This window comes from Somniosus microcephalus, chromosome 10 (assembly GCF_052327205.1).
Source record: "Somniosus microcephalus isolate GS21.2 chromosome 10, FLI_Smic_1.0, whole genome shotgun sequence".
Taxonomy (NCBI): domain Eukaryota; kingdom Metazoa; phylum Chordata; class Chondrichthyes; order Squaliformes; family Somniosidae; genus Somniosus; species Somniosus microcephalus.
Genome location: NC_140996.1, coordinates 186798782 through 187087139, shown reverse-complemented (window position 1 = coordinate 187087139; position 288358 = coordinate 186798782). Strand labels below are relative to the sequence as shown.

Below are 288358 nucleotides of genomic sequence, written 5' to 3'. Positions count from 1 at the left end.
GTTGATTTTGCATTGCACTGCACAAGGGAAAACACCCAAGTGTAGTCTTCAGGTAAAGCAAGGTTAGAAGGCCGGGGTAATGAGACAATGGCACGAAGATGTAATTCAGTCTCCATTGTGGTCACATAATCTGTCCATGTTTTATATTACCATTATAAATTCCTAGGTTTACATTTATAAATGGACACTCCCTACATAAAATTGTTAGACTGTAAATTACACCCTCCTGCATGAGGTGACACTACAGCACCTTCAATGGCAAGAAGCTGTAATTACATGACAAGTTTACACAGGAAGTTTCCGTTATAAATGTGGACATAAGAATTTATAAAAAAAGGGAAAAGTTGACAGGATGTGCATGCAAACATTTGCCACAATTGCGGGGTTAAAAGTATGTTTTAGCTAACCGGTGGATTACTGGCGTGTGTCAGTAGTGAGGAGAGGCAGGGCAAGGTCTTGGCAGCACACTTTGTAATGTTCTAAGAGATCTCAACGAATTTGGTGTTTTGTGATTGATTCCTGAACATATCCACCTGTTACTCACAGCTATAAAAGGAAAAGCAAAAACATTCTAACTACTCAAGACACAGGTAGCACTTTTTCTGAATTTGTTTGTTTTGTTTCAATGTTTACATTGGACGTTAGAAATTTCAGTTACTGAGAAAAAAAGTATCAGATGGAAAAAAAATGTATAGATACACACGTGTGTATATATGTATATGTGCACACACATTTCACACAATTGAAATGATCCAATGTTGCTCCATTAAATAAACTGCAGAAATTAAATATCAAAATCCTTATATTAGCTAAATATTAACCATGGATGCTAAATATAAAGGTATTCAGAGGTAAATAGTGAAAAATTGTTTCCACTGGTTGGCAGATCAGTAACAAGAGTCAGGAAGTTAGAAGGAATGTTTTTACACAGTGCTATCAGAAAATGCATTTACCAAAGGTGGCTTTTGAGGCAGAGTACAAGATGATTTAAAAAGGGAATTGAATAAGAATTCAAAAAGAATGCAAAAGGATATGAAGAAAAGCCAAGGAAATGGCATTAAAGTAGACAGCTCCAGTTGAAGAGTCAGCACCAGCATAATAGGCCTTGTGCAATGTAATTCTGTCATTGTTTCTCTGCTCATTTTACACTCCAATTGTGTTTCTTGCTCTTTGTTCATCTTCCATTCTTTTCCCTCTCTTTGTATAGAAAACATATGCACATCTTTCTCACTGCATCTCTGCTTCTTTGTCTATCACTCTTAGTGCAAGAGTCTCCTTTCTGTCTCCCCTCTCATTTGTAGGTCTCCCAATGTGGCTCCCGCACATGTTCCTCACTTCTGTTGAAGCCCAGTCAACAGCCATATTTGTAAGCACCAGCCTAGCAGGAAACATTTACCAAGTTGGAGGCCGATAAAGGTCTAGGAGTGGTTGCTGGTTGAAACAGAAACTGGGGTTGAGGCCAAGAGAAAGAGGCTTGGGTCTTCTGCCAGGATCTCAGAAGCAGAGTGGGCAAATCAGGCAATGATAAAACTCTGGGGATGGGGGTGGAGGTGGAGGTGGTCGTGGTCTCAGGCTTAAAGGTTGAGAATTTTAGGAGTATCTAAAGTCAGACCTAACAAACTTTCCATTATCATTTTAGAGTTGTAGAAAAGTATACAAAGTGCAAGGAAAGAAACTGGAAATGACAGCAGAAGACTACAACTGCGCAAGAGCAGATGCCCAAGACAATTCTTATACAGAGTGGCTCAAAAAATAAGAGCTTAAGACCCAGGTTAAGTATCCAAGGTCCTTGAACAAAGCAGAGGACAAGCTAGAGATCCCTGTAGGGAAAAAAATGATGGAGGTTATTTGGAGATCAGACAGCAAAGTTTATGGGTAAGCTTGGCGATTCCTCATCAAATCCTGATTTATTTATTTATTTATTTTTTAAATAAAAAATAAATCTTCATATCGTTACTAATTTTAGTTTTAGGGCAAAGGAGCACGATGGCTCAAAAAAGTTCAGAAAATGGGGATGGCTGGGCGGATGCTTGAGTGAATACAATCTGGGGATTCAAAAGCACATTCACAAACCACTCAAGTTTGCTCTCAAGATTTATGATGTCACTTGAAACTCAATGGTGCAACACAACACAACATATTGCTGCATCTTTTTAAATTTTACTTCACCAACTATACTATAAACATTCAAATAGTTTTAATTCCTATATTGAGATTTCTTTTCCAACTCAAACACAGTCTTGACATTTATGAACAAAGCTGGAACGCCCATCATTCCCTCCAAAAGACGATAACACTCATATCAATAACTAATAACTTTAGTTCCTCTGTTCGGAACAGAGCAGTTTTACATAATGTGCGCTGCAAAATACCATTAATATGTGCTTGTTAGCTCTTGCACCCAGAGTACAGAATGTATTCCAAATATGTAATAACTCTTGCAAAATTATTTTATGAGCCATTGGCAGATTAAAATCAAAGCAAAATATGCTGTGGACTCAGCTTCAACAAAAAACACCAGCTGCAAACATGATTGCTTCTAAATCTGAGAGATTGAGGTTGTCACATCAGCAGCCTATGGGTGCACGACAGTTTATAGCCAGGTAAAGGAGGTCCCACTGGTGGAGGCCTCAAAGCCCGCTTGCATCCTCAGTAACAAGAATATGGAACACAGCAAAAAATGTATAGGGAAGGGAAACAGAAAAGCAAAGCAAAACGAGAAGTATCTACATATATTTGAACAGCTGAAAGGTGAAGATATTTTCCAGAAATCAACAGCATTCTTCTGTTTTGGTGACAACCATAACCGTCCTATGGAAGACAGTGCTGAACAGAATTCTTAAAAATCTTAGTTACATACAACACCAACGAGGCCCACACACATCCATAAAACAAAATCTTCATTCACTCTCTTATTTATGTGGACATGGTGAGAAATTATATCTTGAGCTAAATGTAAAGACATTTTCAAAAAGAAAGATAGTTAATGTGTGGGGAAAATCAATAATGCTTAAACTATACTGATCAGACTACATCTTGAGTACTTGTGTTTAGTTCTGGATACAGACACAAGAGAGAGATTCAAGCTCTGGAGGTAGTGCAGGTTCGACTCCCAAAACGGACGCCTGGTGCCAAAGGATTACGATTTGAGGAAAGACTGGAAAATTCTGGGCTTTTCTGCCTGGAAAAGGAGATAAGTGAGGGGGACCTCACAAAACCCATAATAGTAAATGCTATAGAAAAATGTAACTAAAGCACAACTTAAAATTAAACTGTGACAGGAGTCAAAGGGGCATAGGGCCACACCAGAGAAAGGCTGTCACAAAGTTCTTCTTCACACAAACAATGGTTAATATTGGGATGGACTTCCTAGTACAGTAATGATGCCATGGTTTTTAAGAAATGGGCTTGTTTATTCATGTGAATATTGTGAAAACTACCAACACCACCTGTCTCCATGAATAGCCCAAACTCAACCAGTCTTTTTTTGAACATCAGGCCCATCTCCAACCTACCCTTTTTCACTAAAAGTCCTTGAATGTATTGCTGCCATTCAACTATCTATTCGCCTCTTAACACTTCCTGTTCAAGTTCCTTCAATCTGATTTCTGACCTGCCCCTAGCACAGAGACCACCCTGGTCAAAGTCACCATCCTCCAATGTGTCTGGAACCATGGTTTGCTGCCCTTCATCAGTCTCCTCTAAGCTTTCTGCCATCTTGGACAATGGCTTTGCAGAAAATACTTGTGTCTTTCCATCTTGCCTACCTTCATTATTGTGAAAACAAAATCATATATCCTCCCCTGCCTTTCAGTTCCTGGAACCAACACTTCCTAGATACAAAGGAATGCCATTTCTCCTGGTCAGATTTATCATGAAACAAACATTAAGAAATCTGAAAAAGCATACAACAATTTACAGTAGAGAATAATTTGGGGGGAATGTTTACCATTTTTGATTTGCGCACAGAAATGTTGCTACGGTCCTCAAAAGTTTAAACATACTGATAACTGAGTTACAGAATAAATGTTATAGGTTCAATTAAAGTACTGCCAGGAAATGTCAATGATTACCTTACTTTTACTTAAAAGGAACATACTCATTATTTATTGTTTAATAACTTTAAAGACTAAATTGACAGTTGAGTACATATGCAACATATAGAAAAGAGCCAATAGATGTACCTTAAGTTTAAACTCCAGCTGTGGTAAAACAGAAAGCAGCAGATGGCTATCAATATTGTATAGCTCAAGGATCAGATCGAAGACATGCTCTGACAGATCACTGATGGAGGTCTTCCCCAGCATTAAAACCTGGTTAAAAAACTGTTGGCAGAAAGTATACTACTTAATACGACTTGCGGTTCACATCAATTCTGTAACTACACAAACAAATGAAAGTCTCCAAAAATCGCATTTCATGGAATGAAGGGGAATAATTCTCATTTATACCTGATGAGCAAACATGTACTAACTAAATGTCAATTTAAACACACTTCTCCCCTCCCCCCACTCATTTTATCTTGTAAGCTTTGAATTCTTGACCAGTTACACCTTTGCCCACAAAACAGATTTTATTTTAACAGAGGTGAAGTGGGCTATTCAAGTCACAAATATTAAACCCATAACGGAGTCAGAACATTTGGGATCTCAACCGGTAAAAAATCAAAACACCACAGTTGAAAATCACATTTTATGTTAGAAGAAATAAAGAAGCAGTGATGTATCACCTTATGTCATCAGGACACCTCAAGCCTATAAATTTTTCTGAAGTGGAGTGATTATGTAGCCAAACGAGAACAGCCAGGTGTAGAACAGGTGCTCACGAAAAGAAAACAAAAATTGACTGGATCGTGTGGTTTTGGTTAAGGGAGGAATGTTGGACAGAACACCAGAGTACACTTGGCTCTTCTTCGAATAATGCCATGGGATCTTTTACAACACTCCCTCAGATTATCACAAGTCCATAGTGAGTCTTGAACTCAACCTTTTAAGTCAGAATTGAGAGTGCTACCAACTAAGCCAAGGTGACACTTGACATTTTTGCATGTGTGACTGCAGTCTGTCAAGAATGCTTTTAAAAGCATAGAATCAAGGCTATTCAAACCATCAAGCCTGCTCCTCCAACTGGAAGGGTAGTTGCTCATAAACACCCCCACTCAATCTCTGCACTTTCATAATGCCATGTGAATCAAACCCCGATTGCTGGGGGGGGGGGGAAAGACATCAACCATGAGCAGCAGTAAAATCAAGACATTAATGCCGAGTAAAGATGTGGCAGCTTTACAAAGTACCATCAACTGGAACTCAACTGAGAGTTGCTGAGGAAAGTGTTGAACAGGCAGATTGGCCTTCAACTGACCCATGGGCATCTTCCTTGCAAAAAGCTAGTAATGGACAATGCACTCAAACATCCATTTAGCTATCTGCTGCTTGGTTAGCAGTTTGCTTTGGATATTTGAACCTTAACTGTTCAGACTGCCTAAAATGCTGCATTCGCAAGACATAACTAAAGACTCTGAGCATCTAAACAGCAGAGACAGCGTTCCATTTTTGACTCGTAGCGAGGCAGGCAAAATTGATGGAGAACACTCTCTTGGTCCAAATCAAATCAGGGAAGCAACTTTTGGTAGTAATGTCAGTTGAGTCTCAAATAATATCGGGTCAGAATACCAAATCAAATAGGGCTCATCTACAATAAAACTTAGCCACTCAATGAACCAAGCCACCCAAAACCTTGGGTTCCTTTTCAACCCACAGCCAAAACCCTATCCATCTCCAAGACTGCCTATTTCCACCTGCTGAACAAGACCTGCTTCCACCCCTACTTCAGTGCCTCCGCCAGTGAAACCCTCATCCATAGTTGTGCTTCATATAGGCTCAATTATTCCATTGCCCTGCTTTGTAGCCTCCCATCCTGCACAAATTTCAACTTGTCCAAAATGCAGCCTACCCCGCACCAAGACCCACTCATCCGTCACCCTGTTAGGAGACAGTCCATTGCCATACACTCAGTCAGCATTTTAAGTTAGCGCGTGCAACTGCAGTGAGCAGCAAATATTTACTTTTAAAAACGGGAAACGCAGAGACTTGATCTACATTATGCAGGGAGGATACAGTTTTTCAGTGCTGTAAAGCAACTTCTTTGCATCTAGGTTTGATAAAACAACTTGAAACACTGACCTGACAAGTAACATTTGATAAACACTTGAACTTGGCAGACAATTGCATTCATCCAATCACCAAGACAGAAATGTCCAGCAATCGACACAAACTTACAAAATTGACATTTCACATTGAGGTTGGCCTTTTAGAAAAGGAGCCCTGAACTTTACATAGATCATATTTTTATGGAATAAAACTCAGGCTGGGAGTAAATTTAACAATTCTGATGGTTAAAAAACAGTTGGACAGAAGTCACACAGGGGGTACTCTTACCACTTCACCGCCAGGCTGCACTGCATACTACATTTTAATCAAAGTTTAATAAATTATCTTTTTCATCTCATTAGAAATAACTAAGTTGGTCCCTCAGAGCTGATGGTATAGAACATATCATCTGTATTTGGATTGTACAAGCATCTCTGATGCTGAAGTCCTCATCACAGTTGACTCAACAAGTTCGCCCGAATTAAGGAGTTGCCTTCTTATCCCCCCCATTCCATAATATTTTTTTTTTTTTTTTTTTTTTTTTTTTTTAAAAAGGACTTGACTTTTCCTGAGCACAAGATATTAAACATTTTTTTTGTTCTAATAATTTTTCCCTTCCCCTTTTTTACCATGCATTGATTTGTTCTCCCAACACTTCAGAGCACCAGAACTGCAGTATTGGCAAGGGCAATTATTGAATTAGCAGCACAGGAGGTGGTCATTTGGCCTATTATGCCAATTCTTAAACTGAGTGGTCTCCGATAATCCCATTTCCTTACCCTTTTTAAGTATCCTATTCTATTCTTCCTTGTTAAAAATTTAACCAGTTTCCTTTTAAATGATGGTATAGTGTGTGCCTCAATAACCACTTTTGGTGAAGCATCCATGTTCCAATAACCCTATATATGCGAGAATAATTGCTCAAACTTCTCCCTCTGTACTTCTATGCCCCCTGGATAACAACTTATCAACTAGCGAAAACAATCTTTCAGCTCCCTTTAAGACAATTAATAATTTTGAAAACCTCCAATAGATGCCTTACCATTCTTGGTTCCAGTTGGGAAAAACTCACAATTTTTAAACCTTTCTTCATAACTATAACCCATCAATCCTGGTATAATTCTGATAAATCTTCATGGCACTGATCCCTGAAGAAGATCATGCACTATCTGGCCTGCTACCCAGATCAGCAGATCAACTCTGTTCCAGCAAGGAGCTATGAAATGGGTGATCACTCGCAATCTCCTACCAAGTCAAAGAATCACAGAACTCAAACTGCAGAAGGAGACTGCCCAACATATTGCACATGTGGTGGCCCTCATTAATCCTGTTCTCTCACTATTCCCCAATGCCCTGCTAAATTTCTCTTGTTTAAATATTTGCCACTTCCCTTTTTAAAAACTATTTTGGATCCGGCTTCCAATTCCTCCGGGAGGGAATTCCATGTCTTAACGACGCTCAGCAGAAAAAAATGAAGAAATTCCTCCTCATCTCTGTCCTAAATGGCCTACCCCTTATCCTTAGACTGTGACCCCTGGTCCTGGACATCGGCAACATCCTTCCTGCATCTAGTCTGTCTAGTCCTGTTAGAATTTTATAAGTTTCAATGAGATCCCCTCTCATTCTTCTAAACTCCAGCGAGTACAAGCCCAATCGACCCAATCTCTCCTCATACGTCATTCCTGGCTTCCCAGGCATCAGCCTGGTGAATCTTCGCTGCACTCCTTCCATGGCAAGAACATCCTTCCTCAGATAAGGCGACCAAAACTGCACACAATACTCAAGGTGCGGTCTCACCAAGGCCCTGTACAACTGCAGCAAGACATCCTTGTTCCTGTACTCAAACCCTCTCGCTATGAAGGCCAACGTACCATTTGCCTTCTTAACCACCTGTTGCACCTGCATGCTTACCTTCAGCGACTGGTGCAGGACGCCCAGGTCTCGTTGCACTTCCCCTTCTCCCAATCTATTGCCATTCAGATAATAATCTGCCTTCTTGTTTTTGACACCAAAGTGGATAAACTCGCACTTATCCACGTTATATTGCATCTGCCATGCTTCTGCCCAATCACCCAACCTGTCCAAATCATACTGGAGTTTCTCGGCATCCTCCTCACAGCACACATGCCCACCCAGCTTTGTGTCGTCTGCAAACTTGGAGATATTACATCTAGTTCCTCGTCCAGATCATTAATATATATTGTGAATAGCTGGGGTCCAAGGACCGAACCCTGCGGTACCCCACTAGTCACTGCCTGCCACTTGGAAAAAGAGCCGTTTATTCCAACTCTTTGCTTCCTGTCTGCCAACCAGTTCTCTATCCAAGGCAATACCTTGCCCCCTATCCCATGTGCATTAACTTTACACGCTAGTGTCTTATGCGGGACCTTATCGAAAGCCTTTTGAAAGTCCAAATACACCACATCCACTGGTTCTCCCTTATCTATTTTACCAGTTACATCCTCAAAAAATTCCAGTAGATTAGTCAAGCACGGTTTACCTTTTGTAAATCCATGTTGACTTTGTCCGATCCGGTCACTGTTTTCCAAGTGCTCTGCTATTACATCTTTTATAATGGACTCTAGCATTTTCCACACTACCGATGTCAGGCTTACCAGTCTGTAATTCCCCGTTTTCTCGCTACCACCTTTTTTGAACAGTGGGGTAACATTAGCTACCTGCCAATCCATGGGTGCTGTTCGAGAGTCTAGTGAATTTTGGAAGATGACCAGCAATGCATCTACTGTTTCTTGGGCCACTTCCTTAAGTACCCTAGGATGTAGATCATCAGGCCCTGGGGATTTATCGGCCTTCAATCCAGTCAATTTCCCTAACACCATTTCCCTACAAATACTGATTTCTATCAGTTCCTCTCTTTCATTAGACCCTATGTTCCCCGACGTCTCTGGGAGGTTATTTGTGTCCTCCTTTGTGAAGACAGAACCAAAGTATCTTTTTAATTGGTCTGCCCTTTCTTGGTTCCCCATTATAAATTCCCCTGATTCTGACTGCAAGGGACCTACGCTTGACTTCACCAATCTTTTTCTCTTCACATATCTATAAAAGCTTTTACAGTCAGTTTTTATGTTCCCTGCAAGCTTACTCTCATTCTATTTTCCCCTTCTTAATTAATCCTTTTGTCCTCCTTTGTTGAATCCTAAACTGCTCCCAATCCTCGGGTTTACTACTTTTTCTGGCCAATTTATATGTCCTCTCCTTGGATCTTATGCTATCCCTAATTTCCCTCGTTAGCCACGGTTGAGTCACCTTTTTTGTTTTATTTTTATGCCAAACAGGGATGAACAAATTCTGTAGTTCATTCATGCGATCTTTGAATGTTTGCCATTGCCTATCCACCGTCAACCCTTTGAGTAACATTCCCCAATCAAACCTACCCAACTCGCGCCTCATGCCATCTTAGTTTCCTTTATTTAAATTCAGGACCCTAATCTCTGAGTCAACTACTTCACTCTCCATCTTAAAGAAAAATTCTATCATATTATGATGGCTCTGACCCAAAAGGGCCTCGCACAACAAGATTGCTAATTAATCCTCTCTCATTACATAATACCCAGTCTAAGATGGCCTGATCTCCAGTTGGTTCCTCGACATATTGGTCCAGGAAACCATCCCATATACACTCCAGGAATTCCTCCTCCACAGTATTGTTACTAATTTGGTTAGCCCAATCCATATGTAGATTAAAGTCACTCATGATAACTGCTGTGCCCTTATTGCACGCTTCTCTAATTTCCCGTTTAATGCCGACCCCGACCTCCGCATTACTGTTTGGAGGTCTATATACACCACTCCCACAAATGTTTTCTGCCCCTTGGTATTTCTCAGTTCTACCCATACAGACTCCACATCATCAGAGCCAATATCCTTCCTTTCAATTGTGTTAATCTCCTCTTTAACCAGCAATGCTACCCCACCTCCTTTTCCTTTTTGCCTATCTTTCCTGAATATTGAATACCCCTGGATGTTGAGTTCCCAGCCTTGGCCATCCTGGAGCCATGTTTCCGTAATCCCAATCAAATCATATCATAGATCATATTCGTTTACCTCTATTTGCGCAGCTAATTCGTCCACCTTATTACGAATGCTCCTCGCATTAAGACACAAAGCCTTCAGGCTTGTTTTTTTTTTTTTAACGCTCTTAGACCTTTTAGAATTATAATTTACTGTGGCCATGTGTGATTTAAACCGTTGATTTCTCTGTCTGCCACTTTTGTTTTTCTCCTTCCTGTCTTTTGCTTTTATCCTTGTTTCCCTTTCCTCTGTCTCCCCGCTCAGGTTCCCAACCCCCTGCCATTTTAGTTTAAACCCTCCCCCAGAGCACTAGCAAACACTCCCCCTAGGACATCGGTCCCAGCCCTGCCTAGGTGCAAACCGTCCGTTTTGTACTGGTCCCACCTCCCCCAGAACCGGTTCCAATATCCCAGGAATTTGAATACCTCCCCCTTGCACCATTCCTCTAGCCACTTATTCATCTGAAATATTCTTCTATTTCTACTCTGACTAGCACGTGGCACTGGTAGCAATCCTGAGATTACTACCTTTGAGGTCCTATTTTTAAAATTTACCTCCTAACTCCCTATATTCAGCTTTTAGGACCCCATCCCAGTTTTTACCTATATCGTTGGTACCTATATGCACCACGACAACTGGCTGTTCACCCTCCCCTTCCAAAATGTTCTGCAGCCGCTCTGAGACATCCTTGACCCTTGCACCAGGGAGGCAACACACCATCCTGGAGTCTCGTTTGCGGCCGCAGAAACGCCTATCTATTCCCCTTATAGCTCTACCCCTCTTTTTCCTCCCGTCCTGTGCAGCAGAACCACCCCTGGTGTCAGGAAGTTGGCTGCTGCTGCCTTCCCCTGGTAAACCATCCCCCCCATCAGTATCCAAAGTGGTATATCTGTTTGAGAGGGGGATGGCCACAGGGGACCCCTGCACTACCTGCCTGCACCTACTACTCTGCCCGTTGGTCACCCATTCCCTTTCTGCCTATGCAACCTTTACCTGCGGTGTGACCAACTGATCAAACGTGATATCCACGATCTCCTCAGCATCGCGGATGGTCCAGTATGTATCCAATCGCAGCTCTAGCACCGCAATGCGGTCTGTCACCCAGGAATCCTCTCCATGGTCTTCACAATCTTCCAACACTAGGGCACAGAGTAGACCAGCTGCAGCGGACTAACCCTTTATATAGGTTTGGCATAACCTTCTTGCTTTTGCTCCTCTATACCCCGATTTCTAAAACCTTAAATCCTATAAAATTGATCTCCCAACATGTTGAGAAAATAAATGCACAATTTTATAAGTGAATTGTATTTTAGGGGAGGGGGGAAGAGATTGGAATACATTTAAAGTATATAATCACTGCAACTTGATTCTCTTATATAAGTAAAAGTCAGACATACATTTACGCAGAAACTACAGCTAGTCTAACTGACACATAAATTGAGATGCATCAATCAAGTGCGGAGTTCTCCGACTCTACACACTAGAGCAAGTGCAAGCTGGGTGGCTGTTTCAACATCATAGGCACGAAAGCGCAAAATAAATTTTGTAGACGGTTCACGGCATGAGTCTAATGAGCCATCTGACCACTAATTGTTCAACAGTTGCATGTTCTAAATATCCTTCATAAACCTGGACACTAGAATATTACAGATCTGGTTGCTCCTACTTTCCCTCTCACAGAACCACTGGTTCATAGACTTTATAAGCCACAAATCTCTCAGTTAGAAGTTAAGTTTATTAACTTTTGCAATGAACTTTTATAAAATTTTGATCATTTCTTCAAAGAATAGCAGGATAAATATTTGTAGATTTCAGCAAAAGTTTTCCTTGGGTAATTGGGTAAAATCAATCACCTTGTAGTTAAATGATAAGCAGTCATCGCAAATAATTGGCAATCACTTTTCTGAACAGGATCATCATGGGCAGAGTAACAGATCTCCAGTATATGTGCTGTACAATGGTTATTTGAACAAGACACTGGTTATATGATTATATTTTGATAAATTATGAAACACTTTTGCACAGTAAACTCCCTTTCAGTATATGAGATGTAACAAAGATCATACAAAGAAAAAAGCAGGTTATGGCGTGTTAGAATCATAGAATGGTTACAGCATAGGAGACCCTCACAGAAGGAGGCCATTCGGCCCATCAAGCCCGTGCCAGCTCTCTGCAAGAGCACTTTAGCTAGTCCCACTCCCCCGCCCTTTCACTGTAACCCTGCAATTTTTTTTTCCTTCAGGTACTTACCAATTCCCTTTTGAAAGCCACAACTGAATCTGCCTCCACCACCCTCTCGAGCAGTACATTCCAGATTCTAGCCGCTCACTGCGTAAAAAAGTTTTCTCCTGTCACCAATCAGTGTCCTCTGGTTCTCGACCCTTCCGCCAATCGGAACAGTTTCTCTCTATCTACTCCCCTCATGATTTTGAGCACCTCTTTCAAATCTCCTCTCAACCTTCTCTGCTCTAGAACAACCCCAGCTTCTCTAGTCTGTCCACATAACTGAAATCACTCATTCCCTGGAATCATTCTCATAAATCTTTTCTGCACCCTCTCTAAGGCCTTCACATCCTTCCTAAAGTGCGGTGCCCAAAATTGAACACAATACTCCAGGAGGCCAAATCAGTGTTTTATAAAGGTTCATCATAACTTCCTTGCTTTTGTACTCTATGCCTCTATTTATGAAGCCCAGAATCTCGTAAGCTGCAACAGCTTTCTCAACCTCCCCGGCCACCTTCCAACGATTTGTGCACATATACCCCCAGGTCTCTGTTCATGCACCCACTTTAAAATTGTACCCTTCAGTTTATATTGCCTCTCCTCGTTCTCCCTACCAAAATATATAATTTGCTGCAATAAATTTCATCTGCCATGTGCCCGCCCATTTCACCAGCCTGTCGATGTCCTCTTGAAGTCGAAAGTCTCCTGGTACAACAGTTTAAGTTGATGTGATTGGAATTCGTTAGGTTCTGATCAGTGTGCTCCAACAATTACTTTTCAACTCAAACTCAAACCAGAACCACTGCACAATGCTTTTGGACTAGAAAATTCTGGAAAATCAATGCTTATACACTTACATTTGTAATATAAGGTTCAACTGCTTGAGCTGTCCTTTTTAAAAGAGCTTTTGCTAAGTCATATGCTTGCTTGTTTAGATTCTGCAAGAAAGCAAAAACAGTTAAGACATGAGTAACTTGCAATAAATCAATATCATGCCAATTTAGTGAGTTTTTACAGAAAGTATTGTAACTTTTGAACTCAGTCCTAATTGATCCACAATGAACTGCATTATTACTAGTTTGTAGAAATTTTCACAGCACTTTTTAAAATATGCACATTGTACTTACTTAGTTTAGAGCATGGGCAAATTCAAAATCAAACCTATCTACTCATCACACTCTTCAAAAAAATTCAAAGTGCTGCTGATGAAGTAAATCATTGGCATTATTCCAGGGGTCCATTAAACAATGATGCTTTCAAACACGCCTTTTTTCAAACTCGAGGTACCCACACAACCCAAAAAGAATTCAAATTACATCAACTTAAAACTGTTCTACTGTAACACAAGGAGCCTTTAAAATTCTGTAGCTATTAAATAAGCCTCCTGCTCGCTTTTTTCCCACCCCACTAAAATCCCCTATTCCTTGTATGCCTTCGTTCTACAGAAATGTATCTAGTGGTTTCTTGAATTAATATCCACACTATTTGCTTGAATGGCCGTCTTCTTGCAACTTAAAATACCAGATCTTAATTTCTACCTTTTTCAGATCTGTACAGTTGCTCAGTTTCTTCCCCTTGTCACCCGATTGTGCTAGTTCCCTGGCCTCCCCCCGCCCGCCCCCAAACAAAGCCTACGGGCACGAACGTCAATTGTAGCAAAAAAAAGTTACATTATGCCAGTGAGCACAGCGGCATGTCGGGAACCATGGGCTGTACTTCCCGTCACTTCATAAATAATTCACATTTATGAATTCTGATACGCCAAATGAAAGGTTTTCAAAAAAAGTAACTGAATCGGAATTGTTTTTTTTTTATAAAAACACAAATACTTGAAAAGAAAAAAAATTGATTGGATAACCATGGCTATGAGTAAAAGTTTGATCTTTTCGATGACGTGTGTAGTCGTCGATAGTGCTGCCGCACAGTCCGAATTAATTTTAACAATGCTTAATTTGAACAGAATGCTTAAACAGTAAACTTTGTTTGTGACATATTTCGGAGCTTTTCAGAAGTGCATGATACTATCACTTTCTTACAGCTGGTCTCCCCTGATCGATTAATGCAAATGACTGATACAGTGGGGGAAAGAAATCTCCCCACACCCGCAGATACTGAATACTGCTGCCCACTGAAACAGTGATTTTTTTAGCTGGTTCCCCAGCTTTCCTTTCCGTGCTCGCACTCCTTTCACAGGGTTTTCTACATGGTTCGAATTTTCATTTCTTAAAGTTTGTTTTCCTTGGGCTGCACACTGATTGAATTCATCAAACCTTGCTCACTTGCAGGAAAAAAAACAAGTACCAATGGATTTCCTATTAACCAAATCTTTGTCAATTTGAGTGATCAGATTATTGCAAATGGAACAAACATCCAACAACGTATGGTCTGAATGAAATAATTACAGGATGATTGAATTGTGTGATATTTACAATCCCCACCTACAAGAACTAGATCAAATCGCTTTCAAAAAATGATATAGGATCGGGTTTCTCTTATTATCTAGATGCCGCAAACTTATTGCCCCAATCATTGCCCTGAACAGCAAACACGTTTTAGTCATGATCGCTCTCGATTCAAGAATTATACCCTTGGATTGGAAAAGTGCCAACATCACTCCATTATTTAAGAAGGATAGGAGAGATAAACAAAGAAATTATAAACCAGTTCTGGGAAAGTTACTAGAATCTGTTGTTAGAGACAGAGTGAATGAGCATTGGGACAAATCAGCTTATCAGAGAGAGCGTGCATGGATTTGTAAAGGGGAAGCCACGCCTATTTAACCTCGCTGAACTTTGAGATGGTAACTAATGTGGTAGATAAGGGAGTGTCAATGGATGTTATTTATATCGATTTCCAAAAGACATTTGACAGGGTTCCACATTAACAACTTGCATTTATATAGCGCCTTTAATATAGTAAAACGTCCCAAGGCACTTCACAGGAGCATTAACAAAATTTGACACTGAGCCACATAAGGAGCTATTTGGATAGCCTTGGTCAAGAGGATAAGTTTTAAGGAGTGTCTCAAAGCAGGAGAGGTAGAGAGGTGGAGAGGTTTAGGGAGGTAATTCCAGAGCTTAGGGCCTAAGCAGCTGAATGCAAGGCTGCCAATGGTGGAGTGATTAAAATCAGGGATGCGCAAGAGGCCAGAATTGGAGGAACACAGAGCTCGGAGGGTTGTGGAGCTGGAGGTGGTTACAGAGATAGGGAGGGGCTGGGCCATGGAGGCATTTGAAAACAAGGATGAGAATTTTAAAGTTAGGCGTTGCCACACCGGGAGCAAATCTAGATCACCAAGCACAGAAGTGATGGGTGAACGGGACTTGGTGCGACTTAATTTGTGGGCAGCAGAGTTGTGGATGAGCTCAAATTCATGGAGGGTGGAAGATGGAAAGCCAGCCAGGCGAGCATTGGAATAGTCAAGTCTGGAGGTAACAGAGGCAGGGATGAGAGTTTCAGCAACAGATGAGCAGAAATAGGGACGGAGACAGGCAACATTACGGAGGTGGAAGTAGGCGGTCTTAATGATGGAACGGATGAGTGATCGAAAGCTCACCTCGGGGTCAAATAGGACAACTGCTGTGAATGGTCTGGTTCAGTCTCAGGCCACTGGCCAGGGAGACGGGTGGAGTTGTGGCAAGGATGCGGAGTTTGTGGCGGGTCCAAAGACAAGGGCTTCAGCCTTCCCAATATTTAGTAGAATGAAATTTCTGCTCATCCAGTTCTGGATGTCAGGCAAGCAGCGTGACAAATCATAGACGGTGGAGGGGTCAAGAGAGGTCGTGGTGAGGTAGGGCTGGGTGTCGGCAGCAAACATGTGGAACCTGACATTGTGTTTTCGGATTAAGAGACTGCTAACAAAAATGAGAGCACATGGAATTGGAGACAACCTATTGGCTTGGATAAGAAATTGGCTGAGAGGCAGGACACAAGAGTAGGGATAATGGGTATGTACTCAAATCAAATGTTGGCCCTTTTCTCCCAAGGGCTGGAATACAAAAGGGTGGAAGTTATGTTATAGTTGTGCACAGCTTTGGTACATCTGGAGTGCAAGTATTATATAGAATATACAGCACAGGAACAGGCCTTTCAGCCCAATTAGTCTGTACTGGTGTTAAAACTCCACGAGTCTCCTCCCATTCCATCTACCTCATCTCAACATATCTTTCTATTCCCTTTTCTCTCATGTACTCGTCCAGTTTCCTTTTGAAAGCATCTAAGCTGCTTGCTCCAACTTCTTCCTGTGGTAGCGAGTTCCACATTCTAGCCACTCTAAAGAATTTTCTCCTTATTTCACTACTGGATTTATTAGTAACTATCTTGTATTTAATGCCCCCAGTTTTACATTCTCCCACAAGTGGAAACTTTCTCTCCACGTCTACCCTGTCCAACACATTCATAATTTTAAAGATCTTTAACCAGTCACCTCTAAGTCCAGCAGGGTAGGAAGAGGCAGGCAGTGCAGGAATCTTCTGGGAACGTGGCACTCTCAAACCAGTTTTTAGTGAATACCTGTGAGGGCGACGACACCTCGGGGAGTGCAGTCTAGATCATATGCATGGCGCTGTGGGGCAAATGACTGCACGGGGGGACACGGCAAAGTGTAGAAATGCAGTGGTCATAAGAACATAAGAAATAGGAGCAGGAGTAGGCCAATCGGCCCCTCAAGCCTGCTCCGCCATTCAATAAGATCACGGCTGATCTGATCCTAACCGCAATCTATCACGGAACCATCTCCTGAATCTAACAGAATTAGACACACGAAATAGGAGCAGGATCAGGCTACACGGCCCCTGGGCCCGCTCCGCTACCCACAGGGCCATGACCGATCCGAAGCTAGACTCATGTCCAAATTCCTGCCCGTTCCCCATAACCCTTTACTTCTTGGAAACTGTCTATTTCTGTTTTAAATTTATGTAATGATGTAGCTTCTACAGCTTTTTGGGGCAGCATATTCCATGGACCTACCACCCTCTGAGTGAAGTAGTTCCTCCTCATCTCAGTTTTGAAAGAGCAGCCCCTTATTCTAAGACTATGCCCCCTAGTTCTAGTTTCACCCATCATCGGGAACATCCTCCCCGCATCCACCCGATCCAACCCCTTCACAATCTTATATGTTTCAATAAGATCGCCTCTCATTCTTCTGAACTCCAATGAGTAGAGTCCCAATCTACTCAACCTCTCCTCGTATGTCCATCCCCTCATCCCCCGGGATTAACCGAGTGAACCTTCTTTGTACTGACTCGAGAGCAAATATGTCTTTTCTTAAGTATGGACACCAAAACTGTATGCAGTATTCCAGGTGCGGTCTCACCAATACCTTGTACAAGTTCATAGGCGATCCGATCATCAGGGGGACAGACAAGCGCTTCTGCAAGTCCTACATGATGTGTGCCAGGGTAAAGGACATCACAGAGGGTGCAGAACATTTTGAGGAGGGCAAGGGAACAGCCAGAAGTTGTGGGAAACAATGACATAAGGAGGAAATGGGTTGAGGTCCTGCAGTCAGAGTTTCAGGAGTTACAGAGAAAGTTAAAAAGCAGGACCTCAAAAGGTAATCTCTGGATTACTCCCAATGCCACACACTAGTGAATATAACAATAGTAGGATAAAACAAGTTAATGTGTGGCTGGAAAAATGTTGCAGGAGGGAGGTCTTCAGATTCCGGAGGCATTGGGACCAGTTCTGGGGCAGGAGGGACCTGTTCAAGGTGGACTGGAAGCACCTCAACAGAGCTGGGACCAATGTCATCGCAGGAAGGTTAACTAGTACTGAGGGGGAGAGTTTCAACTAATTTGGCAGTTGATGGGCACCAGGATGAAACATTAGAGAGAGGAGAAACTAGGTTCAGAGAGGACTGGGAGAGGCAACTAGCACTAGAGTAAAGAATAGTTCAGAAATAGGAGAAATCAGACAGAGCAAATGAGAGGCAGTCTAATTTGAGTTTGGAGTGCGTGTACATAAATGCATGGAGTGTGGTAAATAAGGTTGGTGATTTGCAGGCACAAATTGCCTCATGGGACTATGATATAGTGGCAATAACAGAGACTTGGCTCAAAGAGGATTAGGAACTTAATAGTCCTGGCTACAAGGCATTCAGGAAAGATAAAAGAAACTATGATAGCCCTGGAGAGGGATGATGCAGTGGAGATGGGGCAAAAGACAGAGTCTATTTGGTTAGAACTAAGAAAAGACTACAGAAAGACTTGCATTTATATAGTGCCTTTCATGACCTCAGGACGTCTCCAAGCACTTTACAGCCAATGAAGCACTTTTGAAATGGAGTCACTGTTGTAATGTAGGAAACATGGAGATAGAGCAGCAAATTTGCAGGCAAATTACAGAAACAGCAATGTGATGATGACCAGGTAATCTGTTTTTAAGTGATGTTGACGAAGGGATAAATATTGGCCAGAACACAGGACAACTTCCCTGCTCGTCTTCAAACATAGTGCCATGGGATCTTATATGTCCACCTGAGAGAGCAGACAGGGCCTCGGTTGAACATCTCACCCGAAAGATGGCACCTCCGACACTGTAGCATCACTCGGTACTGAAGCTTTTTGTGCAGTAGGATTTGAACCCACAACCTTCTGCCTCGAGGCAAGGGTGGTACCAACTGAGCCATGGCAGACACAGCTTTAAAAAATTACTTCTCAATATAGGTGCTATTACACTACTGGGTGTATACTACAGGCCACCAAATAGTGGAAAGGAGATAGAGGAGCAAATTTGCAGGCAAATTACAGAAAGATGCAAAATCTTGATGGTAGTGATAATATAGACTGGGATAGTAACAGTGTAATGGGCAAAGAGGGGAGGAAACCCTGAAATGTGTACAAGAGAACTTTCTTGATAAGTGCTTTTCCAGCCCAACGAGGAAGGAAGCAGTGCTGGATCCACTTCTGGGAAATGAAGTGGGACAAGTGGTGCATACTTCAGTAGGAGAGCATTTGGGGAACAATGATTACAATACCAGATTTAGAATACTTTTGGAAAAGGATAAAAGTACAATCAACATAAAAATACTTAAACTGGAGGAGGGATAACTTCAATGAGTAAAAAAGGGATCTGGTCCAGGTGGATTGGAATCAAAATTTGGTCGGAAAAACAGCAAATCAACAATGGGATGCCTTCAAAAAGAGGAGATGGTTCAGGTATATACAGTAGACACATTCCTATGAAGTGGAAAAGGTCATCCAAAGCTAGAGCTCCCTGGATGACTAAAGATACAGAGGTTAAAATGAGACAGAAAAAGGAGGCTTTTGCCAAGTGCAAGGTTCATAATACAGTAGAGAAGCAAGCTAATTATCACAAGTACAGAGGCGATCTAAAAAAGGGAATAAGAGGGGCAGAGAGAGAATCGGAGAATAGATTAGTGGGTAACATAAAAAGGGAACCCAAAAGTCTTGGGGCTCATTAGGGAGCAAAAAGGAGACCTTCTTGTGGAGGCAGAGGGCATGGCTGAGGTACTAAATATGAGTACTTCGCATCTGTCTTCACTAAAGAGGATGCTGCCAATGGAGCAGTAAAGGAAGAGGCAGTAGTGATAGTGAATAAGATTAAAATAGATAAAAAGACGAGGTCCTCAAAAGGAGAAAAAAGTCACCCGGTCTGGATGGGATGTATCCTAGGTTACAGAAGAAAGCAAGGGAGGAAATTGCAGGTGCTCTGGCCACAATCTTCCAATCCTCCTTGGAGATGGCAGATGCAGTATAATGTGGATAAATGCGAGGTTATCCACTTCGGTGGCAAAAACAGGAAGACAGATTATCTGAACGGCATTAGATTGGGAGAAGGGGAAGTGCAACGAGACCTGGGTGTTGTTGTGCACCATCGCTGAAGGTAAGCATGCAGGTGCAGCAGGCGGTTAAGAAGGCAAATGGCATGTTGGCCTTCGTAGCGAGAGGGTTTGAGTACAGGAACAAGGATGTCTTGCTGCAGTTGTACAGGGCCTTGGTGAGACCACACCTTGAGTATTGTGTGCAGTTTTGGTCGCCTTATCCGAGGAAGGGTGTTCTTGCCATGGAAGGAGTGCAGCGAAGATTCACCAGGCCGATACGTCATTCCTGCCATCCCAGGTAAGAGGAGAGATTGTGTCGATTGGGCTTGTACTTGCTGGAGTTTAGAAGAATGAGATGGGATCTCATCTAAACTTATAAAATTCTAACAGGACTAGACAGACTAGATGCTGGAAGGATGTTCCCGATGGTCGGGGAGTCCAGAACCAGGGGTCACAGTCTAAGGATAAGGGGTAAGCCATTTAGGACAGAGATGAGGAGGAATTTCTTCACCCAGAGTGGTCAACCTGTGGAATTCTCTGCCAAAGGCGGCAGTAGAGGCCAATTCATTAAATATATTCAAGGAGTTGGATATATTTATTAAGGCTAAAGGGATCAAGGGATATGGAGAGAAGGCAGGAACAGGGTACTGAATTTGGATGATCAGCCATGATCTTATTGAACGGCGGAGCAGGCTCGAGGGGCCGAATGGCCTACTCCTGCTCCTATCTTCTATGTTTCTATGGGGGCTGCGTCAGAGGGCTGGAGAATTGCAAATGTTACTCCCCAGTTCAAAAAAGGGAAGAGGGATAAACATGGCAACTACAGGCCAGTCAGCCTAAAGTGGTGGTGAGGAAACTTTGAGACACAATAATCTGGGACAAAATTAATTGGCATTTGGATAAATATGGGCTAATAAATGAAAGTCAGCACGGATTGGTTAAAGGCAAATCGTGTTTGACTAACTTGATTGCGTTCTTTTGATGATGTATCCGAGAGGGTTGATGAGGGTAGTGCGGTTGATGGCATTTAATGAAGTACCATATAACAGACTTGTTAGCAAAATTAAAGTCCATGGGATTAAAGTGACAGTGGCAACATGGGTACAAAATTGGCTAATGGGTACAAAATTGGCTAAAAGGACAGAAAGCAGAGAGTAGTAGAGAATAGTTGTTTTTCAGACTGGAGGCAAGTATAGAGTGATGTTTCCAGGGGCCGGTATGAGGACCACTGCTCTTTTTGATGTATATTAATGGCCTGGACTTGGGTGTACTGGGCATAATTTCCAAAGTTTGCAGAGGATTCAAAACTCAGAAATGTAGTAAACAATGAGGAGGACAGTAATAGACTTCAGGAGGACACAGACTGGCAAAATTAGCAGACAAATGGCAGATAAAATTTAACGCAGAGAAGTGTGAAGTGATATATTTTGGTCGGACGCATCAGGAGAGACAATATTAACTAAATGGTACAATTTTAAAGCAGATGCAGAAACGGAGAACCTGGGGATGCATGTACACAAATCTTTGGAAGGTGCAATAAGGGCACAGCAGTTATCATGGGTGACTTTAATCTACATATAGATTGGGCTAACCAAATTAATAACAACACTGTGGAGGAGGAATTCCTGGAGTGTATACGGGATGGTTTCCTGGACCAATATGTCGAGGAACCAACTAGAGAGCAGGCCATCTTAGACTGGGTCTTATGTAAAGAGAAAGGATTAATTAGCAATCTTGTTGTGCGAGGCCCCTTGGGTCGGAGCGATCATAATATGATCGAATTTTTCATTAAGATGGAGAGTGAAATAGTTGACTCAGAGACTAGGGTCCTGAATTTAAATAAAGGAGACTACGATGGTATGAGGTGCGAGTTGGGTAGGATTGATTGGGTAATGTCACTCAAAGGGTTGATGGTGGATGGGCAATGGCAAACATTCAAAGATCGCATGGATGAACTACAGAATTTGTTCATCCCAGTTGGCATAAAAATTAAAAAAAAAGTGACTCAACCATGGCTAACAAGGGAAATTAGGGATAGCATAAGATCCAAGGAGAGGACATATAAATTGGCCAGAAAAAGCAGTAAACCTGAGGATTGGGAGCAGTTTAGGATCCAACAAAGGAGGACAAAGGGATTAATTAAGAGGGGGGGGAAATAGAGTACCAGTGTAAGCTTGCAGGGAACATAAAAACTGACTGTAAAAGCTTTTATAGATATGTGAAGAGAAAAAGATTGGTGAAGTCAAACGTAGCTCCCTTGCAGTCAGAATCAGGGGAATTTATAATGGGGAACAAAGGGCGGGCAGACCAATTAAATACATACTTTGGTTCTGTCTTCACAAAGGAGGACACAAATAACCTCCCAAAGATGTCGGGGAACATAGGGTCTAATGAAAGGGAGGAACTGATAGAAATCAGTATTTGTAGGGAAATGGTGTTAGGGAAATTGATGGGATTGAGGGCCGATAAATCCCCAGGGCCTGATAATCTACATCCTAGGGTACTTAAGGAAGTGGCCCTAGAAATAGTAGATGCATTGCTGGTCATCTTCCAAAATTCGAGTGACTCTGGAACAGTACCCATGGATTGGCGGGTAGCTAATGTTACCCCACTGTTCAAAAAGGCTGGTAGAGTGAAAACCGGGAATTACAGACTGGCAAGCCTGACATCGGTAGTGGGGAAAATGCTAGAGTCCATTATAAAGGATGTAATAGCAGAGCACTTGGAAAAAAGTGACCGGATAAAGTCAACATGGATTTACAAAAGGTAAATCGTGCTTGACTAATCTACTGGAATTTTTTGAGGATGTAACTGGTAGAATAGATAAGGGAGAACCAGTGGATGTGGTGTATTTGGATTTTCAAAAGGGTTTCGATAAGGTCCCGCATAAGAGATTAGCGTGTAAAATTAAGGCACATGGGATTGGGGGCAAGGTATTGACTTGGATAGAGAACTGGTTGGCAGACAGAAAGCAAAGAGTTGGAATAAACAGGTCTTTTTCCGAGTGGCAGGCAGTGACTAGTGGGGTACCGCAGGCATCGGTCCTTGGACCCCAGCTATTCACAATATATATTAAATGATCTGGACGAGGGAACTAGATGTAATATCTCCAAGTTTGCAGCCGACACAAAGCGGGGTGGGCGTGTGTGCTGTGAGGAGGATGCTGAGAAACTCCAGTATGATTTGTACAGGTTGGGTGATTGGGCAGAAGCATGGCAGATGCAATATAACATGGATAAATGCGAGGTTATCCACTTTGGTGTCAAAAACAGGAAGGCAGATTATTATCTGAATGGCAATAGATTGGGAGAAGGGGAAGTGCAGAGAGACCTGGGCGTCCTTGTGCACCAGTCGCTGAAAGCAAGCATGCAGGTGCAGCAGGCGGTTAAGAAGGCAAATGGCATGTTGGCCTTTGTAGCGAGAGGGTTTGAGTACAGGAACAAGGATGTTTTGCTGCAGTTGTACAGGGCCTTGGTGAGACCACACCTTGAGTATTGTACGCAGTTTTGGTCGCCTTACCTGAGGAAGGATGTTCTTGTCATGGAAGGAGTGCAGCGAAGGTTCACCAGGCTGATACCTGGGATGGCAGGAATGACGTATGAGGAGAGATTGTGTCGATTGGGCTTGTACTCGCTGGAGTTTAGAAGAATGAGAGGGGATCTCATCAAAACTTATAAAATTCTAACAGGACTAGACAGACTAGACGCAGGAAGGATGTTTCCTATGGCGGGGGAGTCCAGAACCAGGGGTCACAGTGTAAGGATAAGGGGTAAGCCATTTCGGACAGAGATGAGGAGGAATTTCTTCACCCAGAGAGTGGTCAAAATGTGGAACTCTCTGCCAAAGAAGGCAGTGGAGGTCCATTCATTAAATATATTCAAGAAGGAGTTGGATATATTTCTTAAGGCTAAAGGGATCAAGGGATATGGAGAGAAGGCAGGAACAGGGTACTGAATTTGGATGATCAGCCATGATCTTATTGAACGGCAGAGCAGGCTCGAGGGGCCGAATGGCCTACTCCTGCTCCTATGTTTCTATGTGGCAGCACAAGTTGAGAAGGCTGTTAAAAAAAGCATACGGGATCCTTGGCTTTATTAATAGAGGAATAGAGTACAAAAGCAAGGAAGTTATGCTAAACCTTTATAAAACACTGGTTAGGCTTCAGCTGAAGTATTGTATTCAATTCTGGGCACCACACTTTAGGAAGGATGTCAAGGCCTTGGAGAGGGTGCAGAAAATATTTAATAGAATAGTACTAGAGATGAGGAATTTCAGTTACATGGAGAGACTGGAGAAGCTGGGCTTGTTTTCCTTAGAGCAGAGAAGGTTAAGAGGAGATTTGATAGGTGTTCAAAATCATGAAGGATTTGATAGAGTAAATAAATTCAACATAATTTCACTACTTTTGAATTCTGTATCCGTAGAAAGAAATCCCAGTACTTGATTAGCATTTTTAATTGCTTTGCTGACCTGCGATGCTGCTTTCAAATGATCTGTTCACCTGTATCCTTAAATCATTTTGTTCTTCTACCCCATTCGGTTTATTTTCTAATGTGTAGGTGATGTTTCACCTCACATTCATCTATGTTGAAGTTCATTTGCCACTTAACTGCCCAGTCCATAAGTTTTCTAATGTCTTCCTGTATTATGTTGCGTTCTTCCTCAGTATTAGCTATACCCCTCAGTTTGGTATCCTCTGAAAATTGATAGTTACTTGTTCCTAAATCAAAATCATTAAATGTAAATGACCAATAACAGTGGTCTCAGCCTGTTCCTTATGGAACACTGCTTTCTACTTCCTCCAATCTGAACAACTACCCTTTAGCCTTACTCTCTGCTTTCTATTTTTATAGCCAATCAGGTTAGTTAAGCATTACTTAGCCTTTCGGAATCTAACTATTTTTCATTAGATTTTCCTTATTCAGTCTGGGCACCGCACCCTAGGAACTGTATATTGGCCATTTTTGGAATGTGCAGTGCAGATTCACCATAATGATGCAGGGGCTAAAAGGGTTAAAGTACAAGTTGCATAGATCAGGCTTGTATTCCCACAAGTATAGAAAGATTAAGTGGTGATCTAATTGAGGTGCTTAAAATTATTAAGGTGATTGCCTGGAAGCACTTCGTTACACAAAGGGTTGTGGAAATCTGGAACTCTCTCCTCCAAAAAGCTGCTGAGGTGAAGTCAATTGAAAATTTCAAAACCGAGATTGATAGATTTGTGTTAGGCAGGGGTATTGAGGGATATGGAACAAAGGCAGGTAGATAAGATACAGATCAGCCACGATCTAAGTGAATGGCGGAACAGGATTGAGGGGCCGATTAGCCTACTCCTTTTCCTATGTTGCTAAATGCGTTCAGAGAATGTAACCTTTGAAATCACACTGCTGCCAAGCCACTTAAACAATTATTTTTCATTCTAAGTGGCCTTGGCATTAAAACTGGCTTAATTGCATGAAAATGGCAATCATGCTTGATTTTAATGGTGGGTGGAGCTAGGATAATGACATTCACACTGTTTTGGCGAGGAAATGGCAGAAAGGTGCAGAGGATCCAAGCTAATTATCACTACTGCAGTAATTTCCTGGAATTTCAGCAACATTAATTTTTGTGAAGTTGTGTTCTCAATAAGTTTGTAAAGCTATTAATGACACACTGGGCCGGAATTTGATAAACTTGCGCCATAGACACGCTAGTGTTATGGCGCAAGTTTATCAAATTCTGGCCCCAGTGTGTCATTAACAGCTTTTAAAATTTATTGAGAACACAACTTCACAATTTTCACCAGATAAAAAATTGCAGTTCTGAAGACAATTAACTGGAAGATAAATACAGCAAGTTTGCATGAACCTTCATTCTGATTTTAAATTAAGTATTGCAAATTATGTGCAGTGTAATAAAAAACTAGGTGAGAATTTATTTTCCCTTGTATAGAAGACACATAGAAAGACAGACAAAGAAACCAAACCAATCAGTGCTGTTATTTCCTTCTCCCTGAGCTCAAGAAATATATTTCTTATTCTCTATACAGGAAACTCTTTGGTATCCGGCACCGACAGGACCGCCATGTTGTCAGTTGATCAAAAATTCCGGATGACGGAGAGGGTTATCTACCGAGGCTATTTTTAACAAAGAAAAATAAAAAATTCAAGCAATGTGCAGTATACAGTAATTGGGTACTCACCTACAGAATGTTGTGTTAAATGGATGGTGGAAAATGCTTGATTAAGTACAGTACTGGCAGTTGAGGGTAATGCAATGCAATGACTACCAGCAGCGTGGGAGACACACAGTACCCCTGTAAAATGGCGGATCAGAAGAGACTACCGGCAGCGCGGGAGAGTCAGACTCCTGTTACAGGGGGTACTCTTTTATTTCATTTATTTCCTGTTACAGGGGGTATTGAGGTGTTCCGACTTCCGACAGCGCCAAGAAGCCGAGTAGTGGCAGTTTGGAGAACTACCCCCACTGACTAACTTGGCCACCGTGGGAGACTCGGAAACATTGCCGGTTATTGAGGTGTTGTTTTCGGAGTGAGAATTATGCCTGTTAAGTGAATTCCGGATATTTAGGTGCCGTTTAAACTAGAGTTTCCTGTACTAATTTCATGCTTAGAAAATCAATTACAAGATGTTGATATTGATAATACTTTGGTTTTTTTTTTAATGTACACAAGCACACAAAAATTAGTTATCATGTTGGTTACTCACCTTATGGGCTGGTACAAGGTTGACAAGAACAGTATCCAAAAGCTCCTGAGAAACCGTGTCCCCTTCACAAACAATGGAACTCATCAGATCCACCATGTGCATGTGAACCTTTTGGTTATGGCCATTACTACAGTGTATTGAAAAAGACAAAATGCATCAGATTTAAAAAGGAATAAAGAACTTGTTTTTACAGGCAATGAAGTACTTTTGAAGTGTAGCCACTGTTGTAGTGCAGGGAAATGCGGCAGCCAATTTGCACACAGTAAGGTCTCAAAAACAGCAATAAAGATAATGACTAGATAATCAGTTGTTTTTCTTTAAGTGATGTGCGTTGATGGATAAATATTGGTCATGGCATCACGAGAACTCCCCTGCTCCTCTTCGAATAGTGCTATGGGATCTTAAACATGCAATTGAAGACAGTAGACAGTGCCTTGGTTAACGTCTGATCCATCGACACCAGTGCAGCATTCCCTTAGTACTACACTGGACAGTCAACCTAGATTGTGTGTTCAAGTCTCTAGTATGGCTTGAAAACACAACTTTCTGACTGAGATGGCAGAGTGCTCCCACTGAGATAAAATTTGTTGTGCTCAACCAACTTAAATCAGGCTTAAGAAAATAATTGGCTTCTTACAAATGGAAAGTTTACGTTAAGGTTCAGTATGAGTTCATTTATAAAATTGTAGGTTCAGAAGCTTAAAATGAAAATAATACAAAAGAAAAAAAATCTGGTTCCCAACAATAGTCACAACAGGAAGCTATTTAGATCATACCACTGCTGGTGTTGGGAGGTCCCCTTTCATTTTAAGCGAGATAAAACCAAAAAGGAAACTCTTAGATCCTGTAGACAGCTGTGTGTGATGCTGCGCTCTGTACAAAGGATAACTTTACATCACCACTTTCAAAAAAAATTACATTAAAAAATGTATTCAACGAGACAGAATACACTATCAACTCAATGTAAAAGACGAGAGATATTAGCAGCAAGTGATTTAAAAAAAAAAAATTTTTAACACATTTTGGGCAACTAAACTGAAACCAGCAGCACTAAGTATATTAAAATCTGTTAGCTGCATTAATACGTTGCTTCTGTTATATACATTTCAGTACATGATCAAGTAGCATCACTTGCAGTTTCCACTGAATGATTCGAGTGCAGACTGCACTCATTGAATTTTACTCCAAAAAAGACATTGCCAGCAATGCAAATTTGACAAAAATTGACTTAACTGACCCACTTCCCACTAATTTTTTTTGTTATATTCCTAACATCTATAATGGATTTCTAGGATAGTATCAATCTGAAATCTAAGTACTCTAGTCCTTTTCAGGTACAATTCGGCTTTTAGGTTATTGAGAGCAAGTACTTCAAATGAAAATGCGAGAGGATAAGTGCTGTACAAAGAAATACGAACAAAGGTTGACAGAAAACGTCTTTCAAATCAGCTTGCTTATTCTCAAAAATCAACATCAAGCTTACAAATCAATGATTTCAAACACCAAATACTTCAAGTATTCAAAGTAGCTACTGAGAAGCCCAGCTCTTTACCGGTTCACAACAGATTGAAGCTACCTTGATGCAGTATCAATTAGCTATCAAATCCCAAGACAGAACTTGTCCACAGGTAAACTTCTAAAAATACTGAATAATCAGCCTTACCCCACCCGGAAATTGGATATGTCCAGAACACTGTCAGTCAAGTGGCGGCAGCCAAAAGGCCACAGGATATCAATTCTTTTCCTACTGAATGATGGTGTTAGCAGCAGTGGTTTTGCCGGAGAGAGGGTGTTGGTCATCCCAGGACATTTGGTGCAACTCAGCACATTCTGATCTTGAAATTACATTCTGCGATCAAGTAAACCACATTCTGAAAACCAGTCCTATCATTTTTGGCACTACTTAAATCAACTAAATGGTTTAATTTTCAAGAATTTGTTGCTCCTTTTCCTCGAGTGCAAACTGTTCTTCTGATCTTCATTCCAGTGAACTGACTGAGGTTTATGCTGGCTGGCATGGAAAGCTTCATACCACCTTCTTCTTACCCTTCTGTTCAATCTGGCTCAATCGCACCAACCAATCTGCGGTCACACATGGGGTTTCCTTCTGCTCAGTTGCCACGTCTATTTTTCTGTGAATTTTCCTTTCCACTCCTCTTAAGTCCTGATGGTGCACTGGTCCAATCTAATCATATTGATCCTCAAAAGAACTTTCCTTCATTCTGTTCTACTGTTGTGAAGAGGATTCTCATGCTCTGGACTTGAGTAAGACCCCTGGCTTTTCTGGTAATCGTCCCCTTATTCTTTAGATTATGCCTTCAAATTTACCTTTCTCGATGCTGCCACTTCGATCTCTTTACTTCCTTTCATTTTCCTTGGAAATTTATGTTCAATGCTTCCACTACAGCTCAGATTGGTTAAAGTAGTGGAGCAAGAGACCAGAAAGGTCCTAGATTTATTTCTTGATCTGTGCTGAGTTAGCCAAATTCAGCTGTGTTGTCAACAAGGATGCTAAACTTGCTTTGATGCCTCTGGGTTATTGGGCGGTGAGTGAAGAGAGAAGGAACTGAAAACTGTGCTTTCATGAATCATGCAAGTCTAATCTTGCCTTTAATGACTTCACATTTATTCACTCTTCATCTACCAACATTTTTAGCCAAATTTTCTTCAGACCTCAAATGGAACTGTAAAATTTCCTCTATTGCTGAAGCAGAGTCCAAGCACTTCAATTTCCTATTTCATGCTGAGCACTTCTTCAGCATTTAATGGTAATCTCTCTAACAGAAGAATTCCAAACATTTTCAACTGCTCATTTCTAAAAGAAAAAATGCTCTTCCAACATTTCTCACACACACTCCTGGACAGGACCCACAAAAAAAAAGGCTAATTAATCTCTCACCTCTAACTTCTCCTTGTTGCACTCATTATCGTCTCTATATCATCCCTTACAATAGCCAGTGCCTCTATGTACTTGCTCTTCATTCACCAAAGATGCAAACACACCAGCCAATAGGTTTTTCTGCGTGTCTACAGTGACTCATCGCACTGAGTAGGTGCAAAAGATTTTGAAGAGGAAAGAGCCAGCTTTCATGGTTCAGGGGTATAGGGCAACAAAAATAGTGAAGTAATAAAGTGAACAGAAGTTGAAATCAAAGCATGTATGAATATGCATGAAGCATGCAAAACAAAACTGGACACCTAGAAGCATTATTGACTATGGAGGCATACGATATATCCAACTACAGAAGACAAATGGCTAGGTGCAAACAAGAACTTAACCAGTTGAAACATCAGGAGAGATAGAGTGCGCAAAAGCTGCGTGAATGCAAGGATGTTCTAGGGGGTTGTATTAAGAAAGAATTCTAATGCATAGAGTTAAGGAATATGGAGAGGAAAAAGAACAATTTTTGGTGTGTGTTACAAGTCATCACAGTGGAGAGAAGAGAGATTTGTAGACAGGTCAGAGAGATAGCAAGAACAGGGCAATCATATTGGGTGACTGGAATAAAGATAATGCAGGTGGTCAAAGCAGGCAACACTTGTTAAAATGCATCCAGGACTCTTTTAGATCACTATGTTTCTAGTCCAACAAGGAAACCAGCATTGCTCGATTTAGCTCTTGGAAATGAAGTGAGATAAATAATCAATGAGAGTAGGAAACAGGGACAACACAGTTAGGTTCCTTACAGTCAAAGATAAGGGTGTCAGACTGCGAAAAGTCAAAGTTCAGGGAGATCAGAGGAACCTGGCCCAAGTTTGGTAGAAAAGCTAGCTGGAGGATGATGAATCAGCAATAGGGAATTTTGAAATAGGGGATGGATTTTTAAAAAAAATATACTCCTATAAAAAAATTTTTAAAAGGGTGCATCAAACCATAGAGCTTGATGAATAAATAAACTAAAACTCAACTGAAACTTAAGGAAGGCGCATGATAGATTGATGTCAGCCCCAGTTTTATCAGGTGTCGTGGTAATTTACTGGTGCGAGCATAAATCTTTTTATGGAATTCAATTTCCACAGTGGGGGTTGAACTCATGACATCAGAGTTACAAGTCCAGTAACTTAACTACTAGGCGACTGTAATCCAGGGCGAATTTTCTAATTAATACTCGGGAATGCGGGCATCACTGGCTTTTATTGCCCATCCTTAGATGCCCAGAGAAGGCATGGTGGGTCACCTTCTTCAACCACTATAGCAGTTTGACACAAATGAATGTCTTGCTAGGCCACTTCAGGGGGCAGTTAAGCCTAAACCACACTGGTGTGGGACTGAAGTCACAAATAAAGACGGCAGGTTTCCTTTCCTAAAAGGGGTATTGGTGAACCAGTTGGGTTTTTACAACAAGAATGGGACAACTTCATGGTCACTTTTGCTTATATATCAGTTTTCTAAAAATATTCAGATTTTTCTTTAAACTGAATTCAATGGTGGGGTTTGAACACTGGATTATTAGTCCAGGCCTCTGGATTACAGTTCCAGTAACATATGAGCTACACTACCATACCCATGTATTATATTCAATAATAGCACGCCCATCACTACTCCAACCGACATGATCTCATTCAGCACAGATGGGAGAATTGAACACAAGACCTTATAGTCTGATAGATTAGCTATGCAGTGTGCAAGCCGACTGAACCACTGGGGGATCCGTCAAAAAGTAGTGGTCAGTAATTTGTGCATCCTCCATTTTTGCACATTAATTCTCAACATGCAGCTACTTGTGAATAGGTGAAGGTTTTTAAATAAACAAACTAGTGCAGAGATGCAGGCAAGAACAAAACCCGTGAAAACTTACTGGCGTCACTCAAGACAAGCCACAGTTAGATTAATGGACTATATGCTTACCAGTGACTTCTTTAAAAAAAAATCTGGTTATGCAGGTACTTAAAATTTTGTAACATGCAATTTAAATTTCCCACTTTTGTGACCGAATTCACCTCTTAATCTTACATTTCCCCAGCAGATGCGACATTGCATTGTTGGAAGACTATCTACTTCGATGGTGCCATTCAGAGGCTGGCCAGTAGGAGGTGCACAGACTTGACATAACTTGCTTTTATTTGCCATCTTTACTCCAGCAACTTCCCAACAGCAAAAAGGTAACAAACTCACCAAATGGCAACACAAGATCAACAGCATAATGCCAGTGTGCACCAAAGTGCTATATTATCTCACATTCTATTATCTAATCACATCCAACTAAACTGCATGCTTATGCTGGTTTCCAAATGAAGAATTACATCGCCTAGTTATATGACAAACCACCGCCCCCAGATATTCTCCTAGATCTGCATTTCAGGTCAAACAGCCTGGTCCCCTATACTTATAAATTCGTATATTAGGGTTGGTCAGATAATACTTCAGTTTCACCGATAAATACAAATATAATAAATTTGGGTATTAATTTTTCTGTTCCCCTCTGTCAAAAAAAGCCACACACATCCTTCCACCCATTTTGCAGGTCTTGATCAAGTCACGATCATTTCGATTAAGTCATCAAGTCATACTACTGCTTTGCAACAATACTTGGAAATCTACACACGCAATTGCAAGGAGGTAAAACAGATCAGGTCAGCCAGAAGACATACATATACACATAAAATTCTTTGAAAGAGAAACTTGAAGTTGCGCGGGAGGGGGTGAAGATACATCAATTAAATAAAGGAGTAGATAAAGTATTAAAAATTGGTTTACAGTTTAACTCATTACATTTCATGCACGTTTTACTTGCAAGCACAAACTTACTTTATTACTTGGAAAAGTGTTCTATATAATTGAGTGAAGATATCATTACTATCCTCCAGTTCAAAACAGATGTTATACGACTTAACCCAGGCAATGTTCTATAATGAAACAAAGAAAGTCTTGATCATTCTTCGAATGGCTGAAATAGTTGAATTTAAGATGGCTGCAGGACTACGGATATTTTATAAAAACAATGTCAGTATCATGCACTCTCGGATCAGACATCATACAGCAAGATGCAGAGTTAAACTAGATCAACTCTGCTCCTGGATTAGCCCTGACCGCCCCCCCCCCCAAAAAAAAAAACCTATACTACATAGTTACCAGTTCCCATGCATTAAAAAAACCAGAATGTTCCAGGTTTGACAAGGCAAGTTCCCAGATATGATCATGTCGTCAAAAAGGGCATTTCTCCTCAGTGAGAAAGGAACAGTAGCAAGTCACTCGGGAGATATTTGAGCACCATCAAGACTTGAATCATGAGCAACATGTCAAAGATCACAGCAGATCATCTAGCATCGATAGGGGAATGCTGCAGAGAGGGATTAAGAAAAGGGTTGGAGGCGAAAGAACAGGGGCAATTCCCACACTAAGCATGAAGATTATTTCCCCAATCTCACATTTCAAATATGAAAAAGAAAACAATGTTGGAAAAACACAACAGGTTCATGTGCTACTGAAGTTTTAGGAGGGGATTCAGAGGTCTCAGAAACATTTAACCCATCATTCTTTCAAATGCTAACTGACCTGTAATGTTGCAGCATTTTCTGATTGTGTGCGCGCGCACTGGTGTTTTATGTTTTTTTTTTATAAATAGAAATTCAAAAGATTGCAGGTCCAAGAGCTGGAGAATGTAACACTAAAAAGGTAGCAGGACCCATTTTTTAAAAAACCTGGAATTCTGCTGAAGTGATAGTAGCAACAATGGGAGCATTTTCAACAAAACCTCACCAAATCCTCCAGCAATAGGCCAGAAGCATTACACCATTATGAGATTCAAAATACCCAAATAATAAGTCCACCAAAAAAGCAGAAGACTATCCCTGGACTGCTGATGCTGTGGCCCCAATGTACAGGCACAGAACAAGAAGTATATTATTCCTAATACTGCTACCCTTAGGCTAGGGAAGGGAGTGTTTCCAATCCTGATCACCACCAGTGGCCCGCCTTATCCAGCAACGGTCAAGATTGGTTATCATGCCCTTCCCACTGATGAATAGACTTCCAAAGCTGGTTATCGAGGCTCACACAGAAGACGGCCTTTTGGTACATTACCCAAGGGGACTGCATTCACCAAAGAGTCAGCACCTTCAGAGGAAAGTGGGGGAGGTGGGAGGGCAGGACTGGAAAGCTAGTTAAAAATCAAGTTGAGTTTTGTCAGTTTAATAATTTTTTTTTTTTTTTTTTTAATTTCTTAACATGGGTTTTATTTTATCTGAAGTAAAAATCATATTGATTGCTGGTCAAGAATTGCTTACCTTTCTCCAGCCACATTTAAAGCTGCATTGGCAGTGTCAGAGACATTTTAAATGGGGAGAAATTTGATAACAATCAGTACAGAACAAGCCCTACCAGAAAAGATGCAATACTGGACTTGCAAGTCAGCAATTTGAAGGAGAAAGATTAGGGTTGAGTAATTTTAACAGATATAGCTTTAATGATAAAAGAATATAAAATCAAACAAAGTTGATTGATCCTTCTCTACATTGCTTTACTCAAATCAAAGCGGTTGTCTCCTGCATAAAAGGGGAAGCAAAAAAAAGTTAATGGATAGAGCAGTGGAGCAACAGGAGGAACAGGTGTAGCTAGGCACAGCAGAGTTTAGCAACATGCTAAAGAGGAAAAAGGGGTTGAGTCTAAGGTTATAGTCCCATGGGTGAATCATCAAATTAGACTGAAAAATAACAAGTCAAAGAAGCATACAACAAAGCTAAAAGCTACCAACCCAAAAGAGAATTGAGAAATATCATAGTCTGCAAATAAAAACAAAAAAGGCAAGAAGCGCGAAAAGAGATGATGAAAAAAAAACTTGCCTCCAATATAAAGGGAAAAAGCAAGTAACTATCAACACGTTAGGAAAAAAGAGAATTAGAGGAGTTGGAGCCAATCAAAAATAAGCATGCGGAGATCATCGTGGTAGATAAATAAATAGAAAAGCTGCTCAATAAATATTTTGTTGCAGTATTTACAGAGAGGCAAGAAAGTCTTGCTATGGACAAGGAAGTAGATGGGTACCCAAAAGATGTAAGGAATCTTTTACGGTGCTGAGCCCAATGAAAATTTAAGTCAACATACATTTGTGAAGGTAGGGTCAAGTTTTGACTAAATTGATTGAATTTTTGGAAGAGTAATGCATAAGCCCTTAAATTTGGTGGTGGGGGCAGGGCAAGAAAGAGTAAGAGTGGGCAGGCAAAAAGAGCCATTGAAAGGCAGCAAATGGTATTTTGAGGCTTATATCTAGAGGGACGGAATACAAAAGCTAAGAGGTTATCATGACTCTTATAAAACGATTGTTAGGTCGCTTCTGGAATAGTGCCCAGTTTTGGGCTCCTCCCTACAAAATGAAAAATAGAATAGCCCTGGAGAAAGTGTACTGCAGATTACCAGGTGACATCATGGATCTGTTTTACAAGGAAAGGCTGGAGCAACTGTATTCTCTCAAACCCAGCCTATATTTTGTGCAAACCCAGTGATTATTTGGTGGTTGGAATTAGCCATCATGTAGTTCGATAAATGATCAGTATTAGGAACTGTTGAATCCTTAAAGCATATTGTATCACTCACCTCAAGTAAGTAGAAATATCTGTTAAACTGTGCGCTTTTTGTGTCTTCTAATCCCTTAAGCTGTCTGGTTATGAACATGAAAATATCCTGAACAGAATAAAATTGAAGGTTTACAGTATTTTATATGCTTCAACAGAATTGAGAAACAAAGACTTCAGGTTCAGGCATGCAAGACAGTATTCCAATAATTTAGAAACAAAATGGCTATGTAGAAAAACAAACTTAATACTGTATTTCAAAAAAGAAAATTAAAAATTCCAAAGAGATTAAAAGCTACCTTAAGTTTATCTGGTGATGTATAGGGTGCCTCTGGGGCATAGATTCTAAAAATATCAGCCAGGCAGCAGGCAACCAGCAGTCGCACATCCTTGTCAGGATGTTTAAGGAAAAAATCAGAAGCAAGATGCAATGCCAGATTGAGATACAACTCCTTCTCATCCTCTGAATCTTGGTCCATGTCCATGAAGGTTTTTACCACCATCTGAAAAGAAAAAATGCTTACTCAAAGTCCAGTTTCAACACTTTAGTGAACACAATACAAGTGCAGCAATACAAGTGTAAAATCATGATCTGTATTTCAAGGCAAATGTTTGAATTAATTTTCTCCTTTGCGAGTTAATGCATGGCCTCCTTTTATATTGCCAAAATATAATTCATTAAAGTTAGTCATGCCTGCAACACATAACTAGCTAGTTAGCAAAGCAAAGAGAATTGTGGCCCATAGCAGCTTCCAGACTCTTGTGCGTTATAGCAAAATTGTTTGCTCTACCAGGCATCTCCAAGTCAAAAGTGGGAACTCGGTATGTGAGCAGAGAGGGGAGCCACAGGTTGAAATCCACACTCAGAAATTCTGACACTGACTGTTGGGGTTCCAATAGACATTTCTATTTTCCAATCTGCACAGAAATTCTTAGGCACTGTACTAAAATCAGTATTACAGGTATTTAAAAATATTCAGCTTACAGTTATCTCCCTCGGAGTGAACAAAGTGACAGCTAACATTCTTATTCTTTGCCTGCATAAATAGATATCTTCCAGGAAAAAAAAATTAAATGGCCAAGCAACAGTTCAAAAAAATGCAAGTTTTAGAATGTTCAGCCCATGATGGGTTTGTATTTTCTGTCTTTACATTTGTCCACCCATTTCCACCTTTATAATCTAGCTCCACGGACACAGCTGAGCAAACAAGTTTAAAGTCTTGAGGCACATGGCAGAAGTGGGTGAAAAAAACTAGCAGCCTCCAATATCAAAAGCAACGATCCAAGTTTAATTTTTAATTACCCCACTGAAATAGCTTTCACCAGTGATCTCTTCTATGGAAGCATAATTAGCTGTATTTGTTGAATAATGTAAACGAATAGTCAAGCACACTCTCTCCACATGATGTAATCAATGATGGAAGCCAAATGGTACAAGGGCTGCTGACCTGGTGTCATTGGGGTTGGTTGATCCCAATGTTTGCTTAGGTATCTGGATGCTGCTCTGTCGCAAAATGACAGCACTTGAACCAGACTATGAAGTGGCCCTCAAAGACCTTCGACTGGGTTAACAGTCTGTATATGCTGGCTTTTTTAAAAAAAAATAGAATACATTGATGGAAGAGTCCCAAGAGAGCACGAATGGTTTTTGTACTTCAAGGAATCTTTTAAAATGCCATCTGATAAGCAACTTAGCCACTGCTTTGAATGAGAAGCGTTTAGTCTCAATGTTTGAGGACCTCAAGACCTTACTTTAAGCTCATTGTGTCCAAGGTACAAACACTAACCTGGCTTCAGACTATGCCCTAAATTAAAGCATCACAGGCTATGTTGAAATTGGTAATCCAGAATGCTTTTCAAATCAAATAGGCCAAATTGCTTGTATATAAGCAAATTGTGGAGTCTATAATGAAACACTGGTGTGGGAATTCTATTACAGGAACCAACCGAAACATTTTTCTCTACACTATCTAACCCAAACCTCTCTGCCTCCACAATCTGTTGAATCAGGAAACAATTCAGTTCCTTTTTGAATTACAGCACAGAGCTAGCACTAGGTGGCAGTCTATCCTACAGGTCCACAGCCAAGTGTAAAGTAAGAAGTCACACAACACCAGGTTATAGTCCAACAGTTTTATTTGAAATCACAAGCTTTCGGAGCGCTGCTCCTTCGTCAGGTGAAGTGGAGAGATGCATAAAGACACAGCTTATATAGTCAGAGAATAATGCCAGATGATTACTCGCCATCTGGCATTATTCTCTGACTATATAAGCTGTGTCTTTATGCATCTCTCCACTTCACCTGACGAAGGAGCAGCGCTCCGAAAGCTTGTGATTTCAAATAAAACTGTTGGACTATAACCTGGTGTTGTGTGACTTCTTACATTTGTCCACCCCAGTCCAACACCAGCATCTCCACACCAAGTGTAAAGTAGTTATTTCTCAAGTTCAACTTGCTAATTCTTTAGCATACAATCACATCCTCTGTTTCTCCTATCCTGTTTTGAACAAAATACCTCACTACATGTACACTATTGGTTTCCCTTATTAACTTTCTCTCACTACCAACCTTTCCCAGCCCTAACCCCTAAAACAGCTTTTCTTTCAATGACGAAGAATTTAGCTTCTTTAGCCTGGAATTATTTTTGTTGATCTTCCCCTGTACCCTTTCCATTACAGTATCATTCAGAAATATGACCACAGCTGTACATCATACACCCTATACCACCACAAATAGTGCATTAGCACCAATTCTTTCCGTGCACTTGCATATCTCAACACATGTAGTTGACAGATGTAAAAATAAAACTTTATTCAGCTGACTACAACAGTATTAGAATGGATTTATTGTTATTCTGTCTCCTTTTTCATGAAGTATTGTGGTCGATGAAAACCAATTCCTAATTTGCACCAATTTACTTATTTCAATATACAATTTCCATGTACTTAAAAAAGATTTTGAAATTGAGAAACTGTTAGAATAAGGTATGGCTTACATGTGCTAGAAAAGATAAAAACTGAAATAAATTCAGTTCTGGTGCCATGAAAGAATAGGAGAACTTCCCTTCATCTCCAGATCTAAAATTATGAATATTAATCACCTGAATACAGACTACCCTTTACGGACTTGAATGAGGTACATATTTCCACTTTTGCTCAAAGCTTAAATATACCACCAGAACAGCTTACAATGGGGTGCTTGTCTTAAAATACATCTGCTATAGGCCATGAAGATGTTTGTTCAGCATAAAATAAAACAATTTTTAAGTGAATACCGTCAACAGTTTGTTCAACATCCTCATAAGAAAAAGGAAAGAACAAACTTGTTTTTAAATATAGTGCCCTTCATGAGCTTAGCATGTCCCAAACCTATTCAGCCAGTGAATTACTTTTGATGTCGAATCACTGTTGTAATGTTGGGAAACTAACGTAGACATTCAGCCCCTTAAGGCTGTTCTGCCATTCAATCAGATGGCTGATCAATTCCATTTACCAACCTTTGCTCCATATCCCTCAATATCCTTATTAACAAAAATCTATCGGTCTCAGTCCTGAAAATTTCAATTGACCAAACCCATGCACCACAGTTGGATACAGAACTAAATGTTACCACTCACTGACAGAAAGTCACACTGCACTGTAGATACAAGGCAACGAGACATTCTGCAGACAACTACTTGCCTTTATAGTAACCTCAACTATTTAATTTCTCTATATATGTAAACTACTCAACCTTATATCATTTCTACAGAATTAGTGGATTGAGAGTGGTATAAGTGCCATGATTTCCTTTTGCTGCAACAGAACTAAACAGAATTTACAACAAACCTTTAGTCTTCGAACCATTTCCTCCTTTGATATTTTGTCGGAGATTTCTTTTACCCCAGGGGGGTATGTAATTTTTCCATCATTGACCTTAGGCTTTGTGAGAGCCATGGTTAGAGTTCACGTTTCCTCCCTTAAAAATAAACAAGAGCACAAAGTTAGTAAGAGTAGTAGTATTTTTTTTTAATCAAATTATTTTGTCCTCCGCACGGTGAAGACTGTTGGTGAGTGTCTGAAAGGACAAGAGATCTATTCACTAGCACCATCAGCACCAAGTACATGTCAAGTATAGCTCAGCCAATTGCAAAGTAAAACTCCCTCTACTCTGCCCCAGCCCTCTATTGCACCAATATGATTTTTCCCATTTCCCACACCAGTGATCCTGTGCGAGTGAGGTTGCCAAATTCTAGTCCATCCACAACAACTAGGATTTGGCACCTGGAACACAGAAAAACATCCCAAAGCACTTCACGTAAAATCAGGGACAGCTTTTGGGCTGTAAGCCCATGATCAGCAGGAATTGAACTGAGCCTGCACAAACCAATTTTACATAGGACACTTCTTGCCAGCAAACAGAGGACACTTTCATCCCATCAGTCTGGACTTGACTATACCAACGCACTCCTGGCTGGCCTCCCACGTGCTATCCTACATAAACTTGGGGTCATGCAAAAACTCAGCTGCCCGTGTCTTAACTCGCACAGAGTCCCGTTCACCCATCACCCCGTGCTCACTGACCTACATTGGTTAAGCAACGCCTCCAATTTAAAATTCCCATCCTCATTTTCAAATCCCTCCATGACCTCGGCCCCTCCTGATCTCTAATCTCCTCCAGCTCCACAACCCCCACCCAGAGATATCTGTACTCTTCTAATTCGGCCCTCAAGCATCCGCGATTTTAATTGCTCAACTACTGGTGGCGGTGCTTTCAGCTGCCGAGGCCCTAAGCTCTGGAATTCCCTCCCTAAACCTCTCTGCCTCGCTACCTCTCTTTCCTCCTTTTAAGATGCTCCTTAAAACCTACCTCTTTGACCAAGCTTTATGTCATCTGCCCTAATTTCTCCTTATGTGGCTCGGTGTCAAATTTCGTTTTGTAACACTCCTGTGAAGCGCCTTGCGACATTTTACTACGTTGAAGGCACTATATAAATACAAGTTGTTGTTGTTGGACCGAATTTGAACTCACTTGCAAGAAGTTGATTCAGTGGATTTAATCCAGCGTGAAATCATAGTGTAAATCTCATTCTTGCAAGGGCAAACACAACTACAGTAGCCTAAACAGCACTGGTAAGCAAACCATCCATTTGCACCCATAGAAACATAGAAGATAGGAGTAGGCCATTCGGCCCCTCGAGCCTGCTCCGCCATTCGATGAGATCATGGCTGATCATCCAAATTCAGTACCCTGTCCCTGCCTTCTCCCCATATCCCTTGATCCCTTTAGCCTTAAGAAATATATCCAACTCCTTCTTTAATATATTTAAAGACTTGGCCTCAACCGCCTTCTGTGGTAGAGAATTCCACATGTTCACCACTCTCTGGGTGAAGAAATTCTTCCTCATCTCTGTCCTAAATAGCTTACCCCTTATCCTTAGACTATGACCTCTGGTTCTGGACTCTCTGACCATCGGGAACATTCTACCTGCATCTAGTTTGTCCAGACCTGTCAGAATTTTATAAGTTTCGATGAGATCCCCTCTCATTCTTCTAAACTCCAGCGAGTATAAGCCCAATCGACCCAATCTCTTCTCATACGTCATTCCTGCCATCCCAGGGATCAGCCTTGTGAATCTTCGCTGAACCCCTTCCATGGCAAGAACATCCTTCCTCAGATAAGGTGACCAAAACTGCACACAATACTCAAGGTGTGGTCTCACCAAGGCCCTGTACAACTGCAGCAAGACATCCTTGCTCCTGTACTCAAACCCTTTCACTATGAAGGCCAACATACCATTTGCCTTCTTAACCGCCTGCTGCACCTGCATGCTTACCTTCAGCGACTGGTGCATAAGGACACCCAGGTCTCGTTGCACTTCCCCTTCTCCCAATCTATTGCCATTCAGATAATAGTCTGCCTTTCTGTTTTTGACACCAAAGTGGATAACCTCGCATTTATCCACATTATATTACATCTGCCACGCTTCTGCCCAATCACCCAACCTACCCTTATTGAAGGATACCGAATACAGATTCCCCAACACAGATTCCCCTATCATTCGATCCAATTGTTACAGGTGTGATAAGTTCAACGATGATAAACGATTGTGGCAAAAAGTAAACAAAAGACAGTGACTGCAAATTTTCCTCAGCATAAACCTCTATATCTAAAGTACACCACAACGTCTGCCCTCCCCAACTCCAACGAAAGGCAGTGACTCTTCTGCACATAGGGCTCCATACATGCCATCAGCTCTCCAGTACCTCTCGACAACAATAATTATATGTAGCCTACTCAACCAGGGAGAATATTACAGCCAAGCTCAAACCCGACATCACTAATTATCCACACGAGCATATTCTTGAGCAGGGGTCACTCGATAACAAATGAGCAAGTTTTCCTCTCATTACCCCATGGTCACAGAGGCTAACCCACTACTTCTCGAACTGAGATCAGGAAACTCAGCTCAGACCAGGAATTGAAGATGTGACTTTCCTCATTGCTTTGCTTCAGTGCTATAACCACAAGGGGATTTGGCCTCAGCCATTGGAGGAACCTTCCTATATCACAACACAATTAACCTTTAAACATCTGCATTTATGGTATTAGGCCTGAACCTATAGAATAAGTTTGTATAATTTAATACTGAATGTTGTAATGAATGAGGCAAAGTAAACATCTAGAACTGAGCTTTGAGTAGACGGCCTCATAACTTCAGACACAACAATTGTATGATATTTGTACTTCCCCATCCCACACTCAAGTAACCAGTTAAGAGACTGACTGATAATCAAGGATTGAGATTTTAACAAAAGACTCGCTCCGTGGATACATGCAAACCATTTTCTGCTAACATCTATTGTATAAAAAGATACGACAGGGATAACCTAACTCATTCTAGTTTTGACAAGATGAGGGGAAAGTCATCTATTCTCAAATACACTATACCCAGACATGGATATTTCAGCATTAGCCGCTGATTTGTCCCAATTACAAGAATTGCTTTAGCACAATATTTAGACATTTCAACATTAGGCATTCATACAAGCGATTGAACTATGTGCAATGCTCTTAGCCAACCGTGTAAATAAATTACATTTGGCAGGCTTCAGAGTCGGTATAGAACGCTGTGCTTACATCTGTGCAATAGCGATGCTGGGTGTAGATGTAATGAATGTATTGTATTTCTTTCCCCTCCCCCAAACATGCACTGCTCATTCCTATTTTCAAAAGATGTTCCTGAAAGGAAAAAGCAGGGAAATGGAGTACCATCACAAAACACGACAGCAGTCCATTGAATTCCTGACCTCAGCCACGGTGCATCGGGAAATGAATGCCTCTTGGCAGTCAGCTGAAAAAACAACACTGGTGGCAATCGGATAATCTAGCTGCCCTCCCCACCCAGCAATTGGAGTTGCATAACCCAGAAAAAAACTAAAGGATGGGGAAAACACACAAAGATAGATAAAGGGTTACTGATTTGGCACTTTTAGTTCTTAATTTCTTGAGTACCCAAAAGTTGCACTGTACATACTTTGGTGGCATTTCAACACATTTGAATTCCAGAAATAAATTCAATGAAAAACAATTGCATCCTAAAATGCTTTTCCTTCCAACAAAGGTGTGATGCAGGATGCCACACCATCAATGCCAGAGTGGCAAGGTGCAATACAGCACTTGTAATCTGCACTTAATGTGTCAATGAGAAACATAGAAAGTAATAAAGGAAAGCAGAACGTGTGATTAGAAAGGCTCGAAGGAAGTATGAAAGACAATTAACAGAGTAAGAAGGGATTTTTAAGTGCACAACTCAAAGGAGAGTTGAAAGAGGAACATTTAGAGATAAGAGGGGCATTTCACATGACAGCAAAGGAATGGCATTGGTGCTTCATAATTATTTTGAATCAGTGAAAGTGGGACTGTCAAAGTACCAAGGAGAATGTGGAAAGCCACAACTAGCATTAAATATACAAACTGACACCGTCTTAACGACTAAAAGTAGAAAGGTTACTATTACCACATGGTATGCGTCTCAGATTTTAAAAAGTTGGAGAAAAGATATGAGACACTAACCATAATTTTCCAAAATATATGTTCGGAAAGCAGAATGGTGCCAAGGAACAGTGCCACATAACCTAGAAAATCATCTGCTAGTCTCAACTTGGTTGTTGGTAGACTGCGAGACCATAATACAGGGTGAAATTAGAGAGAGTAGAAAAGTACACGATTACACAGAATATACAGCACAGAAACAGGCCATTCGGCCCAACCAGTCCATGCCGGTGTTTATGCTCCACTCGAGCCTCCTCCCATCCTTCCTCAGCGAACACATGGAGGCAGAGGGTATGGCTGAGTTACTAAATGGGTACTTCGCATCGGTCTTCACCACGAAAGATGCTGCCAAAGTCATAGTGAAAGAGAAGGTAATGGAGTTACTGGACGAGACAAAAATTGATAAAGGAGGTAATAGAAAGGATGCCTGAATTTAAAGTTGCCAATCACCAGGACTGGATTGGATGCATCCGAGGATGCTGATGAGGTTAAGAAGGAAATTGCGGAGGTACTGGCCATAATCTTCCAATCCTCCTTAGATACAGGGGTGGTGCCAGAGGACTGGAGAACTGCAAATGTTACACCCTTGTTCAAAAGAGGGTGGAAAGATAAACCCAGCAACTAAAGGCCAGTCAGCTTAACCTCAGTAGTAGGGAAGCTTTTAGAAACAATAATCAGGGACAAAATTAAATCACTTGGACAAGTGTGGATTAATTAAGAGCCTGCACAAATTTGTTAAACTCAAATTGTGTTTAACTAACTTGATCAAGTTTTTTGCTGAAGTAACGAAGAGGGTTGACGAGGGCAATGCAGTTGACATAGTGTACATGGATTTCCAAAAAGTGTTTTTGAAGTGCCACATAATAGGTTTGCCAGCAAAGTTAAAGCGCATGGAATAAAAAGGGACAGTGGCAGCATGGATACAAAATTGGCTAAAGTGATAGGAAACAAAGTAGTGGTGAATGGTTGATTTTCAGACTGGAGGAAGGTATACAAAGAAAATACTGCAGATGCTGGAAATCTGAAATAAAAACAAACAGTGGTGTTCCCCAGGGGTCGTTACTAGGACCACTGTTTTTCTTGATATATTAATGACTTGGGAGTACAGGGTACAATTTCAAAATTTGCAGATGATAAAACTTGGAAGTATAGTGAACAGTGAGGAGGAGAGTGATAGACTTCACGACAGACAGACAGGCTGGTGGAATGGGCGGACACGTGGCAGATGAAATTTAACGTTACCAAAATGTATCACTTGACACTTGTCTGCAAGAATGAGGAGAGGCAATATAAACTAAAGGGTACAATCCTAAAAGGGGTGCATGAACAGAGAGACCTTGGGGTATATGTGCATAAACCGTTGAAGGTAGCTGGGCAGGTTGAGACAGCAGTTAAAAAAGCTTACGGGATCCTGGACTTCATAAATAGAGGCATAGAATACAAAAGCAGAGAAGTTATGAACAACTTTTATAAAACACTAGTTCGACCTTGAAAGGGGGAAAGAAGATGCATAAAAGTTAGCGTAGAGTGAGGGTGCATGTTGAGGATTTGGCTCTACACAAACATGGTCAGGAGAGGCAGTGCATAGCATTACCTCACAATCACGTAACTGGGCTGGCTACAAGGTACAATCAAAAACATGGAAATGCAAATGTAGCAAGACAAAAGGGATGCTCAAGACGTGTAACCGCCCTAGAAACCAGACGGCCTAACAATATCCCAAGGACATTAAGTAGATCAGGAAGCAGACAAAGTCAACGATTCTTGAGACTAGGACAAAGGGCCAGTAAAAGAAAGAAATGTTATAACGCAGAACATTCTAGAAGGTAGGCGGGAACAATGTATAGCACATCAAACTGTATGTATAAATATCTACTAACTGCTGTAACAATTTGAAGAAGCTTGACTAAGGCAATCTTCCCACCAGTGCGAATAAAGACTGTTTGGACTCTCAATCTCAGACTTGTGTTGAGTGATTTGAAATTCCTCCACAACAGACCTCAACTGGAGTATTGTGGTATCACTAGAGAGAAAGTACTCGGCAAACTAATGGGACTAAAGGTGGACAAGTCCCCTGGACCCAATGGCCTGTATCCTAGAGTCATAAAAGAGGTGGCTGCAGAGATAGTGGATGCATTGGTTGTAATCTACCAAAATTCCCTGGATTCTGGAGAGGTCCCAGCGGACTGGAAAACCGCAAATTTAACGCCCCTATTTAAGAAAGGAAGGAGACAGAAACCAGGCAACTATCGACCAGTTAGCCTAACATCGGTCATTGGGAAAATATTGGAGTCTATCATTAAGGAAGTGGTAGCAGGACATTTAGAAAATCATAATACAGGTTGAGCGTCCAAAATCCGGCAACCTCGGGACCGAGGCCGAGCCAGTTTTCGCGTTTTTCCGGACTTCGGAACGTGTTTCTGATGTCCGAAGTCCGGAAATATCACAACCTGGGCTCGGGCGTTTCCGGACATCAGAAACACATCCAGAGTCCGGAAATGTCTGGGCCGCTCCGCGTAGCGTTTCTCCGCCCCTCCCCTTCTGCAGAGCATCCGATGGCCCACACGAAGCCACCAGGTCGGCGTGGTGCCGTGGCCGCAGCCTGGCGGAAACACTTAGTGGAGCTGTGCAGATTAAGGAGGATAAAACACAACACAAGTTTTATTGCATCACTCGCATTTTTCATAGGATTTTTCACAAAAAAAAGTTAATGGCTTTTTGAAGTACAGGTTGAGCATCCAAAATCCGGAGTTCTGGATTCATTTTACGGATTCCGGATGACCCTGCCACCAATCGTCCCGGAGTCCAGATTCTGGAACTCTGGATTTTGGACGTTCAACCTGTATAGTCAAGCAGAGTCAGCATGGTTTTATGAAAGGGAAATCATGTTTGACAAATTTGCTGGAATTCTTTGAGGATGTAACGAGCAGGGTGGATAAAGGGGAACCAGTAGATATCGTGTATTTGGATTTCCAGAAGGCATTCGATAAGGTGCCACATAAAAGGTTACTACACAAGGTAAAAGCTCACAGGGTTGGGGTAATATGTTGGCATGGAAAGAGGATTGGCTAACTAACAGAAAACAGAGAGTTGGGATAAATGGGTCATTTTCAGGTTGGCAAACTGTAACGAGTGGGGTGCCGCAGGGATCCGTGCTGGGCCTCAACTATTTACAATCTATATTAATGACTTGGATGAAGGGACTGAGTGTTATGAAGCCAAATTTGCTGATGATACAAAGATAGGTGGGAAGGCAAATTGTGTGGAGGATGCAAAGAAACTCCAATGGGATAGAGGTAGGCTAAGTGAGTGGGCAAAAATATGGCAGATGGAGTTTTAATGTGGGAAAATGCAAGGTTATCTACTTTGGTAGGAAAAATAAAAAAGCAAATGATTATTTAAAATGGGGAGAGATTACAAAATCCTGGAGGTACAGAGGGATCTGGGGGTCCTTGCACATGAATCACATGCAGGTACAGCAAGTAATTAGGAAGACAAATGGAGTGTTGGCCTTTATTGCAAAGGGAAGAGAGTATAAAAGTAGGAAAGTCCTGTCACAACTGTCCAGGGCATTGGTGAAACCACACCTGGAGTACTGTGTGCAGTTTTGGTCTCCTTATTTAAGAAGGGATATACTTGCATTGGAGGCTGTTCAGAGAAGGTTCACTAGGTTGATTCCTGAGATGAAGAGGTTGTCTTATGAAGGTTGAGCAGGTTGGGCCTATATTCATTGGAGTTTAGAAGAATGAGAGGGGATCTTATCGAAACATACAAAGATTCTGAAGGAGCTCGATAGGGTAGATGCAGAGATGATGTTTCCCCTCGTGGGGGAATCTAGAACTAGGGGGCATAATTTCAGAATAAGGTGACACCCATGAAGAGGAATTTCTTCTCTGAGGGTCGTGAATCTTTGGAATTCTCTTCCCCAGAGAGGCTGGGTCATTGAATATATTTAAAGGTGGAGATAGACAGATTTTTGAACGAAAAGGGAATGAAGGGTTATGGGGAAGAGGGCAGGGATGGGGAAGAGGGCAGGGAAGTGGAGTTGAGGCCAAGATCAGATCAGCCATGATCTTACTGAATGGCGGAGCAGGCTCGAGGGGCCAAATGACCTACTCCTGCTCCTACATCTTATGTCCAATTCTGGGCACTGCATTTTAGGAAGGATGTGAAGGCCTTAGAGAGGGTGCAGAAAAGATTTACAAGAATGATTCCAGAGATGAGGGACTTCAGTTACGTGGCTAGACTAGAGAAGCTGGGGTTGTTCTCCTTCGAGCAAAGAAGGTTGAGAGGAGATTTGATAGAGGTATTCAAAATCATGAGGGGTCTAGACAGAGTAGATAGAGAGAAACTGTTCCTATTGGCGGAAGGGTCGAGAACCAGAGGACACAGATTTAAGGCGATTGGCAGAAGAGCCAAAGGCAACATTAAGAAAAAAAAAAATTTAGTGAGTGGTTAGGATCTGGAATGCACTGCCTGAAAGGGTAATGGAGGCAGACTCAATCGTGGCTTTCAAAAGGGGAATTGGATAAGTACCTGAAGGAAAAAAAAATTACAGGTCTACGGGGAAAGGCGGGGGAGTGGGACTAGCTTATGTGCTCTTGCAGAGAACCGGCACGGGCTCGACCGGCCGAATGGCCTCCTTCTGTGCTATAACCAGTCTATCATTCTAACTATCAGCATAGCCCTCTATTCCCTTCTCCCTCAAATGTTTATCTAGCTTTCCCTTAAATGCATCTATACTATCCTCCTCAACTACTAGCTGTGGTAGCGAGTTCCACATTCTCACCACTCTGGGTAAAAAAAAGTTGCTTCCAATTCCCTATTTGATTTCTTGGTGACTACCTTATATTGATGGCCTCTAGTTTTGCTCTTCCTCACAGGTGGAAACACACACGGTCTCAAACTTTCATAATTTTGAAGACCTCTATTAGATCACTCCTCAGCCTTCTCTTTTCAAGAGAAAAAGAGACCCAGTCTGTTCATCCTTTCTATATCTCGCAGTTCTGGTATCTTGTAAATCTTTTTTTTTTTTTTTGCACCCTCTCCAGTGCCTCTATATCCTTTTAACAACGTGTAACCAAAACAGCATACAGTATTCCAAGTGTGGTCTAACCAAGGTTTGATACAAGTTTAGCATAACTTCTCTACTTTTGAATTCTATCCTTCCAGAAATAAACGCTAGTGCTTGGTTTGCTTTTGTTATGGCCTTATTAACCTGTCACAACTTTGTGACTTGTGAATTTGTACTCCCAGATCCCTTTTTTCCTCTACCCCATTTAGATTCTTAATTTTCCAAGTAATGTGACCCCTTATTTTTCTTACCAAAATATAATACCTCACACTTATGTTGAAAGTTATTTGCCAATTATATGCTCATTCTGCAAGTTTATTAATGTTGTCTTCTAATTTGTTGCAGTCCTCCGGTGTTGACTAGCCCTCCCAATTTGGTGTCGTCTGCAAATTTAGAAATTGTGTTTATGACTCCAAAGTCTAAATCGTTGATCTAAATTGTGAACAACAGTGGTCCTACCACTGATCCTTTTGGGACCCCACTTCCCACCTTCTGCCACTCTGACTAACTACCCTTTAACGTAACACTCTGCTTTGTCTTTCAGCCAGCTATCCACTTTGCTACTTGTTCCCCACTCTAACCTTATTCATTAATCTATTATATGGTACCTTACTTAGCAAAGGCCTTTTTGAAAGCTAGATGCATTACGTTACCTCTTCAAAAGAATTCAGTGAGGTTGGTCAAGCAAGACTTTCCCTATTGAAATCCATGCTGACTATTCATGATTATATTTTTGGTTTCCAATTGTTTTATTTTCTCATTTAGTAGGGCTTCCATTATTTTTCCTACTACCGATCTTAAGCTGACTGGTCTATAGTAATAGTGCCTCTTATTTCTTCTCTAGATTCTCTTCGAATGCGTGGATGTAATCCACCCAGACCAGGGTTTTTATTCTCAGAGTTAGATTAATGTAATATTTCTTTAATTTTAAATGCAGTTATGTAATTTCTAATCTCATCTTCTGAAATCATGTCCACTTGATCCATCTCCCCGGTAAATATTGAAGCAAAATAATTATTTAAGATTTTTGCCATGAGGTTATCGCTGCCTGTGATTTTATCCTGAGCGACCCTTAATGGCACTATTCCCATCCCAACTTTTTTATAAATTTATGCACCTGTAGAATATTTTACTATTGAGTTTTATGTTCCTTGATAATTTGATTTCACAGTTCCTCTTTGCCTTCCTAGTTGATTATTTGACTTCTCTTCTCGTCTCTTCGTATTTTCCCTCGTCTTGCTCTCCTCTGCTGTCTATGTACTTAATGTATGGCCCTTTCCTTATCCTCAAACTTTTCCCTCGTGTCTTTATTCATCCATGGTGTCTCATTAGTGTTTAGGATAATCAGGATGTGACCAATAGGAGCTGTGTCACAATTGAAATCACATCTATACTCGAGAGCCAACACTGGTCACTTTAAATTTGATTACTAGTAACTAGTTTTACATATGTTGAAGATAATACACATCATTGTGATGAATGCATATTTCTATGCAAAGCTATTTGATTGCAAAACAAGTAGAAGCACCTTACAAAGATTGCTCACTTTGTCCAGAAACCATTGCATTAATTTGATAAACTTCCTTCAACGATAAGACCCCTTTTGTTTTCATGTATCCCAGTTTTCAAATTCAAGTGATAGAAGACACAATCCCAGGCACGATGCTCCCAGCTCACCAGCTCTTCTTGCATTACTGTGCTGTAGCTCATGTAGATAATTTCACAGAGCTCCATGGACCATTATGAATTCCCATGTACAATGTGGGCCCTTATCCAGGTTTAGCAGTGAAGTCTCATGTTTAGTTACTTTTATAACTGAAAGGAAGCAAGAGTTAAAAGTTCTGTAAAACAAAGAGTACACGCTACTGCTTGTTATTTTAATTAACATATGCTTTAGCTTATAGCCCAAACCATGGTCTACAGTATTTATTTTTCCACTATATCCAAAAGCTCGGCGATTACAAGAGGACGGGTCATATTCAGTAAGCTGCTGCAGTAACAAAAGTATTCGTCTGACCCCCTAAGCAATGCGACATCACCAGAAATTGTGTGTATAAAGTCACATTCAGTTCGCAGGGACGGAGTTCTCATTTATAGGTGTATTTATAAGCTGCACCGCTTTCTGCATTGTGGAGAAAGACAAATGGATATTTTGGAAATTGGCAGGATGTGGATAATTGTGTATTTCAGAGCAGCGGCGACAGGCGGGCAGACCTGCGAGGGAACGAGGCGGCTGAGTGGCGGCGGTTAAAAGTGGCTCTGAGACCAGGTAGGCTTACTAATCTGCAGTCTCCGAGCTCAGAGGGAGGGAGACGCAAAAAGTAATCGAAGTGTGACGTCACCAGAAAGCAGGTAAGTGATTGGTTGGTGAGTATTTCTCTCTTTTTAAACTTTAACTCTGTGGTTTATAGTTTCTAAGGTCTCTCTGGTGTAGCGGGGACTGTTGGGAAGCCATTTAACTGTAGTGTAATTGGTGGGATTGATTTGATTTAATTTTTCAATTAATTAAAGGGTAAGTCATGCCAGGACAGCCCAGCCACGTGGTATGCTCCTCCTGCGCAATGTGGGAACTCAGGGACACTTCCTGTGTCCCTGACAACTACGTGTGCAGGAAGTGTATCCAGCTGCAGCTACTGACAGACCGCATTGCAGCGCTGGAGCTGCGACTGGATGCATACTGGAGCATTCACGATGCTGAGGACGTCGTGAATAGCACGTTTAGCGAGTTGGACACACCGCAGGTAGAGGTTGGACAGGCAGAAAGGGAACGGTGACCAACAGGCAGCGTACTAGGCGCAGGCAGGGGTCCCTTGTGGACATTCCCCCTCTCAAACAGATACACCACTTTGAGAACTGTTGGGGGGGGGGGGGGGGCTTATCAGAGGAAGGCAGCAGCAGCCGCCAACTTCCTGGCACCAGGGGTGGCTCTGCTGCACAGGATGGGAGGAAAAAGAGGGGGAGAGCTATAGTAATAGCGGATTCTACTCTAAGGGGAATAGACAGGTGTTTCTGCGGCCGCAAACGAGACTCCAGGATGGTGTGTTGCCTCCCTGGTGCAAGGGTCAAGGATGTCTCAGAGCGGCTGCAGAACATTTTGGAAGGGGAGGGTGAACAGCCAGTTGTGGTGCATATAGGTACCAACAATATAGGTAAAGACCGGGATGAGGTCCTAAAAGCTGAATATAGGGAGTCAGGAGTTAAATTAAAAAATAGGACCTCAAAGGTAGTAATCTCAGGATTGCTACCAGTGCCACGTGCTAGTCAGAGTAGAAATAGAAGGATATTTCAGATGAATACGTGGCTAGAGGAATGGTGCCAGGGGGAGGGATTCAAGTTCCTGGGACATTGGAACCGGTTCTGGGGGAGGTGGGACCAGTTCAAACCGGACGTTTTACACCTGGGCAGGGCTGGAACCCATGTCCTAGGGGGTGTGTTTGCTAGTGCTCTGGGGGAGGGTTTAAACTAAAATGGCAGGGGGTTGGGAACCTGAGCAGGGGGACAGAGGAAAGGGAAACGAGGATAAAAGCAAACGAAAGGAAGGAGAAAAACAAAAGTGGCAGTCAGACAAATCAACTGTTTAAATCAAACATGGCCACAGTAAATAATAATTCTAATAGGTCTAAGAGCGTGAAAAAAATAAGCCTGAAGGCTTTGTGTCTTAATGCAAGGAGCATTCATAATAAGGTGGACGAATTGGCTGCGCAAATAGAGGTAAACGAATATGATTTGGTTGGGATTACGGAAACATGGCTCAAGGATGGCCAAGGCTGGGAACTCAACATCCAGGGGTATTCGATATTCAGGAAAGATAGGCAAAAAGGAAAGGGAGGTGGGGTAGCATAACTGGTTAAAGAAGGGATTAACACAATTGTAAGGAAGGATATTAGCTCTGATGATGTGGAATCTGTATGGGTAGAATTGAGAAATACCAAGGGGCAGAAAACGTTAGTGGGAGTGGTATACAGACCTCCAAACAATAAGGCGGAGGTTGGGGATGGCATTAAAAAGGGAAATTAAAGAAGCGTGCAATAAGGGCACAGCAGTCATCATGGGTGACTTTAATCTACATATAGATTGGGCTAACCAAATTAGTCACAATACTGTGGAGGAGGAATTCCTGGAGTATATACGGGATGGTTTCCTGGACCAATATGTTGAGGAGCCAACCAGAGATCAGGCCATCTTAGACTGGGTATTATGTAATGAGAAAGGATCAATTAGCAATCTTGTTGTACGAGGCCCCTTGGGTCGGAGCGATAATATGATCGAATTCTTCATTAAGATGGAGAATTAAGTAGTTGACTCGGAGACTAGGGTCCTAAATTTAAATAAAGGAAACTACGATGGTCTGAGGCGCGAGTTCGGTAGGATTGATTGAGGAATGTCACTCAAAGGGTTGACGGTGGATAGGCAATGGCAAACTTTCAAAGACCGCATGGATGAACTACAGCATTTGTTGATCCCAGTTTGGCACAAAAATAAAACAAAAAAAGGTGACTCAACCGTGGCTAACAAAGGAAATTAGGGATAGCATAAGATCCAAGGAGAGGACATACAAGTTGGCCAGAAAAAGCAATAATCCTGAGGATTGGGAGCAATTTAGGATTCAACAAAGGAAGACAAAGGGATTAATTAAGATGGGGAAAATAGAATGAGTGTAAGTGCAAGCGCAGGAGATGTAACACCTGCCCCTATACCTCCCCTCTTCCCACTGTCCAGGGCCCCAAACACCCCTTCCAGGTGAAACAGCGATTTACTTTTACTTCTTGCAATCTAGTGTACTGTATTTGCTGCTCACGATGCGGTCTCCTCTACATTGGGGAGACCAAACACAGATTGGGTGACCGTTTTGCAGAACACCTCTGTTCAGTCCGTAAGGGTGACCCTGAGCTTCCGGTCGCCTGTCATTTTAATTCACCGCTCCATTCCCACGCGGACCTCACCGTCCTTGGCCTCTTGCATTGTCCCACGGAAGCTCAACGTAAACTCGAGGAACAGCACCTCATCTTCCGATTAGGCACTCTGCAGCCTTCCGGACTCAATATCATCAAGTTCAACAATTTCAGATCATAACCTCGGCCCCTATTACATTTTTACTTATATATTTCTTTTCCACCCCTTTGTTTTGGGTCTTCCCTTTTCCCACCCCACCCCACCCTTTCCTTTTTTTTTTCCCCTCTTTCCCACATGGCAGCTGTTTATTATCCTGCCAGTACACTTCACATCTAATCTGAGCCGTCTTTGTCTCCTCTGTCCTATTACCATCTCGTCTGGTTTTGAATACCTCTTAACGTCTCTTTACTTCTCTTTTGTTCTATCGCAGCCCTGCCTTCGATCTATTTTATTTCCTTTCCAGTTTTGAAAAAGAGTTTCAACCCGAAACACGACTTTTAATTTTTCTCCACGGATGTTGCCTGGCCTGCTCAGTTTTTCCAGCATTTTCTGTTGTTATTTCGGATTTCCAGCATCTGCAGTATTTTGCTATCATGAGAGTAAGCTTGCAAGGAACATAAAAACTGACTGTAAAAGCTTCTATAGATGTGTGAAGGGAAAAAGATTGGTGAAGTCAAGCGTAGGTCCCTTGCAGTCAGAATCAGGGGAATTTATAATCACACAGAAACCCCACAGTGCAGATAGAGGCCATTTCGGCCCATCGAGCCTGCACCGACACATATCCCACCCGATCGCCGTAACCCCTACACCAACACATATCCCACCCGATTCCCGTGACCCCACGTATTTAATCCCCCTAACACTAAGGGTCAATTTATCATAGCCAATCAACCTAACCCGCACATCTTTGGACTGTGGGAGGAAACCGGAGCACCCGGAGGAAACCCACGCAAACACGGGGAGAATGTGCAAACTCCACACAGACAGTCGCCCGAGGCCGGATTCCAACCCGGGTCCCTGCGCTGTGAGGCAACAGTGCTAACCACTATACCACCGTGGGGAACAAAGAAATGGCAGACCAACTAAATACATCTTTTGGTTCTGTCTTCACAAAGGGGGACACAAATAACCTCCCAGAGATGTCAGGTCTGATGAAAAGGAGGAACTCAATGACATCAGTATTTGTCGGGAAATGGTGTTAGGGAAATTGACGGGATTGAAGGCCAATAAATCGCCAGGGCCTGATAATCTACATCCTAGGGTACTTAAGGAAGTGGCCCTAGAAATAGTAGATGCATTGCTGATCATCTTCCAACATTTGATGGAATCTGGAACAGTACCCATGGATTGGAGGGTAGCTAATGTTATCCCACTATTCAAAAAAGGCGGTAGAGAGAAAATGGGGAATTGCAGACCAGTAAGCCCGACATCGGTAGTGGGGAAAATGCTAGAGTCTATTATTATAAAAGATGTAATGGCAGAGCACTTGGAAAACAGTGACAGGATCGGACAAAGTCAACATGGATTCACAAAAGGTAAATCGTGCTTGACTAACCTACTGGAATTTTTTGAGGATGCAACTGGTAAAATAGATAAGGGAGAACCAGTGGATGTGGTGTATCTGGACTTTCAGAAGGCCTTCGATAAGGTCCCGTACAAGAGATTAGCGTGTAAAGTTAAGGCACATGGGATTGGGGGCAAGGTGTTGACTTTGATTGCTTTCTGTCTGCCAACCAGTTGTCTAAGAGTTGGAATAAACGGGTCCTTTTCCGAGTGGCAAGCAGTGAGTAGTGGGGTACCGCAGGGATCGGTCCTTGGACCCCAGCTATTCACAATATATATTAATGATCTAGACAAGGGAACTAGATGTAATATCTCCAAATTTGCAGACGACACAAAGCTGGGTGGGCGTGTGTGCTGTGAGGATACCCAGAAACTCCAGGATGATTTGGACATGTTGAGTGATTGGGCAGAAACATGGCAGATGCAACATAACGTGGATAAATGTGAGGTTGTCCACTTTGGTGGCAAAAACAGGAAGGCAGATTATCTAAATGGCAATAGATTGGGAGAAGGGGAAGTGCAACGAGACCTGGGTGTCCTTGTGCACCAGTCGCTTAAGGTAAGCATGCAGGTGCAACAGGTGGTTAAAAAGGCAAATGGTATGCTGGCCTTCATAGCAAGAGGGTTCCAGTACAGGAACAAGGATGTCTTGCTACAGTTGTACAGGGCCTTGGTGAGACCACATCTTGAGTATTGTGTGCAGTTTTGGTCACCTTACCTGAGGAAGGATGTTCTTGCCATGGAGGGAGTGCAGCGAAGATTCACCAGGCTGATATACCTAGGATGGCAGGAATGACCTATGAGGAGAGATTGGGTCGATTGGGCTTGTACTCACTGGAGTTCAGAAGAATGACAGGTGATCTCATTGAAACTTATAAAATTCTGACAGGACTGGACAGACTAGATGCAGGAAGGATGTTCCCGATGGTCAGGGAGTCCAGAACCAGGGGACACAGTCTAAGGATAAAGGGTAGGCCATTTCGGACAGAAATTAGGAGGAATTTCTTCACCCAGAGAGTGGTGAACCTGTGGAACACTCTACCACAGAAGGCGGTGGAGGCCAGTTCATTAAATATATTCAAGAAGGAGTTAGATATATTTCTTAAGGCGAAAGGAATCAAGGAGTATGGGGAGAAAGCAGGGACCGGGTACTGAATTTGGATGATCAGCCATGATCGCATTGAATGGCGGAGCAGGCTCGAGGGGCCAAATGGCCTGCTCCTGCTTCTATCTTTCTATGTATGCTGGCGCCTTGTTTTCCCATTCAGGTACATGAGGAATAAGATGGAAGTTTATTGATACCACCAAATTAGGAAGCATAGTAAACGGTGAGGAAGAATGAAAGATATTGCAGGACAGTGAGACAGATCACTAGATAGGTGGAAGACATACTTCAATGCCAAGAAATGTGAAGTAGTACATATTTGGGAAGAAACCGTGAAAGGAACTATACGGAGTAGAGGAAGAGGGATTGGAGGGTGCAGGTAGATAGGTGGAAATGTCAGTAGAAAATACCATTAAAAAACCGGAGATGCTGGGTTTTATATACAGAAGCACTAAATACAAAAGCAAGGAAGTGGTGCTGAATTTGAATACATTGGTTAGACCATTGCATGCAGTTTTAAACAGATTATCGGAAGGCTGTTAAGGCTATAGAAAAGATGCAACCAAGATTCACGAGTGACACCAGGAATGAGACGTTACAGTTACCAAGAAGTATGAGCTTTTTTCAGTGGAACGAGACTTTTCCAAATCATGAAAGGTTCAGAGAGCGTAGATAATAAAATATTACCACCACTGGTTGGCAATTTGGTAGTACATGGCATGGGCTCGGAGGTTATACAAAAATTATGAAGAGGTAGATTTTTTTTCCTCTGCACAGGTTATTAAAACAGAATTTTTTCTTTATTTATTCAAGGGATGTGGACATCTCCGGCCATCCCGAATTGCCTTCGAGATGGTGGTGGTGGAGAGCCGCCTTCTTGAATATAACTGATTGACTCTTAACTGCCTCTCTGAAATGGCACAGCAAGCCAATCATATTGCTGTGGGTCTAGAGTCACATATAGGCCAGACCAGGTAAAGACGGCAGATTTCCTTCCCTGAAGGACAGTGAACCAGAACTACAATCCAGTAGTTTCATGGTCACCATTCAGAAAAAGTGCCCAAATATTAGATTTTTATTTAAATTAAATTCAGTTAATTTAAATAAAAATCTAAGTTCCCTACCTGCCATGCTGGGATTGGAACTCGTCTCCAGATTGTTAGTCCAGTAACACAACCACTGTGCTTCCGTACCCTTGTGAATGCTTTACCACAAGCAAATATTGAGTCTGAAACTATCTATAATTAGTCTTTCATCAAGCAACTCCAAAAACCAAACAATGAGGCCCGACCACAGCATCGGACCTGTGAGGGAGCACTAACCGGCAGCAGTTTAAAAGCGGCGGCTGATTCAGCGAGACGAGGCCCAACCAATTCAACAGCAGGGCAGAGGGGTAAAAAGTAAAAGTAATCCAAGTGTGACGTCACCAGGAAGCAGGTAAGTGATTGGTTGGCGAGTATTTCTTTCTCCTTTTCATTACAAGCTTAAATTCTGCGGTTTATATTTTCTTGGGTCTCTGTGGTGTAGTGGGGACAGTTGGTAAATAAGCACCCTAGAGTATATCTTTAACTGGTGGTATTGAATTAATTTAAATTAAAGGGGTAAGTCATGCCAAGAGAGCGCAGCCCTGTGTTATGCTCCTCTTGCTCTATGTGGGAATTCAGGGACGCTGCCAGTGTCCCCAACGACCACGTGTGCCAGAAATGCATCCAGCTGCAGCTACTAATGGGCCGTATGGAGGCGCTGGAGCTGCGGATGGATGGGTTGTGGAGCATTCACGATGCAGAGTGTCGTGGATTAAACGTTTGATGAGTTGGTCACGCCGCAGGGTAGTGCTGCACAGGCAGAAGGGAAATGGGTGACCACCAGACGGAACAATAGAAGCAGGCAGGTAGTGCAGGGGACCCCTGTGGCCATCCCCCTTTCAAACAGGTATACCAATTTGGATACTGTGGAGGGGGATGACTCACCAGGGGAAGGCAGCAGCAGCCAACTTCCTGGCACCAGGGGTGCTTCTGCTGCTCAGGAAGGGAGGAAAAAGAGGGAGAGAGCAATAGTGGTAGGGGAATCTATCGTAAGGGGAACAGATAGGCGTTTCTGTGGCCATAGACACGACTCCAGGATGGCTTGTTGCCTCCCTGGTGCCAGGATCAAGGATGTCACTGAACGGCTGCAGGGCATTCTGAAGGGGGAGGGTGAACAGGCAGAGGTCGTGGTTCACATTGGGACCAACAACATAGGTAGGAAGAGGTCCTGCAGCAAGAATTTAGGGAGCTAGGTAGCAGATTAAAGAGTAGGACCTCAAAGGTTGTAATCTCTGGATTACTCCCGGTGCCACGTGCTGGTGAGTATAGGAATAGGAGGATAGAGCAGATGTATGCATAGCTAAAGAGTTGGTGCAGGAGGGAGGGCTTTAGTTTCCTGGGTCACTGGGCCTGCTTCTGGGGAAGGTGGGACTTGTACAAGTCGGACGGGTTGCACCTGAACCAGAGCGGGACAAATATCCTTGCGGGGAGGTTTGCTAGCACTGTTCAGGGGGGGTTTAAACTAAAATGGCAGGGGGTTGGGAACCTGAGCAGGGAGACAGAGGAAAGGAAAACAGGGATAAAAGCAAAAGATAGGAAGGAGAAAAACAAAAGTGGCAGTCAGAGAAAACAACGGTTTAAATCAAACGTGGCCACAGTAAATAATAATTCTAATAGGTCTAAGAGCGTTAAAAAAACAAGCCTCAAGGCTTTTTGTGTCTTAATGCGAGGAGCATTTGTAATAAGGTGGAAGAATTGGCTGTGCAAATAGAGGTAAACGAATATGATTTGGTTGGGATTACGGAAACATGGCTCAAGGATGGCCAAGACTGGGAACTCAACATCCAGGAGTATTCGATATTCAGGAAAGATAGGCAAAAAGGAAAGGGAGGTGGGGTAGCATTACTGGTTAAAGAAGGGATTAATACAATTGTAATGAAGGATATTAGCTCTGATAACGTGGAATCTGTATGGGTAGAATTGAGAAATACTAAGGGAAAAAAACATTAGTGGGAGTGGTATATGGACCTCCCAACAGTAAGGCGGAGGTTGGGGATGGCATTAAAAAAGGGACATGAAAGAAGCGTGCAATAAGGGCACAGCAGTCATTATGGGTGACTTTAATCTACATATAGATTGGGCTAGCTAACCAAATTAGTAACAATGCTGTGGAGGAGGAATTCCTGGAGTGTTTACGGGATGGTTTCCTGGACCAATATGTCGAGGAACCAACCAGAGATCAGGCCATCTTAGACTGGGTATTATGTAATGAGAAAGGATCAATTAGCAATCTTGTTGTACGAGGCCCCTTGGGTCGGAGCGATAATATGATCGAATTCTTCATTAAGATGGAGAATGAAGTAGTTGACTCGGAGACTAGGGTCCTCAATCTAAATAAAGGAAACTACGATGGTCTGAGGAGCGAGTTGGGTAGGATTGATTGGGGAATGGCACTCAAAGGGTTGACGGTGGATAGGCAATGGCAAACATTCAAAGACCGAATGGATGAGCTACAGAATTTGTTCATCCCAGTTTGGCATAAAAATAAAACAAAAGGTGACTCAACCGTGGCTAACAAGGGAAATTAGGGATAGCATAAGATCCAAGGAGAGAACATATAAACTGGCCAGAAAAAGCAATAATCCTGAGGATTGGGAGCAGTTTAGGATTCAACAAAGGAGGACAAAAGGATTAATTAAGGGGAAAATAGAATGAGAGTAAGCTTGCAGGGAACATAAAAACTGACTGTAAAAGCTTTTATAGATATGTGAAGAGAAAAAGATTGGTGAAGTCAAGCGTAGGTCCCTTGCAGTCAGATTCATGGGAATTTATAATGGGAAACAAGGAAATGGCAGACCAACTAAATACATACTTTGGTTCTGTCTTCACAAAAGGAGGACACAAATAACCTCCCAACGATGCCGGGGAACATAGGGTCTGATGAAAGGGAGGAACTGAAAGAAATCAGCATTTGTAGGGAAATGGTGTTAGGAAAATTGATGGGACTGAAGGCCGATAAATCCCCAGGGCCTGATGGTCTACATCCCAGGGTACTTAAGGAAGTGGCCCTAGAGATAGTAGATGCATTGCTGGTCATCTTCCAGAACTCGATAGACTCTGGAACAGTACCCATGGATTGGAGGGTAGCTAATGTTACCCCACTATTCAAAAAAGGTGGCAGAGAAAAAGCGGGGAATTATAGACCGGTAAGCCTGACATCGGTAGTGGGGAAAATGCTGGAGTCTATTATAAAAGATGTAATAGCAGAGCACTTGGAAAGCAGTGACAGGATCGGACAAAGTCAACATGGATTTACAAAAGGTAAATCATGCTTGTCTAATCTACTGGAATTTTGAGGATGTAACTGGTAAAATAGATAAAGGAGAACCAGTGGATGTGGTGTATTTGGACTTTCAGAAGGCTTTCGATAAGGTCCCGCGTAAGAGATTAGCATGCAAAATTAAGGCACATGGGATTGGGGGCAAGGTATTGACTTGGATAGAGAACTGGTTGGCGGGCAGAAAGCAAAGAGTTGGAATAAACGGGTCTTTTCCGAGTGGCAGACAGTGACTGGTGGGGTACCGCAAGGATCGGTCCTAGGACCCCAGCTGTTCACAATATATATTAATGATCTGGACGAGGGAATTGGATGTAATAGCTCCAAATTTGCAGATGACACAAAGCTGGGTGGGAGGGTAAGCTGTGAGGAGGATGTCGTGAAACTCCAGTACGATTTGGACAGGTTGGGCGATTGGGCAGAAACATGGCAAATGCACTATAATGTGGATAAATGTGAGGTTATCCACTTTGGTGGCAAAAACAGGAAGGCAGATTATTATTTGAATGGCAATAGATTGGGAGAAGGGGAAGTGCAAAGAGACCTGGGTGTTATTGTGCACCAGTCGCTGAAGGTAAGCATGCAGGTGCATCAGGCGGTTAAGAAGGCAAATGGTATGTTGGCCTTCGTAGCAAGAGGGTTCGAGTACAGGAACAAGGATGTCCTGCTACAGTTGTACAGGGCCTTGGTGAGACCGCACCTCGAGTACTGCGTGCAGTTTTGGTCACCTTACCTGAGGAAGGGCGTTCTTGCCATGGAGGGAGTGCAGCGAAGATTCACCAGGCTGATATACCTGGGATGGCAGGAATGACGTATGAGGAGAGATTGTGTCGATTGGGCTTATACTCACTGGAGTTTAGAAGATTGAGGGGATCTCATCGAAACCTATAAAATTCTGTCAGGTCTGGACAGACTAGATGCAGGAAGGATGTTTCGGATGGTCGGGGAGTCCAGAACCAGGGGTCATAGTCTAAGGATAAGGGGTAAGCCATTTAGGACTGAAATGAGGAGGAATTTCTTCACCCAGAGAGTGGTGAACCTGTGGAATTCTCTGCCACAGAGGGCGGTGGAGGCCAGTTCATTAAATATATTCAAGAAGGAGTTAGATATATTTCTTGAGGCTAAAGGGATCAAGGGATATGGGGAGAAGGCAGGGATGGGGTACTGAATTTGGATGATCAGCCATGATCTCATTGAATGGCAGAGCAGGCTCGAGGGGCCGAATGGCCTACTCCTGCTCCTACCGTCTATGTTTCTATGAAAACAGGGGGGAAAGGTGAACCAATTCAATCACAAGAACTGGTTGTGGGAAACATTTCTAGGCACTTTTTTTGGAAGTCAAAAAGGTTTTAAATCAACTAAACTGCATAAGTTACATATTTCTTAGTAATTCGATTGAATTTAATACCATCATTCAAGTTTTTACTTCCAAGGCCAAAGCTTCCAATGGGTATTTCCCCCAGTACAATTGAAGGGAATTACCAAGCACGTTAATGCATTCCAAGCACCAGTTTGCAGAATTTCCCAGAATGCGTTAATTGCTTTCTTTGAAGATTTGAGGAGATTTCCCCTCATCCGGTGAAGATTTGATGAAAGTCCATGAACAAACTGGAAATTGAATTCTCATTTATTTCAGGAAATGTTAACATTTAAAATACTGTTCCTTTTTCTATTTTGAACTACTCAATTTTACCTCAACAAATCAGACATCGGTGATTAACAGCACCTGTAGCTGCTACTCCCTGTGGTAGCAAGTTCCACATTCCAACACTCTCTGGGTAAAGAACTTTCTCGTCAATTCCCTATTGGATTTAGTCATTATCTTACATTTATGGCTCCGAGTTCTGGTCTCCGCAAGTGGAAACATCTACGTCTACCATATCAAACCCTTGCATAATCTTAAAGAACTCTTTCAGGTCGCCCCTCAGTCTTCTCTTTCCCAAGAGCCCCAGCCTGTTCAGTCTTTCCCAATAGTTAGGACCCCCCTCGTTCCAAATCTTTTCTGCAGCTTCTCGAGCATCTCTATATTTCTCTTTGTAATAAACATGGTTTTCAAAAATGTTTGAAGAAAAGCTACAGGTTAGATTTCAAAAGCATAATTCAGTTAACAGTTTATATGCAGTGTTTATTTATAAAAGGCCATGTGTGGTCAAATGAGACAAACAAGGACTGCAAATATGACACACCAACTGCAGCTTTTTATTTTTCCTCAGTGGAAAACAGAAACTGTGTCTCTTTGCACTTTGGTTTCTGTGTTTTGAAATACTAACTGAAATAATGAAATCAAGCAAGTTCTCAACTAGACTTGTAAATAAAAGCCATTAACTTCATTTTTGTCTAGAGAAAGCAAGTCAAGCTGCGGGATAGCTAGGTTAGGCAGGTTCGGCAGGCAAGCAGTAAGACACTATCCTATTGTTTACATTTAATGATGGTTTACTTCAGGCGAGTGGAATTCTAAATATTTGTTGGCAGGAAAATACTTGAAGCGGTGTAATATTCAGTTAACAGTTTATATGGAGTATTTATTAAGAGGCCATGTGTGAGCAAATGAGACATTTTAGCCAAAGAGTGCGCTTTGGGCCTCATTTTATTAAATGATTTTTCAGAGTTAATTTCTGGAGGTGCTTATGAATGACAGACTGGTCATTCACAAACTACATTGGCTACAAGTCTAACCCACTTTCACCAATTTTCCAAGTAATGCAAAAATTAATACTTTTTTTAAACTGATTAAAAATGAAATTGTTTTATAATTTATCATTCCAGAGAAGCAGAGGCAAAGTATTCATGCAATTGTGATAGAGGAAAACAGTACTGTACTCCTCTAGAAATTAATTGAAAGAATTCAATGCTTTGGGATGGGCAATAAATGCTGGCCTTGCTAGCGATGCCCATATCCCAAGAATGATAATGGTCCAGATTTTGCGGTCAGCAAAGTGACGCCGCTCGCCAATGACCGCAAAGAAAGCTGCTCACAAAGATCTAGCGACCTCTGTGGCATGGATTTCACCTTTGACGTTAATTTCATTCTGCAGTCATCTGTATGAGAACTCCAGCATAGAGTGATGTCATCAAGCACGCTGAGCAGCAAATCATATTGAAGGATTCTCAGACTGCAAACCAGGAAGCAAAAAGCAGGTTTTATCATTCATTTAATACTTTTTACAGAAAGAGAAATAACGATTGGGACTTACACATGGGATTAAGATAGAAACTGAAATATCAGATTTTAAAAACCATGGAATTATCATGTATTGTAGGAAATTAAACTCCACATACAAAATTAGTTTTTAGGGCCAGAGGTTGTTCAGCAGTCATTATGAATTAGTACACAACTTTTTTAAAAATTCAGTTACACCTCATTAAACAAGACTTAACTTTTTGAAGGGTTTTTACAGCGAGAATAGTGTGTAAAAAGCTCAAGTTCACGTCAATTCACTGATCCTGTGTTGATTGCATCTGCAAGGACTGTAACAGCGCACCCAGTGGAGGAGCGGGGCATCACCGCCAGCAACTTCAAGATTTCAGTGTTTAACTGCACATGTGCAGACTGCAGAAGCTACCGTCAATTTTAGAGTAATGACGGTGAATGTAAATTACATCATTGTGCAACCCTGCTACATCATTAACAAAAAAAACAACTTTTTTTATAGCACCTTCAACGTAGTGAAAATTCCCACAGTGCTTCACAGGAATATTAAAAGACAAAAAATTTGACACATAAGGAGAAATTAGGGCAGGTGACCAAAAGCTTGGTCAAAGTGTTCGGTTTAAAGCAGCGTCTTAAAAGGAAGAAAGAGGTAGAGAGGAGGAGAGGTTTGGGCAAGGAATTCCAGAGCTTAGGGCCTAGGCAACAGAAGGCACGACCACAAATGGTTGAGCCATTATAATCAGGAATGCTGAAGAGGCCAGAATTAGAGGAACGAAGATATCTCGGAGGGGCTGTGGAGCTTAAGGAGATTACAGAGATAGGGAGGGGCGAGGCCATGGAGGGATTTGAAAACAAGGATGAGAATTTTGAAATCGAGGCGATGCTTAACCGGGAGCCAATGTAGGTCAGCGAGCACATTGGCTCCCAGTTAAGCAACACCTCAATAGAGCAGAAAGTTCAATTTTTTTTGTTAACAACTAAACATAATTCTAACACAAATTTGTATGTGAGCTATTTCCTACATTACAACAGTGACTACCCTTCAAAAAGTACTTCAGTGGCTGTGAAGCGCTTTGGGACATCCGGAGGTCGTGAAAGGCACTATATAAATGCAAGTCTTTCTTTTAGTATTTTTGCACACAGCTCTTCTCAATTTACTGAAGTTGTAAATTAGTGTCAGCTCTGCAACTCTTGCGTTCATTCATTATGAAGCTGAGAACCAAGTGGCCCAAAGCTGGCATTACCATGATCACAGCACTGGCTCGGTGTAAACAAAAAGGCACCACTTGTAAAATTGCAGTTTGTTAGGCCAGCATTGAAATGTGTGGTCATATGCATGCATGTTGGGTTTATATTTTTTTACTTGCCCCCCCACCAACAAGCAATTGTGAGGTACTGTAGCTTTACGGTGTGGTGCAAACACATCTGTATTTTAACAACCATGCAACTGATTTAGTTAATGTAGTCTGTCTTATAGCAGTGCCGGCTTTTAATGACTTGGTGCTGCACTTGCAAATAAACATTGAAGATGGCATTAAGAGTCTGTTAATGAAGGAACCTTATTTAGTATTTGTAATGGACTCCAAGGAAAATGAATTTTCTTTCGTTCAACAAATAAGTGCGGAGGTCATAAATAAACACAGAAAATGCTGGAGATACTCAGCAGGTCAGGCAGCATCTGTGAAGAGAGAAACAGAGCTAACGTTTCAGGTCGATGACCTTTCATCAGAACTGAAAAAAAGCAGGAAATGGAACAGATTTTAAAGCAAGTGTAGGGGCTGGGAAAGGGGGGGGGGCGGGGGGAGGGGGATGAAAGAACGAAAGGGAAGGTCTGTGATAGGATAGAAGGCAGGAGAGGTTAAGAGACATTGAGAGATATTCAAGGCAAAAGGAAATGGTAATGGGACAGGTTAAGAAACAAAGGATGGCTCTAGATGAAGTGTAAATTGTGCTGGCAGAATGAAAGACAGCTGCCATGTGGGAGAGAAGACATAAACAAAGGGTGTGGATAAAAAATATTTCTGATAGGGGCCGAGGTTATGATCTGAAATTATTGAACTCTATGTTGAGTCCAAAAGGCTGTAAAGTGCCTAATCCAAAAGAGGAGATGCTGTTCCTCGAGCCTACGCCGAGCTTCAGTGGAACAATGCAAGAGGCCGAGGATGGGGAGGTCCGAGTGGGAGTGAAGCGGTGAATTGAAATGACAGGCGACCAGAAGCTCTGGGTCCCCCTTACGGACTGAACGGAGGTGTTCCGCAAAGCGGTCACCCAATCTGCATTTGGTCTCCCCAATGTAGAACAGACCACATCGTGAGCAGCGAATACAGTATACTAGATTGCAAGAAGTACAAGTAAATCGCTGTTTCACCTGGACAGGGTGTTTGGGGCCCTGGACAGTGGGAAGGGGGAAGGTGGGCATGTGTTGCATCTCCTGCGCTTGCACGGGAAGGTGCCGGGCGATGGGGAAGGGGTGCTGGGGATGATAGAGGAGTGGACAAGGGTGTCGCGGAGAGCGGTCAACTTTGTTTCTTAACTTGTCCCATTACCATCTCCTTTTGCCTTGAATATCTCTCAATGTCTCTTAACCTCTCCTGCCGTCTATCCCATCACAGACCTTCCCTTTTGTTCTTTCATCCCCCTCCCCCCCTTTCCCAGCCCCTGCACTTGCTTAAAAACCTGTTCCATTTCCTGCTTTTTCCAGTTCTGACAAAAGGTCATTGACCTGAAACGTTGGCCCAAAAATTCGGGTCTCCACGGGCGAGTACGCACGGGGTACTCATGCATGGGCCCGATGGAAGTGCTGGTTTCTTGCATGCACTGCGTGGGAAACCGGCACTTCCGTTCCTCTGAACAAGGGGTTCAGAGGTCAAACGCGTGCGCGTGGGAGTCTGCGCGAGCGCTTTGAACTTACGTTTTTTGTTTTTTTGTTTTTTTTTAAAAACAGGTTTTTCCGTGAGGCTAAGTCTTTACATTTTAGAAATGTAAAAACCAGGCATAGGGCTTGCATTTTAAAAGGTAAGTGGCCAATTCATTAAAATTAAAACATTTTTTCCACAGGTTTATTATTTTTAAATACTTTAAAGCAAGGTATGTTTATTTTTAGCCCCGTTTGAATATATAAAAAAATTTTCAAAAATTTAAATTATTGTTTAATACAGTTATTTAATGTAATTTATAGTTTATTTAAAAAGTGTGATTTTTTAAAATTTATTTGAAGGTTTACTACTATTTTGGGGCTGTAGTATTTGTAAGTTTTGACAGGTCTTCCTGTCACTACTTATGAATGGGCTTTTCCCTGCGCCGATTGGCTGCCCATGGCCCACGTAATCCCAGGGGATGCATCGCACTAACTGCGCCCCTGGGACACGCAAGCACTGCGCGCCGGCAGCTGGGCCAGGCCCCGGAGCGGAATTCCACGGGGCCCTACAGCTCAACTGTCAGTGCGCAAGGCAAGTGCAGGTCGGGGGCTTGCACCCGCGGGAAGTCCCCGACCCGAATTTCTGGGCCGTTAACTCTTTCTCTCTTCACAGATACTGCCTGACCTGCTGAGTGTTTTCAGTATTTTCTGTTTTTGTTCAATATTTAATGTATTATCTGCACTGGACATTTGGGCAGCACAGTAGATCGACACCGCTGGGAGTATGAGTCATTTAAAAAAAAAAAAACATGATCATGTCTTGGGTTGGGTCACCACTGCTCCAGATACAAAACTTAAAAGCTTTTACAGCATTCTGGTTTTCTAAAGTCAATCCATGAACTTTGGATGATCCTCTACGTAACAGTCTTATGTGAAGGTCATGGCTAGGTAAAGCTGCCAGAAACACCCAGACAAAACATCTTCCAATTAGCATGGAATAATCTCCACATTATGTAAAATTGAAGACATTTCATTTTAGGCGTCAGGTCAAAATCTCTACTGGTCAGCATAGCTGGTTTCTGATTTTCCACAATGGTTTACACGGTTTTCTACCCTGCAGATCTATCATTTGCAGGTATTCTAATGAAAGAAGCAAAAACCTGCCAATATAACTGTGAAAGCAGCCTTCAGAGTACTAGAAAGGCCAGAGTCTTAAAGAAATGGAACATCCACTTACCATGACCAAAATGACTGGACAAAAATTTAGCAACTTTGCAGGATTAGGCTCCAATTCACAGTACATTACTCGAGGCTGCCAAATACTTTCCATGTTCTAAAAAAAAATGTACGCTACTTTTTAAAAAAATATACACAAAATAGATAAATACGTTTTCCCAAGACTACTCCAAATATTTACCACTCTGAGCCAGGAAGGTGGGAACTAAAGTAAGAAAAGTTTGAGAAATTCTTTGAATCTCCAACAGAGACTGGTTAGCTTTGAAACCACATTGATCACTCCTTTTCTCTAAATTAATGCAAGTTCAGTTTTGAGGATCTCTTCAAAACGCAGAGCCACACGTCCAGGTCTTCTATAAACCCTCTTCAAAGCATGTGTCCGTTTCAATTTAGAGTACCCTACTTGTATGCAATACTGTAAAGGCACACTGGTATGTCACTGATGAAACTCAGAGCAAAATAACTCGAGTTCACTTCGAGTATGAAAGTTTCATTCAGAGGAATTTCCAAAAACAGACCTAAGCGTGCGACGATGTGTTTGAGCAACACGGTGTTGTCATAACACATGAATGCAAATTTGAGAGATTGTTTACCAGGATGAACTCCCCCGCGCTTCTTCGAAATAGTGGGCGCGTGAGCGAGATCCAGTTCTGCCCAACTCCCATTTTTAGAATTCATGACAAGAGGGCGAGTACATTGGCGATTTATTCAACCGGGACATCGTCACATTCAGCATCTCCACTCATCTTGTGGAAAGTAAATAATTGGTTGTTGGTGACATCAATCCAAACTTGGGTGCATCATGGTAAAAACAGAACACCAAGTTTGTTGGTTAAGGTGCCACAAAGCACTCTCCATCCAAAGCCCATTGCTCTGGTTCAGTGATCTGGTTTTCGAAGTACCAAAGCGTTGCCCACACTGCTCAAACCTCACGTATACTTGGGTACCAATCTGCTGTACCTGGATCCATAATCCAGGAACATGGATACTCCACTGCGCAAGACAGAAAAGCCTGTAAAATCAAACCCGCCACCTCGATTATATGGCATGTCCCAAGATCACCCAAGCCAATAGCATCTACCAATTTCACCTAATCCATTACCTTGGTACAGGGAACAGTACATCACAGACCAGATTTGCAGCACTTACTGAATAAATTTTGCCAAGCACATTTGGTATGCAGGGACACTCAATTATACAGTAACATGAGTATACATTTCCACTCAGTATCCAATCTTACATTACGAAATAAATCTTGTGGTCTTGTAAAACTAATAATAGACTTTTCCTACTTTGTATTTTCCTAGCCAACAACTCCATCCCTCTGCAAGGCTGCTGTCTGAGGCTGAACCAGACCGTTTGCAACCTTAAGTGTCCTATTTGACCATGAGCTGAGCTTCCAACCCCATAACCTCTCCATCACTAAGACCGCCTACTTCCATCTCTATCACCCATCTCCACCCAGCCTCAGCTCATCGGCTGCCGAAATCCTGATCCATGCTTTCTGTACCGAGACTCTACTATTCCAGTGCTCTCCGAGCCAGCCTCCCACCTTGCACCCTCTGTAAACTTGAACTCATCCAAAACTCTGCAACCTGTATCCTAACTCACACCAAGTCCCATTCACCCATCACCCCTGCGCTTGCTGACCTATATTGTCTCCCAGTCCAACAATGCCTCGATTTTAAAATTCTCATCTTTGTTTTCAAATCCTTCCACAGCTTCTCCCCTCCCCAACTCTAACCTCCTCCAGCCCTACAACCATCCGAGATCTCATTCCCGATTTTCTTCATTCAACCATTGGTGACCATGCCTTCAGCTACCCAGGCCCTAATATGTGGAATTATCTCCCTAAACCTCTCTGTCTCTCTACCCTCCTTTAAGATGCTCTTTAAATCCTACCTCTGACCAAGCTTTTGGTCACCTGTCCCAATCTCTCCTTATGGAGGTTTGGTGTCAAATTTTATTTGATAATCAATCCTGTGAAGCACCTTGGGATGTTTTGCCATGTGAAAGGTGCTATGGAAATGCAAGTTGGTGGCATTTGGAAAGAACAACAGAGAAGGCACAGGAGACAGATAGTGAAGAACCTCCTGAACTATGAACCAACATTTCTTATCTATAAAAGCTCCTGGAGTGGAGTGGCTCAGTTGATTAGAACACTGTATTCCATCTCTAGAAACTATGCTCAAATCCAATCTAGACAAAAGGAATTGAAGTGGGAGAATAGAATAACAGTCACTATATTCTACTGTAGGACAAACTGCATTTCGAAATAATCAGGTCTCACACACTGCAGAATGCAAAGTCCCATTGTGCATTATAATAAAATAGATTGACCATTACAGGCTTGTGCTTTCCTACAGATAATTATGAAACTTCTATTGCAAAAATGTAGTACTTCCTAGAAAATTGGTCAAGGAACGAGATTTACTACTTTGGGAAATAGGAATAAATCATTGTGGTGCATCCATGTACATGTTAAATGTATAATTTAAGGCAATTGGCAAAGAACCAGAGGCAACATGAGGAAATCATTTTTTTTTTAATGCAATTATGATGACCTGGAATGCACTGTCTGAAAGGGCAGTGGAAGCAGATCCAGTAACAACTTTCAAAAGGGAATTGGATAAATACTTAATGGGGGGGGGGGGGGGGGTTTGCAGGGCTATGGGGAAGAGCAGGGGAGTGGGACTAGTACTAAGAGCCAGCACAGGCACAATGGGCCGAATGGCCTCCTCCTGTGCTGTATCATTCTAAGATTCCATAATGAATCACCTTCAGTAAATATTTACAGATTGTTCCACAGAGCAACTTCATATATTGGATCAACTGGAACCCGACTGATAGATACCCAGGAGGCAGCAATGGAACCGATGAAATGTATTCGATCTGCAGCCTGGGCTTTTTTCCTGGAAGAAAAAACAGAAGTGTAGGATGCACTCAATAATTCATTTGACTAAATGCTGGTTAATCATCAGTTTATCTTGGGTCCTTGTACTACAGGAAACATAACTATCAAGACTGCCTAAATTGCTCTGAATGAGGTATGTATCTTGCAGCTACACATGCAAGTTTGACTCAAATGGTAGCAGAGTCATTAGATTATGGGTTCCAGCTCCGCTCAATGGACTTCAGCATAATCTCAGCTGACACTTCAATGCAGTAGAGTGCTGCAATGTCAGATTTCAGATGAAACATTAATAGATTCCTTGGTAGCATCATAGACAATATTTATCCCTCAACCAACAAAAACATATTCGCTACTCATTTAGCCAACTGCTGTTTGTGGAAAAATTGGCTGGGAATTGGGAAGTCCCGAGGTCATGAAAGGCTTTATATAAATGCAAATTTTTGCTAACATTGTAGAAACACTCCAGTTCTGACTTGTGTGGCAGCACATGAAACAATAGGATAATGTCTTAATCCAAATGAAACTAGAAAATGACAATTATAAACTCTGGGTCAGTCCAAAAGACCATCCCATCAGATTCCCAAATTAAATATGGCTGATCTGCACCAAGTGTTTTCAGTGTGAAGAACGCTAAGCCGAGGGGTCCTATCCGAGGGTAGTTCTCCTCTACTGGCCCAATAATTACCTCGTTGAAAGTATCGAGTATCATCCTTCCTGGACGATAAGAATTCAGCGCTGTCGAACATCATTGGATCCCTAGTGCAGTCAGAGGCCAGCGAGTCCCCTGCATCAACTGAAATCATTGAGTTCTCAGCACCATGGGGTGAAAGCACATGTTCAATCATGTCCTACAGAGCCTGCGATTCTTATCTTTACTGTCTGGTCTATCTTCTCTACTGAATAATTAAGTATACACAGTGCAACCATTTCTTCCAGGTACATTTTGTGAATCAGAGGCAAATTTGGCAAGTTACAGTATCATGTTTAGGCAAAAAGCTTTTAATGCTACTATTTTATATGCCAGCAACCATGAATGGACTATTGCATTTTAAAATCAACAATGGTATGTGACTTGGGATGAAATCTGGAGGGGATGGTGCTCAAGATTTTGTTGCTTTCGTCCTAATCAGTGATACAGATTTCAGGATGAAGTTCGTTGCATGAGTTTTTAAACAGTGCATTCTGTAGATCATACATATTGCAGCCACAGTGCGCCAGTGATGATGGGGATGGATATTGATTCCAGTGGCATAGATCAGGCAACCTGCTTCCTCGATGGTATCAAGCTTAAGAGTTGTTGAGACTGCACCCAGTCAGGTGGTGAGCATTCTAACACACTGATGACTGGAGCCTTGTGGATGTCGCAGAGGCTTCGAGAGATCAGATGAACCACAGGTCACAAAGCACCCTGCCCTTGTAGCCATGTTGTTGATATGGCTGGTCCAGTTACACTTCTGGTGAACAACAACCCTCAATGTTGATGGTGGGGAGTTGCCAATGGTGGAACAATTGAAGGCCAGGAGGAGGTGACTATGCCTCCTCTTGTTGGAGAAGCATTACTTGGCACTTGCGTAGCATGAATGTTTCACGCCACTCGTCAGCCCAAGCCTAGGTGTTAAAGGTTCTGCTGTAGGCTGGCACAGGCGGCTTCATTATCAGAGCAGTTCCAAATGAAACTTAACACTAGAATTATAAGCAAAAGCAGCCCCACACCTGACTTTATAAAAGGATGTAATGTCATCAATGAAGCAGCTGATGATGTAACCCAAAGATACCTCCGTGAGAAACTCCTGCTGCGATGCCCTGGGGCCTCCAGCAACCCAGGACCATCTTCCTTTTTGTCAGTTGAGAATGCAACCACAAAAGGCTGACTGCCAAAGATCTCAGTTCTGCTCAGGTTCCTTGGTGCCATACTTGGTCAAATGCTGCCTTGATAAGAGGGCAGTTAATCTCAGCAGTCTTCTGGCATTCAGCTCTTGCATCTAATTCGGGATCAAGGCCGAGTGGTGCTGGTGGAACCTGAACGGAGTGTCAGCGAGCAGGATATTTTGAGTAGGTGTTGGTTAGTGGCACTTGGGTCCTTTCATCACTTGGCTGATGATTAGGTGCTCAATAGTACAAATTTAACTGGGCAATTACTCTACATTTTGTGGATAAGATATACTTTGAAACCTACCCAGTAATGTGGAAAATTGTCCATGTCATAGCTGCACTGGAAGAGCTTGGCGAGTGTGGCCATGGCCCTTTATGGAGTGCAGGTATTTAGTACTGTTGTCAGAACCCTTCGTTTTTGTTGTGTCCAGTGCAATCAGATTAGTTAATACCATGTGGACTGAATCAAATTGTCTGGACACTGGCGCTCATCGTGACCTTGGGAGGGATCAAGTGGAATCGTCCAAACTATTTTGGCTGTAGTCACTGGTCAACACATCAACCTTGTCTCTTGAGCCCATGTGCTGAGCTCAGCCATAGTTGAGGATTGGTGTCGTTTCATTCCCGATTGTCCACCACCATTCTCAATTGCATTTCCTATAGCTACAAAGCTTTGCTCGGATCTCTTGGTTGTGTGATAACTCAGTTCTATCTGCAGTTTGTGCGCTTAGCTTGGGAATAGCATGGGTAAATATGATTAGCACAATTGCTTGCATAGAGGGTAAATACCAACACAGACTGGTTGAGCCAAATTGCCCATTTCCATTTTGCAACTTGTATGCATTTCAATGCAGGCATGTCGCATCACTGGGTTGGTGCCTTACTCGGGTACACCTAGTGCTGCTCCATGTTTCTTCATTCACCATTAAACCAGGGTCGGTCTCCCAGCTTTATGGTGATGAAGGAGTGAGAGATGTCCCAGGCCACAAGCTTACGCATTGCAGTGGTATAAAATTCTGTGTTGCTGATGGTCCACAGCACAAGATGGATGCCTCGTTTTGGGCTACTAGATCGGTCCCTGTTTCGAACCACTTAGCACACAGTACTTAGCGGTGAAGTTGAGACCTGTTCACAAGGATTGTGTGGCAGTCACAATGGTGTTACGAGAAGGCGTATCTGCAACAGGTAGTTGGTAAGGAAGAGATCAAGTTAATCCCTCATGCCCATTCCTTCACTACCTGACAATCCCAGTCTGGCAGTTATGTCCTTCAGGACTCAGCCAGCCGTCAGTGGTGGCACAACCAAACCACTCTTGGTAGTGGACATTGAAGTCCCGCACCCAGAATACATTATGTAACTTTGCTTCCTCAACTACTGTTCAACATGGACGAGTACTGATCCGTCGGTAATGGTAAGACACAAAGCTGGAGATTCATGATCACTTGGGAGAATTCACTGCACAGAAAGTGCATTTTTTAAACTTATAAAGAACCACTATTCAATTTATCATCTCACAGCAGTCAGTGAAATTATTCTTCTCAAAAAGATAAAATTTATTTTTTATTTACACAAGCCCTAAATTTAACACTACACATCTTGTTTCAAATGTAAATTATTTTCTCTGCACCAGTGTACAATTTTAATTCGGCTGTACTCATCCAAGATGCGCTAACAAAATTTGTGTACCAAACACGCAAAGTTCCAAGTCATAATAGATAGGAACGAGGTTACCATCAGCTATCTGGTAATGGGAATGGAAACCTGTGTTGCAATGTTGCCGTATACTGTGATAGTGCTAGATCAATATATCCAACAATCATAAGGTTAACAAAACATATGCTCAGCACAAATTAATTAACTTCAGCTAGTAATTGAGTTACATTTAAAAATGCTTACAAATCTAAATGTTCAATTTTTACAGAAGTGTTTCACAACTAATGATTTCTCTCACTCATATTCTCGGAAACCAGAGTTTCATAGCACAGTAATGTAGCAACAAGTAATGTCAAAAATCTGCAGCACTAGATATTTTTAACCAATTGGAGAACATTTAAGTGGACAACGCTGCATTAGTTTACACTTGGCCGATTTGGTCTGATTAGGACTACACACTCAAACTTGTCTTTTCATTTTATGGATGCTGACTGACCAGCTGTACATGTAACATTTTTCACAGCACATTTTAATACTGTGAACTGAGTTATAGCTAAAACGTACTAGCTCTGACATGCTCAAATTATTGCTGAAATTAAATAAATAAATACTAATTTACCATGGGGAAATTTCAAGTTGGCAGGCTACAGCACAAGAGTATCAAATGTGCTGCAGATTATTTGCAATAATCACTATTAAAAGTTTAAAGCTGGGGCATACACCAAAGCAGAAGGAATGGAATACCCAGTTTATTCCACTCAAAGAAAATGTTTCTCAACATCTTGCTCAGTTGAGTTATATGGTCTTGATCATCAATGGAATGAACTTAATAATCCTTCTCACCTTACTGTGATAATATTCTCAACTCTGGGTCAGAGGTTGTGGGTTCAAGCCCCACATCGGGATTCCAATGTCCAACACTACAATGCAATACTGACGGAGTATTGCGCTGTTACAGGTGACGTCGTTAAAGAGGCACTGGGTTCCTGCTGAACTCATTAAATATCCCAGAGTATTATTCAAAAAGAGCAGAATGTTCCAGCTATTCATCTCAACCTATACCATTGTGAAAAAATGAACTGTGCATCCATTTAATTAGGGTTTGTGGGATGTCATTGGTGCAGAATGGCTGCCAGAGAGACTTGGCCAACAGTCAGTGCTCTATAAAAAATAACGGCGATGAGACACTGATGTAATAAAGCACTGTAGGAGGTCCAAGTAACTTACTTTTCATACCATGTATCCTCTATTTATCCCAGTCTTAATGATCAAATGAAAGTTACTGCTGGTTAACAAGAGTAAAATCCAAATATCACTCTTTCCAGCAAAGCACCAAAACCAAATTAACTTTTTGGCTCCTCAAACAATGGCAGTGATTTTCAACTGCTAGCGCCCATTCATGACTGAAAAGCAAGTGAGCAGCAGTGGAAGAACCGCGGATGCGCCTTGGAGCTTAATGGCCACCTGATGCTATTATCAGGCGGCCCTGTAAACGGGTGTACATCACACCCACTAGAAACAGGTGGGACGATAGCAAAATACTGCAGATGCTGGAAATCCGAAATAACAACAGAAAATGCTGGAAAAGCTCAGCAGGCCAGGCAACATCTGTGAAGAGAGAAATATAGTCAACATTTCGGGTCGAAATCCTTTGTCAAGACTGAAGAAGCACAGGAAATGAAACAGATTAAAGTAATGAAGATGAACAAGGTTGAAGAGCCAAACGGAGATCCCGCCGAAGAGAAGAGCAGAACTTCAAGGTAGGCATTCCTAGAAGAGCTGTGGCAGTGAACCAAACACCAGTATTTTGTTATCGTACTAGTGTTTGGTTCACTGCCACAGCTCTTCTAGGAATACCTACCTTGAAGTTCTGCTCTTCTCTTCGGCGGGATCTCCGTTTGGCTCTTCAACCTTGTTCATCTTCATTACTTTAATCTGTTTCATTTCCTGTGCTTCTTCAGTCTTGACAAAGGATTTCGACCCGAAATGTTGACTATATTTCTCTCTTCACGGATGTTGCCTGGCCTGCTGAGTTTTTCCAGCATTTTCTGTAGAAACAGGTGGGATACTGTGTAGGATTCGCAAAATCCAGAAAATACAGTCTAGATTGGTAAAAACCCCTGAAATGGCCACATTGTGAGAACACAAGATGGAGTTGGCAGTTCTCATGGCTCAGTTCAAAAGGACACACCAGCAGTATCTTACAGCAGCCTGAGTCATCACCGATTAGAAGATTCCAGAACTTACTGCTATTGATATGATAATATGGTTACAGCAGTAACGAACTCGTAAACAAAAAGTATTTGCACCTGGAGGTGCGCTAATTGCTAGCAAAACGCAAACCCATCTCTGAAATCGCTGAGCACAGGAAAAAAAAACATTATCTGTACCAAAACTCAGAGGGACACAGGACAGATCCCATCAGTTTCATTTACAAGACATTAAAATAAAGTACTTGCTTGTGTCAAAGCAGCCTGCCCATTACCGTGACAAAAGAAAACCCCTGATTTGGCACCGAGATAAGGACAAGGAAACAGTATTACTGTGGAGGGAGAATCGACAGCAAGACCTTTTTTTCCATTCAGTGAGATTCAGACAGATCCATCACAGATTCACACAGACACAAGGTCAAGGACAGAGCGGGGAGGACCCACAAGATTGTGCAGGAGGAGAGAGATTCAGACAGATCCACAAGATTCACCAGAAGCAGTGAAGTCCAAGTCCAGAGACCATCAGGAGTTCGAAGGTCGAGTGGAGAGGAGACGGTTCGAGGAGTTCGGAGGACTTTCAAGATTGTGCAGGAGAGCGGGTTCAGGAGCCGGTCCCATGAGGAAGATCGGAGATGCCGGACGTCACAGGAGTACCAAGATTAAGGACGGTTTTAAAACTCTGGTGAGCATAAAGGCCCAACTCTACCTAACTGACATAGTTGAGGTATATTTTAGCAACGGGAGGGTTTGTAACATTAAGGGTTTGTAATTCAGGTGTGTGATTTATCCCTCGATGTGTCCGTGCGCTTTTCCCACCCCCGTTTTTCCCAGCCCTGTTCCTGGGACTAGGGACAGGGTCACTGGCAAGGCTTGGAAGCTAAGCAGAGCCAGGCCTGGTTAGTACCTGGAGGGGTGGCCATCAGGGAAGACCAGGTGCAGAAGGTCACGGAAGGAGCCCCGAGGAGGGGCGGTTGGTGAGAAGGTCACGGAAGGAGCCCCGGGAGGGGCGGCTGGTGAGCAGGCCCAGGCGTTGGGCTGAAGATTGTCGGGCAGGAGGAATGGTGGAAATGGAATGGCGGTGCACACAGACGCAGCGGCTTTGCTTCTCCCAGGACGGTGCTATTTACGTTAATGTTAATGTTATTTGTACTGGACTCATGGGAGCTTGCAAGATCACATTTCGTTGTACTTGTGCATTGTACAATGACAATAAAGTTGAATTATTATTATTAAGAGGATAAAGTTGAATGCTGCAATTTAATCCTGTCTTTAGAACCAGTTTGCGGTGGCCTGGTATTATCAAATCTTTCATTTGGTTATAGCTTGCAGCTCACTCCCAGGCATCTTGTTGTCTATAATGGATCCTGTTACATTTGTCACTGTCCTTTTTTGGAACAGATTACAAGCTGCGCATTATTAAACATAGCATTTTTTTAATGCAGACTTTTCTCATTCCAATGTAATTTTCTCTTAAAATCAATTACAAACCAGAAAATTTGTATCTTCATTTCAGCAACAGCCAGCAAAGTAGAAATCAATTGGAAAAGTTAAACAATTTACAGATTTGTAAAAGCACATTCCTGCTTGTCCCCAAATGGAAGAACTAAAATTAAAAATAGTGGATGCATTGGTTGTCATCTTCCAAAATTCTATAGAGTATGGAACAGTTCCTGCAGATTGGAGGGAGGCAAATGTAACCCCACTATTTAAAAAGAGGGAGAGAAAACAGGGAACTACAGACCGACCGGTTAGCCTATCAGTAGTAGGGAAAATGCTAGAGTCTATTATAAAAGGATGTGATAACAGGACACTTAGAAAATATCAATGGGATTAGACAAAGTCAACATGGATTTATGAAAGGGAAATCATGTTTGACAAACCTACTGGAGTTTTTTGAGGATGTAACTGGTAGAATAGATAAGAGAACCAGTGGATGTGGTGTATTTGGATTTTCAGAATTAAAGCACATGGGATGGGGGGTAATATACTGGCATGGATTAAAAATTGAATAACAGACAGGAAACAGAGAGAAGGAATAAATTGGTCTTCTTCAGGCAGTGACTAGTAGGGTAACGCAGGGATCGGTGCTTGGGCCCCAGCTCGTCACAATATAGATCAAGGATTTGGAGGAGGGAACCAAATGTAATGGCCCAGAACTTCGGGTCTCCACGGGTGAGTACGCACGGGGTACTCACCCGTAGGCCCGATGGAAGTGCCGGTTTTCTGCATGCACTGCGCATGCGCAGGAAACTGGCACTTCTGTTCCCCTGAAAGAAGGGGTTCAGAGGTCAAATGCGTGCGCAAGAGAGGCAGCACGTGCGCATCGAACTTACCCTCCCGGGAAAACTTGCAAAAAAAAGCCTCCAGAAGTTAGACATATAAAAAGCAGTCGCAAGGCCTGCTTTTTACAAGGTAAGTGGTGAATTAATTAAAACATTTTTTCCACAGGTTTTTTATTTTTAAATACTTTAAAGAAAGGTAAGTTTATTTTTAGCCCCGTTAGAAAATAAAATTATTTTTTCTAAAATTTAAATTGTTTAAAATAATTTCATGTAACTTATCATTTATTTTTAAAATGTGATTAAAAAAAAAAATTCTTTGAAGATTTAGTGATGTTTTGGGGCTCATAGTATTTAAATTTGACAGCCCTTCCTGTCAAACTTATGAATGAAGCATTCCCTGCTCCGATTGGCTCCCCATGGCCCACATGATCCCATGGGACACATCAAACTAACCGCGACCGAGATACGCAAGCACTGCGCGCCAGCAGTTGGAGCAGGCCCAGGATCAGAATTCCACGCGGGCCCACAGCCAAACGGCCGGTGCGCAATGTAAGTGCAGGTCGGGCGCTTACACCCGCGGGAGGCTCCCGACCCAAATTTCTGGGCCATTATTTCCAAGTTTGCTGACGACATGAAACTAGATGGGATTTTGAGTTGTGAGGATGCAGAGGATTCAAGGCAATTTAGACAAGGTGAGTGAGTGGGCAAATACATGGCAGATGCAGTACATGGCAGATGCAGTATAACGTGACGTTATCCACTTCGGTCGGAGAAACAGAAAAGGTAGAGTATTATTTAAATGGTGATAGATTGGGAAATGTTGATGTACAAAGGGACCTGGGTGTCCTTCTACACCAGTCACTGAAAGCAAACATGCAGGTGCAGCAAGCAGTTAGGAAGGCAAATGGTATGTTGGCCTTCATTGAAAGAGGATTTGAGTACAGGAGCAAGGATGCCTTACTACAATTATATAGGGCCCTGGTGAGACCACACCTGGAATACTGTGTGCAGTTTTGGTCTCCTTACCTAAGAAAGGATATACTTGCCATAGAGGGAGTGCAGCGAAGGTTCACCAGACTGATTCCTGGGATGGCAGGACTGTCGTATGAGGAGAGATTGGGTCGACTAGGCCTGTATTCACTGGAGTTTAGAAGAATGAGAGGGTATCTCATTGAAACGTATAAAATTCTGACAGGGCTAGACAGACCGGATGCAGGGAGGATGTTTCCCCTGGCTGGGGGAGTCTAGAACCAGGGGTCACAATCTCAGGATACTGGGCAGGACATTTAGGATTGAGATGAGAAATTTCTTCCCTCAGAGGGTGGTGAACCTGTGGAATTCTCTACCACAGAAGGCTGTGGAGGTCAAGTCACTGAATATATTTAAGGAGATAGATAGATTTCTAGACACAAAAGGCATCAAGGGGTATAGGGAGAGAGCAGGAATATGGTTTTGAGATAGAGGATCAGCCATGATCATACTGAATGGTGGAGCAGGCTCAAAGGGCCTACTCCTGCTCCTATTTTTCTATGTTTCTAAAACAAGAAGCACAAATGCACCTGGTTCACAGCAAACCACAAATGTAATGACCTTCTTGCATTACAAAAAAAGCCTGATGGCGACAATTGCACTAGACATTCATACCTGGCATCAATATGAACCTGGTATAACCATCTCACGACATGTTATCATCAATCTGTACTTTGAACTTAGGCAAAGTGAATCTATATGCATGTTTGCACCCCACCCCTCCAGTCTCAAGATGATATGGTAGTTAGTATAAAATGAACAAACATTTGCAAATGTTGCCTATTTTCTACGAAAAAGTCATCTCTTTTACTGATATCTAACTCAATAAAATGTTAACACTCCCATTTATAAACAGTAGAAGATGATCAACATAGAAGATAGGAGGAGTAGGCCATTCGGCCGCTCGAGCCTGCTCCGCCATTTAATGAGATCATGGCTGATCATCCAAATTCAGTACCCTGTCCCTGCTTTCTCCCCATATCCCTTGATCCCTTTAGCCTCAAGAAATATATCCAACTCCTTCTTGAATATATTTAATGAATTGGCCTCCACTGCCTTCTGTGGTAGAGAATTCCACAGGTTCACCACTCTCTGGGTGCAGAATTCCTCCTCATCTCTGTCCTAAATGGCTTACCCCTTATCTTTAGACTGTGACCCCTGGTTCTGGACTCCCACACCAAGAACATCCTTCCTGCATCTAGTCGGTCTCGTCCTGTTAGAATTTTGTTAAGTTTCAATGAAACCCCCTCTCATTCTTCTAAACTCCAGCGAATAGAAGCCCAATCGGCCCAATCTCTCCTCATACGTCATTCCTGCCATCCCAGGTATCAGCCTGGTGAATCTTCGCTGCACTCCCTCCATGGCAAGAACATCCTTCCTCAGATAAGGCGACCAACTTGATGAAAAACTTAAGGATTCTACTTGGCGCCATTAAAATTACCAATCTTCACATAGATGCACTCTCCAAGGGAGAGTTCCAATCAACATAAAACAATTGAAAAATTGCATCACAAACTCTGAAAATACTATGATAAATAAAACTTTCAATGTCCAATTTGTAATTCACCAAACATAAATGTTAAAGTTCATTACTCGAGCAAGAAATTATCACAGAACACCCACCATATGGGTCACGAAGCAACATTTTCAATACTAAACTCCTCAGCTACAACTGAAGATACAAATTGTTGGAGAATCTTGTATTGCACAAATGCTAGTTCAGTAAATAGTCTAAATAAAAAAAGGTACTTGACCAGCAAATGAACAAAGAAACTAGAATTATTTTACATATGGACAGTTTCCAATGCAAATTTGTACTACAGGTACTCTAAAAAAGCCATCAGAAATTCTGGCTGGCCCAACTGTTGGAAAGTTCATGGCTAAACTTATCATTTTCAATTCGCATTAATTGAGAACACTTGGTTGGAACTTCATTTTTTTATAAATTCCAAGTATAACAAAATACAGGCATTTTTATTGAGAAAGCACTGCTGAACTGTCAGCGACCTACTGCAGAACTGAAAATCTTGAGGCTGAAGTTAGTTTCCTTTGCCTGAAACTACAAATTCAGATGTGAAATGGACCTGAACACGTGGTAAACACACATTATTCTAGCATCTCTTACCAAATTACAAATTTTATGTTGCACCCCACCCCTGCTAAGAATCTGATGGAAAGCTCCCAGAGATAAAAACTCTGGCATAAATACAGCCGTCCTGCAAGTTTTGTTGAGGGCCTAATCAGAGCAGTGTAGCTAAAATAACCATCTTAACTGAATAGAGACCTGTTGCTGAAGCTCTCATCCATGCATTTATCACCTCCAAATTTGATTATTCCAATGCTTTCCTGGCCCATTTCCCCATCCTCCACCCACCAAAAACACTGCTGCACCAAGTCCTATTCACACATCATCCCCGCCCTTGCTGACAGAACCTCACAGTCGCCCATAACTTGAAATTTTAAATCCTCATTCTTGTCTTTAAATCTTTTCATGGCCTCATTTCCCCCAGCCCTCTCCCCCATCTCTGTAACCTCCTCCAGCCCCCGTCTCCAGTCCACAGATTCAGGCCTATTGCACATTTCCCCAGCATCCCCCCACCCCACCATTGCTGGCTGTGCCTTCACCTGCCTCAGCCCCACACTCTGCAATTCCTTCCCTAAAATCACTGTCGTCACCTTCCTTTAAATCCCTCCTTAAATCCGAACTTTTTCACCAAGCTATCGGTCACCCCTCGATATCTCATTCTTTGGCTCAGCGTCCTTCCTTTAATTGTGTCTCAGTAAAGTGCCTTGGAATATTTTTGTACGTTAAAGTCACTACAGAAATGCAAGTTGTTGTAGTAATGGTGTTGTGGTAGTAAAGATTGACCATCAGCTTGTTGGTGACGAATGATTCTTGATCAAGGCACATGCAACAGTTACAAACAACTAAAAAACAGACTGGCAAACTCAAGCACTCTTCGTCCCACCAACAGTGATGGAAATTCAAGACTACTTGTACTTACTTGATACAAACAACATTTCAAATCAAGGTAATGTTGGAGGAAATTTTTAAATGACACCGTAGTGCCTGCTGAAATACTTGACATTCATTGACATTTTGCAGACACTGGCATAACAGACAGCTGACTTGATCTGCTTACACCAAACGTGTGATGTCACTTGTAAAGAACAGTAATATAATTAAGTTGTTTGCTAACGGTATAATAATATAATCAACTTGTTTTTGACAGAATGTGATTAAGGGTTGCTAATGTATCAGATTGGCCAAAGTTAAAGGATGCTAAAGTACCAGATTGGCCAAGGAATTAATGTAATATGGTATCTTTCCTGTTTTTAAATTGTATAAAAGGAGCGCGGCTGCTATTGTAAAGCTGAGAAGCTGGCGATTGCACCAAGGGGGTGTATAGCACTTCTCCCAGAGCGCTCTGTAAATAAAAGTGTACTCGCACATTCCAGCAAGGTCCGCAGTAGTCTGAGTTTATTGCTCTATAAGTCGAAGTTGGGTATACGTTGACCCTGTATATCACTGGGTCCGTTCAGGCTCCAATTCGGCAGTAACAGTAGCAACTCAAGCAATGCCTCAGAGGGAAACATTCCATCTGCTGCAAGTTAAAGGGCTGTCTGATATTGAGGTATCCTGGATCTTGAAACATTGTTAAAAAGGTACAGTATGTAAACAGTTCTTCAAAAAATCTTCGTTAGCAACTCTAGCATCCTTTTAACCAAATGATCTGGAAGCTGAGAATGACACAACCTTATGCTGTCACTGAACTAGAGCAGGACAGCTAGTCGGCAGAAACAGAGCACTGCAAACTACTTAACTCACCGGTTTTGAATATTGTACTTTAAGTGTTACTCCTTTGGAATTTCAGTTTTCAAACTGCCGGATTTCTGATTGTGCATTGCAATATTTGCAATTCTTTGCTCACATCAGTTGAAAGACTGCTCTTTTCAATATTTCCTATACAAAAATCATATTTTAGATTAAATTTTGGCAACAAACACGTATGTCAATTTAAGGCCTGTGTCTTAAACTCTTAGTAATCTGTTTATCATGACTTAGAGCAAGAATTGACAACATTAAAATCAGAAGTTTGAAAGACTAAAGCAGTGGCTTGGTTACCTCATTAACCCCAACACCCCAGTTTTCTCCCTTCCATGCCTGAAAGATGCAGATTAAGACATAGTTGGACATACAGGAAACTTTGTGATAGCCGGCACCGACGGGACCAAGCTGTTGCCGTCCCATCAAAACTGCCGGACAAACCAGCGCTCATGTTGAAACAAAGCTCCGTGTGAATCAACAAACCCTGTTGCTTAAACAGCTTCTAAACAGTCGGCCGTACCTTGCAAGCGTCTCTGTAGCTTAGCAACAGCTTCAGCGAGACCTTGCAGAGGCTGACTGGCGAAAAAAAAGCAACGAAAAGAAAAAATACCTAACGAAACGGCTCCTGATTTTTGCCGGTGGATAAACCAAAGTTTCCTGTAAAGAACTCTCCCAGAAGCTTTGCATGCACAAGCAGAGGCAACATTTTGGCAAGCATTTCAAATGTAGGACACAACACCGCCTATCCTTACTTCATAACACCACACATTCCAGGAGGTAGCATTGGACAGTCAACAGAAGTAGGATTCCTTAGCTGATTCTTCCCCTCTCTTGGCCTGAGACAATGAAGCCAATTGTGATGCCCTAATCACTGCCCAACTGAGATCAGCAATCTCAACCAGGTGAGAACTCAAACTTGAAACCTTCCTGATCAGTATAGCTCAAGCAGTATATTGACCTACTAACCCGTAAGCAATCCCATAACATTTTCAAAATACTAATTTAACTGGGGAGAATTAAAAAAGTCTGCATATACAGTATGTTGCTACTCAACCAGCACTAAATCAGGGGTTGGCAAATATATAGAACCAAACAAGGCCATTCATTCCATCTACTGTACCGAGTCCACTCTTGTGCATTTCTATGATTTTCTCCCAAACCCATGTTGCTTCAACAGACACGGAACACTCGAGAGACATTGGTAGGGTAATGCTGAAAGCAATTGGAGATGATGGCTTAAGACAATCACCCAAGCACAACATGGAATTTATCCGGAGGCATATTGATAAATACACCTAGTGACAGCACTGGATTATCTTCCAATAAATTAAATTATAAAATGCCAAATTTTAAGCTTACGAAATGAAGCCTAACATGAGGAATATGGTTACCACTTTCACCAAATCCAAAGGGCAGAAAAGAAACAGGTCAAGGTGTTGTGCCTCTTACCAAAACAAGTGTTAGAAAGGTTTGGTTGTTAAGAAGATAGACAGTGACACCCCACTGCCTCCCCATGCAGAGCTGGAAATTCTACAAGTGCTATTTCTGAATCATTCTGTGGTATAAAACTGAATTCCACCAACACTAGAGACTTTCAACTTAAGACCTGACAATATGGGGTCACTTACTTTCCAAACAAAGCAAGTGTTGGATTAAGTTTTGTTGCCTAGGCCAGGCAAGCACAGTGGTAAATCTAACTTGGATAACAATTCAGCATTCTTTAATGTCGTTCCCAATGAAATGCAGAGATCAATACAAGGCTTGGATTTTACTAAACTTGATCAACTAATGCTGACAGTTAGTTGTCACCCCTCGAGACAAAATTTAATGAAAAGGCGCTTTCCTTCTGTTCACCAATATACAACACAACAGAACACTCGCCACCTGTCAACAAGAGATTAATAGAACCTAAATTTGACACATTCTTCAGAGAATTACAGGAGAACATACATCAAGATTCCAATTTTCAGATTTTTATATATAAAAAGATGTTAATAACGAGAGAGAGAGATAGTTCAAGCACTCCAAAATGTGATTGACATTAGAATTGAGATTAACCATGACAATACCAAATATGACCCGACACAAATGTGCCTAACAATCATGAATTTGTGGTCTTATTTCTATTACTTTAAGTGATTGATCACAATAATAATGGTCACTCACTCCTCTTGCAATGTAGTAAAGCAGTTAGCATTTAGATAATTATGTTGCTGAATGAACGTCAAGTGAACACATAGCTGTATCAACACAAACTTGCATTTATATTGAAAAGGGTATTAGGAGAGGTTACAAAAAGATTGGTCAAAGATGTGGGTTTTAAGGAAGGGCTTAAAAGGAGAAGGGGGGGGGTGGGGGGGAGGAGTGACAGGGGGGTTTAAAGGAGGGAATACCAGAGCATTTGGGCCTAAATGGCTAAAGCCACAGTTGCCAAGGGTGGGGTGAAGGCAGGATGCATAAAAGGCCCATCAGAGGAATGAAGAGTGCAAGGGTAGCAGGCGAAGAGAGAGTGTGACTTTTGTAGGGCTGGAGGAGGTTACAGAGATAGGGAGGGTCTATGCCATGAGGAGATTTAAACACAAGGTAGGAGAGTTTTGAAATTGGACATGTTGGGGGACAGGGAACCAATGTAGCTCAGCAAGGACAATGACAATGGGTGAGTGGGACTTGGTGCTGGATACAATTCGGGTAGCAGATGAGCTGATGTTTACAGTCGGTGGTGAATAGGAGGTTGGTTAGGACAACATTGGAAATCTGAGGATGACAAACACACGGATGAGTGTTTCAACACAAATGGCTGAAGCAAGGACAGAGGCAGGTGATGTTACGTAGGTGGATATCGACAGTCTTTATGATGGAGGGGTTACTGCGTCGGAGACTCAGCTCAAGATTGAACAGGGCATGGAAATTGCAAACAGTCTGGTTCAGACAGACCAAAATGGCCAGGAAGGGGAATGGAAATCGGTGCCTAGAGTACAGAGTTTGTGGTGGGGACCGAAGACGCTGGTTCACTACCATGGAGAAAGTCCAAACCCTTTGGAGAAGATCGATCAGTACATAACCATTTCCAGCAGAAGCAGCAGCTCACATGACTCATCTTGGAACTACCTTTCACCTGCACACACTGCCCCAGCCCCCTAATTGAATCAAAAATAAAAGCATGTTTCTATAGACTTCTCAATGCCCAAATGCACTACGAAAACCACATTTTTAAATTTAAAAAGACACCTTATTGCATCTCAAAAATATCCCAAATCACTCCGCCTGCAACAAAACCAAGTGACTTATGGAAGCGCTACAACCAATGTGTGTGCAGCAGAATCACACAAACAGCAACTGGATGAATGATCCATTAACCTATTTTTGGTGATAATGGAGGAAGGAGGAATGTTGGCCAGGACAATGGAAAAACTCCCAGCTCTTCTTCAAATAGTACTGCAGGATTTTATACATGCACTTCAAACACCGGAACTGCAAAGGGCACCTCAGGCAAAAGACAGCAACAATACAGTGCCAGCCTAGTTTATACGCTCAAGTCTTGAGCAGGATTTGAACCTATAACCTTCTGACTCAGAGGCAAGAGTGGTGTAAACTGGCCAAGCAGATTATAAACTTTTGCCAGCTGGCTTTTAAAAGGATGTATACCCTACATTTTTCAACACTTCATCCATTTCTTAAAAGAAACTTCATGTGAATCAAAATTATTTTATTGTTTTATTACTGCAGCATAGTGACAAATAGTTGGTCAAGTAGTCGAGCTGCTTGCAATCCTGATTTCAGAAGGGTTAACTTGTCAAATTTCAAGAGATTTAGGCAAGTTCAGGACACCACACTATTGTGTTATGACATAGCTGTTTTAAGTTTCCAGAGAAAATTTGATGTTATACATGACACATTTCCCCCAAGTTAGGTTTTATATTCCCAAAAAAAAAGAACATATTCTTTCAGTTCACTTACCAAATTTAGGCGAATACTGTGAAGCAGTTTCAAGAAACATAGAAGACACCTAGTATTTGCACTCACATTGGATCAACTCGTCACAAAAGAACAAGTACAACTGGCTATGGATTACATCAATTCCTATGAATCATTACCAAATTAAGAACCAACTTGTCAAGAGCCCTGTGTGGGCCAGGTGGCCTATTACAGCAAGGTGGTAGTTAGCACATTATTCTTGAACTTCTATTTTTATCCACTTTGAACACAATCAATTCCCACGACACAAGAAGCCACATAGCATCATGAATTTATTAATTTATAAATTTATTTAACAGTATCATAGCAAGTATCCTCCTGAGCACAAAGGCTGTGGTTGTTGGAGGTCATTCATCTCAATCACATGACATCACTGCAGGAGTTCCTCAGGGCAGTGTCCTAGGCCCAACCATCTTCAGCTGTTTCATCAATGACCTTCCCTCCATCATAAGGTCAGAAGCGAGGATGTTCGCTGATGATTGCACACTGTTCAGCACCATTCGAGACTCGTCAGATACTGACGCAGTCCGTGTCCATATGCAGCAAGACCTGGACAACATTCAGACTTGGGCTGACAAGTGGCAAGTAACATTCGCACCACACAAGAGCCAGGCAATGACCATGTCCAACAAGCGAGACTCTAACCATCTCCCCTTGACATTCAATGGCATTACCATCGCTGAATCCCCCACTATCAACATCCTGGAGGTTACCATTGATCAGAAACTGAACTGGACCAGCCATATAAATACTGTGGCTACAAGAGCAGGCCAGAGGCTGGGAATTCTGCGGCAAGTGTCTCACCTCCTGACTCCCCAAAGCCTTTCCACCATCTACAAGGCACAAGTCAGGAGTGTGATGGAATACTCTCCACTTGCCTGGATGAGTGCAGCTCCAACAACACTCAAGAAGCTCGACACCATCCAGGACAAAGCAGCCAGCTTGATTGGCACTCCATCCACCACCTTCAACATTCACTCCCTCCACCACCAGCGCACTGTGGCTGCAGTGTGTACCATCTACAAGATGCACTGCAGCAACTCGCCAAAGCTCCTTCAACAGCACCTTCCAAACCCGCGACCTCTACCACTTAGAAGGACAAGGGCAGCACACGCATGGGAACATCACCACCTACAAGTTCCCCTCCAAGCCACACACCATCCTGACTTGGACCTGCATCGCCGTTCCTTCACTGTCGCTGGGCCAAAATCCTGGAACTCCCTTCCTAACATCATTGTGGTGTGGAGATGCCGGAGTTGGACTGGGGTGGACAAATGTAAGAAGTCACACAACACCAGGTTATAGTCCAACAGCTTTATTTGAAATCACAAGCTTTCGGAGCGCTGCTCCTTCTTCAGGTGAAGTGGAGAAATGCATAAAGACACAGCTTATCTAGTCAGAGAATCATGTCAGATGTTTACAGGTAACCTTTCCAACTGCCATTTATCACACCTCGGCAGAGAGATAATCACAGCAGTCAAAGGTGTGAATGGTGTCCAAACATCATTGTGGTTGTACCTACACCATATGGACTGCAGCGGTTCAAGAAGGCGGCTCACCACCATCTTCTCAAGGGCAATTAGGGATGGGCACTAAATGCAGGCCTAGCCAGTGACGCCCACATCCCATCAATGAATAATTTTTTTTTTTTTTTTTTAAACCAACCAGGGAGCAGGCTATCTTGGATCTAGTACAGTGTAATGAGACAGAATTAATAAATTCTCGTAAAGGATCCTCTAGGAAAGAGTGATCATAGCATAGTTGAATTTCAAATTCAGTTGAAGGGCGAGAAAGTTGTATCTCAAACCAGTGTCCTGATCTTAACAAATGTAATTACAATGGCATGAGGGCAGAACTGGCTAAAGTGGACTGGAAAAATAAATTAAAGGGTAAGACAGTTGAAATGCAGTGGTGGACATTTAAGGAGATATTTCATAACTCTCAACAAAAATATATTCCAGCGAGAAGGACAGATTTTAAGGGAAGGGAGCACCATCCATGGCTAAGGAAGTAAAGGATGGTATCAAACTGAAAAAGGCATACAATGTTGCCAAGATTGGTGGAAGGCCAGAGGATTGGGAAATTTTAAAAACCAGCAAAGGATGACTAAAAAAAAATGAATTATGACAGTAAGCTGGCAAGAAATATTAAAACAGATAGTAAGAGCTTCTACAGGTATATAAAAAAAGGAAGAGAGTAGCTAAAGTGAACGTTGGTCCCCTAGAGGATGCGACTGGGGAACGGAGAAATGGCAGAGAATCTGAACAATATTTTGTATCGGTCTTCACAGTAGAAGACACTAACAACATCCCAATAATAGATAATCAAGGGGCCACAGGGAGGGGGGAACTGAAGACAATCACTATCACGAAGGACAAAGTACTTATTAAAATAATGGGACTAAAAAGACAAGCCCCCGGACCAGATGGCCTGCATCCTAGAGTCTTAAAAGAAGTGGCTGCAGAGATAGTGGATGCATTGGTTACAATATACCAAAATTCCCTGGACTCTGGAGAGGTTCCAGCGGATTGCAAAACCGCAAATATAACACCCCTATTTAAGAAACGAGGGAGACAGAAAGCAGGAAACTATAGACCGGTTAGCCTAACATCTTTCGTTGGGAAAATGCTGGAGTCCTTCATTAAGGAAGCAGTAGCAGGGCATTTGGAAAAATCATAACGCAGTCAAACAGAGTCAGCATGGTTTTATGAAAGGGAAATCATGTTTAACAAATTTGCTGGAGTTCTTTTGTCACGAGTAGGGTGGACAAAGGTGAACCAGTGGATGTGTATTTGGATTAGATAAGGTGCCACATAAAAGGTTACTGCACAAGTTAAGAGCTCACGGAGTTGGGGGGGTAATATATTAGCATGGATGGATGGAGAATTGGCTAACTAACAGAAAGCAGCAAGTCGGTAAATGGGTCATTTTCTGGTTGGCAAATGGTAACTACTGGGGTGCCACAGGGATTGGTGCTGGGGCCTCAACTATTTACAATCTACATTAATGACTTGGATGAAGGGACCGAGTGTAATGTAGCCAAGTTTGCGGATGATACAAAGATGGGTGGGAAAGCAAGTTGTGCAGAGGACTCAAAGAATCTGCAAAGGGATATAGACAGGCTAAGTGAGTGGGCAAACATTTGGCAGATGGAGTATAATGTTGGCTAGAAACATAGAAGATAGGAGCAGGAGTAGGCCATTCGGCCCCTCGAGCCTGCTCCGCCATTCAATGAGATCATGGCTGATCATCCAAATTCAATAGTGCGAGGTTATCCACTTTGGCAGGAAAAATAAAAAAGCAAAATTATTTAAATGGAGAGATTACATAATGCTACAGTTCAGAGGGACCTGGGGGTCCTTGTGCATGAAACAGAAAAAGTCAGCATGCAGGTACAGCAAGTAATCAAAAAGGCAAATGGAATGTTGGCCTTCATTTCAAGGGGGTTGGAATATCAAAGCAGGGAAGTCCTGCTACAACTGTACAGGGTATTGGGGAGACCACACCTAAAGTACTGCGTAGAGTTTTGGTCTCCTTATTTAAAGAAGGATATACAGGTAGACTATCCTTTATCCGAAAACCTCGGGACCAGCCATGTTTCGGTTTTCGGAAAATTTCGGATTTCAGAAGGTATTTTATAAGACTGGGAAATTTGTCGGGGGTGGGGGTCGGCGGGGGATCAGGGGTGGGGGTCGGCGGGGGTCGGGGTCGTGCGCACGACTTACGCTGAACGAAAATACTTTCGGTTTTTAGAGGTTTTCGGAAGTTCGGATAAAAGGATAGTCTACCTGTACTTGCATTGGAGGCAGTTCAGAGATGATTCACTAGGTTAATTCCAGAGATGAGGGGGTTGACTTATGAAGAAAGGTTGAGCCTATACTCTTTGGAATTTCGAAGAATGAATGAGAGGTGATCTTATTGAAACATAAGAGATACTGAGGGGGCTCGACAAGGTAGATGCAGAGAGGATGTTTCCCCTAGTGGGGAAATTTAGAACTCGGGGGGCATAGTTTCAGAATAAAGGGTCGCCCTTTTAGAACTGAGATGAGGAGGAACTTCTTTTCCGAGGGTCGTAAATCTGTGGAATTCTCTGCCTCAGAGCCGTGGAGGCTGCCTCATTAAATACATTTAATGTGGAGACAGACAGGTTTTTGCAAGATAAGGGAGTGAAGGGTTATGGGGAGCGGGCGGGGAAGTGGCTTTGAGCCGAAGATCAGCCCTGATCTTATTGAATGGCGGAGCAGGCTCGAGGGGCCAAGTGGCCTATTCCTGCTCCTAGTTCTTATGTTATGAGCATAATTTATGTTTAACATAAAAAGCAGGAGGCCCAGAACACATCTTCTGCAGAACTCCACCAGTCATTATCCCACAGAGATTTCCCCCTCCACCATCACTTTCTGTAGTCTATGCCAAGCTAGCTTTTAATTCATTTTGCTAACGAGTCAGTTTTATGAGTCTTAATAGTCTTTAAAATTTCACATGAACCTTAAAATGAGGTACACGAGATAGCATGAATGCAGATGGATAAATCCTAACATCTCCACACATCTAAAAGCAAGCACAGACAGCATTCTGTAAAATGTTCAACCATTTTCCCCCAAAATGAGATGCAATTTCCATCACACCCCTTTTAAATACCAGAGTAACACTCCATGTCCTCATGGACTTTGCCACTGCACCAGATTTTACTCTTATCGTGGTTCCTTGATTCTTGTGTAAATCCCTCTTGGTTCAGATGTTGTGTATACAATTCCTTGCATTTTCATCCTAACATATCTGCTTACTAACCTGTACATATGTAGATAAGATTCCTGTGCCAAGAAGATTTGTCTCAGAATTTATCCTCTCTTCCGAATTTGGATGAGCAGCCATGAACTCATTGAATGGCGGAGCAGGCTCAAGGGGCCGAATGGCCTACCCCTGCTCCTATCTTCTATGTTTCAATGATGTTTTAACAAATTGGTCATTTACTCATCCTCTATAATTCCTTACAACTTACTCTAAAATCTACTAGAAAGGCTCCAAAAGGATTGCATAAAACCCTGAAAAGCAAGAGCCACCATCAACACACATCGTCCAACCAAAATGGTTGTTTCTCCTTTTAAAAAATTCAATTTTAATTAAGGAAGATACAGGATCAAAATATATGGACGGAAAGAAAGACAGAGACAATGAAAGGGAGCAAGTTTTTTTTTAATTTGGTGCCACAATGTGTGAGCACTAATATTCACTGACAGGACTGAATTAGAACACACATCCTAAGATTGACTGAATTGAACTTTCCTCCCTCTATAAGCTTTATAAAAAGGAGCCAGCGTGCAAGAAGTTTGGCAGCTCAACCCATTTCCTCACAGGTACAAAACTTACAGAAAAAAAACCACCACTAATTGGCAATCTCAAGGATGGCACCATTGGAAATTTTGAAAATCGCCAAAGGAGGCATTTTTCTGAAGCTGGGGGAATGAAAGAATATTATGTATCTGGCTTATGCTTGCAGCTGACCTAGGAGCAGTTGATGCTGACTGGATATAAAGTAGATGTAAAAAGTGGAAGTGTTCCACTTCCCAGCACCAACATCCCACACCTTGATGAGCAGAAAACATTTAACCAGACAAAACAGAATATTTTATACAACCATGGCAAAATATCATAGTATTATTTCAGTCTCTACTCCTTTTTAAAAAAGCAAGACTTAAAACATTGTAGAATAGTAAATATTAATGTTGTAGTCTTGAAAGTGGGGAAAAATCCTACTGTTCTATATCCAGATCAAAAGGACCACTGCGATACTAACTTGCAGAGTGCATTGCAGACAGACTGTACATTTCCAAGTTCTCAACATTGCAGCGTCAGTCCCATATTTACTAGTCCTAAGCAAAAAAAAAACCTCGAGCTCCGTTCCATTCAGTTTACGGAGTATGATGCAAACTTTACTGCATTCGTTTCTAGAAGGGACAGTCAAACATGTCACCACAGGCCACAGTCTGACAGCGATCTGGAGTCCAAGTGACACCCATGAGGTTGAATGTCAGCACTAAAGAGATAATAAATACAAGTACAATTCTCAGCAACTAAATACAATTATTTTCTCCATCCTTGACAAGTTCTCAATAGTCACATAAAATTGTGAAGTAGTAACTTAAGTTTGTTTTGACTATTCAACTATTTCTAAAACTGAAAACCCATATGCTGAATTAATTTGTTCATAAAGTTTGTCCAAATCAATAGTACAACTGAAACAGAAGCTTGCCCTAACTACATTTTTGTTTTAATGTTACAATCAACCTTTTTAATTGACTGATCAAATGTAACATTGCAAGATCTGGGTGTCCGCGTACATTAAACACAAAAATTTAGCATGCAGGTACAGCAAGCAATTAGGAAGGCAAATGGAATGGTGGCCTTTATTGCAAGGGGGATGGAGTATAAAAGTAGGGAAGTCTTGCTACAACTGTACAGGGCGTTGAGACCACGCCTGGAGTACTGCATGCAGTTTTGGTCTCCTTATTTAAAAAAGGGATATACTTGCATAGGAGGCTGTTCAGAGAAGGTTCACAAGGTTGATTCCTGCGATGAAGAAGTTGTCTTATGAAGAAAGGTTGAGCAGGTTGGGCCTATACTCATTGGAGTTTAGAAGAATGAGAGGTGATCTTGTTGAGACATAGAAGATTCTGAGGGGGCTTGACAGGGTAGATGAAGGTAGGATGTTTCCCCTCGTGGGGGAATCTAGAACTCGGGGGCAGTTTCAGAATAAGGGGTCGCCCATTTAAAACGGAGATGAGGAGAAATTTCTTCTCTCAGAGGGTCGTAAATCTTTGGACTTCTCTACCCCAGAGAGCTGTACAGGCGGAGTCATTGAAAATATTCAAGGTGGAAATAGACAGATATTTGAGCTACAGGCGAAGTCAAGGGTTATGGGGAACGGGCAGGAAAGTGGAATTGAGGCCAAGATCAGATCAGCCAAGATCTTATTGAATGGCGGAGCAGGCTCGAGGGGCCAAATGGCCTACTCCTGCTCCTATTTCTTATGTTCTTAAAAGCTAGTGGCATGTCTCAGAGATGCCACAGAATTGCTAGCATGAGGAAAAGCAGGAAATTTCACATTCAACAGGAAACATTCTTCAGATGTGGAGTTACATCATGCTGTGCAGGCAAAGCTAAGAAAGTTTTATCTACATCTGGCACCTACTATACCTGACCACTCATACTGGATGCCAACATTGGATGCAAAGACAGAAAATATTCAAATTTCTTGACCCTGGCATCTTTCACCTTAAACACAAAACTACAGAATTTCAGAATGCTGGTTAGCCGATCGTCAATTTTCATTGAAATTAATAAAAATGCACCTCTTAAAATATGCAGCCAGATTATTCTACACTGGTTCATAGACTCCACTGAAGTGCCAGCACCATTGAACTAAATGGAGCTACTCCAAAACTCTATCCTTTCTTCCCCCTCAGGTTTGCCAATCCTTGACTGGGCTCCCGATTGGAAGTGCACTGTGGCAGTGATGAGTAATCTACTACAGAGAGAAGATGAGCAAAACTAACTCGCCTGATGAACAGATAAATATCTTTCTGTTTTGAGAATATATGGAGACACTACCTTCACAAGAGCCAAATAAATCTGAAGTCAACAACTGTGATTGATTTATTTACACAAGACTTTTTGCTTTAGTCTAAAAAGAGATCTGCATTCCTCGATTTTAGAACAATTATTCAAAATAGTAGACTTCAAACTGCAGAAGAGTGGAATTTAAATATGGTTAACCTAGATACTACAGGAGATGCAGAAAAATTAGAGGCTGTTCAAAAAAGTAAGTTGGTTTAGCTTTCAAAATAAGCATCAGCTAATTAAAGCTAGAAATGATCACAGAACATTTTTTGAACCTACATCGTGTGACAGAATAACATTTTTAAAAGTTAACCGCCATACAACTTTCTGATTAATAACTAAAAATTAGCCTTTTTAATAGCAAGGGCGAAAACACTTGCGCATCAAAACCTGTTACCATTCTTGATCCTCAACGGCTACTGTTTATCGCAGGTACTAAAATGACAGGAATGCCATAAACACGGCTATTGCACTATCTTGCTCGACAGTATTTTACCCTGAACAATGTCAACCACTATATATTGAATTTAATATCTGTAGTAAGCATATCGGATTTAATTATATCATTTTTGGCCAAGATTCAACAATTTAACACGTCCGACCATAATTACTGAAAAAATACTGTACTACACCGCATCGGATATTTCTTACTGAAAGTAAAGGGGGGGTAAAAAAAAATAGAAATATGTGGACGAGCTCAAGTACGTCAAGCTCTAGGCCAGAGCAAAACACGAGCAAATCCAGGCCCCGAAACCCACAAACTCGACCCTTTCGGGAAAAGCCCCATTAACCACACTTGGAATATCATTTTCAATCTCACTCTCCTTACACCACCACCCACCTAAACCCCCAACACAAAAACACACACACAATCATAATCTCGCATCCACCGGAACCCAAAAAGCTTTTTCCACCCCCCCGCCCCCGGTGTCCAGGCAGGAACAGGAACACTCTCCCAATCACCTAGAACAAAACGACAGCAACGTAAAGCAGAACCGAGTTTAGGGGGACGGGCGAGTCTCGGGGGGGGGGGCGGTGGGAAGAGAGAAAAAGCAAAAAAAAGCGGACACGCAATGAAGCCGCTCAACCGAGCCGCCACTGCGCCGACACCAACACTGCAAACTCGCACAACGTGTCCGTCAATAGACCGATTCTGCCTTCCAAAGAGAAAAAACCAGCACAAAAAAAACATGGAAATGTTACTGATATTTCTCCCCACTGTACTCACCCGTGCCAGAGCCCAGTCCTCACCGTACCGCTGCCGCCTACCCCCGAAACGCTTCAAAATGGCGCCAATTTGTCTCAGGCTGCACCAATGAACGAGAGCGACTGTGAGACGGGGCGGAGGGGAGTTGGGGCGGGGGGGGGGGTCAGTGAGAGGGACTGAGAGGAGGAGGCGGGAGACACTGTCAACAGATAACTCAACTGCACCACACAGTGAAGCTCCGCACACTGAGGAGAGAGAGCGAGAGAGAGACAGAACAAGGCACGCCGCATGGTCACTGACACCAGTTACCGAGAGTCCTCAGAATGTGCATATTGCTTTTGGGAGGGGGCAGGAAGAAAGAGAGCGCACGGTCGGCAACAGACGTGCACTCTGTGTAATACTGCCAAATGCATCGCAATTAATAGGGAATTGTAGCACCACTTTAGGGGGTGGGGGGAATGAAACAATATAAAATCCTGAATATGAAAATAAAAAGTGGTCTGCCTACTAATGATGACAGTGCATACATTTTATTAGACATATTAATAAAAGTTTAGCAAAAAGAACTTTATGATCCGTACCAGTTTGATGGAAAATTGAAGCAAGAGCATCTCCAAACGTCGAAAAGAAGGTATTACAAGCTTAAAAAAAGAGTTCAGTGTTATACACAAGCTAAAAAGTATTCTTGAGAGTTGAGATTTTGAGGTTGATCCAATGGATGATTCACATTCTGGAACTGACTCCAAAATCTTCATAGTTTGCAAGCATTGTTGGTTATAAGCTGGCAGCACGAACATACTTAGGCAGAAACAAAAGTGTATAGATTATTGCAGAAACGGTTCTGAATTTGAACACGAGCAAAATATTAGCAGCGCTATGATTGTTTATTACAATGTCAGAATCCTAGGTGTTCTTATCAGAATGATGGAATATTTGTTCCATTGTTAAAATGATACAAAGCATATGTTCAGAACATCATATCGAACAAGTAAAAAATCTGAATATTCCTGTTTGTCACGCCTATTTCCTGTTGTCACACATTTGTGCCATGGGTAACACCGAGAAGTAACACTTAAAGTGTAAGTGATGCCTGCTTGCCTAAATAACAACAACAATTTGCATTAACATAGTAAAAACATCCCAAGGATCTTCACAGGAGCATTATCAAATAAAATTTGGCACCAAGCCACATAAGGAGAATTTAGGACAGATGCTTGGTCAAAGAGGTAGGTTTTCAGGAACGTCTTAAAGGAGGAGAGAGAGGCAGAGAGGTTTAGGAAGGGAATTCCAGAACTTTGGGCCTAGGCCGCTGAAGGCACACCCACCAATAATGAAGCGATTAAAATACGCCGGAGACCAAAATTGGAGGAGCGCAGAGATCGCAATGATTTATAGGGTTGGAGGAGGTTACAGAGACAGGGAAGGGCGAGGCCATGGAGGGATTTGAAGACAAGGATGAGAATGTTTAAATCGAGGTGTTGCCGGACTGAGAGCCAATGTTGGTCAGCGAACACAGGGGTGATGGGTGAATGGGACTTGGTGTGAGTTAGGATACGGGCGGCAGAGTTTTGGATGAGCTCAAGTTTACAGAGGGTGCAAGGTGGGAGGCTGGTTCAGAGAGCACTGTAATAGCCAAGTCGAGAGGTAACAAAAGCATGGAGGAGGATTTCAGCAACAGGTGATGCAGCTGAGGCAGAGGCAGAGTTGGACCATGTTATGGAGGTGGAAGTAGGTGGTCTTGATGATGGGGCGGACATGTGCAGCTCAACTCAGGGTCAAGTACGACACCAAGGCTGCAAATGGTCTGGTTTGGCCTCAGGCAGCTGCCAGGGACAGGGATGGAGTTAGTGGCTAGGTAAGTTTGTGGTGAGTACCAAAGACAATGGCTTTGGTCTTCCCAATATTTATTTGGAGGAAATCTCATCTCATCCAATACTGGATGTTGGACTCGCAGCATGATAACTCAGAGGCAGTGAATGGGTCAAGCGGGGTGGTGGGGAGGTAAAACACGGGTGTCGTCAGCATACATGCGAAATCTGATGTTACGTTTTCGGATGATGTCACCAAGGGGCAGCATGTACATGAGAAATAGGAGGGGACCAAGGATAGATTCTTGGGTGACTCCGGAGGTAACGGTGCGGGAACGGGAAGAGAAGCCATTGTAGGTGATTATCTGGTTACGACCGGATAGATAGGTGTGCAACCAGGCGAGGGCAGTCCCACCCAGATGGACAATAGAGGAGAGCTGTTGGTGGACTGGTCAACTGTGTCAAAGGTTGCAGACAGGTCAAGAAATATGAGGAGGGATAGTTTACCACGGTCACCGTCACATAGGATGTTATTTTTGACTTTGATAAGGGCCATTTCAGTACTGTGGCAGGGCGGAAATCTGATTGGAGGGATTCAAACATAGAGTTGTGGGAAAGATGGACAGGGATCTGGGAGGCGACAACATGTTCACACAACAGTGAGGACATTTCAGAAATAATTGATTGGCTGTGAAGCACTTTGGGATCTCTTAAGTTCATGAAAGATACGACACAAGTGCAATCTTTCATTTCATTTTGTATTTTTTTAATAGACAACACTAACACTTGCTATTAAGTCTTCCTGCCACTAGTGGTGCTATAGCACAAGTCACCCAAGCCATCTGGCCATTTTGGCGTATTAAAATGAATACCTGCTATTCTTATTTCCTCCAGAGGTGGTGTTGGAACCTTTTTTAAAAATGACAAGAATGCCTGTGATTTTTGCTTGCTCTAGGAGGTACCTCGCTCAGCCTGTTATAGCAAACACAGCTAAATGACATACCATTTCCGCCAACTAATCCTGAGCAAGGCCATAGGAGATTCACTAGTAACATTCATTTTCTTGCAACTGTGTGCACTTCCTATTTATTTTATTCATTCTCGGGATGTTGTTATTGTGATGTATATACCTTTAATGGGGGGAACTACTCTTTACAGCTCATGTATACTGTAGTACCGGCAGTGACCACACCTGTATATAGCACTGAGTAGTAATCTGTACAGTCAGTTCAACTATGAGCCACATTGAGTAAACACCTGTTGTACCGTTTCTGCTGCAGTCTGTATCTTATTATACCCAGACACAACATTGACGACGAGGCAAGTTCGAACCTACCTGCAACTCTGCATCACCTCCCGGGGATTCGTTCCTGGAGATCAGTGGATTGGAGGTCAAGGCCAGAGACTCGGGCGTCGACCACGGGCAACCGCCCAGTCATCCAGCAGAGACTCGAGAATTGCGGGGGAGGCTGTCGAGAGCCAGGCTTGGCTTTCCAGTCGAGGTGGTCCAGCGAAATGGGCTGGCAACAGGTAATGCGCAGACCCTTCCCGGACAGCGGCGGGCTAGAGCCCGACCGAGCGTCACAGCCAAGGGCCGAGCAGCGTCGACGGGGGAGAGAGAGAGAGGGCAGAGCGCACAGGGCGCAGCCGGTGTTCAGGGGCCGAGCAGCGTCGGAGAGAGGGAAAGACAGACGCGCAGAAATCCGCGAGGCGCCGCCATTGGCACAAGGACCACCGAGTGCGGCGTTGGCAGCAGCGGGGGAGGAAGGAAAGCGCGGGAGATGCCATTTTAAGCCATTGGGAGAGGCCATTTTAAACCACACCCAAAATGCCGAAGAGTGGCAGTATCACCGCATTTGACAATGAAGTCGAAGATTGGACGACATATGTCGAGCGAATAGAGCTGTACTGCAAGGCAAATGAGGTGTCAGATGACAAGAAAGCGTCGGTATTGTTAAATTTAAATGGGTGCAAAAACGTATGGGTTATTACGAAATCTAGTAACCCCAACGAAGCCAATGGAAAAGAGTTTTGAAGACATAGTAACGATACTACAGGAACATTTAAACCCCACACCGCTGCTGATAGCAGAAAGATTCAAGTTTCACAAACGGAACCAGCATAAGGATGAAAGCAATGCTGATTATTTAACAGAACTGCGCAAACTATCGAAACACTGCCAGTTTGGAGCGGGACTGGCAGATACCTTAAGGGACAAGTTTGTGTGTGGGCTTCAAAGTGAAGGAACCCAGAAACGGCTTTTATCTGAAAAGGACCTTACGCTGGAAAAGGCTTTCAGCATTGCGGTATCATATGAAGCAGCAGCACGGGGCGCTGCAGAGATACAACAGAGACCGCAAGAATATGGCACAAACGAAATGTCATATGGAACAGAGAAGTGCTATCGCTGCGGCAGAACAACACATGACCAGAATGATTGCTGGTTCAAAGACAAAGTGTGCAGACAGTGTGGAAAAGTAGGACATAGCACGAGTCTGCAGGTCGGGAAAGAAAACCAGCAATAAGAAACCTACCAAAGGAAAGTACAAGAAGGTACATAAGATGACGGAGAATAGTTCAGACGAACAAAAGAGTGATAACGACTCCGAAAGCAGGGAACTGAGTTGTCAGAAACTACATAATGTGATCACAACGGAGGATCACCGAACCATTTGGGTCACTCTCAAGATAGCAGGAGTCCAGGTAAAGATGGAATTGGACACAGGATCAGCCCTAACAGTCATCAACCGACGGGACTATGAGCGGCTATTCTCACACATACCCTTGAGAGACACAAAAATTATTTTGAAGACGTACACGGGGCAAAAAGTCTACCCCAAAGGAAAAATAAGGGTGACCGTTATATATAACGGTAAGGAAACACCAAAACTAGACCTGTATGTATTGCAAGATGGAGGACCACCATTACTGGGACGTGAATGGATCCGGAAAATACAACTGGATTGGCATTCCATACAGGCACTGCCTGTGGCTGACAAAAAGGATGACGACGTCACACCTGGGTGACTGTCAAAGATCCTAACTGACGCGAAAGAAGTGTTCCAGCAAGGACTCGGAACACTAAAAGGCATGACAGCGACAATTAAAATTGAAGAAAATGCAAGCCCAAAATGTTTTAAGGCGAGACCGGTACCTTATGCGATCCGCCCAGCCGTCGAAGCAGAGCTGGAGAGTCTGGAACGTTCAGGTGTACTGTCCAAGGTAGACTGGAGCGAGTGGGCTACACCCATCATCCCAGTGATGAAAAAGTCGTTGAGCAGCACGCCTGGGGAACCAAGGAAGGTTCGCATCTGTGGGGACTTTAAGGTAACAGTGAACCCGGTCCTTCACACCATACAATATCCACTTCCGCGGATTGAAGATATTTTCGCCTCGCTATCTGGAGGGAAACGCTTCACTAAGATTGATCTGGCCCAGGCATATCTGCAAATGGAGGTAGAAGAAGCATCAAAAAAATAGCTCACAATCAACACCCATAAAGGTCTCTACCAATACAACCGGCTGGTATTCGGGGTAGCATCAGCTCCGGCTATTTGGCAGAGGGCAATGGAACAAGTCCTGCAAGGGATCCCAGGGACCCAGTGTTATTTGGACGACATCCTGGTCACGGGCGAAAACGACAGTGATCACCTTGCCAACCTGGAGCAGGTGCTCACTAGATTGCAGGGATATGGGCTCCGAGCTAACCGCCCCAAATGCGAGTTTTTTAGAAAACAGATCTCGTATTGTGGCCACGTAATCGATAAAGAGGGGTTACATAAGTCCCCAGAGAAGATTGAGGCAGTAGTCAAGGCTCCAGCACCGGAAAATGTGTCACAACTGAGGTCGTTCCTCAGGCTGGTAAACTACTACCATAAGTTCTTGCCAAATTTGTCTACAATACTACACCCACTGAACACTCTACTGCAAACTGGGGTGCCATGGAAGTGGAGTGACGAATGTAGACGAGCTTTCCAGAAGAGCAAAACACTAATCACATCGAAAGAGGTATTGGCCCATTACAACCCGGCATTACCAATTCGGTTGGCATGTGATGTGTCACCCTACGGCATTGGAGCGGTGCTGTCGCACAAATTCTCGGACGGCTCAGAGAAGCCAATAGCCTTTGCGTCACGATCACTAACCTCAGCCGAGCGTAACTACGCCCAGATTGACAGGGAGGCCCTCAGCCTAGTGTGGGGAGTGAAAAAGTTCAATCACTATCTGCACGGGCAGAAATTCACCTTGCTGACTGATCACCAGCCTCTTGTCTCCATTTTTAATCCGAAGAAGGGCATTCCGGTGATGACTGCGCAACGACTACAAAGATGGTCACTTTTTCTAGGGGCACACCACTATGAGATTGAATATAAGGGCACGAAACAGCATGGAAATGCTGATGGGCTATCACGCCTGCCACTGCCTACTGCGGTGGAAGCACCAGCAGCGGATCCTGTCGAAATATTCCATTCGACTATAGTTGAATACCTACCGGTAACTAACGCTTGTATCAAAAAGGAAACCCGAAATGACCCGACACTGTCTCGGGTATATGATTTGACGGTGAAGGGATGGCCAGCACATGGCGACTCACTGTTGCCAGCATTCTCGACAAGGAGAGAACAGCTGTCAGTGTGCCGGGTGACCTTGATGTGTGGATCCCGAGTGGTAATTCCACCCAAGTTAAGGGATAGAGTGCTCAATGAGCTTCATGAGGGTCATCTGGGAGGGGTAAAAATGAAAAGCCTAGCCAGGGCTTATGTGTGGTGGCCGAGAATCGATAAACAAATCGAGGACCTGACCAAGAGCTGCTCAGGATGCCAGAAAGTCCAAAATGCACCACCACAGGCCCCTCTACACCCATGGGAGTGGCCCTCATCTCCATGGCAATGGGTGCATATTGATTTTGCTGGTCCATTCATGGACTCAATGTTTTTAATAGCCGTGGATGCGCACTCGAAATGGCCTGAGGTCATCAAAATGTCCTCCACCACCACGGAGAAAACTATTGCAGTCCTAAGGACCATTTTTGCCAGGAATGGCTTGCCATAACAGATTTGCTCCGACAACGGACCACAGTTTGTGTCCGAAGAGTTCCGGAGGTTCTTGAAAAAGAATGGGGTAAGGCATTACACATCCGCCCCGTATCATCCAGCCACAAATGGATTGGCTGAGAGGTTCGTACAAACCTTTAAGAAGGCAATAAAGGCTATGTACAATGACAACATTCCGCTGCAGCACAAGGTGGACAATTTCCTGTTCGCCTACCGGAATGCGACACATGCAGTCACCAACCAGGCCCCAGCCATGATGTTCTTTAACCGAAGGTTAAGATCTCGCCTGGATTTGCTCAGACCAAACGTACGAAGAGATGTTGAGAGTAAGCAATTCCAGCACATCCATGAGAAGCCAACAAGGAGCTTCAATGTAGGGCAACCAGTCTTGGCCCGCGACTACCGAACAGAAAAATGGCAGCCAGGAACGATATGCACACGGCAGGGCCCACTAATGTACACAGTGGACGTTGGAGAGAGCATCGTGAGACGCCATGCTGACCAGATCCTAGAGTCACAGGAATAAGTCAACCCCATGCCTCACCCATACGTACCTGGTGATGAACCCGACGTACAGGTCGCATCTACCCCAGAAACAGTAGCATCGGAGGCTGATGAACCAACCGACGACAGGGGGCCAGAATCGCCTCCGCACCAAGAGCAAGACACTCGGGAAAGGCGCTATCCAGAAAGGATCAGGAGGCCTCCCCAAAGACTGAATATATAAATAGACTATTTTCAGCTAATGTTGCATGTTAAAAGTGTTCATTGTAATTAGTTTGATATTTAATTGTTAAATGAGTGTTATGGTACTGTTAATCTAAAAGGGGAGGAATTGTAATGTATATACCTTTAAGGGGGGAACTACTTTTTACAGCTCATGTATACTGTAGTACCGGCAGGGACCACACCTGTATATAGCACTGAGTACTAATCTGTACAGTCAATTCAACTGTGAGCCACGTTGAGTAAACACCTGTTGTACCGTTTCTGCTGCAGTCTGTATCTTATTATACACAGACACAACAGTTATCACTTGCAAGGCTGGCATTTATTGCTAGTTGCTCTGAGAAGGAGATGGTGGGCCACCTTCTTGAACTGCTGCAAAATCCTCTGTGGCACTTTTATACAAATGAGTGACTTGCTAGGCCACTTCAGAGGGTAGTTAAGTGTCAACCACATTTGTGTGGAACTGAAGTCACATATAGGCCAGACTGGGTAAGGATCAATGATCCTTTTAAGCTGCGCGGCTGCACAGCGCTCCAGAGAACCTGCGCAGCCGGCTTGCTGGCTTTTCAATGTAAAAGCTGTTATAGCACGGTATTTTGAATGGCCCACACAGCCCCTTAAAGGGGCCGCACTGGGCCAAATAAAATTATAGGGAACGTTGGTAAGGATGGCAACTTTCCTTTCCAAAAGGACATCAGTGAAGCAGTTGGGTTTTTACGACAATCTCATAGCTTCATGGTCACTTTTTTACTGGTACCAGCTTTATATTTCTCGATTTTTTTGAATTGCAATTCAAATTGTCAATCTGCCATGGTGGAATGTGAACTCATGTTCTCTCGGTTAGTCCAGGCCTATGGATTACCAGTCCAGGAACAAACACCTGCTATGACAAAAGGTAATCAACTTGAAATGTTAACTCTGTTTGTCTCTCCACAGATGCTGCCTGACCTGCTGAATATTTCCAGCATTTCCTGTTTTTATTTCAGATTTCCAGCATCCGCAGTAGTTTGCTTTTGCACCTGCTATTCCTACTTCCTATTATCACACTCACTGTGTTACAATTTTATCACAACTTGTGACACTTGGTAATGTCTGAAGTGCTATTATTTTTAATGAGTAAGCTGTAAGGCCTGCTAACATTACCATTCCAATTACCTGTCATTACCTTCCAGTCCTTCCACCACTAGTGGCCCTATTGTACCTCTGAATCTCTAGCTCTGAGCTTTGTAATGGAATTCATCATATGGGAGACAAGCCACCAGCATAGCTGACTTTAATTAATTCATTTATTTATTTAATTTTCCTGATTTTTGTGTTCCATTGTCAACTTTGTTCAATTATTTTTTTGATGCCAGTATTTCATTCATTTTGACTCTGTGCCCCAACTGATTTATTTATTTAATTAATTTGCTGATACTATAAATTTCATTAACTTTTCTGACTATGTGCTCCATTGCCAAATTTATTTAATTTTTTTTGTCACTTTATATCATCATTTTCAACAACAATATGCATTTATATAGCACCTTTAACATAGAAAAATGTCCAATGTACTTCACAGACTTCGGACAAAAATGAAGGAGATATTAGGAGGGGTGATCAAAATCTTGGTCAAAGAGATGGGCTTAATTTAAGCAGAGTGTTAAAGGAGAAGATAGTGGGGAGGCAGAGAGGTTTAAGGAGGGAATTCCAGAGCATAGGGCTTCGATGGCTAATGACACGGTTGTTAATGGTGGGGTGAAGGAAGGGGGATACAAAAGAGACCAGAGCTGGAGGAACACAGTGTTCTAGGAGGGGTGTAGGACTGCAGGAGGTTACAGAGAAAAGGAAGGGTGACTCCATGAAGGCATATAAACACGACAATGAGAATTTTACATTGGAAGCATTGGAGGACCGCGAGCCAAGGTAGGTTAGCAAGGACAAGAGTGACGGTTGAGCAGGACTTGGTGTGAGATAGGATTTGGAAAGCAAGAGTTTTGGATGAGCTGACGTTTATGGAGGATGGAGGGTAGGGGGCCAGCCAGCAGAGCATTGGAGTAGTTGAGTCTGGAGGTAACAAAGGCATAACGAAGGTTTCAGCTGAAGATGGGCTGAAGCTGAGGCAACTAATTACAGAGATGGAAGTAGGCAGTCTTTGTGATGGAGAGGATATGGGATCGGAAGCTCAGCTCAAGGTTGTAAAGTCCGCGCCTCAATAATACACGGACTTCGGGAGAACAGTTTAACAGGTACTTTACTGAACAGGAGGCAGCGTCAGACTGAAAATACAGAAGCCTGCTAGGGCCTTTTATACAGGGGTGGTCATTGCTGGTACTGCAGTCTAAGACCAGTTATTCCCTTAAAGGTACATACACAACAATTCCTCCCCTTTTAGATAAACAGTACATAACATTCATTTAACAACTAAATAATAACTAATTACAATTACAATTTTCTCAGTAATATATATCAACTGAAATAGTCATTTATAAGTTCAATCTTTGAGGAGGCTTCCTGATCCGGACTGGATCGCGCCTTTCTCGAGTATCCTGTTCTGGCGGTGGAGTCAATTCTGGCTCATTGTCATTGGTTGGTTCGTCAGCTTCCAATACCCCTGCTTCTGAGGTAGACGCAATCTGTACTTCGGGCTCATTACCAGGTGCACATGCTTGTGGTACAGGTTTGGCTTGTTCCTGTGACTCTAGAATCTGGTCAGCATGGCGTCTCACGATGCTCTCTCCAATGTCCACTGTGTACATTAGTGGTCCCTGCTGTGTGCATATCGTTCCTGGCTGCCATTTTTCTGTTCGGTAGTCGCGGGCCAAGACTGGTTGCCCTATCTTGAAGCTCCTGGTTGGCTTCTCATTTATGTGCTGGAACTGCTTATCCTCAACATCTCGTCTTATGTTTGATTTGAGCAAATCCAAGCGACATCTTAGTCTCCGGTTGAAAAACAGTACGGCTGGAGTTTGGTTGGTTACTGCATGTGTCGCATTCCGGTAAGCAAACAAGAAGTTATCCATCTTGTGTTGCAGTAGTATGTCGTCATTATACATTGCCTTTATGGCCTTTTTAAAGGCCTGAACAAACCTCTCAGCCAATCCATTTGTGGCTGGATGATATGGGGCAGATGTGTAATGTTTCACCCCATTATTCTTCAGGAACCTCCGGAAATCCTCAGACACAAACTGTGGGCCATTGTCGGAACAAATCTGTTCTGGCAACCCATTCCTGGCGAAGATGGTCCTTAGGACTGCAATAGTTTTCTCCGTGGTGGTGGAGGACATTTTAATGACCTCTGGCCATTTCGAATGGGCGTCCACAGCGATTAGAAACATTGAGTCCATAAAGGGACCAGCGAAATCAATGTGTACCCGTTGCCATGGAGATGAGGGCCACTCCCATGGATGTAGCGGGGCCTGTGGTGGAGCGTTTTGGACCTTCTGGCATCCTGTGCATCTCTTGGTCATATTCTCGATTTCTTTATCGATTCCCAGCCACCACACAAACGCCCTGGCTCGGCTCTTCATTTTTACCCCTCCCAGATGACCCTCGTGAAGCTCATTGAGTACTCTATCTCTCAACTTGGGTGGAATTACCACTCGGGATCCACACATCAAGGTTCCCCAGCACACTGACAGCTGTTCTCTCCTTGGCGAGAATGCTGGCAACATTGAGTCGCCATATGCTGGCCATCCCTTCACCGTCAAATCATAGACCCGAGAGAGTGTCGGGTCATTTCGGGTTTCCTTCTCAATACTTGCGCTTGTAACAGGCAAACATTCGACTATGGTCGCATGGAATATCTCCACAGGGTCCACTGCAGGTGCTTCTTCCGCCGTAGGCAACGGTAGGCGTGACAGCCCATCAGCGTTTCCATGTTGTTTCGTACCTTTGTACTCTATGTCATACTGATGTGCCCCTAGAAAAAGTGACCATCTTTGCAGCCGTTGCGCCGTCATCACCGGAACGCCATTCTTTGGGTTAAAAATTGAGACCAGGGGTTGATGATCAGTCACTAGGGTGAATTTCTGCCCGTGCAGATAGTGATTGAACTTCTTCACCCCCCACACCAGGCTGAGGGCCTCCCTGTCAATCTGGGCGTAGTTACGCTCAGCTGAGGTTAGCGAGCGCAATGCAAAGGTTATTGGCCTCTCTGAACCGTCACGGAATTTGTGTGACAGCACCGCTCCAATGCCGTAAGGTGATGCATCACATGCCAACCGAATCGGTAGTGTTGGGTTGTAGTGGGCCAATACTTCTTTTGAAGTGATTAGGCATTTACATTCCTGAAAGGCACGCTTACACTCATCACTCCATTTCCATGTTACACCAGTTTGAAGCAGGGCGTTCAGTGGGTGCAGAATTGTAGATAAATTCGGCAAGAACTTATGGTAGTAGTTCACCAACCCGAGGAATGACCTCAGTTGCGACACATTTTCCGGTGCTGGAGCCTTGACTACAGCCTCAATCTTGTCCGGCGACTTTTGCAACCCTTCCTCATCAATCATGTGGCCACAATACGAGATTTGTCTCCTGAAGAACTCGCATTTGGGACGGTTGGCTCGTAGCCCATATTCCTGCAATCTCGTGAGCACCTGTTCCAGGTTGGCAAGGTGTTCATTGTCATTTTCGCCCGTAACCAGGATGTCATCCAAATAACACTGGGTCCCCGGGATCCCTTGCAGGACTTGTTCCATTGCCCTCTGCCAAATAGCCGGGGCCGATGCTACCCCGAATACCAGTCGATTGTACTGGTAAAGGCCTTTGTGAGTGTTTATTGTGAGGTATTTCCTAGATGCTTCTTCCACCTCCATTTGTAAATACGCTTGAGCCAGGTCAATCTTTGTAAAACGTTTCCCTCCAGATAGTGAGGCAAAAATATCTTCTATCCTACTGTGTGCAGGACTGGGTTCACAGTCACCTTGAAGTCCCCACAGATGCGAACCTTCCTTGGCTCCCCAGGCGTGCTGCTCAATGCTTTCTTCATTACAGGAACGATGGGTGTGGCCCACTCGCTCCAGTCCACCATAGACAGCACCCCCGAACGCTCCAGACTCTCCAGTTCAGCTTCCACAGCTGGGCGTATCGCATATGGCACTGGTCTGGCCTTGAAAAATTTTGGGGTTGCGTTATCCTCAATCTTTATGGTTGCCTTTACTCCTTTTAGAGTCCCAAGTCCTTGTTGGAACACCTCTTCCGCGTCAGATAGAATTTGTGACAGACGTCCAGGTGCGACGTCATCATCTTTTTTGTCAGTCACAGTTAGTGCCAGAATGGAATGCCAATCCAATTGTAGTTTTCGGATCCATTCACGTCCCAATAATGGTGGTCCTCCATCTCGTAGTATATACATGTATAGTTTCTGTGTTTCCTTTCCATTATATTCAACTGGCACCCTTATTTTTCCTCTGAGGTAGACCTTTTGCCCCGTGTATGTCTTCAATACAATGGATGTGTCCTTTAAGGGTATGTGTGAGAATAGCCGCTCATAGTCTCGTCGATTCATGACAGTTAGGGCTGATCCTGTGTCCAATTCCATCTTTACTGGGGACCCTGCTATCATGAGGGTGACCCAAATGGTTCGGTGATCTTCCTTTGCGATCACGTTGTGTAACTTTAAACAACTTAGTCGCCTGCTCCCGGAGTCCTTATCACTCTCCTGATCTTCTGAACTACTATCTGTCAGTTTCTTTACTTTCCTGTACTGTGCCTTAGTAGTTCTTGTCGTGTTGGTCTTCTTTCTCGACCTGCAGACTCTTGCTATATGTCCCATTTTCCCGCATTGCCTGCATATTTTGTCTTTAAACCAGCAGTCCTTCTGTTCATGGGTTGTTCTGCCGCAGCGATAGCACTTTTCGGCTCCATACGCCATTTCGTTAGCGCTGTATTCTTGTGGTTTCTGTTGTATTTCTGCAGCTCCCCGTGCTGCTGCTTCTTAGGATACTGCCACGCTGAAAGCCTGTTCTAGCGTCAGGTCCTTTTTTGAAAGTAGTCATTTCTGGGTTCCTTCACTCTGGAGCCCGCAGACAAACTTATCCCGTAAGGTGTCTGCCAGTCCTGCTCCGAACTGGCAGTGCTTCGATAACTTGCGTAGTTCCGTAAGATAGTCAGCATTGCTCTCATCTTTGTGCTGGTTTCTTTTATGGAACTTGAATCTTTCTGCTATCAGCAGTGGTGTAGGGCTTAGGTGTTCCTGTAAGATATGAACAATCTCCTCAAAACTTTTCTCCATTGGTTTAGCTGGGGTAATTAAATTCCGCAATAGGCCGTACGTACTCGCACCCATCAGATTTAATAATACCGGCGCCCTCTTTCCATCGGCCACCTCATTTGCCTTGCAGTACACTTCAATTCTTTCCACATACGTGGTCCAGTCTTCTACCTCGTTGTCGAAAGCAGTGATACTGCCACTTTTCGGCATCTTGGGCGATTTAAAATGGCGCCTCCCGCGCTTTTGCTTCTTCCCCAATGGAATAAAATGGCGCCTCCCGTGCTTTTGCTTCTTCCCCAACAGGATAAAATGGTGCCTCCCGCGCTTTTGCTTCTTCCCCTTACTGCCACGCTGCTCCTTGCGTTCTACGGGGTAATGGCGGCGACCCGCAGCTTCGGCGCGTCTCGCTTTCCTTCCCCCCCCGTTTAGTTTCTCTCCGCTGCCCTGTTCTTGAGCACCGACCGCGCCCTGTGCGCTCCACCCTCTCTCTCTTGTTTTCTTTTCCCGGCGACGCTGTGCGGCCCGTTTTGTAGAGCCGCTCGATCGAGCTTGAGCCCGCCGCAGTCCGGAAGGGTCAGCGTGCTACCTGCTACCAGCACGATTCGCTGGAACCACAGTCTCTCCCGCAATTCTCCGAACACCGATGGATTCTTTGGGCGGTTGCCCTCGGTCGACGCCCGTTGCTCAGACTACGACCTTCCAGGACCTTCCTTTCAGGCGAGTACCCCGTGAGATGATGCCACACTGCAGGTGAGTTCGAACTTACTCGTCGCCACTGTAAAGTCCGCGCCTCAATAATACACGGACTTTGGGAGAACAGTTTAACAGGTACTTTACTGAACAGGAGGCAGCGTCAGACTGAAAATACAGAAGCCTGCTAGGGCCTTTTATACAGGGGTGGTCACTGCCGGTACTGCAGTCTAAGACCAGTTATTCCCTTAAAGGTACATACACAACAAAGGTCAAATAGGACGCCCATGTTGCAGGCATTCTGGTTCAACCTGAGACAGTGGACAGGGAGGGGCATGGAATTGGTGATGAGGGTATAGAATTTGTGGCAATGGCCAAGGATGATGGCTTTGGTAATTCCAATGTTTAACAGGAGGAAACTGCAGCTCATCAAGGCTGGATGTCGGACAAAATCTGACAATACTGAGGCAGTGGAGTGGTCGAGACAGATCATTCAGAGGTAGAGTTGGTATACATGTGGAAGCTGACGCCATGTCTTCGGATGATTTAATCAAGCGGCAGCACCTAGATGAGGAAGACGAATGGCCTAGCTTAATTTTAAGGTTATGCCCCCTTGTTATGGACACCCCCACCAGAGAAAATAGTATCTCTCCACCTACCCTATCAACAAATTTAATCATCTTGAACACCTCAATTAGATCACCCCTTAATCTTCTATACTGAAGGGAATACAAGCTTGGCTACAGCTGGATACATAAGAGTGGAAGCAAGTGAGGGCAATCCCACTGAGCTGGACAATGGAGGAGTTGCATTGGAAGAGGCTGGTGTGGTTGACCATGTCAAAGGCTGGAGAGAGGTCTGCAATAACCTCTACTGTTTTAAAACAGCAAATCTTCCCACTCACAATGAGCATTGTCATGGAATTTCTGCAATGTCACATATTTCTTCTTGTATCTATTACAATGTTGCATTTACTGTGCATTTTGTCCATTTACACTCCAGATATCACACTTTATTAGAAATGCAAAATAAAATAAAGTTGGCTCATGTCCTGGAACCTTAAATTTACAAGCTTGTTCCCTTCTGCACAGTTTCCTCACCAAACTCTGACCTGAACTGTATTTAACAACAATAAATAATTGTAAAGGAAGACAGCTCCACCAATAGTACATCTATAATATATTTAATAAAAATATATATTTAACAGTCCAGCAGAAATACAGAAAATGTATTATTTTGAGCAACCATTCAAACTGTCATTGGAAAGAAGTAGAGCAAAGAAAACTTTTTTTTTTTTTTAACATTTTCAGCACTTTATTGTCCTCAGTCTAGGTTCTCTGTTGCCTCATATAGTGACCTCCTTTCATCATATTCCAAATGCTAGTCAATAGGAAGTGCACAATGTATGTGAAAACAACCGACAATGTTTTTCCTGCACATTTTTCTTCCCTACTTGGTAAGAAGGCATTAATTTTTGTTCAGCTTTTCTCACACGTGTCCTGACTGAGACTGGGAACTCATCAAGAAAGAAAGAAGACTTACATTTATATCGTGCCTTTCACGATCACTGGACGTCTCAAAGCGCTTTACAGCCAATGAAGTACTTTTTTGGAGTGTAGTCACTGTTGTAATGTAGGAAACGCGGCAGCCAATTTGCAAACAGCAAGCTCCCACAAACAGAAATATGATAATGACCAGATAATCTGTTTTTGTTATGTTGATTGAGAGATAAATATTGGCCAGGACACCAGGGATAACTCCTCTGCTCTTCTTTGAAATAGTGCCATGGGACCTTTTACGTCCACCTGAGACAGCAGACGGGGCTTCGATTTAACGTCTCATCTGAAAGATGGCACCTCCAACAGCACAGCACTCCCTCAGCACTGCACTGGGGTGTCAGCCTAGCTTTATGTGCTCAAGTCGCTGGAGTGGGTCTTGAACCCACAAACTTCTGACTCAGAGGTGAGTGTGCTACAAGAGGATAATCATGACTGTGAATCCAGATTTCAAGATAGTTTCGGATGAAGAAGGCAAAATCTTCGCTTCATTCAATTTTATTCTCCTAGAATACCAGAAGCTTTAATGTCCACCTGAACAGACAGACAGGATCTTTTCTGACAATAAAACACTCTTTCAGTACTGGAGTGTCAGCCTAGATCACCAGTTCACTCGGGTGATTTCAGGGACGATGAGCTATGATGACAGGTTGAAAAATTGGAAATGTTACTCCATTATTTAAGAAGGGAGAAATTAGTAAACTACAGACTTGTCAGGTTAATGTCAGTTGTGGGGAGGTTACTGGGATCTATTGTCAGGGACTGAGTGACTGAGCACTTAAACAAATATGAGCTGATCAAAAAGAGTCAGCGTTGCTTTGTGAAGGGTAGATCATGTCTGACTGATCCAGTTGAATTTCCTTGAGGAAGTCCCTAACATGATGGATAGATGAATGTCTATGGATGTTGTCTGAATGAACTTTGAGAAGGCATTTGATAAGGTTCCATGGAAGAGATTATTAGCAAAATTGAAAGCGCAAAGAATTGAAGGTAACCTTGTGACATAGGTTGATAATTGGTTGGGAGGTAGGAGACAGAGAGTAGGGATAAAGGAAATGTACTCTGAATGGCAGAATATGACAACTGCTGTTCCCCAGGGATCTGTACTAGGGCCTCAGTTTTTCATCATATATATCAATGACTTGGATGAAGCTGTATATTCAAGTTTGCAGATGACACAAATTTAGTAGACACAGTAAGATGTACAGATGGGAGCAAAAAGTTAAAAAAGGACATAGACAGATTGTGAGTGGGCAGAACTATGGCAGATGGGGGGAATGTGTGAGGTCAGAAAGATAGGTTTTGGGAGGGTGTCCCAGAGAAATGGGGCAATAGAGCTGAAGAATGTGCCAGCAATGCTGGAGCAGTGGAGATGGAGAAGTACAGGACGCAGCAGTTGGCAAACTGAAAGGCATGGGCTGGGATGTAGGACTGAAGCAGTTTCCAAAGGTAGGATAGGGTGAAGCCATGTAAATAATTTTTAAGTTCAATGTGATGACAAAGGAAGACAGCATGGACAGGGGTAATTGAACAGCAGGAGGCTAAAGTTGGCAAATTTGGAGTAGCGTATCTGGTTCAAAGGTGGCAATGTGGCTGCAACCGAACTGGGAGGCCTGAAGAAAAGGGGCCCAAGAGAAGCAGGGGAGAGAGGTGAGGAGAAGAGAGAGCAGGAGTATGGGGTGGAAAGGAGAGCAGGCAAGGGAAGAGTGGGGGGGGTTCAGAATTTTAAAATGATCCTATCAATCATCTCTTCCCCTTTCTCTAACCACTCAATACACTTCCACAAATCTTCACCTCCTCCCTTCCTCTCCTCCTTGCCCACTCACTTTCTCCTACCTCATCCTTTCCACTCCTCCCTTCCTCCTGCCTCTTCACACTCCTCATCCCCTCCGTTCTGTCTCCTCTCCCTTCTCCATTCCACTTTCTTCTCTCGCCTCCTCATCCTCCTCTCCCCTCCTACCCACTCGACCTCTTCCTCTTCCCTCCCTGTCTACTCCCTCCTCCTTTCCCTGCCCACCTTGCCACACTCTCTTCTCATCCCCTGCCCGTTCTCCTCTTCCCCTAGCGAAACCCTGCTACTCCTTTTCTCTCCTCTCCGCCTTCCCCTCTTCTCCATTTCTTCTTTCCTCCCCTGCCCTCATTCCCTCATCCAATTATCCCCTCTAAACCTACGACCTAAAAACAGGAATGTAATGCCACGGGAGAGTGACTAGTAGTATGTTAAAAATCTTACTTCTGCATGGACTTCTTGTCTAGGAAACCTTACTTTCTTTTGTCACACTTTTGTGTAAACTTTTTCCATGATAAATTCCTATGTCCACATTTATAATGGAAACTGTCTTTGTAAACTTGCTCGTTACATAGTTGCATAGTATTTACAGCACTGAAACAGGCCATTCATAAATCCAGTAGGGAATTCAGGAGAAACTTCTTTACCCAGAGAGTTGGAATATGAAACTCGCTACCACAAGGAGTAGTTGAGGCAAGTAGCATAGATGCATTTAAGGGAACACTAGATGAACACATGGGGGAGAAAGAAATAGAAGGATATGTTGATGGGGTTAGATGAAGTAGGGTGGGAGGAGGCTTGTGTGGAGCATAAACACTGGCATGGACCTGTTGGGCTGAATGGCCTGTTTCTGTGCTGTAAATACGATGTACTATGTAATCCTGATCCAATTATAATCCACCCATACCCTACTTTATCTGAAGACTACGCTTGGTCTTGACTCCCCATATGCAATGCTAAGGGATATTCACGAGTGATATATTAAAATGTTTATATCTGCCATACTTCCTGTCTTCACTATTTTGTCTTCCTATTGTCATGTTCTTTACACACGTTTTGTGTCAGCTTTTGTCATTATAAATTCGGATGTCCACATTTATAATGGAAAATGCCTATGTAAACTCATCACTTTGAATGCAGTGAGTACTACTTTGAGTGTTACGCTGGGGATGTGTAGTAAATGGAGTGCCCCAAGGATTGATGATGGAGCTTACTGTTTACAATCTACATATAAATGTATTGGATTCAGAAACACAATGCAAATTGGTCAAATTGGCAGATGATACTAAATCAGGGCACCTGGTCAAGTCTGCTGAAGTAGACAAGGAACTATAGAAGGATCTGGACAAAATTTGCAAATGGAAACATTTTGGCAGATTAAATTCAGTTCAGATAAGTGCCATGTGGCACACATTGAAAGAAATGACCAGGAGAAAAGTTGAAAGAGATCTGGGAGTGACAGTAAACTCAACACTTACCATGTTTGACAGAGTTTTAATCAACAAAGCAAACTGAATGCTAAGCTAAATTGCTAAGTATAAGTCTGCGGCAGCTATGCTGAAGCTGTACAGAGCTTTGCTTAGGTTGCATTTTGAATGCTGTGTTCAGTTCTGGCACAGAAGCACATGGAAAATATCCAAGTGCTGGAAGCATTGCAGAGGACTATATGGCAAATTCTTACTATTGGAAGACTGAGTCATGAAGAAAGAATAGAAAATCTTGAGTTTCCAGCCTTGAAAGGAGGTAAATGTGAGGGAACTTTAAACAGGTATATAATACTAAGTGGAATAGAAAAATTGAGCACTGTTTCAAGTGAAACCACAACTTTAGGACAAGAGGACGATCGCAAAAATTTAAGTATTTTTGTCTAATTTGATTCAGTGGCTGTTCTTCTAAATCAAGCTCTCCACCATTTTACCCTGCAGAACAACTATCCATCTTCTCAACTCCATGCTTAGCAACCGACGCTTCCATGTGTACACTGGCACCCGGAACAGATATAGGACATTGAACAACCGACTCGCACAGGGTTCTGCCCTGGCACCCATGTTAGTCAACGTTTACACCAGTGACCTGCCCGAAACAGAGTCCCATAAGTTCGTATACGCTGATGACATTGCCTTGACCACGCAAAACATGAATCTGTCCATCACCGAGGAGACCCTGACCAGTGATTTACAGAGGATGGAGGCCTACTTCCGCCGATGGTGACTTCGGCCAAACCTGCAAAAGATCGTCACCTCGACATTCCACCTCAACACCCATCAAGCAAACCAAGCTTTGAAAGTCTCCTTTTGCGGCACAGAGATAAACCATGCCAAAAAACCCTCCTATTTAGGAGTCGTGCTTGATCGTACCCTGTCATATAGCCAGCCTCTCCAGAATCTTGGGAAGAAACTAAAGAGTGGGATCAACTTGACCCAGAAACTTGCCCGATCCACATGGGGAGCAGACGCTCAAACCCTCCATACAGCAGCACTTGCCCTGATGTACTCCACAGCGGAGAACGGCTCTCCGGCATGGCCATCAGGTCCGCATGTCAAATCCGTTGATGTCCAGCTGAATTCTAATATGAGAATTATTACCATACACTTTTATCAACACCAACACCTTGGCTGCCTGTGCTTGCAAACATCGCACCACCACACCTACGCCATGAATATGCAGTCTCCAGAGAATACAACTACTACAGCAGCAAAGACATGCTGATCCAGGCCGACTTGAACAACCTACCACCAACCCGTCTCAAATGTAGAAGGCCATTTTGGACCGTCGCTGAAGCCCTTCAGCGGTCTCCCTTCAGCCTTGTTGACCGATGGTGAAATTTCTGGGAAGATCTCTGACATACGGAATGGATTCCTTGTAGAGGACCCCACAGTACAACCTGCAGGATCAAACCTTCCTTGGAAACAGTGGACAACCATCAACCGCCTCAGAACTGGCCATGGTAAATGCTGCCACCTTCTCCACAGATGGAAGCATCCCCATCATGCAACTGTGGAGCTCCTAATCAGACCCTGGAGCACTTCACTGAGCACCTCCCTCAGAGGAAATTTGCAGGCAGCCTACAATATATCCACGCTGTTACACCAGAAGCTTTGGCCTGGATATCTGACTTAGATATTGACATTTGATTTGCTTTGCTACTACCAAACGAAAGAAGAAGAATCTAGCTACAGTACATAAGTAGTTTCAAACTGCCAGCAGTTCAGATTCCAAGCTTATTTTGATACAGTATTGCAAGTTTCTCAGGCTGGAGACAGGAATAATTCAAACTTGGATATTGGTTCAGCTTGATTTTTGACTGATCATTTCTTTTTAAAGGAATATTTTTATCAGATATTCAAAATACAGAAAGTCCCAGAAATTCTTTTCCAGGGTCTAAAAAAAGACCTGTCCTATTTAAATCAAAGAGTTTGTGTGAAAATTTCAGAGGAGAAGTTGATCAATTAGAAATTCCTGAGAATTTTTTTTACTTTAATTGCAAAGAAATATATATGTATTATATAATTCAGCTCCCACAGTGTTAAGAAAATCTAGGAAATCAGCCAGCAGTGTATTATTTACAAAGGATTAGCTTAGTTCTTCGAGTTTCTGGGGCTTGGAGTGAACCCTTCTGACTCAGAGGCAAGGCTGCTACCAACTGAGGCATGAAAGGAGATCACTAGGTGTGCCTCAAGGGTTAGTGCTGGGGCTATTGAAGTGTTCAAAATACATTAAAAAATTTGGAAATTGGGACAGAAACAAAATGTCCCTGTCTACAGCTGCTAAAAACTGTGGGGTGGGTGGTTGGAGGGTGGAGGACGAGGGTGATCAAATGCAGAAGGTTTGGGGAGCTCGGCTGAAGAGTGGAAAATGTCATTTAATACAGACAAATGCAAATTCATGAGATTGGGAAAGGATAATAATTATTGACAGAATCATTTTACAGCTCACGGCACAGGAGAGGGATTTGGGGTACTGATGGATATATTGCTGAAGCCATCATCACTGTATGTGGCAGCAGTAAAGAACAAATAGGATATTGGGCTATAGGTATAGCCTGAAGAATAGAGCAAAAATCTCAGAAAAGAAATCAGAGTTTGGACAGAGCACTGGTCTGTCTCCACCTGAAGTACTGTGTACTATTCTGGCCACCGTATTATGAGAAGGAGATCCAAACATTGGGAAGGTGCAGTGAAGGGCAATCAAATTCGTAGCTGGAATTAGGCATCTGAGTTATGAGTAGAGGCTGAAAAATTGGGGAGTATTTATGCAGCAGAATAGCAGGCTCAGGGATGAATTTATAGAAATACTCAAAATCCTAAAGGGTATAGACAAGATAAATATCAATATGTTTAGCATAGTCACACATTCTAATGGGTGGGGCTGTAAAGGGATGAATTGGAGGCTTTTGCTGAGGACTGATCGATCGGGGTTAGAGAGGGGACGATCAGAGGGAATAGTGACAACACGACAAAGGGTGAGATTGGAAGGAGGGATGGGGTCAGAGGAAAGTGAAGGGAAGAAGGATCAGGAGGGGCAATGGTATTGAAGAGACGTTGAAGCTTGCAGTCCTTGAAGAAAAGTTTTTTGTTAAAGTGCCGGATGAGGCAAATGATGAAATGAAACTGTGGACCAAGACAGCTCTAAAATAGAGTGAGTCGGTGCTGCTGAAGAGAGAGGGCGAGAGTGTGCATGTGGTGCTGCATGGTGTTGTCCGTGTTCTCAGGAAGCAGTGAATGCAGTGGTTCGAGGAATGCTGAATATTATGGCGATATCTAATCATGGGTGGATCCAAAACATGATTGGTGGAATTTAAGTTGGAATGCACAATGAATAAGTCATAGCCGGAGACAGTTGCTGAGGAAAGATGTGGCTGTGAAAGCGAGTTTTGGTAGATACCTGATCAAACACAAGATGGGAAACAGAAAGCAATGAAGGTGAACAAGGTAAAAGAGACAAACGGAAATCTCGTCGGAGGGTAGAGCACAACTTCTTCAAGGTGGGCATTCCTGAAAGAAAAGTGGCAGTGAATTAAACACTAAAACAAAAGTAAAATACTGCAGATGTTGGAAATCAGAAATAAAAACAGAAAATGCTGGAAATAGTCAGCAGACCAGGCAGCATCTGTGGAGATAGAAACAGAGTTAAAGTTTCAGGTCAATGACTTTTCATTAGAAGTGGAAAAAGTTAGAGATGTAACAATTTTTAAGTAAATACTGAGGCAGGGAAAGAAGGGCAGAGGAGAAGGGAGGAACGAACAAACGGAAAGATCTGTGAAAAGGTGGAAGGCAGGAGTGATTAAATGACAAAAGTGATGTTGGTGCAAGGCAAAAAGGGGTTGTAATGGGACAAGTAAAGAAACAAAAAATAGATCGAGAGGAGCTATCAATGGCAACAGCACAACCATTACCAGTCCCTACTGTCCAAAAAAATGGGATGGTTTGAAGTTACTGAAATCAATGTTGAGGCTGGAAGATTGTAAAGTGCCTATTGGAAAGCTGTTCAACGAGCTTCCACTGAGCTTCATTGGAATAGTGTAGGAAGACATAAGAACATAAGAAATAGGAGCAGGAGTAGGCCATACGGCCCCATGAGCCTACTCCACCATTCAATAAGATCATGGCTGATCTTCTACCTCAACTCCACTTTCCTGCACTATCCCCATATCCCTTGATTCCCTTAATATCCAAAAATCTATCGATCTCTGTCTTGAATATACTCAACGACTGAGCCTCCACAGGTAAAGAATTCCAAAGATTCACAACCCTCTGAGTGAAGAAATTTCTCCTCATCTCAGTCCTAAATGGCCGACCCCTTATTCTGAGACCCCTGACTCTAGACTCCCCAGCCAGGGGAAACATCCTCCCTGCATCTACCCTGTCAATCCCTGTAAGAATTTTGTATGTTTCAATGAGATCACCTCTTATTCTTCTAAACTCCAGAGAATATAGGCCTAGTCTACTCAATCTCTCCTCAAAGGACAATCCCCCCATCCCAGAAATCAGTCTAGTGAACTTTCGTTGCACTCCCTCTATGGCAAGTATATCCTTTCTTAGGTAAGGGGACCAAAACTGTACACAATACTCCAGGTGTGGTCTCACCAGGGCCCGATATAATTGCAGTAAGACATCTTTACTCTTATACTCAAATCCTCTTGTAATAAAAGCCAACATACCATTTGCTTTCTTAATTGCTTGCTGTACCTGCATGTTAACTTTCAGTGATTCGTATACTAGGACACCCAGGTCCCTCTGAACACCAACATTTCCCAATCTTTCACCATTTAAAAAGTACTCTGCTTTTCTATTTTTCCTACCAAAGTGGATAATTTCACATTCATCAAACATGATTTCCCTTTCATAGATCCGTGTTGACTCTGCCCAATCCTATTATTATTTTCTAAGTGCCCTGTTACCGCATCCTTAATAATAGATTCTAGCATTTTCCCTACTACTGATGTCAGGCTAACTGGTCTGTAGTTCCCTGTTTTCTCTCTCCCTCTTTTCTTAAATAGTGGGGTTACATTTGCTACCTTCCAATCCACAAGAACCATTCCAGAATCAATGGAATTTTCGAAGATGACACCCAATGCATCCACTATCTCTATAGCCACCTCTTTCAAAACCCTAAGATGTAGACCATTAGGTCCAGGGGATTTATCAGCTTTCCGTCCCATTAATTTCTCCAGTTCTATTTTTTTACTAATACTAATTTGTTTCAGTTCCTCATTCTCGCTAGACCCTTGGTTCTTCACTATTTCCGGGAGGTTTTTTGTGTCTTCTTCCGTGAAGACAGACACAAAGTATTTGTTTAATTTCTCTGCCATTTCCTTATTCCCCATTATAATTTCTCCTGTCTCAGCCTGTAAGGAACCCACATTTACTTTCGCTAATCTTTTCCTTTTTACTTACCTATAGAAGCGTTTACAGTCTGTTTTTATGTCTTTCGCTAGTTTACTCTCATATTCTATTTTCCCTTTCTTTATCAATTTCTTGGTCCTCCTTTGCTTCATTCTAAAATCCTCCCAATCTTCAGGCTTACTGCTCTTTTTGGCAACATTATAAGCCTCTTCCTTTGATCTAATACTATGTTTAACTTCTCTTGTTAGCCACAGTTTGACCACTTTTCCTGTGGGGTTTTTGTGCCTTAAAGGAATGTATATTTGTTGTAAATTATGTATTAATTCTTTAAATGCTAGTCATTGCTTGTCTACCGTCAAACCTTTTAATGTAGTTTCCCAATCTACCTTAGCCAACTCGCCCCTCATACCTACGTAGTTTGCTTTGTTCAGATTTAAGACCCTAGTTTCGGATTTAACTAAATCACTTTCAAACTTAATATAAAATTCTATCATATTATGGTTACTCTTCCCTAAAGGCCCCTTTACTACAAGGTTATTAATGAACCCTTTCTCATTGCACAATACTAGATCTGAAATAGCCTGTTCCCTAGTTGGTTCCTCAACATACTGGTCTAGAAAACTATCTTGAATACATTCCATGAATTCGTCCTCCACACTATTACTGCAAGGACAAGGACAGAGAGGTCAGAGTGGGGGTGGGATGGAGAATTAAAATGGCAAGCGACTGGAAGCTCAGGATCGCGCTTGAGGACTGAATGGAGATGTTCAGCAAAACGATCACCCAATCTGCGTTTGGTCTCCCCAATGTAGAGAAGACCACATCGTGAGCAGCAAATACAGTATATTAAATTGAAAGAAGTACAAATAAATAACTTTTACCTGGAAGGAGTGTTTGGGGACCTGAACGTTGGGAAGGGAGAAGGTGAAAAGGCAGGTGTTGCATCTCCTGCGCTTACACGGGAAGGTGATGTGGGAAGTGGAGTGATTGTTGGGGATGATGGAAGAGTGAATCAGGGTGTCGTGGAGGGAATGGTCCCTTCAGAATACTGAAAGGGGAGTGGAGGGGAAAATGTGTTTGGTGGTGGCATCACGCTGGAGGTGACGGAAATGGTGGAAGATGATCCGTTGAAAGTGGATGGAAGATGAGGACCACGGGGACATGGTTGAGGGCCCTGTCAAGCACAATGGAAGGGAATCCTTGGTAAGACATGCAAATTTACATGCTCGCTCAGCCTTGCACAGAACTCTAATTGTTCATTTGCACAATTGAACAGCCCCTGTCAAAGAGCCCTGTAATTATTATAAGGTTACAAGATAGATACAGATGAAGAAGGCTATTTGGTCCACTTTTGTACATCCATCCACAAGGAACATACAACCTCCTTACATCATGTAACTAATACTTAAATGATGCCAGAGTTTTTCCCTCAACTGAGCCACTCAGAAGTCTATTCCCCTATTCAACCCCAGCAAACACCATCACCCCAAGGCGTTCAGCAGTTCAACAAGAAAGCCTACCATCATCTTCTCAGGGCAACCAGGGATGAGTAACAAAATGTGGCCTTGTCAATGTTACATTTTTGTGTGAAGAACTGCCCCATTTCAGTCATTATTTTGACTTTCCACAGTTGATCATTCATGCCCGTGAGTGTCCTTCCATTCTCAAATCTTAATTTGCATGTTGAGCCCAGTCTTGTCAAAGAATCAAAAGCAAAACACTGCGGATGCTGGAAATCTGAAATAAAAACAGAAATTCTGCAGAGAGAGAAAACATAGAAATATAGAAGATAGGAGCAGGAGTAGGCCATTCGGCCCCTCGAGCCTGCTCTGCCATTCAATGAGATCATGGCTGATCATCCAAATTCAGTACCCTGTCCCTGCCTTCTCCCCATATCCCTTGATCCCTTTAGCCTTAAGAAATATATCTAACTCCTTCTTGAATATATTTAATGAATTGGCCTCCACTGCCTTCTGTGGTAAAGAATTCCACAGGTTCACCACTCTCTGGGTGAAGACATTCCTCCTCATCTCTGCCCTAAATGGCTTACCCCTTATCCTTAGACTGTGACCCCTGGTTCTGGACTCCCCGGCCATCGGGAACATCCTTCCTGCAGCTAGTCTGTCTAGTCCTGTTAGAATTTTATAAGTTTCAATGAGATCCCCTCTCATTCTTCTAAACTCCAGCGAGTATAAGCCCAATCGACCCAATCTCTCCTCATACGTCATTCCTGCCATCCCAGGTATCAGTCTGGTGAATCTTCGCTGCACTCCCTCCATGGCAAGAACATCCTTCCTCAGATAAGGCGACCAAAACTGCACACAATACTCAAGGTGAGTTCTCACCAAGGCCCTGTACAACTGCAGCAAGACATCCTTGTTACTGTACTCGAACCCTCTCACTACGAAGGCTTTCTTAACTGCCTGCTGCACCTGCATGCTTACCTTCAGCGACTGGTGCACAAGGACACCCAGGTCTCGTTGCACTTCCCCTTCTCTCAATCTAGTGCCGTTCAGATAATAATCCGCCTTCCTGTTTTTGCCACCAAAGTGGATAACCTCGCATTTATCCACATTATACTGCATCTGCCATGCTTCTGCCCAATCACCCAACCTGTCCAAATCATACTGGAGTTTCTCGGCACCCTCCTCACAGCACACACAACCACCCAGCTTTGTGTCGTCTGCAAACTTGGAGATATTACATCTAGTTCCCTCGTCTAGATCATTTGTATATATTGTGAATAGCTGGGGTCCTAGGACCGATCCCTGCGATACCCCACTAGTCACTGCCTGCCACTCAGAAAAAGACCCGTTTATTCCAACTCTTTGCTTCCTGCCTGCCAACCAGTTCTCTATCCAAGTCAGTACCTTGCCCCCAATCCCATGTGCCTTAACTTTACATGCTAATCTCTTATGCGGGACCTTATTGAAAGCCTTCTGAAAGTCCAAATACACCACATCTACTGGTTCTCCCTTATCTGTTCTACCAGTTACATCCTCAAAAAATTCCAGCAGATTAGTCAAGCACGATTTACCTTTTGTAAATCCATGTTGACTTTGTCCGATCCTGTCACTGTTTTCCACTGCACTGCTTTTACATCTTTTATAATGGACTCTAGCATTTTCCCCACTACCGATGTCAGGCTTACCGGTCTATAATTCCCCATTTTCTCTCCACCACCTTTTTTGAATAGTGGGGTAACATTAGCTACCCTCCAATCCATGGGAACTGTTCCAGAGTCTATCGAATTTTGGAAAGTGACCAGCAATGCATCTACTACTTCTAGGGCCACTTCCTTAAGTACCCTAGGATGCAGATTATCAGGCCCTGGGGATTTATCAGCCTTCAATCCTGTCAATTTCCCTAACACCATTTCCCTACAAATACTGATTTCTTTCAGTTCCTCTGTCTCATTAGACCCTATGTTCCCCGACATCTCTGGGAGGTTATTGGTGTCTTCCTTTGTGAAGACAGAACCAAAGTATGTATTTAATTGGTCTGCCATTTCTTTGTTCCCCATTATAAATTCCCCTGATTCTGACTGCAAGGGACCTACGCTTGACTTCACCAATCTTTTTCTCTTCACACATATCTATAAAAGCATTTACAGTCAGTTTTTATGTTCCCTATAAGCTTACTCTCATACTCTATTTTCCCCCTCTTAATTAATCCTTTTGTCCTCCTTTGCTGAATCCTAAACTGCTCCCAATCCTCAGGTTTACTGCTTTTTCTAGCCAATTTATATGTCCTCTCCTTGGATCTTATGCTATCCCTAATTTCCCTTGTTAGCCACGGTTGAGTCACCTTTTTGTTTTATTTTTATGCCAAACAGGGATGAACAAATCCTGTAGTTCATCCATGCGATCTTTAAATGTTTGCCATTGCCTATCCACCGTCAACCCTTTGAGTAACATTCCCCAATCAATCCTACCCAACTCGCGCCTCATACCATCGTAGTTTCCTTTATTTAAATTCAGGACCCTAGTCTCTGAGTCAACTACTTCACTCTCCATCTTAATGAAGAATTCTATCATATTATGATCGCTCCGACCCAAGGGGCCTCGCACAACAAGATTGCTAATTAATCCTTTCTCATTACATAATACCCAGTCTAAGATGGCCTGATCTCTTGTTGGTTCCTCGACATATTGGTCCAGGAAACTATTCCATATACACTCCAGGAATTCCTCCTCCACAGTACTGTTACTAATTTGGTTAGCCCAATCTATAAGTAGATTAAAGTCACCCATGATAACTGCTGTGCCCTTATTGCATGCGTCTCTAATTTCCTGTTTAATGCCATCCCCAACCTCCGCATTACTGTTTGGAGGTCTGTATACCTCTCCCACTAACGTTTTCTGCCCCATGGTATTTCTCAGTTCTACACATACAGATTCCACATCATCAGAGCTAATATCCTTCCTTTCAATTATGTTAATCCCCTCTTTTACCAGCAATGCTACCCCACCTCCTTTTCCTTTTTGCCTATTTTTCCTGAATATTGAATACCCCTGGATGTTGAGTTCCCAGCCTTGGTCACCCTGGAGCCATGTTTCCGTAATCCCAATCATATCATATCCATTTACCTCTATTTGCGCAGCTAATTCATCCACCTTATTATGAATGCTCCTCGCATTAAGACACAAGGCCTTCAGGCTTGTTTTTTTAACACTCTTACACATTTTAGAATTATTATTTACTATGGCCATGTTTGATTTAAACCCTTGATTTCTCTGACTGCCACTTTTGTTTTTCTCCTTCCTGTCTTATACTTTTATCCTTGTTTCCCTTTCCTCTGTCTCCCTGCACAGGTTCCCAACCCCCTGCCATTTTAGTTTAAACCCTCCCCCAGAGCACTAGCAAACACTCCCCCTAGGACATCGGTCCCGGCCCTGCCCAGGTGCAAACCGTCCGTTTTGTACTGGTCCCACCTCCCCCAGAACTGGTTCCAATGTCCCAGGAATTTGAATACCTCCCCCTTGCACCATTCCTCTAGCCACGTATTCATCTGAAATATCCTTCTATTTCTACTCTGACTAGCACGTGGCACTGGTAGCAATCCTGAGATTACTACCTTTGAGGTCCTATTTTTTAATTTACCTCCTAACTCCCTATATTCTGCTTTTAGGACCATGAGAGGTGATCTAATTGAAACTTATAAAATTCTGACAGGACTGGACAGACTAGATGCAGGAAGGATGTTCCCGATGGTCGGGGAGTCCAGAACCAAGGGACACAGTCTAAGGATAAAGGGTAGGCCATTTAGGACAGAAATGAGGAGGAATTTCTTCACCCATAGAGTGGTGAACCTGTGGAACTCTCTACCACAGAAGGCGGTGGAGGCCAATTCATTAAATATATTAAAGAAGGAGTTGGATATATTTCTTAAGGCTAAAGGGATCAAGGGGTATGGGGAGAAAGCAGGGACTGGGTAATGAATTTGGATGATCAGCCATGATCGCATTGAATGGCGGAGCAGGCTCGAGAGGCCGAATGGCCTACTCCTGCTCCTATCTTCTATGTTTCTATGTTTCATCCCATTCTTTACCTATATGCACCACGACAACTGGCTGTTCACCCTCCCCCTCCAAAATGTTCTGCAGCCGCTCTGAGACATCCTTGGCCCTTGCACCAGGGAGGCAACATACCATCCTGGAGTCACGTTTGCGGCCGCAGAAACGCCTATCTATTCCCCTTACAATAGAATGCCCTATTACTATAGCTCTCCCGTCCTGTGCAGCAGAATCACCCACGGTGCCAGGAAGTTGGCTGCTGCTGCCTTCCCCTGATAAGCCATCCTCCCCAACAATAACCAAAGCGGTATATCTGTTTGAGAGGGGGATGGTCACAGAGGACCCCTGCACTACCTGCCTGCGCCTACTATTCTGCCTGGTGGTCACCCATTCTCTTCCTGCCTGTGCAGCCTTTACCTGCAGTGTGACCAACTCCCTAAACGTGGTATCCACGACGTCCTCAGCATCGCAAATGCTCCAGTATGTCTCCACTCGCAGCTCCAGCGTCGCAATGCGGTCTGTCAGTAGCTGCAGCTGGATACACTTCCCGCACACATGGTCGTCAGGGACACAGGAAGTGTCTTAACATTTCAGGTCGAAGTTCTGATGAAAGATGATCGATCTGTAATGTTAACTCTGTTTCTCTCGGGATAGAAAGAAGGTTGTGTGGTGTCAATGTCCAGGTTAGGCCAGAGGGTGCAGCACCTTGCTATGAAGGGTAATTTGCATGTTAGACACGCCCACAGCGCATTGTGGCCTGCAGACTACAGCTCCCAGAAAGCTGTGCGCCAGTGACGTGTCACCCGGACATTTTCCAGTTGTGATACGGTTGGAGTGGGCTGAGGGATGGTGTAAAAAAAGGCCGTGTTTTTATTGTGTGAACTTTGAGGGCATTAACCTGTATTGTTAATGGTGAGTTCAGTTTTTTTTAAACCCTGTATGAATTCTGTTGCTTTTTTTTTGTTGCTGCTATAATTTACCTGGTCGAAGGCAGATAGAAATTTTGTGGATAAAGAATTAAAGCTTTGGCCTAGTACCGGCCTTGGTCACCGCCGTCCCACTTCACCCTCACCCCAGGGTTGAACGTGAAGTTTGTAAATTTTGCCGTTGACCTGAAAATAAAGCTGGCCGGAAAGGATTAAGGGTGGGGTGGAGGTCTTATTTGAGCGAGCGAAGCGTGAGCGCCCCGCAACATCGTGTCTGCGCGATATCCGTGCGGATCACCGCCGTCACGTGCTGCTGTCGACAGTCGCAGCTTGTGCCCCGAGCGATTGTCCGGAAAGGGCCGCAATATGAGCATTCCGTGTTTACTTTTTTGGAGAATTCATTTACTGCAGTCTTTTCTCCTCCTTCGTTTGTGAAGACGTCACCCCCATGGTTTCTGCAGCTTGCTAACCGAAGAGCTGCATTCAAATATCAAGTTATGCAACTCTGGGGTGTTGCATTTATTGTGAACTCATCATAAATAATTTTTTTTTAAAGTGCAGTTATTCTAGCTTTTTATCAATGTAAGTGGCAGCAGCACTTGCTACTTTTTCCAAGTACATTGAATCTTTCACACCACTTCTGCAGCTGTTATCTGTGAAGAAACATTACAGTAGACTCACAACATGCCACACTTACCTGGCGCGGTGTCCGGATGTCAGGAAGCCCGCAGTCGACCTGGCAAAATTGAAAAAAGCCTCTTAATTACCTGTTAACAAACAGTTAAGTGACTATAATCCTCTTCCCGCCGCTAGGAGTCGGGTCCCTGCGCAAATCGGGGACCTGACTCCTGGGAAGATTGATTGGAGGTGGGTTCGAGACCCACTGCCAATCTTTTTGATTTTGTCGGCAGTCCCGCCTCCAAATCCGATCCCTGAGTACCAACAAAATCACCCCCTTTGTATCTGTCTTCACAGTAGAAGACACAAAAATTATAGCAAAAATAGTGGGGAACTAAGGAGCTCATAAGAGCAAGACCTGGGTGTCCTTGTGCACCAGTCACTGAAGGTAAGCATGCAGGTGCAGCAGGCGGTTAAGAAGTCAAATGGTATGTTGGCCTTCATAGCGAGACGATTCGAGTACAGGAGCAAGGATGTCTTGCTGCAGTTGTACAGGGCCTTGGTGAGACCACACCTTGAGTATTGTGTGCAGTTTTGGTCGCCTTATCTGAGGAAGGATGTTCTTGCCATGGAGGGAGTGCAGCCAAGATTCACCAGACTGATACCTGGGATGGCAGGAATGACATATGAGGAGAGATTGGGTCGATTAGGCTGACATTTGCTAGAGTTTAGAAGATTGAGAGGGGATCTCATTGAAACTTATAAAATTCTAACAGGACTAGATGCAGGAAGGATGTTCCCGATGGCAGGGGAGTCCAGAACCAGGGGTCACAGTCTTAAGGATAAGGGGTGAGCCATTTAGGACTGAAATGAGGAGGAATTTCTTCACCCAGAGAGTGGTGAACATGTGGAATTCTCTACCACACAAGGCAATTGAGGCCAATTCATTAAATATATTCAAGAAGGAGTTAGATATATTTCTTAAGGCTAAAGGGATCAAGGGACATGTGGAGAAAGCAGGGACAGGGTACTGAATTTGGATGATCAGCCATGATCTCATTAAATGGTGGAACAGGCTCGAGGGACCGAATGGCCTACTCCTGCTCCTATCTTGTATGAGAAACTTAAAGTAATTAAGATCAGCAGAGAAAAAGTACTTGAGAAACTAATGGGACGAAAAGCTGACAAATTTCCAGGACCTGATGGCCTACATCCTTCGGGTTATAAAAGAGGTGGGTGCAGAGATAGCGGATGCATTGGTTGTGATCTTACTAAATTCCCTAGATTCTAGGACTGTCCCAGCAGATTGGAAGGTAGCAAATGTAAACCTGCTATTCAAGAAAAGAGAGAGAAAACAGGGGACTACAGGCCAGTTAGCCTGACATCAGTAGTCGTGAAAATGCTGGAATTCATTGTTAAGGAATTGGTAACAGGGCACTTAGAAAATCATAATATGATTAGGCAGAGTCAACATGGTTTTGTGAAAGGGAAATCTTATTTAACAAATTTATGAGAGTATTTTGAGGATGTAACTAGCAGGGTAGATAAAGGGGAACCAACCAGTGGACCTAGTATATTTGGAGTTCCAAAAGGCATTCGATAAGGTGCCACATAAAAGATTGGTACGCAAGTTAAGGGCTCATGGGGTTTGGGGTAATATATTAGCATGGATTACATAAGATGTACCTTATCATGCCAATAAAGCGATTTGTATTGGATTAGATTGGTTAATGGGACAGAAAACAAAGTAGGGATAAACGGGTCAATTTCTGGTTGGCAGGCTGTAACTGGTGGGATGCCACAAGGATCAGTGCTTGGGCTTCAACTATTTACAATTTACATTAATGACTTAGATGAAGGGACCAAGTGCAATGTATCCCAAGTTTGCTGACGATACAAAGCTAGGGAAAGTAAGCTGTGAGGAGGACACAAAGAGCCTGTAAAGGGATATAGACAGGTTAAGTAAGTGAGCAATAAGGTGGCAGATGGAGTATAATGTGGGGAAATGTGAGGTTATTCACTTTGGTCGGAAGAATAGAAAAACAATTTTTTTTTTAAATGTTGGTGTTCAGGGAGATTTAGGTGTCCTCGTACAGGAAACGCAGACTTAGCATGCAGGTACAGCAAGCAATTAGGAAGACAAATGGCATGTTGGCCTTTATTGCAAGGGGGTTGGAGTACAAGAGAAAGCGAGTCTGAGTACAATTGCACAGGGCGTTGGTGAGACCATACCTGGAGTACTGTACACAGTTTTGGTCTCCTTATCTGAAGAAGGATAGTGCCTTCGATGCGGTGCGACAAAGGTTCGCTAGATTGATCCCTTGGATGAGAGGGTTGTCCTATGAGGAGAGATTGAGCCGATTTGACCTATACTCTGGAGTTTAGAAGAACGAGAGGTGATCTCATTGAAACCTATAGGATTCTGAGGGGGATTGACAGTATAGGATTCTGAGGGGGATTGACAGTATAGGATTCTGAGGGGGATTGACAGTATAGGATTCTGAGGGGGATTGACAGTATAGGATTCTGAGGGGGATTGACAGTATAGGATTCTGAGGGGGATTGACAGTATAGGATTCTGAGGGGGATTGACAGTATAGGATTCTGAGGGGGATTGACAGTATAGGATTCTGAGGGGGATTGACAGGGCAGATGCTGAGAGGTTGTTTCCCCTCGCTGGAGAGTCTACGATTAGGGGGCGTCGTCTCAGGATAAGGGGTCAGCCACCTAAGACTGAGATGAGGAGGAATTTCTTAACTCGGAGGGTTGTGAGTCTTCGGAATTCTCTACCCGAAAGGGCTGTGGATGCTGAATCATTGAGTATATTCAAGGCCGAGATAGATAGATAGATTTTTGGACTCTTGGGGAATCAAGGGAAATGGAGATCAGGCAGGAAAGTGGAGTTGAGTCCAAATCTCAGCCATGATCTTATTTAATGGCAGAGCAGGCTCAAGGGGCCGTATGGCCTGCTCCTAGTTCTTGTGCACATCATACGAACACATGTACAGTTAAGTGTTGTCATATATAATCATAGTATGGTTACAGCACAGAAGGAGGCCATTCGGCCTCAAGCCCATGCTGGCTCTCTGCAAGAGCACTTCAGCTAGTCCCACTCCCCCTCCCTTTCCCCGTAGCCCTGCAAATTTTTTTCCTTCAGGTACTTAACCAGTTTCCTTTTGAAAGCCACGATTGAATCTGCCTCCACCATCGTCTCGGGCAGTGCATTCCAGATCCTAACCACTCACTGCGTAAAACAAGTTTTTCCCCATGTCACCTTTGGTTCTCCTGCCAATCACCTTTGTGTCCTCTGGTTCTCGATCCTTCCACCAATGGGAACAATTTCTCTCTATCTACTCTGTCCAGATTCCTCATGATTCTGAACACCTCTATCAAACCTCCTCTCAACCTTTACTGCTCTAAGGAGAACAACCTCAGCTTCTCCAGTCTAGCCACATAACTGACGTCCCTCTTCCCTGGCACCATTCTTGTAAGTCTTTCCTGCACCCTCTCTCAAGACCTTCACATCTTTCCTAAAGTGCGGTGCACAAAATTGGACACAGTACTCTAGTTGAGGCCGCACCAGTGTTTCATAAAGGTTCATCATAACTTCCTTGCTTTTGTACTCTATGCCTCTGTATATGAAGCCCAGTATCCCATATGCTTTATTAACCGCTTTCTCAACCTTCCCTGCCACCTTCCAATGATCTGTGCACGTATACCTCCAGGTGTCTCTGTTCATGCACCCATTTTAGGATTGTACCCTTTAGTTTATATTGCCTCATTTCGTTCTTCCTACCAAAATGTATCACTTCACACTATTCTGTGTTAAATTTCAGCTGCCACATGTCCACCCATTCCACCAGCCTGTCTGTGTTCTCTTGATGTCTATCACTGTCCTCCTCACTGTTCACTAAACTTCCAAGTTTAGTGTCATCTGCAAATATTGAAATTGTGCCCTGTGCTCCCAAGTTCAAGACATTAATAAATATCAAGAAATGCAGTGGTCCTAGTGCCGATCCCCAGGGAACACCACTGTGTACCTTCCTCCCGTCTGAAAAACAACCATTCACCACTACTGTTTCCTGTCACTTAGCCAATTTCGTATCCATGCTGCCACTGTCCCTTTTATTCCATATAAGCTTCAACTTTGCTGGCAAGCCTATTATGTGGCACTTCATCAAACGCCTTTTGGAAGTCCATATACACCACATCAACCGCATTGCCCTCATCGACCCTCTGTTACCTCATCAAACAAACTCAATCAAGTTAGTTAAAACAATTTGCCTTTAACAAATCTGTGCTGGCTTTCCTTAATTAGTCCACACTTGTCCAAGTGACTGTTAATTTTGTCCCCGATTTATTGTTTCTAAAAGCTTCCCCACTACCGAGGTTAAGCTGACTGGCCTGCAGTGGTCGGGTTTATCCTTGCACCCTTTTTTGAACAATGGTGTAACATTTGCAATTCTCCAGTCCTCTGGCACCACCCCCCGTATCTACGGAGGATTGGAAGATTATGGCCAGTACCTCCGCAATTTTCACCTTTACTTCCTTTAACATCCTAGGATGCATCCCCTCCGGTCCTGGTGACTTACCTACTTAGATCTGCCTCCATGTGTAGGTCTCCTTTTTGATCCCAAATCGGCCCCACCCCTCCTATTACTACCCATTTACTAATTATATATATGCCGATAGAAGACTTTTGGATTCCCTTTTATGTTTGAAACATAGAAGAAACATAGAAAAATAGGAGCAGGAGTAGGCCATTCGGCCCTTCAAGCCTGTTCCGCCATTCAATATGATCATGGCTGATGCTCTATGTCAATACCATGTTCCCGCTCTCTCCCTATACCCCTTGATGCCTTTTGTGTCTAGAAATCTATCTATCTCCTTAAATATATTCAGTGACTTGGCCTCCACAGCTCTCTGTGGTAGAGAGTCCCACAGGTTCACCACCATCTGAGTGAAGAAATTTCTCTTCATCTCAGTCCTAAATGTCCTACCCTGTATCCTGAGACTGTGACCCCTCGTTCCAGACCCTCCAGCCAGGGGAAACATTCTCCCTGCATCCAGTCTGTTTAGCCCTGTCAGAATTTTATACGTTTCAGTGAGATCCCCTCTCATTCTTGTAAACGGCCTAGTCAACCCAATCTCTCCTCATACAACAGTCCTGCCATCCCAGGAATCAGTCTGGTGAACCTTCGCTGCACTCCCTCTATGGCAAGTATGGGTAAGGAGACCAAAACTTCACACACTACTCCAGGTGTGGTCTCACCAAGGCCCTGTATAACTAGAGTAAGACATCTTGCTCCTGTACACAAATCCTCTTGCAATGAAGGCCAACATACCATTTGCCATCCTAACTGCTTGCTGCACCTGCATGTTTGCTTTCAGTGACTGGTGTACAAAGACACCCAGGTCTCTTTGTACATCAACATTTCCCAATCTATCACCATTTAACTAATACTCTGCCTTTCTGTTTTTCCTACCGTAGTGGATAACTGCATTTATCCACGTTATGCTGCATCTGCCATGTATTTGCCCACTCACTCAACTTGTCTAAATCGCCTTGAAGCCTCTTTGCATCCTCCTCACAACTCACAATCCCTCCTAGTTTTGTGTCGTCAGCAAACTTGGAAATATTACATTTGGTTCCCTCATCCAAATCATTGATATATATTGTGACTAGCTGGGGACCAAGCACCGATCCCTGCGGTACCCCACTAGTCACCGCCTGCCACCCCGAAAAAGACCCATTTATTCCTACTCTCTGTTACCTGTCTGTTGACCAATTTTCAATCCATGCCAGTATATTACCCCCAATTCCATGTGCTTTAATTTGCACACTAACCTCTTATGTGGGACTTTATCAAAGGCCTTCTGAAAATCCAAATGCACCACACCCACTGGTTCTCCCTTATCCATTTTACCAGTTACATCCTCAAAAACTCCAGTAGGTTTGTCAAACAAGATTTTCCTTTCATAAATCCAGGTTGACTTTGTCTAATCCCGTTGATATTTTCTGAGTGTCATGTTATCACATCCTTTATAATAGACTCTAGCATTTTCCCTACTACTGGTGTTAGGCTAATTGGTCTGTAGTTCCCTGTTTTCTCTCTTCCTTTTTTAAATAGTGGGGTTACATTTGCCACCCTCCAATCTGCAGGAACTGTTCCATAATCTATAGAATTTTGGAAGATGACAACCAATGCATCTACTATTTCCATGGCTACCTCTTTTCGTACTCTGGGATGCAGATTACCAGGCCCTGGGGATTTATCGGCTTTCAGTCCCATTAATTTCTCCATCATTTTTTTTACTAATACTTGTTACGTCCGTGAATAATTGAGACACGGACAGCAGGAGTGAACAAAATAAGTCTTTACTGGTGGAAGTCCATAGTGAAAACTAAAAACACAGAGGCTCACTAGCGCCTTTTATACAGGGGTGGTCACTGCTGGTACTGCAGTCTGAGACCAGTTATTCTCTTAAAGGTACATACACAACAATTCCTCCCCTTTTAGATAAACAGCGCATAACATTCATTTAACAACTAAATGATAACTAATTACAATCACAATTACTGTTGCTCGATACATTGGTTAAGTTTAAGCAATTATAAGTTCAGTCTTTGAGGAGGCTTCCTGATTCTGTCTGGATAACGCCTCTTTGGGGTATCAGGTTCTTCTGGCAATGTTGAGTCGGGATCAATGTCGTTGTTTGGTTCATCTTCCAATATTACCAGTTCTGCGGTAGCTGCAATTGGAACGTCGATTTCATTACCAGGTGTATCAGATCGTGGTGTGGAGTTGACGTTTTCCAGTGACTCTAGAATCTGGTCAGCATGGCGTCTTACAATGCTCTCCCCAACGTCCACGGTATACATGAGAGGTCCTTGTCATGTACAAATTGTTCCTGGCTGCCATTTCTCAGTGCGGTAGTCCCGGGCCAAAACTGGTTGACCTATCTTAAAACTCCTGGTCGGCCTTTCATTCGTATTCTGAAACTGCCTGTTCTCCACATCTCTTCGGACGTTTGGCTTAACCAAATCCAAGCGGCATCGTAGTCTTCGATTGAAGAACATCATGGCTGGAGTTTGGTTGGTAACCGCATGTGTCGCATTCCGGTAGGCAAACAAGAAGTTGTCCACCTTGTGTTGTAGGGGTATATCTTCATTACACATTGCCTTGATAGCCTTCTTGAATGTTTTGACAAACCTCTCGGCCAATCCATTAGTGGCTGGATGATATGGGGCAGATGTGTAATGCTTAACACCATTGTTCTTTAAGAACCTCCGGAACTCTTCAGACACAAACTGTGGTCCATTGTCAGAGCAAATCTGTTCAGGCAGCCCATTCCTGGCGAATATGGTTCGTAAAACTGCGATAGTTTTTTCCGTGGTGGTTGAGGACATTTTTATTACCTCTGGCCACTTTGAATGTGCATCCACCGCAATTAAAAACATCGAGTCCATGAAGGGACCAGCAAAATCAATGTGCACCCTTTGCCATGGAGATGAGGGCCACTCCCATGGATGCAGAGGAGCTTGTGGTGGGGCGTTTTGGACCTTCTGGCATCCTGCACAGCTCTTGGTCATCTCTTCGATTTCTCTATCGATTCCCGGCCACCACACAAACGCTCTGGCTAAGTTCTTCATTTTTACCCCACCCAGATGACCCTCATGAAGCTCATTGAGCACTCTATCCGTCAACTTAGTTGGAATTACTACTCTGGATCCACACATCAAGGTTCCTCTGCACACTGACAACTGTTCTCTTCTCGGCGAGAATGCTGGCAGCAGTGGTTCGCCATGTGCTGGCCATCCCTTCACCGTTAAATCATAGACCCGTGATAGTGTCGGGTCATTCCGTGTTTCCTTTTCTATGTTTGCATTCGTCACAGGGAGACATTCGACTATGGTCGAGTGGAATAACTCCATTGGATCCACTGCAAGGTCGTCTTCTTCCACCGTCGGCAACGGTAGACGTGACAATCCATCAGCATTTCCATGCTGTTTAGTTCCTTTGTACTCGATGTCATATAGGTGTGCCCCTAGGAAAAGGGACCATCTCTGCAGCCGTTGTGCTGTCATTATCGGTACGCCCTTCTGAGGGTTGAAAATGGAGACAAGAGGTTGATGATCGGTTAGTAGAGTAAATTTTTGACCGTGCAGGTAGTGATTGAACTTCTTCACCCCCCACACTAGGCTGAGGGCCTCTCTGTCAATCTGGGCGTAGTTACGCTCGGCAGAAGTTAACGAGCGTGACGCAAAAGCTATCGGCCTCTCTAAACCATCAAGGAATTTATGTGACAGTACCGCCCCAATGCCGTAGGGAGACGCATCACACGCCAGCCTGATTGGCAGTGCTGGGTTGTAGTGAGCCAAAACTTCCCTTGAAGTGATGATAAGTCCTTACTCTTCTGAAAAGCACGCTTACAATCATCGCTCCATTTCCATGCTACCCCCGTTCATAGCAGGGCGTTCAGTGGGTGCAGAATTGTCGACAAATTCAGCAAAAACTTATGATAGTAATTCACCAGTCCGAGGAATGACCTCAGTTGCGACACATTTTCAGGCGCTGGGGCCTTAACAACCGCTTCAATTTTGTCAGGGGACTTACGTAACCCCTCTTCATCAATCACGTGGCCACAATACGATTTCTGTTTCTTAAAAAATTCGCACTTGGGGCGGTTGGCTCGCAGCCCATGTTCCCGTAGTCTAGTGAGCACCTGTTCTAGCTTGTTACGGTGTTCACTGTCATCTTCACCTGTTACAAGGATGTCGTCCAAGTAACACTGAGTCCCCGGAATCCCTTGCAGGACTTGTTCCATCGCTCTTTGCCATATCGCCGGAGCGGATGCTACTCCGAATACCAATCGATGATACTGGTAAAGACCTTTGTGAATGTTTATTGTGAGATACTTCCTAGAGGACTCTTCAACCTCCATCTGCAAATATGCTTGTGCTTGGTCCATTTTTGTAAAACGCTTCCCTCCTGACAATGAGGCGAAGATGTCTTCTATCCTTGGAAGAGGATATTGTACTGTGTGAAGGACTGGGTTCACCGTCACCTTGAAATCCCCACAGATGCGAATCTTCCTTGGCTCCCCGGACTTATTGCTTAACGTTTTCTTCATGACAGGAACGATGGGTGTCGCCCACTCGCTCCAGTCGACCTTAGATAACACGCCCGCCTTCTCCAGATTCTCCAGCTCTGCCTCGACGGCTGGGCGAATTGCATATGGTACCGGTCTTGCTTTGAAAAACTTGGGAACAGCATTCTCTTCTATTTTTATCGAGGCGGTTACGCCTTTAAGCGTGCCCAGTTCTTGTTGAAATACCTCTTTGGCGTTAGCTAAGATTGTTGACAATCGTCCAGGAGTGACGTCTTCATCTTTTTTACCGTCCACCGTCATTGCATGAATGGAATGCCAACCTAAGTTTATCTTCCTGATCCATTCCCGTCCCAATAACGGTGGTCCACCATTTGGCAGTATGTAGAGATACAATTTCCGTATTTTCTTGCCATTGTATTCGACAGGCACCCTTATTTTTCCTCTGGGGTATACTTTTTGCCCCGTATACGTCGTCAAGACGATGGATGTCTCTCTCAAGGGTATGTGTGAAAATAGCCGCTTGTAGTCTCGTCGATTCATGACGGTTAGCGCTGATCCTGTATCCAATTCCATTTTAACTTGGGACCCTGCTATCGTGAGGGTGACCCAAATGGTTCGGTGATCCTCTTTTGCGATTACATTGTGAAGTTTGAGACAGCTTAGTCTCCTGTTCCCGGATTCACTATCGCTCATCTGGTCTTCGGAACTACTGTCCGTCATCTTTTGTACTTTCTTGTACGGTTCCTTAGTAGCCTTTTTGTTGTCGCTGGTCTTCTTCCCAGACCTGCAAACTCGTGCAATGTGTCCCATCTTCCCGCATTGCCTGCATATTTTGTCTTTGGACCAGCAGTCCTTCTGGTCATGGTTAGTTCTGCCGCAGCGATAACATTTTGCAAATCCCCGTGTCATTTCGTGGGTGCCGTATTCCTGTGGTTTTTGTTGAATTTCTGCAGCTCCCCTGGCTGCTGCTTCATATGATACTGCCACGCTGAAAGCCTTATCTAGCGTCAGCTCTTTCTCTGAGAGTAACTTCTTCTGTGTTCCTTCACTCAGGAGTCCACAGACAAATTTGTCCCGTAGGGTATCTGCCAGTCCTGCTCCGAACTGGCAGTGCTTTGATAGCTTGCGTAGTTCCGTAAGATACTCAGCATTGCTCTCATCTTTGTGCTGAGTTCTCCTGTGGAATTTAAATCTTTCTGCTATCAACAGCGGTGCAGGGTTTAAGTGTTCCTGTAGGACAGCCACAATTTCGTTAAAACTCTTCGCCTTCGGTTTGGCTGGAGTAATCAGGTCCCGCAATAGGCCGTACGTTCTAGCGCCCATTAAGTTTAGCAATATCGATGCCTTTTTCCCCTCGCTATTTCGTTCGCCTCGAAATATACCTCGACTCTTTCCACATACGTGGTCCAGTCCTCTATTGTATTATCAAAAGCAGTGATACAGCCAGTCTTCGGCATCTTGCAAATCTAAAATGGCGCCCCCCGCGTTTTGCCTTCTTCCCCGATGTAACAAAATGGCGCCTCCCGCGCTGTGCCGCCTTCCCCGCTGTTGTTAGCGCTGCTTTCCATGGTTTCTTGCGCGTTTAATATTGATTTTTTTTCTTTTATTATTTTCCCGTCGTGGAGCGGACCCTCTGGGACACTTCCCTCCCTCTTCTTAGGTCCAAACGCTGCCCGGCTTCGACGCACCGGCTGCGCCCTGTGTGCTCCACCCTCTCTTTGCTTCCCGACTCGCTGCCCGGCCCCGTTGAAAAGCCACCCGATCGAGCTCTAGCCCGCCGCAGCCCAGGAAGGATCAGTGCACTACCTGCCACCAGCCCGATTAGCTGGGAAACCACAGACCGAGGAACCAAGCCTGGCTCTGGACAGTCTCTCCTGCAAGTTTTCAATCCGACGATTTGGAGGGTGGTTGCCCACGGCCGACGCCCGTTTCTCGAGTTTCTTTGGATTTTATTTATTTATTTATTTATTTTCTTCTGGCTTCGACCTTCAATAACGTCGTCTGAGGTGCTGCCGAGTTGCAGGTAAGTTCGTTTCTTACTCGTCGCCAGTGTTACGTCCGTGAATAATTGAGACACGGACAGCAGGAGTGAACAAAATAAGTCTTTACTGGTGGAAGTCCATTGTGAAAACTAAAAACACAGAGGCTCACTAGTGCCTTTTATACAGGGGTGGTCACTGCCGGTACTGCAGTCTGAGACCAGTTATTCTCTTAAAGGTACATACACAACAATACTAATTCCCTTTAATTCCTCCTTCTCACTAGACCCTTGGTTCCCTAGAATTTCTGGGAAGTTATTTGAATCCTCTTCCGTGAAGACAGAACCAAAGTATTTGTTTAATTGCTCTGCCATTTCCTTGTTCCCCATTATAAATTCTCCTGTTCCTGACATAAGGGACCGACATTTGTCTTCACTAATCGTTTTCTTTTTACATAATTGTAGAAGCATTTACAGTCCGCTTTTATGTTCCTTGCAAGTTTACTCTCGTACTCTCTTTTTCCTCTCTTAATCAATCACTTGGTGCTGTTTTGCTGAACTCTAAACTGCTTGCTACTTTTTCTGGCAACTTTATATGACTCCTCTTTGGATCTAATACGATCCTTAATTTCTTTTGTTAACCATGGTTGGGACGCTTTTCCTTTTGTGTTTTTGCGCCAGAAAGGAATGTATAACTGTTGCAATTCATGCATTCGTTCCTTAAATGTTAGCCATTGCCTATCCACCGTCATGCCTTTATGAAGCTCCCCAATCTATCATAGCCAACTCACTCATCGTACCTTCGTAGTTTCCTTTGTTTAGATTTAGGACCCTAGTTCCAGATTGGACTTCTTCACTTTCCATCTTAATGAAGAATTCTATCATGTTATGGTCACTCTTCACTCAAGGACCCCGCACAACAAGATTATTAATTAACCCCTTCTCATTGCACAAGACCCAATCTAGGATAGCCTGTTCCCTAGTTGGCTCCTCAATGTACTGGTCTAAAAAACCATCTCGTACACACTCCAGGAATTCATCCTCCACAGTATTATTGCTAATTTGGTTTGGCCAGTCTATATGTAGATTAAAGTCACCCATGATTACTGTAGGACCCTTGTTACATGCATCTCTAATTTCCTGTTTGATGCCATCCCCTACATTACCACTCCTGTTTGGAGGCCTATAGACAACGCCAACCAACGTTTTCTGCCCCTTGGTGCTCCACCCAGACAGATTCTACATCTTTATTTTCTGAGTCAATATCCTTTCTCACTATTGCTCTGATTTCATCCTTTACTAACAACGCCACCCCACTTCCTTTTCCTTTTTGCCTGTCCTTCCTAAATATCTAATATCCTTGGATATTCAGCTCCCAGCCTTGGTCACCCTGCAGCCATGTCACCGTAATTGCAATTATATCGTATCCATTTACATCTATTTGCTGCCAATCTGTTCTCATACTCTCTCTTTGTCTCTCTCATGTCCTTTTTCACTTCCCTTCTGAACTTTCTATATTCAGCCACACATATCTCTGTCAGCAATGCATGTGTCAGAAGCTAGCAATTTAAGGAAACTTTTAAGCATAAATAATGCTCATGTATAGTATAACTCTAGCCAACTTGACCACTGTGCATTCAAACATGACAGGTACAATATATTTACACCCCAAGAAATCGCTGTTTATTGATGTTTTGAAAATAGACCACAGTCCTACTCTTTGTTAAGATTTGGCACTAATCAGTTGTGTCTATAGTATGGATGCCTGTGCTAGAAAAAATGAAAACACCTCTTGCCTTACCAGCCTACCTCGCCTGTCTGATCTGCCTTGTTTTTCCTTAATTTTAAAGAACTACAATTTTAGAACAATAAAATGCTGCGGCAACTATTTGCTTTTCTTCATATCTATATTCGGTAGATTAGAAAGAGATGAGGAAACTTAACTGTGCTGCGTTGCAGTGCTATGTTTTCGAAATCCAAAGCAAAGTAGAAATTTAGTTGCAGAGGATGTGACGTAGTTATAGACAAAAGGAATAAGAAAGAATGAAAAGTTCTCTTTTAGTAATGGCAGCCTGTCCCAAAATTGGAATTTTATTTCCTGATTTTGAAAACTGAAGAAATTAACCATGAGTATGAAATTAAAAAGTGAAAAATACATGTATTGTTCCTGTTTACGTAATCAAGGAAATGAAGGCGACTGGACCAACTTGACATCTGAGTAATTCCCTAACTTCAAAGTTAGAAAATAAAAATCTTTCAATGCGCACACAGTTCCTTCAAAGACTTTTTGCACAAAACAAAATATCCCATCTCAAAACAACCCAGAATAAAACTATTTTTAAGTAACTGTGACACAACACCAGACTAGTTCAAATTTTGTATTTTAGGAACTTTATTTTTAGCTGCATTTTTGAAAAATTATATCATGTATATATTTAAAAATATACATAGTTACAACGCTTCAAAAAAGTCTTCATACTTGGCCAGAGCAAAAACTCTATTGCTACATATTTAACCAGTGCTTATCTTGTTTTTCAGATGCCTGCTGTAGAAGTTAATATTGGGTCTTTGGAATCCAGTGACGGAGAAATGAGTATTCCAAGTTCTAAAAGACAAAAAATGGAGGACACTGCTGCGCAAGGTGATAGCGACTCCTCTGAACTGCCTGAGAAAGAGAAAACTAATGATGCGGAACAACAAAACGGAACTGATTTCCTCACCCCACACAGCAATCAGAGCTCACAGAAAGAAAGCAAAGGGAACGAGTCACCGACAGTTTCTAAATTGAAAGAGGACAATGGGCAGCATAATGAGCAGAATTGTATTACTGTGCCTGGAAACAAACCTGAACTTGAAGATGAGATCTTCCTGTTTTATAAGGAATTGGGAGAAATTGAAAACGAGACTGATTTGCTTGTTACTGAATGTGTGGATGGTTCACAAGGTTCAGCAGAAAGCAAAGAAAATGCTGGCGTGGATAAAAATAGACAAAATAAAACTGGTAAGGGAAGCAAAAAAATTGCAGGTGTGAAACATAGAGCTAGGGACGTAGGTTACCCATGTATTGATGCATCACACATTCCCGCTACTGAACACCCATGTGATGCACATTGGAATAACGTCATGTCCCCCTCAAGGCCTCAGTGGAACCAACCACAAGCTTTCATAGGACCTCAAAGACCACCTCTGATAAGCGAGTGGGATATTGAACCTCGGCAAAGATACAGTGCCCCGTCACGGGGGCCAATGCCCTTTCCTGATGACAAAAGGTTATTAAGTAACGGTTATGGCAGTGACTACAACATTACACCATTCGCAGCAAAAAATGAGAGTTGTATTGTGCAGGCATGTCCCATCGATGACTGCATGATACAACCTGGGCAGAAATATTTTTATAACTATGGCCCATTTCAAAATATCAAGGGCCAGCCAATTATGTTGAAACCTGGTAGCACTAACTTGTGTCAGCAGTATCAGCAAGCGACGCAGCATTCAAGACCAGGTGTTGGAGATAAAGTGCTCATATTTATGCGTGGTCCACCAGGCTCTGGAAAATCCACACTTTCACGGTAAGTTTAATCCCAATTGTTTGCAATTCACTGGTTACTTTTTTGAAAAGAATATGTTCATGTTTATATTGGCATTACTTAGACTCTATTGTCAGTCTGCTTGTATTTAGAAGAACTTCAGTCAGTGAATCAGAAGTGTAATCTTTTTAGTCATCTGAAAAAGGATCTTGATTGTGGATAACCTTTGGTGTTTATTACTTGAACCAGGGAGATATTTCTGTTTTTTTATATGCTTATATGTGTAAACATTAATGGCAGAGATGGAAGATTTTGAAGCCTCTGGTTAGTTGTCTTCCTGAAAGGCAATTAAGGCTGTATACAGTGCGTATTTGGGAGAGGAATAGGTTTGTTAACCATCGGATATTTCATGGACACTATAGTGTTCCGCAGCTTTACAGTTTTTAGTTTATGCACTACGATGAAGAAATTATTCCTAAAATTAGTGATAACACTTGTCAGCACCTTTTATTAGTTTAATAACCCTTCACTACAAATTAACAGTTTTAAATAGTTCAGTGTGTCAATGCACACTTAAGCTATACTCACTTCTTCTATTTGTATTTTAACTTCTGTTATCTAATTTCTAATTAACAAAGTCTGTTTTAAAATTTAAAAGTAAACACTATTTACATGTTTTTTCTGTGCCTTGGGAGTTCTGTTACCCGTTGAGCTAAGACCCACACCGTAATTAAATTCTCTTTGGTTAGTTGAAAACTGTTTCCAAAGCTGCCTTTTATCAACTGGTTGAAATTCAGAAGGCTCATGGCTATTACGATCGGATCAATTTTTAATGCAGTTTTATAACATCAAAGCAAAGCATTATTGTTATCACTTGTAACCTTGGTGGCTCCAGTATTATGAAAGGATAACTTGTCTGTGGCACAGGTTTTTGTTGAATATAGGGGGTATGATTAAGAAGTTTGCAGGTGATACTAAACTCGGCTGTGTGGTTGATACTGAAGAAGAAAGCTGTAGACTGCAGGAAGATATCAATAAATTGGTCAGGTGGGCAGAACAGTGGCAAATGGAATTCAATCCGGAGAAGTGTGAGGTAATGCATTTGGGGAGGGCTAACAGGGAAAGGGAATACACATTAAATGGTAGGACACTGAGTAGTGTAGAGAAACAAAGGGACCTTGGAGTGCATGTCCACAGATCCCTGAAGGTAGCAGGCCAGGTAGATAAGGTGGTTAAGAAGGCATACGGAATGCTTGCCTTTATTATCCGTGGCATAGAATGCAAGAGCAGGGGGGGGTTATGCTTCAACTGTATAAAATACTAGTTAGGCTTCAGCGAGAGTACTGCGTGCAGTTCTGGTCACCACATTACAGGAAAGATGTGATTGCACCAGAGAGGGTACAGAGGAGATTTACAAGGATGTTGCTGGAAGTAGAGAATCTTAGCTGAGGAAAGACTGGATAGGCTGGATCTGTTTTCTTTGGAACAGAGGAGGCTGAGGGGAGACCTTATTGAAGTGTATAAAATTATGAGGGGCCTAGATGGAGTGGATAGAAAGGACCTATTTCCCTAAGCAGAGGGGTCAAAAACCAGGGGGCACAGATTTAAAGTAATTGGTGGAAGGTTTAGAGGGGATTTGAGGGGAAATTTCTTCACCCAGAGGGTTGTGGGGGTCTGGAACTCACTGCCTGAAAGGGTGGTAGAGGCAGGAACCCTAACCACATTTAAAAAGTACTTGGATGTGCACTTGGGATGCTCTAACCTGCAGGGCTACGGACCAAGAGCTGGGAAGTGGGATTCGGCTGGATAGCTCTTTGTTGGCCGGCACGGACACGATGGACCGAAATGGCCTCCTTCCGTGCTGTAACTTTCTATGCTTGTGCTTTCATGAATTTTTTTACAATATCTTTAAAATGTTTAATTGAGCTGTTGACATTCACCATTCTATTTTTAATTGTGTTTAATAAATATATACACAATTGTAGTCGTGTGGCCATCATAATTTCAGCAGAGCACTTGGGTGCCACATTTCCCAATTGGTTCCAAGTAAAGTCGCAGCATATTGGAACTTAGGAGATAGAGAACTTATTGATCAAAAGCAAAGAAGGTGGCTAGAAAGCTGCCACTAAGGACTTGGGGTGGAGTGGAATATCAAATCCTGAACGACCAGCTTGGGGAAGACACCAGTGAAAAAAGAAGGCAAACTAAATCAGATCAGTTTTGAACTTTTTTTGCCATCAGTGTGGTAAGTGTGTGCTACAGGAAACTTTCTGGTATCCGGCACGAACGGGACCGACCTGGTGCCGGTCCATCAACAATGCCTGATAACCAAACGCTATAGTTAAAAGATACGGAGCTCAGAGCTCCGTCTAAAGCAACATAAGAACATAAGAAATAGGAGCAGGAGTCGGCCAATCGGCCCCTCGAGCCTGCTCTGCCATTCAATACGATCATGGCATGAACAAACCCTGTACGCTTCAAAACAATCGGCACAACTTGCAAGCGTCTCTGTAGCTTAGCAACAGCTTCAGCTACATGCTTGCACAGCCACAAATGAGTAAAAAAAAGTAACTAAAAGTAAAATAAGTTATGAACCGACTCCTGAATTTTGCCGGTGGATAGAGCGTTCCGGTTATTTAGTGGCTGGTTAATTGAAAGTTTCCTGTAATATGGTTCCTAACCCAGTAAAAGCATTAAAATCACTTTTTCACAAGAACTTGATTTTATATGTAAAGTTGTCTTTTAAGTGATTAAGTAACTTCATTAATGTTTTTATGTGAAGGTTTCAGCTTTGCTCAAAACCTTGGGTTTGAAGTTGGCATTTGACCAACACCTATCATGCTGTTGGCTTCAAGGAGATGGAATAGTCTGAGAAGTTTAAAATTTCTCATCATGCACCAATAGAATTTTGTCATGGCAAGGGGTAAGCTGACATAACTGGAAGGTTTTATCTCCTCGTGGTGTATTAGAGTTTTTGACTTTTTTGAAATTGGTGGAACGCTAGCTGCAGATGCTTTTTTCTGTGAATTGTTCATTACCTGTTACTTTTTTAGCCGAAAGAAATAGCGTAAGTCATAGACGGCTGACCAAACAGACTGACATAGAAAGAACCAGTGTCTTTACTTCTAACTTATCTTTTTCAATGAATTGATCTTGAAAACTATTGAAGTAAACACAGGTTTTGATTACCATTTTGCTCGTTAGAGCTAAATGTTCTACTTGGTGCCAGTTGTGCTAGATGAGGTTCACCTCCCCACTCTTGTATACTCTCCAACTTAGTATGAGCAAGATCTGCTATTATTACATTACAAATGCTATGTCCAGCAATACCCATGGTCTGCTCCTGACACTGCTGTTTGTTATAAATACAACAGTGTTAACATGTTGGATGCTTCTGACCTACACCTCTGGTCTAGAATTGATTAGCACATTCCAATCTGCAAAGTTCCCATACCAAACAATTGAACTGTAAATGGCCGGTATCTCTGTTCCTTAAAGGGCAGTTGCTTCACCTTGGCAGTAGGACAATACATTGTGCATGACATGGTATAACACTCTTCCCCCTCATAAAACAGTGTGGCTTCTGACTTATGAGCAACACACTGGGAGATGGATGCGTTTGTGTATTTGAGCAAAATTAATTTCTTTTTACTAAGGCTATTGCAGTAATTCCGAATTGTGTGTCTCCTTCAGATTGAGAGAGGATTGTTACTCTTTTTAATATCATTGGTCTTAGAATAGCTAAACTAAAAAGTATCCCTGTGCTAATCCACAGGTGGACCAATTGTATTTTCAAATCAGACTCGAACTTGGTGTTGCCATTCTTACTGTCGAATAGTATCACCAGAAACCAAACACGGTTCTGTGTTGGCTTGCTGTTAGCTTGGGTATTTTATATTAACATCAGGGAAAACCTGGAGATAATGTTCAAGGAAAATGTAATTATGATTACTGGTAATGAGCAACGCTATACTGATGCTTGACACCTAGCAAGACAACAGATGAAAAAGATGACATTTACATTTTGTAACCAATACCTTATGCTAGATTTAGTTTTTTAATTTAAAAAAATCACTTGAAAAGGGGAAAAAATTGTTGCTGGATAAATTAAGAAATTTGGGGAACAAGTTCTGCATCATGAGGTAATGCTAATAATTGCATCCATTACTCTTAACTATATTAACGCATAATTTTTACCGTTGTATTTTGAAGTAACGTAAATACATTTATAATGAATCTCTGTTGCAATAGATGAGCCTATTTTTAAAATCTCTTTCCTGATAGGTTGATTACTTACTAATTTGCGATATGATTTGATTTTTCCAAATATAATCCAGATTCATGTGTAATCATTCTTGAGTATTTCTGTCTGCAGGTTGCTGTTAGCTCAGAGCCCTGATGGTGTGGTGTTAAGCACAGATGATTATTTCTGTCAGACTGGAGTTTACTGGTTTGACCCCAATTTCCTTGGGGAAGCTCATGAGTGGAATCAGAACAGAGGTATGAATTAATAAATAGTGTTTCGTTTGATACCAGTCTGGACACTGTCTCTCTTAATTTTTGTAATAAATGTGTACGGAAGCTAAAACTAGTCAATGAATAACAAAGGACAAGCCTTCATGGTTTATTTATGGAATAGCTATGGGAATGGAAAAAAGGAGCGTGGTGACATTAATGTGTTCTAAGTAGCAGTATGCCTTTTCCTTTAAAATTTGTAAAATGAAAACTAGGTCATAAAACAAAAGATGTTAGAATGTTAAGTTCCTATCATTTATCAGTGGATTGAGAAGTAACCTTTAAACTTCCATTGAGGTATAATTGAAAAGTCTAAGGTTCATTCGTGAATAAATGCATTCTTTCTATAATTTTAGATTCTAAGATGTGTTCCCTTTTAATTTTGAAAAAAGTTTGAATTGTTGATCCTGTCTTCATGTACCATAAAGCTTTAAGATATACTGTATTGATTTGCAAGTTAAGTATAGACTTTTTGTTGAGCCATTTTTGAGCTGCTTTTATGTTAAAGCTGCTTGAGTTCAGATTTGAGACTTTTTGGTGAGATGAATTTTGTAGCTTACAGCACTAACTCAGGCGCTCATCACAGTGACAAACTTGTAGATGTAGTTTGTCATTTGAACTATGAGTCACGGAGACAAAAGGAGCGGGATATAGCAGTTTGATATCCAGGTGTTGGTAGCTCTTTGCATGAAGAATTGTTTTCTGACATCAGTCCTGAATTTGACTTTTATCAGTTTGTATCTCTGCCCCCTTGTCCTACAGTCATTGTTTAACTTGAAATAGATAATAACCTTTTTCATTCCATTTATTATCTTATCTCCCTGTGTAAGATTCTTGCTCATTCATCTCTTTCCAATACTAAAGAATCTTGAGTTTCTCTAACCCTTTCTCATAACTCTATCCTCTGGTACTGGGAATCTGCCTTACTTTGTGCCTTGGTGACCAGAACTGGACATTCTTAAAATTGCAGTTTGACTTGACTATACAGTTGAGCATAGCAGTCAGTCTAAGATTTATTCTCTCTTGATACGGCATTCTGTTTGGTTTGTTGTTTGCTACTGTACTGTACATAGTCAGTGCTGCGTTTCTGTACTGTACATAGTCAGTGCTGCGTTTCTGTACTGTACATAGTCAGTGCTGCGTTTCTGTACTGTACATAGTGCTGCGTTTCTGTACTGTACATAGTGCTGCGTTTCTGTACTGTACATAGTGCTGCGTTTCTGTACTGTACATAGTCAGTGCTGCATTTCTGTACTGTACATAGTGCTGCGTTTCTGTACTGTACATAGTCAGTGCTGCGTTTCTGTACTGTACATAGTCAGTGCTGCGTTTCTGTACTGTACATAGTGCTGTGTTTCTGTACTGTACATAGTCAGTGCTGCGTTTCTGTACTGTACATAGTGCTGCGTTTCTGTACTGTACACAGTCAGTGCTGCGTTTCTGTACTGTACAGTCAGTGCTGCGTTTCTGTACTGTACAGTCAGTGCTGCGTTTCTGTACTGTGCATAGTGCTGTGTTTCTGTACTGTACACAGTCAGTGCTGCGTTTAATACAACTCCTATTTCTGCTCAGGCTCTTCCCCAGCTAATATGACACCAGTCATTATGTAATTCCTCCAGCTCTTATTCCAGTGTAAATCATAGTAATCTTAATTTATTTAGACTATGCTTGATCATTGAATAATTTTGTCTGGTGAGTTTCAACACAAGACAAAATCAAAATACTGCAGATGCTGGAAATCTGAAATAGAAACAAAATGCTGGAGATACTCAGCAGGTCAGGCAGCATCTGGAGAGAGAAACAGAGTTAACATTTCAGGTCAATGACCTTTCGTCAGATCTGGAAACAGTTAGAGATGGGACAAGTAAAGAAACACTGTTCCAATGAAGCTCGACGTAAGCTCGAGGAGCAGCAGCACCTCTTTCGATTAGGCCCTTTACAGCCTTCTGGACTTAACATGGAGTTTGACAATTTCAGACCATAACCTCTGTCCCTATTTTTTCACATGGCAGCTGTTGATGTTTCTGCTATTCCCATTTACACTTCTTCTAGACTCATCTTTTGTTTCTTTACTTGTCCCATTACCATCTCCTTTTGCTCTATACTATCATTCCTTTTGTCATTCAATCACTCCTGCCTGTCAATCACTCCTGCTTTCCACCCGATCACAGACCTTCCCTTTTGTTCTTTCCTCCTCAAATCAAATCAAATCAAATCAAATCAACTTTTATTGTCATTGTTAGTGCACAAATGCAGTACAACGAAATGTAGGCTTGCGGCTCCCGAGAGTGTACATTTTGGATTAGGACACTTAAACATTTCAACATACATTTGTACATATATATTAGCATAAATATGACCATAATAAAGTGCATCGGCAGATGTGCAGGCTTTAGTGTTTATTTGTGGAGTTCAGTAGGATGACAGCCCTGGGAAAGAAGCTGTTCCTAAATCTGGTCGTACAGGTGCGAATGCATCTGTAGCGTCTTCCAGATGGTAGGAGGACGAACAGACTGTGTGGCTGGGGTGGGTAGGGTCTTTGATGATGGACCGTGCCCTCCGTAGGCAGCGTTTCTGATATATATGTTCTATGGTCGGTAGCCGGGTGCCGGTAATGCGTTGGGCAGTTTTGACTACCCGCTGCAGGGCTTTCCGGTCATGGGAGCTACAGCTGCCGTACCATACCGTGATACAGTTTGTCAGGATGCTCTCTATAGTGCAGCGGTAGAAGTTAGAGAGGATCAGGGGTGACAGATTACATCCCTTCAGCCTCCTCAAGAAATATAGGCGCTGCTGGGCCTTCTTCACCAGAGAGGAGGTGTTGAGGGACCAGGAGAGTTCTTCCGTGATGTGGACTCCGAGGAACTTAAAGCTGGCCACCCTTTCCACCTCCGCCCCATTGATGTGGATGGGGGTGTGACTTCCGCCTTTGGACTTCCTGAAGTCCACGATTATTTCCTTTGTTTTCTTGGTGTTAAGGGCCAGGTTGTTGTCGGCGCACCACTCACGAGATGCTGGACCTCCTCCCTGTAGGCTGACTCATCGTTGTTGGTGATCTGGCCTACTACCGTGGTGTCATCTGCAAACTTGATGATGGTGTTGGAACCATTAACAGCCACACAGTCGTGGGTGAAGAGGGAGTAGAGGAGGGGGCTCAGCACACATCCTTGTGGGGCCCCCGTGTTCAGGGTCGGGGGGGGGAGGTGTGGTTGCCTAATTTGACAGACTGGGGTCTGTTTGTTAGGAAGTCCAGGGTCCAGTTGCAGAGGGAAGTGTTCAGGCCAAGAGTTTGGAGTTTGGTGGCCAGCTTGTTGGGGACGATGGTGTTGAATGCTGAGCTGTAGTCTATAAACAACATTCTGATGTAGGTCTCCTTACCATCTAGGTGATTCAGTGCCGAGTGTAGAGCAGTTGTGATTGCATCCTCCGTTGATCTGTTTGCCCGATAGGCAAACTGGTGTTGGTCAAGGGAGGCAGGAACACTGGCTTTGATGTGAGCCAGGACCAGTCTCTCGAAACACTTCATTACGATGGGTGTGATTGCAACAGGTCGATAGTCGTTCAGGCATGTCACAGCCGTTTGTTTTGGCACAGGAATAATGGTAGCGGTCTTGAAGCATGTAGGGACTACTGCCTGGGCCAATGACAGATTGAAGATGGCGGTGAAGACATCAGCCAGCTGATCAGCACATTCCTTGAGTACCCGTCCAGGGATGCTATCCGGTCCAGCAGCCTTTCGTGTGTTCACTCTGCGTAGAACACCCCTTACGTCGGAGGTCGACAGAGTGAGCACCTGGTCTTCCGGGGGTGGTAAGGCTTTGGTAGCCGGCTCCCTGTTGTCCCTATCGAAGCGAGCGTAGAAGTTGTTAAGCTCCTCCGGAAGGGAGGCATCGCTAACCGGGGGGCTGGTGTTTTTGCTCTTGTAGTCAGTGATGGACTGGATGCCTTGCCACATGCACCGGGGGTCCGAGTTGTTGTGGAAACGATCCTCTATCCGCAGTGTCTGTTTCCTTTTGGCAGTCCTGATACCCTTTTTTAGGTTGGTCCTAGCTGCACTGTAAGCCGCCGCGTCGCCAGATTTAAATGCTGCGTCGCGTGCTTTCAACAGCGAGCGGACCTCTCCGTTCATCCAGGGTTTCTGGTTGGGGTATGTCCTGATATTTTTATGGGTCGTGACGACCTCGACGTAACTGTTAATGTAGAATAGCACTGTGGATGCGTATTCCTCGATGTCATTATGGGCAAACATGCCCCAATCAGTGCGTTCGAAGCAATCCTGAAGCTCCGAGACTGCCCCCTCTGGCCATACTTTCACTGATCTAACTGATGTTCTCACTCTTTTGATGAGCGGTTTGTATGCCGGGGCTAGAAACAGGGAGAGGTGGTCAGACTTCCCAAGGTGGGGGCAGGGAATGGCCTTATAAGCGTCTACAACACTCGTGTAGACTTGATCCAGTGTGTTCTCCTCTTGTGGGGCAGGAAACATTCTGGTGGAATTTTGGTAGTACAGTTTTTAGGTTTATGTGATTGAAGTCCACCGCGACGATAAAAGCTCCGTCTGGGTGCGCAGTTTGTTGTTCGCTGATGGCCCCGTAGAGGTCCTTCAGTGCTAGTTTGGCATTAGCGTGTGGTGGGATGTAGACCGCAGTGATGATAACATTCGTGAATTCCCGAGGCAGGTAGAAGGGTCTGCACCTTACCATGAGGAATTCCAGATCAGCCGAGCAGGATCTATCAGTTATATCCCTGTTGGTGCCCCCCTTTCTCTGCCTCTGCACCTGCTTAAAGTCTGTTACATCTCTAACTTCAACACAATACTGTGTGCAACACTGCCTTCACTACTTCAGGTGTCATGATGACCATGCTTCTAGAGCCTTTTGTTTAAACTTGGATATAGCAGCCTGTAAAATTTATTTAGGATTCGCCATAAGAAGAAAGGAACCACAGAGAGTGGGTGTTTGAGATATTTTACAGAATAGGAAATAGACTGCAGAGTTCTGGAATATTTGGGTTTTATTAGGGTGGTAGGATCCAAGAACAATATATACTTAAGCAAAATACTGCAGATGCTGGAAATCTGAAATAAAAATAGAAATTTTTGGAAATACTCAACAGGTCAGGCAGCATTTGTGGAGAGAGAAACCAAGTTAACGTTTCAGTTCGATGACCTTTCATCAGAACAATATGTACATAGTGCTGTGCATGTCGTGAAATGTTGTGTAGTACAGGAAACTTTTTTTTTTATCCGGGACTGGCGTGGTGCCGGTTTATCAAAAAGTCCGGATTACAGAGAGGTACAGTAAAAAGGTAGGAGAGCTGCGTACACAGCAACAAATCCAGGCTTCCTTGTTGCTTAGCAACAGGTGCAGGAACCCGGCCACAGATCCAGGAACAGGCTACTAATATGAAGTAAAACTTACCTGAACCTATTCCTGAATTTTGCCGGTTAACAGAGATTTCCGGTTAATTTAGGTGCCGGATAAAAAAGAGTTTCCTGTACTTTGCAGTGACCATAGTGGGCATCAAGCAGAAAATGTGAGAGACATTAGCCAAACTGACAGAAAGGAGGGTTATATAAAAAAAAAAGATTGAGTGCAGATGTAGCAATTGAAGGATTTTGGAAGAGAATTCTACTGTCTAAAGGTTCTGCCCCCATTGATGGAGTGGAGGAGGGTGGGGATAATGCACACCAGTCCAGAGAGAAATGGGGTGGTGTGTGGTAGATGGAGAATTGAGAAGATGAGGATATTGAAGTTCGTAGACTGGGGACAGGCAGCCAGCAGAAATTGACACGGGCAATGGTGCTGGGTGTTTGAGACTTTGCACAGCAGAATTTTACATCCTTTTGGTTTCTATTAGGGTGGGGGAATCCATGAAATTATTGTGGTAGTCTTGCCTTGCGCTCAAAGATGTAGATGAGGATATTGGCATTGATTGGGGTGAGATAGAGGGATTAATAGGCATGGTTAATGGTGGCAGTAAGCAGTCTGGGTTATGAAATGGATGTTGTAGAAAGGGGCGAGGCTGCGTACTGTTGGGTTGCATTTGATTGAGCAGCTGGTATGTTAGATGGAATAGGTATCTGAGGTGTACAGTTTCTGGTATGTCAACAGCATGTCTTGTGGCCTGTTTATTTTTAGTTGAATTCTTTTTGTTTCATCCTAGACTTAATGTCTGACAGGTAGTCAACAGCAGGAGACGGAGCCTGGGGGAGGGCTGGAAGAAGAAAAGGAAAGCTGCATAATTCCTGCAACTGTCAGAGTTGTGAGGCTTCATGCTTTGTGGGAGAATCCTATTGCCTGGCTCACCCCAGAGCCCTGTGTGGTCCTGATGAGGCAACTTAATAGATGAGCTAAATAAAATCTAAATGGGCAGAATAGTAGCAGGTGAAATTTAATGTAATTGAGGGCAAGATATTGCATATTGGAACAATTATGGGATTGATGGATGCACTATAAATGGATTGAAATAGCTATGGGTGAAGTTGAAAGTGGTCTAGATGTCTGTAGACATCTTACTGTGTTCACTCACTCTGGAGCAGAATCAGCAGAGTAAATAGAATGCAGAACTTTGCTGCCAAATTTAATAATGTACAAATTGGAGAATGCTATGTTAAAATTGTATACTTCTCTTGGTCTGCACCTTGAGTGTTATATCTGGTTTTGGTCACCAAGATATGAAAAGATGTACACAACTTGGAGTTGTGCAGAGAAGATTGATTTTTAGCATCAGAGATCAGAGGTACAAAGAGAGATTGAAAGAACTTTGGGTTGTTCAACCTCAGGAGAACTGATTGAGAGAGGACCTCACGAGATCTAGAACAGTGCTTTGTTTAAAAGTGCAAGTAGGACAGGGGTTACATGTTTAAACTAGTGAAAGGAAAATTTAGGACTGATGTTGGGAAGTTGTTTACACAGAATTATGAAAATTTGGTTTGGGGTTCTGACCACCCAACTTCCCTTCCTGGCTCCCATGTTAGCTGATATTGTTAACTGTTCCCTCTCCTCCGGTACTGTCTCCCTCCCTTTTGTTGTGTCGGTACCTTTCTACCTAGACACAATTTTGGACTCAGAACTCAGAGATTCAAACATGAAGTGCTTTATTGGAAGGAAAGGAAGTTTTGGAAAGTTCCGAACAAAGAGAGCTAAACTTAACAGAGAACACCCAACCATTTATCTCCTGTGACAGCGCCACCACAGGTGGGAGGAGAACACACAATACATAACATTGCCTCCCCTCTTAAATGGAAGGTCCACATTATTCCTCAACAGGTAAGTTACTTTCAATGCACTCAACGAACCTAGGGTAGAGGTAGACTGCCTCAAACCCTGACTTTACCCTGGGGTTTATTCTGCCCCAGTCTTGTGGGTAAGTCACTTAGCCAACAGATCCAAGCATCTTGGAGGCCGCCGCTCTCTGACAGGATACCGGCGGTCATCGCTGGCTTCCACAGCAGTAGGCATTGACACAGGCCTAGATGGAGACGGTGCCTGTGTCAGTCGAAAGTCAGGAGTTTGCACAGGTGGAACAGTCTCTTTGACTTCCTGTGTTGGAGAAGAGCACTGTGGCAAAGGATGCTGGTTTGCGGTATCATCCGGAAACAGTTCAGGCCAACCAGCCGTTGGAGCCTCTGTGGCTGTCTCTGCTCCTAGCAACAGTTGATCTGTGTGTATTCTCCAGACGACGTCCTCAGCTGTCTCAACCGTGTAAGACACAGGGCCCGTCTGCGCGATCACCGTAGCAGGAACCCATTTCGGTACAGTGTTGTAGTTTCGAGCTAGGACGTGCTCTCCAGGGTGAAACCGTCTCTCCTTGGCTCTTTCCTCTCTCTTTTCAACTTGAGCTTGTTGTTGACAATGGACAACCTGTTCTGCCCTTGGAGGTTTGAGTAAGTCAAAACTTGTCCGCAACTGCCTCTTCATCATGAGCGAAGCGGGGGAAGTTTTGGTTGTGGCATGCGGCTCGTTCCTGTAGGACAACAGGAAGCTGTTCAGACGTTGGTGGATTGAGCCCTGACCTTGCAATGCCTTCAAGGCGTGCTTCAAAGTTTGCACAAACCTTTCTGCCTGGCCGTTAGTAGAGGGATGATAGGGCGCAGACCTGATGTGTTGGACACCATTCACATGCAGGAAGGTTGCAAACTCCTGTGATACAAATTGTGGACCGTTGTCACTTACGAGTTGTTCCGGTGAGCCATAACGGCTGAACATCTCACCAAGTTTCTCAGTTGTTTTCTCTGCCGTGGTAGACCTCATCACAGTGACCTCCGGCCACTTGCTACGAGCGTCCACAACCACCATAAACATCCTCTCTTCGAAAGGACCGGCGAAGTCCACATGTACTCGCTGCCACACTTCTGCAGGCCAATCCCAGGGGTGTAGGGTTGCCAGCTGTGGAACATTCCGGACCCTTTGACATGGGGAACATGTTTTGGCTTTCTCCTCAATATTCCCATCGAGACCTGGCCACCAGAAGTAGCTTCTTGCCATTTCCTTCATCCGAACCATCCCACTGTGGCCTGTATGAAGTTGTTGCAGTATAGGTTCCCTCAGAGGTGGCGGAATGATGACACGGCGTCCCCAAAGAAGACAACCTGCCTGGACGGAGAGCTCCTTTTTGAAACGTAAGGTTTCCAACGAGGAGAATCTCCTATAGCTCTCCTTCGAATGACATCGTCCATTACCTCAGACAGGACTGGATTGTTGCGGGTGTACCTTCGCACCTGAACTGCAGTGACAGGTGCTCCCTCCACTTGTCTAAAGTAGAAGATGTCTATCTGACAAAGCTCTGGTGGAGTAACAGGCAAGGGTAGCCTCGAGAGACCGTCTGCGTTGCCGTGCAAGTCTGATTTGCGATATTTGATGTCGTTTGTGTGTCCTGACAACAGTAAAGCCCACCTTTGCATCCTGCTTGCAGCGAGAGATGGAATTCCGGTGTGGGGCCCGAAGATTGAAGTCAATGGACGGTGGTCTGTCAGGAGTGTGAACCTTCTCCCAAAAAGGTACTGATGAAATTTTCAAATTCCAAAAACGATTCCCAAGGCCTCGCGCTCAATCTGCGCATAGTTACTCTCGGCCTTGTTGAAGGTGCGTGATGCGAAGGCGATAGGTTTCTCTTCACCCGAAGGCATGATGTGGGATATGACTGCTCCCACACCATATGGTGATGCATCACATGCTAGCTGCACGGGTAGCTTTGGGTCGAAGTGTGTCAGGACCTCCGATTTCAGCAATGCTTTCTTTGCTTGGGCGAAAGCTTCGTTGCACAGTTCAGTCCATTTCCATGTTTTGCCTTGACATAGCAACTGATGTAACGGCTTCAGCAATGTTGCTAAGTCTGGAATAAACTTCCCATGGTAGTTAAGTAGCCCCAGAAATGAACGTAACTGGCTCACATTCTGGGGTGCTGGGGCCTCCACGATCGCCTTGACCTTTGACAGCGCCTTATGCAGGCCAGTAGTGTCAATCACATGCCCCAGGTACTCAACTGAAGACTGAAAGAATTCACATTTGTCTTTACGAACTCTGAGTCCGTACTCTTTCAGTCGTTGTAGTGTCGCATCCAAGTTCAGAAGATGATCCTCATTTGTCCCAGTGACCAGGATGTCGTCCAGGTAGCACTGGACTCCTGGCAGTCCACTCAAAATCTGATCCATTGCCCTTTGGAATAGAGCAGGGGCCGACGTAATTCCAAACGGAAGGCGGCAGTACCTGTATAGCCCCTTGTGTGTCACAATTGTCAGCAGCTCCTTTGATTTGTCATCGACATGCATTTGTAGATAAGCCTGGCATAAGTCTATTTTGCTGAACTTTTGCCCTCCGGCCAGGCCCGTAAAAAGATCATCAATGAGGGGAAGAGGGTACTGTTCCGCAGACAGCACCGGGTTAATAGTCACGTTAAAATCCCCGCAGATTCGAACAGATCCATCCTTTTTCAGGACAGGAACATGGGTGTGGCCCATTTGCTCACGCTCACAGGCTCCAGGACTCCATTCTCGACTGAGGCCTCCAAGTTAGCCTCAACTTTTGGCCTAATTGCTTTGTGAAACTTCGGCTTGCTGTCAGGTTTAATGTCCAGTCTCACGCTGATCTTTTTCATGCTCCCAAGTTCCCCATTGAAGAGCTCTGCATGTTTGTTTAACACTGCAGTCAGACCTGACTCCCCTTTTGACATCATGCGGACTGCAGGCCAGTCCAGCGTGATTTTCTCTAGCCACGCACATCCCAGTAGCGATGGGTAATTTCCCTTTACCACATATATAGTGGCAGTTTTGCAGTCTGTCCGTTCAATTTAACTGTCACCTCAATGACGCCTCTCATGGCCACAGGTTCACCGGTATACGTCTTTAGCACAATGTTTGTTGGCTGAAGGGTAAGATGCTTTAGCATTTTGTTGCAGGCAGTGTCTGAAACAAGGGACACAGCCGCGCCTGTGTCCACCTCCATATGCACTGATTGTCCCTCCACCAGTGGTGACACCCAGTAGCCATTTGAACCACCTGCAACCGTCAGTATGTGCATCTCTTCCTCCTCAGAGGTGTCGCTCCCCTCTGTTTTGCTTGTTCCATCATACTGCACTGAATGAACACTCTTTTTCCTCTCTTGTCCAAATACAGACATTTTGTTTCCATGCTTCCCAGCTCTGTCTGTTCTTTTTTTACCTCTACAGGCGCGTTCAATGTGACCCTTTTTGCCACAATTTTGGCATTCCAGCTCCGTACACCAGCAGTCATTAGCGTGATGGCCCGTTTTCCCACAACGGTAACATGTGCCGTTCCGCGCACCTTTAGGCTCAGACGACACCTTGTGAACTCTCCCTGTTGAACTCAACTGGTGAGCCTCCTTTTCCACCATCTCCATGGAGACACTAACTTCAATGGCCTTTTCAAGAGTAAGGTTGTCCTTAGTAAGAAGGCGCTTCTGTGTGGCTGCATTTTGCAGACCACACACAAGTCTGTCTCTAATGGTGTCATTCAGCACCTCCTTGAACTGGCAGTGTTCCGACAACCTTTTTGAAGCAGCAATAAACATCGTCACTGATTCCCCCTCCTCTTGACTCCGTTTATAAAATCTAAATCTCTCAGCCATAACCAGAGGTTTTGGTGAAAAATGTGCTCCAAGAATTTCCACTAGTTGCTTATATGTTTTAGTTCCTGGCTTATCTGGTTGCACGAGGCTGCGAAGTAAATTGAATGTCTTCGGCCCGATTACACTCAAAAAGGTAGGCACGACCTTTTCATTTGCCACCGCATTCGCCAATACAAAATAGTCAAAACGTTCTGTATATGCGCTCCATTGCTCCACATTTTCATCAAAATCACCGATGTTTCCTAATATAGTAGCCATCTCACGTATCAAATTAAATTTTCTGTTTACTCACTGCACCCGTAACGTACGCAGATTCATTCGCTCCTCTGTGCCGCTTGTTGTGTCGGTACCTTTCTACCTAGACAATTTAGGACTCAGAACTCAGAGATTCAAACATGAAGTGCTTTATTGGAAGGAAAGGAAGTTCTGGCAAGTTCCGAACAAAGAGAGCTAAACTTAACAGAGAACACCCAACCATTTATCTCCTGTGATAGCGCCACCACAGGTGGGAGGAGAACACACAATACATAACACCTTTCAAATCTACCGTCATCCACCCCTTCTCAAAAGATGCACCCTTGACCAATGTTCCCTCTAAGGTCCCGCGCAGGCTGCTCACGGGCTATTACATTGTAAATACCGCGCATGCGCAGAAATTTAAAGGGGTGCGCATTAAAAGAAACAGGCCGCGCAGAACAAAACGCAGCTTTCAGGGAACATTGCCCTTGACCCTTCTGTCCTTGCAAACAACTGCCCCATCTCCAACCTCCCTTTCCCCTCAAGTTCTGTGCTGTTGCCTCACAAATCCATATTTGAATCCCTCCAATGAGGTTTCCGCCCCTGTCATAGCACTGAAATGGTCCTAATCAAAGTCACAAATGACATTTCATGTGATTGTGACCGTGGTGAACTATCCCTCCTCATACCTCTCGACCTTTTTACAGCCTTTGATACGGTTGACCACATCATCCAACATTATCTCCTCCGTTGTCTAGCTGGGTGCGACTGCCCTCGCCTGGTTCCATTCCTATCTATTCAGTTGTGGCCAGAGAATCGTCTGCCATAGTTTATCTTCCCGCTCCTGCACTGTTACCTCTGGAGTTCTTAAGGACCTGTCCTTGGCCTCCTCATCTACATGCTGCCCCTCGACGACAACATCCGAAAGCACAACATCACATTCCACATGTACGCTGACGATACCCAGTTTTACCTCTGACCAGGATGAGCCCCAACACAACCAGCAGCAGCAGGCATACCAGCAGCAGCAGTAACAACACCATCACCAGCCTTCTCAATGACCTGATGCTCCACAGGGCAGGGGGCATGAGCGCAGGGTTGCACCGCGCCGGAGGCAATGCCCCCAACACAGGGTATGCAGGCAGAGGATGAGCTTCCTCAACGTGACTGAGCAGCAGCGCCAAAGGAGGCTCAGGCTATTGCACCAGGTGGTCGCAGACATTTGCACCTTGCTGGAGCAAGGCCTCCAGCCCAGAGGACCTGGTGGACACGCCTTACCAGCGCCCTCAACGTCTTTGTCTCCGGCTCCTTCCAGAGATCTGCAGCAGACATTTGCGGCATCTCTCAGTCAGCCGCCCACAGATGCATCACACAGTCTCCGAGGCCCTGTTTGACAAGTCAGCCAATTACATCAACTTTACCACTGATGACGCCAGTGTTACTGAGCGGGCGCTGGGCTTTGCCGCTCTGGCTGGCTTCCCACGGGTGCAGGGCATCATCGACTGCAAACATGTGCCCATCAGAGCACCCCATCATAACCCAGGAGAGTTTGTGAACCACAAGGGCTTCCACTCCCTCAATGTGCAGCTCGTCTGCAACCAAAGGAAGATAATCATGCATGTGTGTGCCAAATTGCTGGCAGTTATTATGAATCTTTCGACCTGTGCCAGTCCACCCTCCCTCAGTTCTTTGCACCTCCAAACACACTTTCTGTCTGGCTGCTTGGAGACGAGGGCCATCCACTGAAGACGTGGCTCATGACTCCCTTGAGGAGGCCAAGTACTGAGGCTGAGGAGAGATGTAATGAAAGCCACATGTCCACCAGATGTGTCATAGAGCAAACAGTAGGCATGTTGAAAATGCGCGTCAAATGCCATGACCGATCTGGAGGAGCCCTTCAGTACGCACCAGCCAGGGTCTCCAGAATCGGCAGCACGGTGGCATAGTGGTTAGCACTGTTGCCTCACAGCGCCAGAGACCCGGGTTCGAATCCGGCCTTGGGCGACTGTCTGTGTGGAGTTTGCACATTCTCCCCGTGTTTGCGTGGGTTTTCTCCGGGTGCTCCGGTTTCCTCCCACAGTCCAAAGATGTGCGGGTTAGGTTGATTGGCTATGATAAATTGACCCTTAGTGTTAGGGGGATTAAATACGTGGGGTTACAGGGATAGGGTGGGATATGTGTTGGTGTAGGGGTTACGGGGATCGGGTGGGATATGTGTCGGTGCAGGCTCGATGGGCCGAAATGGCCTCTATCTGCACTGTGGGGTTTCTGTGTGATTCTGTGAATCGTCGTCGTCTGCTGTGCGCTGCACAACATAGCCCTGTAGCGAGGATTAGCGCTGCACAAGGATCAAGGCTCTGAGCACTCAACCTCTTCAGAGGAGGAGGAGGAGTAGAAGGAACCGGAAGTTCAGTTGCCACTTGCACCCGAGCACATTGCTGCCAGGGATGGTCTCATCATGGCCAGATTTATTTAATTTCATGCATTACACCCATATGGTTGCCACATTTTGCACCAGGTAACCTCGCCCGCCCCCCCTCCCCAAACAACAATACCATTAAGCATCCCTACAATGACCCTGAATTTCTTTCACACTGATCCCCATTGCGTTATGTCTCACCACCCACTTCAACTCACGAAGCCACTTCCAAAGTAGCTGACAAAATTGGGCATAACCGGAAAGTGGTGAAAATAAATTGTTTTGTATGTGACAAGAGAAACGGAACCTTAACAGAAACAGTTCTTTAAACACCCATGTGCTTACCCTTCTGCATCTACTTCTGTGTCATCTTTCTTTTGCACGTGCTTCTGCGAGTTGCAACCCCTGTGGCTTCAGCAGAGGTAGAGGCAGCCTGCTCACTCCCCTGCTGCGACTGCATAAACACTTTTGGCGACATCCTCTGGGTATTGGAGCTTCTGATGACGCCGCCAAAGTCTGCTCCTCCTGCGACTGTGCAGGAGCAGACTCAGCCCAGGAGATCCGAGGATGCATCTGGGGCTCTGACTGAGGGGGAGGCAATGGGGGAGAAGTGTGCGTGCTTTGAGAGGGGCCCCCACTTCCATGTTCCCTCTCATGGGCCACCTGCACTCCCTCTTCAGCGCCTTGCTGCACGGTAGTGGGGCCATGAGGACCCAAGTGTATGTTGACATCCCTCCAAGAGAGGAGATCTATGAGCCTTTGCCATTTACTCTCCAAAGATAGCATGTGCTCATGTGAGTGGCACATTAGCTGCTCCATGCAGCTGGCCATCCTTTCCATGGAGGAGCCTACAGTCGCCATCGCCTGCAACACAGTGGTGCTCATTTTGGAGATGGACTCCTCCATTCTCTGCACATTTGCAGACATTGAGGCCGCAAAACCTGTCGGAGGCTCCTGCACCTCCAGGATTGCCCTATTTCTCGATGGCCCCCGAGGATCAGCATCTGCATGCAGCTAAGCAGAGCTGGGAGCATCTTGCGCCCTCTGGCGAGGAGTCTCCACTGCTGTTCCTGTCTCCAACATCTGCTCTTGCTCACTTGTGACTGGTGACACCACTACTCTATCTCGCGTAGGACTCGGAGATGTGCGTATCTGCGCTGATGTTGGGTGCTCTTATGTCTGGTGACAGTGCACCCTCAGAGGCTGCAAGCTCCTCTGAGTCGCGTTTTCCTCTTCCGCCTGGACAGTGTGGCGGGGCAGGGGGGCTCTTGATGGACCTGTGGCAGAATAAAGAGATGATTTTAAAATGTCACATCAAGAATGGATACTGATACCATTATACAAATGATGAACATTCATTGGCTGCTGTATGCCATGTGGCTGTATGAGATACAATTCTGTCACCAGGTTGCTGAGATGTCGCCCTCTCTCTGTCTCCCACCGCCAGCTGCTCTGCAACTCCTGAGACTTCCAGGGTGACCTCCTCTGCTGGAGTCAACGTGGCCAATGAAGGAGGGCCACCTCCGGTGTTCTCCCTCTCCCTCTTATTGTGGGCTCTTTTCTCCTGCAAGGAGGGAAAGAGAAGTTTGAGTGAGTGTGATGGAATGAGTGTAAGGAATGGATGGGTTACATCTGCAGAGGGTGATTATGAGGGAGTGTGGTGCCAATGCCAAATGGCCTCCTTAGAATCATAGAATGATAGAATGGTTACAGCACGGAAGAGGGCCATTTGGCCCATTGAGCCTGTGCTGGCTCTCTGCAAGAGCACATCAGCTAGTCCCACTGCCCCCCCTTTCCCTGTAGCCCTGCAAAGATACTTATCCAATTCCCTTTTGAAAGCTGTGATTGAATCTGCCTCCACCACCCTTTCAGGCAGTGCATTCCAGACCTTAACCACCTTTGGTTCTTTTGCCAATCACCTTAAATCTGTGTCCTCTGGTTCTCGACCACTAATGGGTACAGTTTCCCTCTATCTACTCTGTCCAGAACCCTCATGATTTTGAACAGCTCTATCAAATCTCCCCTCAATCTTCTCTGCTCCAAGTAGAACAACCCCAGCTTCTCAGTCTGTCAACGGAAGTCCCTCATTCCTGGAATCATTCTCGTAAATCTTTTCTGCACTCTCTAAGGCCTTCACATCCTTCCTAAAGTGTGGTGCCCAGAATTGGACACTGTACTCCAGTTGGGGCTGGACAAGTGTTTTATACAGGTTCATCATAATTTCCACACTTTTGTACTCTGTACCTCTATTCATGAAGCCCAGGATCCCGTAAGCCTTTTTAATTGCTTGCTGAACCTGCCCTGCCACATTCATCGATTTGTGCGCACATGCCCCCAGGTCTCTCTGTTCCCCCTTCAGAATTGTACCATTAAGTTTATATGTCCTCTCCTCATTCTTTCTACCAAAATGTATTACTTCACACTTTTCTGCGTTAAATTTCATCTGCCAAGTGTCCGACCATTTCACCAGCCTGTCTATGTCTTCTTGAGGTCAATCACTCTCCTCCTCACTTTTCACTATACTTCCAAGTTTTGTGTCATTTGCAAATTTTGAAATTGTGTCCTGCACACCCACCTCCAAGTCATTAATATATATCAAGAAAAGCAGTGGTCCTAGAACCGACTCCTGGGGAACACACGCCTTCCTCTAGTCTGTAAAACAACAGCTCACCGCTACTCTCTGTTTCTCGTACCTTCATCAATTCTGTATCCACGCTGCCACTGTCCCTTTTATTCCATGAGCTTCAACTTTGCTGACAAGCCTATTATGTGGCACTTTGTCGAACGCCTTTTGGAAATCCATGTACACCACGTCAACCGCATTGCCCTCATCAACCCTCTCTCTTACCTCATCAAAGAACTCAATCAAGTTAGTTAAACACTATTTTCCTTTAACAAATCCATGCTGGCTTTCCTTAATTAATCTACACCTATCCAAGTGACTGTTAATGTTGTCCCTGATTACTGTTCCTAAAAGCTTCCACACTATCGAGGTCAAACTGACTGGCCTGTAGTTGCTGGGTTTACCTTTACACCCTTTTTTGAACAATGGTGTAACGTTTGCCATTCTCCACTCCTGTGGCACCACCCCGTATCTAAGGAGGATTGGAATATTATGGCCAGTACCTCTGTGATTTCCCCCCTCAATTCCCTCAGCATCCTAGGATGCATCCCGTTCGCTCCTGGTGATTTATTTACTTTAAGTACAGCCAGCCTTTCTATTTCCTCCTCCTTTATCAATTTTTATTCTATCAAGTATCTCCACTACCACCACCTGCACTATATCTGTGGCAGCATCCTCTTCCTTGGTGAAGACAGCTGCAAAGTACTCGTTTAGTACCTCAGTCATATCCTCTGCCTCCGTGCATATGTTTCCTTTTTGGTTCCTAATTGGCCCCACCCCTCCTCTTAGTACCCTTTTACTATTTATATGCCTGATATACCTATCAATTCATCCAATGAAAAGCGACGAGTTAAGAAAGTAACTATAGGTTTTTATTGGCTAAATAACAGAGCCCACCCTCGTGGGTGATCGGATCCAACAAGGAGGAATACCAGCCAGTCGACCACCTTTATACCTGGGCAAGTAGGCGGAGCTATGGGCGGAGTCAGCAGTGGTCAGCCCAGGTATAACAGCGTGACAAGAGGCGACCTCGTGTAGTGATACAACAGTGTAAACAGTGATAACCATAGTGTAACGATATAATAGTGATAACCATAGTGTAACGGTAGTGAACGATAAAAGTGGTTTACCACAATGCCTATAGAAGACTTTTGGATTACCTTTTATGTTGGCTGCCATTCTATTCTCATACCCTCTCTTTGCCCCTCTTATTTTCTTTTTCACTTCTCTGACCTTTCTATATATAGCCTTGTGTGGTGTTAGTTGGTATGAGTGCCTTTAGGATGAGGATAAATGTGAGGGGTGGTTAGTCAAATGGGATGTGAATATGTAGATCGAGAGGGATGGGTGGACGTACAAGGTATGTTGGTGTGAGTACTGATGTGCAGGAGTAGGCTTGGGAAGGCAGGGTGATGGGGATGTGATGAGAGGCACAGCAGGATGAAGTTGAATGTGGCTTTGCACTCACCTTTCCTGATCTAATGAGATCATTGAAGTGCTTCCGGCACTGCACCCAGGTCCTCCTCACAACATCCCTGCTGTTGACCTCCTCTGCTATCTCCAGCCAGGCTCTTTTGGTCTCATGGGGAAGTCTCTTGTGCCCATCAGAAGGGAAGACAACCTCCCTCCACAAGCATATGCAGCGAGTCATCTGAGAATCTGGCTGCAACCGCTGTGCATTTATGTGTGCAAGGCTGCGCAAGCCCCAAAAGCTCAAATGTACAGCCTTCACACACCCATAAGAACCCTCGAATGCAATGTGGCCAAGGCTCGTTTAAATATCTCGACTGGAAATGAGTCATCGATGACATAATCAGACACACACCATTTTAATAGGGCCGGGTAACGCGCAGGCCTGCCTTAATAGGCGCCATTAAGGGAAAGTCGCTCTGAGGAGCGCGTTGAAAAGAACAGCGGGGTCCCAACCCGCCACACTGACCGCCCGCACCCGACCCGGCCAGGTAAAGAAAATTCCGGCCCTTGTCTTCGGTCCCTGCCAAAGGCTCCGTTCCCGAGCTTACCAACTCCATCCCCCTTCCTGGCCACTGTCTGTGGCTGAATGGGACTTTCGCAACTTTGCTGTCCTATTGGACCCTGAGCTGAGCTGCTGACACCATATTCTCTCCACCACCAAGACTGCCTACTTTTGCGTCTGTAATATCGCCCATCTCCACACTGCCTCAGCTTATCTGCTGCTGAAACCCTCATCCCTGCCTTTGTTATCTCCAGACTCGACTATTCCAGTGCTCACCTGGCCGGCCCCCCACCCTCATTCAACTTTTGGTCATCCAAAACTCTGCCCCATTCACTGATCACCGCTGACCTACAATGTCTCCCGGCCCATCAACGCCTCGATTTAAAAATTCTCATCCTTGTGTTCAAATCCCAACATGGCCTCATCCATCCCGCTCTCTGTATCTCCTCCAGCCCTACAACCATTCAAAATATCTGCACTCTTCCAATTCCAGCCCCACCATTGGTGGCCGTGCCTTTAGCTGCCTAAGCCCTACATTGTAGAATTCCCTCCCTAAGCCTATCCGCCTCTCTAGCTCTCACTCCTTCTTTAAGTCACTCTTTGATCATGCTTTTGGCCATCTGTCCTAATATCTCATTGTGACTCGGTATCAAATGTTGTCTGTTAATGCTCCTGTGAAGCGCCTTGGGATGTTTTTACTATCTTAAACGCGTATTTGAAACGTTAAATACTATTTTATAGGTAAATTAAATGTTGTACTTTGTCTTCATTATGTTGCAAGCCTTACTTCAAGTGAAAGTACCTCTTTGACCATTAAGGAAGTGGTAACAGGGCACTTAGAAAATCATAACATGATTAGGCTGAGTCAGCATGGTTTTATGAAAGGGAAATCATGTTTGACAAATGTATTAGAGTTTTTTGAGGATGTAACTAGCAGGGTAGATAAAAGGGAACCAGTGGATGTAGTATATTTGGATTTCCAAAAGGCATTCAATAAGATGCCACATATAAGGTTATTGCACAAGATTAGAGCTCACAGGGTTGGGGGTAATATAGTAGCATGGATAGGGGATTGGTTAACAGACAGGAAACAGAGTAGGGGTAAACGGATCTTTTTCAGGTTGGCAGGCTGTAACTAGTGGGGTGCCGCAAGGATCAGTGTTGGGGCCTCTATATTAATGACCTAGATGAGAGGACCGAGTGTAATGTATCCAAGTTTGCTGCTGATACAAAGCTTGGTGGGACAGTAAGCTGTGAGGAGAACACAGAGTCTGCAAAGGGATATAGATAGACTAAGTGAGTGGACAGTAAAGTGGCAGATGGAGTATAATGTAGGGAAATGTGAGGTTATTCACTGGGAGGAAGAAAAGAAAAACAGAATATTTTTTTAAATGGTGAGAAACTTTCAAATGTTGGTGTTCAGAGAGATCTGGGTGTCCTTGTGCAAGAAACACAGAAAGCTAGCATGCAGGTACAGCAAGCAATAAGGAAGGCAAATGGCATGTTGACCTTTATTGCAAGGGGGCTGGAGTATAAGAGTAAGGAAGTCTTGCAACAATTGTACAGGGCCTTGGTGAGACCACACCTGGAGTACTGTGCACAGTTTTGGTTTCCTTATCTAAGGAAGGATATACTTGCCTTGGAGACGGTGCAATGAAGGTTCACTAGATTGATTCCTGGGATGAGAGGACTGTCCTATGATGAGAGATTGTGTAGAATGGGCCTATACTCTCTGGAGTTTAGAAGAATGAGAGGTGATCTCATTGAAACGTACAAGATTCTGAAGGAGATTGAAAGGGTAGATGCTGAGGTTTCCCCTGGCTGGAGTGTCAAGAACTAGGGGGCATAGTTTCAGGATAAGGGGTAGGCCATTTAAGACTGAGATGAGGAGGCATTTCTTCACTCGGAGGATTGTGAATCTTTGGAATTCTCTGCCTCAGAGGGCTGTGAATGCTGAGTCTTTGAATATATTCAAGGCTGAGAGAGAGAGAGATTTTTGGACTCCTGGGGAATCGAGGGATACGGAGATCGGGCGGGAAAGTGGATTTGAGGTCGCTGATCAGCCATGATCTTATTGAATGGCGGAGCAGGCTCGAGAGGTCGTATGGCCTATTCCTGTTATTTCTCATGTTCTTATATTCACATAAGTGGAGAAAGCAAAATGGTGATGGAAAAGGTTTTCAAAAAATATATTTGGAATGAATGACTTGTTTAGGTCGCTGTTGCTGCCTGTTTATGATTTTTTTTTTTGTTCATGGTTGTTGGTTTCATTTAATTGTGGAGACAAATATGGTTAGAACATGCCTGCAGCAGTCTCTCAGCATGTGGTGGTACTGTTCTGTGCAGTAGTTTGAGTGTTGTATTTTAGATTCTTCTGTCAATCTTGTGTCTTTGGAGGTTGCATTATAGGTCTTGCTTGGTGAAATGGTTGACCAGATGCTGGAAGGGGGTACCTTGTGGAGGAGGTGGTCCAGTATACCAATAGCCATATCATGCAAGCTCTGTATCAACTCTAGGGAAATATTTCTGGAACTCATGGTACGCCAGGTTGGTAATATAGCTGATAAATGTGCAGAGGCTTTCAGGGAGGGACAGCCTTCCCTCAGGATGAAAGCATTACTGCTATTGTTCGGTGCATCTGGGTCACTTTCAGCCTCATCTGTGGTGGGGAAGGACTATATAGAGTTGTGCAGGTGTTTGTAATCTATGTTCTTGTTTCCATCTCGAGATCTCTGAATTATTGGGCTGTGACCTAGATTAAAGCTTGAATAGTTAATTGAAGATGAGATATTGATCTTTGTGATTTCCACCTCCGAGACGTGACCAAACAGCCTCTTTCACCCATCTAGGTCTGCACGTATACAGGTCTGGGTGGAGGGATGTTTATTTTCTGTTGGTCAGAGGATTCACAAACTAGGCGCAATTGGGTTATCAGGGGGAAGACAGGCTGGTTTTGTGTTTGCGGTGTGTCTTGCGCATCACATTGGGGGGGGCGATCATTTGTGGTTTATCATTGCAGAGATTAGCCAGAACTACCAGGGAAGTATGGAGATCCCCAAGCTGATGATTGACATGGTGAAGGTACAGTGAAGGGTTGGGCCAACTGGTGAAGGGGGCCAGAATGGGTACTGTTGAGGGAAGGGCCAAGCTGTTGCAGTCCTGCTCACTGGCCTCTTATTCAGTCAGTTTGGAAGTGAGTTGTAATATCGTAATTTGATATATTATTGTGGCCTGCAGTGCTAGATGTGGCTTCCCCTATCCACCAGGGGTGTAGCTAAGTGTATGTACTGTACATGTTAAACAATGTTTGTCCACTGGAGCAGAAAATCAGTTGCTGCTGTGCTGCAACAGCTGATTTGCTGCCCCAAGGGATTTGGCTGGGAGAGAGATGATTGTCACTTCATTTCATAGTTCTCTTCTCATTGCTGGTTCAGCTGTGGCTTGTTTCCAGGAAAACTTACTGTAACCCCATTGAAAATGCTTAGGCTATTGGGCACTGAGAAAGGTTGAACAGCTTTTCGTGGGAGTGTATATACTTTTAAATTTGTGGCCTGCATCCCTGATACAAAGGAATCTGCAACTAGTTACTCTTTCTTCCTCCTTTCTTTCCTTCCTTCCTTCCTTTGCTATTCTGTCAATAATATCTGCCACCTAATTGATAAAAGTTATTGATGGGATTTTACCTCATTACTCCTGCTAGTCATTGAATGTTGTTCCTGTTAAAAAGCCAGTCTGGTGGTAATGAAGACAATTTGCTTCTTTTCTGTGAACATCTCAATTAATGTGGTTGTCAAAATTAATTTATAAATTCTGCGACAGTCCAGTATCTACAAAACCAGATTATTTGAACTCTATTTTCACAGATTTGAATTTAATCTGACCTGGCCAACTGCATTTACGATTACCCTGAGGGGATAGTTAGCTGGATCATCTCGAGGGGAAAAAGAATAAACTGGTGAGGGACAGCTCCCTTCCCATATTGCTCAATTAGGGCTTTTGGTGAGTGAACCAAGAAATGGAATTCATATCTTTTGAAGAATTCTGTTTTAGGACTACATAAAAGAGCAACGGCTTTTGGAGAAGTGAGGACAAAAATATCCCCTTTTCCCTAATGGCGTGGCACGTTTGTTCGATTTGTTAGATTTTTTTTCCTCACCCTCCAGCTCAAAAAATGTTTGCGCTGCACATTGCTGGAAGTGAGTTGATAATGGCTCAGTGCAATCAACGGGGTATCTGGGACCTTGGTGAATGACGGGACAACCAGTATATCTCCTTAACCAATTAAATTTAAGGATAGAGAATGAAACAGAGGAACGACAGAGAAGGAAATACAGGGAAAGAAAGATTGGATTGAGAGAAAAAAGAGACAAAGGAAAGTAAGAAAAAAATGTACATTTCAAAAACATCTCAGAACAATTTACTACCTACAGGAGTGAGACTACAGTCTCCATTGTTCCCTTTCTGGGTCTCTGAGATTGAGTGGCATTGCAGGCACATACATAAATCTTGTCATTAATAGGGTCCTTATGTCATTAAATACCAGCCCTAACTTTCTGCGGTGAGTTTAATTTGTTTAACAGTGGAAATGCAGCATTTTCTTGAAACTCATGCGGAGGTTGACGGTGAACTTCGGTTCTGGCGAGGCTAACAGTGGAGCTGCCCAAATCGTCCAGCTTTTTGTGGCGATTCACAATTCACGACGTATTTCTTCCCTGCTAATAACGGTGTGCACATTTTACTCGCTGTTATTTTCCCAGCAAATTCTGGGCCCAGAAAGTTAGTGATCATGTTGCATGTTCAAATGTGCCTGTGGTGCTAAAATTCTGTCTAGAACCAAAAAACAGTATTGCTATTTACTAAATTTTCATTTAGTGTCTCTCGACTTCTACCGTGCACTCAGACTCACCATGAGCAATGCCACTGGAGATCCGATTGTTTGTATATGTGTAATGTATACATAAAATTATCAATTTGTAGTGTGAAATAGCCTTACTATTGTGGAATTTTGTGGTTGGGAGTGTAATGCTATTTAGCAATGCTAGTGAACATCCTGTAATGTTACACTTGCAGAGCAAGACCTTTACAATGTTGGTCTGTCATCTTGATATTCCTTAAAAAAAAATAAAAAAAAACTGATTTAGTTCCTTAAAGCACTGGATGGCACAGACTCCTACTGCTATGACACACACACAAAAGAAACTGAATAAATAGCATAACTGTAATTACTGTGAAATGTTACTTTTCTTTGTTTGATGTTCTGCAACCTAGAATCATAGAATGGTTACAGCACAGAAGGAAGCCATTCGGCCTGTCGAGCCCGTGCTGGCTCTCTACAAGAGCACTTCAGCTGGACCCACTCCCCCGCCCTTTCCCCGTAGCCCTGCAAATTTTTTCCCTTCAGGTACTTATCCAATTCCCTTTTGAAAGCCACGATTGAGTCTGCCTCCACCACTCTTTTCAGGCAGTGCATTCCAGATCCTAATCACTCAATGCGTAAAAAAGATTTTCCTCATGTCGCCTTTGGTTCTTTTGCTCATCACCTTGAACCTGTGTCCTCTGGTCCTTGCAAATGGGAACAGTTTCTCTCTATCTACTCTGTCTAGGCCCCTCATGATTTTGAACACCTCTATCAAATCCCCTCTCAACCTTCTCTGCTCTAAGGAGAACAACCCCAGCTTTTCCAGTCTATCCACATAACTGAAGCCCCTCATCCCTGTAATAATTCTCGTAAATCTTTTCTGCACCCTCTCCAAAGCCTTCACATCCTTCCTAAAGTGCGGTGCCCAGAATTGGACACAATATTCCAGTTGAGGCCGAACCAGTGTTTTACACAGGTTCATCATAACTTCCTTGCTCTTGTACTCTACGCCTCTGTTTATGAAGCCCAGTATCCCGTAAGATTTCTTTAACCGCTTTCTCAACCTGCCCTGCCATCTTCAACAATTTGTGCACATATACCCCCAGATCTCTCTGTTCATGCACCCCCTTTCGGATTGTACCCTTTAGTTTATATTGCTTCTCCTCGTTCTTCATAACACTTCACACTTTTCTGCATTAAATTTCATCTGCCACGTGTCCGCCCATTCCACCAGCCTGTCTATGTCTCCTTGAAGTCTATCCTTACTGTTCACTATACCTCCCAAGTTTAGTGTCATCTGCAAATTTTGAAATTGTGCCGTGTACTCCCAAGCCCAAGTCATTAATATATATCAAGAAAAGCAGTGGTCCTAGAACCGACCCCCGGGGAACCTCAGCAGGAAAACTCAATCAAAACAAAGAAATACATACCGAATGCATGATGACTCACTTAGCACAGCCAAAGCTTACTGACAAACACATAGAAACATAGAAGATAGGAGCAGGAGTAGGCCATTTGGCCCCTCGAGCCTGCTCCGCCATTTCATGAGATCATCCAAATTCAGTACCCTGTTCCTGCTTTCTCCCCATATCTCTTGATCCCTTTAGTAAAGACATTAGTAAAGCATCTGCACAGCAGGACCAGAAATCAGTTCTACTACTTCAAAGTAAAAGTATGAAAATTGAAGTTCAATACAGTAAATAAATCGGAGCCAGTATAGAAAGTTGACGAATCTGATTTTTAATTTGGGATGAGCAGGCAGCAGCTGCAATGCCAGTGTGCTATTTAATTAATTATTTTCGGTGGAATGGTAAATTTATTTTTAGCATCAGTATGGGGGAAAAGTTTTGTTTGGAACATTTATATTTATTTAAGGTGGAAATTGTCAAACGTGAATATTGAATGAATGGATTAATAAATCAGAAGTACCTTTAACTTCAAACTTGGTTAGCAAGCAGATGAGTCAAGTTCATGGTTTGCATTAAAGAAATGAGCGTGATATCGTTGGAGGAAGTATGCATTGTAAGTGTTACCTGTTAAAGCATTATGTATTGAAAGGCTGTACGGAAATGTTGGCTAGTATCACAAGGGTGTGAGAAAATTGTGACAATGGGGAGAAATTGAAGAGTTTTAATGTATTCTAGATTGTGCTTTACATTAATAGAAACTCCACTGCTTTGTTCAGTGAAAGTTATTAATTAATATTTTTAGTACAAAGCTGAATGTAATCCATATCCTTTTTTAACAGCTAAACAATCTATGGATGAAGGCAGGACACCTATAATTATAGATAATACAAATATTCAGGCATGGGAAATGAAGCCATATGCAGAAATGGTAAGCTGTATGTGTACTTTTGAAATGCATTAGAAAGAAGTGGCTGTAGCCTCTTGTTGACTATTAGTGGAAATCAAATTAGCACTTTTAGAAAAAGAAAGCAGCTTTCTTCTAAATAGCTTAAAATTCTTACAATGTTTTGCATATTAAGATTGACTTGCACTGCATGCACCTTGAAACTGCTGTACAGCTGGAAGCAGTGTAAACTACCTGCACCAGCTTACATAAGTTGGAATTTGTTAGTTCAAATGACTTGCGTTCTAGGATTGTGTATTTCATGTAACGATGGCAACTTTTTCTGTGGTAAATAAAAATGTTTGTATGGTTAGGCTTACTGGTAGTATGTTCCAAATGACAGAACTCCAGGAACTTTCATTCTAGCTTCAATACACTTGTTCAAAACATTCAGCATATAAAAATGTTCAAGTCTGGAATTGCAGCACATACATAATGATTCATCTGTGAAATGCTTAATGGTGATGTTTATAACTATATTGTCCTACACAGGCTGTGGAACGATGTTACAGAGTGAGCTTTCGGGAGCCAGAAACCTGGTGGAAATTTAATGTTGTGGAGCTGGAAAAGTAAGAACATAATTTATTTTTTGTAAACTTGAATTGATCCCTTGTATTAAACATTTCAGAAATGGCTTCAAAGGAAGATTCCATGTGCCATACACACACACACACACACACACACACACACACACACGTGCTAACTGAAGAAATGCTCACATTAAGCTATTGAATATATTGCATCTGTTTCTAAGATTGCTGCTTGTACAGTGTTTTTTAAAGTAAGCATGTTCCACAAACATGGTAAATCACCCTACCATTGTCGTAGGCAGCAAGGTAAACAATGAATGAAAAGCTTCAAATTGTAGCTGTCATATCCAAGACAGATTATGTAAGATCTTCATCTATGTTGAAGCACACGCTTCCTAATACATTAGCCCTGAATTTCCAGTCTGAGACTTCCTGCGGGGAAATGCTTCCGATCCGCAAAGAAGATCCGCGCCTACTTGGGGCCTCCGGATCCATGGCGACGTGCACTCCCGGGCCTCTCCGGGTATACGCGGGTAGAGGCCCACGTATCCATCGCAGGATCGCAAGCGCCCCTGGATCACGTGGGCTGGCCCAATGATTGAAAGAAGGGGCTCCCCATTCATGCTTACGGGGATTCTGTATGTAGATGAATGGGAATACCCCCAAAAATACATGTACACATCAAATAAATTTTTAAAAATTAAAATGCCATTTAATTAAATATTTAAAACAATTTTTATATTTTTGAAAAATGAATTTAAATGTTTTAAAGGGGCTAAAAATAATCTTATTGTACAGGTTTTTTAAATGTTTAAATGATTGAAAAAAATATATTTTTATTTTCATTTAAACATTTGCACGTAAGAATTTCACGGGCATTCGCTGGGCAGAAGTTGGGCACAACTCTTTGCCCGCGGATGCCCTTTTCCCGGGGATGTGGAGGATCTGTCAAGAAGATCCTTGACCGATCGCAAGTTCCAGGTTTTCGCACGCGAAAACCCAGAACTTGCACAGCCCTTATGGGCTCATACGCACCCGTAGGGCCCGCAAAATACGGGCCATTATATTCTTCTTTGGAAGTAGAATGGCCATTTGCTGTTCAATTCTTTTCTTGTTCCATTCTTGCTGTTTTATGTTATTGGTGTGTAAATTACTGCAATAACTAAAAGGGATAGAAACAGATCTGTCTAGCTGTTATGTTACCTGCACACTAAGGGTATCTATGGGGTAGTAAACCTGCAGGATCCCACGATATTTTGTTCAAGCAATCGCTGTAAAGGATTAGAGGACTATATGTACTCAGCACTTGATCATTTCCACCAATAAAAATGAAATGTTTCATTTTCTGAAACAGAATTCCTTTCATCCTGTTCAGTGATTGAAGAGGTGAATTTAGAATTTGTTTCAAAAGGTAATCAAAACAGAATTTGCGAAATTGTGGTTTATTAACTTGATGTTTACTTACTGTTTACTTAGTACTGTCTACTGAGTACTGTGGCATAGTGGTTACTTTACTGGACTAGTAATCAAGAGTCCCAGACTAATAATCCAGAGCACATGAGTTCAAATCCCACCATGGCAGTTTGAGATTTTGAATTTGAAAAATCTAGAAATAAGAACTTAGTAAACCAGTAACTAAACGTTCTAATAACAGAAACCCTTAGCTAAGATGTTCCAGTACAGCTACAAGACTGGCATCTACCTGACTCTGGAAAATTGATGAGGTATGACCTGTTCACAAAAAGCAGGACAAATGCAACCCGGCCAATTACCATCCTATCAGTCTATTCTCAACTACCAACAAAGCGCTGAAAGGAGTCAGCAACAGTGCTATCAAGTGGCACTTACTCCCCAATAATCTGCTCATTGATGCTCAGTTTGGGTTTCAGAGGTGAGGTGAGTGTGACTGCCCTTGACATCAAGGCAACATTCGACTGAATGTGGCACCAAGTGAAACTGAAGTTAGTGGTGATCAGGGAGATATCTCTGCAGTGGCTGGAGTCATAGCTAGCATAAAGGAGGATGGTTGTGGTTGTTGGAGGCTGATCTTCTCTGTCTCGGACATCGCTGTTAGAGTTCCCCAAGGCAGTGTCCTGGGCCCAACTATCTTCAGCTGCTTATTTAATGTTCATCCCTCCATCATAAGGTCAAAAGTGGGGGTTTTCACAAATGATCACAGTTCCTCAGATAATGAAGCAGTCCATGCCCGCATACAGCAAGACCTGGACAACATCCAGGCTTGAGTTGTTAAGTGGCAAGTAACATTCACGCCACACAAGTGCCAGGCAATGACCATTTTCATGAAGAGGGAGTCTAACCGCCTTGATAATAAATGGCATTGCCGTCGCCGAATTCCACAGCATCAACATTCTGGGTGCTGTCATTGACCAGAAACCATCCCAACTTGGACATATATCGCCGTTTCTTCATTATCACTGGGTCAAAATCCTGGAACTCCATGTCTGAGAGCACCTTCACCACATGGACTGCAGTGGTTCAAGCAGAAGGCTCACCACCACCTTCCCATGGGCAACTAGGGACTGGCAATAAATGCTGCGCCTGCTGATGACACCCATATCCCCAGAATTAATTTAAAAATATACATTCTCCAGTATAAATGTGGGAGTCATCTTGTTCATACAATAAATGGATCTTTAAAAAAAAATTGTGCTCCGTCTGGAGGATTTTAGGCAGTGAGATGTGATCATAATACTTGAGATTTAATTGTCAGTAGAAAATAGAACACGAATATTGGGCAGCATTAGAGTTGAAAGATTTGAAAAATTCTTGTTCTAATAAAGAGTAATTCACAAAGATAAAGCATTGTTTTAAAACTTCGATCCCTTTGAAAGACATTGTGACATGTGAAGTCGCTCAAAAAAAAATTGCAGACTTTTTTCTGCTGTAGTAACTGATTGTTCTAATATCAAAAATAAGGTTTGTTGCCTAAAGGAATAAAAAATTATGTATTTCACAATGTTGTGATTAAACTTGCCATTATAAAATAATTATTTGTTTTGTAGGGTATCTTCATTTACATTTTTTTAAAACTCCTTGGCTTCAACCTCTCTCAAAAGTTGGAGTTGATTTTCCTGGAGTTAACATTGTGTCAAGTGAAGACAGTTAACATCTACACTACATGCCTGTAATTTTCAGCATGTGCATCGTGGAGAATCTTTTCACTTGCATTAGTGTGATTATCAGTGCAACTTGAAGCATGTCATTCCTTGAGTTGTAACAGTACTTGACCGTTCAATTTTAGGTTTTCAACTGAAAAAACTTTTTGGAATTTTTTTTGTACGACAGGGAGAGAGATTTTTGAGAGGAACAGATGGAGGGAAAAACAAAAGGGAATGATTGCAGCTTTATTTTGTTTATACTGAGAATTTAATAGCAATGATCGTTAACAGTGAGGTTTTTTTTTCAGAGCACCATCTCATAGCATGGTTATGTTAGTAATTATCGTTTTTTTAAAATTCATTGATGGGATGTGGGCATCGCTGGCTAGGCCTGCATTTAGTGCCCATCCCTAATTGCCCTTGAGAAGATGGTGGTGAGCCGCCGCCTTGAACCGCTGCAGTCCATATGGTGTAGGTACACCCACAATGCTGTTATCCAAATTATTTTGAAGTGAGCCGGAGCATTAATTTTAGAACTTGGGAAAAGTTTCACAGGATTTTTCAGTGCTTTATTTTTATTTTCAGAGAATGCTGAGAGAGGGGCACATACAGACTAAAAGAGAGGAGGATTGCAGCGTGTGTTTATATTTTCTATACTAAGATTACAGGAGGGAAAAATCACATTCTGTAAAGATTTATACAGCTGCGCTCGGCAAGGGAAAGACTCATTGAAAAAACGGATGCTTCATTGTTGTAAACTTCTTTCCACAATCTTTCACTATACACGCTAACACTCCCAACCCTTCTAAACAGCTTAACCCGAACTCACCATCATCTGACTGCAAGCCCCATGCAATTTGCTGCCTTCCAGCTTGAGTTCATTGCTCGTTGGTTCACATCACTTCCATTGCCTCCTGACGGCCTCTTTTATCTAATCTCCCTCTCTGAAGCCTGGGCTTGAAATTGATTTTCTTGCCAATGCCATCCCTGTCAACTGAAGGAATTTACCACTTACACTAATGCCTGCAATTACCAGGATGTTACTGTTAGCATGTTTGCATGGGAGAATCTCCTGGCACGACCAGCAGGATTCTCTCAGAGCAATTAATTGCAAATGTTATTCTTCAAGTTCCAACGCTATTTGTTTGTTTTTTCCAATTATTTAAAAAGAAAACTTTAAAACCTTTTTCAATTAAGATTTCACAGGAAAGCTATTTTGAACTATTATTTTACTTCAGCGAAAGGTTGCGAGGTGAGGTGGGGAGGCTGGTGTGGGTGTAACACGTGCTTCATTGGTTTATATTTAGAATTTGAAAGAATACAATGATTCTTTCCAAAAAGATTTATCTTTGCCCAGAACTCAAAGCCTGTCTTTCCTCCGGCTGTAACAGTTCTCTTTCCAAAATGATTTCAAGGCCAGCTGGAGGAGAAGTTAAAGCATTTTTTGAGCTAAGGTTTTTCCAGGGAAACTATTATCAAGTGCTTTTTTTTTTACTTGATTTTGACAAAAATGAAGCTTTTTGTTTCTGGTGTATTATTTTATTTCCCTGTTGTTGTGATATATACAGGGTTATAAACCCAAGTTTATGTACAGAAAATGCCCTAGTTTATTTGATACAGAACAGTTGAGGGAAATATGGATGCATTATGTAAAATATAATTTTGTACAAGACCCAAGAATGCCTGCTCAAATTGGTACTTGGATCCTAGTGCTGTGCTCTCCACTCACTCCCAGCTCTTCCTGGCCACTTTGCTGTGCTTTTGTGTTCCAGCTCCTTGCTTCCCTCCCCAACTTAACTCTTCTCAGACTCAATTAGGTCTAGCTCAGTTCTTCAGACTTGGGGCCTGCTGCAGGCTAGCCGCCAAATTATTTTTTAAATGTGTCCTTGCTCTCTACTCTTTCGTCAAGTGGTCTGGTGACTGCTCTCCTGGCCTAGTTTGAAGTGCCGTTCCATCTGGCCCTGCTTGCTCCTGTTTCCAGCTCTGCAACGTAGCCCATTCATTTAAAAATGGCTCTTGTGCGCATTCAAAAAAAAAGCACGTAAAACATTTGGTCTCCACTGTTTCACTTTCTGACGTGCTCTGTTAATTTTTAAAAAATTAAAAAGCTCTTAATATGGTCTGGTTAACTTGGAAAATTGTTCTACTGCTCCAAGCCTTTTTTTAAAAATTATAGCTATAATTCCTCTCTTTGGCCTCACCCATTGCTGGCTTTCTTGGCTCCATTGCAGGTATGATGAGCCTGCAGTGAAAAGAAAAAATCAAACCACAGTATGGGCAGTAATGCGGTGCCCTGTTTGGATGAGAGTTTATCTCTAGTTTCTTACCCATGCAGTTAATGGTTCCAGTCCTATCTGTCCCAGCTTAATCAGTACATCTCTTCCAGTGGCATCTTGCAGCACAGCACCTACACAGTTGTTTTAGGCTTCATCCTTTGTCCCTCCTTTCTTCACCTACATACTGCCACTTGATTATATCCATAATCACAGGGATAGCTTGCCTGTGTATGCAGATAATGTGCAATCTCAACTCTTTTCTGCCACCTTTGACTCCCATGATTGCTGCTGTGCTGTTGGACTGATTGCGACATCAAGTCGTGTAGTGCTTTCTCCAACTCAACATCAGTACGATAGAAGGCATCCTGTTTCACTCTCATTAGAACCGTGGCACCTCAAGTATGAATTCCATTCCCCTTCCTTGATGCTCAAAGTGTGAGCCCAAGTCTCCTGCATCTTATTTGAGAAACTAAAATTAAGAAGATGGAGCTGCTGTGGATAACAAAATTGTGGAGCTTTGCTACCCCTCTCCCTGCTTTCAAAAGCCTCAAAGCATATCTCTTTAACATTGCCTTCAGTATTCTGTAATTTCTTGCTGGTGTCTTACAATCTTCTGTAAAGCACCTTGGGTGGAGGAAGAGTAGTTCGAGAAAGGGAGAGACAGACAAACAGTTGGAGAGCTAGTCACCCAGACTGCTCTTGTATTTCTAGGAATATGGTATGTTGATTGTCCATTCTTTCAGCATAGTATACTGCATAGTTAAGGGATCAAATAAGGTGAGAAAATTAAAGGTATAAAGAAGAATAAGTCCAAGCATGTCAAATCATAGTTTGATTTCAACATAGCACTTGTATGGAATCATTTGAATGCAAGATAAATAAAATGAATTCATCACTGCCATTGCCCCAACAATAACTCCAAATAGAGTTAAATCTTTTCTAAATGCTTCTTAATATTATTTGCTAAATGTTTAGTGATAAATTGTATTCTCTTTTTAGGAGGAATAAGCATCGAGTTCCACGTGAGAAGATTATTCAAATGATGGAGCGTTTTGAACATCCCATGTCCTCCGATATAGTGTTAAGTTCAGTGGAGCCTTCACGCAGTAATAAAGTTTTGCTAAATCTGCATCCACATTGCAGCCAGAGGTGGGAAGGACCTGTTGATTCTAGTTCTTCTGTCAATGTTATGAGTAACAGATAGCACGAGTGATGCTTCATGAACTGTTATTTCAGTCCGTACAATATTATGCCAAATTGTACCACCGTTTCTTCCCATAACATGGATTTGTGGGAGAGCAAAGTTTGAACGGCTTATAATGACGGCCTTTTTTATAACCTCACAATATGCTGATTACACTGACAAAGGTAGTAAACTGTCTTTGTAAGATTTTTATTTTTTAAAAGTCTGCATTTATTTGCTCTGGGTAAGTACCATGCCAAAGGGCATATAAATAAAACATTTAGACAGAAAAATAATTTTTTTATCCAGTTAACTTTTATTTTGAGCATAAAGTGTTTGTAGTTTTATACATGAATTTGTTATATCTAAAATATGAATAGACAATAGGTATGTAAAGGTGAATTGTAATGGAGAGCCTGGTAGTAAGACATATAGTTGATTTCCCACCAGCTTGTTTCTAGTTTGAGTGACACTTCAGAAATCAGTCAATAAGTTAGTTAGTGTATTGACTATGATTTGTTAGAACTGTAGCATGCTTATTTAACTTGTTGACTGCTGTCCAGAAGTTAAGCACAGCTCTTGCTGTCCAGATCAAGATATTCATGTTTGTGGATGTTTGCATGTATATAGAGAGAAGAAACCCAATTTCCTTTTATGGTAGAGCATCTAGATGTCCCAGATTTACATGAAACAGTTGTGGGATTCACTGTAGTAATTTGTAAAGTCTTTTAGATCGAGAAATTCACTTGTTATTAGGTGTGATGAAAGTTTTTTAATTGAATGGCCAACTTGCAGGCTTATCTGTACTTCTCTGTGTACAGAGGCTGAGAGCATCAAGTGATCAGGTAATGTAGCATTTGAAGTGCCCTGTTATACCAATATAGTTGGACATGTTGCAGCAGAGGCCATCTCCCTAGCTTGGTGAGCTGTTAAATTGTTTAATCATAACTAGTGTAATTGAGAAATTGACATACTGTCTGTTATTCCTTTCAAAGATGAGTTCCTGCCAGCTAACTAAGGTAAAGAATTTGTAGAGATCCAGCTAAAACTATGGAGAGGTGGCAATAAATGAAGTTCTATAGACCTGCCCAAAGGATGTAGTATATAGAAAGATTGTTATATAATTTTTTTAATGAACTAGTTTCAAAGTATAATTTTTTAAATATAACATTGGTAGAACCTATAACTTCCAATAAGTATTGCAGTTAAAACATGAAACTAACAGTTCTAAAGTAGCATGAACCTGTGACTAAATTTTTTAATGTCCAAAGTGCATATATTAAAAATCATTTTATTTAATCAATGATGTATAATTAGCTTTCCTGAACAATTGTGTTCAAAGGTGTCAGCCATGAGTCAGTGGTAGAGCTCTCACCTCCAAGTCAGAAGATTGTGGATTCAAGCACCACTCCAGAGACTTGAACACATAATCTAGGCTGACACTTCAGTACAGTACTGAGGGAGTTCTGCACTGCCAGAGGTGCCGTCTTTTGGATGAGACATTAAACTGAGGCCTCATCTGCCCCTCTCAAGTGGATGTAAAAGAGCCTGTGGCACTATTTGAAGAACAGCAGGGGAGTTCTCCTTATGTCCTACCCAATATTTATCCTTCAACCAACATTACGTCAGAAAAACCTGTATCTGGTCTTGTGTTTCTTTGCTGTTTGTGACACCTTGCGGTGCACAAATTAGTTGCCACGTAACCCTACATTACAACAGTGAGTCCATTTCAAGTATTTAATTGCCTGTGAAGTGCTTTGGGCAGTCGTGAAAGGTGCTAGATAAACGTGAGTTTTTTCCCTTTCCTTTCAAAGGGATTTTTAAAATACTCCTCTGGCCTGCATTTCATACATGCCAGCAAAAAAAGTATAAAGCAATATGGCATCCAAATGATAGAAACCATCCCAGCTACTATTCATCTAGTACTTTAGTACTACTGTACATCCCACTCAGGCAGTTACTGTTAAATTAGCAAAAATGCCCTGAACTGTATCTGAAGGCCAACTTTTTAGAGTACTGTTTCTGCAGTTAGCCATTTGAAAGAGTGAAGATGTACATACATAATTATACAGGAAACTTTTTTTTTTTATCCGGCACCGACGGGACCAGCGTGGTGATGGTTGATCAAAAAGTCCGGATTACAGAGAGGTATACTTACCAAGGTACGAGAGCCCGTACACTGCCACAGGTGCAGGAGCCCCGGTTACACGGCACTTGTGCGGGAGTCCTGGTTACACGGCCATAGATCCAGGAGTCCCTGTTGCACGGCCACAGATCCAGGAACCCCGGTTGCACGGCCACTAATATATTGTAAAACTTACCTGAACCTACTCTGCATTTTGCCAGTTGAAAGATTTCCGGATATTTAGGTGCCGGTTAAAAGAGAGTTTCCTGTACATCGTCATTTTTGGGTCAGTGTTTAATCAATCAAAGAAATAGTTTTAGTAAACATTTAATAAATTTGGGTTTTGGATCTGTTAATTATTTTTAAGAGTTAAGCAATTCCTTCTGGTAAGCTACCATTTAAGTTTCACAGGAGCTCAGTGATTGACAAATGTCAAGTTTCCAGAGGTGCTGGTGAAATTAGGTTTCTTGTTCTTTTAAATGACGACCTAGTTCAGTGGACATCCCCACAAGTAAGTATGTTATAGTCATAGGTTACTTATTAACATTTGTCATCACCATATAATTAATATGATTGTATTTTCCAAGGCTTCAAATTTAGATATAATTGCCATGGAGAATTTTTGCATATTGCCATTCATTTGTGTGTGTATAGATTATATATATATATATATATGTATGTTGTAAATTTGCTAAAAATGCATTTCCAACTTTGTACAGGAATTTGTTGTAAAAGTTTGCATTAAATCTTTCGTGAATTGTCTATTAAAATGCCTCCGCATTGGGAGTAAGATTCTATGTTGTACCATTATCACTAATTGTGTACAATTTGTATTTTTTTAAATTATGTGCAACTTGTAAAATAATTGTTCAGCTAAATGTTTGGAGAGTATACATTTTGTATCAATATACTTAAAATTGTGTTTGTAAATTTATATTGGAGAAAATAGAATTAAACAGTACAGGGTTGAAAGTATTCAGTTGTAGGTGTATGGATACATAGAAAGCATGAGTTACTTAATTTTTGACAAGTCACTCATCTGGATATGAGAAATTTAAGCCATTTTTTTTTTTCAGAATTATCTGTTTTACTTATTAATCAACATCTCTTGTAATGCTGTTTATTAATGTCATTTCTTGTTCCTACTCTTAAATTAATCAATGTGGTATAGATGACATTTGGGCCTCGGTTTTAAATCACCCCCACCCCCCCCGACCCCCGAGATGGGCAAAGGGTTAAAATCCTAAAAATCAAGATTTCCCCCCCGCCCAAAGCTGCCACATTCCCAGCCACAATAATATTTAGGGCAATTCAGGCCCTGGACGAGGCTTCCGCTAAAAGCAGGCGGGTGCCTACTTAAGATTCAAGCGTCACGGCCCGATGGTGTAATTGGCACTGCAACATAATTTTACAGTCCACGCGGCGGGGTGGGGGTGGGTGGGTATCCTGCGCTGTCAGCAGCAGACACACGGTGGGAGGAGCAGGTTGGCCGGAAGAGGCCCAAGTAAGTTTTAAAACTTTCCCACTCTTTGAACTCCTTAAGGCTAGGAACCCTTCGAGGTTTCCTTGGGCCTCCTAGCCCCGGCATATCCCCAGTCTTCAGGGAATCCTGAGAGAGAGACACATCCCCCCCCCCCCACCCCCTGCTGATCTCTGGGGAATCCCCAGACCTGGCCCCTCCCGATTGCTGAAGCAAAGGAAATCCTGGCCTACCCTCCCACCATGGGAGATTCACCTACTGACTGCCAAGGAGCATTCCCACGGCTCCCTGACTGTGGCCAAGTTCCCACTCCCACCCACTGGCCAGGTAGTGAAGTGCTATAAGGATTATGTGTATGAATTACTCCATCCTGGAATTCACTAAAAGAAACAAATTTGAAATTATAGTAATGCCTGTTGTGAACACTAAATTCAGTAACTTCATAACATGGATATTTTAACCAAATAATAACCTGCACCTGCTGAACAGTTATATTGTAAACTGTATAAATTATACTCCAGTGTCAGTAGTACATCAGGTTTTAGGTTGTGTGCCTAAACTCTTCATATATATGACTCTTCAAGCCAGAGGATACTTTCAACTCCTGAATTTAGACTGCATTAAAGTCCAGAACTTGTAGGTGAAAGGACATTGCGTTTATCCCTCTGGTCGATTTGGGAGTGACTGATTATCAGGAGTAAACTTGATAATTGTCTGTACAATGATCTAGTAAGCAGCAGTCAAGATGAACTTGGAAGGGGAAGATCCAGCTGATGAATGATTTGACTTTTTTTTGAGGAAATGTTATCCCAGTGGACTTTGGAAAATCCAAGTTTAAATATATCTCCAGAAGCATCTACTCAGAATGCTGCTAGGGAAACTTAAAACTGGGGTTTCAGGGTAAGCCTTGGAAATGGGTATGAAATTGGCTGAAGGCTAGAAAGCAGCAATTATTATTGAGGGTTATGTCAGGGTAGGTGGAAATGGTGGGTGGTATACCCTAAGAATTTGTACGAGGAGCATGGGAAAGAAAACTGGGCAATATTTGTACTTCATGACTAGAACACCCATGGTCTGGAATTGATCCCTAAAACTATCTACACTCCTCCTTTAAGATCCCTCTTAAAATCAAGTTTTTGATCAACCTCCGAATATTACTCAGAATACAACCTCTTTTGGCTCGTTGTCCACAATTGTCTTTGGTTACACTTTCTGTGAAGCATTTTGGGGTTTTTTATTGTTAAAGATGCTATGTAAATGCAAGTTATTTTTTATGTAGCTAAAGCAATAGAGTACAATGTCAGGAAGTGTTGCTCAAACATTATTGGTCACACCATACCTTGTGTTTTGTGTTCATTTCTATGCTGACCTCCAGTGTGTCAGGTAGGAGGAAAGATTGGAGAAACTTGGGCTTTTCAGGCTCAAAGAGGTGACTTCGAGATCAACTTAAGAGGTATACAAGATAGTAAATGGTATACAAAAGAGATTTGGAGAATCACTTCAAACTACATTGTGAAAGGAGGAGGAAAGGTTCAAACTTGTAAAAATGTAAAAGAAAAAAAAAATTTGGGCATTTTGTAAGAAACAATTGGATGCCACAATTGCGGGGGGAGGGGGTGGGTGGGGTGGGAACTGTTGGGTTTTTCTGGATGGATGGACGAAGATGAGCCAAATGGCCTTTCTCATTGCTATTTATCTTGTATCATCCAAGTTACAAGTATTTTTTGTAGTTGTATAAAGATAAGATTAGAAGTTTAGCAAGTGATGTCATAGAATTTGTGTTAATAGTGATGAGAAGAGTAATAAGTAACTCTTTATTGAATTTTCCTTAAAGCCCATTGAGTGTTCTCAATCTATTTTCAAAAATAATTGAGGGCATTAGAACTATCATCGCAAAAGCATTTTTATTGTAAAACCAGCAGTTTTTCCAAAACTTGACAAAGCAAGTCATCTTAGTACCTTTTGTACAAATGTATGTGTCCATATACCCTTTATTCACTTTTCTCTCACTTGAGTTTTGGTTGTTATTGAGTGACTAAAAAATAATACATTATTGGTTATCGGTTTTATTATTGAATGTGTTTCTAGTGTACATTTCTAGTAAATCAAACAATTTGTCTCTGGAATAAATGTGTAATCCAGTAGCAAAGGTATGTTAGCAAACTGTGATTCATTTCCACTAGGTTGCTAGTACTTACTCAGTTAATGCTCCAGAAAAGTTAGTCGTGGGCTAGTTGTTTGTACTCTCAGAATGCGTCAAACATGAGTGTAACCTTTTAAACTATCACCCATTTTAGAGAAACTCCTGTTTCCTTGGCCATAGTGGTTTTGTTGGCCCGGACTTTGTGTTAATAACGGTGAAGTTAACAGCGCTCACCATTATTATGGAGACAGTCGGACAGCAACTTCTGGCATCCGCACATGCACATTTAAACGCAGAAATGCGGAAATTGCTGTGAGAGATACCTCGCTCCTCCATAGGGTGTGCGCAGTACCAGCCCTCGCCAGTAGACTCAGCAGTGAAAGACATGCTATGGCATGAACTTGGAGTGCTTGCCCACTAGTTCCCCACTTAAGATGCCATGAAAAGTTGGGGCTGGTGCATTCAAGAGTAATTGAAATTTTGACCGCGATAATTACTGACCAACGACCTCTCTGGCCCAGAAAATTTAATTATATCATTTTACAGGAAGTTAAGGATGGTATCAAATTGAAAGAAAAGGCATACAATGCTGCGAAGATTAGTGGTAGGCCAGAGGATTGGGAATTTTTTAGAAACTAGCAAAGGATGACACAAAAAATTATAAAGAGGGAGAAGATAGAGTATGAGAGCACACGAGCAAATAATATAAAAACAGACAGTAAGAGCTTCTTCAGGTATATAAAAAGGAAGAGCGTAGCTAAAGTAAACGTTGATTCCCTTCGAGGATGAGACAGGGGAATTAATAATGGGAAATAGAGAAATGGCAGAGACTAAACAATTATTTTGGATCGGTCTTCACGGTAGAAGACACTAAAAACATCCCAGTAAAAATAGATAATCAAAGGGCTACAGGGAGAGAGGAACTTAAAACAATCTCTATCACTAGAGAAAAAGTACTAGGCAAACTAATGGGGCTAAAGTCCGACCAGTCCCCTGGACCTGATGGCCTGCATCCTCGGGTCTTAAAAGAAGTGGCTACAGAGATAGTGGATGCGTTGGTTGTTATCCATCAAAATTCCCTGGATTCTGGAGAGGTCCCAGCAGATTGGAAAACTGCAAATGTAACGCCACTATTCAAGAAAGGAGGGAGACAGCAAGCAGGAAACTATAGGCCAGTTAGCCTAACATCTGTCATTGGGGAAAATGCTGGAATCCATTATTAAGGAGGTAATAGGACATTTAGAAAATCATAAGACAATCAAGCAGTCAACATGGTTTTATGAAAAGGAAATCATGTTTGACAAATTTGTTATAGAGTTCTTTGAGGATGTAACAAACAGGGTGGATAAAGGGGAACCAGTGGATGTGGTGTATTTGGATTTCCAGAAGGCATTCGATAAGGTGCCACATAAAAGGTTACTGCGCAAGATAAAAGCGCACGGGTTTGGGGGTAATATTTTGGCATGGATAGGGGATTGGCTAACTAACAAAACAGAGTCGGGATAAATGGGTCATTGGTTGGCAACCAGTAACTAGTGGGGTGCCACAGGGATCAGTGCTGGGGCCTCAACTATTTACAATCTATATTAATGACTTGGATGAAGGAACCGAGTGTACTGTAGCCAAATTTGCTGCTGATACAAAGATAGGTTGCAAAGGTTAGCAAGTTCTGAGCAGGACACAGAGTCTGCAAAGGGATATAAGGTTAAGTGAGTGGGCAAAAATTTGGCAGATGGAGTACAATGTGGGAAAATGTGAGGTTATCCACTTTGGAAGGAAGAATGAAAAAGCAAATTATTATTTAAATGGAGTGAGACTACAAAATGCTGCAGGACAAAGGGATCTCCAGGTCCTGGTACATGAAACACAATAAGTTAGCATGCAGGTACAGCAAGTAATTAGGAAGGCTAATGGAATGTTGGCCTTTATTGCAAGGAGGATGGAGTATAAAAGTAGGGAAGTTTTGATGCAACTTTACAGGGCGCTGGTGAGACCACATCTGGAGTTGTGGTCTCCATATTTAAGGAAGTATAAACTTGCATTGGAGGCAGTACAGAGAAGGTTCAGTAGGTTGATTCCTGGGGTGAAGGGGCTGACGTATGACGAAAGGTTGAACAGGTTGGGCCTATACTCATTGGAGTTTAGAAGAATGAGAGGTGATCTTATTGAAACATATAAGATTCTGAGGGAGATTGACAGGGTGGATGCTGAGGATGTTTCCCCTAGTGGGGGTATCTAGAACTAGAGGGCATAGTTTCAGAATAAGGGGTCGCCCATTTAAGACGGAGATGAGAAGGAATTTCTTCTCCGAGGGTCGTGAATCTTTGGAATTCTCTACCCCAGAGAGCTGTGGAGGCGGAGTCATTGAATATATTCAAGGCTGAGATTGACAGACATTTGAACTCCAAGGGAATCAAGGGGTATGGGGAGAGAGCAGGGAAGTGGTGTTGAGGATAAGATTGGATCAGCCATGATCTTATTGAATGGCGGAGCAGGCTCGAGGGGCCAATTGGCCTACTCCTGCTCCTGTTTCTTATGTTCTTACAAGTGTGGAATCTGATTCCTTCAGAAGTTAATTTGTGTTGGAGAATTTAATTTTTTTTTAACTTTTTCTGTCTCTTATCACACTCTCTCAATTCCATCTGCCTTTCCCAATCTGTGTTTCGCTTTCTGTATATGATTTAAATCTAATTTATAATTCCTGCTTTATACTTCCTGGTTTAGACTCTGCGTGCCTGCGAGGATTCTTCAATCTGTTTGGTTGAAGAGCCTCGCTGTTTCTTGACTTGCCCACAGACACCACAGATACTCTGTAGAGGGCGCCACGTTGGATCAGATGCTAGATTAGAGCAAGTCTCTGCTCGAAAGCCCCGAAAACCTTGTGGGCAGCTGTTAGAGGTGAAAGGCGAGCACGTTCCTTTGCCGCTGACTGCAAAATCTGGGCTAATGATGCAGTAATCAAATATTCGTACATCATAAATAGCTTTGGCTGAAATGTTGACCCGAAACATCTAAAGCACATTTATATAAAATCTAAAGAAACTAAAAACCTAAAACTAGTTTACATTAAAAAAAAAAATTAATACTTAAGATGTGCTCATCCCTTTTTGCTTACAATTCAGTCGGTTTTTCACTAGCTGCAAAACTGGCCATTAAAGATGATCCTTTGCCACTGAAAATACTTTTTTTTTGCTGCCATCTGCAAAATAGGAGCAGAGAGGCAGAAAAAGGCATGCAATTAAGAAAGATAAAAAGGGTTAGAGTTGGTGGAAAATAGTAAGAAAATTAAAATAAAGATTGGAAACTGAAGAAAAATGGATGAGTGCAGGTTACTTTTTTATTTTTAAATAATCTTTTGTTTGCGGTTTGGCATTAATCAGCAATGAAGCTATTTCTAATGTTCCAATTCTTTACTGTAACATTACAAGATTATGTAAATTGTCACAGTGATATAGTAGGTGTAATCACGCCAAAACTAGGAAACATTGCTGATGAATAAACCTGCAAGCATCCCTTGCAATCTGAAAATGTTCCCATGGGATTCAGAAGAATTTTTATTGGCTGGCTAGTGCAGTAAAGAAAGTAGGGCATGTCACTGTTCTGACTGGTAGCTGCAAGGCTAGGTATTAGTGTTGCTTAAATGTCTACCATTCAACATCATTGGTACTCTTTAAACAAGAGGAAAAGCTAAAAATCTGTCAAATGGCCTACTCCTGTTCCGATGCTCCTAAAATGTAGCTCTGACAAGTTATGAAAATGTACAGTAGTTGTCTATACTTGAACTTCATTGCCAATCTTCTGGAGAGGTGAAAGACACTTCTCAAAGCTTGTGGGAGTTATTGATGACCCCTCATCTTCAAGCTGAAGTAAGATCGATATTAGATGAAAATCATTTTCTATGGACAAGGTTAATATGTCTCTTAAGAAGCCTGACTATGACTGTTAATTAAGAATGACTCAAGCTGATATGTGCTCATTGAGGATTGAAGCCTTGTTGGTTTACAATGCCATTTCCATAACCTCTAACAATTTTCATGGGGCAACGTTTCTAAATTTTATTGACTTTTGTTTATAGTTTTTTATTTACTTCTCTTCCTTGTTCTTTCAGTTTGCACATACTATTCATTTCAGAAAATTCTGCACTTGCCATCGAAGAATGGCTTTCTGGTGTACATGCTACATTTGTAACAGCTTATAAATTTACAATGCAATGTTTGCATTTAATAGAGGACTGGAAGAATAATGTATACTGAATTAAATCTGAGCTGGGAGCCTATTTTAAAAAATATATGCATTTGTGTGTGTTTTTAATCAATCAAAATCAAAATGTCATGTGTGGTAAACCACTGTTATACCTGTCTGTATGTGTATTCCACTAGGTACAGGTCTGGACATGCCTCGGCTGACTCCTCCCACTATTCCAGGTATATAAGTGACTACCTCCCAGTCCCTTAGTATTCTGGACGGGTCGACCACTCGAGACTAGACCTTCATTCTTTAGTTAATAAAAGCCTGGTTGTTACTCGCTTAACCTCAGTCTTTTGAGTAATTGATGGCGCATCAATATGTTCCTTGATTCTTGTAAGTAAACTGATGGGTAAACGGGGCCGCTTATATTAGCAGTGCAATTTTCAAATATGCCTGCAATGTAGGCGAATGGATGGCAGCCTTATGGATATTTAAGTTACTGGATGTTGCAACAGTGGACTGTAGAAAATGGAAAGTTAAGACCACAACAAGATTGAATAGAGCACAGGGATTGAGTGGAAATATAGTTCAAGGCCTAATGATGAGTGGAAAGCAACAATACTGACTGAATTGGTATCAGTTATGTGAAGTTAGATGTTGATTATTCAATGACGATTTTTTCACTTGCTTCTTGTTGCCATTGAAATGTTTTTTAAATTAACCCTGTAGAATCTTAATATCGCTTTAACAGACGCTTAAGATATCTGTGTTGTTTCATAAATAAGACCCCAATGTGTCAAGCAGGCAGTCAAATCATTCAGATGAAATAGAAATTAATTTCAATTATTAATTAGGAAGTAGTATTCAGAACAATAAAAGGATGTCCCTTCAGTTTAGTGTCATTTTTTACATTAAAATTTTCAGTTTGTTCTTACATTTTGTGTTTTATTTAATTTTTAGCCCTCTCCAGTTGACCCACTTTCCCTTGGTTTGGCATACAGCCAGGAGCAGATTTTCACTGCGTCACAACGCAAAGTGGGCAATTTCAAGTACTAGGCAAATCTTGAGCAGTATTAGTAAAAACTATCAAAGTACTTTGCAATCTAAATGATTATCAAGTGAAATAAGGGACATCTATTTGGACGGACAGCAGAGTGTTATGTGATAGTGAGTTCAAGTCTGAGTATTGGCTGCCACTTGAATCTGCCTGCTGGAAATTGGGATGATTTGAACAACTCTCTGGCTACTTCAAAAAAGGATACATTTCACAATGGTGCAGTTGCACTGTTATAACCATGCGCCTAGTACTTCAGCTGTGGAATGCCATTGGGGTGAAGTTCATAGCCTGCACCATTTTGCCCCTCTACTTGAAAACAAGGAGGTAAGTCATCCTTGAAGGAAAAATATGTGCAAAAAAAATTACAATAACATTTTAGAAGGTAAAAAACTTTCCATAAATCCATGGTACATCTGCATAGGAATCTGAGCTATCAAACATTTGTCCTGAATAATCTTCAGGTGTCTTGGTGGTCTCTTTATGTTAGTCCTAGTTGTTGGTGGTTGTGTGTCCCAATACTGCTGTTGATCCGAAATGTACGTTTATGGTAACCATTTAAATGAATATGATGTATAGACACACAGTCATTACTCATACATTCTTGACACTCCCCAATTAAATAGAAACATTAAAGTATAAAATCAGATATGTTAATATTGCAGTCTTGTGTTTAATATTTGGTGTTAGATTTTCATTTTCTGCTTGTGTTGAAGTTGAATTTTTGGTACTTATTGAAGAATAGTTGTAAGTGAGCCTCTTTTTCAGCTTCTTTAACTTACTTTCTTCCTCCAGGAGTGAGAATAATGGCTAGATGACTAACTTCCTTGCCTCTGCCAGTGTTCATTTTGCACGGACAGCTTGGAGACACAGGAACAGTCGCATTTGATTCTTCCTCTAGTTTTATTTATTTTTCTCTCCTTATGAAGAAGTGCAGAGTCTCTGCTATGCTTGTACCCACTCCCTATCAGTGGTTGATTCTGCAACTCGCCGTGTGGGAGATGTTGGGACTGAACTGATGTTGGGACTGAACTGAATGATGTAGCATGTGAATGCCCCTGGGATTTTTTTTAAAATTTCAACTTCATTAAAACCATTGACTTTTCATAAGCTGTAGCTTTATTGAAACTGTTTTGCTAATAATTCTATGTCATAATCTATTTGCAACAGAATTTCAAATCCCAATCTATTTTACTTTTGTACTAATAAAGCCTATTTACTATGCTAATGTTCTAGGACAAAAACAATTTTAACTGATTAATATATAACCTCATCAGCTTTTCACATCTACCTTGGTGTGAAGCTTGTACAACTTTATTAATGTCCTGAGAATACATTAAGCGTTGTCTATAACTGCCTTTTTCATAGTGAAAGACCCCCTTAGCCAATACGTGTTTTTAAAATCCATTTCATAATATATAAACAAAATAGTTTATTGTGGAGTATTGACCAGTCTTCTCTCTGTTCTTTGATTTGTATTTTTTAGGTTCTTTTTACATATTCTAAAACAATTTTCTGTAATATTTTACTTCATTGCATAGCAAGTTTTTCCTCATTTCTGACTTTTCACTTTTACAGGCTTGCTAAATCTCAATTTTTGGTGGCAAATAGATATGGAGATTGGGTTACTGTGAATAACATGTTAAAATAAAGTAATTTTAAGTTTTCAAACTCAAAATGGAAATGCATTGGAATAGAATCTAAATTAAGATATAAACTTAACTGTTTCATAGATGCTGACTAATGCAGAGGCAGAGACCAAATCACATGAAGCTAAATAAACATAATGCGTGATGTCATGGGTGAATTTTGGAAACGGGCATGGGGTTAAACAACAGAAGTCAAAGTTGATTTACCTACTGATTCAATATTTTTTTTTAAATTGTATTTGCCATTGTAAGCTCCATGTATGAAATCACAGGTATGAATGCAGATCCTTGATGGAGCGTATTTGAGCATCAGCGTGCTAGTCTGCTGCAGGGGTGTCCAATCATCACCCTGAGCTGAAGCAGACTGGCCTTTTGAAAACCTAGGCAACTTGGACCTATTTACATTATTTATTTGCTCATTTTATTGTTTGAGTTTTGAGAGTCTGATTATTAGCACTGTTGCTGCATTACTTAAATCAGAACACCAAGACCTGCTAGTAAGAGCAGTTTAAGATTGATGAAAATGTATGTGAGCATGTGAACTTAATGTGGTAGCTGAGGCTCCATGGTACACACTGCTATAGCATGCAAAGACAAAGCTTGGACAACCCTGGTCTAATGTACTGCCCGAGGTGTACATTTAAACCTACAAAAGGGTCCAGCATTACTAATGTGCAATATGTAAAACTGGAAGCATTAAATCTAACTGCTGCTAGAAATTTTAGTTTTGCTCAATTATGTTTTTATTTTTTTAACCCCCCCCCAAACCCCCCACCCCCAAAAAACAAAATCTGGTGGGAAGCATCTGATCTATTTGCTCCCAACCCATACAGCATCGCTGGAATTGGGGGAATCTGCTGCGTATGGGATTTTGGTTCTAAACTCATGCCCTATATGCATGCATAGCTTACTGGATAACCAGGTGCTGACCAAACTTACTCACTTTAATAATGCAGCAAAAAGAAGATAAGTAGTTGGAAAAATAACAAAATGGAAATAATATCTTTTTTTATAAACTGCTTCAATTTTAGCAGATTCACCACTAATGAAAATAATATATCTTTCAGTCCTTTTTCTCATGATTTTATTGCTAGAATTAGCATTCTTCAGTGAAGAGGTCTAGCTTTATAGTGATTTATTACATCGAAGTCTTTTAAAATATTTTGATTAATACGTATGTATCAACAATATATGTTGTATGTTTGTTCAAATCTGTAGTTTGGAAAGTAAAAACAGCAACTTTCTTGGAGACATAACAGTGCTTAACATCAGTAGTAAATCTGGACAACAAACCTGGTAAGATACAATTTAATCAGGTCAGTCTACTCGCGAGACAACAGATCCCGTAATGGTCTTAGGTTTCATTTTATATTTGTTCATTAAATACAAGCAGTCTTGCATGGATTTGAAATGTAGATCAAGCCTACAATTGCAGTCAACTTTGATCCATTATATATGATCTAATCAGCTGTCAGAATCATTTTTGAAAGCGGGCTAATGCTAATTGAGCATTCATTATGTAGATTTGTGGGATATGATTTTTGTCTCATGAGGGGACTGACCAAATATGGTCAGCACCATGACATGCCAGTAAATCACATCCTGTATGTATTTAAATTACCTGGTGTTTAAAGTTAGATATGAATTAGAAAAACCTCAGACCACTGGAATTATTCTGTGTGTTTTGGTTCCAGTATACTAGAGGCAGTGTAAATGCTAATTAAGCTATTTTATTCCTGAGTGTTTAGAATGTTCATGGTTTGAACATTCTCGCCAGTCACATTTTAAAGAGAAAACAACTTACAGTAATTGGAAAATGATTAGATGTGCATAACTGTCAACATTTTTTTCACATTATTTTTATCACATGGTGATTAATGTGAAAATATAGACATTTTCTTCACACTGGTAATGTTCACGTCAGCCAGATTGGTCAGCCATGGTGAGATGACCCCACAAAATGTTAGGTTTATACATAAAATATTAGGTGTTTATTTTTATCCCTAACAACTCCGTGAATAAATGTTAATGGTTTTGGTTGTCAAAGATGAACCTGGTAGCATCCATGCTGCCACCATATCGATGTACAGAATCTGCACCTTTAAAGTCTGACTCCAAGTGGACTGAGAACAGGGAGGCAGAAGAAGAAAAATAACAAGATTATTTAAGGTAAAAATAAGTTCAAATGGGTATGATGGGTAGAAGAAACATTAAAATAAAATAAAAAGATGGATAGAATAAGAAAGGAAAATGATTGAGAATAAGATCGAGTGGGTAACCACAAGTAAAGTCTTCAGTTTTCATTAGATTTCAGATGTTTCATTCGCTTTTTTAACTAGATAAAAAAACTCTTCAGCCCAGTTCAGACAGGAGTTTCCCAGAATGTTTCATGAGTCTCAATTTGTACTCGAGCTCCAAGTTAAAGTTGGTTATTGATAGATATGAAATGAGAATAGCCAAATGGGTGCTTCTATTTATGTGATGGCTGTAAAGGACTTAAGTAGTATGTCATGCTTTGTGGATCAGTAATACGATATTTAAACTCTGGAAGAATGTACATATCTTGTCTGCCTTGGCTTTTCTGTTATTGACAATACTTCCATTTACATAGTCTTTTGCGATGTCTCAAACGGCTTCGCACCATGAATTACTTTGAGGTGTAGTGATGGTTCTTATGCAGGCAATCAATGACCGGTTTAACTTCTCTGCGCTAGAAACTCACTACAAACAGCAATGAGATTAAAGAACAGTTCATCTGTTTTTTGGTATTGATTGAGGGCCTTGCTCTTGAATAGTGCCATAAAATCTTCAAAATTCACCTCCAGTAGAACAGAAAGGACTTCAATTTAAAACATCATCTAAAGGATGGCACAATATAGCACCCTCTCATGACTACACTGAAGAGTCAGAATAGATTAGGTGCTCAAACCCTGGTATGGGACTTGAACCCATAACCTTTTGACACAAAGCCAACAGTGCCACCAAACTGATAGTTTACAATATTTTGTGCTGAACAATGCTGTCAATTTCTAATTATTGTTGTGCCCCAGAGATGTTTGACTGCAGCATATTTGTTCATACTGGTCTCTTGGCTGTTGAACCTTTCCTGGTTGCTTAATATCTTCATTAGGACAAGTTAGAACTGAAAATCAATTGTGATACATAGATTTTTATGTTTTATTTGTGGGGACTAAGAACGAGTGTGCTGCTGTGCTTGTTAATAGGAATTTATTTTTGTTGACTACAAATTGGTGGCCACCCACTTGGCTAATTGGACCAGGGTAACCCTGCTAACTATTGTTGTACCATATCATTGTGCGGGCCACTGCTGCTTCAGTTAAGTATGTACTTCAATGTTGATAGAATCCGAACTAGTCATTGGTATCTGTAACAATTTTTTTTTTTTTTAATTGGCAGCTATTTGGGTAGCCACTAAATTTTCATGTTTAACAGCCTATTACAAATTTTGCTGCCAGAGTCTTAGCAACAATAACATTTTGGAAGTCTGCCACATTGTCCTTCTGTAAATTAGTAACCCAACTTTTCTTTTTATAGTCTGTGGTTGCTAGACTGCCAGAAATTCAGATCTTGCCTTTTGCTTATTTATCCTTGTGCATGATTGAAAGGGTAGGCACGCACCCACCTATCAAGCTTTTCCAAATGCTTGCAGCTACCCAAGAATGGCTTGAGATCACTATCTCTTTTGTCCTTCCTCTTTGCAGAACCACCTAGCTACTGCTTCGTACCTTCCTAGTATAGCACAGCCAAGATCAAAAACTTGGTCCAAATCAATGTCCTAGGATTGAATTTTAATGGGGAAGGCAGGGGAGGGGGGCTCTGAAGTAGTCAGGAATCCCGGGAGAACGGGTTTCCAGGCCCTGCCGAATTTAACAGCAGGGCCTGATTTGCACGGGAAGCCTTTCCCACCCGCAGCCAGCCAGAGGCTGCTTGGCTCCGGGCGGGTAGCCCTGCGGCACTAGGCTGCACAGAGGGGAGGGATTGCATGGGGGCCGGCTAGAGGAGCAGTGGTGGTGGGACGTATTAGCGATCGCGGGCTGGAAGCACGGAGGGGTCTCGAGTAGATCGGGGGCCGGGAGGAGTGCGGGGTTGTTGGGGGCGGGGCGGGGGGAGGGAGTGGAGGGGAACGGTGGTGGCGATCACAGGCCGGCCGGAGGAACGGTGGGGGTCTCCAGAAGATCGCGGGCTGGCCAGAGGAGCAGAGGGAGAGGGTTCTGAAGGGATCGGGGGCCGGAGGAGCAGCGTGAGGCAGGGTGGGGGTCGAGCCAGGTGAGAATCGGAGGCCAGGAGCAATGGGGGCTGGGCGTTCATGGCAAGGCTGGTGAGGGGGGGTGGTGGGGCGCGTGCGAATCGGAGGCCTCCGGGGGGTGGGTAAGCAGGGACCCTAGATTCAGGAGGTAAGTCTTGGATCCAGCAGTCCTCGCCTTGCATTAGCTGGCGGGTTTCAACAGGCATGCAAAGCCTGACCAGCTAAAGTTAAATACAAAATGGAGGTTAAAGCAGAGGCTTCCAGCCACATAATATTTAAATAGACGACCCGCCTCCTCGCAATGGATTGGCTTGCCTGCCTTTGTTAAAAGTGGACGTGGGCGGGTTGGAGGCAGGTTCAGGTCGTTATTCAGATTTTTAATACTTTAACTACAAACACGCCCCCAACCTACCCATTTTTTTTTAGTTTAAAATCCACCCCCCACCCCCACAGACTGATATTGCATAATAAGGTTAAAAGGGCTTTTAAAAAAAAGAAAATTCTCTGGATCGTTGGCAAAGCTGGCATTTATTGACCATCCCTAGTTTTACTCAAGGTGGTGGTGGGCTGCCTTCTTGAACTGCTGCAGTCCTTGTGGTGCAGGTAATCCAACAATTGTTAGATTGGGATTGCCAGGATTTGGACCCAGTGACGATGAACCACGATGTATGTCCAAGTCGGGATGGTGTGTGACTTGGAGGGCAACTTGGAGGTAATGGTGTTCCCATGTACCTGCTGCCCTTCTCCTAGGTGGTGGAAGTGGCAGGTTTTGGAGGTGTTGCTGAAGATTTTGACCCATCAAGCCCAGTCCTTTCTTTTGAAAGACCAATAGCTCCCCCATCAGAGCTTTCAATGATGGGTAACTGGGTCTCAGCAGAATTGGGCCTGTCACTTCAAACCTAAGGCTCTGCCTCTTTTCCTGTCCCCCCTCCCCGCCCTAAATAAATCCTTCCCAACCCCCTCCATGTCCTCCCATCTTGTTTAATTGCCACCCTCGTACCCACACAGCCACCTTCCTACCTGAACTCTCCAGTATTTCCCAGTCTAAGCTCCCCATCTGCCTTCCAGACCAACTTGAGCCTCCCACTTTTTCTGACTTGCATTGTGTTCTGTAACACACCAGTTGAGATCATGGCTCTACATCTAAATAGAAATCAGATCATCCTGCCCCAAGCAGACCTCTTAAACACTGCTACACACAAAGGGTGGTAGAAGTTTGGAACTCTCTTCCACAAACAACAATTGATGCTGGGTCAATTGTTAATTTTTAAATCTGAGATTGATAGATTTCTGTTAATCAAAGGTATTAAGGGATATGGGGAAAAGGTGGGTATTTGGAGTTGGGTCACAGATCAACTATGATCTCACTGAATGGCGGAACAGACTTGAGGGGTTAAATGCCCTACTCCTGTTCCTATGTTCCATCTCCCGCTCTGTCCCATTCCTCCCAGCCTGGTATTCCTCCCCCCTACCCCACCACAAAGCCTTCCTCACATCCCAAGCTAGACTGCAATTTCTCGGTTGATCTCACACATTTGACAACAGCTTCCAGCTGGCCTTCACCCTGTCTTTACTGAGTCTCATTGCTCACTTCTAACATGTTGACTACTATTATGCTTTATACCATGAGCTTTAAAAAAGATAAGAAATGCAAATTGAGTAAATCAGTAAAGCAAGATGTGTGAGAGATACAAAGATTCCAAGGCATACAGAAGGGAAAGAACAAACTTGAATTTGCATGATGTCCTTCACATCTATGGGCATCACAAAATGTTTAACTAGCAATGAATTACTTGTTTCTTGTTATGTAGGTAGCCATTTTGTACACAGCAAGGTCCCAAAAAACTGCAGTTAATCTATTACGATTGAGCGATGAATGCCAGTCAGGATACCAGGAGAACTCCGTGCTCTTCAAATAATGCAAAGGAATCTGTACGTCGACATGAACAGGCACACTTGGTTTAATATCTAATATGAAGGAAAGAGGAGAGAGAGTGATGGAGAGATTGGCAGCAAGATTGAGACTAAAACAGTGACGAGAGGAGTCAGGTAAACAAATGCAGAGGCACATATAAACAGAGAGGAAGCAAGTGTAAATAAACTAAAATGGAGGCAATGGGAAAAGTGGATAAATATTTGAAGCACAGGATGATTCAGGGCTTTGGGGCGAGCAGGGCAGTGGCATTTTTAGATTTCTCTAGCAAAGAGCTGGCACAGACACAATTGGTCGAGAGACCTCTTTCTGTGCATTAACTTTTGTGGTTTTAAGGAAAGAATTGGGGACTAGGAAATGAATAGATAGTTGAGAGAGGAACACTTACTGTGGATGAGCATACCAAGCAAGGTCAACTAATAACCAAGTATTTTTGTTAGTACAGTCCCCACCGCATATAGCACGCATGTTGGTGTTAATGCGATTTGCCCGTTATAAGCGGTGGTTGTAGGAATGAAACATTTGCCCCAGACCCCCTCCAGAGGATTCGGAGTGTAAACTGTTGGTTGGGTTTTGTGCATGGGTGGCGGGGGGGGGGCGGTATTTTGAAATGATTAAACCACTAAAACAGTACAGCAGAGCCCTGCTGCCAGATACTGGCATCTGCAGCCCCCACACGGGTTTTATTTCTTGAATAAGCAAAACTGGCATAATATGAAGTTGGGTTTTTCACCCATACCCATTAACTATCTCCATCACTATTAAATAAAAGCAGCCCCGGGCTTCAGTACATGGTTCAATCACATCCCAATACTGACTGGGGATTTTCGAAGGAATGACATGTTCTGTGTATCAATGTAACTTTAGAAAATATGAAAGGGCTTTGCTGTGATACAAAACAGGAAGCTTTTTAGTACTTCGGTATATACAGGGGATTGAACTGCCCGATAATAGCCGGCACACTTAGTATGTTCTAAGCGGTGCCTTTGTAATTGACTTATGGTAATAGAAAATGGTTAGCGCTATTTAGCCGACATAGGTGGCTATCTGTGATAAGTGTGGATGGTGTAAGTGGTGAGGACTGTAGATTGTTTTATAAAATCATTTGAAGTTCTCTATACTGTCCGATTGTGGAGGAAATAAAATGTTATGTACTGCTGTATTGCAGTTTTGGGCCAGAACATTTGGATTTTGCACACACGACTTGGTGAGATGTCACTTTTTCCTTCTCCACAAGAGTGACCAGAAGACAGTTATTATTAGTGATTACATTTAAATGTTGCCAAAATGCTAGACTTTTCGCTGGACTTTTTTCAACTTCAGGAGAATTGTGCAGGAACTGCATCTTGCAAATTGCTGACAAATTTTGAGATGTGTATTGAGTTATGTTCACATTGAATTGATTAATTTAATCAAGCAAGCAACAATGGGGAATTGCTCTCCTTAAGCATTAAGGATGCATTCAAAATGGTGTTTGCAATACTGATGCACATAGTAATTGGAGCAATTCCTTCTCACCAAACCCAACCCTATGTTCTTTTACCATCAAAAGCAGAAAATGCTAGGCAGACACAACAGGTTAGTCAGCATCTGAAAGAGAAAAGTCAGGTTATGATGTATTTCCAGTATTTTCTGCTTTTTTTCAGGTGGGCTGTGGTGGGGAAAGGAGACACCAGCAGCTGCAGGCAGCATTTGGAGTGTGGGTTGCAGGAAAACTGTCGTTCCCTTCCCCATCACTCATGCGTCCCCATACCCCTTCACCTCGTTACTTCCTTGTCTTTCTACTCCCTTACTTCTATCATTACTGCTACATCTTTCCACTTTGAACTACCCACTCAACCACTGTATCCTGCTTGCCCTATGGTTGCTCACCTCCCACTTAATCCTCCAAGGGAAAGTGATGCTACACTCAACCTGTTTTCCTCTTCTCTACCCATCTGTTTCCTCAAAGAGGCTTTCTTTTCTTTCAAAATGCAATTTTTTAAAAATTGCCATGAGTAAAGGTCATTGCCTAACCCGCCCCCCACGATCGGAGCCGCCCTCCCCCAACCGTGTGGCCTCCAATCGCCTTCCTGGACTCTTCCCCCACCCCCGATGATCCTCAGGCCGACCCTCCCTCTCCCCCCACCCCCCTCGATGCTTCCACCCTGGTCCTTTTTCTCCCCCCACCCGAACCTCCCCGACTACCACCCAATCCCTCCCTACTTCTACGGTGGCTGTAGCCAGTAGCTCCCTTTCTGAAATTTAAGACAGCAGTGTAATTCAATATAGCCCCTTTAATGAGAATGAGTTAGAAATGAATTGATTTGGTGCTGTGCACGGCCTGGGAGAGGTATTTTTCTGGAGCCAAGCATCCTTGCAAACGAAACACTTAACTAATCTTGCTGCAGAAAATGACATCTCAAGCCAATTGAATCCACATCAGTCAGGATGAAGTGTGCTGGTGATTAGGGTTAAACTGGAGGTTGCGTATCATTGAACAGTTATCAATGCGATTCTCTTGTCTGCCATTGCATGCCAATTGTGTCTTACACTACAGCAATGTACAGTGGTACAACAGATCCGAGGGAGATTAAACTCAACACTGTGATTGGATAGAAACTCATCAATAAACTTCACCTCAGAGTTGCCTTTTTTTGAATCTTTAATCTATACATTAACCCTGAACCTTGGAAGAATGCTCCTTTCTACACCACTGTGACATATGCACATTCTATTTTTCTCCTCTCTGAATTGAAGGGGAGATTTCTGCTTAGTTTAATGGATAGAAAAAAACAAGCTAAGGAAGTGAAATTTCCCAAAACACAAAATCTTCCTTTCAGTACCAATTGGTGCTGAATTCAGACCAGAGAACCCTCCCCTCCTGAAACTTTTTTGGGTAGCCTCCTGTCATCTTGCATTCTCTTTTCCCCCAGTTCTCCACCTTTTCTCCCTTCTGCTGAAGCCTGTGCCCCTTAGCACCTGGCAACTTTGCAGCTGTGGATGAAAAAGGGGTTACCTGTTGGTGGTCCCAGATCTTGGTGCAATTCAGCTATTAGACCAGCGAGATCTTCAGCGCAAATTATTCTATTTTGATTCATCTTCCAACCCCAACCCATGGTCACCGCCCCCCCCCCCCCACAACCCCAGTGATGCTTCATCCCCGATCTTCTCTCCCTTCCTACCCCCCCCCCCCCCCCCCAAATCCTCAGCCGGCCCCCACCAAATCCCTCCTTCCACTCTGCGACCTGGTGCCGCAGGTCTCCCCACCCACAGTTAGCCAGTCTTTCCATCTGGCTTGCTGCGGGTGGGAAACTGAGGCTTCCCATTCAAATCAGGCCCTGCTGTTAAATTTGGCCCATCGCCTCTGTATAAAACATTCAAACTTTACCTGAATAAAGCTTTTCAAATTTGTCCTCCAGCTTTTCTTCTAATAATTTGAAAAACAAATCAATAGAAACTAAACAATTTTCCAACAGTAAAAATGACTGAACGGTACTAACATATCCTGGGAATAAGAACACTGCACATGCTCAGAGTGCACAATACAAATTCAGCTCAGTGTCATTACTTTTTTGAATAAATTTAATCATGCTCTTGTTTGCGCCATTATTTTGGTAATTCAAATTTTTCAGAACACATTTTCATTGATGTAAACAAAAGATAATGCAGTTGCGTGCTGTGTTTACGTCACCCTTATCGGTGTAGACAGTAATTTATTATGGAAAAAAATTGACAAAAGGGTGACAACAGGAAGTAAAATTTTGTAGCGAGGAAGCGTGCATAGGTGTAAGATTTTTGATAGATTTCTAGCATTTGCATTTTTTCCCTTTTTGTTTAGTCAGTTTGAGGATAGTGTCTCTGTGTGTCCCCAAAAAGGCACTAAACCTGGAGGAATGCTTTTAAGTATGTGTTATGGTGTATCTCTTTAAAAGTTGGGGATTTTCTTTTGTTAATTATTGAAATTTCAGCACAGCTCATCATGCTGTTAACTCTACATCAGAGCTATCTACTTCAATGAATCATATCTTGAACCTGTGCCAAGATAGGAAATTGTCACACAATACAAAAAGAAAGTACTGCAGATGCTGGAAATCTGAAATAAAAACAGAAAATGCTGGAAACACTTGACAGGTCAGGCAGCATCTGTGAAGAGAGAAACAGAGTTAACGTTTCAGGTCGATGACCTTTCGTCAAAACTGGAAAAAAGCAGGAAATGGAACAGATTTTTAAGCAAGTGTAGGGGCTGGGAATGGGGGGGGGGGATGAAAGAACAAAAGGGAAGGTCTGTGATAGGATAGAAGGCAGGAGAGGTTAAGAGACATTAACAGATATTCAAGACAAAAGGAGATGGTAATGGGACAGGTTAAGAAACAAAAGATGGCTCTAGGTGAAGTGTAAACTGCGCCGGCAGAATGAAAGACAGCTGCCATGTGGGAGAGAAGAAAAGAAAACACCAACAAAAACAACAACAAAAAGTGTGGGGAAAAAATATATATGATGGGGACTGAGGTTATAATCTGAAATTGTTGAACTCGATGTTGAGTCCAAAAGGCTGTAAAGTGCCTAATCGAAAGATGAGGTGCTGTTTCTCGAGCTTACGCTGAGCTTCAGTGGAACAATGTAAGAGGCATAGGATGGTGAGGTGGGAGTGGAGCGGAGAATTAAAGTGACAGGCGACCGGAAGCTCGGGGTCACCCTTACGGACTGAACGGAGGTGTTCCGCGAAGCGGTAACCCAATTGGCGTTTGGTCTCCCCAATGTAGAGGAGACCGCATCATGAGCAGCGAATACAGTATACTAAATTGCAAGAAGTACAAGTAAATTGCTTGGAAGGAGTGTTTAGGGTCCTGGACAGTGAGATGGGAAGAGGTAATAGGGCATGTGTTGCATCTCCTGCGCTTGCATGTGAAGGTGCCGGGCAAAGGGGTGTTGGGGGTGATAGAGGAGTGGACCAGGATGTCGCGGAGGGAGCAGTCCCTTCGGAATGCCTAAAGGTGAGGTGAGGGGAAGATGTGTTTGGTGGTGGGATCACGCTGGAGGTGGCGGAAATGGCAGAGGATGATCCATTGAATGTGGAGGCTGGTGGGGTGAAAGGTGAGGACAAGGGGAACCCTATCGTTCCAGGAGGGAGGGGCAGGGGTGAGGGCAGAGTGCGGGAGATAGAGCAGACACAGTCAAGGGCCATGTCAACCACAGTAGAGGGGAATCCTCGGTTGAGGAAAAAGGAAGACGTGTCGGAAGCACTGGTATGGAAAGTGGCATCGTCGGTGCAGATGCGGCGGAGACGGAGAAACTGGGAGAATGGAATAGAGCCCTTACAGGAAGAGGGGTGGGAAATTGTCACTATTGTTGGAAAGAGCATTGTGTCATATGGGATACTCCAATCAACTGTTTTAACACAGACATTCTGTTACGTTTCTCAACTTATTGTTGATTCATGCCCGAAAGCCATCAAAGGTTTTCCGATTAGTTGCAACATAGCAACCAAGAAATGCTGGTAAACTACCTTTCAGTTTATACTTAACTATAACTTGTGTGGAATTGGTAGTAAATTAAGTGCTTTTACAGATGTAGTGTGGCAAGAAATAACTTCTCAACACATTTTATCAGAAAATAGAAAAATTACATTGCTTGACCTTTAGTCTTAATGTTCTGGACAAAACAGACTTGCATGTTTTTTTTGGCGCATTAAAAGGTGCAGAAGTCAAATACAGATATCATAGCTTTCATACGGGATTAATATGACAAGATGAGGAGTTTTGTTGGGGTTTTTTTCGAGTAAGTATATCGGGTAAAAATACCCAGAGATAAAATGGAAACTGCCTAAATTTCAGACCATTTTTCTGCAAAACATTGACCAGGTTGTTTAATCTGTAAATGATTTTGGTCCAGAGGCTTTGTTGTGAGTGTTAATGAATAGTACTTAGTCACAGCATTGACAGGTCCTGTGTGGAATGAAGGCTGTCTCCAGGGAACCTTTGGACTGAAGCCAATGATGGAGACTTTTTTCAACAGCTTCATTCTCAACTCTGAACTTTGTGTGCCAACATAGGATTTTGCTTCAACCATGCACACTATCAAGTCGTTGAATGTATCCCAAGGATTGTTTCATCTGATTTCTTCATTACATAAAAAACTGTGGAAGAAATAAGTTGTAAATGAGAGTATTATAACCCCTTATCAACTGATTTTATCTTTGTTTTAAGTATTGTACTTTTAATTTAATGATGTACCTTCTGTGTATTATAGAACTTGTAAATAAATTTGACTATTAAGTAATCCAGAACTCGACAGTGTGGTATTTATCAAATTTTGGAGAAAACAGAAGACAAAAGAATGTGGTGGTCATCTCGCATGATCTCAAGTGCACTACATCATAATTAAGGGCTAATTGTGGCATATTATCCCACTCATAGAGTTCAGGTTAATGCACATCGTCTACTTATGGAAACTTTTGTGCTATGAGCACAACTTGTATTTATATAATGCCTTTTAACATGGGGAAAATTCCCAAAAGGCTTCATAGATGTGTAATCAAAAAAAAATGGACAGTGAGCCAAAGGAGGAACCATTAGGAGGGATGCCAAAAAGCTGGTTTTAAGGAAGATCTTGAAAGAGGAGAGCGCAAGGTGGAGTGATTTAGGGATGGAATTCCAAAACATAGGGCCTAGGTGACTGAAGGAGTGGTTACCAACGGTGGGCAAAGACAGAGGGAAGTACAGAGTCAGATGAGTAGAGAGGTTGGAAGGGAGGGAGTTAAGTATTGGGAGAAAATCTGACCCACAATTCAGTCTTTTCCAAATCAGGAGGTTTGACAAGTTATTACAGACTGACGTTTTATTTGATAAATGTAATATCTGTTCATAACCTTCACAATTATTTAAAAGTCTCTTCAAAAAGTGCAAATGCTGTTAAAGTTATGAATAATTGCTTTAATGTTGGTCATTTTAGAAAGCTCTATTAACTGTTTTCACTTCTCTCATTACATTTTTAGGAAAGGCAAAGTTAGGAAGAATCCCAAGGTGCTTCCTCCTCTAAACAAAGGTAGAAGAGGAAATACAAAACATAAGAAAAAACACAGGCAGCACAGAAAAGTGAAAGCTGACCAAAACCAGATATCGGAGATAAAAGCTAAATCCCATTGGCGTGGAGCATCTCTGGAGCAGCACACATCTGAATGTGAAGATGACCTCTCAAACGAAGAACACAGTGATGCAGAGAACGTCAGTGTTACTGATTTGGTGACTACGCTGAGAGATTCTCAAGATAGTATTGGAGCACAAGTTGAGAAAATTCTTCATTGCAAAACATTTGAAGATAAGAATGAAGCATTTTCTATTGAGGAAAATATGTTTACATCAATATATGAACCAGCTGATACAGGAGATTTTAAAATGGCAGATGGTTTGTCTGTAAAGTCATGTGACTTGCTGATAAATCTATTAGAAGATTATGAGGATTCTTCCGATGTCGAAATTAGTTTACCTTTATCTGACATTCACCAGGAATTACATCAGAGTCCTAGTTCTTTAGTCCAGAATTATATTTCTGTGATAGATACAACAGCTGATAAAGCACATCTTGTAGTTTTGACACAGAAATATTCTATCTATATAAGCAAAAAAATGATTGCTGGTGCTGTCCAGTATCTGTCTGAGATTGAAAGAATATTTAAAGAAACATCATTAGAGTATGTTAAAGGACAGGAAAAAGTAAAGACTCCAGTTTTGGAAGATGAGGCTGATGACTATAAAAGAAAGGAAGACGCCAGTCTAATTTTGAATAGAAATTTCTTAACCAATTTATTGGAGGGAAAAAACATTGCCAGTTGGGGATGTTGTGATTGGCCTGTAGATAGCTTAAATAAGCCTTGTGAGCAGAGGCCAAAGAGAGACTGTAGATTTGGACATAGAGATGCTTCTGTTAAGAATCGGGCTGAAAAATGGTTGAATAAGGAAACTGCCCAACAAAACCCATTGGTTAGTAGTACATTTTGTCATCAAAGTTCTTCAACTGAAAACATTTCTCAAGGAAATGATTGTGTTCTGCAACTGTGTCCTCAAGGTGACTCTACCACAGCGCAATGTGTGGCAAATCAATTTGCATCTTCTAATATCCTTTCTGTGACAGCTGATGGCATGAAAGAAACAAAAGGTTTTTGTACTGGCAAATGGGTTAATGAAACTGGTAAAGAGACAACCTTTATACTGCAAGATTCCTTTTATAATTCACCATTAGCCAAGATAAATTACAGAAGAAAACCCAAAAGGTTTTACAAATTAGCACCTACTTTTCAGCTTTCTCGAGAGACACCAGTGGATTCAAAAGAAAGCAGAAGGAAAGGCTTGGTCTTAACTGAGATTAAACCAGTGAACTGTATGTCAATGACGAATATCTTTCAGAGTGAAATGACAAGTGTAAACCTTAGTGTGCAGGAAAATACAGGGACATGCCAAGAAAAACTGGAACAAGTTGCTGTTGAGGGCCCTCAATTTGTAAACCGATTCTGTGAAACCATTCAATTGAGCAAAATAATCAATAATAAAGAAAATAAGGAAGGTAGCAAAGAGGACAGCTTGTTAAAGCAGGGATTTGATGATTCTTCCAATGTGCAATCATTGCATACACTCAAACATGAAACTATGCGTAATGATGATGTGCTTCCAGATCCATCACATGAAATGGAAGTTTATACCATTAATCCTTCTATGAATATGTTGGACAAGAGCAAAACATTTTTCACAGGAAAACCAGTTTCAATATGCTTGCCTTATGCAAACATTTCCAGATCTTCTGAAACTTTATTTTCCTATGCAGACTGCTTAAAGAAAGAAGGTACTTTGTCTCCATTTAATGAGCCGTATAGTGCATCACTCTGCAATCCATGTGTTGGATGTGAACTAGCAGAAAAATCAAGGCAAGATGATGCACAAGAACTTCTAATGTTCCCAGAAAATTGCCCTTTTCTTGAGCTGCAGTTACCACTTGAATTTGCATTACAGCTTGTAGAGTTATTTGGGTCTCCTGGTATTGACTCCGGTAAGTTGAAACAAAATAAATGAATAAAGCATGTTTTTCTTCTTTCCCCTATTCCCTCCATTTTCCTTTTATCAATCCATAATTTTTCTGACTTATGCAATTATTTTGCAGTATATGTACGTATTTATTACATTGATTAAAAATTAAGTGCATTTATTTCATATTCTAATATTCAAGCAATATTTGTGCACTTGAGTTTCAAAATTGTAAATATTGTTAATAGTTTTAACAAATGCAGCAATATGTCATGAAGAAGAATAGCATAGCCAGTATATCTATGCTAGCACTGATAGATAAGTGAAAGAAAGCCAAGTTCAACAATTCAAATTGCATAGTTTAATCCCTCCCATCTGTTAATTTCCTCTGAACAAAACCATTATAAAATACAACAAACTCCACTGAGAAACAAGACTAGATGTTCCAAGGAAGATAACACGTCAATGGGAAAGTGACCTATCTACTGCTCCCCTGAATCCTTTAACGTGTTCATGTCTTATAAGACACGGCAACAAATGTTATCATATTTATAACTTTTTTGTTTTAAATTTCAGCAGGATAAGCATTACAATTTGGGTGCATTTGTGTAATAATGTCCATCTTGGGGAGGAGACAGAAGAAAGCCTTGGAGATCATAGAAGCTTACAGCACAAAAGGAAGCTATTAAGCCCTTCGTGTCTATGCTGGCTCTTTGAAAGTATTCGTGCTTGGTCCCACACCCCGCTTTTTGTCCGTAACCCTCTAAGTTCCTCACCCTCAAGTTCCTGTCCCACTCGCTTTCAAAATTATTTATGAATCGACTTCCACCACCTTTTCAGGTAGAGCATTCCAGATCCCAACAACTCTGAGTGGAAAAAAAATGTCTCCTCATCTCCCCTCTAGATCTTTTTCCAGTAATTTTGAATCTATGACCTCTGGTTATTGACCCATTCGCCTGAGGGAATAGATTTTTTTCTATCTACTCTATCAGAACCTCTCATCATCTTGAAAACCTCTATTAGGTCACCTCTTAACCTTCTCTGTTCCAAGGAGCTCTTCGGAGATAACTTTTTTTCTCAAACAAAATTCTTCTGTGCAAAAAGAGAAAAAAAGTTCTCTTTCACACATGAGAGATGGCCAACAAACGTCTGCTGAACTACATGCACTGTCCTGTCCTGTAGGCTGTGTTATGGCTCTGAAGCGTTGGGGACATTTGCACCAGGGACCATTATAAACTTACATTTATATTCAATATATTATGTAGTTACCTGAATTGTTTCAAATGTGAATAAATGTCCAAAAATTCCTAGTGACAGATGGCTACAGATTTTTCTAACAAAGGAGCATAGACTCGGGATTATTATTAGAACAAACAAGTTAGAAGAAAAGTTTTCAGAGGGTTATTAAAACTTTTTATTAAGTTCGGGGGTATTGAATGCTTTACCACAAGTGGCTAATGATGCATGGGTTATAACATCCTTCAAAATGGAATTGGATAAGTATTTGAAAAGGAGGAATGTAAAAGGATTTGGGGATATAGTAGGTAGGTGGGATTAGAGCAAATAGCTCCATTTGAAAAGCTAGCATCGGCACAGTTGTGATGAGACAAATGGTCTCCTCTATACAGGTACTGTAATTTCTATCATTTCCATCTTGTGTAACTTGTTCACCTCCAATTTTATTGGAAGGCTCAAAGCTATTGTTTGAGCCTTTGTAATTTAAAGAGACTTCAGATTCTCATCAAAGTGCCCAAGTTGAAAGTTAAATCTGGGGAAACTCCAAAGCAAACAGATGATTCTTGGTTAAAGAAGGAAATTGTTGTGTACAAACACATTCCTGTACAATAAATGGTTACTCCTCTCTTGGATTCTCATTCTATCAGTGGAGACAGCTAATAACTATGTGCAGTGAAGGGGTGGAGGGTCTAACTCGGGTTTAGAAGAACCACGTATCATGTTGTGGGATTTCTGACTATGCCATGGAAAGATCTTGATGTAATTTATGTTTTAAAAATGTTATTAAGTTAAATGAAGCTCACAAAGGGTTAAATTTAAAGAACGGCATAGCTAGGAAATGAAGATTCTGAACCAGAATGCTCTAGGTAACAAAAGTTAATTTTGAGATTCCAGTGAACATTCACACCTATTGAGGTGGCGATGTTTCTACTTACGTGATCCCAGTATGAGTTGGTTGACAATCTTTTTGGCAAATCCTTAAAGGAGGGATAAGCTGGAGGCTCTGCACTCTCTCTTCCTGCAACTACTCTAAGATTATAGGAGAAAACGGACACTTGGGTTGTCAGTCATATTTTAAACAGGGTTGTTGGTCTGGGCCTGAAGCTGGTAGCTGAAATGCAGTTCAATTGTTGTGGTTTGAAGTTGTTTAGAAAGGTAATGCCAAAAACATGTAAATCAGCCCATGAAAGAGTCAGGGTACATTGATTATTTTTTTCTATTTTTTGAGGAGAGGTTTGATATTAAGTGAAGAAAGTGCTTTGACTGTTGCTCTGTATGTTTACTTGCTGTCTTAAAAAAAAAAAGCAGCTTAATGATTCGCATGAGGCTTTGTCTCGCTAATGTTTCTTTTTACTGCAAGATTGAAGAAGTGTATGTGAAGGTATGTATGTAAGACACAATATCCAGTTCAAATCACATGGGTATCCTACTATTACACCCCTAAGCTACACTATTATATAATTATGTATTGGGCAGTACAGGCAAGATGATCAGACTCCTTACAGGAGTCACCAGCGCCACAATCTTGAGAAAATATCTAAGACAGACCCAAAATTTGTAACACCATATTTCAAACTAATGTGTGAGATATTTGTGGATTTATAAAATGACTTTTACCTTTTAACTTCAATGTAGTGGATTATTTTTCTGGCTCTTTAACATTGGCAGTCTGGCCACAGCTGACATAGTCCAATAGTCTGTGGCAGTCTCCCAAATTATCCAATGTATTTTTTTGAAAGGTACTACATTTATTCAAGAAGCTGATCTTATCCTGCATAAATCTGTATTGACTTTTTGACTTGCTTATCATGTATCAAATGCATGTTTGTAATTATCTTTTATTTTATCCTAATCTTTGAGTATTACTGTAGTATTCTTTAGACATTTTAGTTCAAAGAATAGCACAAATTACTATATGATTTGTTACTTTCTATGATCTACTAAAATGTAATCTAAGAAAATTTTGCATTTTAGAAAATATGGACATGAATTAGTTTCTCCTTCTTGTTTTAGACTTTTTATTGGCCGAAGACTGTAAAGTTCGTTTGGACAAGCAAATAACAAAAATGATCCATTCACAGTGGAAGAAGTCTGTGGAGGCAAGTTTTTGTAGATTTTCTGTTTTTAAGTTAATAAATTATGAAGTTAGTGTTTAAATGTTACTTTGTGCGAGAAGTAAAATATATTGGTGACCACAATAATTGATAACTTTGTTCATGCCACTGCTTAATTATTTTTAGACCATTTCTCCCATTTTCTACCATTCTTGTATATGCTTGTTACAGGATGTATCATGTACTCCAAGTGCAGCACAATGCATTTCTTCATTCTGCATCCTTCTCACACAATATGAATTTGTCTAAATTTGGTTGGTTCTGGAGAAACCACATGCTCAGCATGTCTTTGTATGGTATTTTGACATCATGCTGGGTAGTGGCCAATGTCCCCTGTAAGCTGCCCTGCCTCCCTCAATTCGTGGCCCATTCAAATTTTTGCACATGCGTGGTATCTACAATGGAAAAGCTGGTAAGTGGCCTGTGTGGGACCTTGCAGATAACTGCAACCGTGCAGCTTAGTGGGAGCATTCGTAGTGACGTATAGCCATTTGGCCCCACCTTGTATAAAGCTCTGGATTTATCTCAGAAATTAGTGCACTTTTTCCCTAGCTTTGAAAGATTCTCTGCTCCTACTGTTGGGATATAACGTGGATAAATGTGAAGTTATCCACTTCGGTAGGAAAAACAGAAAGGCAGATTATTATTTAAATGGTGATAGATTGGGAAATGTTTATGTACAAAGGGACCTGGGTGTCCTTGTACACCAATCACGGAAAGCAAACAAGCAGGTGCAGCAAGCAGTTAGGAAGGCAAATGGCCTCCATTGCAAGAGGATTTGAGTACAGGAGCAAGGATGCCTTACTACAGTTATACAGGGCCTTGGTGAGACCACACCTGGAGTACTGTGTGCAGTTTTGGTCTCCTTACCTAAGAAAGGATATACTTGCCATAGAGGGAGTGCAGCGAAGGTTCACCAGACTGATTCCTGGGATGGCAGGACTGTCGTATGAGGAGAGATTGGGTCGACTAGGCCTGTATTCACTGGAGTTTAGAAGAATGAGAGGGGATCTCATTGAAACGTATAAAATTCTGACAGGGCTAGACAGACCGGATGCAGGGAGGATGTTTCCCCTGGCTGGGGGCTCTAGAACGAGGGGTCATAGTCTCAGGATACGGGGTAGGACATTTCGGACTGAGATGAGGAGAAATATCTTCCCTCAGAGGGTGGTGAACCTGTGGAATTCTCTACCACAGAAGGCTGTGGCGGCCAAGTCACTGAATATATTTAAGAAGGAGATGGATAGATTTCTAAACGCAAAAGGTGTCAAGGGGTATGGGGAGAGAGCAGGAATATGGTATTGAGATACAGGATCAGCCATGATCATACTGAATGGCGAAGCTGGCTTGAAGGGCCAAATGGCCTGCTCCTGCTCCTATTTTTCTATGTGATTTCCTGACTTCCAAAGACTATACTATAATGGACAAGAAGGAAATGACAGACTAGTTGAATGAATGATTTGTATCCCTTTTCACAGTAGAATCATAGAATGGTTACAGCATGGAAGAAAGCCATTCGGCCCATTGAGCCCATGCCGGCTCTCTGCAAGAGCACTTCAGCTAGTCCCACATCCCCGCCCTTTCCCCATAGCCCTGCAAATTTCTGTCCTTCAGATACTTATCCAACTCCCTTTTGAAAGCCGTGATTGAATCTGCCTCCACCACCCTTTCAGGCAGTGCATTCCAGATCTTAACCACTCGCTGTGTAAAAAAGTTTTTTCTTACGTTGCCTTTGGTTCTTTTGCCAATCACCTTAAATCTGTGTCCTATGGTTCTCGACCCTTCTGCCAATGGGAACAGTTTCCCTCTATCTGCTCTGTCCAGACCCCTCATGATTTTGAACACCTCTATCTAATCTCCTCTCAATCTTCTCTGCTCCAAGGAGAACAACCCCGGCTTCTCCATTCTATCCACGTAACTGAAGTCCCTCATTCCTGGAATCATTCTCGTAAATCTTTTCTGCACCTTCTCTAAGGCCTTCACATCCTTCCTAAAGTGTGGTGTCCAGAATTGGGCACAGTACTTCAGTTGGGGCCGAACCAGTGTTTTATATAGGTTCTTCATAATTTCTACACTTTTGTACTCTATACCTCTATTCTTGAAGCCCAGGATCCCGTAAGCCTTTTCAACTGCTTTTTCAACCTGCCCTGCCACCTTCAATGATTTGTGCACACTTACCCCCAGGTCTCTGTTCGTGCACCCACTTCAGGATTGGACCATTTAGTTTATATGTCCTCTCATAGAGGAAGAGGGCAAAACACCAGTGGTACAGGGACCCTAAAAATAAGTCAAGGGGAGGAACTTGGTGGATTTCATATAAGTTTTTAAAAAATGGTATTGGAGAAAATAATGGGATTTAAGATAGACAAATCTTCAGGATGTGATCATTTCCACCCCAGGGCACTAAAACAAATAGGCAAGGAAATTACAGATCTGTTAGTCATCATTTCCCAAAGTTCTTTAGATTTAGGAATTGTTGACTGGAAAATTGCCAATGTCATTCCAATATTTAGACATTGTTTTCAGAACTGAAAAATGAAGTCAACAAGCATTTTACGGTAATAGAATCAGAAACAGGAGAGGGGCAAACCAACAAATAGAGAGAGCAAGTATCAGTGGAATGACCTGTTTTTAAAAAAAAAAAAAGATTGCAAAGATCATCTAGTAATCTAAACAACAGACAGTAGAAGGAAATATTAAAGATATTAGGGAAACAAAGAACTTGTGAATAGTTATGGTAGTGAGAGGCAAGCCCAAGGAAATGTTCTGCAGACGAGAGAAATTGGTAATGGCCGAATGCCTGCAAATTGAGTTGGAAATGAAAATCGAAACTGCTGGCAAAAATGCAAAAGCCTGGATTTTTCTGCACTAATAACAGTGAGGCTGTCAGCACTTGCTGTTATTACTGGGTAAAACTGACAACTTCTGACATGAGCACATGCTCCGTTAAACACGGAAATCCGGAAGTTGCTGTCAGTGATACCCTGCTCCTCCACAGGCTACGCTGTTGCAGTCTTCACCGATGGAATCTGCATCGAAATCACTGTTAAGGCGTGAACTTAGGCTAATTACCCACAATTATCACACTAAAGACTGATGGAAAAACTTACGCCTTGTTCAATCGAGTAACTGAGTTTTTAATGGCGTAGTAAGTCATAATTACTGCTGAACAGCCTCTGTCCCTGAAAAATTAATTTTACAAGTGTGGAGTCTCATTCCTTCAGAAGAAAATTAATGTTGCAGATTTAAAAAAAAAAAATTAAATTAAGTTTTATTTTTATATATATGTTTTGCTCTCTTATGCCTTTCCCTTAATCCCATGTGTATGACCCAATCTCTCTCTCGTTCCTGTACAATGATTTAAATTTAATTTATATTTCTTGTTTTTTACTTCCTGCGTTGCAGTCTGTGAGGATTCTTCAATCTGGTTGAACAGCTTCCCTGCTGCTTGACCTGCTCACAGACGCCATAGATCCTCTGTAGAGGGTGCAGAATTTAAACTGACGACGGAAGAGTATAAATCTCCGTTCACAACCTTGCTCAATGTCTGGGCAATTGTATGTGAGGTGAATGGCAAAAGCCGTTCCTTCGCCGCTCACAGCAAATCCGGGCCAATGGTTTCACCAGCCCTGAAAAGAGGGGAGAAACAGGCTAGCATGAAGAGTAGATACCCCCACCAGCACTGATTTCTAATGAAGGGCCTCTACCCCAAGCGTCAACTTGCTTCCCCTACCCCGGATGCTGACAGACCCACCTCATATCACCAGCACCTCCTGTTTGGAGAAAATGGAAGATGTAGCTGAGGTTTGAAGCTACGAAAGTCAGTGTTCACATCAGAGGCTGCAGAATGCCCAGGAGCAAGATAAGGGGCCATTTTTAAAGCTTACGTTGAGTTTCATTGGAACAGTGGGAAAGACAAAGACAGGCCATGGTGGAAATACAAGGGAAAATTGAAGTGGGGAGCTACAAGAAGCTCAGGTTCACACATGCAGACAGGCTAGATATGTTTGGCAAAGTGGTCAGTAATGTTCCCTTTAAGCTGTGCAGCGCTCTGGCGGTCCCACACAGCACGTGAGCCAGCTTTTAAATGGAAAAAATGCTCCTGCAAGGAATTTTGAATGGGCCATGCGACCCCCCAAAAAATTAGAGGGAACGTTGGTGTCCCCTCATCTGCATTTGGTTTTCCAGTGAAGAGTCGGCTGCACTGTGAGCAGCAAATATGGTAAACTAACTTTTGGAGGGAGCTCATGTAAATTGCCACTTTATCAGGAGGAAGTGTTTGGAGCGCTGAATAGTGCTATGGCAGGAAGTGACTAGACAGGTGTTGTATCTTCTGTGTTTGCATCAAAAGATGCCGGGAGCTCTCAGCTGGAGGTTGGGGTGATGGAAAAGTGAACCAGAGCATCGCGGAAGGAACGCTCCCTCTGGAAAGCAGAGAGGGGAAGATGTGTTTGTTGGTGGGATTATGTAAATGGTGGAAGACGACCAGGAAATGGGGTGGACCCAGTCAAGTGTCCTGTCAACCACTGTGCAGGGGAATCCTCAACTTAGTTAAAATGAGGATGTTTCAGAAGCTCTTGGAGGTGCTGGATTTTTTTTGCCAGTGTTTTCGAGGTCATTCATCACCATTCAATCTATTTTGCATTAAAAAACCACAGACTTACCTATAAGGCATTCCTCTTCTGTCAGTTCCTCTAAAGTTGGTGGTATTGATGAATCCCTCAGGTTGAGAGGCACACCTCCAAGAGAAAAAGGAAAGTTCCTGCGGCACATTCATGTGTGGTTACTTAACTGGTCCAGCCACACAAATACTGCAGCAACAAGAGCAGGTCAGAGGCTGGGTATTCTGCGGCGAGTTTCTCACCTCCTGACTCCCCAAAGCCTTTCCACCATCTACAAGACACAAGTCAGGAGTGTGATGGAATACTCTCCACTTACCTGGATGAGTACAGCTCCAACAATGCTCAAGAAGCTCGACACCATCCAGGACAAAGCAGCCCATTTGAATGGTACCCCATCCACCACCTTAAACATTCACTCCCTCCACTAGGGGCGCACCGTGGCTGCAGTGTGTACCATCGACAAGATGCACTGCAGCAACTTGCTAAGGTTTCTTCAGTAGCACCTCCCAAACCCACGACCTCTACCACCTAGAAGGACAAGGGCAGCAGGCGCATGGGAACACCATCACCTGCAAGATCCCCTCCAAGTTGCACACCATCCTGACTTAGAAATATATCAACGTTCCTTCATCGTCGCTGGGTCAAAATACTGGAACTCCCTCCCTAACAGCACTGTTGGAGTACCTTCACCACAAGGACTGCAGCTGTTCAAGAAGGCGGTTCACTACCACCTTGTCAGGGGCAATTAGGGATGGGCAATAAATGTTGGCCTTGCCAGTGATGCCCACATCATTAAAAAAAAATCAATGTTTGGATCTAGGAGGGAAAGCATTGTAACATTTCAATTGTAAGCTCGAGGCATGTTGTTGTGCATTTCAATATGCAATACCATGGTCACCTGGTTAATGTTAGAAGGCAAATTATCATGAACTCTGCCCAAGTGCGGTACAACTGAAATGCTGGTGTATAGCTACTGCATGTTCCTCTCAGCTCAGCGTGCAGACAAGATGGACATTATACAACGGATGCTCTCCGATTTCGCTCAGTGCAACTGCATCAATAGAAGATTAACACCGAGGTAGTTTAAGGCAGGGCTTCTCAACCATGGGTCCAGAAGATTTCAAGAGGTCTGCCAAATCAGCATCTTTCAAGAATAAAACCTTTTTAAAAATACCATTCTGTGAGCAGGGTCAACGAAAAAAAAAAGTGAGACTGATCGTTACCGATGTCAGTGGTGTCCCGTTTATTACTAAGAATGGGACCTGGAAATGGGCTAAATATTTTTTTTTACCCACCTCCAAAAAAATGAGTTTATTTCAGTACACTGATGGGAGGTTGGGCTAATGTGCCGCTGCTGATATTGGAGGCTAACTGGCCTATAGTTCCCTGTTTTCTCTCTTTCCCCCCCCCCCCCCCCCCCCCCTTGAACAGTGGGGTTACATTTGCTACCTTCCAATCCACGAGGACTGTTCTAGAATCTAGGGAAATATGGAATATCATAAAATGTCTGGAGCGGAGTGGTCCCTGTAAAGTCTGTAGGTATTATGGCGAATTAATACACAGACTACAAGAGTAACTTTAACAGGACTTTACTATTCGAAGGTCAGGGCGAATCTGCCCAATAAATCCTGACACAGCACTTATATACCGGTGTGGTCACCGTCGGTATTACAGTATACAGCAGCCAAGATAAAGTAGTGCCACACCTAAAATAGTTCTCTTAAAGGTGGACGGTTACATACAATAGTTCTCTTAAAGGTAGAACAGTTACATACACTACAATCCTCCCTTTTTAGCTTACAACATACTTATTCCCCATTAACATAACATCATAACATATATACAACTTATGCAAAACAGTTCACAGATTCAGTCTCTCTGGAGGCTTCCTGACTCTGTCCGGATAACGCCTCGGTGGTGTAGTAGTTTTCGGCGGGGTAGTAGGTTCTTCTGGCAAGGTCGATTCGGCTTGAAGGACAGTGTCAGGTTCATCTGATTCTAGTATTACCAGATCGGAGGTAGGTGCTCTGGGTATCTCTGCTTCAACATTAGCTGTGTAAGGTTGTGGAGTAGGTTGGTCCTTTGTGGATGACCCTAAGATCTGGTCAACATGTCGCCTTATGATGCTGTCACCAATGTCCACGGTATACATCAGCGGCCCTAGCCTTTTCCCAATAGTTCCAGGCTGCCATTTCTCGGTACGGTAGTCCCGGGCCAAAACTTGTTGACCTATCTGAAAGGATCTAGTTGGCCTTTCATTCATGCCCTGAAATTGCCGGTTCTCTACGTCCCTTCTGACGTTTGGCTTAATCAAATCCAGCCGGCATCTTAGTCTTCTATTGAAAAACATCATGGCGGGAGTTTGGTTTGTGACCACATGTGTTGCATTCCTGTACGCCAACAAGAAGTTATCTACCTTATGTTGTAGGTTGATGTCTTCATTACCCATGGCCTTTATGGCCTTCTTGAAGGTCTGGACAAACCTTTCAGCTAATCCATTGGTGGCGGGATGGTATGGGGCTGACGTGTCGTGCTTGACCCCATTCTTTTTTAAGAACTTCCTGAATTCTTCGGACACAAATTGCAGTCCATTATCAGAACAGATCTGTTCCGGCAGGATATTCCTAGCAAATATGGTCCGTAATACTGTGATGGTTTTTTCCGTGGTGGTGGAGGACATCTTTATTACCTCCGGCCACTTGGAGTGTGCATCCACCGCGATTAGAAACATTGAGTCCATAAATGGACCAGCACAGTCGACGTGTACCCTTTGCCAAGGAGATGAGGGCCACTCCCATGGATGCAGAGGAGCTTGTGGTGGCGCGTTTTGGACCTTCTGGCATCCTAGACAGCTCTTGGTTATTTCTTCGATGTCTCCATCAATACCTGGCCACCACACAAACGCTCTTGCTAGGTTCTTCATTTTCACTCCACCCAGATGCCCCTCGTGAAGCTCCTTTAGCACCTTATGCTGAAGTTTGGGTGGAATCACCACTCTAGATCCACACATCAAGGTTCCTCGGCACACTGACAGCTGTTCTTTTCTTTGCGAAAATGCGGGCAGCGTTGGTTCGCCATGTGCTGGCCATCCCTCCACCGTTAAATCGTAGACTCGTGAGAGAGTCGGATCATTTCTTGTTTCATTTTCGATCATCGAATTTGTTACTGGTAGACATTCCACTATGGATGAGTGGAACATCTCTACCGGGTCCACTGTAGCCGCCTCTTCTACTATTGGCAACGGTAGGCGCGATAACCCATCAGCATTTCCATGCTGTTTGGACCTTTTGTATTCGATGTCATATTGGTGTGCCCCAAGTAACACGGACCACCTCTGTAGCCTTTGCGCTGTCATAGTGGAAACGGCCTTGTTAGGGTTGAATATGGACACCAACCTGGTCTGTCAGTAATGTGAACTTCTTGCCCTGCAGGTAATGATTGAATTTCTTTACTCCCCACACAAGGCTGAGGGCCTCCCTATCTATCTGAGCATAATTTCGCTCAGCGGAGGTCAATGATCGGGACGCAAATGCGACTGGCCTTTCCGAGCCATTTGGTAACTTGTGTGAAAGTACTGCTCCAATTCCATAAGGGGAAGCATCACAAGCTAGACGAAGAGGTAACGTTGGGTTGAAATGAGCCAACACTTCCTCAGAGGTAATCAACGCCTTGCTTCTGCGAAAGGCCTTCTTACAGTCCTCGCTCCACTTCCATGGTACTTCTTTCTGCAACAGAGCATTCAGCGGATGCAGCACCGTGGATAGATTTGGCAGGAACTTGTGGTAATAATTAATCAACCCCAGAAACGATCTCAACTGTGATACATTTTCCGGAGCGGGGGCCTTCACGACAGCTTCTATCTTGTCAGGTGACTTGTGCAGCCCCTCTTGGTCAATGACATGACCGCAGTACAAGATCCGTTTCTGGAAGAACTCACATTTCTGGCGATTAACTCGAAGGCCATATTCCTTCAACCTGGTGAGCACCAGTTTCAAATTTGCGAGGTGTTCCTCCTCGTCCTCTCCTGTAATCAGGATATCGTCCAAGTAACACTGAGTGCTTGGAATACCCTGTAAGACCTGCTCCATGGCCCTCTGCCAAATTGCTGGAGCCGAAGCTACTCCAAAAACCAGTCTATTATAACGATACAAGCCTCTGTGCGTGTTGATTGTGAGATACTGGCGCGACTCTTCCTCGACTTCCATTTGTAAGTATGCTTGTGCCAGGTCTATCTTGGTGAAGTGTTTCCCGCCAGACAATGAAGCAAAGATATCCTCAATCCGCGGAAGCGGGTATTGTACCATGTGAAGCACCGGATTAACTGTGATCTTGAAGTCTCCGCAGATGCGGACCTTTCCCGGTCCCCCTGGCTTGTTACTTGATGAAGACTTCATGACGGGAACAATGGGCGTGGCCCACTCACTCCAGTCCACCTTAGACAGTACCCCTGAACGTTCAAGCTCTTCCAGTTCTGCCTCCACAGCAGGTCGTATCGCGTAAGGTACCGATCTGGCTTTGAAAAATTTTGGGCTTGCATGTTCTGCAATCTTGATTTTTGCCTTAATTCCTCTCCGTGTTCCCAGTCCTTGCTGGAATACCTCTTTAGCTTCGTCCAATATTCTGGACAACCGTTCAGGTTTGACATCTTCCTTTCCGGAATCTACCGTCATTGTGTTTAGTGAGTGCCAGTCTATCTTTATTTTCCTGATCCACTCCCGTCCCAGAAGTGGTGGACCTCCCTCGGGTAGCACATACATGTCCATTCCTCAGTGATCTTTGCCCTTGTGTCTCACCTTGACTTTTATCTTTCCGATGGGGTATACTTTATGCCCCGTGTATGTCTGCAATACTATCTCCGTATCCCGTAGGGGAATATGTTTGAACAACTTTTTGTAATCTTGCTTATTCATGACCGTCAACGCCGATCCGGTGTCCACTTCCATTTTCACTTGGACTTTTGCAATCTGTAGTGTGACCCAGATAGTTTGTCGGTCAGCTTCTTTACTCACATTGTGAATCCTCAGACTACCCAGTTCCTTGCTGTTGGAGTCTGAATCCGAATTCTGTTCATCTGTACTCTTCCCAGTCACCTTATGTACCTTTCTGTACTTCTTCTGCGGCGACTTATTATTGCTGGTCTTCTTTCCTGACCGGCATACTTTAGCTATGTGACCAGGCTTGCCACATTTCCTACGTTCCTGGTTTTTAAACCAGCATTGGTTCTGATCGTGTGTTGTCTTCCCACAACGATAACATTTCGTTGTACCCGAAGTCATTTGATCCATACTGAGTACTGCTGTCTTCCGCTGCATTTCTGCCGTGCCTCTCGCTGCGGCTTCGTGCGATGCTGCAATAAGGACAGCCTTCTCAAGTGTAAGATCGTTCTCTTCGAGCAGTCGTTTTTGTATTCCTTCCTTCGACATTCCGCACACGAACTTGTCTCTCAGTGCCTCTGACAGATTTACCCCAAACTGGCAGTATTTTGCTAGTCTACGCAGTTCAACCAGGTACTCTGCATTGCTTTCCTCTTTTAGTTGCGTTCTCACGTAAAATTTAGATCGTTCCGCTAACATCAGCGGTGCGGGGTTCAAATGATCCTTCAGGACAGCAACAATTTCAGCGAAAGACTGATCCGCCGGTTTAGCTGGTGATAGAAGATGCTTCAATAACCCGTATGTCTTCGCACCCATTGAGTTTAGTAAGGTTAGAGCTTTGTCATAATTTGCTATCTTATTGACCTTACAATATATCTCGATGCGTTCTACATACGTGGCCCAATCTTCCACATCGGAATCGAAACCGTTGATGTTACTACGCTTAGGCATCTTCACCCTCTTCCTGAGAAACAACAACGAAATATTTCTTTAACTTTTTTTTTCCAAAATGGCGGTTTCCTGCGCTTGTCTTCTTTCCCCGCCCACTTTCAAAATGGCGGTTTCCCGCTTCTGTCTTCTTCCCCGCCTACTGGCGGCTTCCCGCGTTTCTTCCCCTGGCGGGAGGGGTAAGCTTTTCCCTCGGGCGACGACCGCTGGCTTTCGGGGTTCGCAGCCTGCGCGTCGGCTTCAGTGCGTTCCTTGTTCCCTTTTCTCGGCAGGGCAACCGGCGCTGGGTACAACCCGTTGACAGCGAACAGTTTCAGCCGCTGGCTGGATCTCGCTCAGTCTCCCTCGCTCGGGCTCTGTCTCTCCTGCTCGCTCGGGCTCTGTCTCTCCCTCAGCGGCTTCCAATCGCGCCTCCCAGCCCTCTCGCAGTCCGGTGCTTTCCTCCCCGGCTGCGGCTGAGTTCTCCGCGATTTATTTATTTTTATATCTTCCCGCGCCTTACGATCCCGGTCGCAGCGCTTCGTGGCCTCGGTCGCTGCCCGGCCTTTTTCTCCGGTCGCGGTCAAGCTGTCTCACGACGCCGTTGCGTCTCCCAGCCCGCTTGTACCGCGGCTTCCGTGCTCCACGCTGCCCCAGTCTCAGCGCCTCTGGGTCCGGCTCCTTTCCCCCGACCGTGGTCGAGTTCACCGCCCTTATCCTCCGTTTATTTTTTTATTTTCCCTTTACTCACAGTCACCGTGGCCGACTTGCTTCTCGTGCTGATCGGCTCACTCGCTACCGTGGCAGAAGGGACAATCAGTGCCTGTTGCTGATGGAAGGCTTCGTGTCTGAATTCTTCCTTCTTCCTTGCTCTGCAGACTCGAGTTTTCTCTCAGCAGAACGACGAGGGCGGGTGCCTCTTCTCGACGCTCGTTAACTGCTTCGGAAGTATTGTTGCCGCAGGGTAAGATCGAACTCGTCGCCACTGTAAAGTCTGTAGGTATTATGGCGAATTAATACACAGACTACAAGAGCAACTTCAACAGGACTTTACTATTCGAAGGTCAGGGCGAATCTGCCCAATAAATCCTGACACAGCACTTATATACTGGTGTGGTCACCGTCGGTATTACAGTATACAGCAGCCAAGATGAAGTAGTGCCACACCTAAAATAGTTCTCTTAAAGGTGGACGGCTACATACAATAGTTCTCTTAAAGATAGAACAGTTACATACACAGTCCCAAACTGAGAAGCAGTGAACAGGTTACTGGTGAGTAAGTGCTGCTTGATATCACTGTCGATGACACCTTCCATCACTTTGCTGATGATTGAGAGTAGACTGATGGGGTGATAATTGGCTGTATTGGATTTGACCTATTTGTGGACAGGACACGTACCTGGGCAAATGGAGATGGGAGCAGCTGGATCAAGCAGGTAATCGTTTTTTTATAGCACTGCTTGTGAGCCAGGAGGAGTAGAAGTGCTCCCTCGGCCCCTCAAGTAAACCTTCTGCCGATTGTGGCCTCATTTCGCTGCCACGATTGGCTGATTTTTAAAAAAAAAATTAAAGTTTTATTTTCCCATCCCCCAACCCCCGATCTTTGCCTCACTCCCTCCTGATTGCTGTTCTTTGACCCCCCGCTTCTGCCCCGATCTTTTCCCATTACTGGGGAACGCCCCCAGCCTGTCAATCTGGCCCGCCGCTGGGCTGGAAACAGAATTTAAAAATGATAAGTCCTGCTGTTAATATCAGCAGGACCTCCGCGTTCCGGGGATTTCTGGGTTTCCCCCTGCAACGCGCTCCCTCGCTCTCTGCTGTCACGCAAATATCGGAGCCAAAGGCTATGAAGGATAAATGATTTACTTTAAATCATTAAAATGTTTAATTGAATTAAAATTTTGCTGTTTTAGGAAAGACTGAAACAAATTTCATTGATGGGCCCCAACACCTTCAAAGGTGGGTTATTCAGTTATTTGTGGAATGTTATTCTTTTAAATGGTATTGATATGCAGTGGATTTTTGTTGTTTTACTCATAAAGGTGAAGAGATCTTTGTGCTGATTAATGCTGTGCAACTCATGTCAGCATTAGATACAGCTCAGTCAACTGTTGAGGATAGATCTCATTCTACACTGCCCTAACAAGGTGCCTTTATCCCAATCTCAGAAGAGTATTTTCAGCAAGTTAACATTTTGTTTTTGTTCTGACTTGTGAATGAATTTCTGATACCATTTTACATCCAGTAGAAACCTAATGTGAAACAAGTTAGACTAATTTAATTTAGTACTCTTGCAGTTATCAGAGAAGATACTTGCACCCCATCAGCCTAAATTGTATCTGAAGCCCGGTACCAGTGGTAAGAGTATTTACTGATGTTTTTATCTAGATCAGGCAAGTAATTAAACTGTACTCCCTTTGCGGTATTGTAATTTTCAGGTCCATGTATCTGTAAATAGTGACGTCACCTCAGAAATTTTGCACAGCTTTTATATACTTGTTACAGGAATCACCCTATGAAAGTTTCTCTTTTTCCCAATATTGTATCTCAAAGCCTAAATGATGCAATCACCAATGTGTGCATCATGTTATTAGAAAGTATTTACAGCACAGAAACAGGCCATTCGGCACAACTGATCCATCCATGTTTATTTTCCACATGAGCCTCCTCCCACCCTTCTTCACCTAACCCCATCAACGTATCCTTCTATTCCTTTCTCCCTCGTGCTTATCTAACTTCCCTTTAAATGCATTTATGCTATTTGCCTCAACTACTCCTTGTGGTAGTGAGTTCCACATATCTTTTTGAATACCCAAACATAGCAAAAATAATAGTGAACACTTTGCATTGTGTACATAAACTCAGTAGCAGTGGAAACCAGATTTCCAGTAATACTTACATTTATGCAGCACTTTATGCCAAAATGTCTTCCATGATTTACACAATGAATTAATGATTTTTGGGGTGCAGCGATTGTTTATTATGTAGATGCAAACAACAGCCTTTCTGCACTAGTAATGATCAGATAGTCTGCGTTCTGGTTGGCAAAGAAAATTGGGAGAAGTCCCTGCTCCTCTTTAAATAATGCAGTGGGTCTTTATTGCTGAGTTGTTGATGGTACAGTCCTTTTGATGAGACATTAAACCAATGTCCTGTTTACCTGTTCAGGTAGATGTTAAAGATCTTATGGTACAATTTGGAGTACTGATTGTGCTGGTGTCCTAGCCAACATTCTGTGCTCAACCAACACCAACAACAGATTAATTGTCATTCATCTCATTGCAGTTTGTAGGACCTTGCTGTGTGCAAAATGGCTGCTGTATTTTGCACAAGTGACTGCAATTCACTGTATGGCAGTACTTTGGGCCATCCTGCAAGGTATAAGACACAATTTGTTCTTCAATTTTCACCCGAAGGATTGCACCTTTGACAGTCCAACACTACCTCAGTACTACAACAACAACTTGCATTTATATAGCGCCTTTAACATAGCAAAATGTCCCAAGGCGCTTAACAAGAGCGTTAACAATAAAAAATAAAAAAATAAAACATTTTTGACACCGAGTCACAGAAGGAGATATCGGGTCAGATGTCCAAAAGCTTGGCCACAATGTAGGTTTTAAGGAGCATCTTAAAGGATAGAGAGGCAGAGAGGTTTAGGGAGGAAATTCCAGAGTTTAGGGCCAAGGCAGCTGAAAGCACGACCGCTAATGGTGGAGCAATTAAAATCAGGCATGCGCAAGAGGCCAGAATTGGAGGAGTGCAGAGATCTTGAAGGCTTGTAGGGCTGAAGGAGATTACAGAGATAGGGAGGGACAAGGCCTTGGAGGGATTTGAAAACAAGGATGAAGATTTTAAAATTGAGGTGTTGTCAGATGTCAGACATAGGTCAGCAAGCACAGGGGTGATGGGTGAATGGGACTTGGTGCGAGTTAGGATATGGGCAGCAGAGTTTTGGATGAGCACATGTTTATGTAGGGTGGAAGATGGGAGGCCTCGGAATAGTCCAGTCTAGAGGTAACAAAGGAATGGATGAGGGTTTCAGCAGTAGATGAGCTGAGGCAGGGTTGATGTCGGGCGATGTTACGAAGGTGGAAGTAGGCAGTCATGGTGATGGAGCGGATATGTGGTCGGAAGCACATCTCGGAATTAAACTCAACACCAAGGTTGTGAACAGTCTGGCTTAGCTTCAGACAGTTGCCACGGATTGAAATGGTGGTCAGGCAACAGAGTTTGTGGTGGGGACCAAAGACAATGGTTTCAGTCTTCCCAGTATTCAGTGGGAGGAAATTTCTGCTCATCCAATATTGGATGTCGGATAAGCAATGTGACAAATTGGAGACAGTGAAAGGATCGAGAGGGGTGATGATGAGATAGAGCTGTGTGACGTCAGTGTACATGTGGAACCTGATTCTATAGACTCTGGAGCAGTTCCCATGGATTGGAGGGTAGCTAATGTAACCCCACTGTTTGAAAAAGGTGGTAGTGAGAAAACAGGGAATTATAGACCGGTAAGCCTGACATCAGTAGTGGGGAAAATGCTAGAGTCCATTATAAAAGATGTAATAGCAGAGCACTTGGAAAACAGTGACAGGATTGGACAAAGTCAACATGGATTTACAAAAGGTAAATCGTGCTTGACTAATCTACTGGAATTTTTTGAGGATGTGACTGATAGAAATAGCTAAGGGAGAACCAGTGGATGTGGTGTATTTGGACTTTCAGAAGACTTTCGATAAGGTCCCGCATAAGAGATTAGCGTGCAAAGTTAAAGCACGTGGGATTGGGGGCAAGGTATTGACTTGGATAGAGAACTGGTTGGCAGACAGGAAGCAAAGAGTTGGAATAAACGGGTCTTTTTCCGAGTGGCAGGCAGTGACTAGTGGGGTCCCAGCTATTCACATTGGCCCAGAAATTCGTGTCGGGGGCTTCCTGCGGGTGCAAGCCCCCGACCTACACTTACATAGCGCGCCGACAGTTGAGGCCGCGGCCTGGGCCTGCGTGGATTTCCTGTCTGTGGCCCGTTCCAGCTCCCGGCGCGCTGTGCGTGCGTGATCCAGCGGCGTACTTAGTGCAATGCGTCGACTGGGATCACATGAGCACTGGGCAACCAATCGGAGGAGGGAAAAGTCCATTCATGAGTTTGACATAAGACTAAAACAGTACATAACCTTAAACTAAATTTTTAAAAAACATCACACTATTTAAATCAACTATAAATAACATTAAATAACCATTTTAAACAATAATTTAAATTTTTGGAAAAAATAATTTTATAAAAAATCGGAGCTAAAAATACACGTACCTTACTGTAAAGTATTTAAAAATAATAAACCTGTGGAAAAAATGTTCTAATTTTAATTAATTGACCACTTACCTTTTAAAATGAAGTCCTTACGTCTGCTTTTTTAATGTGTAAAAAGTGGAGGCCTTCACGCACGGGCAAACCTGTCAAAAAAAAAAAAAGGAAGTTCAACATGCACACGCTGCCTCATATGTCGCACGCGTTTCACCTCTTAACCCCTGCTTTCAGGGGACCGGAAGTGCCGTTTTCCCGCGCATGCGCTGTGCATGCAAGTAACCGGCACTTCCATTGGGCCCACGCGTGGGTACTCCATGCGTACTCACGCGTTGGGACCCGAATTACTGGGCCAATATATATTAATGATCTAGACAAGGGAACTAGATGTAATATCTCCAAGTTTGCAGACTACACAAAGCTGGGTGGGCGTGTGTGCTGTGAGGAGGATGCAGAGAAACTCCAGTATGATTTGGACAGGTTGGGTGATTGGGCAGATGCAGTATAATGTCGATAAATGCGAGGTTATCCACTTTGGTGGCAAAAACAGGAGGGCAAATTATTATCTGAATGGCAATAGATTAGGAAAAGGAGAAGTGCAACGAGACCTGGGTGTCCTTGTACACCAGTCGCTGAAGGTAAGCATGCAGGTGCAGCAGGCGGTTAAGAAGGCAAATGGTATGTTGGCCTTCATAGCGAGAGGATTTGAGTACAGGAGCAAGGATGTCTTGCTGCAGTTGTACAGGGCCTTGGTGAGGCCACACCTTGAGTATTGTGTGCAGTTTTGGTCACCTTATCTGAGGAAGGATGTTCTTGCCATGGAGAGAGTGCAGTGAAGATTCACCAGACTGATACCTGGGATGGCAGGAATGACGTATGAAGAGAGATTGGATCGATTGGGCTTGTATTCGCTAGAGTTTAGAAGAATGAGAGGGGATCTCATTGAAACTTATAAAATTTTAACAGGACTAGACAGACTAGATGCAGGAAGGATGTTCCTGATGGCAGGGGAGTCCAGAACCAGGGGTCACAGTCTAAAGATAAGGGGTAAGCCATTTAGGACTGAGATGAGGAATTTCTTCACCCAGAGAGTGGTGAACCTGTGGAATTCTCTACCACAGAAGGCAGTTGAGGCCAATTCATTAAATATATTCAAGAAGGAGTTAGATATATTTCTTAAGGCTAAAGGGATCAAGGGATATGGAGAGAAAGCAGGGACAGGGTACTGAATTTGGATGATCAGCCATGATCTCATTAAATGGTGGAGCAGGCTCGAGGGGCCGAATGGCCTACTCCTGCTCCTATCTTCTATGTTTTTGGATGATATCACCGAGGGGCAGCATGTAGATGAGAAATAGAAGGGGGGGCCATGGATAGATCCTTGGGGGACTCCAGAGGTAATGGTGCGGGAGTGAGGAGAGAAGCCATTGCAGGAAATTCTCTGGCTACAATTCGATAGGTAAGAATGGAACCAGGCAGGGGCAGTTCCACCCAGCTGGATGACTATTAAAGAAAGGAGGGAGACAGAAAGCAGGAAACTATAGGCCAGTTAGCTTAACATCTGTCATTGGGAAAATGCTGGAATCCATTATTAAGGGAGTAGTAGCAGGACATTTAGAAAATCATAATGCAATCAAGCAGAGTCAACATGGTTTTATGAAAGGGGAATTGTGTTTGACAAATTTATTAGTTCTTTGAGGATGTAACGAGCAGGGTGGATCAAGGGGAACCAGTCGATGATGTGTATTTGGATTTCCAACAGGCATTCGATAAGTTGCCACATAAGGTGTTGAGGGTAATATATTAGCATCGATAGAGGATTGGCTAACGAACAGAAAACAGAGAGTCAGGTTGGCAAACTGTAACTAGTGGGGTGCCACAGGAATCCGTGCTGGGGCCTCAACTGTTTACAGTCTATATTAATGACTTGGATGAAGGGACTGAGTGTACTGGAGCCAAATTTGCTGATGATACAAAGATAGGTGGGAAAGCAAATTGTGAGGAGGACACAAAGAGTCCGCTAAGATAGGTTAAGTGAGTGGGCAAAAATTTGGCAGATGGAGTATAATGTGGGAAAATGTGAGGTTATCCACTTTTGTAGGAAGAACAGAAAAGTAAAATATTATTTAAATGGAGAGAGACTACAGAATGCTGTGGTACAAAAGGATCTGGGTGTCCTTGTACATGAAACACACAAAGTTAGCACGCAGGTACAGCAAGTAATTAGGAAGGCAAATGGAATGTTGGCCTTTATTGCAAGGGGGAATGGAGTATAAAAGTAGAGAAGTCTTGCTACAACTGTACAGGGTGTTGGTGAGACCACACCTGGAGTACTGCGTACAGTTTTGGTCACCTTATTTGAGGAGGGATATACTTGCATTGGAGGCAGTTTAGAGAAGAGGAAAGGTTGAGCAGGTTGGGCCTATACTCATTGGAGTTTAGAAGAATGAGAGATGATCTTATTGAAACATACAAGATTCTGAGGGGGCTTGACAAGGTAGATGCTGAGAGGATGTTTCCCCTCGTAAGGGAATCTAGAACTAGGGGGCATAGTTTTAGGATAAGTGGTCGTCCATTTAAGATGGAGATGAGGAGGAATTGCTTCTCTGAGGGTCGTGAATCTTTGGAATTCTCTACCCCAGAGAGCTGTGGAGGCTGAGTCATTGAATATATTCAAGGTGGAGATAGACAGATATTTGAGTTACAGGGGAGTCGAGGGTTATGGGGAACAGGCAGGAAAGTGGAATTGAGGCCAAGATCAGCTCAGCCATGATCTTATTGAATGGCGGAGCAGGCTCGAGGGGGCGAATGGCCTACTCCTGCTCCTATTTCTTATGTTCTTATGGAGGAGAAGTGTTGAATGAGGATGATGTGATCAACTGTTTCAAAGGCTGCAGATAGGCCAAGAAGGATGAGGAGGGATAGTTTACTATGGTCACAGTCTTACAGAATATCACATGTGACTTTGATATGGGCCGTTTCCGTACTGTGGCGGGGGCAGAAACCTGATTGGAGGGATTCAGACATGGAATTGCGGGACAGATGGGCACGGATTTGGGAGTCAACAACACATTCAAGGCCTTTGGAGAGGAAAGGGAGGTTGGAGATGGGGTGGTAATTTGTAAGGATGGGTCAAGGGTGTTTTTTTTTGAGGTGAGGAGTGATGATGGCAGATTTGAAGGGGAGTGGGGGGGGGACAGTACCTGAGGAGAGGGAGCCATTAACAATGTCAGCTAACATGGGGCCCAAGAAAGGAAGTTGGGTGGTCAACTCCAGTGTTATTCTAGTTTATGCCTCAAAGCTTTGTGTCAAGCTTGAGTTCACAAACACGTAATCCAGAGACCAGAGTGCTACTAGCTGAGTCTGGCTAGTGCTGGTATCTTCCTATGCATGCTAAAGAAAAGGGCCAGAAAAGATTTTCAGTAACCTGTATTTGATCTAGCGACGAGCTGGCACAGACACTATCCAAGTGGCTTGCTGTTGTGCTGTAAGTTTCTACGGTTTTATCATGAATTGGGAGGATAGTAGTTAGTGAGTATTGCTGCTCCTTAGTCATATTTCAAGATAGATTCCATTTATTGACAGTTTTTAATATACTTTTATCCAATCCTTTTAAGAGTTGTAAATTGAAGATTTTTATTAATTCAGTAATCTGATTAATGTATACAAAATTCATGACAATTAACACTCTCTTCCATTGTGCATCTGGATGGAAGATGGCATGAGACTCAACAACATTCAAGATATAAATGAAGAGATTCATCAGGAGTCTAATCATGAAACTGAAGAAGAATCTTCAGCTGTCTTGGATTCATATCCTGATAGAAATTTGAGTGGTGATGAAGACCTGAAGCTAACAGGCAATGATGAAATAGTTACACGTTCATCTGATCCACATTTGCTTACAGCTTGAAAAAATATCAAAGTAATGAGACCATCCCAGGAGCAAAAGGTAGGCTGGCCATTTTTTAAACTTATGTCTTGATCTCATTAAAGAATAAGAGGAAGAACATAAATATTCATCTTTTCTGAGTTTGAAGGGGCAGGGTATCTGTTGATATCCAGGAAGGACTTCAATTTGAACACACACTGGGAGCACTTTAATTACGTATTATAAAATGGATATAGAGGCACTGGAGAGGGTGCAGAGAAGATTTACAAGGATGATTCCAGAAATGCAAGGATATACATGTCTGGAAAGGATGAACAGGCTGGGTCTCTTTTTTTCTGTTGAAAAAAGAAGGTTGAGGGGTGACCTAATGGAGGTCTTTAAAATTATGAAAGCTTTTGATAGAGTGGATATAGAGAGAATATTTCCATTTGTGGGGAAGAGCAAAACTAGAGGCCATCAATATAAGATAGTCACCAAGAAATCCAATAGGGAATTCAGATGATACTTCTTTACCCAAAGAGTGGTGAGAATGTGGAACTCACTACCACAGGGAGTGGTTGAAGCGAAAAGTATAGATGCATTTGAGAGGCTAGACAAGCCTATGAGGGAGAAGGGAATAGAGGTTTATGCTGATAGGGTTAGGTGAGGAAAGACTGGAGGAGGCTCGAGTGGAGCATAAACACCGGCATGGACTGGTTGGGCCGAATGGCCTGTTTCTGTGGCGTATATCCTATGTAATCCTATACTGCTGTCCGCACCATGATTCTAAATCTATTGACCTGGGATTTTTAGGAATTATAATCTTTGCAAATTCTACTAAATAGGGTAATTCTCTAAGTCATTGAGATTCCGTGTTGCTGCTGTCTTACCTATCACTGAACTTTGGCAGGAGCTGCAGTGGGGGAATCTCCTGATTTATAGAGGACAAAGAAAAACTTGATCTCTAATTCCTCAGGTGGTTCTGAACACAATGGCAGGACTTATTGAATCTATGAATTTGTTTTTTTTTTAGGTTTCTTATTCTTAAAATGGTAACTGTAATAGGCCTCAATTCAGCACAAAGGTTTAGTGAGTTGTATGTTTTGGTGCACCTGCTTGGTTTGGCACATGGGTAAGGCAGTTCTTCAGCTCAATCTAAATTGCATCTAATTTTCAGCTAACTCAAGGAATTAAGGTACTAAGATTTTATCAAAGAAAGAACTTGCATTTATATAGTGCCTTTCGCCACCTTGGGAGCGCCCAAAGTGCTTTACAGCCAATGAAGTACTTTTTGAAGTGTAGTCACTAATGTAATGTATCAATCCTTTACACTTTTCTTGGCTTGTTTCAGTGCATTGAAACAAGCCACCATCGACAGTGCTATCAAGCGGCACTTACTCACCAATAACCTGCTCACTGATGCCCAGTTTGGGTTCCGCCAAGACCACTTGGCTGCCAATCTCATTACAGCCTTGGTCCAAATATGGACAAAAGAGCTGAATTCCAGAGGGTGAAGTGAGAGTGACTGCCCTAGACATCAAGGTCGCATTTGACCGAGTGTGGCATCAAGGAGCCCTAGTAAAACTGAAGTCAATGGGAATCGGTGGGGGGGAAAACTCTCCACTGATTGGAGTCATACCTAGCGCAAAGGAAGATGGTTGTGGTGGTTGAATGTCAATCATAGCCCCAGGACATCGCTGCAGGGGTTACTCAGGGCTGTGTCCTTGGCCCAGCCATCTTAAGCTGCTTCATCAATGACCTTCCCTCCAACATAAGGTCAGAAATGGGGATGTTTGCTGATGACTGCACTGTGTTCAGTGCCATTCACAACTCCTCAGATAATGAAGTAGTCCATGCCCACATGCAACAAGACCTGAACGATGTTCAGGCTTGGGCTGATAAGTGGCAGGTAACATTCGCGTCACAAGTGTCAGGCAACGACTATCTCCAACAAACGAGAGTCCAACCACCGCCCCTTGACATTCAACGGCATTAACATCGCCGAATCCCCCACCATCATCATCCTGGGGGTTACCATTGACCAGAAATTTAACTGGACCAGCCACACAAATACTGTGGCAAAAAGAGCAGGTCAGAGGCTGGGTATTCTGCAGCGAGTGTCTCACCTCCTGACTCCCCAAAGCCTTTCCACCATCTACAAGGCACAAGTAAGGAGTGTGATTGAATAAGCTCCACTTGCCTGGATGAGTGCAGCTCCAACAACTCTCGAAGCTCAACACCATCCAGGACAAAGCAGCCCGCTTGATTGGCGCCCCATCCACCACCTTAAACATTCACTCCCTCCACCACCGGCATACCGAGGCTGTAGTGTGTAGCATCTACAAGATGCACTGCAGCAACTCGCCAAGGCTTCTTCAGCAGAATCTCCCAAACACGCGACCTCTACCAACGAGAAGGACAAGGGCAGCAGGCGCATGGGAACACCACCACCTCCAGGTTCCCCTCCAAGTCACACACCATCCTGACTTAGAAGTATATCGCCAATCCTTCATCGTTGCTGGGTCAAAATCCTGGCACTCCCTACCTAACAGCACTGTGGGAGTACCTTCACCACACGCACTGCAGCGGTTCAAGAAGGCAGCTCACCACCACCTTCTCAAGGGCAATTAGGGATGGGCAATAAATGCTGGCCTTGCCAGCGATGCCCACATCCCATAAATGAATAATAAAAAATTTGATTGATATGCAGTGTATTAGCTTTCTGTTTAGGTAGGATGAAACATTTTGCCAATCCGGGCAATTGTTTATTTCATTCGGAAATAAGTTTGGGCAAACAAGTTTCTGTATAAAGATTAGTAAATTATATCATGGAGTGGACCTTGTTATTCTGTTCCTTTGCACAAGATCCAACAGCAACAGTTAGAACTCATTCTTCTCGTGCATTGACCACTTTATGCATCATATAATGAGCTCCTCTTGAGGCTATTGGTAGAGATACCTGGAGCAGTTTGTATGCTTTCCCTAAGAACTTTTATCTTGGCCAGGCAGTTTAGTAGGTAAGCATTTGAGTGTTGTAGCACTTTGAGCCAGCCTAAAGATGTAGGTGTGTGCAGCTCTTGCCTCCAGTTAATATAATTCTATTTGTATGTAGAAGCTGAATAAATGACAAAGAATTATATAGCGGGCCTTCCACAAGCAAAGCTCCCACCTGGCCTACCCTTGTTTCTTTTTTTGATCTGATGGTGCATTTATTTTCCTTTGTTTCTTGGCTCTAGCCATTTTATTTTTAGGAGGTCTCTTAACATTGTCTTATTTAGTTTAAGAACTAAGGCCTTACACGTGGCAGAGTGGGGTGGGTGGGTGGAAGGTCATCTGATAGAGATGGCAGTAAGACAGTGTTCCGAGTTAATTACCAAGGTGATTCTTCCTTCCCTCCACAAAAAAAGTAAACATTCTTCTTTTCATGTAGAGATTAAGCTTGTTTCCAAGAATGGGGAAGACCTCATCTATGCATGTAAACAAAAGGTTGACAAAGTTCCATGTGAAAGGCTGTTGAATTCAAATCTACCGCAATTCTGGGTATGGATAAATTATTGGCTGAAGGATAAGTGATTTTCATTTAAATTTGGGCTTGAGTGAGAAATTTCTTCTCTCGGTAATTTTTACCAATTGTTTGTCATCCTCCCCCATAGATTAACTAAGATGAACAGAGTCCACGAGAGTACAAATTGTGCATAATGGTTTTGGTGGATTGAAAGCCTGTTCTTGTTCCATATCTATATGTTTTTGTATATAATTAAAAAAAAAAACACTTCATAGTACTACAGGTCCATTGTTGCATATCACATGGAAACAGCAAAAACCCCTGTCATCAGGTTTTGTAAGGCATCATCGTCCTCGTCATTTCAGCCCCTACAACACTATTGCTTAATCCGGGGTTAGTGAGCTGGGAATACAATATACCTTCGGTTCCTATATCTGAAAATTGGTAACGCTCTTTATATGGTACGATACCTCGAACTGGCAAGATAGTAGTGCAACCATGTGGTTCATGAACCATTAAAACATTACACATGTAATATTGAATTGGATTCCTGCTATGATCCATTTGGAACTGTTCATTATTCTCCATAAATAGGTAAATCCAATGGAACATTCACAGGCAAGGTTGCTATTTATTTTTTCAAATTAATGGCTATATTATCCTACTGTAGGAACGGAGGTTCCTATCTGAATAAGGTATTCGACTCGAATCAAATCAACAGGTTTTAATGAACAACGAAGTTAACAGGGAAACTACAGGAGAAAAGGTACACAGGTCTATACAGCTTGCTGGGCACTCGACGACTACTGGAAGATGACGTCATGATGTCATCGCGTTCTTCGCGCCACTGGTGGTCACGTGATCGACGTCATCATGTGGAGTGCAGGAAAACACAATACAGTACAGTTTAAAGGTGCAGTCCGTGGTTGCACTACACTGTAGTTAAAGGGATTATTACCAATTGTTCTGAGACCCTTGGTGGCTCCGCCACAGGCGCCCCCCCAGAATCCACTTTAACGGACATTGTCAACCGAGTAGGAGGCTTAATGATCCTGGCTGATCGGCGACGAAATTCAGGCAGCGGAAATGGGGTATTAGTGGAAGGACCAGTGCCGGATTGCAGCAGAAGCGGCGTTTCGGGCGAGGCAGAAACGGCAGTCAGAGGTGCAGGCGCGTCAGAGGACGAATCGAGCTGTTCGACGGTGGGCTGGTGCACGGCTGGTCTGGCGGCTAACCGCGGTCGGCCGCAGCGAGGCAGTTGGGCAGCCACGACAGGCTCACTCCGATCCAGGTGGGCTGGTTTGAGCCGGTCGATAGAGACGGTATCAGACTTTCCACTAACTTCGACTGTGAAAAACTTTTCCCCTGGTGCGATGACACGAAAAGGTCCGGTACACGGTGGCTTGAGTGGGTCTCTGTGACCGTCTTGTCGAATAAAGACATAGTCCGAACTCATGAGCTCTGCCGGGACGTGAGGCCTCTGCAGGTCATGGTGCGAGGTTGGGATGGGCAGGAAATTCCTAGCCGCCTCCTGATGAAGTAGGAGCTGTTGAGCTGCAGACCATGGTTCGGTGTGTGGAGGGAGAAAGTCACCTGGTACTCTGAGTGTCTGGCAATAAACCAGCTCAGCCGATGAAGACTGAAGATCCTCCTTTGGTGCTGTCCGGAGGCCTAGCAACACCCATGGGAGCCTGTCCACCCAGTTGGGTCCCCTCAAGCTGGCACGGAGGGATGCTTTGAGAGACCGATGGAACCTTTCGCACAGGCCATTCGCCTGCGGATGGTACGCGGTGGTACAGTGCAGCTTGGTTCCCAGGCCTTGTGCCACTGCGTTCCACAGCTCTGATGTGAATTGCGGACCGCGGTCCGAGGAGATGTCCGATGGCACCCCGAACCGAGCCACCCACGACGAAAGAAATGCCCTGGCGACGTCTGCTGTGGTGGTAGCGGCCAAGGGAATCGCCTCTGGCCACCTGGTGGTCCAGTCTACCACCGTCAGGAGGTGTGTGAATCCACGCGACCCGGGAAGGGGACCTACTAAATCCACGCGAACGTGGTCGAAACGGCGCTCAGGCACCGGGAAGTCGGCCACCGGAGCCTTGACGTGACGGTTGACTTTGGATTTTTGGCAATCGACGCAATTGTTTGTCCAGTCCCGGACGTCCAAATGCATGCCTTTCCAAACGAATTTGCGGGACAGTAGCCGTTGAGAAGCTCGCATTCCCAGGTGAGATAACCCGTGGATTGCCTGGAATACCTTCTTGCGCCATTCGACCGGCACAATGGGCCGGGGCACTCCCATGGATGTGTCGCACAAGAGCGTGGTTCCTGCCGCTTGAAACGGCATGTCTGCAACCTTCCAACTGGAAGGCGTGGTCCTAAACGCTTGTACCTCTGGGTCTGCCAGTTGATCCTCTGCCAGTCTGACGAAATCGATACCCAGGTGGACTGCCTGGACTGGAACCCGGGAAAGGCAATCTGCCACGAGATTATCCTTGCCTGACACGTGCCGCAAATCCGTTGTGAATTCGGATATAAACGTGAGGTGGCGCTGCTGCCGAGCTGACCAAGGTTCTGCCGTTTTGGCCATGGCAAAGGTGAGCGGCTTGTGGTCCACGAATGCAGTGAACGGACAGCCTTCTAGCAGGAAACGGAAATGCCGGATGGCCAAAAACAGGGCTAGCAACTCTGTCAAAAGTGCTATACTTTCGCTCGTTCTTGCGCAGTTGGCGGCTGAAAAAGGCTAACGGCTGCCAACCCCCATCGACCCACTGCTCTTGAACCGCTCCGATGGCGTAGTCGGAGGCGTCCGTAGTGAGGGCAACAGTCGCGCCCGGGAGTGGGTGTGCTAGCATCGCGGAATGCCTGGTCCATTTGCGGTGTCCAAGCGAGAACATCCTTGCCCGACTTTCCTTTTAGTGCTTCGTACAAAGGTTCCATTAACCGGGCCGCCTTGGGGACAAAACGATGATAAAAATTTACCATCCCCAAGAACTCTTGTAAGGGTTTGACCGTGTGAGGCCGCGGGAATGCGGTAACTGCCTCTACCTTGGTGGCTAGCGGGACGGTGCCTTCTGGGGTAATCCTGTGTCCCAGGAAATCAATGCTGGATACTCCAAATGTGCATTTAGCCGGATTGACAATAAGGCCGTGTTGGCTGAGTCGGGCAAAAAGTGTACGTAAATGGGCCATGTGAGCCATCGTATCCTTGCTGGCTATTAGAATGTCGTCCAAATATACAAAAATGAAGGGCAGGTCCCGTAAGACAGAGTCCATCAACCGCTGGAATGCTTGCGCTGCGTTTTTTAGACCGAATGGCATGCGGAGGAACTCGAAAAGGCCGAACGGAGTGATGACTGCCGTTTTGGGGACGTCTGGAGGGTGCACCAGAACTTGATGATATCCACGAACGAGATCCACTTTAGAAAATATAGCGTTGCCAGCCAGATGTGCCGAAAAATCTTGGATGTGGGGAATAGGATACCTGTCCGGTGTCGTGGCGTCGTTTAAGCATCTGTAATCCCCGCACGGTCGCCATCCGCCACCTGGTTTGGGTACTATATGCAGTGGGGAGGACCAAGGGCTGTCCGAATGCCGGATGATGCCAAGGTGCTCCATGGTCTGGAACTCAGCCTTTGCGGCTGCCAGCTTGCCGGCTTCTAATCGCCGCGCCCGCGTGTAAACGGGTGCTCCGGCCGTGGAGATATGGTGCTCCACCCCGTGCCGTGTGCTTGCAGCCGAAAAAGTAGGCCTGGTGAGCTCCGGGAATTCGCCGAGCAGGCGCGTAAACCCGTCTTGTGATGGAACCGCACAGGCCACCGACCAGGACACCGGCGGTGCTGCGGTGGCAGGGCACCGCGTGGAAAGTGGACGCATGAATGAGTCGGCAGTGTTGGACGTCGACCAGCAGACCGTTTGCACAGAAAAAATCGGCACCCAGGATGGCCTGAGACCTTAGCTGTAATGAAGTCGCAGACAAAACGCTGACCGGCGAAGGTTAAGTTTACCGTCTGTTTCCCGAACGTACGCATGGCAGCGCCATTTACTGCCACGAGGGAAGGCCCCTGGCCGCCGGATAGTAGGTCCAGCTTTGAAGCAGGGAGGATGCTGCACTGGGAACCAGTGTCGCACAGGAATCGCCGGCCCGTAACGTAAATGAGTTTGCCCGCTGAGCCCGCCGCCATAGCTAACTTGCTGTGCCTTCTAGACCTTGTCGTCCATCCGGTAGGACGCGGGTTTGTTGGAGTTTTTTTTTCTTGAGGGAAACTGCAAGGAGGCCGGCAGCATCGAGCTTTGGCGCCAAAACGGGCGTGGTACGCACACCATCCTGCTGGGGGAGGGCTGGGCTTCGCTCGTGTGGGGGAAAAGCGCGTCGTGGCTGCACAACATTGCTGAATAACAGTAAATATCTTGTCTGCCTCTGCAGCGAGTTCAGCACCGTCTGTGATGGCAGTGTTGGCCAAGGCCGCCTGCACCGGTTCGGGTAGCTGGCAGAGGAAATGCTCACGGAATAAAAAGCATTGGGGTTCCGCACCCAACAGCGTGAGCATTTGACTCATCAGCCCTGACGGTTTTGAGTCCCCGAGGCCGGGCATGGAAATAAGTTTGCGTGCCCGCTCCGACTGATTAAGATCAAATACCTGTAGCAAACGGGCTTTAAGTGCTTCGTACTTGCCCTCCTCCGGTGGGCTTCCAAGGATGCTGACGACCCGCGAGGCCGTGGCACTGTTGAGAGCGGCAACCACGTAATAACGGGTCGCATCCGCTGTGACCTCCCGGAGAGCGAACTGTGCTTCTGCCTGGAAAAACCATGCTGCTGGCTGCTGTTCCCAGAACTGCGGCAGTTTAAGGGCGACGGCGTTCGTGTTCATCCTCGACGAAAGTTGTCCGACGAGATCGGGGTCACCAATGTAGGAACGGAGGTTCCTATCTGAATAAGGTATTCAACTCGATGAATCAAATCAACAGGTTTTAATGAACAACGAAGTTAACGGAAACTACAGGAGAAAAGGTACACAGGTCTATACAGCTTGCTGGGCACTCGACGACTACTGGAAGATGACGTCATCGCGTTCTTCGCGCCACTGGTGGTCACGTGATCGACGTCATGACGTCATCACGTGGAGTGCAGGAAAACACAATACAGTACAGTTTAAAGGTGCAGTCCGCGGTTGCACTACACTGTAGTTAAAGGGATTATTACCAATTGTTCTGAGACCCTTGGTGGCTCCGCCACACTACTTTAATTGAAAACATATACTGCACTACTAGGTTACTTGTACAGTATTTTATTTGGAACAAATTCAGAATTTTAACATTAAGTAGGGAACATGGTAAAATGGTTAATAAAACTATTGAATTATTAAGGACAATGCATGCATCGTCACGTGCACGATCAATTGAAAGACTGCAGGCAAGGCATAGTGTAGGTTTGACATCAGAAGGCTCTGTTCTTCCTGTGCTGTAAACAGTTTTAGATTTTTTTTTAAAGGATTACTGTTTAGGAAAAATGTTTTCTTAGTGTATTATTACCGCCAGTGCAGTATGATAAATTGTTCTTTTGGACTGTTAAAAATTAGAATTATTTTGCTCTGAATATTTTTACTCCCAGAATGTGAAGGCTAATATTGACTATAACTTCAATTACAGGTTTTGGATTCATCAAGGCTGGTCTTAAAATAATAGAGTGGAATAAAAATGTTGTAGAATGAAGAGGACTAATTGGACTTCCAAGAAGTATTTATTACAGAATTGATAACTTTCCATCTGTAGTATTCTGTTCTCACTCTGTTTTGTATGCAATGTTTTAGTGATAAACAGGATATAATCATGCATGCATTTATTCTCACAATGTATGCTAATTTTGAATTGTAAAGCTTCAATGTTTTGTAACTGTTGTGGCTGTGTAGTTTCACAGAAATAATCATAACTAGAAGACTTTGTGAGGAAAAAAAACGCAGAATGAGAAAGCATTCGATAAAATTGTCCAAAACAGCAATCAAAATACCTAATCCCATATTTTGATGACTTATGTACCTGCACAACCACAATTCAGTACACAGAATTTGAAGTTGTCAAATATGCAGTTTCAGAAGTTGGATGTATCAAGTGCAAAATATATTGTCTTAGTTTTTGAGAGGATGTTTGATGCCATTTTATTTCTGGTAAATATATAATTTCTGTTTTACCTTGTATGACCCATTTCATATACAGGAAACTTTTTTTTATCCGGGACCGGCTGCCGGTTGATCAAAAAGTCCGGATTAAAGAGAGGTATACTTTACTAAGGTACAAGAGCCCTGTACACGGCCACAGGTGCAAGAGCCCCGGTTACACGGCCACAGATCCAGGAACCCCGGTTGCACGGCCACAGGTGCAGGAACCCCGGTTGCACGGCCACAGGTGCAGGAACCCCGGTTACACGGCCACAGATCAAGGAACCCCAGTTACACGGCCACTAATATATAGTAAAACTTACCTGAACCTACTCCTGAATTTTGCCGGTTAAGAGAGATTTCCAGATATTTAGGTGCTGGTTAAAAGAGAGTTTCTTGTACCATATAGTAGCCCAGTTTGACACTGATGGTTGGAGTGCCACTTGTATTTACTTATATTGGAGTTGATACTTTTCCCTTAAAATTGCATGTAGATTTATGCCTGTAGCTCGCCTCATGCCAAGCTCCTGATATTTGACGTGTCATTGAAGGGGAGGAACTCAGTAAAGGTCAGGCACGTTCCCTACAGGAATTGAGGGAAAATGTTGAAGCATGTTGTTCTGGGTTACTTTGGAGTATCTCCCAGTGGCCTGATCAAGAACAGCATTGGTGGAAGCCTGGTAGTAGTTTGTCTTGCAGTGCTCTTGGTTAGTCATTAGAGAGGATAAAAGGAGGAGAAAACAGAAGCCTAAACTTGAGAAAACTTGTTAGTTTGAATTTCAGCTGGTATCTGGTATGATTCCACTTACGCATTTTTTTAAACGCCAAATATAATCACTGGGAAATGAATCAGCTACCTTTTAAAACAACAGCACATAAGGTATTTTCTACATTTTTTATAATCTCAAGCCTAACAGAAATAGAACTGTCTTTTCCTTCATTCTAATTTAACAATTGTGCAATTTAAAAAATAACTCTCAGTAAAAATGAAGTTGAATATGCAAAATAAGTTTCTAAGAAAAGGGGGAAGAGAAAGGAGTTGGAATTGTATTTCACGCGCTTCCTCCAATTTGATAGGGCTTTGTGGATGTGCCTATACCTTCATGTTTCAAATCTCCATTGGTATTTGATACAAGACACTAAACTCAGAACATCTGGCAGATTTAGAAAATTAGAAAGTGTTGCCTTAAAAATGCACTGTAGAGAATTCAAGATAGCTTTTGATGACTAAATTATTGTGGTTTTCTTGAATGTAATCAGAAGAGCTACATGGAATTACTGCCTTGTAACACTCTGGCCAGGTATTATCATATGTGCAATCGATCAAGTGTTGTATTTTACATTCACTGTGAAATAAAAGTTCACTGGAGAGCATAATTGTCCAGTGTGTGTATATTTGGGCTGTTTTGTCTATAAGTATGCAGGTATGAGTGGCATGTTCTGCATTTCTCCACAAAGTAACTTATTCACACAGTAGTTTAAATACTTCAAGAAAGGTTCACAAATAATATTTGAGAGATTTCCCTTCCAATTGGCAGTGTAAAAAATTCAAATTAACTATGAATTCCAATGGCCAGCATATTGGGCTGGCTGACGATGAATGATCCCCAGTTCCCATCCTCGTGGGTCCAGAATGATGCACATTGATTAACTGATGTGGAGTACAGCAACTTCTGACTTTAATGATGAGCTGAGCATTAACTTCCAGTAAAATAATATTTCAACAGTGCTGGAGGGAACTAACACTGGGAGTTAACACTGAAGTTGCACATTTCTAAGTATTGCATGTTATCTATGCTCAATTGCATATCCAGACAGTCACTCTCTAGTTCTTCTACTTGAGTCACATAAAAAATGGTCACTTGGGTAAGATACTGGGGGCAGTTGGCATCCCTAATAATAACTTGTAATTTTAAATACTAAACATTGACATTTTTTAAACATCAGTCTCACTTTACATGTGGCAAGTTACAGCTACAAAATAAACATTGCCAACTTTCACTGGCAGTGTTAAAGTAGGACCAGCAAGGCTCTAGAATTAATTGCCGGATAAGAAGTTCGACACCACCAGGGTTACATTTTTTAAAAATTCATTCACTGGATGTGGGCATCACTGGCAAAGCCAGCATTTATTGCCTATCTCTAATTGCCCTTATTTACAATCTGCAATGTAACTTGCAACCTGTGATCTCAACTGAATTGTCAAAGCAGAAATAGTGATGCAACCTCCCACTCCCCTATTGGAAACTGGTAACTGTGGTTTTAGCTGCCGAGGTCCCACTCACTGGAATTCATAAAGCCCTCTGCTTCTCTACCTCCCTTCCAAAGCCCATCTCTTTGACCAAGCTTTTGGTGATCCCCTCCTAATCTATCCATCTATTTTTGCAGCATCTCTTTCCTTATGTCTCTGTGAAATACCCTGTGACATTTTTTGATGTTAAAGGCAGTATATAAATGCAAGTTGTTGATTAAATGCTCTGTCAAAGTCTTAATCAATTGCAATAAATTTACCAGCATGAATGCAATGTAGGTCAAGTCTTCTTCAGATTTTAAAATCCACAACATAGAGGCCATTTTCCGAAAAGAAAACTGTTTTATTTACTGAGAGGACTTCCACGATCAGGGAAACCCATTTTAGCCAGGTTTGTTTTTAAACTCCTGACTTGTCCGATCTACGCAATGCCACCACTACATCTTTGTTATAGTAATTCCAACCACTTTTTTATATTGTTGCCCACTTGATTTTAACAATTGTATTGATTTTGCACTGATTTAAAGTACACAATGCACAAGAACAGAAGGGACAGATCATAGAATGATACAGCACGGAAGGGGACCATTCAGCCCATTGCACCTGTGCAGGCTCTTGAAAGAGCTATCCAATTAGTCCCACTCCCCTGCCTCTTCCCCATAGCCCTGTACATTTTTCCACTTCAGGTAATTATCCAATTCCCTTTTTGAAGATTACTACGGAATCTGCTTTCACCACCTTTTCAGGCAGTGCATTCCAGGTCATAAGATAAAGGGGGGGAAAACAATTCTTAAATAGTGAAGTGATAGCAACATTCTGCAGATGCTGGAAAGTCCTGAGGAAGGGTTTCGACCTGAAACGTTGACTCTATTTCTCTCTCCACGGATGTTGCCTAGTCTGCTTAGTTTTTCCAGCATTTTCTGTTGTTATTTCCTTAAATAGTGAAGCTGGCTCCATATGTTCAAATGGGTTTATAACCTGTAATAACTCTCTTGTTGATAGCGGTTTGACCACACCTCTCCCTGCCTGTTGTGTTTCGGCTTAGTCAGGAGAGAGGCAACAGGAAGCTGGCAGCATCTTAAGATCACAACATCCAACCAGCGAATTTGTTTTTTCCCCTGGCAAAAACCCCACTTCTCATGTGACAACAAACTTGCGTCATTTCCTAACGTGGATTTTTAATTCCGTGTCTAAACGCCCGTGAAGCGCTCGGTGCGATAGACCACAGCTTGGGGGGCGTTCGGCGATATGTCGGCGGAATTTTTGTCGCAGTCCTTTCAGAACCTGAGCCTGCAGCACTCCGGTCGCCAGCGTCCCGCCAAACCTCACCGAGGCCACTTTCAGAAAAGAAAACGCCTTTATTTACTGAGAGGACTGCCAGGATCAGGGAAGTCCACTTTAGCCAGGTTTGTTTTCAAACTGCTGCCGACTCCGATCTTCGCGATGCCGCCGCTGCTGCTATTCCGACCATTTAAAAAATAATAATCCGCAAGGTTGTTCAATTGACCCAGCCGTTAAGTTCACGCAAGGGAATGAGCGTCAACATTCGTCATTTTGGAAATAATGACCATTAGTGTCAGCTGTGGCTCAGTGGGTGGCACCCTCGCCTCTGAGTCAGAAGGTTGTGGGCTCAAGTCCCACCTCCAGAAGAGCAGGGGAGTTATCCCCGTGTCCTGACCAATATTTATCCCTCAATCAACATAACAGATTATCTGGTAATTATATTGCTGTTTGTGGGAGCTTGCAGTGCGCAAATTGGCTGACTACGCTCCAAAAGTACTTTATTGGCTGTAAAGCACTTTGAGATGTCCGGTGGTCGTGAAAGTCGCTATATAAATGCATAGCTTTTATTTTCCTGGTGGCCGCTGCACTGCGCAGAATTTGGAGAAAAATGATTAGGAAAAAGTCACCAGAGAAATAAATGCTGATGTTGTCACATGGGCTGTGATGTGATATAAAGATTTATAAAACAAACTTTTAACGGTGTACAATTTTTTAATGAAAAATTATACAGTAATTAGATCTAACTTAAACTCCCATTGCTGGAGGTCTTCGTACACGAGACAGAGTATACAGTATACTTGTGCATCCCAAAGATGTCTACTTCCACCTCCAATATTGCCCACCTCTGCTCCTGCTTCAGCCCATCTGCCACTTGCTGGTTACACTGGTTCTTGTTTGTGTTATCAGTGACTTCAGACTCCAGAAATAAACATGATCACAGGTTAAATTTGAAAATATTTGCAGTACTTATAGACTAAGCATTATTACTTTGACCTGGAGAACTGAAGTATTGTGGTCAGAAGCTCCTCAGATTCTAGGTCTGTTCTGCGAGGCACACCAACAACTCACATTTGCATAGCGCCTTTAACATAATAACATTCCTGTGAAGCACCCTGGGATGTTTTATCAGATGAAATTTGACCAAGCCACATAAGGAGATATTAGAACAAGTAACCAAAAGCTTGGACAAAGCTAGGTTTTAAGGAGCGTCTTAAAGGATAGAGAGGGAATTCCAGAGCTTAGGGTTTAGACATTGAAGCATGACTGCCAATGGAAGGGCGAAGGAAATCGGGGGTGCACAAGACAACGGAATTGAAGGAACACAACGTTTTTGGAGGGTTGAAAAGAAAAAAGAAAAGAAAGACTTGCATTTATCTAGCTCCTTTCACGACCTAAGGACGTCCCAAAGCGTTTTACAGCCAATGAAATACTTCTGAAATGTAGCCTCTGTTGCAATGTAGGAAACACGGCAGCCAATTTGCACACAGCAAGCTCCCATAAACAGCAATGTGATAATGACCAGATAACCTCCTTTTCCCGCGGCACCTTCCCATGCAAGAGCAAGAGACGCAACACCTGCCCTTTTACCTTCTCCCTTCCAAGACCCCAAACATTCCTTCCAGGTGAAACAGCGATTTACTTGTTGTACTTTCAATTTAGTATACTATATTCGCTGCTCACGATACAGTCTCCTCTACATTGGGGAGATCAAATGCAGATTGGGTGACCACCTTGCGGAACACCTCCATTCAATCCGCAAGCGTGACCCCGAGCTTCCAGTCGCCTGTCACTTTAATTATCTGCTCCACTCTCACCTCTCCATTTTCAGCCACCTACATTGTTCCAGTGAAGCTCAATGTAAGCTCGAGGAACAGCACCTCATCTTTCGATTATGCACTTTACAGCCTTCTGGACTTAATATTGAGTTCAACAATTTCAGATCATAACCTTTGCCCCCATTTTTTCAGACGGCAGCTGTTAATGATTCTGCTATTCTCATTAACAACTCTTCTAGACCCATCTTTTGTTTCTTGTTCCATTACCATCTCCTTTTGCCTTGTACAATCATACCTTTTGTCATTGGTTCCACACTATCACAGACCTCTCTTTTGTTCTTTCCTCCCCTCACCCCTTTCCCTGAACTTGTTTACAACCTGTTATATCTCAAGTTTTTCCAGTTCTGACAAAAGGTCATTGACCTGAATCATTAACTCTGTTTCTCTCTACAGATGCTGCCTGACCTGCTGGGTATTTCCAGCATTGTTTGCTTTTAGCCCAGATAATCTGTTTTAGTGATGTTGATTGAGGGATAAATATTGGCTAGGACACCGGGGATAACTCCCCTGCTCTTCTTCGAAATAGTCATAGAGTCATAGAGTTATACAGCACAGAAAGAGGCCCTTCGGCCCATCGTGTCTGCGCCGACCATCAATCCCTGTCCAGTCTAATCCCATTTTCCAGCATTTGGTCCATAGGCTTGTATGCAATGGCATTTCAAGTGCTCATCCAAATGCTTCTTGAATGTTATGAGGGTTCCTGCCTCTACCACCCTTTCAGGCAGTGAGTTCCAGATTCCAACCACCCTCTGGGTGAAAAAGTTCTTCCTCAAATCCCCTCCAAACCTCCTGCCCCTTACCTTGAATCTATGCCCCCTTGTTATTGACCCCCCTACTAAGGGGAAAAGTTCCTCTTTATCTACCCTATCTATGCCCCTCATCATTTTGTGCACCTCAATCAGGTCCCCCCTCAGCCTTCTTTGCTCCAAGGAAAACAACCCCAGCCTGTTTAGTCTTTCTTCATAGCTGAGGCGCTCCATCCCAGGTAACATCCTGGTGAATCTTCTCTGCACCCTCTCCAAAGCAATCACATCCTTCCTATAGTGAGGCGACCAGAACTGCACACAGTACTCCAGCTGTGGCCTCACCAGCGTTTTGTACAGCTCCATCATAACCTCCCTGCTCTTGCCTTCATTAGCCGAGGCATAGAATATAAGTATCCCATATGCCTTTTTAACCACCTTATCTACCTGTTCCGCTGCCTTCAGGGATCTATGTACATGTACACCAAGGTCCCTCTGACCCTCTGTACTTCCTAGGGTCCTACCACTCATTGTTTATTCCCTTGCCTTATTTGTCCGTCCAAAATGCATCACCTCGCACTTTTCAGGGTTAAATTCCATTTGCCACTTTTCTGCCCATCTGACCAACCCGTTTATATCGTCCTGTAGCCTGAGGCTTTCCTCCTCGCAATTTACCACCCCACCAATTTTCGTGTCATCTGCAAACTTACTGATCATACCTTTTACATTCTCATCCAAATCATTTATGTAGATCACAAACAGCAAGGGTCCCAGCACCGATCCCTGAGGTACCCCACTGGACACAGGCTTCCAGTCACAAAAGCAACCTTCGACCATCACCCTCTGCCTCCTGCCACTCAGCCAGTTTAGGATCCAACGCGCCAAGGCACCCTGGATCCCATGGGCTCTTACCTTCTTGACCAGTCTCCTATGCGGGACTTTGTCAAAAGCTTTACTGAAATCCATGTAAACCACATCCACAGCATTTCCCTCATCCACACACCAAGTCACCCCCTCGAAAAATTCAATCAGATCGGTCAGACATGATTTACCCTTGACAAAGCCATGCTGACTATCCCCGATTAATCCTTGCCTTTCCAAGTGGAGACTAATTTTGTCCCTCAGAATTTTTTCCAATAATTTCCCTACCACAGATGTTAGGCTCACTGGCCTGTAATTCCCTGGTTTATCCCTGCTACCCTTCTTGAATAATGGTACTACGTTAGCTGTTCTCCAGTCCTCTGGTACATCCCCTGTGGCCAGAGAGGTTCTGAAAATTTGTGTCAGAGCCCCTGCAATCTCCTTTGCCTCACACAACAGCCTGGGATACATCTCGTCCGGGCCTGGGGATTTATCCACTTTTTGGCCTGCTAAAACCGCTAGTACCTCCTCCCTCTCGATGCTAATATGTTCAAGTATGTCACAGTCCCCTTGCCCGATTTCTATGTCTACATCGTCTTTCTCCATAGTGAACACAGATGCAAAAAATTCATTTAAAACCCCGCCTACATCATCTGGCTCTACACACAGATTGCCACTTTGGTCCCGAATGGGCCCTACCCTTTCCCTGGTTATCCTCTTGCCCTTAATATACTTATAAAACATCTTAGGATTTTCCTTTATTTTGCTCGCCAGTGTTATTTCATGGCCCCTCCTCGCCCTCCTAATTTCTTTTTTAAGTATGCCCCTGCACTTTTTATACTCCTCTAGGGCTTCCTCCGTCTTTAGTCTTTTGTAACTGCCAAAAGCCCCCCTTTTTTTCCTAATGCATTTTTGTATATCCCTTGTCATCCAAGGTTCCCTTTGCTTGTTGGTCCCACCCTTGACCTTTACAGGAACATGTTGGCGTTGTACTCTCTCTATTTCCCTTCTGAAAGTCTCCCACTGCTTTGATGTGGATTTTCCTATAAGTAGCTGCTCCCAGTCCACTTTGGCCAGATCCTGCCTTATCATATTAAAATCGGCCTTTCCCCAATTTAGAACCTTTATTTCCGGGCCGTCTTTGTCTTTTTCCATGACCACCTTAAATCTCACCGAATTATGGTCACTGTCGCCAAAATGCTCTCCTACTGACACTTCCACCACTTGCCCGGCTACATTCCCTAGAATTAGGTCCAGTACCGCCCCCTCTCTTGTAGGACTTTCTACCTGTTGGCTCAAAAAGCTCTCCTGGGTGCACTTTAAGAATTCTGCACCCTCTAAGCCTTTCACACTCTGACTATCCCAATTAATATTGGGGAAGTTGAAATCCCCCACTATTATTACCCTATTATTTTCGCACTTCTCTGAGATTTGCCTACATATCTGTTCCCTTATCTCCCCCTGACTGTTCGGGGGCCTATAGTACACTCCCAGCAAAGTGCTTGCCCCCTTTTTGTTTTTAAGTTCTACCCATATGGCCTCATTAGAGGAACCCGCTAATATATCATCCCTCCTTACAGCAGTAATTGATTCCTTAATTAATATTGCAACACCCCCTCCCCTTTTACACCCCCCTCTGTCTCGCCTGAAGATTCTATACCCCGGAATATTGAGCTGCCATGGGATCTTTTGTGTCCACTTGAGGGAGTAGACAGGGCCTCAGTTTAACGTCTCATCCGAAAGATGGCACCGCCGACATTGCAGCAATCCCTCAGTACAGCGTTGGAGTGTCAGCCTAGATTTTTGTGCTCAAGTCTTTGGCGTGGGACTTGAACCCACAACCTTCTGACTCACTGGTCTACAGTAATTTTCTATTATAGCAAAATGGTAGTATGTCAAGACAGGAAGAATTTACAGTGTTACACAACAGTACAAGGTTTGTGACATACACATTAATTTATGTTCACATCATTCTGGTTAGCCACAGGGCCTATGCAACATGCTGAACCCTCATCCATGCCTTTGTCACATCCGAAGTCGACCATGATCTCTTGGTCAGCCTCATATTCTCCATCCTCCATAAACTTCAGCTCATCCAAAACTCTGCTGCCCATATTGTATCTCGCACTAAGCCCCAGTCCTCCATCACCCCTGTCCTTGCTGACCTACATTATATCTCTGTCTCCCAATGCCTCAAATTTAAAATTTTCATTGTGTTTAAACCCCTTCATGGCCTTGCCTATCTCTGTAGCCTCCAGCTTGAACTCTCCGTTCCTCTCACTCTGGCCTTTTGTTCATCCCCTTTCCCTTTCCCCATTATTGGTAGCTGTGTCTTTAGCGGTCTCGGCCCCATACTCTGGAATTCCTGCCCTAAAGCCCTCCACATCACACTCCTCCTTTAAGGTCCACAGCCCTCTCCTCCTGTAAGGCCCTCCTTAAAGCCCACCTCTTTGAACAAGGTTTTGGTACCCGTTCTTAATATCTCCTTCTTTGTCTCAGTGTCCATTTTTGTCTGATTACGCTTCTGGAAGCACCTTGGGAAGTTTTTCTATGTTAAAGGTGCTATATAAGTGCAAGTCGTTGAGAAAGAAAAGCGCTGTGTTTAAGATTAAACATAGAGATGGACTCAGATAGTGAGAAAGATGGACTCAGATTTAGCAGATAGATTCCACACAGATTGAAAGCGAGAGTAAATTTAGATTTTCATAGGGGTGTGATTGAGAGTTTATATCTAACTGATTAGGGGTGATGAGGATGAAGGATATATGGGAAAGGATGAGATTGTGGGTGGCAGAGGATAAGGTTGGTAATACAACACGCAGCTTACACATTCAAGCTCCTTGAGAGTGAAGAAAACAGACACCCAAATTTTGCATCTATTTCAGGACTGTGATTAACGTGCAGAATTCGTATTAAGGTGTTTTCCAGCCAGAGGTACTCCACAGTCGTCTCCAAATGCATGAATAAATTAATTTTAAAATTCCCGTCCCACCAAATAATCAATTTAAAAGCCCCATTCTGTGAAGTGCTCAATACAACACCACCTCCTCTTTCTCCGGACTTTGATCTGAGCACTGACATTAGTAATTTCAGACTTTAGCTTTTACACCAGTGGGTGCTGGGGATGAGGGGTGGTGTGTTGATGTTTCAGATTAGTCCCGTTGTCAGAATGCACTTATAGTGGAGTCTGGTTGGCCTGTTTATGGTAATGGCAGACGTGTTTTCAGCATTTTCTGTTTTTATTTCAGAACCCCTGCATTTGCAGGTTTTTTTTTTTAAACAGGGTTTCATTTTAATATCTCAACAGAAATACAGCACCGCCAACAATGCAGCACTTCGTTGGTACTGCACTGAAGTGGCAACCTAGGTGCTCAAGTCCTGAAGTGAGTCATGAAGCTATGACTGACTCAGAGGTGAGGATGCTACACTGAGCCAACCTGACATGTAAGGATAGAATTGGCTAACATTTTGGCAGAGGATTTTAGAGGGAGAAGCTCCACTGTGAGGGAGAATTTGGTAATCTGGCATTGGAGCCAAAAATGGAGCAGTGCAGACTGGAGGCGAACTAACAAGGAAGACAGTACCACCAAAAGGCAGAAGAAAAGTAGTAGCAACAAAGTAGTAGCAACAACATCAGTTAACATGGGCAGAGCAAGAACTGCCAAGTGAGGGTGCAGTAAATTCAGCTCATTATCAATATATAATAACTTCATCAAATCTAGCATTATTCAAAATTGTAAGGAAGGGAACAACATGGATAGATTCTGAAAAGCTTCTGAAATGTTAGCAACCTATCATAGATGGGGCAAAGAAATGTGGGTGAAAAGGCTGACAGAAGGGTTAATGAGGGACAGTCAGCACGGATTTGTTAAAGGCAAATCGTGTCTGACTAACCTGATTGAGTTCTTTGATGAAGTAACAGAGGGTCAATGAAGGTAGTGCAGTAGATGTATATATGGACTTTGATAAAGTACCTCATTACAGATTTATTCAGAAAACAGGGTATTAAAGGGACACTGGGACCTTGGGTACGTAACTGGCTAAGGGACAGGAGGCAGAGAGTGGTGATGAATGGATGTTTTTCTGACTGGAGAGAAGTATGCAGTGGGGTCCCCCAGGGGTCGGTATTAAGGCCACTGCTTTTCTTGTTTTATATAAATGACCTGGATTTGGGGATAGGGAGTACAATTTCAAAGTTTGCGGATGATACAAAACTTAGCAACGTAGTAAGTAGTGAGCAGGATAATAGCAGACTTCAGGAGGATATAGACAGACTGGTGAAATGGGCAGACACATGGCAGATGCAATTTAATGCAGATAAGTGTGAAATGATGCACTTTTGGAGGAACAATATGGAAAGACAATATCATTTAAATAGTACTGTTTTGAGGAAGATGCAAGAGCTGGGGGGCTTATTCACAAATCTTTGAAGGTGGCAGGGCAAATTGATAAGGTGGTTAAGAAAGCATATGGGATACTTGGCTTTGTAAATAGGGGCATTGAATGCAAATACAAGGAAGTCATGCTAAATCTATGCAAATCACTGGTTGGGCCTCAGCTGGAGTATTGTGTACAATTCTGAGCACCACACTTTAGGAAAGATGTCAAAGCCTTGGATGGGCTACAGAGGAGGTTTACTAGGATGATACCAGGGATGAGGGACTTCAATTATGTGGAGAGATTGGAGAAGCTGGGATTGTTCCCCCTAAAGCAGGTTAATGGGAGACCTAATAGAGGTATTCAAAATTATGAGGGGTTTTAATGGAGCAAGTAGGGAGAAACTGTTTCCTCTGGCATATGCGTCGTTAACCAGAGGTCATAGATTTAAAATAATTGCCAAAAGCACTAGAGGGGAAATGAGACATTTTTTCCACACAGAGGGTTGTTGTGATCTGGAGGGCACTACCTGAAAAGATGGTGGAATCAGATTCCATAGGAACTTTCAGAAAGCAATTGGACGTGTACTTGAAGAGGACTAATTTGCAGGGTTATGGGGAAAGTGCTGGGGTGTGAGACTAAATTGGACAACTCTTTCAAAGAGCCAGCACAGGCACGATGGCTTGAATGGCCCCCTTCTGTGCTGTAAGATTTGATGATTCTAAACAGCTCTTGTTGCTTTTGACCTTGTGCCAGAACCATACAGGTATAAACGTTACTTGATGTTCATGGCCACAATTGTATAGAATTGACAGTTGAAATGAAAGACATTTGAAATCTGTAATTAGAGGGAAAGAATATAACAACTTTTAGTGAATTGTATGAGTCAATAATGGACCATTTTCTGAAAGTTATTCCAGATAATTTATGGGTATGATTGCTAGATCAGGTAACTGCAATCCTAAATCAGATGGCTGAGCATTATGTAGCCTCAGGGCTTTGGTGAATGGACGGCAAGCAAGGTTTCTCACACTGCTTAACTAGTGGCTGGGTCACCAAACCAGATGAACAGCTGACACCTCTTACATAAGCCAGGGATTTCACAGCCACATGGATCACAAAGTGGTGATTTATAAGGTGTTATAATTATAATAAGGCACAAAGCCACTGTGTTGGTCCAAGAAGGAGTCTGGATGCAGTTGGGAAGACAGAGTGGCACTGTGGGACCTGTGTATACTGTGCAGCAATACCAATTACGCCGAATATGGTGAAATATATTTGGACAATCACCTTTACTGATCAGCAAACAGAAGACTTGCATGCATCAGGGTGTAGTCTGACTTTAGTACTTGTGCCTCCAGTGTGAAATGGTCAGTCTGTAGAGGAAGAGTACTTACATTTTGGGGCAATGGATGTACTTTTTGCCGAAGTAATGCGACGTTGTCCATTTTGGACAGATGAATGAGAGGTAGGGTTGTACTGACATTGCTGTAAGATGTATCATTGGGAAACAATTTAGATAGTCAATAGCCTGTAAATAACATGTGCAGTTATTTAGAGTTGTGTAACTGCCGGAAAGCAAAATCATACCAACGAGGCATCAGTACAAGTGGTTGTAGATGTAACAACAACTCAGACTTCCTCTTGGACCAAAATTCACTTACATAGGATTACATAGGATATATTGGGCACAGAAGCAGACCATTCGGCCCAACCAGTCCATGCCAGCGTTTATGCTCCACACGAGCCTCCTCCCGTCTTTCCTCATCTAACTCTATCAGCATAACCCTCTATTCCCTTCTCCCTCATATGCTTGTCTAGCCTCCCCTTAAATGCATCCATACTATTCGCTTCAACCACTCCCTGTGGTAGCGAGTTCCACATTCTCACCACTCTTTAGGTAAAGAAGTTTCTTCTGAATTCCCTATTGGATTTCTTGGTGACTATCTTGTATTGATGGCCTCTAGTTATGCTCTTCCCCACAAGTGGAAACATTCCCTCTGTATCCACTATCAAAATTTTTCATAATTTTGAAGATCTCTATTAGGTCACCCCTCAGCCTTCTTTCAAGAGAAAAGAGACCCAGCCTGTTCATCCTTTCCTGATATGTATACCCTTGCATTTCTGGTATCATAAGAACATAAGATGTAGGTGCAGGAGTAGGCCATTTGGCCCCTCGAGCCTGCTCCGCCATTCAATAAGATCATGGCTGATCTGATCTTGGCCTCAACTCCACTTCCCTGCCCGCTCCCCATAACCCTTGACTCCCATACCTTTCAAAAATCTGTCTATCTCCACCTTAAATATATTCAATGACCCAGCTTCCACAGCTCTTTAGGGAAGAGAATTCCAAAGATTCACGACCCTCTGAGAGAAGAAATTCCTCCTCATTTCCAATTTAAAAGGGTGCCCCCTTATTCTGAACTTATGCCCCCTAGTTCTAGATTCCCCCACGAGGGGAAACAACCTCTCTGCATCTACCCTGTCAAGCCCCTTCAGAATCTTATATGTTTCAGTCATCCTTGTAAATCTTCTCTGTACCCTCTCCAGTGCCTCTATATCCTTATATTATAATATAGCGACCAGAACTGTACGCAGTACTCCAAGTGTGGTCTAACCAAGGTTCGATACAGGTTTAGCATAACTTTATTTGTGTTTGTTTAGCATAATATTGTTTTGTGGCCCATCTTATTATAATTACAACACTTTCTGAAACACCACCTTGTGATCTATGTGGCTGTGAAATTCCTGATTTTATGCATGAGGTATTACCTGATCATCAGGTTTGGTGAACCACCTACCATTTAAGCAACGTGAAAAATGTGGTTTCCCATCCGTTCACCAAAGTCCTGAGGCCATTGTGCAGGGGCAGGCACCTCCCCAGACTGAACCAGGTGAGGGGAAAGACTGACCACATATGGGGACCAGAAGAAAGACTTTCATTCTCAGAGGTCTGGTGGATTCAGAATCAGTTCTCAGGGTGATGGAAGTAGCCAATTTCCTCAAAAAATTATTTTCCTAGTGATTTATTTGTGTAGAGCAATCATACGCTTTAGTCTGTCTAATGCCACAAATCAATGTAGTAAGAGGATTTGCAAAGTGGATTCTTCTAATTTCTCATTTACCCCCCTTATTCAATCAGAAATCTAAAATGTCAGTTTCGTGGTGCAGTGATATTGAGTACAGATGATTATTTCATCAGACAAGATGGCTCCTATTTATTTGAGAAGTACTTACTTGATGAAGCGCATGAATGGAACCATGAAAGAGGTGAATACTGAAATTCGTCTTTGGATTTCTGACTTTTTTTTAATTACATTTAATTTACATGAAAAACTTTAAATTTACTATATTACACCTAATACATTTATATAATGCATCTACTTCCAGCCAAATCAGCCATGAGACAAGGGAAATCTCCAATTATTATAGACAATACCAACATTCAAGCATGGGAAATGAAACCATATGTGAATATGGTATGATCTAGATTTTCAACTAATGTCTTACAATATGTAATATTGATTGATGCATTATCTAACTAGGTTATTTGAAACAATTTTTAAAATATCAGGTTTGCTGTTCTTGATTTGCAGAATTCTGTGACAAGCTTTTCATTCTGGTTTCCTTTTTTCTGTATTTGTTAAAACCATTTTTATCCTCGTTTGTGGAAGTCTGATTTTCTTTTTACTTCTACATTATATTTGTGTTCAGGGAGATGCCAGTGCTGTGCTCAATTATTTAATTGTTACACATCACTACAGCTCATTTTTTAACTGCTAGTTGTCATTTGTGTTTTAAAAATGTAATACAGGTTGAGCGTCCCGAATCCGGCAACCTCGGGGCCGAGGCTGAGCTGGTTTTCGGGTTTTTCCAGACTTTGGAACGTGTTTCTGATGTCCGAAGTCTGGAAATATTGCAACCTGGGCTCGGGCGTTTCTGGACTTCGGACATCAGAAATATGTTCCGAGTCCGGAAATGCCTGGGCCCGGCTGGCGGCGGAAACAGGGTGTCCGGATTCCGGAACGTTTTATGGATTCCGGACGACCCTGCCACCAATCGTCCCGGATTGTGGAACATTCCTGATTCCTGAACTTTGGATTTTGGGCGCTCAACCTGTATTAAGGAATTTAGCATAATGGATTAAGGCAGTGCTTTGAGAAGCATAAATTTAAAAATGCATATAAACCACTTTCAAGAGAATAAAATTTGATGAAACAGAAGTGTATAACTGCAGAGAGGCAAAACAAAAATAGATCACACATGTTCCTATAGTTATTCCTAGATGCAGCTCCCCTGTAATTAAAAAATCTTAACTGGTCAATCCTTAAGACGACCATGATTTTCTTCTAGAACTGTATTCAGACCATGAAGGCAGTGGTCCAAGAATGTACTACAGATTTCTTTGTTTGCTTTACCTGTTATTGCCTGATGGTATTTCACTGACAGGTATGTGTATTGTATGTGTTAGAAATATCTTGTTACAAAAGGCCAAAAAAAAGTCTGAAATTACAATAAATTTATGTACTTTGTTCAAATTGATTTTCATAAATTTTCCAAGGGATGACTAGGCAAAGAGTCTTGGATCTTAGATGGAAATACTGCTAAAATGAAGGATTAGATTAGCTCTCTAGATTTTAAAGTCGTGATTAATGTTTTGTCATCAACAGGCACAAGAGAACGGTTATGAAGTGAAGTTCAGAGAACCAGATACTCCCTGGAAATTTGACATTAGAAAACTAACCAGGTTTAAATCTTTTAATCGTTTCATGTGTGAGAATGGCATTTGTGTTGTGAAAATAGTGCAATCTCTAGTAGATTTTATAACTGAAAGGGGGAAGAGCTGAAGATAAGCATAGTTAAAGTTACCTTTCACAGAACCTCGAACCTATGTTCTACATATAGAAATACATAGAAGTTAAAAAATGGTAACAGGTCATTTGGCCCAACCAGTCCGTTTCAGTGTTTACCCTCCTTATGAGCAAATAGTCCCTAATCACGTTTATTTTTTGTTCCCATATGCCTTTATCCCGTTATCCTTCATCTACTTATCCAATCAAATCTTGAATATTGCCATAGTTTCTGCCTCAACCACTAACCCTGGAAGTGAATTCCACAGCCTCACAACCCTCTGCAAAGAAGTTTATCTTGCTCTTTTTCTAAACCTCTACATTTAATCTTGAATCTATAGTCTCTCGTTCTAGACTTCTGAACTGCTGAAACCAGTCTGCTTCTAACTGTCGTGACCCTTTCATTCATAATTTTAAGCACTTCTATAATATCATCTTGTAATCTGTTCTAATGAAGAAAGCCCCAATTTTTAAAGTCTATCTTTGTATTTTCTCATACCAGGCAACATCCTAGGTGAGTCTGTGTACTTATTGTCCTTAGAGCCCCTCTTCTTAATTGGTTTCTAACCTCTTTATTTATCTGTGGCATCCTGAAACTACTAGTAGTTTCCTTTTATTAATTGAATATACGTAATCTGTATTGCTGCAATTTCTTAAAAATAAAATCCCACTGTGGCTTTACAGTCCTGTGTGTCAATTTCTTCTTCCACTGCACCTCAGCTAGCTCACTCTTCACCTTTCTAAAATCTGCCCTAATCCAATCAGGTGTTCCAGAATTTGATACTGACGTTTTCCTTTTCTGGTTGGATCTTATACCTTATATCGTGGTTACTACTCCGAAGGTGCTCACCCATATTTAGCTTATCTACCTCATCTATTTCGTTACTCATAACCAGATCTAGCAATGTATCTGCCCTTGTATTAGAATTACAAAAATAGGAATTTTAATATAAAGCTTAATACAAGTGGAGGGGGTGTGCTGGGGATTAAGTGGGCGATTTTCTGGAGGTCGAAAAAGATGGTCCTGGTGATGAACACAATGTCAGGGTTGAATAGAATGTTGAGCGAGCAACTAGGATGGTTAATGAAATCAGGACCCGCAGTTCTGGAATCGAAGTTTGTGGAAGAGGTAGAGTTAGGTGTTAATGTAAATATGGATGCTAACTATATGTTTGCACTAGTTGGGGGTCAAGAAAAAATCTTTCAGTCCATTAAAGCTCATAGTTCTAGTGCTCCAGTTATCCCTTCATACCATCCAATCATATTTAGCCTCAAAATTTGTATCTCTGCTTGCCTGGCAAATTATTCCAAATACTATGAAGTAGGTCTAACAGTTTTGTGTTCTGCATTAGTCATTCTGCCATTAGTTTTTCCAGAGGAACAGTTTTTTTTAAGTCGTTGTTAAGTTTCAGGATTTCGTAATATTGGGGTCAAAATTCCGTTAACAGAGCAGGCCTAAGACAGCCGACTCCAAAGGTCACGGACTTCATCCCAAGATCCATTAGTGGTACATCTTTAATAGCACAATGTGCCCAACCTGACCCTGCTAAAGGCCCTGTCCGTGCAATTTGGGATGGAGTCGGTGTCCTTCAGTCAGCATTCTTAGGCCTGCTCGTTTAACGGAATTTTAGTGGTGCCTACTCAGAACCACCAGCTGAAACGCTGCAGTGGCGCCATGCCACTCCAGAGGAGGCCTGAGAAGGGGCCAGTGAAAACAGCCATCCAGACCAATGGAGATCACTGTCTGTGGGTAATCAATCCTAGCCAGGGTTTAGCCTGTGGCATCTTTCCCCACCACCACTAGAAAATGGCTAACTGCAAAATATGGGGTGGAAATTCTGGTGCAAACGGATTCCTCTCCATTTTCTGGCCACCATTTAATAGTTCCACCAGGTTTCTGCCCAGGGCCTGATTTGAATTTTGGACCCATTATTTTTAAATGTATTGTACTGATATTTTTCTATCTACTATAAAATATTTGAGAGTGTCTGGCATAATACAGATACTACACCTTTCACAACCAAGTGCCAGCCCCCAGTCCATCCATGAATAATGGCAATCAGCAATTGATCTTCACTTAATGATAAGCGTCCTGTTGTCAACCTCCATTCTCTCCTAATTTTCAATTAATTGGAGAACTCTTTTAACCAGATTTCCTACCACTACGTTGTGAACACACAAATATTTCAGGTAAATTATTACGTTGAATACAAAAATACACATATATTTATGTATCTGGGTTTATAAATTGTTTAAGTTTCCCTGTTATGGATTCAAATGCAGTAGTTTCATAACAGCAATGAGGTAAATGACAAGTTAATCTGTTTTGCTGATGCCAATTGAGGGATAAATGCTGATCTGGACACTGAGAGAAGTCCCTTGATCTCCTTCCATTGGATCTTTTATGTCCACCTGGCAGTATTTATTGCCCATCCCTAGTTGCTTTAAGAGTCAATTCTTGTAGTTTGGGAGTGGAGTTACGTATAGGGTAGTCACAGATAGAGGATGCTAGGCTCCCTCCTTGAAGGACATTAGTGAACCAATCATTAATGAACTAGTTGGATTTTTATGACAATCTGGCAGTGTTGATGATCATTACCAAATTTATTGAATTCAGTTTCACAATTTGTTATGGTGGGATTTCAACTGTCAAACTGGTTGCTAGTCCAGTATCATGACCACTAGGATACTGTACCCATTTAACATCTTATCTGAAAGATGGCACCTGTGACAAAACAGCACTCCCTTGGTACTGCATAAGGTGTAGAGACTAGATTATATGCTCATCCTGGACGTGGGCTTGAACGCAGAGGTGAGTGTACTTCCGTTGAGCCAAGTTGACACTTGTGGTTTTTGATATCATCTGAATATTAAGATAACTTTGTCATATAACAGTTATAAAATACAGTACTCTTTAATTATGTTTATAAAGGATAGTTTAATTTTATAATTTTTTTTTGAATGTGTGCAGAATAAATACTCATTGTGTTCCAAGAGAAACAATTGAACGAATGAAGGAACGGTATGAGAGGAATATCACAATTGACAAAGTGCTGCGAGCAGAAAGGGGAGCCCAGAGTAACTGATGCCAAAGTTGCCAACAGGTTGCATTCGGAAGAGGAACAGGAGCTATGCCAGGGAAGAGTTTGTACAAACTCAGTACATGGAAAATCTAATACTAGTTGCACAAATCCAGGACTACCTGCCAAGATTGATAGATCCAACAAATTCAAATTTTAAACAGAATCAGACAAATTAGTTTTAAAGTAATTTTTTTTTAACTTAAGGGAAGGCCATTTCAGCAAAGAAAGCAGAGGACTGTACTACTTCAGGTCTTTACTCACAAAGTAAGATGACAAGTGTGACAAACAGATTTTATTCCATAGTAATTTTGCCAAATACAATTTGATAAACTTTTTTAAGATGGTCACAGGCTACGGACCAGAAACTACTGCAACAAGCCTCTGTGCTGTAAAATTTCCTGCAGGTTTTTCCATCAGCATTTATAGATCAGATGTTACACTGAGGATTTGTACAGGGTAATGGTAAAATGCATTTTTTTAAATTTTGTCTTTTAATTGCATTTTTAGTGCTGGTTTAAATTGTAGAATCTGTATAACAATGTTATACTTCCAATTGCAGATGTGTAATTTAATATCTGTTGTCTACAATTATTTTTAATGCATTCTCAGGATGCGGGCATTGCTGGCATTTATTGCCCGTGTCTAGTTGCCCCAAGAAGGTGGTGGTGCATCTTCTTGAACTGCTGCAGTTTAATACAACTGAGTGAACTGCTAAGCCCGAGGGCAGTTAAAGCTAACCACGTCAGTGTGGGACTGGAATTCACATATACGCCCAGATGGGGCAAGGACGGCAGGTTTCCTTCCGTAAAGGACAGTAGTGAACCAGTTGGATTTTTATGACAGACCAACTGCTTCATGGTCTTGAGTAATTAATTAAATTTTTTTACATTTGTATTTTTTTAATCAATATGTAAATAAGTTTTATATTATGAATGCAGATTGGAACCAAAATTTGTAAGAATAAAATACTTTGTTACTTTTGACATGTCTCGCTGGACACTAAGTATATGAATATCCATTTTCACACTGTCAAGTTCATTCTAAAGAGCATTGGGTATGGAGTCCAGATACACGTGCAGAACTTCAGTCTTGTGCAAATGTGAAGATGCACACCTCTGGCGTGGGGTTAATGCCAATATGAAACCAGACTTGCAAAGAATTCTTTGAAAACCTAATTTCAAATCTGCTGTTCCTTGATTTGCCAGACAACTACATTTTGGCTAACTTTGTACAAAATTCACAGCGGAGGCCCTGATTTTGCGGTGGGTAATGACGGCAAACTGTAAGCGTGCGCCGTCATTACCCCGCCGAAACCGACCATAACTTCAGGATTTAGCGCACGCGCATCTAAACGCGAAAATCCTGAAGTTGCGGTCAGTCATTCACTGCTCCGATACAGGCTGCACTGTGGAACCCCACCCCCTGAATAGTGAAACTGATGAAAACTTGAGCTTTTCTGCACTAATATCGCTGTTAACCGGGATTTTGACAGGGTATTGATGGCTAAACAACCGTTCTGGTTCTGAAAAACTAATTTTTATATCTGGAATGTCAAAATTCTCCATTTAAAAAAAAATATATATTTTTTAAAAGTTTGTTCATATTTCAGCTTCTACTGTAACCCCATGTGTATGTCCCAATCTTTATTTTGCTCTCTAATGTTTTTAAAAAGTGCAGATAATCAGTGATTTTCATTTCCTGGTTTGTTGTCTGAGAATTCTTCAATGTGATTGGCTGCTTTAATAGCTTGATGACATCACTGCTGCTGTACACGAGGAATCCCCTATTCACAGCGCTACAATCAATTACACGTCGAGAAACCAAGTTTTCACCACAGAGATCATGAGATTCGTGAGATCTCTGTGGGCAGCTTTCTTCGAGGTCAGCGACGACCGCTGTCACATCGCCACTGACTGCAAATTACGGGCCAATGTGTTTATCTCTCCAAAATTCTGCAAATGAACAGATATGTAAAGTATCAAAACAACAGCCATTTAGAAAAAAACAAAGTGGACAGGGGATGGAGTTCCTTGAAGTTTAAATATTGCCTTGCTTTTTCATACCACAAATTTTTGCTTTCAATTCTTTGATGTTTACATAACGCATCAGTAATATACAAGTTTGACTAAGTGAGGAATATGGTTTCCAAATAGCACTTTTAGAATTACACAAGTATTTTAGGAGCCTAAAAACATTTTGTGATGGAAGAGCTCCCACTGAAACCAGCACCTAAATCGATCCTGATCTACAGTCGTCTTCTGTACAAGTGGAGCTCGACCTGGGTAACCAGAGGGCTCGCATATGCTTGTGATGGTTAGCTGCTAATATTACATGTTCCTTTAAGGCCAGTGCTGCTAAAAGGCAAATCAAGGTAATTGTAGCTACTTGTAAACGGTCAATCAGAGGTCAGTCATAATTAATTGCCGATAAATTTCAGACTCCAAGTCAATGACTGGCTTTTCTTTCAAGATCATTTTCATCTGTAAAATTGTGGCACACAGTAAACTATGACAGACACACACTAGATACAAGACTTGTATACAGACTCAGCAGATGATCTCTGGTATTAGTAATGGTGAGTCAGCAGCATGCAGTGGGGAAGGGTTGTCAGGATGTGGAAGTGCACGTGAAACCCAGTCACGACTGAGGCTTCGCCATCCATAAATCACAACATTTATATTACAAATTTCAGGTATGCCTTATATGTTGTTATGGGATGTTGTTCAGTCCCATAAGTGCTCCAGGTGTTTTACATTCAACAGTGGGCAGATGAAAGTGTAACAAAAGCAAAATACTGCGGACGCTGGAAATCTGAAGTAAAAATACCTCCATTCAATCTGCGAACGTGACCTTGAGCTTCCGGTTGCTTGCCATTTTAATTATCTGTCCCACTCCCACATCTCTGACCTCGGCCTCCTACACTGTTCCAATGAAGCTCAATGGAAGCTCAAGAAACAGCACCTCATCTTTCCGGACTCATAACCGCTGCTCCTGTTTTTTCAGAAAGCAGGTGCTGGTAATGGTTCTGCTGTTGCTATTTACAGCTCCTCTAAACCCATCTTTTGGGTTTTTTTTTTTTTTTACTTGTCCCATTACCAGTTAAATTTCATACGAAACACCTGTTAAGTAACATTTTTGACCACTGCATAATCAGTCCTGTCATCAGGCACCCCTTTGACAACTGCTTTGCTTCATTCATATCCTCATAAGTAACTGTCTTATTCAACTAGCATTTGGAAAATATCAAGTTATTCATTCTCCCAGGGCATTCAATCAATCAGTACATATAACTTCACTGATTCTCCATAGTTATTACAAAATAATTACTTGGTGTTTATACTTGTTCACCCTTTCAAAGCGAATATGTAAAAACTTTTAAAACATGCCTACTAAGGCCCGTGCGCCTAAGAAAACGAGCTCAATTTGAAGACCCTTCTCAAATGGCCACAAATGGTGGCAATCGGAAATTCGCCATCTTCATTATTTTGATCTGGGGGTGTGGCCAGTTTTGTGGGCAGGGCTGGCTTTGGGCAATAAGATTTTTAAACCAACGTTAAAGATGATGGGAACTTAAGTTACGCTTGACATAACTCACGTATGTGCTGGTTCGGCACTACAAAAGGTGAGCGGGAGCCCAGGAGAGCGCGAGAATTTGGCGCTACTAAATGTGACGTCACCAGAAAGCAGGTAAGTGATTGGTTGGTGAGTATTTCTATATTTCTCGCTTTTTGTCCCAAACTTGGGAGTCTAAATTTAAGTGCCTTGGTGTAGATTAAAAGATATACGTGTTCCAAATTTTAAAAGTAATTAATTAATTGTGGTTGTGTTGTTGTTGCATGTGGGAGCTGGTGGACCCCATTGAGGTCCAAGGCGACCACATTTGCAGCAAATGTTGGCTGCTCGAGGAACTTCGGCTCAGAGTTGATGAGCTGGAGTCCGAGCTTCAGACACTGCGACACATTAGGGAGGGGGAGCGTTACCTGGACGCTAAGTTCCAGGAGGCAGTCACCCACTAGAGTAATTACTTCCAATTTGGCCCATGGTCAGGGACAGGAGGGTGTGACTACAAGCAAGGCAGGTATTGGGATCCAGGAGGTAGTGATGGAGGAGCCTCAACCCTTGGCCTTGTCAAACAGGTATGAGATACTTGTTCCCTGTGTGGACGAGGGCAAGGACTGCAGGGAGAATGAGCAATCTGACCTCAGCACTGTGGTACAGGGAGCCATTCAAGGGGGAGGGGGGGGAGAAAAAGAAATGTTGTAGTGGTAGGGAACAGTATAGTTAGGGGGATAGATACTGTTCTCTGCAGCCGAGAGCGTGAGTCCCGAAGGCTGTGTTGCCTGCCCGGTGCCAGGGTTAAGGACATCTCCTCTGGGCTGAAGAGGAACTTGGAGTGGGAGGGGGAAGATCCAGTTGTCGTGGTCCATGAAGGTACTAATGACATAGGTAGGAAAAAGAAAGAGGTTCTGCTGAGAGAGTATGAGCAGCTAGGGGCTAAATTAATAAGCAGAACCACAAAGGTAATAATCTCTGGAATACTACCTGAGCCATGAGCGAATTTGCAGAGTAAATAAGATCAGAGAAATGAACAAGTGGCTCAAAGACTGGTGTGGGAGAAATGGGTTTCAATTTGTGGGGCACTGGCACCAGTACTGGGATAAGAGGGAGCTGTTCCATTTGGACCAGCTTCACTTGCACCATGCTGGGGCTAGAGTCCTGGCAAATCAAATAACTAGGCTGTAGAGAGGGCTTTAAACTAAATAGTGGAGGGGAGGATCCAGGCGAGCGGGAATTTAAAAAGTCAATGAGAAATGCAAAAACAATAGAGCAGGATAGAGATGGAAGAAATAATAACCAGAGTGTGACAGGAAGGGACAGAATGTTTAAAAATAAGAATGCAACAGAAAATGGGGCCAAAACAAGGAGAATAGGTAAAAAGACAAAGTTAAAAGCTCTATATCTGAATGCACGCAGCATTCATAACAAAATAGATTAGTTGAAGGCACAAATAGATACAAGTGGGTATGATCTGATCGCCATTACAGAGACGTGGTTGCAAGGTGATCAGGGCTGGGAATTGAATAATCCAGGGTATCTAACAATTCGGAAGGACAGACAGAAAGGAAAGGGAGGTGGGGTGGCTTTGTTGGTAAAGGATGGAATCAGTGCAGTGGTGAGAAGTGATATTGGATCAGAAGATCAAGATGTAGAATTGGGTTGGGTGGAGATAAAAAATAATAAAGGGAAAAAGTCTCTGGTGGGCATAGTCTACAGGCCCCTGAACAGTAGCAATACTGTTGGACAGAGTATAAATCAACAAATAATGGAGGCCTGTAAAAAAGGTACGGTAATAATCATGGGTGATTTTAATCTCCATATTGATTGGACAAATCAAAATGGCCATGGTAGTCTTGAGGAGGAGTTCATAGAGTGCATCCGGGATGGTTTCCTAGAACAGTATGTAATGGAACCAACCAGGGAGCAGGCTATCTTGGATCTGGTACTGTGTAATCAGACAGAATTAATAAATGATCTCATCGTAAAGGATTCTCTAGGAAAGAGTGATCATAACATGGTTGAATTTCAAATTCAGTTGGAGGGTGAGAAAGTTGTATCTCAAACCAGTGTCCTGATCTTAAACAAAGGCAATTACAATGGCATGAAGGCAGAACTGGCTAAAGTGGACTGGAAAAATAAATTAAAGGGTAAGACAGCTGAAATGCAGTGGCGGACATTTAAGGAGATATTTCATAACTCTCAACAAAAATATATTCCAGTGAGAAAGAAAGATTTTAAGAGAGGGGAGCACCATCCGTGGCTAACTAAGGAAGTAAAGGATGGTATCAAATTGAAAACTAAGGCATATAATGTTGCCAAGATTGGTGGGAGACCAGAGGATTGGGAAATTTTTAAAAAACCTGCAAAGGATGACTAAAAAAGAGAAAGATGAATTGAGAGAGAAAACTGGCAAGAAACATTAAAACAGAGAGTAAGAGCTTCTACAGGTATATAAAAAAAGAGGGTAGCTAAAGTAAACATTGGTCCCTTAGAGGATGAGACTGGGGAATTAATAATGGAAAACGGGGAAATGGCAGAGACTCTGAACAAATATTTTGTATCTGTCTTCACGGTAAAAAACACTAACAACGTCCCAAAGATGGATAATCAAGGGGCCACAGGGAGGGGGGAACTAAAGACAATCACTATCACTAGCAAAATAGTACTTGGTAAAATAATGGGACTAAAAGATGACAAGTCCCCTGGACCAGATGGCCTGCATCCCAGGGTCTTAAAAGAAGTGGCTGCAAAGATAGTGGATGCATTGGTTGCAATATACCAAATTCCCTGTACTCTGGAGAGGTCCCAACGTCTTGGAAAATCGCAAATGTAACACCCCTATTTAAGAAAGGAGGGAGACAGAAAGCAGGAAACTATAGACCAGTTAGCCTAACATCTGTCATTGGAAAAATGCTGAAGTCCTTCATTAATGAAGCAGCAGCAGGGCATTTGGAAAATCATAATGCAGTCAAGCAGAGTCAGCATGGTTTTATGAAAGGGAAATCATGTTTAACAAATTTGCTGGAGTTCTTTGAGGATGTAACGAGCAGGGTGGACAAAGGTGAACCAATAGGTGTGGTGTGTTTAGATTTCCAGAAGGCATTCGATAAGGTGCCACATAAAAAGTTACCGCAAAAGAGCTCACGGAATTGGGGGTAATATATTAGCATGGATAGAGAATTGGCTAACTAACAGAAAGCAGAGTCAGGATAAATGGGTAATTTTCTGGTTGGCAAACAGTAACTAGTGGGGTGCCACAGGGATCGGTGCTGGGGCCTCAACTATTTACAATCTACATTAATAACTTATACTAAGGGACCGAGTGTAATGTAGCCAAGTTTATCTTTCATAGAAGATAGGAGCAGGAGTAGGCCATTCGGCCCCTTGAACCTGTTCCGCCATTTAATGAGATCATGGCTGATCATCCAAATTCAGTACCCTGTCCCTGCTTTCTCCCCATATCCCTTGATCCCTTTAGCCTTAAGAAATATATCTAACTCCTTCTTGAATATATTTAATAAGTTGGCCTCAACTGCCTTCTGTGGTAGAGAATTCCATAGGTTCACCACTCTCTGGGTGAAGAAATTCCTCCTCATCTCAGTCCGAAATGGCTTACCCCTTATCCTTAGACTGTGACCCCTGGTTCTGGACTCCCCCGCCATCGGGAAAATCCTTCTTGCATCTAGTCTGTCTAGTCCTGTTAGAATTTTATAAGTTTCAATGAGATCCCCTCTCATTCTTCTAAACTCCAGCAAATATAAGCCCAATCGACCCAATCTCTCTTCATACGTCATTCCTGCCATACCAGGTATCAGTCTGGTGAATCTTCGCTGCACTCCCTCCATGGCAAGAACATCCTTCCTCAGATAAGGCGACCAAAATTGCACACATACTTAAGGTGTGGTCTCACCAAGGCCCTGTACAACTGCAGCAAGACATCCTTGCTCCTGCACTCGAATCCTCTCGCTATGAAGACCAACATACCATTTGCCTTCTTAACTGCCTGCTGCACCTGCATGCTTACCTTCAGCGACTGGTGCACAAGGACACCCAGGTCCCATTGCACTTCCCCTTTTCCCAATCTATTGCCATTCAGATAATCTGTCTTCCTGTTTTTGCCACCAAAGTGGATAACCTCGCATTTATCCACTGCATCTACCATGCATCTGGCCAATCACCCAACCTGTCCAAATCATACTGGAGTTTCTCTGCATCCTCCTCACAGCATACACGCCCACCCAGCTTTGTGTCATCTGCAAACTTGGAGATATTACATCTAGTTCCCTCATCTAGATCATTAATATATATTGTGAATAGCTGGGGTCCTAGCACCGATCCCTGCGGTACTCCACTAGTCACTGCCTGCCACTCGGAAAAAGACCCATTTATTCCAACTTTTTGCTTCCTGTCTGCCAACCAGTTCTCTATCCAAGTCAGTACATTACCCCCATCCCATGTGCTTTAACTTTGCACGCCAATCTCTTATGCGAGACCTTATCAAAAGCCTTCTGAAAGTCCAAATACACCACATCCACTGGTTCTCCCTTATCTGTTCTACCAGTTACAACCTCAAAAAAATTCCAGTAGATTAGTCAAGCATGATTTACCTTTTGTAAATCCATGTTGACTTTGTCCAATCCTGTCACTGTTTTCCAAGTGCTCTGCTATTACATCTTTTATAATGGACTCTAGCATTTTCCCCACTACCGATGTCAGGCTTACCAGTCTAAGGGGGAGAAATTGGGTGAGTAGCGCCACCTGTTAGCGCCTAAAGAGGCAGCCAGTGGCTGTAGCGCCACTGGCTGCGCCTCCCGCGATATTCAGCAGGGGCGCTAATGGTGGCGTTAGCCTGTTGCACTGCGCCGCCACCGATGACATCATCGGTGTGCGCAGCATGCCATTCGTGCCCCGATCGCGATATTTGGTAGCGAACGCCACTGTTGCGCCGTTCGCTACTCGCGCCCGGTTCACGGGGCCTTACTGCGCCGGCAGAGGCGCAAGTTAAGGTCGGTGGTGCGGGGCGGCCGTTTTTTTTTGGCGGCCGCCTGCCATCACCTCCATCCCCGGCCTCCAGATCCCCCCCCCCCGCGGCATTGCCGGCTGTTTCCCCGAGAGCCCGGCACTTCTCCATGGTGCCGGGCTCTTTTGCCGGCACTCGCGATCGGGGCTCGCGCTGCTGCAGGCCCCTCCCCCTTAACAATGGGAGAAAGGCTTGCAGTACCGCAGCGTGCCGTGCCGCAGCGTGTGGCGCTGCGGCACGTTGTGCTGCGAAATTCACTTTCAGCGCCCTAAGAGGGACGCGGAGCGCCTCGAGCCATGCCCCATCTCCCTCTAGGGGCACTGAGGCTGAATATCTGATGATCACTACTGCTCCGAATGCTGCGCAAAAATCTGCGCCCAGGCTAACTTGGCGCCAGTTTGGTGCCTCACCCCAATTTCTAGGCCTATAATTCCCCATTTTCTCTCTACCACCTTTTTTAAATAGTGGGGTTACATTAGCTACCCTCCAATCCATGGGAACTATGCCAGAGTCTATAGAATTTTGGAAGATGACCAGCAATGCATCTACTATTTCTAGGGCCACTTCCTTAAGTACCCTAGGATGTAGATTATCAGGCCCTGGGGATTTATCGGCCTTCAATTTCCCTAACACCATTTCCCTACAAATACTGATTTCATTCACTTCCTCCCTCTCACTAGACCCTATGTTCCCTGACATCTCTGGAAGGTTATTTGTGTCCTCCTTTGTGAAGACAGAACCAAAGTATGTATTTAATTGGTCTGCCATTTCTTTGTTCCCCATTATAAATTCCCCTGATTCTGAGTGCAAGGGACCTACGCTTGATTTCAATCTTTTTCTCTTCACATATCTATAGAAGATTTTACAGTCAGTTTTTATGTTCCCTGCAAGCTTACTCTCATATTCTATTTTCCCCTCTTAATTAATCCCTTTGTCCTCCTTTGCTGAATCCTAAACTGCTCCCAATCCTCAGGTTTGCTGCTTTTTCTGGCCAATTTATATATCCTCTCCTAGGATCGTATGCTATCCCTAATTTCCCTTGTTAGCCACAGTTGAGTCACCTTTTTTGTTTTATTTTTATGCCAAACAGGGGTGAACAAATTCTGTAGTTCATCCATGCGATCTTTAAATGTTTGCCATTGCCTATCCATTGTCAACTCTAAGTAATGTTCACAAATTCATCTTAGCCAACTCGTGACTCATACCATCGTAGTTTCCTTTATTTAAATTCAGGACCCTAGTCTCTGAGTCAACTACTTCACTTTCCATCTTAATGAAGAATTCTATCATATTAGGATCGCTCCTCCCCAAGGGACCTCGCACAACAACATTGCTAATTAATCCTTTCGCATTACATAATACACAGTCTAAGATGGCCTGATCTCTAGTTGGTTCCTCGATATTGGTCCAGGAAACCATCCTGTATACTCTAGGAATTCCTCCTCCACAGTATTGTTACTAATTTGGTTAGCCCAATCTATATGTAGATTAAAGTCACCCATGATAACTGCAGTGCCCTTATTGCACGCGTCTCTATTTTCCTTTTTAATGCCATCCCCAACCTCAGCGTTACTGTTTGGGGGTCTGTATACAACTCCCACTAATGTTTTCTGCCTCTTGGTATTTCTCAGCTCTACCCATACAGATTCCACATCATCAGAGCTAATATCCTTCCTTACTATTGTGTTAATCTCTTTAACCAGCAATGCTACCCCACCTCCTTTTCCTTTTTGCCCGTCCTTCCTGAATACCCCTGGATGTTGAATTCCCAGCCTTGATCACCCTGAAGCCATGTCTCCGTAATTCCAATTACATCATATCCATTTACATCTATTTGCACAGCTAATTCATCCACCTTATTACGAATGTTCCTCACATTAAGACACAAAGGCCTAGAAATTGGGTATAGCCCCGCTTGAGGCGCTAGAACTGGCGGTGCGCAAAGTTTATAGCCAGACGAAACTTATCGCTGTCTGGCGAGATATTGGGTTGCATCGCCCCCAAAGGGGATTGAGGCGCTAATTCAGCCGTTGCACAGTGCTCCTAAGGCGCAAAAGTTCAGGCGCTACTCAATATCGACGCGGACGGGCGCAGCGCAGGTGATCTCAATTACGGGAAACCACGAGACTTCCAGGCGCCGGCCGGCTCTTAAAGGGGTGGGTCAGTCAGCCTGAGCTTCCACACCCAACGCCCTGTAGGCCTCAGAATCAGCGCTCGCCCTTCTCTGGCGTTAGAAACTTGTTGAGCATGGAGAAGGTTAGACAGAGAGCAGAGCGCTTCAGCACTGAGGCTCTGGACCAGTTGGTGGCTGCAGTTGAGCGCCGTCGAGATGTCCTGTATTCGAACAATGGCAAGAGGCCGAATCAGAAGGCTTACCGACGATCTTGGAGGGAGGTTGCTGTGAGGGTCAACTCCAGCAGCATGGCGACCAGGACCCCTGTTCAGTGCAGGAAGAAATTCAACGACCTCACACGGATCGTTAGGGTGAGTGATGGTTTAGCAAACTTCTGATTCCCTCCATCTGCAGCTGACTTCGGGCACCCTGTTGCCATGATGCCCCAATGGCCATCTGTCAGCAAGCACCCATGGCCCTTTCTGGGCACACACATGGACAGATGTCTCAAGGCCTCATGTAAGGGCTCTTTCACCATGGGGGGCATGCGATGATGTCTCAAGGCCTCATGCAAGGGCTCTTTCACCATGGGGGGCATGCGATGATGTCTCAAGGCATCATATTACAGAACTTCCCCTTCTTTCCCCTGCAGTCCAAGCTGGCGACGATCCGAAAGGAGCAGCGTCGAACCGGTGGCAGACCTTCACAAGTGGTCACTCTCATGGATCTGGAGGAGAGAGTGCACCAGATTCTTGGAGGATGTCTGTCTGGTCCTGTGACCACTGCATCTGCCGACCCCATTTCCGACAGCGAGGGTAAGACTCTCACCTTTTTCACCTGTTGCCTTCCACTTGGTCCCCCCACCAGCATGCTTCCTCAGTGTGCAGCCATGTCAGAGCCTTGCCGCAATCTGGCATGCCTTTCCGCAAACCTGTCCTTTTGCTAAAGCCACTCTTCCACCTCCCTGCTTTCAGATGAATCAGCACCAACTCGGGCTCAACGCACTGAAGCTGCCAGTGCCAGTGCCACCGGAGGCGAGGAGCAGGAGGAATCCGGACCAGCCGTTGCAGAATCCGGGGAGCGGACACATCTACAGACTGGGGATAGTAGTCCCCTGGAGGGGAGCGGGGGGGCGCTCTGAGGATGAACCAGTTGCCGGAACAAGCGGCATGCAGCAACGCAAGGGGGATAGGCAAGTTCGGCCACCGTCTCCCCGGAGGGCAAGGCAGGTAGTGATGACTGCTGCACAGAGTGCAGAGGAGGTGCGTCGCCTGGCTGAAATGAGCAAACAGGCCCAGCTCAGACACACGGAGCTGATGGCTGCAGTGGAGAAGATGCCTGAGTCAATAGATTCATTGGCTAAGAGTATGTTGGACTTCGGGGCAACAATGGAGAGGACTCTCCAGGGCTTCGGGGCAACAATGGACAGGTCTATCCAGGGCTTCGGGGCAACAATGGACAGGACTATCCAGGGCTTCGGCCCAACAATGGAGAGGACTGTCCAGGGCTTTGAGGCCGCTATGGAAAGGACTGTTCAGGGCTTCGGACAATCCCTGGAAATGTCTGTCCAGGGCTTGTCCGAGGCAGTGGAGCGGTCGGCACCTGCCTTGTCCGAAGCAATGGGAAGAACTGTCCAGGGCTTCTCCGAAGCACTGGCACCTGGCACACAGGTCCTCACTGTTGCCACGCAGTCACTTGCTGGGCTCCTCCACACCCAGGTTGAGGCAACGTGATCTCTCACTGCAGCCACCCTCTCTGCATCAGTTAGGATCACCCCGGGCCCTTCCAGTCCCATACAAGGCCAGGAATCAGTGGAGCATGCGATTGTGGCGGATGAGCCGAGCCGCTCCCCTCAGATAGCCAGTGTGTCGTCCGACCATGGTGCAGGTGTCCTCTCTCGGCAGGAGACCATTGCACATGCCAGCGCTGGTACGTCTGCAGTGCAGCTGCCACCACCTGCAGGGCACACTGCTTCCAGCCATGGTCACATCAAGCATCCTGTGTCCACACCCTCCAAGCCCAGAGGTCGGCCAGGCCGTCCCTCAGGGGCTTCTGCGCTTCCACACAGTCAGCAGGCGTCCCCCAGCCTTGAGTCCACCACTGGGGATCAATTACGTAGGAGCAGCAGGGAGGGAAGGGGCCGGGCGCGAAAGAGAAGTCGTTCTCCCTCAAGGGGCCAGTTGTAGAGGGAGGTGCTGAGACGTTTCTTTGTCCAAATTCAAGGACACCCTCACCTGTCGTTATATTTGCAGAAGGTTTGTTGAGTTTTGCGGCTTTGCCGAAGAGTTCACAGTTATTTTGTTACTTACGGTTTCTGTTGACATGACGTTGTTTTGCTGTAATGAAAGACTTTTGTGACAATAAACAGAAGTTTCAATGTGGTATGGTGCACGTGACTACTTTCAGTGATGCTGGCATTCAGAGGCCGTCAAACATCCAAAGTGCGCAGGAGTTAAGACTCTCATCATTCCGCCACAGGGGTCTCGAAAGTAGTCCTGATGAGCCTCTGACGTATGGCCCTTCCACTTTCAGGAGCCCTTCCATCTTCCTCCTCCTCCTGCTCTTCCTCTTCCTCCTCCTCCGCCTGCTCTGCTGGTTATTGAGGGACAGGTGGAATTGGCTGGGTGTGTCGATTCGCCAAGTTGTGGAGCATGCAGCAGACGACGACGATGTGTCCCACTTGCTGCGGCGAGTACTGCAGGGATCCCCCTGAATGTTCCAGACATCGGAAACGCTTTTTGAGAACACCAATAGTGTGCTGTTTACTGTGCCTGGTCGCCTGATGGCCGCTGCTGATCAGCTCTTCTGCTGGGGTGTCGGCCACACGGAGTGTTGTCATCAGCCATGGGCAGAGAGGATAGCCCTTGTCCCCAGTAAGCCAGCCTCGTGCTCGAGCCAGCCCCTCAAAAAGGTTACAAACTGAGGTCAACCGCAGGATAAAGGCATCGTGGCTGCACCCTGGGAAATGCGCGGTGACTGCCATGATGATTTGGCGGTGGTCACAGGCCAGCTGCACGTTGAGGGAGTGGAACCCCTTGCGCTTGCGGAAGTCCTAAGGATGCTGGCATAGCGCCCTCAAAGCCACGTGTATGTTGTCAGTCGCCCCCTGCACCATGGGGAAGTCTGCAATAGAAGCGATACCCTGCGCGCGCTCCGCCTGCTTGTGCAGGGTCAGAGGGAAGGTCATGAATTGACGCCTTCACCTATAAAGGGCATCTGTAACTTGCCGGATGCAACAGTGGACTGCAACCTGAGCGATAGTCGCAATGTCCCCAATGGCTGACTGAAAGGATCCGTTGGCATAAAAATTGAGGCCATCAGTCAGTTTAGCGAACACGGACAGAGAGGTTCTGCACCGTTCACGCGGCTGCAGATCCTGACCAAGCAGGTGGCACAGATCAGTAAAAATGTCCCTCCAGAATCGGAGCCTTCGCAAACACTGCTCCTCCGACATGTCAAGGCTTGACACCTGCTGCCTAAAGACCCTCGCAGCATCCCATTGGATTGGCCGACCTCCATTGCCCCATCTCCTTCTGGCCAATCCCGGCCCTCTCTCCCGCCGTCTCGCTGCCCCTTCACAGTGTTGGGCCATGAGGCCGTCGCCCTCCAAAGCAGCTCCCATTCCGATGCCAGTTGGTCAAAAGGCTTTTAGGTGTAGTGCTGCAAGTGCTTCGGACAGGTTTGAAGGTCCCAAGTACTCTAAAGCTAAATTCCCCAAACTCTGCTCCACAGTAGCTCGCCAACTCTCTCCAGCAACGATCGCAATGAGCAGGCCAAGTAGCTGAAGCTTCTGCACTAGAGCTGTCCCCTTTAAATAGCACCCCCCTACTCCGAGAAGGGCCTGCTAGCCCTCCCTCGAACTGTCACTAATAGCGCTAAGCGTTAAGGCTCCGGGCGCCACCCAATATACGCTCAGGCGCTCCTAAAAGGCGTTGCACACTGAAATGACATGATCTGCTTGCGCTCGCGGGCGCGCGCAAACACTTAGCGCAGGCGTTAAATGTATAGTCAATATCGGAGTTGTCGCTATCTTCATAGCGACCGCCCCAACATAGGGTATCGCCCCAATTCTAGGTCTCTTTAGGCGCTCAGCGCTGGCGCTACCAACCGAATTTCTAGGCCAAAGCCTTCAGGCTTGTTTTTTAACACTTAGTCCTTTTAGAATTATTATTTACTGTAGCCCTGTTTGATTTACACCCTTGATTTCGCTGCCTTCCACTTTTGCTTTTCTCCTTCCTGTCTTTTGTTTCTATCCTTGCTTCCCTTTCATCTGTCTCTCTGCACAGGTTCCCAACCCCCTGCCATTTTTGCAGATGATACAAAGATGGGTGGGAAAGCAAGTTGTGCAGAGGGCTCTCAAAATCTGCAAAGGGGTATAGACAGGCTAAGTGAGTGGGCAAACATTTGGCAGATGGGGTATAATGTGGGAAAGTGCGAGGTTATACACTTTGGCAGGAAAAATAAAAAAGCAAATTATTATTTAAATGGAGAGACTACAAAATGCTACAGTTCAGAGGGACCTGCGGGTCCTTGTGCATGAAACACAAAAAGTTAGCATGCAGGTACAGCAAGTAATCAAAAAGGCAAATGGAATGTTGGCCTTTATTTCAAGGGGGTTGGAGTATAAAAACAGGGAAGTCCTGCTACAACTGTACAGGGTATTGGTGAGACCACACCTAGAGTACTGCGTACAGTTTTGGTCTCCTTATTTAAGGAAGGATACACTTGCATTGGAGGCAGTTCAGAGACGATTCATTAGATTAATTCCAGAAATGAGGGGGTTGACATATGAGGAATGGTTGAGCAGGCTGGGCCTATACTCTTTGGAATTTAGAAGAAAGAGAGGTGATCTTATTGAAACATATAAAGATATACTGAGGGGGCTCGACCAGGTAGATGCAGAGAGGATGTTTCCCCTCGTGGGGAAATCTAGAACTCGGGGACACAGTTTTAGAATAAAGGGTCGCCCTTTTAGAACTGAGATGAGGAGTAATTTCTTCTCTCAAAGGGTCGTAAATCTGTAGAATTCTCTGCCCCAGAGAGCCGTGGAAGCTGGGTCATTAAATACATTTAAGGTGGAGATAAGACAGATTTTTGCAAGATAAGGGAGTGAAGGGTTATGGGGAGCGAGCGGGGAAGTGGCTTTGAGCCCAAAATCAGCCATGATCTTATTGAATGGCGGAGCAGGCTCGAGGGGCCAAGTGGCCTATTCCTACTCCTATTTCTTATGATTTCACCTGGATTGCGCTGATAAAACTAGTGCAAACTCTACCCCCATGTGTTCTTTTAAAGGAAGCTGGTGAATGTAGTGGAATTATTAGGAAGACAGTGGCTGTGGTTGGATGATGAGATGTATGAAGAACAGAGTGAAAAAGCAAGAAGAATCAGATGAGATATCAGCAATTTGAAAGGAAACTAGATAGCCATGAACATTGTGATGATGGAAAACCATATGATGGTAACTTGTTTGGAAGTGCACAGTGCCAAATCCTTCCAAAGGCCTTGGACGTGATAAAGCAAAAGTGAAATTAAAGTTTATAATGTGTATAATACTCTGTGAATACATTTCTGGGGTAACAAAACATTCAGAAGTTAATAGACCTGTTGCCACTCAGTAGTATACTTTTCATGCATCATCACTTCAAATTCTGCATTCTTTCCTGCAGAATCTACAAGAAAATGGTGGTGTTAACCTGGACAAATTCAAGTCCAGCTATATGCCATGCAACAGCTTTAATAAATTTGTCAGTGCTGGGAGATGGAACACTTTTCTAGTTTGGTCACTCGCAAAGATTTCCCCTATGCTGCAAATTCATATTTTTTATTACTATTTTGTTCTTGGGATGTGAGAGACACTGGCAATGAAGTATTTATTGCCCACCCACGTTGTCTTGAGGCATTTAGAGTCAACAATGTAGTGTGAAACTGAAGTCATATGTAGGCCAGATCAGGTAAGGAAAGCATTAGTAAACTTGTCAGATTTTTAATGACAATCTGGCAACTTTCATGGTTTTTTTCTGTTGCTAACCCATAAATTGCCAGATTTTTTAGAATTCACTATCTCAACTTGCCACTGCGGGATTTTAACTCAATGCCTTTGGGTTGCTAGTCCACTACCATAATTTGTTTGTTCTAAAAAGATTTACGATTTTTTTCCCCACCACACCTCACCTCCTTTCAGAAACATGGGCAGATGTACCATGAAGTCCCACTGTTCTCCCCAGTAATATGTCTTAGTTCCAACCTTAGCACATCATCCCTATTGCACTAGTTATTTTTCATCCTTGTGACTAAAGTGGATAGCCAATTAGTATCTACCTACGAGCAGTGTTGTGCTGTGGCCATACTAGGAACTGTATCGAGAAGGTCTATCCTCATTTCACAGAGCACAGTAAGAAGAAATAATGTTCCTGTGATCAGTTTGGCCCACATCTAAAAGGATACTGTGCTTGCCACCTGTGTCACTCAGTCCATGAACAGTGCTGAATTATGAAATTGCAGTATGTCATGAAGTACATACAAGTAAAGGAAAATATTTTATTCAAAGCTGGTATACTACTATACTGACGAATGACTGTGCATTTACAAAATTTCTACACGTACTAATTGTGAGCACCAACAATGCATGGATCAAGTTTACACTCCTAAACAATGTTTGTATATCCTAAATGCAGTGGAAAAAAAGCAATAACCTCAGTTATCAGTAACATTTTCATTTCTTCCTCATTCTCATAAATCATCCTTATTCTGTACTTCAACTTTGTCACCATCATTGTTTTGGGCTGTGACAGTTCCCCTTTCAGACTGGCAAGTGTCTTCACTTGCACTTACTGTACTAGTTTCATCTTTACGCCTTCTTTTGGACTGTGATAGAACAGGTGGACTTTTATCTGGCGAAGCACTGACTGTTTCAAGTTCACGGTCAAGATAAATTTTAACATTTTGTTGCAATGAGGCAGTGTCATTAAAACTTACGACTTGTGCCTTTTCAATCTTTTCCCTGTTATTTTCACTGCTCCCATTTGCCCAACCTTCATAAAGCACCTGTGTATTTATCATTGCAAGTTCCTCATCTGTAACCCAGTTGTCTTCAGCTATTTTGGAAATTTGAGTCCCAAGTTCAATCTCAAGATAATTTTTAACATTTTCAGATAATAAGGTAAGGTCCTTAGAACTGGTGATTTGTGCCTTTGTAATTTTTCCTTTCTCATTTTCGTTGTGTCCATTTGCCCAACCTTCACGAAGTGCCTGAGTGTTTATCATGGCAAGTTCTTCATCTGTAACCGAATTATCTTCAGCTATTTTGGAAATTTCAGTCCTCTTCAAAGATGATGTCTGGGCAAGTTTATTACTTCCAGTGTGAAATGCTTCTTCACCGCTTTTTGGTGTGACACATCTCCTGGGTGGTCTAAACCCTTTCTGTACAGATGGTGAAACAGAATTGCAAAGGGAAGACAATGGAACAAGAGAAGGAATTAGAGACAAAAAACTAATTTTTTTCTTCTTCAAATTTGTGAGGGAATCAACAGATGTCATTTTTGTACTACACAATGCAGATCTGGATCCAGTTTCGACAGCTGTTGAAAGTGTCTGCAGCTGACTTTCAGCATTAGATGAAGTAAGCTGTTAAAGGGCATAAAATGAAAAAAAATGTTTACATTAGGAATTATTGAATCCATGAATTGCTTTCCTGTTAACTTTTAAAGAATTGATCCAGCAGAATCTGTTGGATTAAAAATCTTTCTCCTACAGTCCTACAACCCTCCAAGAACTTGGTGTTCTCCAACAATGGTATCTTGTGCACCTCCCACCATGCCCCCACTTCTTTCACCCCACCATTGGCGGCCGTGTCATCGGCAATCTAGGTCCTAAGCGCTGGAATTCCCTCCCTAAACCTCTCTTCCTTTAAGATGCTCCTTAAAACCTACGTCTTTGACCAAGCTTTGAGTCATCTGTCCTAATACCTCTTTCTTTGGCTCGGTGTCAATTTGTATCTGATTACGCGCCTGTGAAGCACCTTGGGACGTTTTACTATGTTAAAGGTGCTGTTTAAATGCATATTATTGTTGTTATTTAACTATACAGGACTATATAATAGGATCTCTGACATGCCACATAGTTAACTTAAAGATCTGAAGAGAGAAACAAACCAGAAGCATTCCTGAGATTATCTAAAGTCAGTTTTTGTTTAACACTTAACATTAGGTCAACATGTTTTTTTTGGAAAAGGGGAGAGCCAAATTAGCAACAAATAGATTTGGTAGCTTTTGGATTTAGAACTGGACTTTGCTCCCCAAATCACTGCATTTCTAAACAAACCAACTTTGAGATATTTTGTTTGTGACAATGGATAATCTATTCAAATAGTCAAAAGGTACCCAAGAATGAATTTATTTCGCTTTGAATACTTGTTGAAAATGTTGATCATAGAATGTTCTTCTGCCTGTCTAAGTATTTTGGGGAAAAGCTAGCAAATAAAACAAATTCTTTATTAAAGTAAAACCTACTTATGATAAAGGGATATTTTAGTAGAATACATTTATACATACCACGGTGCTATTAACTGGAACAAAGTTGGACTTTCTGTGGGTAGGAGTAAGGCGGTCAGCACCAAAATCTCTGGACGACCTTGGAGTATTTACTGTTTCAAGCACAGTCATCACCTTTTCCTCAGTGTCCTTGATAAAACTCTGTAGATTCTAATGCAAGACATTAAGAATGCACATGTCAATAAACTGAAAACCCTGTAGGATCAGAGTATCACATTTTTACCCTGTAGTATCAGTACTACCCTATAGTATCAGAGTATCACATGTCAATAAACTGAAAACCCTGTAGGATCAGAGTATCACATTTTTACCCTGTAGTATCAGTACTACCTTATAGTATCAGAGTATCACATGTCAATAAACTGAAAACCCTGTAGTATCAGAGTATCACATTTTTGAAGGTGGTGGTAGAGATGCAAATTGTAGATATTACTTCTGTGATAAATCAGCAAACATAGAACAAATTATTTTAATGTGATTGTATTTATGCAGCTCAAAGAGTTCATAGTATCAATGCCTTTAATAACTTGTATGTTTGCGACAATCTCTTTAATGACGCGTGCAAAATTAATTTACTGTTTTACTTAAGTTTATTTGACCAAAGTAAAGTTACATCAGTTTTTCATTAAACAGTGGCAGCAATGCCATGGGCTGCTAGTCTCCCTCAGCTATCCACTTAAAGAACACTTTTCAGCTCACCGATGCTAAAATAAATCCCATATAGTAATAAAACTTTACTAGAACTTGCATTTATATAGCAATTTTCACATCCTCAAAACATTCTAACAAGTTTTATAACCAAGAATGTTGTGTATGCAAAAGTGGCAGCCTAATGTGTGTATGTAAGGTCCCACAAACAGCAAATAAATGAATGATCAGATCCCCTGTTTCTGCTGGTGTTAGTTGAGGGAAGAATCACTCAGGAAATGAGTGAGAGAGAGAAACTAACCTGATGCAAATATCAAAGCAGTAAGGTATTATGACACAAATATTAATATTTAGTAATAAAAAGACAGGATCTACTGATACTCAGTCAAATGAGGACTACCATATGAACTATCAAAGAATTAAGTAAAAAAAAAATATCTGAAAGACAATTCCCATCTCTAATAGTGCCGTAGGATTTTTTGACATCCACCTAAGCAGGCAGGCGTGGTTTAATGTCTCATCCAAAAGGTGTAATTGGTCAAAGCCAGTAGCATAAAACAGGCCTTTAGCAAATTGGAATCTTTTCAATGGAAAAGAAAATCGGGCTCAGTATAAAATGGCTGCCGATTCGCCATCAGTTTTCTGCTACTGGTGTTGACCAATTTTACCCCTAGTAAGTCTGATTCCCCAAAATACTGCTCTTCAGCTTAGATCAGCCTAGATTATATGTTAAAGTCTGTAGCGAGTCTGTAAATTCCAACAAGATAAACTTGTTTAAAAGTGCAGTAGACTTTGCTAAGCATTAATGACAAATTGAAAATGTACTTATTACAGGTTCCTTCAATTGCTTAGCTGGTTCCAGTTGTATGTAGCTGACCCAAGAAGGCCCCAGGTTCAATACCTAGAATGTAGTGAGCAAATCATGAACAAGGCTGCAGCACGATCACTAGTTGGTCTCCAAGGTTCTGTCCAATAGGGGAAAGATGGGCAGCCAAGGATACTTCAGGGCGACCTACACTCTTAAGCACAAGTTCAGAGCCTATGCCCTCTCCATCATAAAGGCTGTTTACTTCCACCTCAGCAACATTTCTCACCTTCGCCCCCGACACCCTATATCCGAAGCATTACATTTAAAATCCTTTCAGTCTTTAAATCTCTCCTCGGTTTCATCCCACCCCATCTCTGCAAACTCCGCCTGCACTATATTCGCCCTCTCACACTGAAGAGACTGTCCCTCTGATTCTGGGCTTTTGTGCATCCCTCCACTCCCTTTGACGCTTCCATTGGCAGTGCAGCCTTCAGCTCTTCAAAACTCACCTCTTCGATCAAGCTTTTGATCACCATTCCTTCCTAGCTCAGCATCAATTTTTCCTCACTCGTATCTGTGCAGTGCTTATATTAAATGCACTGTACAAATGCAAATTGTTGCTGTGTTAGTGCAGGATAAAGGGGGGGGGGAAATAGAAAGAAAAGTGTGCATGTGTGGAGGAAATAAACAATTAAGTCTGAACTGGCTGAAACTTAGAGAAAACTAACTCATTTGTGTTTAACTTAGTAGGACATCATTGGGCAATATTTCTAACCACTAAATGTACATTTTCTTGTTTTGTATACATAGCCAGTGTCTAATGCATAAAAGATAAAATAGTAGACAGTCAGTGATGCCATCAGATAAATCCTTAACATTCTTGTATAAAATTCCTCTCTTATTTTAATGGAGATGTTTAAAATACATGGGCTAATGCCACCATTATAATAGCAGAGAGAGGAATTTGTTATGTATTTAGGATGACTCACCCAGTCTTCCCAGCCTTCTCTGGTACAAGTGCACGTATGATGGCATTGCTGACAGTAATTTGTACCTTTATATGTTTATCAGAATCTTAATAATAATAATAATAATAATCAACTTTATTGTCATTGTTAGTGCACAAGTGCAGTACAACGAAATGTAGGCTTGCGGCTCCCGAGAGTGTACATTTGGATTAAGACATTTAAACATTCAACATACATTTGGCTTGTAATACATTAACATAAACATAACCATAATAAAGTGCATTGGCAGATGTGCAGGCTTTAGAGTTTATTTGTGGAGTTCAGTAGGATGACAGCCCTGGGAAAGAAGCTGTTCCTAAATCTGGTCGTACGGGTGCGAATGCAGCTGTAGCGTCTCCCAGATGGCAGGAGGGCGAACAGACTGTGGCTGGCGTGGGTAGGGTCTTTGATGATGGACTGTGACCTCCGTAAACAGCGTTTCTGGTATATGTGCTCTATGGTTGTTAGCCGGGTTCCGGTAATGCGTTGGGCAGTTTTGACTACCCGCTGCAGGGCTTTCCGATCATAGTAGCTACAGCTGCCATACCATACTGTGGTACAGTTAGTCAGGATGCTCTCTATTGTGCAGCGGTAAAAGTTAGAGAGGATCAGGGGTGACAGGTTACATCTCTTCAGCCTCCTTAGGAAATATAGGCGCTGCTGGGCCTTCTTCACCAGAGAGGAGGTATTGAGGGACCAGGAGAGGTCTTCCGTGATGTGGACTCCGAGGAACTTAAAGCTGTCCACCCTTTCCACCACAGCCCCATTGATGTGGATGGGGGTGTGACTTCCGCCTTTAGACTTCCTGAAGTCCACAATGATTTCTTTGGTTTTCTTGATGTTAAGGGCCAGGTTGTTATCGGCGCACCACTTCACGAGATGCTGGACCTCCTCCCTGTAGGCTGACTCATCGTTGTTGGTGATCTGGCCTACTACCGTGGTATCATCCGCAAACTTGATGATGGTGTTGGAACCATGAACAGCCACACAGTCGTGGGTGAAGAGGGAGTAGAGGAGTGGGCTCAGCACACATCCTTGTGGGGCCCCCGTGTTCAGGATCAGGGCGGTGGGGGGGGGGGGGGGGGGGGGGGGAAGGTGTGGTTACCTAATTTGACAGACTGGGGTCTGTTTGTTAGGAAGTCCAGGGTCCAGTTGCAGAGGGAAGTGTTCAGGCCAAGAGTGTGGAGTTTGGTGGCCAGCTTGTTGGGGACGATAGTGTTGAATGCTGAGCTGTAGTCTATGAACAGCATTCTGATGTAGGTCTCTCTACCATCTAAGTGATTCAGTGCCGAGTGTAGAGCAGTTGTGATTGCATCCTCCGTTGATCTGTTTGCACGATAGGCAAACTGGTGTTGGTCAAGAGAGGTGGGAACACTGGCTTTGATGTGAGCCAGGACCAGTCTCTCGAAACACTTCATTACAATGGGTGTGAGTGCGACAGGTCGATAGTCGTTCAGGCATGTCACAGCCGTTTGTTTTGGCACAGGAATAATGGTAGCGGTCTTGAAGCATGTAGGGACTACTGCCTGGGCCAATGACAGATTGAAGATGGCGGTGAAGACATCAGCCAGCTGATCAGCACATTCCTTGAGTACCCGTCCAGGGATGCTATCCGGTCCAGCAGCCTTTCGTGTGTTCACTCTGCGTAGAACACCCCTTACGTCGGAGGTCGACAGAGTGAGCACCTGGTCTTCCGGGGGTGGTAAGGCTTTGGTAGCCGGCTCCCTGTTGTCCCTATCGAAGCGAGCGTAGAAGTTGTTAAGCTCCTCCGGAAGGGAGGCATCGCTAACTGGGGGGGCTGGTGTTTTTGCTCTTGTAGTCAGTGATGGACTGGATGCCTTGCCACATGCACCGGGGGTCCGAGTTGTTGTGGAAACGATCCTCTATCCGCAGTGTCTGTTTCCTTTTGGCAGTCCTGATACCCTTTTTTAGGTTGGTCCTAGCTGCACTGTAAGCCGCCGCGTCGCCAGATTTAAATGCTGCGTCGCGTGCTTTCAGCAGCAAGCGGACCTCTCCGTTCATCCAGGGTTTCTGGTTGGGGTATGTCCTGATATTTTTATGGGTCGTGACGACCTCGACGTAACTGTTAATGTAGAATAGCACTGTGGATGCGTATTCCTCGATGTCATTATGGGCAAACATGCCCCAATCAGTGTGTTTGAAGCAATCCTGAAGCTCCAAGACTGCCCCCTCTGGCCATACTTTCACTGATCTAACTGATGTTCTCACTCTTTTGATGAGCGGTTTGTATGCCGGGGCTAGAAACAGGGAGAGGTGGTCAGACTTCCCAAGGTGGGGGCAGGGAATGGCCTTATAAGCGTCTACAACGCTCGTGTAGACTTGATCCAGTGTGTTCTCCTCTTGTGGGGCAGGAAACATTCTGGTGGAATTTTGGTAGTACAGTTTTTAGGTTTGTGTGATTGAAGTCCACCGCGACGATAAAAGCTCCGTCTGGGTGCGCAGTTTGTTATTCGCTGATGGCCCCGTAGAGGTCCTTCAGTGCTAGTTTGGCATTAGCGTGTGGTGGGATGTAGACCGCAGTGATGATAACAGCCGTGAATTCCCGAGGCAGGTAGAAGGGTCTGCACCTTACCATGAGGAATTCCAGATCAGCCGAGCAGGATCTATCGATTATGTCCGTGTTAGTGCACCAGGCATTGTTAGTGTAAATGCACAGACCGTGCGTCCTTCTAGTTGGATGGTGGTGTCAGGGATGCTGTTGTTCAACCAGGTCTCTGTGAAGATCATGGCGCAGCATTCCTTTGTCCTTTTCTGTGAGGAGAGATCAAGTTTGATCTCATCCATTTTATTTTCTAGTGACCTGACGTTGGCCAGGAAAATACTTGGGAGGGAGGGTTTGTGTGGGGCCGAAAACACTTCCGAAGGATTTTTAGACTTTACCTGGATTAATTACCTGCTAAAGGAGCGGAGTTTGGTTAAAAGAACTGTTAAACTGACTGTTCAAGAGGGCATGCAGAGAAGGTTGACTAAACTCAAAAAGTGTTATGTCTGTCTGGAAGGCTACAGATAAGGAGGCCTTGAGAGACAGTATGAGACCTTTGTAAACACCAGGTGCTGTTTGGTAGCATCAGTCTGTGTAACCATGGGAAAGAGGGAATGGAAAATTACTGAGAAGTTCAAGTATGGTAGAAGACTGTCCACGAGACCGACCAGTGCTCAGTGCACCAGTCAGACCAGAAGAACACAACGCAGGAAGTTGATGGATTATTAACCTCTTACCACGCAGAATGTCACAGAGAATTAACCTCTTAGTGTTCGCGAAGCAGAAGAATACGCCATTCTAAGTTTCAAATTGTACTACTGACTTAAAGGTTGTATGCATCTCTTATCTGTAAACCTGTACTGTTTTAATATTAATAAAACCATTTGGTAGAAAAGTTTAGTCTTGGTTGACCTCACCTCTGATTACTCTAAAGAGCTGAGAGAGTAAAAACAAACACCCTACGTTTCTCTGGATGAACTTTGGTTTGGAATACTGCAAAGCCAAAACCCTCCCACAATGTTATTATCATTGCTGCTTTGTAGCTCAGTAGATAAGTGAATGCTTTTGTATGAAAGTACATCAAGTTTCTCCTATGTGAAATAGTTCTAGTGTGGTCAGGGTGAAGTACTAGCATTGATGAGGCGTAACATGATTGTTGGTCTTATAAATTTCTGTTAATGTCTGGTATGTTGTACTAATGAATATTTCAGTTTAAACCAGTTTGACACTATATGTAGGCTTACTATAGGAAAGATCTTGTTCTATTGCCAGACTGCTATAACAAATATAGTAATTTTCAAATATTCTACCTTCACAGAACTTTTTAGTTGAGTGTACTTTTCCCGTAGATGTCCTTCCTTTGGATTTGCAGAAAAGCTGGAGAGATCCCCAGTGAACAGTATAGGAATACCCATGTAGCTATCTGATGTCCACTGTAAGTTGCTTGCAACAACTAGGGCACCTGGCTTGACAATATCTTCCAACGCCAGCTTATTAAAGCCTGCCCAAACCTTCACAGCTACCAGATCCTGATTTTCATCAGCCAGGTACACAGTTGGAGGTGCACCTGCAATATGGTTTAAGACAGACAAATTAGCACTGTAATGCTCCCTTAATTCACTTCCTGCAACCACACATTTGGTGAATTTTATGCTCAAAATGAGGAAGCACCATCAGTGCAATGAAGAATAAATCTCCCCCATGACCCAACATTAACTTGACCACAACAGCAACTCCCTTTCAGCATTGTGAAATTTTCATTTACCACACTGGACATCCTAATAGCCTAAATGTTACAAATTCAATTGATGTCAAATTACAGGTTGTTTTTGAGATATAGGCTCACAGGATTGACTGACCAAACTAATGGTACTGTTTCAACTGATACAGGTTTTTTCAAGTCACCTGTATCTGCTGGATCTAAAACCAAGTCCCAAAGGTAAAACAACTGCATTCTTACACACATTATCCAGTCTCTTAAATAAATGTTTTAAATGAATATCTACCTACCAACAAAGCTGAATCATCTGATCTTTATTGAGTACTTGTTCTTGAAACAGCGTGGTTACAGTTATTACCAACAAACAAACTTGCATTTATTTCACACCTAACACAACCTCAGGACATCCCAAAGTGCTTCAAAGACAATGAAGTGCATTAAACAAAGCCCCTGCATGCCCTCTCCGCTGGATGTAAAAGATTCTACTTGGAGAATGGGAATCCTTCTGGTATCCTGGCCAATACTTGTCCCTCAACCAACACCATGAAAAATAGATTATCTTGATATTTATCGCATTTAAATATCTCATCAAAGACAATGAAGTGCATTTGAAGTGTAGTCATTGTCGTAATGTACGATAACACGGCAGCCAAAGTGTGCACAGCAAGGCCCCATAAACAGAGATAAATGACAATCAGACATAAATGAGATAAATATCAAGATAATCTATTTTTCATGGAGTTGGTTGAGGGACAAGTATTGGCCAGGATACCAGAAGGATTCCCATTCTCTTCGAGTAGAATCTTTTACATCCAGCGGAGAGGGTAGGCAGGGGCTTTGTTTAATGGCTCATCCAAAAGACAGTCCCTCCAACAGTGCAGCAACTCTTCAGTACTGCACTGAAGTGTCAGCCTAGATTATGTGGTCGTCTTTGAAATGGGGCTCATCACCATGACCTTCTGAATCAAAGCCACAAGTGCTACCACTATATTAAAGCATCAACCTCGGCTCAAGTAATCTACTCTACTTAATTGAAAGCAGTTTAAAGTCAGATTTCAAATACGTTTATGGTGTAGTATTAGGAACAGGAGTAGGCCATTAAGCCCCTCGAGCCTGTTCTGCCATTCAATGAGATTATGGCTGATCTGCGACCTAACTCCATTATCAGGGACGGTAATTTCTGCAGCCTACTGCTTCACTTAGCCTGACGTCGCCCCGCCTCAGCTCAACTGTTGCTGAAACCCGAATCCTTGCCTTTGTTACCTCTAGACTGGACTATTCCGATGCTCTCCGAACCGGCCTCCCATCTTCCACCCGCCAAAGATTTAAGCTCATCCAAAATTCTGCTGCCCCTGTCCTAACTCACACCAAGTCCCGTTCACCCATCATCCCTGTGCTCGCAGACCTACATTGGCTCCCGGTCTGGCAAAGCCTCAATTAAAAAATTCTCATTCTTGTCTTTAAATCCCTCCATGGCCTTGCCCCTCCCTATCTCTGTAACCCACTCCAGCCCTACAAGCCTTTGAGATCTCTGCACTCCTCCAATTCTGTCCTCTTGCACATCCCCGATTTTAATCGCTCCACCATTGACGGCCTGCTTAGGCACTAAGCTCCGGAATTCCCTCCTTAAACCTCTCCGCTTCTCTCTCCTCTTTTAAGATGCTTCTTAAAACCTACGTCTTTGACCAAGCTTTTGGTCATTTGTACTAATACTTCCTTATGTGGCTCGGTGTCGAGTTTTGTTTGATAATGCTTCTGTGAAGGGCCTTGGGACGCTTTCATAATTTTCATATTGCAAACACCCACAAAAGTGAGACCCATGTTAGGAATTCAATTCATATCAATCACAAATGGTGAACCCACACAGTAGTGGTATTACAATGATCTAAAGAGATTATATTCTTCTAGTTCTCCATCCCACTCTGACCTTGGCCTCCTACACTATTCTAATGAAGCTCAACGGAAGCCCGAGGAACAGCAATTCAAGAATTGCAGGTCATAACTACTGCTCTTATTTTTTTGGATAGCAGCTGTTGGTAATGATTCTGCTATTGGAATCTACATCTTCTCTAGACCCAGCTTTTGTTTCTTTACTTGTCCCATTACCACCCCCTTTTGCCCTGCACCACCATCCCTTTTGTCATTTAATCTCTCCTGTCTTCACCCTAGCAGAGAACTTCCCTTTTGTTCTTTTCTCCCCTGCTCCCTTTCCCTGCCTTTGTACTTGCTTCAAACATCTCTAACTTTTTCCAGTTCTGATGAAAGGTCATCGAACTGAATCGTTAACTCCACAAATGCTGCCTGACTGGCTGAGTATTTTCAGCATTTTCTCTTTATTTCAGATTTCCTGCATCTGCAGTATTTTGCTTCTATAAAGAGATTACTTGTTGGTTATATACATGATTTAACTAACAAGTCAATCATTTTACAGTATCCAAGGATAATGACACAAATGGTCAGCTCACAGTACATTGGCAAAATGTTTCAAACAGGATGGGTAGTCCAATTAAATCCTATTGTACAGTTAATTTGATATATTTGGAAACTCATCACCACTGAAGTTCTTCATTTGCATAAGAGACAAATTGCAACGAGGTTGGTTAAAATTATGTGGTTGTGAAATACAGACAAAAGAATACCCGTTTCAATTTTTTCAAATGGTGTTTAGTCTTTTGCTATTGAGTTGTGTTTAGGGCACTTTGGCACATACAACAGTCTTGTATCTAGCATTATAGCAGCATCAACAAAATGTTTCCATCAGGTCACTGCAGGAAAGGCCATAAGCTACTTCAAGATTTACATACTGAACATTAACCTGGAACATAAGTTTACTACGAATTTTGAAAATAATCCAGGATTTTTATTCTGTAAACCACAACATAATGGTGCACTTCAAGTGCATGGGAGTTTGGAAACTACAG

At 43.1% G+C, this 288358-nt stretch overlaps 5 protein-coding genes across 11 annotated transcripts in view; 3 read left to right on the top strand and 2 right to left on the bottom strand.

The window, feature by feature from the left end:
* Positions 1 to 96566, bottom strand: part of LOC147111934 (sister chromatid cohesion protein PDS5 homolog B-like) — a 249945-nt gene extending 153379 nt beyond the window's left edge. Inside the window, exons 1-8 of one of the 5 annotated variants that reach the window (XM_085999339.1) lie at positions 96294 to 96566; positions 39237 to 39366; positions 35708 to 35911; positions 35431 to 35517; positions 32647 to 32744; positions 26898 to 27024; positions 13262 to 13342; positions 4185 to 4325 (exon numbers count right to left, since the gene is read on the bottom strand). In XM_085999339.1, the coding sequence (XP_085855465.1) occupies positions 4185 to 4325; positions 13262 to 13342; positions 26898 to 27024; positions 32647 to 32744; positions 35431 to 35517; positions 35708 to 35911; positions 39237 to 39344 (846 nt within the window). In that variant the 5' untranslated portion in view covers positions 39345 to 39366; positions 96294 to 96566. Of the gene's footprint in view, positions 1 to 407; positions 602 to 4184; positions 4326 to 13261; positions 13343 to 26897; positions 27025 to 32646; positions 32745 to 35430; positions 35518 to 35707; positions 35912 to 39236; positions 39367 to 70462; positions 70603 to 96293 lie in introns of those variants that run through there. The other 4 variants (XM_085999336.1, XM_085999338.1, XM_085999337.1 and 1 more) reach the window with 4 other exon arrangements.
* Positions 96567 to 127237: 30671 nt separating this feature from the next.
* On the top strand, positions 127238 to 182889 carry LOC147111933 (NEDD4-binding protein 2-like 2). The gene is made up of 6 exons (XM_085999334.1): positions 127238 to 127364; positions 141627 to 142657; positions 146991 to 147115; positions 172578 to 172666; positions 173174 to 173250; positions 179606 to 182889. The coding sequence occupies exons 1-6, from the start codon at positions 127362 to 127364 to the stop codon at positions 179808 to 179810; spliced, it is 1530 nt and encodes a 509-aa protein (XP_085855460.1). The 5' UTR covers positions 127238 to 127361; the 3' UTR covers positions 179811 to 182889.
* An 8131-nt stretch (positions 182890 to 191020) lies between these two features.
* Positions 191021 to 241627, top strand: LOC147111932 (uncharacterized). Its single transcript, XM_085998302.1, has 8 exons — positions 191021 to 191106; positions 193647 to 193724; positions 196557 to 196715; positions 205605 to 207649; positions 210874 to 210959; positions 223311 to 223356; positions 230413 to 230648; positions 239722 to 241627. Exons 1-7 carry the CDS (start codon positions 191021 to 191023, stop codon positions 230607 to 230609), a joined length of 2697 nt encoding a protein of 898 aa, XP_085854428.1. The 3' UTR covers positions 230610 to 230648; positions 239722 to 241627.
* A 1810-nt stretch (positions 241628 to 243437) lies between these two features.
* LOC147111931 (NEDD4-binding protein 2-like 1) lies at positions 243438 to 260492 on the top strand. Its single transcript, XM_085999335.1, has 5 exons — positions 243438 to 243884; positions 254721 to 254848; positions 254969 to 255057; positions 256249 to 256325; positions 259400 to 260492. Exons 1-5 carry the CDS (start codon positions 243727 to 243729, stop codon positions 259512 to 259514), a joined length of 567 nt encoding a protein of 188 aa, XP_085855461.1. The 5' UTR covers positions 243438 to 243726; the 3' UTR covers positions 259515 to 260492.
* Positions 260493 to 276725: 16233 nt separating this feature from the next.
* brca2 (BRCA2 DNA repair associated) overlaps positions 276726 to 288358 on the bottom strand; it is a 136195-nt gene continuing 124562 nt past the window's right edge. For 2 of the 3 annotated variants that reach the window (XM_085999330.1, XM_085999331.1), the window contains exons 25-27: positions 285028 to 285284; positions 278752 to 278901; positions 276726 to 277825 (exon numbers count right to left, since the gene is read on the bottom strand). In XM_085999330.1, the coding sequence (XP_085855456.1) occupies positions 276932 to 277825; positions 278752 to 278901; positions 285028 to 285284 (1301 nt within the window). In that variant the 3' untranslated portion in view covers positions 276726 to 276931. The remainder of the gene's footprint in view (positions 277826 to 278751; positions 278902 to 285027; positions 285285 to 288358) is intronic. The other variant, XM_085999333.1, reaches the window with a different exon arrangement.

Excerpts from the sequence above, each read along its gene's own strand:
- LOC147111933 (XM_085999334.1), top strand. Across the intron at positions 142,658-146,990 it reads GGAAAATCCACACTTTCACG|GTTGCTGTTAGCTCAGAGCC; the intron begins GTAAGTTTAATC and ends TTCTGTCTGCAG. Across the intron at positions 147,116-172,577 it reads TGAGTGGAATCAGAACAGAG|CTAAACAATCTATGGATGAA; the intron begins GTATGAATTAAT and ends CTTTTTTAACAG.
- LOC147111932 (XM_085998302.1), top strand. The coding sequence starts at position 191,021 with ATGCGCCTAGTACTTCAGCTGTGGAATGCCATTGGGGTGAAGTTCATA. Across the intron at positions 191,107-193,646 it reads CTCTACTTGAAAACAAGGAG|TTTGGAAAGTAAAAACAGCA; the intron begins GTAAGTCATCCT and ends TCAAATCTGTAG. Across the intron at positions 210,960-223,310 it reads AGTGGAAGAAGTCTGTGGAG|GAAAGACTGAAACAAATTTC; the intron begins GCAAGTTTTTGT and ends TTGCTGTTTTAG.
- LOC147111931 (XM_085999335.1), top strand. The coding sequence starts at position 243,727 with ATGTCGGCGGAATTTTTGTCGCAGTCCTTTCAGAACCTGAGCCTGCAG. Across the intron at positions 243,885-254,720 it reads GGGAAGTCCACTTTAGCCAG|AAATCTAAAATGTCAGTTTC; the intron begins GTTTGTTTTCAA and ends TTATTCAATCAG. Across the intron at positions 254,849-254,968 it reads TGAATGGAACCATGAAAGAG|CCAAATCAGCCATGAGACAA; the intron begins GTGAATACTGAA and ends ATCTACTTCCAG.